Here is a 284600-nt window from a genome sequence, read left to right on the forward strand (position 1 = left end):
ATGATCTGCGTTGAATAATTTATGTGGGCGGGGTTAAAGTTATATATTGCTGAAGCACTTTGAGGAGAAGGTTATGTTTTATTTATTTTTTTTGTATTTAAATGTTCTTAAATATTTAAAGCAATTTGTGTCGAATGAACTTGTATATTTCTACTTGTAATGTTCATTTGTATTGATTGCACATATTTCAATTTTTTAAAAAGTTTGTGACGAATTCAAGTTTTGTTTATCTTTGTAGCGGTGATAGAGCCCGGTTTTATTTCACATTTGCATATTTTTTTGTTATGAATTGTCTTCACAACTCATTTCCTGGCTCTTCATTGGTTTGGATGTTTGTTGTCGTAAACAGAATAGTTTCTCCAATTCAGAAATAAAATGAAAAAAATAAAGAACCGGTGACGCAATCCAGTTTTTCCAAATGCAGGTAGGAGCATTCGGGTGAACTTCTTCCTGATCGGGATCGGGGGAGGGGGGTGGCCCCTGCGCGTTCAGATGCGCTCCCCCCACTGCGTGCGTCGTTGGGCGCAGATTGCGGCAGGAAGACGCGCCGCGGGGAGGGAGAGGAGAGGGGGAGGGGGGCGCCATTGTACCGGCCCGGCCCCGGGGGCACCCTGTGGATTGCAGATCCCGAGTTGCGATGGTCGGCCATTAGCTCCTTTTCACATTGAAACAATACGTCTCGGCCCTTTGATTTCGCCCCGCACCCACAATCAGCCCCCCCCCCCACCCACCCACCCACTCCACCCCCCACCCCAAGAAACGAACACCAAGTTTCACTCTGCAGGTCTGAGGAGATCCTCAGCCTGCAGGTCTCGTGTGGCCCTGCAGGTGAAAGTTGTAAACCACTTCCTGCCGCGTGACACACACTTCGGCATCTATCCATCTAACTCTTGCGATTTCCAGATATCCTAATTTTATTTAACTCAGTTTGTTTCAAAAAATTAACTGAACAACAGTTGAACAATGTACAAAGAGCAAAAATATAAAGCGCAAACATGTTTAGGCCTATTTCTCTTCAGTCAGTGTTCTCTTTACACAATAAAAGGAAGTTTCTTTCGGCTTGTCCCTTTCGGGGTCGCCACAGCGTGTCATCTCAGATGACCGGACATATATGTTTGGCACAATTTTTACGCCTGATGCCCTTCCTGACCAAACCCTTCTCACAAACCATCCATTTATGGGTAGGTATCAAGATCAGACAGCATGATTATTGTGCAGGTGTGCCTGAGGCCGCCAACAATAAAGGGCCACTCCAGTTGTGCAGTTTTACTTTTGGGGGGGAAAAAAAAAAATACCCACCATTAATACACCTTCTGACATCATAGAATTCAAAGTTTTAAATAAAATAAAAATATTTTTGAGAGGCAAAGTTTAAATAAACTGAGATAAGGCAGTTGCACAAGTGCACACACCCTCTTATAATTCAGCCTGTGGTGAAAAGTAAGTCAGCACATCTGCCACCATAGAAAATCTCTCTTTATCCCCTGAATAAAAGTTTAGCTGTTTTCTTATCCACATTCTTTGACTTGATTTTATCTTTCTAGCAAAAGGCTGGCTGGCAGTTTTGTGCTCACAATGACTGTTCTCAATTCCTTCCACCTTGACTAAGGCCACAGCTCCAGCTGAAGAAAAAAAAAAAATCCCCAAATGAATGCAAGATTGTTGTCACACAAACTAAATTGCCAAGAAATTTCTGCAGCCTCCAAGACCAGTTTTCTTTCTGTCTTTCATCAGTTTCGGAGGGGCTTGATAATTCCACGGTTGTGCCATATTTGATCCACTTAACGTTTGTTCCCCTGTATACTTAAGGATACAGAATTGCTTTTATTTTGCCTCTTTTCCTGACTGATGCCATTGAAAATGAACTGCGGAAGTTCCCTGTGGAGCGGTGCTCTCAGATGTGACGAGAAAACTGTCATGAAAAGCTTACTAGAACTTGCGCTTACTCCCATTTAACACCGGTTTGAATCTAATCTGTTAATTCTGAGCACGTCCACGTCCCCGTTTACGTGAGGGTGTGCACACTTGTGCAACAACATTTTTCTTTCCACCTTCCTCAAAAGAACTCATTAACACGTGCACCCACACTTTTGATTGCTTATTGCCGAGTGCTGTTACTGTTGTTTTTCTTTTCTGCATACTCCATTGGGTTGATATCAGGTCACTGACTTGCTAAAACAACTAAAAGTGGATGACAGCGGATTTTTTTCCTGACTGAATACAAAACAGTAAATAAAATCACAGCGACAGCAAAGGTCTAGATTGTTCTAGAGAAGATATCGGTGCTATTTTTGAAAATTCTCCAATCAAGAGGTGATATCTTCAAAAATGAAAATATCGAGAGGGTTAAACTACCGATACCAGAATGGAAATATGCACGGGGGAACTTCGAGATCTGACGAATGAACCAATGCAACATACTTCCTTGTACAAAAATACCTCACATCTCATAAATCTTTTTTTTTTGGGGGGGGTTTGTTTGTTTTTAAATAACACTTTATACCATTATCCACAGTGTTACAAAGTGCTGGGGGAAAGCCGCGGGGGGAGACAGGAGACTTGCTCAATGGCTTCAAGAAGACATCAAACCCGAGCCAGGGAGCGGGTGGGGGGGGGGGGCACATTGTCCTGCGGCGGTCCGTGGACTTGGCTGACACATTGTCATGCAAAAAGACAAGAAGAGAGCCAGGAGAGCCTGCAAGAGAGCACCGGCCAGGTGGGGGTCGCATCTTTTAAAAGAGACTTCTTTAACACAAGCGGTCATCGCGGTTAAAAGGAACAAGTTACACCAGTAATTGGAATGCAAGCTAAAAAAAAATGAATAAAAATCCCACCTGATTTTATTTCTAATATATTTCATAGACATTTGCAGTAGTACACGGCTTTATATATAAGACTCGTTTTAAATATTGCAATAAATGGTTATTTAAGGCACACTGAAAAGTTAGGAGAAATAGAAGTCGGATAAAGTCAAGTAAATCGTGTATTCGCAAAAAATGTACTGCAAATTTGATGAGAATAAAGTTATATTTTAATAATGCAAAACTTTATGCTCAAATTTTCATGACTCAAATGACATCAGAATGCAAATTTTGAGTATTTTTTTTTTATGTTTGATGTTGACAAGATTGTACGAGTTTTAGAAGGAAAGAAAATCAATGCTACGATGTTTTGATTTGTTGATGCTCTAAATTATGCTTAAAAAGGCATATTTATACTGGAGGAAAATGCATAGTGTTTATATGAGAAGTTATTTTCTCATAAAAATGTCAACATCCACAACATTAAATGTTACTAGATGTTTTTTAAAAAAAGAATGAAAAAATAGAATAAAAACAGGAGAGTAAAAAGAAATACAATGGCAATTTTTTTTTACATGAATGTCTAATATTTACAAAAAATGTCTAAACTGAATGAGAATAACAACTTTTTAAAAGGTGAAGAGGGCGGAAATGGTGAAAGTTCCCACGACTGTGTGGTTGCGCATTGAAGTTCTTGATTTCTGACATAATAAAGGCGTGTTCTAAAACTTTTGAATTGTTTACATTTCAGTTTTTTTTTAAAAAAAACGCCGTGAAACTCGGGTGGTGGGAAAACCATTGACCAGTTATGAGTATATATATATAAAAAAAATAGGCCAATATTCTGAAGCGGGGTGTGCTGATTCGGCCCCTCCCCTCGCTACACGTCATTGTTTCACGTGGTGGCCCGATTAACGCCGCCCATTGAGACCCGGGAGTCGCTTCCAAGCGCTTGGTAGAAGTCGCGGCTTATGAAGCTGCCGGAGGTACGACGCGCCGTGAAAGTCGACAGCTAAAAGAGCGCGTGCGCGGCGTCTCGGCCGCTTCCAAGGGGGAGCGAAAGCTCTTTGTCCGCTCTGGGGGGGGCTTAAATGTAAAGCGGCCGCCCTCCCGTTGAGCGCCAACAAACAAAGTCTGATGGCTTTTTGATTTTCTTCCTTAACGGCCCGTGCCTTTGACGCCCATCTTCGCGGGCCCTCCACCGATGGCCGCCTTCCTCGCGGCGTCCGCGCGCACAAAGGGCCTCGACGGCCCCTCGGCACGCGGCTCAATGGGGACGGGAGGCCCGGACCCCGGCCCCCGCCGGCTTGCTCTCCGTGTGTATTTGCTGTAGGGAATACAGTGGTACTGAGACGTAGGAGTGTAGTTCGACTTTCCCCACCGCAATGAATGGAAATGAGCCAATTGCGTCGCCTTGAACTGTTTTCGATTCAATGGACATCGTGCTGCTCCCTCTAGTATGCGGACCATGGAGCCGAATGACTCCAAACGTTCCACCCAATGAACAATTTTTGATAGCTCAACTTCAACCTTTAACCGTGAAGTTGACTCGCGACTGCTCAGTTGAGCAGTTAGTGTGCCCCCCCCCTCCAGGAAGGGGGGGGGAAACAGTATGACACATACAAGAACGTCACAGCTATGATGCAGTAATATTAGTTGTTGTCCGCAGAGCAAAAAGAAAATGTGACTGATCTTATTTGCTCTGTACTTGTGTTGTTGAAAGACTAAAAAATATCACGGAAGTTTGCCCGTCTATGGCATTTTGGTCACATGTTAGCATTAAGATTTGTCGTTAGTCAAAGTTCCAGCGTTTGGTTGATTACACAAGTAATTAATACTTAATACTTGTAAAGTAAACTTTGAACAAGTAGTGGGAACACATAGATAAACTGAAGCTAGCACACTTGGCCTCTTTTTTTTTTTTTTTTTAATAGACTTTTCGCTGTCTGCCGAACATCCCGCTCAGCGAGAGGAAAAAAATTGTCAGAAAAAGCCATAAGTGACATTTTCAAATAAAAAAAAAAACAAAACCAAAATAAACGCCCCAAGCGATGGCTCCTAATTTGTACAAAAAGGATCGACAAGGAGGTCAGCGGTAGTTCGAAGACACCGAGACACGGGCAAACGAGGACGGAGCGCAAAGAGGAAATGCCTGCGGCCTTCCGCTTTGTTTGCTTGGATACGTTTTCAAAGGCGCTTTTGGTTTGTTTGTTTGGGGACTAAAACACAAAGCGACCGGTCGTGTGCTTGACATCACAATCGCGTTGACACCCCGCATTACTGCTTTGTTTTTATTTAATCCCGCTCGCGGGTTTATTATCCACATAATCCGGGGGTGTTTACAAACCTTTACAGGGCCAAGACAAGTATTTTACAAGGATATACGATACGAGATGTCTTTGCCTGTACACACCACATCGGTATTCGAACGCCCCGACCGGCTGACCCACACGACGATTTGTTATTGTGCTTTCAAACGCACCCCCGAAAAAAACCCGTAAACGACGTAACGAGCGCGACGCAATGTTGCGGAGCACTGCAAAATTTCAATGACGTTGTCATGACCCACTTCAGGAAGGTGCTCAAAAGACGGCAGAAAAAGTCTACATTAGATTCTTCCTTTGTTAAAAAAGGGGCAAGTCACCCCCACCGAAGACATTTGGAACAATTCTTTTGCATTGCTTTTTATTCAAACTTCTAGTTGCAAGTTAAATTGTTTTGCACGTTACGTACTTTCTGTGCAAATAAAAAAATAAAAATAAAATTGTCTGGCCCCCCACCCTCATTATTGCTTGTTTAAAGTTATTCTGCAGTTTTGTCAAGAAAAAAAGGTTTACAAGGCCGTAGGGCCGAGTCGCTACAGATACGACAATGCACTCCCAGTCTAGCATGCTCTACTACTAAAGCATACATTTTAAGCAAAAAAAAAATGTATTTCTTAAATGAGTTAATTATCTAAAGTATTTAAACTATACACATATTTCTAATATACAGTTTATTATCAGGAAAATCTAAAAAAAAATGCTTTAAAAAAACTTTTTTTTTGGGGGGGCTTGGAACGCATTATTTCAGTTCCCATTCATTGTAATGGGTAAACGCGCTTTGGTTTTGGAACGTTTCGGTTTTCAACCGGCCTTCTGGAGCGGATTGTGTCCGATAACCGAGGCACCACTTCACTATACTATTCTGTCCTCCCTGAGCATGCAAGTTTTATTACTGCAGCTTTACCACAACACTTTCCAACTACGTTACATGGATGTGTGCACCACGGCGCCCCCCGGAGGTCATGACACACAACATAAGCAGGACATCTACACTATATTGCCCAAACTAGCTGCTCACCTTCCTTGACTCAGATATGAATGACGTTCTATCATCTGCAGTTATAAAAGCTTAAATTGTTTCGGGAATGTTTTCCACGAGGTTTAGGAATAGACTTATGGGAATTTATGACTTTTTTTTTCTTTCTTGATTTTGATCGCGCATTTGAGGTTACCACTGATGTTGGCTGAGAAAGCCTGGCTTCTCAGTCTCTGCGGGCCAGTCAAGTTCATCGACATCAAATTCTCTGATCCTTGACTTCTCATCCAACAGCAGTGTGTGGCCTCACAAATACGCTCCTGAAAAAAAAAAAAAAAAGCAAAATTAAGCATAAACTCACTCGTAAACCTTGTTTACGAGGGCTGAAGCTGTTACAGCTCCTAAAAGATCTTATTAAACCAGATGACTTTAGAACGTTTTAGCAATTAAAATGATTGAGTCAAGGGAGGTGGGCGAATATTTTGGTGAACGTCATGTCTCTCCTGAGTAAGTGGAAGAGGATTATTGCGTGCTAAGCGGTATTTGAGCGATTTCAGTGTTCCGATAGTTAATTTTTTTTTTGTTTGTTTGTGCGCGGAAAACTCCTCAGACACGCTGTCACGTGATGCAATTCGGGCAATGTGGACCTCGGGAGTATCAAGAAGCTTTTGTGCTGCCGCTCCTGCCGTGCACATCTCGGCCACTCGGGGCAGTCTAACACAAACACGGATATATATATAGAGACGGTCACGCTTCTCTGTTAGCTGCAGTAAATTAGTCGCTCGCCACAGAGGATAAATAATATCGCATGTTCTATTGTGTCTACGTGTTTTTAAATCTACGGTTTGTGTTGTAATGTTTAAAGGGCTATAACTGCAACAGTGATGCTACCCGTTAGCATTTTTCCATTCTTTGTGAGGATGAAGCGAAACAGACTTTCAAGCTATGCCGTTCTTCTAAATACACAAATGCGTAATTCTCTTTATCTTACATTTATTTGAACAATAAATTGCAATTCTGATGGGATTAAAAATTTGAAGCCTATTTTTTGGATTGTTTGGTCACGATCTGCAAAACCGCTACTTGCTGTGAAGTTTCTCAAAATTTTGTCTGTGAGTCAAAGCAAAACAACATGGCCTAATTATGACTTGCACTTTATAAAAAAAAATACAGTCGTGTCACTCGTGTCATAAAGTCCAACATATTTTTTCTATATCTATATCCCACGCTTGGCCGAAAAAAGTCAAGAACCCGTCAAACAAAGAGAGTGATAATACTGACGTGGTAAAAAGTTTTATTACCCATCCTTGCTCTGCATATACAAATACCTATAAAAGGTGAACACTTTCACTCTTTTATGTACATTTTTGCAGCAGGAGGTTTGTTTTGGGACCGACAAGAGGACAGAGCAGGACAACACAAGATAGTGAAATTGACCACCGATACATCTATCAATATAGTCCATGTCCCCCCCCACCACCAGAAAATGTCATTCAAATGCTTCAGAGTCACCTGGATACATAACGAGAGGCAGAAGGGATTTTGCATTGCCATGATTCAAACACAGTACGGTCAAACCATGCAACAGACATCATCAAGTACTTCATATATTATATTTAAAATCTTCGTGTGCACCCAAAAATCAGTGATACTAAAATTTCAGAAATAGTACGTTGTAGATTTCCTGGTAGGAATGTGGCCGGGCCGCAAGCCACGTGTGACGAAACAAAGAAGGGCACCTGTTTTTCTGCTATTATGTAAATGTCGGTCGCGGTGCGTGCGGCGGCTCCTACGCGCTTCCCGCTAGTGTAATCACAGTCTTTGGGAAACAGCTGCAGAAATGACGGGGGAGAGAAATTGCAACCCAAAAAAGAAGAAGAAAAAAAAAAAAAAAAGTTTAAAATTTAATTGAGGACAGGACGCTTCACAGCAACAACTCAAGGAGAAGTCTTTGTGCTAAAAGACTTAAAATCCACAAAGAACCCCAACATTACACGAGGGTCATAAAAGCAGGAGGAAGGAGGCGGGGACGAATTAGTAAAGGGCCAAGAGAGAGAAACAATACGGATGTTTTTTTTTTTTTTTTTTTTTTTAATGTCTCGTCTTCTGCCAGGTTTCCTCCGTTTGTCTGCATGCAGTGTGAGTGTTTGCACGTGTGTGTTCAGCATTCACTTTTGATTGCCCTGATAATGCATGGTGGAGTCGTCGAACAGAGGGTTTTTCACCTCCATCTCGCCGGTCTGTGGAGGAGACAACACACACACCACACACACACACACACACACACACACACACACACACACACACACACACACACACACACACACACACATTTACTGAAGTTCAGAAAATCCAAACCCATCATAAATATGACCCCTGTTCACCATTTACAATGGTATTTTTTTTACATTGGTGGTCATGACCAAGTTCAACAATCAATTATGACAGTAAAAAAAAAAAAAAGTTGTGTGTGGACTCAGGGATCAACTCTGAGCCCCTTCCTGCTTGCTGTGCCTATGACATTGTACCAAGAGAGGAACTGTGGTACTCCGTGCGCAAATCTGGTGTGGCAGAGAAATATGTTGGAATAGTACAGGACATGTATGAGGGCAGCAGAACAGCGGTGAGTTGTGCCGTGGGTGTGACAGAAAAATTTAAGGTGGAGATGGGGCTGCATCAGGGATCCGCTCTGAGCCCCTTCCTGTTCGCTGTGGTAATGGATGGGCTGACAGATTAGGTTAGATTGGAATCCCCTTGGACCATGATGTTCGCAGATGATATCGTGATATGCAGTGAAAGCAGGGAGCAGGCGGAGGAACAGTTAGAAAGATGGAGGCACGCAATGGAAAGGAGAGGAATGAAGATTAGCCGAAGTGAAACACAATATATGGAGGGGGAAGAGTGAGGCTACAAGGAGAAGAGATGGCGAGGGTGGATGACTTCAAATACTTGGGGTCAACAATACGGAGCAATGGGGACTGTGGTAAGGAAGTGAAGAAATGGGTCCAAGCAGGGTGGAACAGTTGGAGGAAGGTGTCTGGTGTTCTATGTGACAGAAGAGTCTCCGATGGGATGAAGGGCAAAGTCTATAAAACAGTGGTGAGCCCGGCCATGATGTACGGATTAGAGACGATGGCACTGAAGAGACAACAGGAAGCAGAAATGGAGGTGGCAGAAATGAAGATGTTAAGGTTCTCGCTGATGGGATTAGCTCAGGGACAGCCAACGTTGGATGTTTTGGAGGCGAGGTTAGAGAAAGCAGACTTAGATGGTTTGGACATGTCCAGAGGCGAGAGAGTGAGTATATTGGTAGAAGGGTGCTGAGGATGGAGCTGCCAGGCAAAAGAGCGAGAGGAAGACCAAAGAAAAGGTTGATGGATGTTGTGAGGGAAGACGTGAGGACAGTTGGCTGTTAGAGAGGAAGATGCACGGGATGGGCTTCAATGGAAAAAGATGACACGTTGTCGCAACCCTTAACGGGACAAGCTGGAAGGAAAAGAAGAAGTCTGTGTGGACTCACCGGTGCAAGTCCAGGACACTCGTACACTGTGAAGTCTCCGGCCTCTTCTTCGTCTGAGGTGACCTCGGCATCCATGACTTTTTGTTCTGGTTTGTGACTGCAAACGGTGGGGGAGGGGGGGGGGTAGTGAGAAAATTACATACTGCAATTGAATATTTATTATTGAACAATAAAGCAAAGGCAAAAAAATACCGCAACCACCACCTACTTTCCAATGGACAGCATCTGCTGCTTTTGGTGCTGATAGTGGTACATTTGAGCACTCTGCGCCAACGTTTTATCTCCAATCTGCAGACAAGAAGGAGGAAGTGCCGAGTGACACTTTCAAAATGGAAGTGGTGCTGTTCAAGTCTACTGGCGTGGATTTTTGCAGAAGTGAGATGAGAGATTGAAACCCGGCGAGAGAAGTTTGGCGCGTACCGATTTTGCGCCACCTGCGGCGGTGGTCACACCTGCTCCCCTGAAGGCAGGATAGTCCACCTTCTGAGCCAGACGAGATTCTTTGCGCAACCTGCGTGGGCAGCATCGGGAGTTAATAACATCAAATTGGGGCTTGGGGGGGAGAGGGGGTGCAAAATGTGCTGAATGACTTCGTGTGGTTGCTTACTTGACATAGCAGACAGTCGCCATGATCAATGCAATGGTGCCAATCACCACAAACAGCGAGATTACAACTGCAAATGTAAAAAGAAATATGTAATTTTTTTACCCCTTCAATGGACATAATATAACATAATATAATATTGGTTTCTCCTCCTATGACTTGAGGTTCTGCAGCTTTGGTCTAAAAGTCGTCTACACTGAAACTAGCATGTAAAAGCAGTTCAGCAAGCATGGTGAATAATCGCTCTGAATTAATGGGACAGGACCACCCACTTAAAACAGGCTCAGGCTTGGGGAGGGGCTTAAATATTGGGGTATATTTTCTGGGGAGGGGTTCCCTTGAATGTCAACTATATATGTATATTACCGTACTTTCCGGCCTATAAGCCCTGATCTTTTCACACGCCTCAAACCCTGCAGTTTATGTGGTGATGTGGCTAATTTGTTCATTTTTTCCAACGGCCACAAGGGGCACTCGATCAGAAAAGGTAAGACTAACACAGGTGGACTATATGTGCCATGGAGGTGACTTTTACCGGTATGTTTTTTTTAACCAGCCCTGTTAGCGCTGCGCTAGCGTGAGCACAGTGCTAGCGTGTTGCTGCTATCTTACTGCCGTGTCTTAGAGATTTTTACCGGTATGTTTTTTTTTTTTTAACCGTCCCTGTTAGCTGCGCTAGTGTTAGCGCCGCGCTAGCATGTAGCTGTTGTGTTACTGCAGTGTCCCAGTGATTTATTTTAGTGTTTTGTTTTTTTTTTAACAGCTCTGTTCATGCTAATATGTTGTTGCTATGTTAAGCTAAGCTATTAAAACTTTGAAAACTCTGTGTACCATCTTTGTTATATAATATAATAAATATCTCGTGTTTCAACGTGGGCATTTGCGGCTTTGACACAAGTGCGGCTTATGTATGTACCAAATGGTATTTCCTTTACAAAATGTACTGGGTGAGGCTTATAATCAGGTGCGCTCTGCAGGCCGGAAATAATGGTAGTTTGACAGTCTTGCCTCCCACCAAAAAACCCTATTGAAGACTTAACAGGCATCCGGTACCATGACCTTTCGACGTCACGCATTGTGATACTCACTGATGATGATCTTGTCGTCCTTGTGAGCATTCTCGATAAGAGGGCCCCCTCGACCGTCTACTCCGGGGGGCTGAGGCGTGGAAGCGTTCCTAAGACTTGCTCGGCCGAAGGCCGCAGAGGTGCCGTTACGGGTTTCGGCTGGCGAGCGGTCCTGGCCCGACTGCCCCTGTTCAGAGGCGGCAAGCTTGCTTCCGGAGTTGGCGGAGACGACGTTGACTGGAGGAGATGCGAGGATTGTGCGACGGCCATAGCAGAAAATAACAAATCGGGAATGCTGAACGTCAGGTGGCAAAATGGAGAAGGCAACATAAACACGATCTGTTCGGTTTATGGACGTGAAAGCTCTTACCGGGAGGTTTCAATTGTGTCTTCGGTGGTTCAATCGCAGAAATTTCCTGTTTTTCGATGTATGAATGGATGAAATCGATCTCCTCGTCCAGGTCTGGGTAGAACTGAACTTTAGCTAAAAGACAAAATTCAAACATTTGAGTTACTGCAGATTCAGCATCATATCAGCGAGTCCCCCATGAAACGTTTCCAATTGGTTTAAATTGCTGTCGTTCGGCTCTCAACTGGAACACACAAGAGTGGGGACATACCGTAATTTCCGGCCAATAAGCCGCAAATTTTTTTCCCCACACGCTTTCAACCCTGCGGTTTACGCGGGGATGGGGCGCTAGCGTTAGCACGGCGCTAGGGTTAAGCATAAAGAGTTTAACGCTTGCGCCGCGCTAGCCTAAAACTCTTCTGTGTACCCAGGCTTATAACCAGGTGCGATCTGTAGGCCGCAAATAACGGTAACTTATTTTCTGTCAATTTTTTGTTTTCAAATCTCAAAATCCCTCCTGGACCTCTCGATGATCATGAGACAAGCGAGCCCTTCCATTGTCCATTTTTTTTAAAACCCTTGTTTTATTCCACGCCGTTCTTTCAGTGCGTTATTTGTTGTTATCGTGTTTAACCTTGTTTTTATTATCCTCTTTTTAAATTCTATTATGTGCAATTGTTCCATATTTTATGTTACTTCCCCCCCCCAATACTTTGTTAGGGATGCAATTAAAAGTGATATATAAAATATATTGATTTTAATTGAGTTCAGATCTGAATAGCCACACATTTTGGGTCATAATAAATGGGCCGTTCCTGAATTTATACAACTATATGATGGTCTTAAGTTAAAGCTAAAACAACTGCCGGCAAAAGGATGGATATATTATTTATTGCCCAATCCTCTTCGGAGCCCCCCACCTAACCAAAGTGACAAGAGAAGGCGTGTGCCTGTGGGTCTTGTCTTATTTGTTTGCCGACTGCTAGGGGAAAAAAAGGAGACAATATGAAACTGATGTTTAACAGCCCTTTAGTCCAGACAGTTGAGTCGCATTCCTGCGGTACAGGACGGGTCTCCAGAGCAACCAGGGCCCAGTGTGTGTGTGTGTGTGTGTGTGTGTGTGTGTGTGTGTGTGTGTGTGTGTGTGTGTGTGTGTGGCCGGTGGGAGGAAGCACAGCAGGGAGCAAGAGCAATCAGCAAAAACTTGCCTCGTTGGCGCTCAGTAAATGTGCCGCGTTGACAATAGATCCCAAAGCGGCGTGTTCCTGCTATAAAGTGGCCCTGCAATACATCATATTCTCAATGCAGCGGAACGGTGAATCAGAAAAACAATGTACAGTACCTTCAAATAGGTCACTGTGTCATTATTAATTCAACTACTCCAATGTTATTAAACGCATCTGCATCATTACATTAATGATTACAGTATCAGCATCTCCCCCCCCCTCCCCGCAGAGGGTCAATCAACCATCTGGCTCAGCTAACGTGCGCCAAAGCGTACGCAATGACAAACGAGCACTTTCACCGCCACCTTTGTTACGCCCCCCCACTCCCCAGCGCTCTGTTATACGGTGCACTTTGCGGCAGGTGTCTGAGCCGGCGCCATTGGGCCATCTGTGTACCGAGCAAGTGGCTGGGAGCTCCGGCACTGCTGGACCCGGCGTTAGTCGCTTTAAGTTTTCGCCAAGTGGTGCGGTCCGCCCTGACAAATGATATACGATTGCAAATACAAAGTACCATTTTTTTTTTTCTCCCATTTTGCTAACCCACTTTTCCGGCATTCTATGATGGAGTAGGGAGGGGTTGGAGTGCATTTGCTCAATAATGGCAAAGTTCTTCACGGTCAGGAAATGTCAGATCAAGAGTGGAGCAGCTACAACTCTCTCCGCTTTTCACACACACATCTCCTTCATCTCTTTATAAACATGGCCGCCCGTCGTCTTGCCCACAGTGAACGGGGAAAACCACAACTTTCTGAGAAACCTCGTACGTCTCATTGTTTGGACCCGGCGAGTCGCTTGTTGAGCGCTTCTATGAGTAATTCAGCTGTAATCCCGGACTGCGGTTGATTATTTACATCCGTCCATCCATTTTCTTTGCCGCTTATCCTCACTAGTCGTGGGGGGTTGCTGGAGCCTATACCAGCTGTCAAAGGGCAGGAGATGGGGTACACCTTGAACTGGTTGCCAGCCAATCGCAGGGCACATTGAGACTAACAGCCGCACAGACAATCACACAAGGGGGGAATTTATAGTGTCCAATTCATGTTTCATGTTTTTGGGATTTGGGAGGGTGGAAACCCACACAGGCACGGGGAGAACATGCAAACTCCACACAGGAGGGGCCGGGATCGAACCCAGGACCTCAGAACTGTGAGGCCAACGCTTTCCAGGTGCAACACCGTGCTCCCCTGATTACTGACATTTTATATATATATATATATATATATATATATATAAATAAAAGTGATTGTTTGTGTGGTTGACCACGTAAGAGAGTTTTGTCACTAGCTCGATAATGACTCATAACCCCTTGAGAGTGGCCTTGGGGGGCAGTCGGTTACGACAAACAAACAGTAAACGGCTCAACAGGAGAGCCACTGACACGCATGTGTGCTGTTATCTTTTCCCACTCAAAAACCACTCACTTCCACTGACGCACCAAGCCTCATAGTACACTACTCACACACACACACACACACACACACACACACACCACACACACACACACACACACACACACACACACACACACACACACACACACACACACACACACCTTACTTCCTTTGAGATTCTTCCAATGGCTTGTATAGCTACAGCTGGGGTGCGGAACTTTTTCTTTTTTTAACTCCCCTATCAGGGGCAATTTCACTTTTATGAAGTCTTCAAGGGTTTTACTCGAATGAAAAAAAAAAAAAACCCTCAACATTATTATATTTCTAAAAATTTTTGTTTTTGGTATTGCGCTGCATACAATGTACAGATATTGCAAAAAAATAAAATAAATTATTTTCTATTTTTGAATTAGCTTATAGTCAAATACTTGACAAAGGAATTTAAAAATACATTAGCAAATCCTATTAAATTGGTTTAAATAATTGAGAAAAGCAACTAAATCAAAGTCCTTTTGTGGATTAACATTTATACATTATCATCAACATACATTACTTCATAGGACGACTTACAACACATACTGTCCATTACAATCCTGCATGAACTCATTTTTTCTTTCTTTTAAGGCTAATTCAGATAGATTATAAAGTTTTGCAGCAAAAAATTATAGTCCAAGTGTAGCTCAATAAATGGGAAAAGTTCATTTGTTATTTCAGTAGTTCAATTAAAAAAAGTTTGTTTACATTGAATCAAATCATTTAATACTCCATCACGAGAAATTACATTATTTTATTAAATTAACCATTAAAATGAATCGAATCAGTTAGGAATTGCTCTTCAGCATTTTTTGTACTATATTTAATGACCCTGTAAATGTGGATTTCCCTTTTTGAAATTAACCACTGAAATAAAACTACCTTAAAAAAAATAGCATGCGTGTGTACTGTACATATGTGTGCATGCGTGTCTATAGGAACATGGACAGATGGCTGCGTTCTCATGGAGCTTAATACCCGTAGTTCAAAGTTGAACGCTGCTGCCGCCTTGTGGCCGATTCGGAGAAAGGTGCGCTGAAATACACTACAGCCAAAAGCAAAACGCGGCAAGCACCGTGAGGGAGTCTCTTATAATTGGTGTGCTCTTTTCACCGTGTTTTAATTTAAAGGTCGACAAATGGTCGAGGGGAAAGATAAGTGAGGAAAAAAAGTGTCACATATATTTATTTCTATGTTAACTTCATTAGCAGTGACAATTGCTATGCCTCCAATAAACTACCCATAAAAAAAAAAAAAAAATCTGTCAATCCATCCATTTTCTATCGTGTTTGACGTCGATAGAGTAGCAGGTGAGACTTGGAGTGAGTGGGAGGTAACACCCTGTAGCCTTTTGGGCATGCTCCTTATATATATATATATACATATTTGGACATACTTTCCCCCCCCCCTGTGAAGCTGTTCATCTGTGTAATGTTCTAAACAGGTCCATTTTTTTTTCTTTTTAAGAATTCCTCAACCTTCCCAGTCTTTTGTTTCCCACTATCTTAGCTTTTTGCAATGTATTGCAAATTCAAAACGAGAGAATATTTGCAAAAAAACAAAAAAAACAAGAATGTTCTAAGATTAAATATCAGGTCTTAGAAGTGTATTCAATTGAATGTAGGTAGAAAAATATTTGCATAGTATATATTTTTTTATTTACATTTTACACAATGTTTCAACTTCATTGGAGTTTGTCCATATACCAGTCTAAATATTAATATTATTATTATTTTCCTTTCGGCTTGTCCCGTTATTGGATGGCAAAATAAGAAAAAGTAAAAATACAGTTTTCAACAAATGCTAAGAAAAATAATCTTTTTAATAATTGAACATGAGATGTGATAAACGTGGTAATCATAGTGAGCGAAGAGATGATCATTTTTCTGTGTACCACTTGGAGATTACGGGCGACGTTGCCACGCTGTACATTACGTAACGTCATAACAAGATGATGCTTCACAAATGAAAGTTGGGTGGGAGTGTGGGGATCGGCTTGCGTGGATGCGATGCGGAGCCGTCCCGCATACGCAGAGAACGAAGGACGCTTGCGCAACGACGACGGCTCAGCGGCACGGGGACAAAAAGCGTGTTTGCGGTTGGAAGGCCACTCCCGCATGTCAAACACATGCCGGTTTGCTTTTTGGAAGGCGGCGTCCCACCTCGCTGTGCTAACCCGCGGTTGTCCTACTTGCTTTTCAGGCGACGAAGGTGACATTTGAGCTTGAGAGTCCACACAGAATGCAAGCGTGGGAAAAACAAAATGGAGACACGAGTATATGGAGTACATGGGGTTATAAAAATTAAAAGATGGGGAAATGTTATAAAATATGGAGATGTGAATAAATGTGAAATAATTGCTTCCCTTAAAGGGTTTTCTGAAAGAATAGTGTTTGTCTGTCTGTGGGAATTTTTGTCCACTGATCCTTTCTCACGGGGATTCTTCTCCATAAGACTCACGGTGAAACATAATAGCTTTTTGTTTATTTAACGTTTTACACTGAGTACAGCCAAAAAGAAAAAAAAATACCTGACTAGCATCACCATCTTGACCAACATTTAAATCACACGAGGAGACAGAGGTTTTCTTCATTTTAAATTATTGCAAGCCACTGGAACATGATACAATTTGCACATAGGCTAGGTTTACATAAATAAATGTATTTAAAAGAAACTATTCTTAAAGAGGCGACACGGTGGAGCACCTGGTAAAGCTTTGGCCTCACAGTTCTGAGGTCCCGAGTTCAATCCCGGCCCCGCCTGTGTGGAGTTTGCATTTTCTCCTCGTGCCTACGTGGGTTTTCTCCGGGCACTCCGGTTTCTCCCACATCCCAAAAACAGGCGACATTAATTGGACACTCTAAATTGCCCCTAGGTGTGAATGTGAGTGCGGCTGTTTGTCTCCATGTGCCCTGCGATTGGCTGGCAACCAGTCCAGGGTGTACCCTGCCTCCCGCCCGTTGACAGCTTGGATAGGCTCCGGCACCCCCCGTGATCCTCGTGAGGATAAGCGGCAAAGAAAATGGATGAATGGATAGCATTTAAAGAGGCTTCAATTACACGTGAATGAAAACAAATTTTAATTTTACTTGAGTCAGGCGACAACATATCAGGTAGCGAATCGTACTACATTCCACACTTTACGACGTCCCAGGATTTACATTTATAACCGAGGAGCTGTTGCCATGGCTACTGTATGCATTGCAGAACCAGATGCGCATTTGCCATTTTAGATCCTTCAACCGCTATCACATCAGTGACATCCGAGGGGAGGTCTCCGTACGAGCGTCGTAATCATAATGTCATATAAATACCACGTCGACATAGTAATGACAAATTCGCCCTCGCGTCCGTGTGAACTGTTATGAGTTACACAATTTAGATATACAGTCGACAGAGAAAGTCTACACACCAGTGTTTAAATGGCATGATTTTATATGAAAAATGACACCCTCCCATTTCACAAGCATTCTATTGTGACTGATTAATTTTGAACACTCCCACAGCCACACTTTTGTGTGAGCGCATTCCCTCACTTATTTTTCACTTCCTCTCTTGAAAAGATGTTTTTTGAGTTATAGGTCACAATGGTGCAAAACATGTGGAAACGAGTTTTCTTGGTCTCATTTCGTTTTTATATGTCATAAAACCTATCAATTGGACAGGTGTGTGAACTTCTTATACCCACTGTATATCCATCCATCCATTATCCAAACCGCTTATCCTCACAAGGGTCACGGGAGAGCCAGAGCCTATCCCAGCTAGCATCAGGCGAAAGGCAGACGACACCCTGAACTGGTCGCCGGTCAGTTGCAGGGCAGATATCGACGCCATCACTGAGCGGGAATCGATCCCACGCTGCCCGCACAAAAGTCAGGCGTGTGTACCACTACACCAAAGTGACTCCCAGATATTTCTTTTATGTTCACTTCTGTGTGGCGTTGCCACCAGTAATTTCAGCCAAGTTTCTACTGTACACTCGCCCCCCTGCTGCAGAACCATCTGAATTATTAATCCAAGTATGCACACATTTACTACGAAACAAACACACGCACAGAACCCACGGACACGCGCAGCGATAGGTGGCGTGATTCAATTCCTACACTTAACGCGGAGCGAGAGAAAGATTTATTTTTGCAGCGTGGCGCTTTTCTAAAGTGACATTAAATTTAATTAAGCGAAAGCGAGCTCGATGAGACCAAAGCGGTCGAAGTCGGCACAGTGCGGGGGCGGCGCACGTGTTTGTTGCAGCAGCAGAGGCAGGGCGAGATTTCAAAAAAATAAAAAAATAAAAAAATAAAAATCCCACGAGCGTCACATCACACTGCGCCATATTTGCCAGAAACACGGATGACGGGAGGAAGAGGACGAGCGAGCTGGCAGCGTCACGGGGGTGCGGGGAGGAGAGAAGGAGAGAATGGCAGGAGATACACGAGACAGTCACAGACACGAGGAATGAAGACATTAAGCCGAGATGGATAAGCAAGGAGGGGGAAGAGGCCGGAAATCAATAGCCGATCGAACGGGAGAGAGCTTGGCTGCGAGGGAGAGAAGTGTGTGGAGTAACAAACAGGAGAGGTGGCAAGATGCAAAGGAGAAATAAATTATTTACCTTGGCTAAAGACTTTTTTTTTTTTTTTTTTTTTTTTTTTTAAATCATACACCCTTCGCCAATTCGCATTCACCAATTTGCATTTTGGTGGTCTTTCTGTCACACGTAAAGATGCTGCCAAAGCTGAGGCTAATAGGAAAGTAGTAATTGGTGTCAAGGAAGTACAGCAATAGATCTCAACTGTTCTGAGGTCCCTGTTCAGCTACGTTTAAAACGGGTTTTAACTGAAGTTCAGAACAGTATTCAAGATGTACGTTTTTGCTCAGTTCACAACCGATTAAAAACTTCAAAACTAACCAATGACTAAGGTCTTGTTATTGCTTGACTTGCTTGTAAAGCGCCAAAATAAAATCACCATTGCTCTGTATTTTGGACCACAAGTATTTGAAGTCGTCCAGTCGTGTTTTACTTCGGCTAATATTCATTCCTCTCCTTTCCAGTGCGTGCCTCCCTCCATCTTTCTAATTATTCCTCCATCTGCTCCCTCCAAGGGGATTCCAGTCTAACGTCGTCTGTCAGCCAATCCATTTCTACCGCAAACAGGAAGGGGCTCAGCACGGATCCCTGATGCACTCCCACCTCCACCTTAAATTTTTCTGACACTGCTATTCTGCGGCCCTCATACACGTCCAGTACTATTGTAACATATTTCTCCACCACACTGGACTTGCGCGTGCAGTACCAAAGTAACTAACTAACGGGACAAGCCGAAAGAAAAAGAACAAGTGTAATGCTGTCAAATGGATTTACAAACAGATTAACCCAGATCCTCACCAAAACATTTTAATATTTTATAAAATAGTTTTGTGGAAATTGTTTTGCAAAGTTACAAACTAACCATACGTGTGATATTGCATGTAAAAAAGGAAAATGGAAAATGATAAGAAGACAAAAAAAAAAAAAAAACGTGACTTAACGTCATTATTAAAATTGATGTAGATCTGCGCAAAGGTTTATTTCAGGCTAATGAGGTTTCTGTGAAGGTGAGTCTGCCTGAGAAAACAGAAGAAAGAACCGGAGAATATCACGGCTCCTTCCCTCATTTTTTTTTTTTTATTTCTTATATATTTGAGAAATGAGAACGCGCCATGTGACCTTCAAATGTCAAGCTATTCTCTCGTGAGACTGGATGGGTACCAGACGTCGTGCCAGACACGGACGCCAATTTAAGCAACGCGCTAATCGTGCTCTTACATTAATCTCGTTTCCGTCGGCTGGTCAAGTTTAGTTGTGCACAGACGTGAAGGATTTCTTTTGAAAACATATTTTTTAGGACTGCGCATTCTTTGGATAAAAGTGGGTTTTGCATTATTGAAATAAAACCGCCAAAGTGCACGTGAGCCCCAGGTATTATTTTTGTGATATATTTTCAAAACGTCAATTTTCTACATTGTTTTCTATGACTTTGAAAGTGTGTGGCTTTAAAAGGAGAGGCCGTCTCCAGTGAGTGAGCTTTCGCAGGCGACAAATTGAGTCTCAAGTTTTTTTTTTGCGGGTGTAAAACAACCTCCATAGTTTTATCTAGTCTTTAACGGACTTTTTCATCATTCAGAGTAATAGCCTGTGTGGCAAAATGATCCCGGTGAAGCTTTGAGGCAGAGGTTTTGCGGCGACCTTTTTCGTAATCAAATTATTCGCGCTGATCGATCAACCAATCGTTTCAGGGGTAGTGTAATGTTCTCAATTATTCATCGTAAGGGTAAAAGCGAGTGCGACTGATGCCTTCATACCGTGACGCTTTCTCGTCCTGGTCACGCAGCGACCCATCTCATCCTCCACCAGCACGGAGAGGCACGGACCGCAGCTGGCGGAGCCGGGCTGGCACAGGTGGCGTCCCTCTTTGGCACAGTCGATGTGGTGAGGGCAGATTTTACCAGCTGAGAGAGACAAGACACTTTTGATCAGGATCCTTGGTTCGGTTTTCTTCAACGGAGCCTTAAGACCCGCTCCCATACGGTTGAGTCATTTGCCACCACTTTGAACCGAGGACCGCGCCCGTCCCTGGCAATCCACAACATTGTTACAAACACATTTGTACCAGACACACGTAAACTAAGAAGAGGGTCAGAGACATTGCAGCAGCCGTGTCGGGCAGATTACCAACCCTGCTGCGTTGCGCCACGGGGCAGTCAGAGAAAGGTGCTCGCATAACAGGTCGAGTGAGCCCAGGACTGCTGTAATAAATCTATCTCAAAAGCCACGGTCGAGTTAGAGATCTTTCAAAGATGCAGGATTTGGGACAAATGATTCTTTCATTTACCGTAATTTTCGGCCTACAAGCCGCGACTCCCCCCCGCCCACGCTTTCAACCCTGTGGTTTATGGGGTGATGCGGCTAATTTGCGCATTTTTTCTAACGGCCGCAAACGGGCACTTGAGGGGAAAAGGTAAGAGTGAGACCGGTGGAATATATGTGCCAAAGAATTTAATATTTTTTGGTGGTCTGAGCGCTCTTCTTGTAATTAACACACATCTGCGTATATTTTGTAAACTTCCGGCCATTCGACAACTTGTCGCCGAGTGTTCATGTTCGCTACTGTTACGCAAGTAAAATGTTTCAAGGAGTGCCTATATAAGGACGAGAAAGACCGACAAAGGAGCTTCTTCTTACGACAAACTACGCCGCTTGGAACACTAACTACACGGACGCCGGACGCCTTTCGTTTTTGGACCAGGTGGAACTTTCGCTAACTTGGAATCCCGGCTGGGACGAACATTTTGCTTGTTTGGGAACACTCGTTCAGCATTGGTGACTATTTGCCGTTGTGACTCAACTACTCTGTTCTTGAATGCCAATTTTGTGTTAGCTATTTTATCGTGTTTATGTTGTGCTGCCTTGTCGCATTTTGCTGGTTTGAAAAAAGGGGACGTTAGTCTAAATTCACACGTAACACTGTGGACGTCTCATAAAGACGAACACAGCAAACGTACGTATGTGTGTATATCTTTTTATCAACTTTTGTTTTAAGGTCAGGATATAACGTATGTTAGCTCCCTCTATGTAGAAGAAGGAGGAGGAGGAATGAGAGCGGGGGGATTTCCCAGAATGCGTCGGCTACGTACCCAGATTTCCCGTTAGTAACACACGCGCATTCATCACCAGGAGACTATTCAGCACAGGGGAGCACTCAGACCGTCACACCGGCCCTGTTAGCGCGGCGCTAGTGTTAGTGCAGCGTTAGCATGGAGGTGCTAGCGTAAGCATTAGCGCGGCGCCATTAGCGTTAGCGCAGCGGCGCTAGGGTTAAACTCTTTGTAAATATCTCGTGTTTCAATGTGGGCTTCAATGTGGGCACTTGCAGCTTTTACTTAGCTGCGGCTTATGTATGTAGCAAATGGTATATTTCCTTTACAAATGTACTGGGTGGGGCTTATAACCAGGTGCACTCTGTAGGCCGGGAATTACGATACACACTATATTGTGATTTTTCTTTTTTTTTTTTTTTTTTTTTTCTTTGTCGTACGGCAACAGTCCAATCTGTTCTTCTTCCCCTTGGCGTATATTTACGCAAGGGCAGGTTATTAGTCATGCAGCGTGACGGCAGTAGGAGAGATTCAAGTGACCTCCATGGCAACAAGGGCTGCAATATGAGGGAAGATGTGCGATATTGCAGAAGCAGACATGCCGAAGGGGATCCTGGTGAGATGGAGGGAACACACGGGAGTGACGAGTCCTTTTCTGTCTATTGAGTTGCAGCCGCTTGGAAGTAAATATTACCTTTGCCAGTGAGGTTGGGTTTTCGTTGGAACAGGTGCAACTTACAGTCTACCATTGCAGAAATACAGTATAAAATCAGAAATGTGCAAAATAAGACTCGTTGGCAAAAAAAATTCAAATGAATTGCCGAACCCATTTAAAAAGAATCCATCCATCCATTATCCACACCGCTTGTCCTCAAAAGAGTAACGGGAGAGCTGGAGCCTAACCCAGCCAGCGTCAGGCGAAAGGCGGACTACACCCTGAACTGGTTGCCGGTCAGTCATAGGGCAGATATCAACATCATCACTGAGCGGGAAATAACATTATTTCATGACAGGATGTACAGGGGTGTCAAACTCATTTTTGTCGTGGGCCACGTTGTAGTTCCGGTTTCCCTCAGAGGGCTGTTATGACTGTGAAATCGTAAAAATCTCTGACCCCCTAATCATATTTACACCTGGAATTTATGAAGTAGTTTTGGAATCATAAATCAAGGGAAGTGTTCTTCAACGATTGTTGATGATTGGCAACACAAATGCTTGCAATATGTCAATATCATTTAGGATATGACAATGGAAAATTTTGGTGCAGATTTTAGCAAAAATCGTGGAAGTTGTTACACATGATTTGCCTCCGCGGGCCACATAAAATCAGGCGGCTGGCTGGATCTTGCCCCGGGCCTTCAGTTTGACACCAGTGATTTAAAGGATTTCATATGGTAGCTACATAACCTAAATTATCATAGAGGAACGCCGAATGAGTCATCACCGTATGTGACTAAAACGGACGAATCACGAGAGATGAGCTCCGTGGAACAACATTTTTTGACGTGCGTGGAAAACTACGCAGAGATGCTGCGCGGGACAGCGCGTAAGTCACGTGATGCAACATGGGATTTGTCGACAAGTATCAAGCGGCCTTAAAAGGTGATTTTTCTTGAAACTGGTAAGACAAAAACAATTATTATTATTATTTTTAAATACTAAGTCCATGTTAGAGCATCATTTTATGGAGGTCTAAGTAGCCAAAATCTGAGACCTTTCAAAGAATTTGTGCTGCATCCGATCATAAACCGTGTCATTCATAACCCGAGGTGCCGGTGTACTATTGGATGTCTTTGGCAGAGCAATGACGACGCACATTTTCTTGCATATGGCCGCCTGGTCTGACCCCCATTCCATTTGCGCAAGGAGTCAGCGGGGCGGTTACAGCAGATGACAAATATTTGTTGCTTTTGGTCAAACACCCGGGAGCGACGCGGCAGCCTTGTAAATGTTCTCTAATTAAATATTTGGTCGTTCATGTCGAATGACACAACGCAGCTCTTACCTGCTTTGGATTGTGGGTGTAAAACGCATGTACTCGGCTTCAAATAGCTCATTACAGCTTTGATTAATATGTCACTTATTTCCCCCTCCTTCATTTATCATTAAGGGTGTCTATTTTTGTCACGCGCGGCATACTTCCTGCGCCCGAGAGGTTCACCTTAGCTCGATCCCGCCGATTTCCTTCCATGCCGTGTCCTCTTCAAGAAAACCGATGAGCACAAACAGAAAGTCGGTTTTGTTCACCTTAAATTGTGACATAAAAATAAATCAAGCGTAGATGTTCTTCGGTTTGTCATATCTAGGTTCGAGGATTCAATAGATGGGGATGACTCATCGTTCTATTTTCGGGCGTGTTCTAATCATGGCTTAAAAAAAAAAAAAAAAAAAAAGCCGAGCCCGAACTGGAAGAATGATATGAATGTTGTGGTTGCTGCAAATGAATATGTGACATGTCTGTACTGTACTCTCATTGTAGTCAGTAGTTGTTGGTTATGTATCGATCTTTAAATCTTATTTCCTCTGGGTTTTACCTAAGTGTTGAACAACGAAAGACTTGTTGAAGAAAGTTGAGTCACAGTCGACGCATTGTTGACGTCGCAGTTATTTTTTCCCTTTCCCCCCAAAACTTTTTTTTGCACAATTCATGTGAAGATATTTCAACAGAAATGCATAGAAACAAATAAATACATCATAATTACAATGTTCCATTACTGCAGTTGGTGTTGTTCATTGGAGCCCTGTCTAGTTTCTTTTCTTTGGTGAAGAAGATGGAAATTTTTCATCGTTTCTTGCTACCTGTGCCGTGGTCCCGCTGGTAACAATATTTCAAGCCTAGTGGCAATCGAAATCATAAAGGCTAGATTATGGTTCGCAAGCAACAGATGAGTCTGAAGTCCTTTGAACGGAGGCCAATTAAAGGAAGAAACCCGGAAAATGTGATTACGACTTCATTTTAGAACGTCAAGGCGGTGTAGCAGTCAACCCGTTGGAATTCTGGAAACTGAAAAACTAAATTTACAAGAGAAAAAAAAAATGTAGTGTAACATGCAACCCATTCAATGTTGCTACAATCTAAAATCAAAGTATTGGGTCCAGAGGACCTCTTGTATTGTCTCATTTTGGGGTGGTCAGTTTTCTACTTCTAAATAGCCCAGTGGGGAACTACGAATAACGGAGTGTTTTTATTCTCCTGTATTTACATATTTTGGAGGCAAATATTCATAAAGAGGTGAAAAACCAATCGGACAAAGTGCTAGAAGTAGTACTTATTCAAAAACCCAGACTCTAGACAAGCAGAAAATCCAAATCCAAGTCTGCCAAAGTAACATGACACACAGATTGATGAACCATATCACCTGAGGAAGTTCACGATGGCCAAAGCACTCCAGAGGTCTGTTCGAAGAGTGAAATATTCTGTCCTGTGCTCAAAAGCAATGCCTCAAAGCTCTTGTACGTGCCCTCAGGACAACCGCGTCAGGCACCGCAGGTCATTACAGACATTCACCACCACAATAAAGCACTAAAAGCCCAAAGACGAGCTTCCATCCCTCAGGCCGTACAGACTATAAACACTCAGCAACCCAAACAATCGCATCCATCACCAGCATCTTCATAAATGCTTTAAAACATGGCTCGATGCAAGAAGTGTGTAGCGCTTTCAACATGCAGTAACGCAGTAGTACATAATACTTCTGATGGGATGAACTCCCATTTTCATAATTTGGATGGCGCTCAACCTCCAAATTGCTGTTGTCAAGATTCTTTGCTTTCGAAGGCAAATTAGGTTGAACAATTGAGGGATCCTTACTTTTTTTTTTTTTTTTTTTTTTACATTTATGTGACAAAGTAAAACTGTCAGTTCGACATCTTCATTTGAAAGACAAAAAAAAGGCGACCATATATATATATATATATATATATATATATAAAATGATAGAGGACAGTTCGAGGCTTTGTATGGCAGGGGTCACCAACACGGTGCCCGCGGGCAAATGGTAGCCCGCGAGGACCATATAAGGGCGCCCGCGAGGTATGTTCTAAAAATACTGTTAGGCCACAAATTGTTCCTATTATTTGCGCTTTAAATTCAGAATCTGACTTGCTTACGTGAATTAAAATTTTAAAATACCTGTAATGTGATTTACTCCAATAAATTAAAACAAAAATATTTTATGCACGCGTAATGAACCGAGTCTGAAATTTGCCGCAAACAGGTCACGTAGCCATTCATATGATTGGCGCTCACGAAGCGCCCCTCAGCCTCAAAAAGGTCGCTGAGCCCTGTCGTACGGTGTCCAATAAGGTAGAATACGAAGACTTGCTCAACTAGAGCAAAATCTGTTTGTCATTCAATTGTCTAACATTAATGGATTGCAAGTGTTTTGAATAAAAATATTTACTGTAATTGCAGCTTTGGTACTGTGCTAGTAGTAATTGGGATGTTTCAATTACCATAATTCCCGGCCTACAGAGCGCACCTGGTTATAAGCCTCGGTACACAGAAAGAGTTTACCGCTAGCGTTAGCATGAGGCTAGCGTTAGAGTGGCACTAGCGTTAGCACGGCGCAAGGGTTAAACTCTGTACCGAGGCTTATAACCAGGTGCGCTAACGCTAACGCTATAACCAGGTGCGCTAATGCTAACGCTAGCGCTGCATCACCACATAAACCACAGGGTTGAAAGCATGTGGAAAAAAGTCGCAGCTTGTAGGCCGGAAATTACGGTAACATACACATTTTAGGCATGTCTGCGCAGTACAAGCATAACTCTGGACTAAATGTAACCAGAGCTTGGAAGGTCCCCTCGTGAAAAAAAACAAAACAAAACGAAAACAAAACTATTAACTTGTGGATTTTGTCTCGTCATAAGGGACAAAACCCATTGTGTGTTGTTGCTTTAACACATCTGCACATTATAAAAATGCGGGACAAATCTCAGTAGTGCCAGTCTGCAGGTACCGCAAACGAATGTGGAGGAACGCACCGCGGTCACAAGCGTGCAGGTAGTTATTTTTCACACAAACACGAAGCGAGCATATGCGCGCAAACGCTAAGTGGCTGTACATCCGTCACTATGGAGGCGTAAGGTGGGGAAAACGGTGAGAGAACGCGGGTGTCGAAATGGCACGTAAGTGCGAAAATCTGCAAAGGGGGTGGCCAAATAAATCTGAATTCATTCCTGTGCGTGCACGCAAAAAAATATTTAACACATCACGAATTCCAATGTGGTCCTTTTAAAACATTATATAGACAACACAAAAGATGTTTGGTTTGGAGCTGAGCTATTAGTAATGTTTCATGCGGAACTTGAAAGTCACATTTTTTCACAATTTAGCATTAAATATTGTGTTGCAACATGCATAAAGTTCTCGTTATCACAGTTGCCGCAATGCTTTAGTGGACATAACATTTTTGCTGTCGAAGACGGAGCTTCAGTTCTTGCCGCCGCCCTCAGCCCTTAACACCAGGTCCGTGGTCTCGCTGGTGTGGAAAGACCAGCAGCGATCGGAATAGCCGAAGCTAGCGAGGCTAACTGCTGTTCTCATCCACAACAAACTAATTTTTGTACTTTTAGACCTAGCCTATTTCTTCAAACACATGATTAGCGTGTAGTCGATTACGAGATTTAAATGTTGATGGGTCGACTCACGGACTAACCGGTTCAACCACTAACACGGCTGCTAAGTTTGAGATAGCTAATTGAACCCGATTATCTGGCGATCAGTCCATGGCGTATCGCTGCCCTCTCTCTAAAACACGCGAGGATAGGATAGGCTACAACATACCGAGGACTGAAACGACAATAAGTGGTGTAGAAAATGGACGCCTGGAATAGAAAATGGATCTGTGGATTGACGTAAACCTGCCTTCAAGGGCTGAACTTTCAAAACACTCCAGGGACCATTAACTAAGTCGATTTTCACAAGGATGAACGCGCCTGTAAAATTTGGTGAGCTTTGGACTCGAAGAATAATTCTGAGGCAATTTCAAAGACTCTGTGTTTGGTCCAAAGGAATTTAACTCACAATACATAAGTTCAATTAGCTACAAACATGAGAGGGCTTAAAATGGTCCGCTCTGATCTGGAACAGGGCGGACCGAGTGAAAAGGTTCATCACAGCTGTCTACGCAGAGGCATGACAAAGACTTTTCACCGGATTTGCCCGTGTCAGTCCTCGCCTCCCCTTGTGCTCTCGCTAAATTAAAAAGCTCAATCGGGTGTCACGTGAGGGAGGAAAAGCAGACAATCGCGAGGCAAAACAAATTCCCCCAAAAATATGCCGCCATTCCGCATTTCAATCGCGTGGAAAAACGCATTATGCAACGCCCGCTACAGAGTCCTTGTTACAAGAGAAAGGGAAAAAAAAATGACTACTTCTCCATCAGCTCCTGTTGCCAGGCTTCATCAAAAAAGCGAAAAAGATCTGAGTAAACACTGCGGACGCCTTTGTGTCAGTTTATTATGTTCCTCCAAGTTGTACAGCGACGGCACATCAAATCCAACCCCGCGAGGGGAGGGAGCGCGGCAGGAAATAAAGCCGAGCGGGTTGTGCAACCCTATTGTGTTGATTTCCTGATTCTCTGATGGCATCCAGGAAGTGAGCGTGACATTCTTAATCAAGTGGAAAGCGCTTTCGTAGGGCCTCCCCGCGACTTGATTTGTGCGCGCGGCATTTTTATTTCCCCTGAGCGTACAAAACGGGAGCACGGTTCGCAAACCTTGCGTGCCTTTAGCGCTCCCCGGGGAGCTCATTACGAGAAGCATTTAAAGAACGTGTGCGATCATACCCCGAAACGTGTATCGGGACAAATACATGACATTGAGGGTACACCGATGACATGGACGTAGCGCATGTACAGAAAGAGGAGCGACTACTTAACGTGAATGTTTACCGTTTATTCCAACAAGGGTCTTTCGTGTTTGTTGTCTTGCAAAGACGAGGAAAATTATTATAACGCACAAGCGTCAAACCTTAACGGGTAGCCGGAGAAACCGAGACGGGAAGTGAAAGTATATTTTCTGTCATGGTTGCGGCAACGTATTGTGATGCTTGTAACATGTCCCCCCCACCCCCCAACAAATCAATACAATAATCTAATCATTCAAATGGAGAAGCCAAACCAAAGCCGACAAACAGGAAAAACAAGCCGCAAACTGTCAAAGAAGAAGACTCAGACGGACAAAAAAAGATGTTAGGGTTCTACAAAACATTCCTAAAAGGCAGTTGAGATGAAAACCATTTTTTGTCAATTTGTAAAATTTTGATCTAATTACAATGAACAAAATAAGTATTTGAACACCCTTTTATATTGCAAGTTCTCCTACTTAGAAATCATGGAGGGGGCTGAAATTTTCATCGTAGGTGCATGTCCAGTGTGAGAGAGATAATCTAAAAAGAAAAATCCAGCAATCACAATGTATGATTTTTAACGATTTATTTGTGTGTTACAGCTGCAAATAAGTATTTGAACACCTGAGAAAACCAATATTAATATTTGTTACAGTAGCCTTTGTTTGCAATTAAAGAGGTCAAACATTTCCTGTAGTTGTTTACCGGGTTTGCACATACTGCAGGAGGGATTTTGGCCCACTCCTCCACACAGATCTTCTCTAGATCAGACAGGTTTCTGGGCTCTCGCTGAGAAACACGGAGTTTCAGCTCCCTCCAAAGATTTTCTATTAGGTTTAGGTCTGGAGACTGGCTAGGCCACGCCAGAACCTTGATAGGCTTCTTAAGGAGCCACTCCTTGGTTTTCCTGGCTGTGTGCTTCGGGTCATTGTCATGTTGAAAGACCCAGACGGGGGCCTTGACGTGATGGTTTAAGCAGGGGAACCTTCCATGCCATGCATGATTTCAAACCATGATGTCTTTGTGTATTACCAACAGTCACCTTGGAAGCGGTGGTCCCGGCTCTTTTCAGGTCATTGACCAAGTCCTGTCGTGTAGTCCTGGGATGATTCCTCACCTTTCTAAGGATCATTCAGACCCCACGAGGTGATATCTTGCATGGGGCTCCACTCCCATTGAGTCTGACTGTCATGTTTAGCTTCTTCCATTTTCTAATGATTGCTCCAACAGTGGACCATTTTTCACCAAGCTGCTTGGCAAATTCTCCGTAGCCCTTTCCAGCCGTGTGGAGTTGTACAATTTTGTCTCTGGTGTCTTTGGACAGCTCTTTGGTCTTGGCTATGTGACAAGTTTCAGTCTTACTGATTGTATGGGGTGGACAGGTGTCGTCATGCAGCTATCTGATTCAGGATAATACATACTTTTAAAGGCGGACTGACAGGTCTTTGAGGGTCAGAATTCTAGGTGATAGGTGTTCAAATACTTACTTTCAGCTGTGTCACACAAATAAATCGTACATTGTGATTTTTGGATTTTTCTTTTTAGACGATCTCCCTCACAGTGGACATGCACCGACGATGAAAATTTCTGATCCCTCCATGATTTCTAAGTGGGAGAACTTGCACTATACCAGGTTGTTGAAATACTTATTTTCTTCAGTGGAAACAAAATTATGAAAAAAGGTAAGTAGTGGCTTCTAAATTGCGATAATTTTGCTTCACTATAATCACATAACATTTTTTAGACGGAGCCCCTTTAAAAAGGATACGGACCCTAAAATGAGCTACCTTCATGCCTCGCGGTCTTTCGCCACACAGCGGAAAATGTTGCCGTTGCCTAATCGCCCCCGGCGAGCGTCGTCACGTCTCAGAAATGGTTTCAAAAATAAGCGACAACGTTCGTGGTAAGCAGTCTTATCGGCGTCGTCGCACGGATGCCGCGTAGGCACTCCTTTCCCACACTAATCTTATTCAATGAATTCAACGAGATGCGTGCGCGCTCGGTGGAAAATGGGCCATGACTTTCTTACCTCATTAACAAACACAACATAATGGTAGGCACGAAAAAAAAACTTTTTCTATCAAACCGGGGAAGGGGGGGGGGGGGAGAGAAGCGCTCAAAATTCTTTTAAGTGTGTGATTGGCTGTTTTGTGCTGTAGCGCTCGCCGTCATGCCAATCATTGTCAGAAAACTGTAACCCTGACATGGGGGATAATTACTGTGCCATTATCATCAAGAGTGAAGGAAAGCAGCAGCAGCAGCAGCAGAAGCAGCAAACACCCCCCACCCCCACCCCGGCCCACCCCAGCAGACAGAACAAAGGGCTTATCCATTGGCAGCGTGTAGGTGGCCTTGATGTATTCCATTCTATTTTCATGACTTGTTGGCCAGATGATGCACCAAGATGATTAATTTGCTCGCCACCTCTCACGAGCAAAGGGGTGGGAGTCGCACGATTCAATAAGTAACATTTCGGAGGGGATCGCAACCGATAAACGGTGGAGAAGCTCTTGATTTGAACGATAAGATCGATCGATTGATTCGTCGCAACTGGAAATCAGCTGCGGGCAGCAATGAGCGCACTACAAAGGGCGTCCTTGGTTTACGAGGGTCCTGACGAGTGGGCTCGATGTACCAAACGTCACAAACTTAGCTACTTTGTGCAGCGGGCCAAGAATTGACCATCCAACGGCACAAGAAGTTATGCACCATTGCTGCTATATTTTGTTTTTAACTGGACTTTGGTTTTATATTTATGATCTAATTACCGTAATTTCCGCCCAACAAGCCGCGACTTTTTTTCCACGCGCTTTCAACCCTGCGGTTTATGCAGTGATGCGGTGCTAGCGTTAGCGCACTTGGTTATAAACCTCGGTAGACAGAAAGAGAGTTTAATGATAGCTCCGCGCTAACGCTTGCACGCACAAACGCTAGCCTCGCGCTAACACTAACCCCGTGCTAACGCTAGCCCCTGCGCTAACGTTAAACTCTCCGAGGCTTATAACCAGGTGCACTCTGTAGGCCGGTAATTACGGTATCTGTATACCAATACAAAGATCCAAATATGACAAGATGATGCACAGTTTAAAAGATATAATTTGGTGATTCTACCACATACCACTAAGAAAAAGCCCAGGTACAAACCAGCGGTGCACATATACCCGACTCAGAGAAGCACTGCATTACACAGTTGTGTGGTAATCGAGATCTTGGAAGAAATCCATCGAGTGCACAATACGCTGGAGCAGTGAGACTGCAGACCTGCACTTTCCCAATTGTTGCAAAGTCACGACCCACTTTCATAGAAGTCGAGAACCGTAAAGATTTTTTTTTTTTTTAGTGTAGAAATAAGTGTCTGAAAACATGTACAGTATATTATATTTTTAAAGGCTGTTTTGAGACTATTGCGAGAAGCCACTGAAAAATCATAACGGGCCCCTCCCATGCCGCGCACGCTTCGGAAAACACCTCCAGATATTAAAGGTTCACTGTGATGAAATGCATGATTTTTAATATGTTATTAATGAAAAAAAAGGCAGCCAGTATGGACCCATCCGTTTTTTTTTTTTTTTCCCACCACACAACATGATTTTGACGTATATGGCTTTTTGTCACTTCCGCCATGAAAATCCTCTTGAGGGATTCGTTTTGGAAAAGAAGCAGGAAGTGATGTTGGTAGCGGTCTTGTATGTTTCTACTGGTTTTATCTGCTGGAAGGTAGCCCTTTGTTCCTTGGTGTTAGCCAAAATGCAGGCTCGCTGTATTGCTGGATATGGTTCCAACACTCGGGAGGATAAATTCATTTCTCATACTTTTCAAAAAGACCGGGTTCGTCATGAAAAATGGATTGCACGGGTGCAAAGGACGAGAGCCTCTTGGGTTCCAAATGACAGGTAGGTGTGTGTATACAGCTACTAAAAAAAAAAAAAAAAAAAAAAAATTAAATAATAGTTGGGGTGGGGTGGGGGACGTAATCCTCTCAGAACGTAACTAAAGATCAGTCAGGGGTGCTAAATGTGTCGATGTAGCCGTTAGCGCCAAGCACGGCTTCGAGCAGGCTGGCTCATACATACTGTCTGGGAGTCTGTTAGTTAGAAGTGAGACGCATATCATCTAAACATGGCTCAAAAAAATAGGGTAATATTGCCCCGTCACTTCACTCGATTGTGAGACGTTCTCTTCTTTGAAAAGCGCTGTCTCATAGTAGGTGGCACAGCGTGTTTTCAATGCCAAATGTCACGATGATGAACAAACGATGCAGGCAATATGGCTACCACTTGGACGTCGAGACTTCCGCAACTTTGCGCATGGATGACGCGCTCTCCATTCATGTTGATTTTTTTCGTAAGGACATTGAAGTGAATAATGTTAAATGTATTTTTCATCACAATATCTATTTTAGAATGTTTGTAGGCTTTGACCTTTGACCTTTAAAGTCTAGAATCACGAGGCCCAAAAACAGCTTCTCCCATCTAGCTGTGATACGCATCCGCCCCCAAAGAAACCACTAAAGTTTACACACCCCACCCTCACTTAAACATAAGTGCAATAAACGAGAAATGTACCGTACCTTCACAACATAGTTGCGTTCCTATGGTGGTCAAATGCAATTGTTAGCAAGCTAAAGCATTAGCAATTAGCAAATATTTGTACGAAAAAAAGAAGACTGAGGTTATAAGGAAACAAATAACTGTCAGATACTTCATACCAGAAAAGTGACACAAAATAGTTGTTGATGGATAAACACTATGTTTTCCCCACAGCTTTTAATCAAATACCATATAAAGAAGTTGGACAGAAAACACATTTTTAATTGTTTGTTGCTAAAAATGTTTTAGCCATCATCTGCTCTTTAAAAGCTATCTGCAGCGATGTCTAAAATAGACATTGTGTCTCGGCGTGCGCGCTGCGAGGCGTCGGCGCTCCAGGGCGAGGTATTTTACGTAGCAAAAAAATAAAATGAAAAAAATAATACTTGCTGCCATGGTTGCTGAAACAGTAAATACAAATTTTTAAAAATTAAAGAAAAAAAAAAAGGAAAATCTCAGACATGGGGTAAATTTCCACAACATCCTGGGGAAAAGAAAATATGCTCTCTTTCTTTCTAAAGGTTTTAAATACAGATGATGGTCTAAAATGGACAAACAACCGAAATTTGAAAGCAATGAGCTCAAAAACCAAATTCCCAAAATAAATTTGGGGTTTCTGAAGGGAGGGGTGACACTATAAAGATAAGATATTCCCAGACTGTAAGATGATTTCGAAAGCACGGCTAATTCACTACCTTGTTCCTCATTCCAGTTCAAAACAGGCCCTTGATGTTGCGTGACATATTAAAAAAAAAAAAAAAAAAAAAAATCTGTCACTTGGTCTGACACGATCTCTGCAGCCCAAGTTCCAGCAGTTTTTTTTGGTTTGTTTTAATCTCTTAACCTGCCGGGAGCTGACGTCAAAGCCGCACACTGAGCCGGCCTCCAGACAACCGACAGGGCGCCTCTGAAGTTGTACAATTCATAACTCACGAAATCTGAATTTACCAAAAACGTTTGCGACGTACGTGGCACAAGACGAGTTTGAAACGTGATCACGCCTGCCGCCGTAGACGAGACATTTTTTTCCACGAATACGCATTGTATGCAAAACGACAATAACGCTGAATTCATTTGAGGTCTTTAAATGAACACATATTACCCATTGATGCTGCAATTTTACGATCCTAATTGCCAAAAGATGAGTTTATGATTTAGACCGTGTGTGTCGAGTTTGTTTGTGATAAAATTATATTTAGGTTATTTAGGTGAGATAAAACTGTAGCATGGTAGATCACATTTCTGATGTCCCGGGTTCAATCCCGACCCCGCCTGTGCGGAGTTTGCATGTTCTCCCCGTGCCTGCGTGGGTTTTCTCCGGGTGAGCACTCCGGTTTCCTCCCACATCCCAAAAAACACTTTGGACACTCAAAATTGCCCCGAGGTGTGATTGTGAGTGCGACTGTTGTTTGTCTCCATGTGCCCTGCGATTGGCTCCAGTTCCAGCACTCCCCCGCGCCCCTTGTGAGGATAAGCGGCTGAGAAAATGGATGGATGGCGGTGAGCTAAAGCCGTAGATGAGCCTCATGCGAAGGTGGTTTGTTTGTGTTGAATAATTTACCGACTGAATACTGTCATTTATGTAACATGGGATTGTGACTGTGTACATGCTAGATGCATGCTGATGATGCTTTGACTACACTGAAAAAGAAAATAGAACAAAAATTAATATCCGTTTTTTTCTTTAAATTTAATGATCCTCTGTTTTAAATGCTTTGCCAGCATTTTGCGGAATTGTAGAGAATTAGAAGGTGTCAATTATTTGTAGATTGTCAGTATTTGCAGAGGAACAGGTGGGGGGGGGTTCTCCGCACTTGTTGGGGAAAAAACAAAACAAAACAAAAAACAGCCGAGTTCGTGAAATGGTTTACCACAACAGACGGAGATTCACTTTTTGTTCATTTATTTCCATGGTAAAGAGGTTAACGCTACTTACGCGAAAAGAACTCCGTTTTTGTAGTTCGGTACACTTAGTCACGATGACGTGTCACTGTTTTGCTACACCCCCCCCCCCCTGCATTTCACAATTATGTGTTTCACAGGAAAAGTGCACTCATCTGCCAGTACACGCGTCCTATATTCATATTACCCAAGCTAACGATAATTTGCAAAATGACAATTCATTAAAAACTCAGCGTCGCGTATCCCCGGCAAACGTGTCCATAAGCATTTGGTGCCAACGTGTCGTTTCTGTGCAGGGGAGGGTTCAGCCGGGGGTGGGGTGGGGTGGGGGTCGCCAAGGATGACGTTTGACCGTCCAGCTGTTGCTGCTCTCACACGGGTTATCGTGCCGAGAGCGTTAGGAGCAGATTATCTCGCCCGAGCGCCGTCGGTTAAGCAGTGGGCAATAAACGGACGGGCCCAGAAGACCACTTCGTCCCGTTCCTGAGAAAATTCCAAAAGCAAAATAAAACTGGGATAGAACTAGGAATGGGCCATTGCATTGTTTTTTTTTTGTCCCTTAAAATGATGATCTGATATCAAATATTTTATTCCCCCCTAGCCATATGTCATGTGCAGGACTCACTACGATGTAATTTTTTTTTTAAGTTAATTCTTATTCTTAGTCCTTAATTCATTAAACTGTACATGCTAGATACTGTACATTATGTTAATGACTTGTGTTTTTTTTCCACTATATTGTGTAATCTGTACACAATTATCAATTAAACCATTTCTGGATTTTCACAGGTATTGATTAAATAGTTATTGTAATATTTTTGTCAGCAGGTCAGTTTGAGCTCGTGTGTTATTTTGGCCCTTACAGTATGCTGGCTAATACTATTTATTGATGAACCTCATGTGTTTGTTTGTATTGAATAATTTATGAACAGAATCCCTGCTTAAAAAAAAAAAATGCTTAGCTCCACGACGTTGCTATTTTATGATCGTCTGCATTTTAAGTGCTTCGCCGCTAGGTTATGGCATTTATGCGAAATGGCAAAACCGTTTAAACAAGGACGTCAAGGACGGTTTCCATTATACTTCTTGGGATATTTTTGTTTGGGGGGGTGACTTGGCTCTAAAATTTTATTTTGGCTAATGTTACATTTTATTGATGAGCCTTTAAAAGGCTGTTTGTTGGTGTTGAATAATTAAATGTACAGAATGTAAGTTTATCGGTAAAATATGTGCAGAATTGTGCGCATGCTAGCTCCATCGTCTTCTTCTTTTCCTTTCGGCTTGTCCCGTTAGGGGTCACCACACCGACACGCATATTTGTTCGGCACAGTTTTACGCTGGATGCCCTTCCTGACGCAACCCCTCTGCATGATGTTGGTATTTTATGATCATATCTATTTTAAGTGCTTCGCCGCTAGGTTATGGCGTTTATGCGAAATGGCAAAACCGTTTAAACGAGGACGGCAGTTATTTGTGAATTTCTGTAGGGGTTTACTTTATTACTTTTTGGGATATTTTTGTTTGGGTGGGGTCACTTGGCTCTGAAATGTTATTTGGGATAATGTTAATTATCATTGATGTTTGTGTTGAATAATTTACCAATTGAATACAGTTTATGTAACCGTGGGCTCACGATTCTGTTCAATATTAGGGAGATAAACACTTTTGACAGTGAACAAGATACCAACAATTATTGTAATTTGAAAAAAAAAAGTACCAAAAAACGAAATGTGAGCAACAGAGGAAATGCTAACAGCAAGGAAAACGATGACGTTTTAATGTTTTTTCCCCACCTTGTTGCCCGTTTCCACTCTCGCTCACTCAACCTGCACATATGGAAAATAGCAGGCGGCCAAGGCAGACAAAACAAGAAAATAGTCACTCTGTGCTCGATGTTTCGATGTTTTAAAACGTCTCCATTTTGACGCAAAGCTGTGGCAGCCTGACAGGTGCCACGAGCTCGTCCATTAAAGATGCCCCCGGATGACGCACGTCGACGAGGCAAATTGTTTTTTTTTTTTTTTGGTTTTTGGGTGGGATACAAACACTAGCGAGGAATAAAGTGCGTATGGTGGACATTTTGCTGACAAATGCGGCGTCGGGTCGTCGCGTTTTACCTGGAAGGCTAGCAGCGGCGCGGACGACGCAGAGCACGACCGCGGCCAGGAGCAGCGTAGAAGCCCGGCGACGGCGTTCGCTCCGCGGGCTGGAGAGCGGCAGCATCGTCGGTGGAGGTGGTAGTTGTCTTGTCGGGAACGGAGAACCGGGGACGGGGATTTTGTTGTCATTCCCCCATCCTTTGTGTGTGGAGGGGGTGTTGTCGCCGTGTAGTTCGTTTTAAAGAGCGCTTTTCGGTAGTCGGGAGAGGGCAGCGACGGAGCAGGTAGTCGATCCGGCTCACAGTGCACAGTAATCCGCGACAAGTGCTAAAGATAGCGGGGCGACAGGGGAGGGGAGGGGGGAGGGATCCGAGGGAGGGGGGCGTGTGAGGCGCTGAGCCTCCCTGCTTGCGTACGAGCTTTGGAAGTGATGCCTTTACGTTCTCCTGGGAAACTATCAATGCGATTGGAAACGTTACCGTTGACGTGATTGAATATGTGTAAATATTTCAAAATACCACTCGTCCCTGCTACTTAAAATTTGATTTTTTTCCCCCCAAGAAATACAGTCATTTAAATTAGTGTGGTGTGTGGGGGGCTCTCTCTAGTGGTCTGTGAAAGAATCACTGGATTAAATGTTCAAACTGCACAACGTTATTAATACACAGTACATTTCAAGTACAGTACAGTTGCATAACTTGCCTTTCATCTTTTAGGACTGTTTTCAAACATGCAGGTATTTTTTTTTTAATTTAACTATCCATCCATCCATTTTCTTTGGCGCTTATCCTCACGACGGTCACGGGGAGTGCCGGAGCCTATCCCAGCTATCAACGGACAGGAGGCGGGGTACACCCTGAACTGGTCGCCAGCCAATCGCAGGGCACATTGAGACAAACAGCCGCACTCACAATCACACCTATGGGCAATTTAGAGCACCGGTGTCAAACTCAAGGCCTGGGCGCCAGATCCGGCCCGCCACATGATTTCAGATGGGCAAATCATCGGTGTCAAAATCCGTGATTTTTGTGAAAATATGTCCCAACATTTCAAATTGTCATATATCATAAATGATGTCAAGATATGCATTAATGTGTTTGCAAATCAATAAATTTTGCATGTTTTTGGGATGAACATGGAAATTCCACACAGGTGGAGCCGGGAATCCACTCCGGGTCCTCGGCCCACCGTGCTGCCATTTGGAAACTACTGAAATGAATTTTATTTTTATTTATGTTAATGTTCAAACTGGGAATTTTGTTACAGTGGCTTACAGTTATATTGCATCGTTTTTGAAACAAAACCAGGGTTTTAACTTTGATGGAATATTTTTTTTCCAGGTGTAAAAGGTTTGAGAACCACTGATTTAGATGACAGTTCAGCATGCGGATCTTCTGCACAGGAAAAGGAAATTCAAGACCACTGACAGTAATGCAAAATTCTCAGAAAACCGACAACTCATTTTGAGAAAAGCTGACGATGCCATTCCTTATGCTGCATATAAACAGCAGCTCACCCTGAATACTTTTAATTTTCCACATATACTATTGTACATACGAGGAAGCAGTGTGCCATTATCAGCATAATCGATCAATAAAAAAAATAGCAGCGTGCGCCTTGAGGATTTCGCCATTCTGACTGTTTCCCAGACCCTGCAGACCAGGAAACAAACACAGCGGAGGGAAATGTGATGATGTCAGAAACCGGTTGGCTCATAATCGTAATTCAGCAGTTTACTGTACAACGAAACCACGAGCGGTGTTATTTCCTTTCTTAATGAACATTTCCAAGACATCAGAACGATACAAAAAAAAGGGATGTTTGTATATGTAAATGTGAATAGTACGTTAAAATTCTAGATGGAAAATTGCCTTTTATGACAAAAAGTATCTATTCATTTGATTTAGCCATGCATGTTGAAGACTTGCTATCCTCTACAGTTCGGTCATCCTGGAAAGTACATCCCTCCATCTGTGATTGAATCAAAATTTTTTATTTGTTTTTTTAATCAGATTTTTATTTTTTCTTGCCCAGATGCCAATGGATTGCGAGGTTTCTTAACCGTAAACCTGTGAAGCAGGCATAATTCAAAGCAGGGGCGTGAAACTCATTTTTCTCGTGACTGTGAAACAAAAATATTTACATCACCAATTTATCAACTTAGTTTTTAGAATCAGAAATCAAGGGTAACGTGTTTTTCAACTATGCACTTGTGGTAACACAAAAATGCTTGTAATATCGTAACTTTATCATTTATATGACAATTTGAAATTTTGGTATAGATTTTTACAAGAATCATGGAAATTGACACTCTAGATTTGGCTTTGCGGGCCACATAAAATCACGTGGCGGTCCACATATGGCCCCCGGGCCTTGAGTTTGACACCTGTGCTTTAAAGGCTATACTATATTTAAAAAAAAAAAAAAAAAAAAAATTGGGTGTTTTATATTGAAAATAAAATGTGCAACACTCCAAATTGCATGAAATTGGCTTTTTCCATGTTTTTTTCTTAATTAAACAAGCTAATTAATCGAGCCAAATCGCTATTTGATGTGCATGAAATTTCAAGCATGTTCCACTTTTGTATGGCAACTCTGTGGAATGATAAGCCATAAAACCGTTAGCCGTGTGTTATCAGCACAATGCCAATTCGCGATTGTGACACAGCAGAATATTGAGCACAGGAGATCATAATTATTTCACTATTTTATTGACTGCCTTAGCAGCCTTAACAGGAGCTGTTTAATAATTTTTTTGGGGCGGGGGCACATTTCAGCCACTGATGACTTGGGAAACTGCTAAATACAGTACAAAAACAAAGGGGAATGGAATTTGCAAAAGTTAGATCCTACTTTTTATCCATTGCTCTGTATGAACAGCAACAAGCACAGTCCTGAGGTATAAATGTTGTCCATATATTTTGCTTAATAAACAACAATTGGGCACATTCTGCAATATTGGATAGGGGGGAGGGGTGGGGGTAACTTCAAAATTCAGCAGCATGATGGAAAATATCCATTGTGCAAATAATAGGAAAACATTATCCTCTTCCAAAATCAAAATGGTGCAATATATGGACATACCGGATGTGATTGATGCATTTAGTATGTTGAAGAACTCAATAAATTATGAATTGGAAAATAGCTTTTTCAGTCCTTCTTTGCATCAATCTAATAAATGGACACAAATGTACAAGTTAATTTCATATTGCGAAATTTCAACAATTATATGTGATGAGAAAAATGACTGCAGTTATTGCATAAAATACTGTAATGCTGCATCACAATAAGGATTATTAGGGCCACAAGGAAATATAATACTATGAGAATAAAGTCATTGGCTCACGAGAATATAGTAATAGAGGTATGCGAATAAAGTTACTATTAAAAAGATGCAATGTTTGTAGCTTCGTCATTTTGTAAAAATAGAATGAGAAGTTAAGTTTTTGCAATGACCAAAAATAAAAAAGCAGGGAAAAAGCTTTTAAGTACTTTTGTGAAGAAACAAATGTCGGAAATTCACATCAGTAAAATGTTATGAGGGGAAAAAAATGCATTTTATGAGAATAAAAATTACTTTATTCTTGTATTTTTTTTTCTCCTCCCCTGTGGCCTTAATACTCCTTTATAGCATCAAGAACTGACTTGATATTAAATCCTCTGCACTGTAACATGAGTAGTTTCAAAATCAATATCATAAAAATTGCACATATTTTTAGAGGTGGGGAAATAATTGTGCACGGCCTGAAAATACCACACCGCTTCTTCCTTCCTTGGAATGTGACTTTGTAAAGACAGTCTAATTCTATGTATATAGCATATTGTCATAAGTGGGACGCTGAAAATGGAATATTGGATAATGTCGTGAAACATACTGACGTACACATTCTCAATTGCAGAAAACAGAACACTTAAATTTCCCTGAAGGTGCTTACCAGCTTAAATTGTTTTTCCTCACTCGTTGAAACATGATCTAACCTACCAGCTAATATCCATCATGATGAACACTATTAGGATAAAAAGGTGCAAAACCTCAATTAAAAACACTTTTTCCCCCCCCCCACCTTTACGTGAACCCTCCCAGAGGGTGAGGTATCGTGTTAAGCTCAGAGTTATGTTATCGGTAGCGGCATCAGGACGAGCGACACGGGAGGTTCGATCCCAGTATAATAATCGATGGCGACGTCTCAAAACAGAGGATTAAAGCTCCATTTTCGCCGCCATTGTGAACGCGTGGCCGCCCGCTCTGAGGCTCCCGTGGGGAACCACTTCTGCTTCACAGTTTTGTGTTTGTAGACGCGCTGTAGCGCAACAATCGTCTCATGAGAGACTTTCACTTTTCGTCAAGTAGGACCTTCAGAGTGGACCCACAGGATCCCTCTTCTTCCTCCAGGTCCTCATCTTCAGAAAGCCTCAATTTAATATTAATAATAGGTTGGTCTGCCTTAACTGGACATAGACAGGGAACAACAACAAGGGAAAAAAGATTTTAGTAATCATTGTAAGCATCTCAAAGTCTCATAATATAGGGTGAGAAACGTTGATATCCATCCATCCGTTTTCTTTTGCCACTTATCCTCACAAAGGTCGCGGGCATTGCTGGAGCCTATCCCAGCTGTCAACCGGCAGGAGGCGGGGTCCACCCTGAACTGGTTGCCGCCCAATCGCAGGGCACATGGAGACAGACAACAGTCGCATTCACAATCACACCTAGGGGCAATTTAGAGTGTCCAATTAATGTTGCATGTTTTTGGGATAGGCAGCACTGTGGGGTCCGCTGGTAAAGCGTTGGCCTCACAGTTCTGAGGTCACGGGTTCAATCCCGGACCAGCCTGCGTGGGTTTCCTCCGGGCACTCTGGTTTCCTCCCAAATTCCAAAACACATGCAACATTTTTGGACACTCTAAGTTGCCCCTAGGTGTGATTGTGAGTGCGGCTGTTTGTCTCCATGTGCCCTGCGATTGGCTGGCAACCAGTTCAGGGTGTACCTTGCGTTCTGCCTGTTGACAGCTGGGATATGCTCCAGCGCTCCCCGCGACCCTCGTGAGGATAAACAGTGAAGAAAATGGATGGATGTTTTAGGGACGTGGGAGGAAACGCACGCAGGCATGGGGAGAACATGCAAACTCCACACAGGCGGGGCCGGAATCGATCCTGCGTCCTCAGAACTGTGAGGTCAACGCGCTAACTAGTTCAACCAACGTGTGGCTAAAAGTTGATATATTAGCTTAAAAATATATATATATTTTTCCAAGTATGAAGAGGGCTCTAAATGCCTGCCACACCAAGTGTGTGTGTGTATGTATACACTTGCGACTCAATACTGAAGTCAAGTCAAGATTTACAAAATTTTAAAATCAGCTATATGAACATTATTGACTATATTATAAATATATTAAAGCCTTTTATAGCCTAAAAAAAGTCTCCAAATATGAAGAAATTAAATTCAAGAGGTACTACCCCAACACCTGACTGATTAATTCATTAATAAAAGAGAACAAAACATTTACTCAGTATGAAAAATTTGCAGCTATTGAATATTGCTAGAATCAAGTAATCCTATTTTCCTCCATTCTATTGATTAACCCCTTAAAAATTCATTTTGCATTATTAAACAGTGACAGACCCATGAGGTGAGGGTACTATTGTTGTCCACTTGAGGTCAGCACCCTTAGATTTTCCTGTAGCAGTTGTAACTTTGAGTGTGTGTGGCTTTAAAAGGCGGGGGCCTAGCAAAATGCGTGTGCTAGCTGTTCAGTCTGCACATTGTCGCCATTCCAGTTGGTGTGCAAATGTGCTTCATATTCATATTTTTTTCATAAAGCGATTGAAAGCGCACCCGGGGGCTGTCGATTTCTGAGCACTTATCGGGGCATTGCAATAGATTCTAATCAGCGATGGTAGGGAATATTAAATTGTTGCAATGAAAAATGACCCGTTGCCGCTGTGAGAGACATTTTTCTTCAAACATTTATCTAATCATTTTCAAATTTTTGTTGTCTGTTTCCTCATTGCAGCCCGATTGTGTTATAAATAGTTGAGAGGGTGCGAACGAGGTCACAGTGACAAGACTCAAATGCCAAAGTTGAACACCCTACAAACTGGCTTGTCTCGTTTGGCGGGATTTTTCCTTTTGTCTCACCGTGTCCCAGCTGCCTCTCTTTAGGCAGAAGCAGCACGTCGACGTTGTGATGTTCGTCCAGGGCCGCGGTGAGCACGGCGCCCTCGCGGCTGAACAGGAAGACCAACGGCAAGGCGACGTCGCCGGTGGAATCGCCGTCGCCGACCATCTGGAAGAGCGGAGTTTCCTCGCTGTTGCTTCCCTCGCGGTGATCTAAGAAAGACAAAGAAGCAATACTGGTTTAATTTTAACTCCGCGCTGCAGTGAAAATGACTTGAGGCGCGGCGGCGGTGATGCTCACCGATGAAGATGACTCCGATGGCGCCCGCCTCCTGCAGCCAGCGGGCTTTTGCCGCGAACATGCATTCGCCACGCAGCGCCAGGGCGATGTGACCTTTAAGCTCAGCTGGGTTTTCTAGTGGCCCGCATGCTGTATAAGGGGACGCCTTCGCTATGCTGCCCTTCACCTGACACATCACAATCACAATTAGCTTTATTGGCCAAGGAATTTGTCTCCAATAGTCGGTGCTGCCCTGGTACAATAAACAGCGAAGAAAATAAGTATTTCAACACCCTGCTACGTATATTGCAAGTTGTCCCACTTTTGTGGTCAGATGAGACCAAAAATGGAACTTTTTGGTCATAATTCCACTGACTGTGGTTTGGAGGAAGACGAATGATGAATTCCATCCCTACTGTGAAGCATGGGGGTGGTAGCATGACGCTTTGGGGGTGTTTTTCTGCACATGGGACGATTGCACTGTATTAAGGAGAGGATGACCGCGGCCATGTATTGTGACATTTTGGGGAACAACCTCTTTCCCTCCCTTATTTTCTTCACTGTAAAATGTGCACAGTGCTTGGCGGGTTTGTTTTCGAGCTGTCATCTTTTTAGCGTACCCACGAGAACTCGTTGCGTCGCAACTATCGCTTCGTGGTCAACTTACGCCGTGTTCTCGCTTGGTGAGGTCCATTCCAAACTTGGCAGGGCCCGCCGTGAGCACGGTCCTCCCCAGAAACGGAGGGGATATCAGCTGCACCACATGAGGCACCACCTCCTCCTCCTCAAGTGCTTGTCTCACCTCGGCCACAAGTTTCACCCGATACATTCCTTTGCGCTCCTACAAAAAACAAGAAATGGATTTGTGTTGAAAATATTTCCGTATATTGTGCTGTGCTTTTTCTTTGTACAACCACAAAACTCAGTAGAAAATAATATGAAGTACCCTTCTGGTGTCTCCTGAGCTGAAATGGTTCAGTGGAGTGAGAGAAATGCCCATGCTTTTTAGGAACTGCACTGGTTCGATGCCACTATCATGGAATGGTAATTCAATCCCCCTGCACAAATAAAAAACAAGATGGCCGCCTACATTAAAATCCACAAGTGTAATAGCAGAGTCGGCCCCAGCACAAAATTAGAAGTCGCACCTGATGGGTGAAGGGTGGACAGCTCGCCCCACGCCCGTCAAGTACTTGTAGCTGTCCCGGATGCTTTTGGCAAACGAGGGGTTGTTTGGGAACAATGTGTCTGTGCTCGGGCACGTGTGTAGGAACAGATCCTCTTCGTGGGCCGCAGGATACGTTTCCTAAAGCGCCGTGCAAAAAACAAGTTTCAATAACCGCTCCCTTGTCAACGCTACACACCACATGACAAACTGTTGCCTGTTCTCCAGTTGAGTCTGCTGCCCTTAATCTCACACCTGGATCTCATTTTTTTCAAATTGTCAAAATATGAAAACGTGCTCCTACTAAGTCGTTTGGGATTTGCCCGCTGACCGTTTTGTTGCCTTGACAAGACAGCTGCGCATTGGAGAGAGACACGGGCAGGAGGTGGGCCTCGGTGGTGAAGATGTAGTTGTCGATGTCGATGGGCAGCTGCGTCTTCTCGGTGAACAGCAGGTACAAGTATTTGAACATCTCTGCCAGGAAGAATGAGTCCATCCTGTGCAAGGGATACAACGGTGAGTTTGGAGTTTCACCAACGTGTGCACACTGACTAGCAGAAGTGGGTAGAGTAGCTAAAAATTGTACTCGAAGAATATTACTGTGTTACTTTAAGATTATATGACTACAAAAAGTAAAAAAAAAAAAAAAAAGTCATCGAAATAATTGTAGAAAAACTACTTAAATACTGAGCAACTGGTAATTAGTTATTGCTTTTCAGTAGGTGCGTCACTTAACCAAAATAAGGGAAATTCAGCCACAACAAATGGTTTAAATCGGGGGTGATTAATGCGTTGATCGTGGGATCACGTGCCAAAAAAAACAAAAAAAAAGACATCAGCCAATGCTCCTTTAAACTGCGCACAGTGATGATAATAAAAATAACATCCAAGATGTATCCCATTTTATCAGTGAAAACCTACCATTTATCACTAATATACTCAAAAATACCATATGCAATGTAGTATTTGTTTTAATACTTATATATAGTTGATATATAATAGTAAAAGTAGTATAATAGTAATAGTAATATATAGTAGTTTTAATGATAAAGGTTTGATAATGACAACAATTTAACCCTGAAATGTAAAAAGTCACGTTTTTTTACACGTAGATCAGCTGAATAAGGAAGGGAGACTACAGTACCGGTCTTCATGCGTCCCGGTGCGAACGTCTTGCACAGCAGCAAACCCACAAGGCACTCTGGCGTAAGCGTTGAGTTTTTCCACAATGGACTGTCCTACTCTGAGGTAGTAGGGGTCACCGGTGGCCTGTAGAAGATGATCCTCACTTCAGTCCAATAACACACAACATCAATGGTTCCAAGTGTGACATAAAAATTGTTACCGTAATTCCCGGCTTACAGAGCGCACCTGGTTATAAGGCTCACCCAGCACATTTGTAAAGGAAATACCATTTGGTACGTACATACACCGCAGCCGTGTAAAAGCCGCAAGTTCCCACATTGAAACACAAGATATTTACAAAGAAAGACGGTACACAGACAGTTTAATGCTAACGCCAGCGCTAGTGCCGGAATAACGCTAGCGCCACGCAAACAGGGCCGGTTATAAAAAAAAAAAAACTCACCGGTAAAAATCATTCAGACACGGCAGTAACACGCTAGCGCTAACAGAGCCGGACCGGTAAAAGTCACTTCCTCGGCACATAAATTCCACCGGGCTCACTCTTACCTTTTCCGCTCCGAGTGCCCACTTGCGGCCGTTTGAAAAAAAAATGGACAAATTAACCACACCACCGCATAAGCAAGCAGCAGGGTTGAAAGCGCGTTAAGAAAGTCGCGGCTTACAGGCCGGAAATTACGGTACTTTTTTTTTCTCAAAAACTTCTTTATGATTAAACGCAAACGTATTGGATTTTGTGCTTATGTTACATACAACTTAACGGTACTTGATGAAGTGTACTTGAAAAGTAGAAAATGTACAGTCTTGAATTTTTAAAAAATTTAAACAGGCTGGATGCATAGCTACAAACTTCATTCAAATAGGTTTGATTGCACAACATTTTAAATATTGTCAATTTTTTTTGTGTTTAATGAGTGATTTGTCTGTGTACTGTCAGAAATAGCCCACATACCATTAGTGGTACTCGTACCACATTTTGTGAATGGCTGCCCTAAATAACAAATACAATCAGTCAGGTTGGTCACCTTATAGAGGTAGTAGGTGCTTTCTGCAAACTCAGGTCTCAGGAGGTGCTGGCCCCAGTGAACGCGGAATTCTGTGGTAAAAGCCTACAGACAAAGGAATGACAATGACTACGCTGATAAAGGTACATGCTCACTTGGAAAACGAGACTACAAATTACATGAAATTATATTGAATGTGAAAAAAAACTAATAACGTGACATTTTCTTTGGAAAACAAAAAACTATTACTGCCATGCATCTCCAAATTTTGTGTATTTTGCCTTTCCAATTTTATTGATAGTGGCAAACTAGAATAACTTGATACACAATTTATTCCAGGAGTTCAATTCCAAAAGTTATTGTATAATTTAATGTAAAATATTTTCAGCACTATAAGGCGCACCTTCAATGGATGACCTATTCTAAAAATATTATCACATATAAGGCGCACCGCACTATAAGGCGCACCGCATTAAAGGTGCGTAGAATAGATGCGACAGTAGAGGCTGGGGTTACGTTATGCATCCATTAGATGGAGCTGCACTAAAGGCTCAATACTGATCCATGTATAAGGCGCATCGAATTATAAGGCTCACGGTCAGCTTTTGAAAAATTTAAAGGCTTTTAGGTGTGCCTTATAGTGCGGGAAATAAAGTACACAGCGTGGACTTTCTCATGTTTGAATTTATTTCTAATCATTTTTGGGATTAGATCTGATGAAACCCTGAAATTCATCATCTCAATAAACTTTAATATTACATGAGAAACAATAAAAACAAAAAAATTAGAATGGACACAAATTGTATTTTAGAAATGTATTTCCTCGTGTTTACTGAAGGAAGAGTTTTCTTGCATATGACTTGTATTTCACTTTAAATTGAATTGAACACCTGAGGTCTTTTTTTACCTCCGGAAGAAACTTGTGCTGTTTGGTGACTTGGTACAGCATCTCGTGGGTTTCGATGGCTGGTTTCAGATCTCCTCTTAAGACCTGTGCGGAGTGGCAGGAACAGCTGCAGACGTTTTGACACCTGTGATTTGTGTATATTCCCCCTAAAAATAACGACAAACCTGCAAACCGGGGAAAAACGCCAGCAGAGAGTCCATCCAGCTCCGTGCACTCACGGTCGGGTTGTGCATGTGCACGTTAAGCAGCAGGGGAGGCTGACTTATGTATTTCATTATGGCACTGTAGTGCTGTCGCGAGAAAACATTGTGACAAAAATGAGACGTTGATATAAAGAAAATGGGAAAACAATGCAATAGAGAGGAATGTGGATGGAAAGTTAAAACGGAGCACCTACAACGTTAAACCTCTCCAGGAAAATATTGTCTCCCAGAAGTATGTAGGCCTTCATTAAATATTCGTAATACGAGTCGATGCCCGCACCAACTCCGCTGTCTGCAAGCAGGCACAATACACACACACACACACACACACACACAGTAATTACAATTTAGATCAAGCCACAACAGAGATGTGTGGAATGGTAATTCTGGATCTTCTTGATGGAAAACAACGTCAGTCATCATTAGCCACAACAATCACAGAATGAATCTAGTTGCAGCTACAAAATGTTTTTAAACTTGATTGTTCCACTGGTTAGCCTATCGATGAATTCCATGCGTGCCATTGTTATCACTAGTATCTGTATGAATGTTATGAGTTGAACTTCTCCCCCTTTTCTTGGTATTATGGAATAAGACACTAACACTCAAGACACTGTAAGAACATGATGACAGATACCGCCGTGTGTTCAGTACAACACACACTCCCTGCTCAGTAGACATGGCATCTGTAAAGCTGAAGTTTGCAGTTTTTTTATTCTTCGAGTTTTAAATGAATGAGCTGGTTACAAGACCGCATTTTTGCTTCCTCATCCTCTATTTGAGGGAAAATGAAACGTGTGCATGCATGTTTAGGTTGCCTCACCCCGTCTGACCCATTCTCCGTTGTGAATATTGATGACAGTCCCCACCAGGTCACTTCCTCTCTGTCTCCTCTCCCAGAGAACATCAAGGGCTTTCCGGGCATATTCCTATCAAATGGTAAGATTTATATATTTGCATATATATATCTAGAGATTTTTTTATGACTATATTGCAATGCCAAAGCAATGTGATTCTCGGACATCTGCCATGCGTAGTGAAAATCCACAATTAGTCTGTGGGTCGCGTAGAAGCATTCATCCATTCATTCAACCATTAACTACATTGAACATTTAATATAATTTGCATTATGCCTTCTATCAAGGAGAGTATCTGGATATTTTATTAAAATCAAGTTTTAATCATTATTTGGTAAAACATGAAAGATAATACAGACTTTTGTGAACTTTTATTTGCTGTCACGAAGAAACTGCCAGTGCTTCAGTCGTGTTGCTATGACATCAGTTGTCCATTAGATGTCACCATCACTGCAGGCTTGAACCTTGAATCTTATTTTAAATCCTCAGTCTTTCATGAGGCTTCACTTGCCTACCACTAACCGTAATATCATTTTTTTCCTTTGAACTGTAATGAAATGCCATTGAACCGTTCTAGCTCATAAAAAACAGCACTAGTTTTGTCAAGTATAGTTTTTGTAGACACAATGGACCTTTGCGACCTGTCAATCAATCACTCGTACAATAATAGCCAATCAGATAGCCGCAAAGTCTTCACCCCTGGCTTGACCCGCCCCTCTTGCCGTACTGCCCCACAAGCAATCCTGGTTGTCAGTAGCGTGCGGTCGGAAAAGTTCATGTTACGAAGAAAATGGTCCTGAGATGCGCTTGGGGAACGTGCAATTCTGATGAAAGATATCCTGCTAGGTTACAAGAGGCCCTGGTTGATTCATTTTCCAAAGCCTCAAACACCCCCTCACTTATAAAAACTACAATATTACTCGTGATCTTTCCAAGTAAAAAGTACTCACCCTGCTTTACATGCGCTGTACGATTCCATTATTTTATCCAGTTGGATTTCAATATGAAGTTTGTGAGGCGTCAAACTTTTTTTGCATCTATCGCCAACTTTTCGGTGTAACTCTGACATTGCGTCCTGCTCCGTTCAAAATCTTAATTCCGTGTACTTATCCTTGCGTGAAATAGTTGAGACCTCTCTGTAGAACTCTCTTGGACAAGTCTGACGCATGTGGCAAAAAACATACCCTAATATTATCTGGAATACGTGATAGAGAATCCACTTCAAACATGTTGTGTTCAATCGCTATTTTGAAAGCTTGTGGGACATAGTTAAGGGGGCGGAGCTTAAGGTTGCCATCAGAAAGGTCCATCGTATTCATGTGTCGGCTGCGGGCCTGTAAGAGGCATGGCATAATAAGGGGCAACGGGGGGGGGGGGGGGGAAATAGACCAAGTTATGTGTCATAAATTCATAAGTTTAGGGTTAGGTAGGTTTGGTATGACTGTACTTGTTACTATTATGGTGAAGCAAAACGAACTTCTTCCCACCCCTGAGAATGATAAATTAGTTCTAAAAGACAATATACAGTTTTTAACTGTTGCTTGTCCAAACAATGACGAGTTTTCTGAAGTACCTCAAACACAGACTCTCCTGAAAGTCTGCTCAGGGCTGCAAATTCCAGGATCATCGTGCCCGCGCAAGCTGTGCAGGTGTCCGACTCAGTGCCTGTTCGTGAGAGTGGGTTTTGCACTCCGTAACGCAGATTCACCTACAAATAAAATCACTCTCAGTGCATCCACCGACTTTGATTTTTTCAATTTTAAATCAATAACCTCGCCCTAATGGGCTGAAATGTTGTCTTTCTTAAAAATTGTAATAGAATAACCTGGAAAAAAAAAAGATGTGAGCCAAGCGTTCCATTTTAATATCCCTTTAGGGAATTCCAACCATTTGAAACCTCCATTTTGAGGACCGTGCTCTAAATCTTCGAGAGCTCAAACAAAAGCAATGATGCAAAAGTAGCGTACCTTGGGGTAAGGAAGGCCACTTGAGGTGTTGAAGGCAGGCAGTAACCTGTGGCCGAGCTCTGTAGCCATGTTGAGGAGCTCGTCTTCATACCACTGCATCCTCCCCCCGCGCTGCCGAAGCAAGTCAGCCATCACGTGCGCCCCCAGAAGACCTCTGGAATAAATCGGTGAAGTCAGAACAAGTGCAACTCCGTGTGTTTGATTTTTTACTGAACGTACAAACGACGTGTAAATACCCCAAAACTCTAATGTTGGTCTCGAACACTGACACCACCACGTCATTGTCCAGGCGCACATCCTGCACCGCTTTCCTCACGCCATCTTCAAATTCATCCAGCTTATTTAACACCTGCTCACCAACACGGGGACGAACGTCGTGACCGCAGCACGTTTTAAGAGAGGTGAAACAGACAAAAGGAAAAAGCAAGAACTCACCACCAGGGTGTCGAGGGTGTCGATCAGCGTAAGTGAAAACCTGCAAATAGAGAAGGGCAAGGATTACAATTTCATTTTGGCTCACAATTTCTCTCTGAATTTAATGAAAATGGAGGTGCAGGTATTAACCCCAGCCTCACTTTCTACTATCGTATCTGTAATTTTGTGTGTGTTTCGCTTTAAAATGCAGGACATGGACATCGGCAAATGAGAGCGTTGGGTTGGCTCGCTTGTTATCGTCTGCGTGTCGCGTAACCGTGTATAAATGTCCTAATTACAGTCAAGGCAGTTTTAATATGGTATACGTACTTCCCCAAGGAGTCGTCGATGTCGCCTCGGTTCGGCTCCTGGCCCCGTACTCTCCCCCTGCAGCTGAGAGGCATCAGCTCGTCGGCCGGATAGGCGTATTTCTGCAACACGAGACAAAACGGTTATCTTTATGGCGATATACAGGATCCGTTGATTTATTTTGTGGCTTTATGTAATTAGTAAATCATTTTCATCTACAATAATGTGCCATGCGATGAGTTGCTGCCCTGAGAGGTACAAATCTGTGGAGAGCGATAACTTCAGTACCCTCAATAACATGCTAATTAAAGGTCCACTGTCATGAAATGCATGATTTTTAGTATGTTATTAATGAAAAAAATGGAAACCGGTATGGACCCATCCATTTTTTTTCCCCCACCACAAAACATGATTTTGACACATATGGATTTTTGTAACTCCCGCCATGAAAATCCTCTCGAGGGATTTGTGTTCGAGAAGAAGCAAGAAGTGACGTACAGGGCAGTACCGCACTGAAGCTTTCGTCTGTTTCTACTAGTTTTACCTGCTGGAAGGTAGCTCTTTGTTCCTTTGTGTTAGCCAAAATTCCGGCTCATTGTATTGCTGGATATTGTTCGAACACTCGGGAGGATGGATTCATTCTTCATACTTTTAAAAAAAAAAAACGTGCAAAGAAAGAGAGCTTCGTGGGTTCCAAATGAGGGGTAGGTGTGTATACAGCTACTAAAAAAAAAAAAAAAAAATAGTTGGAGAGGGACGTCATGCGTAAGTCAGGGGTGGTAAATGCGTTGATGTGCCTCCCCGTCGGAAGCCGAGGTGGGTCGCGGCGGCGCCGGGCCACGGTGGCTCATCTCCGCCGTTATTCATCGCCGCCGCGGAAGTGGATCGGGCGGGGAGGTGGTTTGGCCGTGACCCGCATATCATCTAAATATGGCTCGAAAATATAGTGTAATATTGCCCCGGTCACTTCACTCGGTTGTGAAATGTTCTCTTCTCCGAAAAGAGCTTCCGTGTCAGAAGGGCGTGTTCGTCTCCCAAAGTAGGTGGCACAGTGTGTTTTCAGTGGCGAATGTCCCAGTGTGATGTCACGGACAGAAGATGCAGCCAATATGGCGACCACTTGGATGTCGAATGAGACTTCCGCAACTTTGCGCACGGATGACGCGCTCTGCGCTCATATTTATTTTTTCATGTAGACATTGAAGTGAATAATGTTATATGTATTTTTCATTACAATATCTATTATAGAATGTTTATATCCATGACACTTGACCTTTAATGGCTCTAAATTAATTGCACCCACCCACCCCAAACCCTCTTCACTTATAATAAAAAGATACCCATGTCTCTTTGCAAGTTAGGCAAATTAACTTTGCCTGGACAGGGAGCCCTTGGTTTAGGAACCAAAAGTTTTGTTCCCCCACAGCGAAGGCACCCAAAATTTACCCAAGTTGGGATATGCCATCATCTATAGTGAAGCTACACTAATAATGTAATGCGATAAATTATGCAGAGTCGGAGAAAGTTGGAGGAAGTTGACGCTGGAATTCCCACCATACTGAGCGGCATTGGTAGTGTGTGTCATGTTGTGATTAATGATCTGCCGCTTTATTGTCACTCGTTTGTTCAAGTTAGTGGCCAATGGTTTCCATTTTTCTTTGAACTTAAAAGTCTCCTTTTATCAATTCCACAGTGCAGCTGTCTTGTCTTTGTGACTCACAATCACAATATTTTTAATTTCTACTTACCATGTAACTGCCGTACGCATGATCGAACATCTCAACAATGCGATCCCTAAAAAAATAAGAGCAAAAATGTTAATACTATTCACAGTAAATCTTAAGATATGAACAAGACTTAAAAGCGTCTAACCTGATGGTGTTCTTTTCCTCTACTGTCATGTGATGGCTCTCTTCACACCTTAGCAAGTCACCAAGACCGACTGTGATGAATATTTGAAACCACCACATCGTCCCGTCCGCGGATCTGGCTGTACACTTTTTGGGCTAGAACATCAACGGACCTTGGCTCGCTCCCTCCGCCGCATTTCCATCGTGACTTGTGAGCTGGAGGCGGTCACGTGAACAGGCTCGTTCGGAATGATGGCCGTTATCAAAACAATCGAAGCAACACAAGCTAACGTGACAGCTGAGCGGCCCACAAAAACTCACCAGTTTGGATACAAAGTCGGTATGAAAGTATCAATTAAAAAATTTGTTTTAGGCAAAAAGAAAGTAATTTAAAAAATAGGCTAACTTTCCCACGCCACGTCCTCAATGCGTATGCCCCCATGCTAGCCGGCTAACGAGTAGTAGCATCGCCTAGCTGTCAAAACAGCGTTAATTTGAGGAAGTCGAGCGTCATAAACCGTTTTTAAAGAAAGTGTGTCTTACAGGAGAATGGCCGGTCGCACGTCGCCAGGATAAACACCTGCCGTCCCGCGGCCTGCCGTCGTGTAGCGAGCTGTCAAAAGGCATCCGAGCCAGGGGAAGTCCTCATGGCCTCAAAATATGCTGGGAACGCCATGAAGCGTGTTGTGGTCGTGACGTCACCGTCGTACATTACCATTGACGAATACAAATCTTAAAGGGACACACAAAATAAAAAGTTATCTTTATGTGGACGTAATTCTTTTTAAAAACAAACCAAAAAAAAAAAAAAAAAAAAGACCGAGATACGAGTTTAACTGGTTCTTTAGCCAGATTTACCAGAAACATGAGGTCTTAAAATTCAGGGGGAAGGGGTCAGTCATTTTTTTCGAGGGGCACGTTGTCGTTTCAAATTCCCTCACAGGGGTGTTATGAACTCAAAACATATCTCATCAGATACACAAAAAAGTTGAGGGATAACTAGTTTTAAAATCAGAAGGATAAAAGTGAAAATCGGAAGGATAAAAGTGGGCTCAAATGTTGCTCAAGTTACCTTAAAAAGGGGATTGGTAGCAGAAAAATGCCATATCTCAACAATATTATTCATTACATATGACAAATTTGAATTGTTGTTCAGATCTGAGCAGGAATCAGAAATTGATGCACAGTTTTTTGCGGGCCACATCTCAGGTGCGGCACGGTGGGGTCAGCTGGTAAAGCGTTGGCCTCACAGTTCTGAGGACCCGGGTTCAATCCTGGCCCCGCCTGTGTGGAGTTTGCATGTTCTTCCCGTGCCTGCGTGGGTTTTCTCCGGGCACTCCGGTTTCCTCCCACATCCCAAAAACATGGGACATTAATTAGACACTCTAAATGTGTCCAATTGTGAGTGCGGCTGTTTGTCTTTATGTGCCCTGCGATTGGCTTGCAACCAGTTCAGGGTGTACCCCACCTCCTGGCCGTTGACAGCTGGGATAGGCTCCAGAACTCCGCGCGACACTCGTGAGGATGAGTGGCAAAGAAAATGGATTGATAGACATCTCATGTGCATGTAAGATGTTGCTTTTGTGGAGAGTAGCACCAACTTTCAGTCCTTGGTTATTTCCCTCCCCCCTGAGAGTGCCCATAAAAAAAAAAAAATACATTCCTTAAAGCCTGACAATGACGTTTATTAAATAAACCTTAACAACAGCATAGAAAAACAAGAAGTTGATTTCGATAGCTTTTATTAAACAAGAACCGGAAGCAGTGAATCATGAACTCAGTAACAGAATTTTTCATCAGCATATGGTTAGGGTTGAGGTGCTACGAAATGACAAACATATATAAACTATGATGATTCATAGGGAAAAAAATATTCAAGTGAGGTAACCCTGTAAAAATAATAATAATAAAAAAATAAAACTCAGCTCAGCAGTCAGTAAAGTATAGAGAACTACAATCAATTATCATATGGTCACGGTCCAGAAAGAAACATATCTTCAATTTGTTTTTAATTTTTCCCTAAAACAGGTGGTAAAAAGTATGCAAAACTTCGGTTGGAGACGATGGTTGGAGATCTTAAATTTAATCAAAGTAGGCTAGAAAAAGATCCCAGGAATACTTCAAGTTCTAAAGTTAAAGCCTTAATTATAATTTCACAATTTTTTTGCAAAATGTCTTAAAATACTATATAAACAGTCCTAGTAGTCACAATCACTGGAGACTTCTACAATTTAATCAAATTGTTTTGTCTTCCATTTCCTAAATTAAGGCCTTAAGGGGGAGTTTGCAATTTTAAAAATACTTTTTTTTTCTATATTTGTTCAAAACATTGACAATACAGGAGAAATCTGAGCTGTGGAAAAAAAAAATCTGAGCTCTCTGGCACCATCTTGTGTCCTACTGTAAATACAGGAAACCATTGTGCCCGACTAAAAAACAAAGACTTTTAAAGGTGTTTTTTTTTTGGGGGGGGGGGGATCTCCTAATACACATTTACAACAAATTTTATGTTGCAAAGTGAAACTGGCATTGAGGTCTCAATTTTGAAAAATTGGGGTGTAATGGAGCTTTGAGTTTTTTTGTATCTTTCCCTGGACAGCTCTCATCTATAACACACATTATCTAATACAGCTCCCTTGCAGATTTGGACATAAAAACAACAACTTTGCTTGTGTATATAATTTAAAGCAATCCCCTGATGTGGGGACGGTTGGTGCTGAAACCAAACAGACTTCTTTTTCCACTTTTCTGCAGAGATGAGCACAGTGTTCGCCTCAGGGACGTTTGCACATTTTTGGAAGGGAACGCTCGGTACCCGTGAGGAGCTTTAAATACCCCCCCCCCCACCACCACCCGGGGGGATTTCCAAGGGTATAAATCTGAAGTGTGTCAAGTGTGCGGTGTCACGTGGTCATTTCTAGATGACAAAAAATGTGGATTCCAACCCCCTCCCCCCCAAAAAAAAAAAAAAAAAACGTGATCGCACGAAGGTTTCATCCTCTGCTTTTCTGTTGCTTGTAGAAACAGGAATGCAAACCTTTGAGGAAGCAGAAGAACCACGTGAAAGTCCAATACATCACAAATTTGTAAATATTCGGGTCTGGTCGTATTATGAGGTGGATTAATCGGCAATGAAGTCAGCAGGGTTGCCCAATCTGAGCGCTGGGTCTTCAAAATTGGTCAATTTTATAAAAGTGTTTTTTAATTGCGGTCATCTGTTTTACTGATGATCAATTTCTCGCCAAAGAGCTCTTTACAGTACGCTACTACGGATGTACATGAAGCTATTCAAGTGTTTTTGGAGTTTCGGAGCCGTAGTGCGCCACGGGCGACAAAGGTTTAGTCGCCGCGGGGCTGCGGAGCGGCCGAGCAGCCGCAGCGGCGGGTCAGCCGCATGGAGGTGAGGGTCACAGTGTTCGACTCGTCCATGTAAAGGACGTTGACTTCTTCCTGGCCTGTGGGCTGGCAACACGGCGCCTGGACCTGCGGGAACAGGAACACAAAGCATAATTTAATACTATAAATAACGGATCTGAGAGTCATCAATAAGGCACGCACAGAACAGTTGAAATTAATTTGGGGGCTCATCAGAAACCCATTTAACATGAGTTTGTATTCCGGTTATAAGAGGGTGTGCACACTTGTGCAACCACTATCTTTTTACCTCCATACGTGAAGAGATTAAGAAATAAAGATGGAGTCATACGTTATAGGTCACATTAACGATGGGAAAAGTTTTGAATCATTTTGACAACATGCTAGAATTTGAACAAGGGTGTGTAGACCTTATATTCACTGTACATGTGAAAGTCAAAATTTAATATATAAAATATCACAATCATTTTTTCAAGTTAATAATTTGATTCAACTATTTATTTCAAACTCAAGGCTCATTAAAAGATGCATAAATGCACAAAAACAGTTATACATAGTTAGTTATACATTGCAACATAGCTCTACAAGAACTGTACAACAAATTATGATTATGTCTTATAAATGAGGCTGTTAAATAATGTAAAAATTTAAGTTCAACGCCTTTGTCCAAAATTTTTTGTTGACTTCAGTTTTAAGAATGGTGTCGATTTAGAAAAAAAATGTTAACTCATGATTAACCGTTAATGGCTAATGCCATTTAATGATAACACTGGTTCGATTTCATAAAATACTGGTATTTATGAGTATTAATATTTTTTAAATGAAATATTTAGTCAATATTTTTTAAATTTTGGGTGAACTAAATTAGAAAAAAATAGCTGATAAAAATCTCCATTTTAGAAATGCTGTTGAACCAACTGAGCTAAAAAGAAATAAGTGGATCCAAAATTATTGAAATTTTGCAACATTAACTTGATCTTTGAAAACATAACTTCACCCGACAGATGTGATGTTAATATATTGACATATATAGTTAAGTCAACTTTTTTTTAATATCATGTTTACATTGGATCAATTTAATTAAAACAAATTCTGTTGAGGGTTTTATTATAGATTCTCCACAAATAAAGAATACCATTTTAAATAGTAATAATCCCACTATCCTAGTGAGGATTAGCGCTATGGAAGATGAATAATAACAATCATAAAATCTTTCCTTCAATGAATGAAGGGTAACAAACCTGCGAGTCGTCACACTGAGGCCCGTTGGGCTGCTGGGGCCTGCAGGGCTCTCGGTGGCCGCAGGGGGCGCAGTGCACCAGGGTGAGGCGCTGCGGGTGGATGACCCAGTTGTCCCAGCCCAGATCTGATGGAAGAACAAGCCATGAACTGACACAGTCTAACACCTGATGGTCGCGAGGTGTATGATTCATAATAATAATTAAAAAAAAAAATGCCATTCATCTAGTAGAGCCTCCCCCGAGAAAAGCTACAAAATGTTTCTTACTGCATAAAAACATACAAGATGGTTACTTCAATACAATGTCAAGAATCCCCAAAAAAATTGACAATTTTTTGCTTCAATTCAATGGACGAAGTTTCATAACTCATCCAGTAGTACTCAGCAATATTAGTCATTTTACAAGGCAGCACGGTGGGCTCAGCTGGAAAGCGTTGGCCTCACAGTTCTGAGATCCCAGGTTCCATCCCGGACCCGCCTGCCTGGGTTTCCTCCCACATCCCAAAAACATGCGACATTAATTGGACACTATAAATTGCCCCTAGGTGTGATTGTGAGTGCGACTGCTTGTCTCCATGTGCCCTGCGATTGTCTGGCAACCAGTTCAGGGTGTACTCCGCCTCCTGCCCCTTGACAGCTGGGATAGGCTCCTGTACGCCCCTTGACCATTGTGAGGATAAGCAGCAGTGAAAATGGATGGATGGACGGATGGATGGATAGTCATTTTACCAGGGAATAAAAAAAATATACTCTATACCTGTAAGTACGACTATATTGTCTGTCTCCATGTGTTGCTTCATTTTTGTATGTTACAATATTCATTGCTGAAAGTGTCATAAAACTATCACATGCTGCTTGTTAATCTTTCTATATTCCTTGTGGAACTGATTTATTCATTCTTTTAAATAATACTTTAATCAATGCTTATATATGGGTAAAAAGCGGACAATGAGCATGTACCTGTCATGAAAACCTCTGAGGTCTCAGTGCAGCACCCTGAGGTTTCCCGCCCATCACCGGAGACAGATGAAGCTGCAGAAGGAGGGAAGGAATTGGGCATCGACTTTCTGGGAATTGACGTTGCCAACCTGTGCGCTTCAGGGCTACCTGCCGCGGCCTGGAGGCGCCCGGCAGTTCCGCGCCACTGCTCCCCGGCGCCCTCTGGCAGCCGCGGCTCAGTCTGCAGGTTGAGGGCGGACAGGAGCTCCTTGCGGATGGACTGCAGGGACTCTCCATGGTACCTGCGCGCAAACGGCAACACAACTTCAAAATGATTGATTGGGAAACATTTAAGACATTTAGGTTTAAATCTCAACACAGCGTTCCAACGTGTAAACCCCCCCCCCCCCCCACACACACACACAAAAGTAATCAAAACGCCCCCTTGCAAAAAAGGGAAAACACAACAATGGAGACAGAAAATAAACTATACAAATACAGTTGATTGTAATAAATAGAATGGAAAAGAATAATGAAAAAACACGAAATAAAATACAATACAAAGTATTATTAATTATATAATACAAAAAAATCCATACATAAAACACATGAATGCAATCAAAATACATTGAATAAAACATTTTCTAAAATAAGAATTAAAAATAAAATATAAATGCAATAAACATTATGAATACAAAATAATGATTTCTGTAATAAATAATGATGCATATAAATAAACAAAATAATAAATAAATAATAATAATAAAGTAACAGAAATTTATCCGGTCATCCATTTTCTGAGCCGCTTATCCTCACAAAGGTTGCAGGTGTGCTGAAGCCTATCCCAGCTGTCAAAGGGGCAGGAGGACCCCCGGTCCTCAAAACTGTGAGAGCAACGTTCTAACCTGCTGTTCCACCATCCCGCAATGAAAAATACGAGATAATTTAATATTTGAATGCAGGCTACGAAGTCCAAATAATTGTTCTCATATATTACAAATAATATATAAAAAAAATGTGAAATAAGATGAAACAAGATGAAAGACCAAGCCTCATGTATAAGTTCATAACTTGGGTTGTATATATTTGTAAAATAAATAAATCAAATTTTATGTCAACCATCAAAAGAAATTAAAATACAATATTACGTACTTAATCATTTATTTTAATCTATTAAAAAGTGTATTGGTCTTTTTGTCATTTGGTCATAGCAGATTCTCTGTTTTTCAAAATTCTTTTCAGCTGTTAGATAAAGCAAAGAATCTGCATCCTTTTTATGTCGGTATTGGTCCCATGTTTATATATATTTATTCAGACAACAAGAATACATTTTTGCGCAGAAAAAGTGGAGATCCGGTGTCTCTCGTGAGAAATCTGCAATTTGCGCTTGCGTCAACTCATTTCCTGCACACTCTGTAAAGCACGGGTGGGACACCTGCGGCCCGAAGGAGCCTTCAAGCATCCCGCCTCGCAACTCGAAGAACAAATAACACATCAGGGCGGAATAACCTTCGACCTACCAAGACCTGAAAAGAAATACTACATGGTAGAGTGTGAAGAGCGTCCGAACGGAACGCCGCCTACCTGCCGTTGGAGTCTTGTGTCATGGCGGCTTCTTGCTTGGACGGCTGCAGGACGATCGCAATCACCGCAGAAGAGCACATCAGTGCCGTCATGGCGACAAAGGCAAAGGACATGTCGGGTGTCTGGACGGGTGGAGGGCGGCGGGCGAATATAAGGGCGGCGGCGGCGGCGTGCGACGGTAGGAGCGACCAGACGGGGATGCTGCAACAAGGTATTGTTTGTCAGAGCCTGGGAAAACTGGCTTTTTATCTTCCTGAAGCCCTGCTTGGCCTTGAGATGCTTAACATTGTTGTCCTGTCCCCTGCTCGGTGTGAGAGAGAACATGGAAGATGAGCCTGTACACACACACACACACAAAGTGAGGAAGGTGTAAAACCACCCACGTGCTCTGCAATGCGTGCAGAAACTCCACTCAGAGGCCTGGGCCGGATCAGTTTTGTGGCCCTGTATATTGCCAATCCCTTCTTGACATTAATAAGACAGGATACTAAATTATTTGCTTGGCAAAAAAAAAAAAAAATAATAACTTCCATTCATCCATTTTCTCTTCTCCGCAGGTGGGCTGTGGCCTAACCCAGCTTGACCTCGGCGACCGGAATTTTCTCATTTCGAATTCAATTTGTTGATAAAAAAAAATACACACTGGGAGGAGTCATATCACTTTTTTTTCCATTCAAATTTTTTCCATTCCATCACTCATTGGCCCTCAGACCCATTCATCTATTTTCTTTCACACTTATCCTCACGAGGGTCGCAGAAGGGCTGGAGCCTATCGCAGCTGTCAACGAGCAGGAGGCGGGGGTACACTCGAACTGGTCGCCAGCCAATCGCAGGGCATATAGAGACAAACAGCTGCACTCACAATCACACCTAGGGGCAATTTAGAAAGTCCAATTAATATTGCATGTTTTTGGAATGCGGGAGGGAACCGGAGTGCCCGGAGAAAACCCACGCAAGGCACGGGGAGAACATGCAAACTCCACACAGGTGGATCTGTGATCGAACCCGGGACCTCAGAACTGTGAGGCCAACGCTTTACCAGCTGATCCACCGTGCCGCCGGCTCTTGGACCATTGAAGTCAAATTTTGAGAAGACGAGACAGCTGCAGTCGAGCTTTTGTTAAATACGTTTACAAGAAAAATTTGCCAAAACTTGCTGGCCAATGTCGGCGACGACGTTCCTGTTAACACGGCAATCGATAACTAATCGAGCTGTTAAATAATTTAGCTTTACAATGCCGCTCAAGCAAGACGGCGTTTTTTGATTTCACAACAAGTCCAACAAGCGTGCTAACTACAGTGTAATAAGAACACAAAGAAAAACTACTCACCATTGTGATGACATAATGGAGAGGGAACGAGATGTTTGAAGAGTGATGCCGTCGGTCAACTTGTGGCTGGAAATACATAAAGCGACACTAAAATGGTCACTTCAAATTAGAATGAGAGACAACTTCTGTCTCTTCGCTGTGACTCCATGATTTTTTTTTTTTTTGTGTGGATCAACCCATCACGGATACATTTTACTATTTGAACTGGTTTCAGGGGCTACATTTTACTAGTTGCCAAACATGGCCACCATTATTTATACACATAAAATGCAATTTAAAACGGTTCAAAGGCCCATCTTTAAGCACAAGTGGATCAAATTCGGAAGTTATCAAAAAAAAAAAACAAAAGTCCGTCTTTGATTTCTTCTGTGAAGATGAAAAAATGGACACCAAAGTGGCGGCCTTTACCAAAACGGCAAGTCTTCCGCAGACTTTTTGTTGGTCTAAGCAAGATCACATATTTGTCCATGACAATTGCACCTTGTTTTTATGGTTCAGTAAAAAATACTTTTACAGTAGATTGCAGATGGAACATCACAATCAAATACAGGGTCTTTGAAACGATGACTGAAGTTATTTTTACTACAGAAATGACACAAACAAAATCTGCTACAAAATAAAAATGTTTGGTAATACAGCGCCCAATCAAGGGGACTACCGAATACCGACGTGTCGTTGCATTGTTTACAAAGGAATTGTCTTTGACATCATTATCAAGCATCCCACCCAGATTAGCTACCAGCAAGCAAAAACTAGTAAAGTGGGGGGGGGGGGGGGGGGCTCTACAGCTGTGCCATTGTCACCGAAGAAATGGCCGCTTCCATGAGGTTTTGGGCGTGGCGTTTGAAAACTTTGTAGGTTATGGAAGTAGATTCGTGCCAACAGGATTTGAATTTGAAATATAGTGATCACATTTTCAATAGTTGTATTTCAGTGTAACTTTTCAATGTTAACAATTCAACTGGCTACATATATTCATCCATTTTCTTTGCCACTTATCCTCACGAGGGTTGCAGGGAGTGCTGGGGCCAATCCCAGCTATCAACGGGCAGGAGGCGGGGTTACACCCTGAACTGGTTGCCAGCCAATCACAGGGCACATAGAGACAAACAACAGTGGCACGCACAATCACACCTACGGGCAATTTAGAGGGTCCAATTAATGTTGCATGTTTTTGGGATGTCGGAGGAAACCGGAGTGCCCGGAGAAACCCCACGCAGGCACGTGAAGAACATGTAAATTCCGCACATGCGGGGCCTGGATCGAACCAGGGTCCTCAGAACTGTGAGGCCAACGCTTTACCAGCTGATCCAGCGAGTCGCCTGGCTACAATTCGCTGTCTAAAATTCACCGTCTGTGCCACCACTTCAGGTCAGAACCGAACAACCAGCCAATCCAGTTACGCTTTTTGACGTCACGTGACTAGGAAAGCGTAAATGCGATTGGCTGGGTGTTCTACCTGGTGGCAGACGGTGAATTTTAGACAGCAAATTGTAGCAACTATTAAGAATGTGGTCACATTACATTTCAAATTCAAATTACGGTGGCAATAATGTACTTCCATAGTAGGTCCACTTATGCGAGACATATATAGCAAATTCCATCTTTCCTAAAGATGGCCTCTCGGAGCAGATGTCAATTTTTCACCAGAATGAAAAATACCTGGCCACATATGGAGTGTGGGAAAGCCCTCAAAACGGCCATTTATTTAGTCTTTCTTTGGCAAAGAGGACCTTCGCACCATGTTATGGGCCAGAACCAGAGGATGGAATTCTGAGTCCAAATGATTCTTTGCGTGTTTACAGACAGTCGAGCCGTCAGCGAGAGTGAGCGCATGGCACACAGGAAGCAGCCGTCAGGGAGATATGACATCTGGTTGGGGCACGCCCAGAACTATGAACTTTAGCCAGTCTTTGGAGCATTTGCCACATCGATTTAAAAAAAAAATGCATCGTATGTTTTGGATGCATTCAGAAAATAAAAGCCCATCGCACAAATTCCGCAATATTGGATGAGTTTGAGACGCTCGGTGGAATAACATGAAAGGCGAAAACCTGCACTGATAAATATTGTAACAATATTATTGCCCCTATGCAGGTGACATTCAAGGACGGCATGTGGAGGGAAGAAATAGAACACCTGGCTGTGCGATGCTAATATCTGACAGCAGGGAGAGCCAACAAAAATAAATGATGATAAAAAAAAAAATAAAAAAATAAAAATCTGGTCAGTGTTGCCAAAAATACATTGTTGATTTAATGATGCAGGTTGGGAGGTCAAATTCCTCAGCGGAGCCACACACAGATTATGTAGCGAAATTTCCACGCAAGATATCCGACCGCACCTGCGCGATGTAGCAACCTGTGTGGGAAGTTAATGTCGCAGAAAAACTTTTGTGGATTGAGGGAAAGAATGTCGCCGAAAATGTGCTACCTCTTAAGGGCAACTTTATTATTATTTTTTTTTTTACAAATGCATCATGCGCGGGTATAATTTCAAATTTCTTCAGTCGAGTGGGATACAGTAATACGACTTAGTCGTTTACAGTTGCCTATAGATGTCATACGATGGCAGCAAAGCACTACTTTTCTATTATACACCCCAAAAGCTGTGAAAATCCTCCTCTTACTTCAACATAGTTCCGTGGCACCAAGATCCCTTTTGTATTAGACAGGGCTTTGGCAATACCTTGCGGCATTTTAGGGCCTTTCAGACCACAAAAACGTTCTAAATAAAATCTGTGAATAGGTAAAATTGCGAGTAACCAATTACAAGTAGTCAAAGGAACACTGTACACACATAGTGACAATTGGGTCAAATATGTGCATTTTTCCATGAATACAAGAACAAACGTACGTTCAATCCAATATCCTGCATCCCAAATTGTGAGCAAATGTTGAGGATGAGAGTCGCGTCCAAATATATCATCACTTTACAATACAAAGGGGATTATTTTATGCGCATTTCAACGAGCACAAAGCAAAAAGGGAGTCATTTTAATAATGCAACCTCAATAATGTTGTTATTAACAGGGGAAGGCTGGCAGGGAAATTAATTCAGGTGCATGTGTTAGAAATTTGTTTTTTTTTTTTTTAAAGTACAGCTCTTGTGCAGGTGCACTCAATGATGTGAAGCATATAACCCATAATCAGAATAATTTTGATTGACCCAATATGTTAAAACACAATGAATTTGTCTCATGTAGTTGGGGCAACTCTAGTATGACAACAAACTATGACAAAATCTACATTAAGCAAAGGAATTTTGGAAAAATCGTCACCGTTCATAGGGACTTTTTATTCGTAATGTAGCCGGAATTGTAATGGGCATGTAGAAGCCATTTTAAGAAATATTAAAAATTAATATATAACCATGACATATTAAAAGCTGTATTTTAAACATTTGAAATTCATAATTGACTACTAACAATTATTTTCAAAAGCAGGTAGATCAGAATTGGTAAATTTATAGCAGTTAGTACCGTTCTAGATTATGCTACAATTTATTTTTATGGTGGTGTTCAGTCTTATTTATGAGTAATTTCAGTGTATATATTTTTCATGAGTTTTTTTAGTTTGATGGCATGTCAGATTTTTCCAATATTAAATATGTGCCTTGGTTTAATAAAGGTTTTAAAAAAAAAAAATCTTTCAGTTGTTGTCATTGTAAAGGTGTGATCACAATAACAGCTGCTGGCCTTTATCGGAAGCTTGATCCGGTGCGCGCAGCAAATTTTTAATCCTAATCCACTCGCATCCATTTTTTTTTTCCTCATTCAAGCAAACGTGAGACACTCGGAAACGCTATTGGCGTCGGCGATAGCGGTTCCACGGGAAGGGGAGGAATCCGCGCGCAGCTGGGTTGAGAAGATGGACGAAATGTTGCTGTGAGAATGTCAGGAGGATTCAGACCGATCTGTTTAAGACAGGTAAAATCGACGTTCTTTTCATTAAATTATGAATTTTGTCATTGTAGAATGCTAAAAATTCCGTTTGGGTCAAAGGCTAAAAATGGGGTCCGATTGTTGAAAGTAAAGTAACCATCGTTTTTTTTTAGTTGGACAATCTATAAAAATTCTAATAATATCTTGGAACAGGGAAAAAAAAGTCCAAAGAATTATGGGTTGCGGCGTGCAGAAGCCACGCCGCAAGCAAAGTGACACAGGTGACAAAAACTTCACTTTTTCTTGTAAAATTAAGTTTTTCCATCATCAGGTTTTCAAAAATAATCACGTCCACTTGTGTTATTTCCATATTTTGCAGTGAGCATTTGCGTTCCAGGTAAATGTGATTTCTTTCCATCACATCTGTTGTTAAGATAAACATGTTTGATATGAAATTTGACTCCACTTTACACGCTCTGCGAAGCTGCTACAGGTGAGCGTTTCGGCCAAATAATCAACCGGACCGCCTCGGATCCTTGCTTTTAAAACTTTTTTCATTTAAATTGTAGCAATCAGAGCGGCCGTGTTGATCCAACGCTGGTACCGTCAGTACGTCGCCCGGCTGGAGATGAGGCGCAGATGCACGTGGAACATCTTCCAGTCCATAGAATACGCCGGAGAGCAAGACCAGAACAAGGTGAGGTCGGAACAAATCTTACGGGAAGCCATTTCTGTGTGAAACCCAAACCATGGCGGTTTCCCAACAAAATTACACAATTAAAGGTGACCACTGCTAATCCCTGTTATGTTGAAAGCGATGGTGACCGTCTGGCAACTATTTTACACATCGTACACATTAATGCCTTGCCAGCAGTCGGGTTTACAGTCCACCGCTTGGTCTTTCCACTTTGCAGCTTTACAATTTCTTTGGCTTCTTGATGGACCACTTCACCCCGCCCAGCGGCGAGCGTAAGTCTCCAGACGATCGCAGTCGCCTTATCTAGCGCAACTGCAACTTTCTCTTACAACACAGGACCGCCTCCCATCTGTTGAACCTTTCGATTCAGGAAGCCCAATATCGCCCGTCTTCCGTGAGAACGACACCTGCCGCGATACGGAAGGGGAGCGATACATTTGCCGCTGGGCCGTCGAGGTGCCCGACGGTTACACGGGCCCGCGGCTGACCTTTCCCATGACATTCTGTGGCGTGTCCAAGCTGGTGGAGGCGTTCAAGCAGAGACAAGTAGGCAATGGCAACACAAAGTGGGCATAAAGAAATTGGGAAGGACAAAAATAAGGCCACAATGTGATGCTTTGACTGACCTTTTCTCCAACCAGTAGAAGCTACATGCGTGCTACGTTCTGCAGCTTCTTGGGGAGACTTGGAGACTGCTACAAATTCTCCCAAATATCAACCATATCTCCTTCTGCCATACCAGAGAGATAACCATATGCGGTAAGTAGGGGGAAAACTTTACAATAACAATGTTGAGTGACCTCACCAAGGGCCATTTGCGTTTCTCCATCCATTCTTTGTTAGCAGCGGCACCTTATCTTGTCACTGGAGAACCATCGAACTAATCATCTTCTTTTCCTTTCGGCTTGTCGCCACAGCGTGTTATCTTTTTCCATCCAAGCCTATCTTCCTCTTTAACACCCACTGTCCTCATGTCTTCCCTCACAACAGCCATCAACCTTTTCTTTGGTCTTCCTCTCCCTCTTTTGCCTGGCAGCTCCATCCTCAGCACCCTTCTACCAATATACTCACTCTCTCGCCTCTGGACATGTCCAAACCATCGAAGTCTGCTCTCTCCAACCTTGTCTCCAAAACATCTAACTTTGGCTGTCCCACTAAGGATCTAATTACTAATCCTATCCAACCTGCTCACACCGAGCGAGAACCTCAACATCTTCATTTCTGCCACCTCCAGTTCTGCTTCCTGTTGTTTCTTCAGTGCCACGGTCTGTAATCCGTACATCATGGTCGGCCTCACCACTGTCTTATAGACTTTGCCCTTCATCCTGGCGGATATTCTTCTGTCACATAGAACACCAGACACCTTCCGCCAACTGTTCCACCCCGCTTGGCCCCGTTTCTTCACTTCCTTACCACACTCTTCATTGCTCTGTATTGTTGACCCCAAGTATTTGAAGTCGTCCGCCCTCGCTATCTCGTCTCCCTGGAGCTTCACTCCTCCTCCTACGCCCCTCACATTCACGCACATATATTTTGTTTTACTTCGGCTAATCTTCATTCCTCTCCTTTCCAGTGCGTGCCTCCATCTTTCTAATTGTTCCTCCGCCTGCTCCCTGCTTTCACTGCAGATAACAATATCATCTGCGAACATTATGGTCCAAGGGGATTCCAGCCTAACCTCATCTGTCAGCTTCTCCATTACTACCAAAAACAGGAAGGGGCTCAGCGCGGATCCCTGATGCAATCCCATCTCCACCTTAAATTCTTCTGACACACCTACGGCACATCTCACTGCTGTTCTGCTGCCCTCATACATGTCCTGTACTATTCCAACATATTTCTCCGCCACACCAGACTCGCGCATGCAGTACCACAGTTCCTCTCTTGGCACTCTGTCATAGGCTCTCTCTCCAGGTCTACAAAGACATAATGGAGCTCCTGCTGACCTTCTCTGTACTTTTCCACGAGCATCCTCAAGGCAAATAATGCATCTGTGGTACTCTAGAACCACCGAAGCAAAGTTGAAATCTTTCTCGTATATTTGACAACACAGAGAAGAGTATCATAAATAACGCCGCAGAGAAGCATCACAGTCAAGAGCCACAGAGTAACATTCACCGCCATTGACGCCCTTTGACGTCAGTCATCCATGTTATCAGGGAAGGCTGGCAGTGATTAATCAAATACGACTACCGCAAGTGAAAAAAAGGATGCCTTTTTGTTTAGTACCTTTAGGCCTAAAAACTATTCAGAGGGGGACCTCACCCGCCGTGGTGCTTGGACCCTAATTATGTACAATGAAAGCTGCAAGTACACTCACTGCAGACATTGTTTGCATTCACAGGGGATTTACATGGCCACCTTGAAGATCTACTGCTGATATTCTACAAGGTACTTGCATACATCAACCAGTCAACTGTACGTTGTCTGACAAACGCCTTTGAATATCTTCAGAACGGATTGCCTTCCTCTGAGAAACCATACGTATTCAACGGCGATTTTGTGGATCGAGGCAAAAACTCGTTAGAGATCCTGCTCATCCTGTTCGGGTTCCTGCTGGTCTACCCCAACAACATCCATCTGAATAGGGGCAATCATGAGGACCACATTGTGAACCTGAGGTACAATGGTAACGTCAAGGTCTTTTTTTTTTTTGCTAAATTCATACTTCAGTCAACGTCACTGACTAGAATTATTCTGTTGGTGTTCTTCGAGGTATGGATTCACCAAAGAAGTTGTGGGAAAATACAGGGTACGTTTGATTAATTCATTTTCATTGGAACAAACAGAGGTCATTCATACAAGTAAATTTAAAAGAAATGAAGAGAACATGAACACATGTCCCAATTCAGCAGTTTGCATGTGCAGAGGGAGTAGGAGAAGTAAAAAAAAACCCAAAATCCTCATCCATTAGGTGTTGAGATTATGTTGCTTTCATCTCAACGTGCAACATTAAAACTGCCAACTCGCGGAAATACTCAATTACAAGTCAAGGTTAGGATTTTTTTTCATCAAGTGAGGAGGTCTATTTAGGAAGGGGTTGTTGGGTGGTCTCTGTAGAAGAGGGCCTGTGATTGCAGAACAAGAGTTACACGAGCCAGACTAGCCAAGGAGGGAGGAGAAAACAAGGTCAGTGAAAAATGAAGCACATTTCTTGTTCCAAAATTAAACCGATTCATCCTTGTTCCGTGCTCCTCTGGGCCCTGAAAAAGTAAAAATCACCTTGGTAGGTTTGAGAGAGTGCATCGCTGATCCCAAAAAAAAAAAAAAAAAAAAAAAAGCATAATAATCACAATGCTAGATCTAGGCCGGACAAAACAGAGAAACCACCTCTGACCACCGTAGTCTGATGCTTACATTAAGGACTGGGTTGCAGGTACATGGCAAAAAGATCCTGAAGCTCCTTCAGAAGATCTTCAGCTCACTGCCTCTAGCAACCATGGTGGATCACAAAGTCTTGATTGTGCACGGAGGCATCTCTGAATCCACAGACCTTAACGTGATAGCCAGACTGGACAGACACAAAGTAAGGCTGCCCAGCAATATCTAACTAATTGGGAAGTTTCAGAGATTGTCGGTGCTGATCTAAGCGTGTTTTTGGCCAGTATGTCTCAACCCTGAAGCCTCCCAAGCAAAGCTTTCACACCACCAACAGTAGGATGGCGGACTCTGACGGTCTGGTGGAAAGTCGACCTCGACTTCGTTCCCTGCCAATCCAGAGCCCGACTTCAACCAGAAGGCACGATTTCCCACGTCGCTCACTCCAACACCCGCCCGTGAGTGAGCAACTCTACTGGTCAGTGGAAAAGGAGCTGAGGAAGAGGCGCAAACAGGCAGGTTTTGACCAGTCGTATGGAGATATGAAGATGTCCGCCTCCGACCAAAACCTGGACACTGGAACAGATAACCATGAGTGGAAACAAGTGAGAACAAATCCTACCTAAGGTTCATGTTTTGGTGGTTTGCCTGACAGAAAATCTTTAAACCAGATAGTGGACATATTGTGGAGCGACCCGATGCCCCAGAATGGCTGCATCCCCAATAAGTTGCGAGGCGGCGGCTGCTACTGGGGTCCAGATGTCACAAAGAATGTTCTCGGACGCCACGACCTGCAGCTCCTCATCCGTTCGCACGAGTGCAAACAAGACGGCTACGAGTTCTGCCACGATCGTCGGGTGAGCGTGCCGCAGGAAAAACATCGACAATTAAGTCTAAGACTGAACACAGAACTTCTCCATGCAGGTTCTGACCATATTCTCAGCTTCCAACTACTACGAAGTGGGCAGTAACAGAGGAGCCTACATCAGGATGGGCCCCAATCTAAACCCTCACCTGGTTCAGTATCAAGCCAGCAGCACGTGCATAGATCTGACACTGCGACAAAGGTATCATGGACTACACTTCTTCAGGAAGAATTGTGGTGATTCCTTGCGCCAAGACTGTCTGCTCCGTCAGAAACCAAAGACAAAATAGGCACTCACTGTTGTGTAGACCTTTGCTAAGCACTAAGATACATCATTTAGATCCAAACCAAACATCTATTGCTCTCCAGCGAGAAGACATGATAAGATACTTTGGTGATCAGGTCTTGGCTCCATTTTGCTAACAGCCTGCCTTTAATAATCATATCGTCAGTGTCAGCTGGACAGAGAGGTCGGCCTTGCAAGCGCTGCGGCAACAACTCTTTGTCCATAAGTCAGATCTCATCAGCGCCTTCAAAAAGTTTGATCCCGACAGCACAGGTACTAAGATGGAAAGGGAAGTTTCACTATCTTATAAGCAACCATGTGCTAGGTCAACACCACCCGGTGGCAGCGTCATTGCATATCAGCTCTGCTGCGTCACCAGGTCTGATCTCCACGAAGGACTGGGCCAGTGCCACAGAGAGCATTCTGAAGCTGGGTCTACCCTGGAGGGTCCTGCGGCCTCAGCTGGTCAGCGGTACCCAGCAAGGCATGGTGGAATACCGGCAATGGATCGGGGAGCTCTCCCTGAGAGAGCCTCACCTGGAGGTGCCACTTGAGCATTCATTAAGATTAATTTTTTTTTTTTTGTCACGTGCCATGTTTGGCGTGAAACCAACAAGTAAACAGCATTGGCATGCAGGTTATTGGGTGAGTTAGCTGCCTTGATCAAGGGCATTTGAGCAGTAAGGGCCTTTTCTGGTTGAGCGGTATTAAACCTGTGGTCCTGAGGTCAGAGGCCCCAACTTTTCATATTTTATGGTCTTTTCGTCATTTCGCAATCAAAAGGATTTCATTATCTTCCTGACAGATCTCAGACACCAGCATCCTGGAGATCATGTACAAGAACCATTCCAACCTTGAAACCATCTTCCGGATTATAGACACAGATCACTCAGGTCCGCGAGACTCAGTAAAGCACAACTCGATTTAATTTCGGCAAATAACCTCGTCTCACTCACCTTGCAGGTCTAATCTCACTGGACGAATTCTGTCAGACCTGGAAACTGTTGAGCTCTCACCTCAAGATGGAGATCAGCGACAAAACCGTAGCAGACTTGGCCCAGAGCATCGACTTTAACAAGGACGGGGTCATCGATATCAATGAATTCATGGAGGCGTTCCGCTTAGTGGGCATTTCAGGACACAAGTAGACATGGGGTGGTGGCCTCAACGTAAATGTTTGAGCCGAGTATACCTGAAAACTTTGGAGGACGCATTTGATGGACATTACAAGGGACACTGATGCAAGCCTTACAGTCTGGACCACCCCCCCCCGGCCCCCTTCTTGTTTTTAACTGACTTTGTTCAACTGGGTCCACTCTGTCTTTTAGTCATGTGCATATGGATTTCGAACAGTTACTGGACAGTATTTTTAAAAAAACTTAACAGTGGTGTCAACAGCTTTATGATGTTATGAAGGGCATTAAATAAATTAGTTCGCACATGTTAATCCCTCACCTACTATTTCTCATTTGAATATTTAGGGTTAAAGGGTTTTTTTTTCCCCCCATCTAAAAAATTTCAGCAATTATAGTTTTACTAGTTTATCAGCATTGGTTAGCGATAAGACCGAGACTTGCATGATTAGCGTTACGTCAGAAACTGAGGATCAAGCAAACTGTTTTCTATGTTCTTGTATGCAAGACAACAGAATACATCCATCCATCCATCCATCTTCTTTGCTGCTTATCCTCACCAGGGACGGGGGGAGTACTGGAGCCTATCCCAGGTGTCAACGGGCCACCCGCCTGTGTGGAGTTTGCTTGTTCTCCATGTGCCTGCGTGGGCTTCCTCCAAGCACTCCGGTTTCCTCCCCCATCCCAAAAACATGTGACATTAATTGGACACTAAACTGCCCCTCGGTGTGATTGTGAGTGCGACTCTTTGTCTCTGTGCCCTGCGATTGGCTGGCAACCAGTTCAGGGTGTATCCCACCTCCTCCCCGAAGACAGCTGGGATAGGCTCCAGCACTCCGCGCGACCCTCGCGAGGATAAGCGGCAAAGAAAATGGATGGATGCTACTTGCGTGTCCAGTTAACCTCTGACACTAAATTAGCAAATGGTGCTGCTCCTTTTTCAATTCACTTCACTCTAGCTAGGATAGCTAAACCTGCCTGGTAACTCAAATTTTGGCTCAAAACACAGTGCAAAAAGCTTGTAACTCGAAACACTTGACAACTTGAGGCACTCATAAGTCAAGGTACCACTGTACAGTATTCATGGACGAGTAAAGTTTCACCAAACAGCAACAGACAAAATGAACTCCTGAGAATCGAGCATACATAACAGACCTTTGGTAAGTGTCATCCCCGCATGAATAAATAATCTCTTTGCAAGCCGCTTAATTGATTCTGTTGCCATCTGTCGTTCACCGGCAGAGGGACGCCAATCCGCCCCGACGTGAATCCTATCAAGTCAAGCCCTGCTTAGATGAGATGTTGGAAAAAAGCTCACCTGAGGAGGCAAACACGGCGGGTGTGAGCCGCCCGAAAGCATCGCATTGTACCGTATTCACCAATAAAGATGCAATGACACTGCGCATTTCGTGGTTCCAGTTAAAATTACATTTTAATAACGTTCTAGTGGCATATAAAAACAATACAAAGATGTATGTACAAATGTGTTTGAAGTCTCATATCCATAATCTGACTTTACATGGAGGGCGAAGGATATTATTTTGCACCTGTAAACTTTCTGTTATCAATTCAGAAAGTACAGATTAGTCCGTCCGTCACTGGGAAACACATTTAAAGCATCATGCTGACAAACATGCATCAGAGGATGGATATTGAGATTGTGAGCGCGTCGGGTGTGTGTGTGGGCGTGCCAGTCATCTCAACTGAGGATGCCGCCTCGTACGTGTCCGCTGTCGCTCAGGCCGTGCTCGATGAGTTTGATGTCCTCCAGGTCGTCTTTAATCACGCTGATTAGGTGACTCAAGCCGTCCTGCTGCTGCTTTAGGTGCTAAATGAGAAGGTGTGCAAACACATTTTGTTGACCTATCTACTCCATTTTTTTTAAAACACATTCTTACTGAAACAATTTACTTGTCGGATTTCACGAAGGAGGTCCGCGTCAACATTGTAGCGCTCCTCCGATCGCACGGCACCAAAGTGGTTCTGCATGCGGATTTGGGACATCAGCTCATTCAAGCGACCCTAAGGCAGGAAACATCAAAACCGTGCCTAAACTTGAAATAAAACATTGGATGAACGCACATATATGTTTGGCACAATTTTTAAGCCGGATGCCCTTCCTGACGCAACCCTTCTCAGGGAGTGGCACTGGGGCGACCCCGAAAGGGACAAGCCGAAAGAAACTTACTTTTTTTTTTTTTTTATTTTTACACACAAATGCACACCTCATTTGTCCCATGAAAACAGTCTACCGTTATTTCCGGCCTTTAAACCGCAACTTTTTTCCACACGCTTTCAACCCCGCGGCTTATGCTGTGATGTGGCTAATTTGGGCCATTTTTTCTAGCGGCCGCAAGTGGGCACTCGAGCGGAAAAGGTAAGAGTGAGACCAGTGGAATATATGTGCCGAGGAAGTGACTTTTACCGGGATGTTTTTTCTTTTTTTTTTTTTTAACTGGCCCATTTAGCGCTGTGCTAGCGTGTTGCTGGTGTGTTACTGCCGTGTCTCAGTGATTTTTACCCGTATGTTTTTTTTTTTTACCGGCTGTGTTAGTGCTGTGCTACCGTGTAGCTGCCGGGGTTGTTTGTTGTTTTTTAGCAGTATGTTTTGGTTTTTTTTAACCAGTCCTATCCGTGCTACCTTGTTGTTGCTATGTTAAGATAAGGTATTAAAACTTAGAAAAGTCTTTGTAAACCGTCTCTCTTTGTAAATATCTCGTGTTTCAATGTGGGCACTTGCATTTTTTACACAGGTACGGCTTATGTTTGTACCAAATGGTATTTGCTTTACAAATGTACTGGGTGAGATTTATAATCCGGTGCGCTTTGCAGGCTGGAAATTACGGTGCTCATCTCCCGCATATTTGCTCTACATGTGTATGTAGTGCTAATGATTAGGAGAAAAAAAAATGTAAAGAAAAAACAGGAGGCCAAAACCAGTGTTGGATTCAGCACATCAAAATCATTATAAAAAGTCTTATACAATAAATATGCTATTGATCAGTGTTACCTTTGTGTTGTATTAAAATATTTGCAAACCTCTGCTTTTACTTTAAAGCAATTGTCAATCTCCCCTGCATTTTTTTTGGAAGACATTACAGACTAAGCAGTCACTGAATCAATCAATTTAGGTTTGTGCATTTTCTGTACTGTCAATTTGAAATAACGTTTTACTTCAAGATCTGATCTTAAAAAAATATTTAGTAAAATAGTTGCAGAAACATGAGACAGATTTATTTGTTCCTCTTGTGCTATTAAAAAAAGTCAAACTGTTAGTCTACTCACCTTGAACTGCGTGGGGGCATTGAGTTCCGACTGAATGGTGTCCAGCTGCACCCGAAGGTGCTCCTCATCCACCTGGATGGCGTACCCACTTTTCCTCTGGATCTCCTGTTTGATCAGCACCTGTGGACAAAGAATGGAGGGATCATGACAAGAGTAGGGGAAGGGAAACGTGATGTCGGACAGGGCGGCGGCAGCGGCACGTGCCTGCAACACGCGGTGTGAGAGGTCCATCAGCTTCCTCTTGTATTGGGCGATCTTGGCCACAGTTGTCGCCTGGTTCTTCTGGAGCTCGCTGATGTCGTTGGAGACTATCTGCAAAGTCCGCAGGTTCATCAGTGCACCCATCATGACTTAATGGCACAACGGCTTGTGGAATATAGTTCTTCTTCATCCCTTATCTATACATTCCTTTCACCGATTGCCCGCCAGTGTTCAAACTGAGGCACCACAAAACTGAAATTACTTGTCAAAGACTACATTTAAGTGAAACGTGTGTCAAGGAAAAAATGCCGTTGGGTGTTAATATCTCGGTAATAACAAGTAGTTACTTCAAAACGTGTCATGTTTGATTAAAACTTGCTACAGGTTTTTGTTTCTAACCAATATTAGATTAAAATAGAACATTTGCAAGTTCCGAGATCCAATGGCATCTTCTTGCAATCTGAGGGATGAAAGTAGTTGTACTGTATCTAACAAAAGTTATATTGATGCATGCCTAGTAATTACACTTTAAACCAGTTTATTTATTTAAATTTTGTTATTTTTTTTTACACTGGATTATTCCTTTGTTGAAAGGAGGGGTAGAACAGATTAATAGAATTTCAATTCATTTCAATGGGGAACACTTATAGCGTAATTTCTCGAAAATAATGCGCAATTTTTTCCCCAAAATATTTTTAAAAAGTCAATAGAGCGCATTATATTTAGGTACGGATGAAAATGAAAAAAATACAATCACACTGTATAGTCGCATACAGGTTCATAGAGTGGTAAAAAAAAGGTATACATATAAATTTCAAAATTATATATGATATTTAATGTCTTATGTTACACATTTTGTTGCTACTGCACCAAACATCAGAAATGACTGCCCGTGAGTTTATCTTAACTTAAACTTAAATAAAAGTACAACTCTAGCAAAATAGAAATACAGATAATTCCTATTTTTTTGAGCATATGGATTGTAGCAAATTGGTGGTGTGCATTGTTCATTGGTAGAAGGGTTTTCCTGATTTTTTTAGGTCAACTTTGGGGGTGCGCATTATACTCAAGAAATTACGATATCTGTGTCAACTGACTGAGTTACGAGTTTGGTGACGGAACAAACTGAACTCAAAAATCAAGGTACCACGATACTGCAAGCCACTTTACTGAGCATCGAGTAAACCATGTTTACATTAAACGCTTGTTGTATTTTACATCAGTAGCTTGTACATCAAGTGTGTTTGTTGACTTACGTCAACTCGGGTCTGATGCTGTTTGGTCATCTGCTCCTGGATTTGAAGTCGACGAAGCAACTCTTTAAAACCCACCATGGGGACTGGGATCAACCTGGGCAAGAACCAGGTGGAGGTTTAAAACTGCGGGTCATGAAAGAGTGCAAACAGCCGCAAACATACTCACTTCTCTGGGTCAGGGTTGTCCACCTTGGCCTGCTCCCAGATAATGGGGTCCACCCCTGGTGAGGTCAAGCGGGCATCTTTTGAGTCACTGCAGAACCAACGGGCGGGAATGAGGCGCACGCACGCTCACCTGCTGGGGCGTTCTGGAGAAGCTGCTTGAGCTGCGCCGGTGAGAGCTCGGTGCGCGTGACCGACATGGCCACGCCCAGCTGCGTGAGCTGCACCTTGATGTTGGCCTGCTCCAAGTACGTGAAGAGCGTGGAGGCGGGGATGCGCTTGGACGTGCCGTTCGGGGAGCGCTCCACCACGTAAATGATCACCTCTGTCCTGAGAGCGGAACAAAATTCAGCTTTTATTTATCCCGCAATGAGCAGATACGAAAAATTGTAAACATTTTTCTTTACATTTTAAGGCCATATCACAATGCTGTTTTTCATACTGTATATGTGTATGTTTTATATACACGTGAGACGTACTGGTCGTTGGGCAGGGACTTGACGCCGTCCACATTGACGCTCAACGTCTGGTTGCTTCCTAGAACTTTATGCAGCGACTCCACGAGCGGCTGCTGCTGCGCTCGCACGTCCATCTCCTTCTTGTTGAGGACCAAGACCACCAGGCCGTCCTCATCCTTGCTGACCGGCACGCAGCTGTAGCCCACAGCCTGGTGAGCACAATATACGGTCAACCTCCATTTATTCACGATTCCCATATTCACCTATATGCAATTTTTTTTCCTGTAGAAACTCTGCAGCTATCTGTAATTCCCTCACATCCCAACAAAACCCACAGCCTACTGAACTGATAAGGGTTATTTGGGGTTCAAAAATGTATATACACTGTAATTTCCGGCCTAAATGCCGCAACTTTTTTCCACACTTTCAACCCTGCGGTTTATGCGGCGCTAACGTTAGCGCAGCGCGAGCGTTAGCGTACCTGGTTATAAGCCTCGGTACACACAAATAGTTTAACGCCAGCGCCGCGCTAATGCTAGCACCGCGCTTCTCCGTTAAACTCTGTGTACCGAGGATTATTACCAGGTGCACAATGTAGGCCGGGAATTACGGTAAATGAATTAAAAAGTGCGTTTTAATAATTGTGTTTTTCAAGAGAAAGAAAACATTTTTATACGGTCAATTGAGTTCAATTGAACCCAAAGGATTCGTTAGGTCAGTCTTGGGTTCAGCAGGTCAGTGTACACTCACTCATGCACGCACACACTTCCTGTTCCGAAGAAAGCGCTTGAGGTACTTGTCCTGTTTATCTTTGGGAGGAATCCTTTTCGAGGATGATAGACAAACGCAGAAACGAAAGGAATCGACTGTTGCAAAAGCTGCTACTTTCTTAACTTGTATCTGTCTACCAGGAATGTAACACGAATGCCTTCAATGTCCTTTTCTGTGCACATTTAGTCTTTTAGCTTAATTTTTGCACATGCACTTTCACACACTATTATTGTTGCTTTACTCTGCTGTCTGGAGCTTGATGAACAACTACAAATGGGAATCTGCTCTCAATTTCCTTACCAGGATAAATAAAGAATTCAAAAAATTAGTCAAATAGAAGCACGGCATTTGTCAAAGTAAAGTTCCACATTTCTGTTTACGGTAAACATTTTTTTTTAATTGACTGTGGCTAACTCGCCATTACCTTGAACCTGCAGAAGGGGTTTTCCTGGTTGAAGTCTACAGGGGGGTTGTTGTTGCTGAAGTAGCCCTTGCCCGTGCCCCAGTAGGCCTGCAGCTGGTTCCATTTGGCCAGAATGGAGTCGCGCTCGTCCCCCAGCAGAGTGGGCGCCGACAAAGCCGTCACCTGCTGGTACAGCTGATTGGGCTGAGCCTGCTGCTGGGCAGGCTGACCAAACAAGCCTCCTGGTAATGCAGCATACCAGAGTACTGCTTTACTCGTAGTATTAAGACATACAAGTGTAAAAAAAGTTCATCAGCGTAATATTAAAGTAAAACTACCCTAATTCCCGGCTTACAGAGCGCACCTGCTTATCAGCCTCACAGAGTACATTTTTAAAGGAAATACCATTTGGTACGTACATACGCCGCAGCTGTGTAAACGCTGCAAGTGCCTACATTGAAACACGAGATATTTACAAAGAAAGACGGTACACAGAATGAGTTTAACGCTAGTGCAGCGCTAGCGCCACGCTAATGCTAGCGCTAACAGGGCGGGTTAAAATAAAACTTACCGGCAAATATCACTGAGACACGCCAGTAACACAGCAGCAACACGCTAGTACAGTGCTAATGCTAGCGCAGCATTAACAAGGCCAGTAAAAGTCACTTCCTTGGCACATATATTTCACCCGTCTTATTCTTACTTTTTCCACTCGACTGCCCCTTGCGGCCGTGAGAAAAAAAAATTCACAAATTAGCCGCATCACCGCATAAAGCGCAGGGTTGAAAGCGTGTGAAAGTCACGGCTTGTAGGCTGGATATTACCATATTCATTCTTTGCAAAGAGCCTTTTACTCTTCATTATGCTTTAGGATAAATGCTGTTTGCATTAGTATGTGTCGTGCCATTTATATTCAGTTTTTGTTGAGCTTTTAAATCTTACAGTCAGTTCTCATTAGAAATCACCCAACAGCTCGAGCGGAAGCAGCTAAAATAATAACTAACAAATGAATGAGTGTAGCAAGTAGAAAATGACCGACAGAACTTTCAAAGAGTTTTTTAGGTTTAATTTTTTGGTTTATTGCGTGCTGCGACAGCACAGTGTTGGAGTGGTTAGCAGGTCCACCTCACAATTATAAGGTTAAAGGTTTGACTTCATCAGCGGAGTTTGCATGTTCTGCCTTGCTTGTGGTTGTCTGCAGGTGCGCCATCATCCTTTGCTTTTTTGTTAACTAAAGCGACACATGGCTGCAACTTACCCTGCTGCTGCTGAGTGGGCTGGAGATTGAAGCCACCAAACCCACCCAGACTGGTTGTTCCCAGTCCAGTTCCAAACCCAGTGGTGCCGGCGGCTGTTCCGGCACCGAGGCCGGAAGTGAAACCGAAGCCTTTGTTCTGTGTGGCCCCAAAGAGGCTCCCTAAGAACATGAAGAACGGCGAGAGCAGATGTGTCAGTCAGGGTTTCACTTCAAAACTGTGAAAACCACATCACACTGAACGCATTGAATTTACGTTTTAACACGTTGGCCACAATAAGGAGACACATTTCCTCAAAGAAGAGACACAAAAACAGGTTAAAGGAGTCAAATGGAGACTGTGGCGCACAAAACTGTCGTGTCCAAACTAAGATGACATTAGCAGGCGTGTTTCGTATTGGTTATTTGTAGCTCTGTATGCTCAAACGTTAACAATGAAAACGCTTGACTTGAATCCTTTAGATGCTTGCCGAGCCAGTCTCGTGCAATTTGTTCTTGTCACGGATGATGACACCTTTTGTATTTCGCAGCATAGTTTTCCAAGAGAATTCTGTTTGAGTGCGGAAATGTTGCCAACTTACCTGTAGTGTTGGCCGAGGATGCGAAGCTAAACGTGGAACCCGGCGCGGCGGCTGTGGTCGTGGTTGTGCCAAAGCCACCAAAGCTTCCTGAGGGGGAAAAAAAAAAAAAAAAACAAAAGAAGAAAAAATATATATATGTTTTGAAACAAACAAAAATCACAAAACAATTATATGATCAACAAGAAAGAATTGATCACAGTGGTTGGTGCAACAAAGTAGATGAGTGGATTGGATTACAAGGGGCCGTCCGGTCAGGGACATAATTCGGGATTACTTGTCACATACTGCTGTATTTTTCGCACTATAAGGTGCACCTTCAATGAATGGCCTATTTTAAGAGTTTTTTTCATATATAAGGCGCATAGAATTGACGTTATAGGAGAGGCTCGGGTTACATTATGTATCCATTAGATGGGCTGCACTAAAGGCTCAATATTGATCCATATATAAAGCGCACCGGATTATAAAGTGCAACGTCGTCTTTTGAGAAAATTATAGGCTTTTAGGTGCGCCTAATAGTGCAGAAAATATGGTACTTAAACACCTGAACATATACTAAGGGGCGAATGATGAAATATTTTTACAGTCAATAACAATATGACGAAATCTATGTCAAAGTCATTTAATTGATGAGGTCATTGATATTTTTTTCAGCACAGTACATCCACAATCTTTTTTTTTCGACACCACGGACCAGTTTTGTGTAAAAGCAAATTTTGCCGAAAAGCATAGAAACAAACGCACCCCTACAATTTCTCAAAGTGCATTTGTTGGAATTAACAACGAAATAATTTATGGGATATGACGATATTGTAACCGAGTTGGCCAGACATTTCGTTGTTACACACCAAGGTGAGAGTCAGGCAACAGCAGCAGAGGGGCAAGTCCGAAGTCCTCTAAATATTGGCCAATTGGAAGATACCAAAATCACATGATGAACGATTAGTCGACTAAACATCAACGCGGAATAATAAAAATCGACTTGTCAGTGAATCGGTTCAACCCCCATTGAGCAGTGTCAAATATGCATACGAGAGTCCTTCAGTAACGAATATGAGTTGTAACCTTGAAGGAATAATGTCCCTGATGGCCCCTCATACGGTGTCCCCCCCCTTATGCAAAGGGAAATGGATGACGTCAGACGACACCAAAAAGGGGAAAAAAAAACAAAAAAACGTGCTACATGGATGTTTGTGAACTCTACACGACTCAAATCAATCAAAGTTTTATCTACCTGCGCTAGCCAGGCTATTGCCAAAATTGAAAACATTGCCGGCGGTGGATGCTGCGCCGAAGCAGCCCGCATTAAAGCCCACCGCCGTTGCGGCCGGGTTGGCATTCAAGCCGAACCCCCCGAAACTAAACCCACCGGCCGCGGTACCTCCGGCTCCCAGCCCCCCAAATCCTGCAGGCCGGCAGAGGCGGGCAGCGAGAGGGAGAAAACGACACATTGGGAGTTAAAATGACAAGGGTTAATAAAAGAGAGAAAACAATGAAGATTTCATTAAAAAACACGAAAAATAGGGTGTCGCAACGTACCCGTGCTGGTGGAGCCAAAAGAAAATCCTGTTGCAGGTGCGGCGGCTGTAGTGGTCGCCGTGCCAAAACTCGGAGCGGTGAGCGCTAGGACACCAAAAAGCAGGGAAGTCAGAAAATGGTCTTGGGGTCCATTGGAAAGGTAATAATAAATGAAAAAAAAAAAAAAGTCATTGTTTTACTACAATTACGTTTTCTAAAATTAAAAGTAATAGTCATTTTAAAAAACAGTACTTTTGCAAATTAAAACATTTTCCAAATATAACCTGCCGCTTTAAATAAATCCAATTTTTGTATGTAAATAAAGTTGTATTTGGAGAAAAAAATGGTGTATTCATGCAAATAAAGTCATAATTTTACATAAATTAAACCACTTTAAATAGTAGTAATTTACAAAACCAAAACATTTAAATTTACAATAAAGTTGCAATGTTACACAAAATAAAGTCAATTTTAGTTAAAAAATTAAGTGACTTCATGCAAATTGGTCCTTTTACATCAACAAAGTAATAACTTTACCACAAAAAGTTGTCATTTGATGACTAAGTAAATTTACTTAAAGTCTCAGTTTTGAGTGACTAAAGCTTTACCTTTGCAAAAAAGTCAAAATTATAAATTAAATCAAAAATTTGCAAAGATGTGTAAATGCTAGAGCTAGTAGTGTAATTCTGCAAAAAAGTAATAATTTTACAATTTATAATATTAATAATAACTTAAATATTTATAGAACCTTTCAAAACACCCAAAATAACTTTACAAAGTCAAGGAGGATCAAATCGTGAGTTGATGAAAAAAAAATGTGTGCTTTGACGGCTGCTTTGAATGTGTTCAGGCTTGGGGAGTTGATATGATGAGGAAGAAAGTTCTGTAGGCGGGAGACACGCACACAACCTTTACTTTTTGTTTCTGTGGTGAATGTTGACAGAAAATAAATGCTCTCTCTTCGAGACATTGTTTTTCCTCAGGATATTACAACTTTATCCGTGTAACGTTGCGCATGTGGAAAGAGAGGAACACAGAGAAAAGGCTTACTGCCAAATCCAGAGGCAGCTGTGGTGGTAGTTGCAGGGGTGCCAAAGCCAAATGCTGTTGATGCGGTGGTTTTTGCACCAAACGAACCGAATGAGAACCCGGTTGTGCCTTCAAAAACAACAAAAAAAGTGGGGTCAAACCAATGAAATTATTACTTTGGTGCCATCACCTGGAGTATTGGGGGGGTTGTTGTTAGGTGAAATTCTTTTTTTTTTTTTTTTTTTTTTTAAATCTGCGCGTGAGATCCCGTTTTGTTGGCCTCCATTTTATTATTCTACGCAGAAGCCAAGACGAGAGTTAAATAATGTACAAGGTTTGTGTACACATTCATTCAATCAAGTACTCTGACGAACAAAGGCTCTCAAAACAGAAAACTGCACTGTTTTAAATATAAACCTTCATTCCTCTAACATGATACTACATGGAGCATAAGCCTTTTCTCCTCCTCCCATTCTTTCAATATTCGTTTCTTGATTTGTTCTATTCGAATTGAGTGCAAGACATGATCAATAGATCACTTTTTAACACCAGTTAATATAACTCATGAGCCTCCGGAAGGTAGCTGGCTTGTGTCTACATTTTTTAAATAAGAAATCCAGTGATTTATGTGACATGGGTCTATGTTTTATAAAAAAAAATATTTTAAAACAATTTATTCGTTCGATATTATGGAAGAGCCACGTTATTGACGTTAGCCCTCTACGTCATCATCATGCGACAGCAATTGCGTCTTCACGACGCGCGAGAGTCGAATTCGAAATCTATTTTTTCCATTTGTTTTATTTTAATAAGTGGAATTATACGTAGTCCACAAAATAAAAAAAAAACATTGATAAGGTAGTCTGGAACGATTGAATGATTCCGAACACGGCCAATGACTTCACCTCTTGATGTTTATCGTTAGCCGGCTATGGAGAGTGCTTCTCGACACGAGGGTTAATTACGTTCGCTTTCCTATGATTCAAACCGAAGCTTGACAGTGTTAATAGAGCACTGATAAACTCGTACTAATTATCATAAAGAATGTGTAAATAAAACGCACTTACTAGCAGCAGGATTTGAGGCTGCACCCGTGCCAAAATTAAACGCCATGTTGACCGTCTGGTGCTCTAATTCTTTTCCTTTCAGATGTGCCGCTTCGAAGCCAACAAGAGGGCGTAGCGCCACCTAAAGACCGAACTTGGTACTGCAGAAAGAGCATTCTCAAAGAGTCTGGAGTTATTATATTTTTACCTAATAAGAACCCCCCCCAAAAAAACCCGCTGACGTCACCACGTTAGAGAAAAGTACTGTACTGTAGTTATAAACAATGACGCCATGTGATCGTCAACGGACATAGGTACAAAATACCAACTGCTCCAGCTCGGGTAATCGACGTGCTTACGTGGCAGCCATGTTGGGGAGGTTGATTCTTCCACAAAGGAAATGCAAGGACGTTGACATTAAGTTATAACTCTTTGCTCATGTTTCAGCAGAGTTTGAGTAAACAGGCCAAATGAACAGATTTTTTGTGTTCAGAATGGCCAAACATTCATTATATAAGTGGTATCTTGACTTACAAATTTACATGTAACTGATTTTGTGCACAAGTTTTACTCTTGAACTTGAAATAAATGGCATTTTTCCATTACAGAGCCTCCAAAACACCACACTTTTCATTTATTGCGTTTAATAAGGTATAATTGTACAGTGTTGTATAAAAAAAGTGAAATGAAATAAGCTTGTTCCATCAAGTGAAATTACATTATGTATTGTATTGAAGTTGACCAGTTAAGTTTACATGTGAGCATCTAGCGTGAGTTGTGGCCTACAGCAGCTTACCGCACATCAGTTTCTTTTTTTTTGTAAACATCCGTCGTTGACTGGCTCTCCTTGGCTAAATACGAGGGCATCAGTTTTCACTGCTCTAGGGAGTGGTCCCATGTGTCATCAACATTTGCCTCAACGAATGTGAATAGTAGTGCAGTGTCAAATGTAGGAAGCAGTTTTAAAGAGTCCTCTCGAGACTGTGCTGAAATTCAAATAAATCCACAGAGGCCATCAAGGAAAGCGCGGCCTGTACCGACTTGTCACACTTGTTGGATGCTCAGCGTCACAACAGCAATGTCAGCACACACACAACACAACCACTGGAGGTAATTACCACTAGAATGATCCTGTATGAAGGAAATATGTGTGGCTCTTAATGAGACTACAGGGAATTGCATTATTTGTATCTTAGACATCACCACAGACTCTTTAATCACAACAAAAAAGGACCTTGGGATATAATTTTATTAACACATAAAAACATGATAAAAAGTACACGGATGAAGGAATATATACCAAAAATTACATGTTGCGCAAAAGCTCGGCCTGAGATTCCTCTCCAAATGCATAGGATTAGACGCCTACAATAATCTTCAAGTCTGATTTATGCCAATATTTGCTTTGAAAAAAGGCAAACGCTCACTTTTTCCAGAGGTACAGTGACACCTCGCTTCTCGACCACAATCCGTCCCGGATAACGGTTCGAGAAGTGATTTGTTCGAAAAACCGAATCGATGTTTCCCATTACAATGAATGGGGAAAAAAAATAATGTGTTCCAAGCCTAAAAAATTGGGCTTTTTAAAGCATTTTTTTTTTAGCTTTTCCTAATAATAAACTGCATAGTAGAAATGTATGTATTGTTTAAACACTTTATATAATAAAATAATTTAATAGCGACAATTATTCACATCCACTTTCTCACGGTGTGAAACGCAACCATTCAGAGTGCGGGATTTTGGAACGCGGGAGGAAACATCACTCCAGCACAAAAAAAAAAGATGTGCAAAATGCTGAGATTCCAAACCCCAAAAAGATCTGCAGGGCAGGTATGCTAACCACTAGCTCACCGTGGTGCACGCTAAGTCGTTCAACTTTTCAGGCGGCCCCTGTTTCATTTCATTATTACAATTAGTTGACTTTGGACACTCCTGATTGAGGTGCATTAAAGCTTCTTTAGTCGTGTCTGAAAAGGCGGTGCGAGGTGTCATACTTCTGCATCGTCGTTGCTTTTCTAGCCTTTAAAGTTCTGGAAGATCTCAGCGGCTTCCAGCCAGGTCCCGAAGCAGGCCAGGCCCCGGTCTCGGATCTGCTTGCGGCCCTTATCCGTGATCACGTGGCCGTTCTCCTTCACGATCACCAGCTTGGGCACGGCTGTGATGCTGTAGCGCTTCTTCAGCTCACTGGAAAACAACAACAACAACATGAACAAACTCCCCGTGTGATTTACATATTTCAAATGGTGCAAGGAGAAAATAGCAAACTAGTAGTACATGTCTCAGTCTTCTGGTTCCTCAGTACAAAGTGGATAATTTAACAGCAACTGATCCAAATTTGGTGGACGTCTCGAGCATGACAGGATGCATGAAATCATGTCTAAAAGAGCCGTGCCTGAAATTGATCAGGAAGTCATTTTGGCTTTAAGCAGCCATTTGTTGTTTTTCCTGACAACATTGATAGTATAGTGGTGCATTCTCGAGAACTCTAGTTGGTTACTAACGTGGGTTTATTCGGAGTGAGGGGCTATTTTAGGTCTTGCGTCAATTTGTAAAATGCTCCACAAGCATCATTTTGATCCAATAAACGTATAAATATGTTAGAATAGTACAGGACATGTATGAGGACAACAGAACAGCGGCGAGATGTGCCATATGTGTGTCAGAAGAATTTAAGGTGGAGGTGGGAGTGCATCAGGTATCCGCTTTGAGTCCCTTACTGTTTGCGGTAGTAATGGATAGGCTGATAGATAAGGTTAGACGGGATTCCCCTTGGACCATGATGTTTGCAGATGATATTGTGATCTGCAGTGAAAGCAGGGAGCAGGCGGAGGAACAATTAGAAACATGGAGGCACAGACTGGAGAGGAATGAAGATTAGCCGAAGTAAAAGAGAGTATATGTGCGTGAATGAGCGAGGCGGAGGAGGAAGAGTGAAGCTCCAGTGAGAAGAGATGGCGAGGGTGGAGGACTTCAAATACTTGGGGTCAACATTCCAGAGCAATGGAGAGTGTGGTAAGGAAATGAAGAAACGGGTCCAAGCGGGGTGGAACAGTAGGCGGAAGGTGTCTGGTGTTCTATGTGACAGAAGAATATCCGCCAGGATGAAGGGCAAAGTCTATAAAACAGTGGTGAGGCCGGCCATGGTGTACAGATTAGAGACGAAGGCTCTAAAGAAACAACAGGAAGCAGAACTTGAGGTATCAGAAATTAAGATGTTTAGGTTCTCGCTGATGGGATTAGAAATGAGCTCAGGGACAGCCAACGTTGGATGCTTTGGAGACAAGGTTTGAGAGTGCAGACTTCGAAGGTTTGGACATGTCCAGAGGCGTGAGGGCGAGTATATTGGTAGAAGGGTGCTGAGGATGAGAAAGAGCGAGAGGAAGACCAAAGAAAAGGTTGATGGATGTGGTGAGGGAGGACATGAAGACTGTGGGTGTTAGTGAGGAAGATAGGCTTAGATGGAAAAAGATGACAAGCTGTGGCGACCCCTAATCGGGACAAGCCGAAAGGAAATGAAGACGAAGAAGAAACTCACATATGTACCAGAGTACAACAGGAGGATTAAAGTATGTTATAGTTGTAGCTATGCTAAATTTGTTGTGAGTTTTGGGGTCTTTCTTTGATGGGGCAAAGTTTGGGAAACATATTGACAAATTTATTATGTGTATATTTCGGGCCATGTGAAGACAAAAATAATAGCTGCATGTAAATGACGGCTGCGCAGGCGCTGCGCATTTTTGCAAATATAAGAATCAGTATAAGGACATACTGTATTTGGGTGCTATAAACTGTGTAAAATAGTGGCGACGGATTAACAGCGAGCTCCTGTAGGATTAAGAGAGAGAGAGAGAGAGGGTGACCGCCATAAGCCTGACGACAAACGTAAAAGCCAAAGAAATAACTTGTAAACGAGCCTCTACCTTCGGCTGCCGTTATTCGTGTGTGTTTGCTACTGACTGCTTGTAGTCGTCCGTCCAAGGTAGAGCCAGCCAGTCGCCGTGCATGTCGTGGTAGTACTCCACCATGTCCTCGGCGGACTTGTCCGACGACACGAAGACCACCTCGAACTGAGCGGGGGGCTCGCCCTCCTCCACCAGCTCCGTGTAGAAGTCGCACAGCACCGGCGTGAAGTCGCGGCACGGCGGGCACCAGCCGGCCGAGAAGTAGATGCCCACCACCTTGTTCCTCAGCGCTTCTTCCGGCTCCACCAAATCGCCGTCTTTGTTGAGCAGAATGTGGCCGGCGAACACTTCCGCCATGGCTGCTTTTTTTTTTTTTTCCCCAAACTGGTAGCCCTTTTCCTTTCTTTTATGTCCTTTGAAACATTTCACGTTAATTAAACCAACCGGGAGCTTCGCCGTCCCGTTTATTTTACTTAGCCACCCACCCCTTAATCACCAATCGACCAATGGGAACTTGGGCAAGAAGTCACGTGATTACAAAGCCACGTGATTATTGAATGAAGATGCATTCAAGTGCGGCGTCAAAGCGTCGGTACTTCAGCTTTTGTCGACGTTTACAGGCCTGTCATTTCCTTTCGTTCTGTCACTAATTCTTGCCAACTGAAAATTTCACATCATAATACAAAGAACCATAGTGAAATTATCAGACACAAACACCGTTCAGTTCAAATAATTGAAAAATTCTTGAAATGTATTTATTTATTTTATTTATATTGCATATCATTATTATTCATTTATTATTATTTTTTTTATTTTTGCAATATTTTACCCTTCGTCGACGATTACAGGCCTGTGATTTCCTTTAGTTCTGTCACTAATTCTTGCCAACTGAAAATTCAAATCACCACAGTGACATTATCAGACACAAACACCGTTCAGTTCAAATAATTGAAAAAATATTTAAATGTATTTATTATTATTATATACATATTTATATTTATTGTTATTTATTTATAATTTAAATTAATTGAAGAATTTTTGTAATATTTGACGATCCATTTTTAAATTAATATAAACTCTGTCATGTGTTATATCGTCATCCATTTTTAGAATATAAGTGCAGTACATCCATCCATCCATCCATCCATCCATTTTCTTAGTCGCTTGTCCTCACGAGGGTTGCGGTGTGATATTTGATATAAAGTGTAATTTGAGTGACGAAAATATGAATTGAACATCATTTCCACCCTTGTCCAGATAATTGACGATTGTTGTCGAAGTGGGAAATTAATAAAACTGAGATTAATTTGTCCAGGAAATTGTTAAAATGTTAACTCAATATTTTTCTGTCCAGTGTTGTATTTTGAGAGTATAAATCTAATATTTGAGTATAAAATATTCATCCATCCATTTTCTTTGCCGCTTATCCTCACAAGGGTCACGGCAGTGCTGGAGCCTATCCCAGCAGTCAACGGGCAGGAGGCGGGGGACACCCTGAACTGGTCGCAGGGCACATGGAGACAGCTGCACTCACAATCACACCTAAGGGCAATTTAGAGTGTCCAATTAATGTTTCATGTTTTTCGGATGTGGGAGGAAACCGGAGTACCCGGAGAAAACCCACGGAGGCACAGGGAGAACATGCAAATTCCACACAGGCGGGGCCGGAATCAAACCCGGGAACTCAGAATTGTGAGGCCAACGCTCTCCAGCTGATCCCACCGTGCCACACAGTACATATCGGTATAAATATTTATCTTAACAAAACGCTTTTTAAAGTTTTTAATGGTTTGTAGTAGGTATTTGGAGTTACTACAGTACAGCACAGTACTAGTATTTGAATTCTCAGAGCAAGTTCCGCAGTAAAGGCTTTTATCCAGTAGGTGGAAGTGAAGTTTTCGTTCAAGTTTCCTGCTTTTCAAGTAAAAAAAAAGTGCAATATTAAGAACTTTTAATTTTTAAAAATGGGGGGCTTTTGTTTTGAAAATCAAAGTTACACCTAAACAGACTATTTACAAAATAAAAACAGCTGTCTTCCCCCATTGCATTGTCTTTTTTCCTCCCCCCGCAGCCCAACGGACCGTGAGGTCACTTGGAAAGAACCAACCCACTCTTCCTTCCTTTCCTGCCTCACATTTGAGGAGGACGACTGACGGAACCTTTTCTCCAGGAGCTGCTCGGCACGCTCGCTCGAAACATCGCAGACGTCATGACCTCCAATTCCAGTTTAGCCAGCATGCGACGGTTGGTGGAGCAGCTGAAGATGGAGGCCGGCGTGGAGAGGATCAAGGTAAGGAAAAAGAAACTAACAAAATCTTGTCTGAAGGACGTTGGAGGAGGTGGGGGAACACGGGAAGATAAAGAAAAAAAACTACTGTAATTTCCGGCCTACAGAGCGCACCTGATTATAAACCTCACCCAGTACATTTGTAAAGGAAATACCATTTGGTACATAAATAAACCGCACCTGTGTAAAAGCCCCAAGTGCCCACAACGAAACACGAGATATTTACAAAGTAAGACGGTACACAGAAAGAGTTTTCAAAATTTTAATACCTTAGCTTAGCTTAATATAGCAACAGCACAAACAGGGCTGGTAAAAAAAAAAAAACAAAAAAAAAACAAACCACGGTAGCACTAATGGCCAGTTAAAATAAAACATACCTAAATCACTGAGATGCAGCAGTAACACAGCAGCAACACGCTAGGGTGGCGCTAACAGGGCCGGTTAAAAAAAAAAAACATACCGGTAAAAATCACTGAGACACAGCAATAACACAGCAGCAAGACGCTAGCGTGGCGCTAACAGAGCCGGTTAAAAAAAAAAAAAACAACATACCGGTAAAGTCACTGAGACGCAGCAGTAACACAGCAGCAACATGCGAGGGCGGCGCTAACAGGGCCTGTTAAAAAAAAAAAAACATAGCGGTAAAAATCACTGACACTCAGGAGTAAAACAGTAGCAACATGCTAGCGCGGCCGATAAAAAAAAAAAAAAAAACATACCGGTAAAAATCATTGCGACACGGCAGCAACACGCTAGCGTGGTGCCAACAGGGCCGGTTAAAAAAAACAAAAAAAAAACTGTAAAAATCACTGGACACGGCAACAACACAGCAGCAACACGCTAGCGTGGCGCTAACAGGGCCTTGACACGGCAATAACACAGCAGCAAAACGCTAGCGTGGTGCTAATGCTAGCACAGCGCTAACAGGGCCGTTTAAAAATAAACATACCGGTAAAAGTCACTTCCTCGGCTCATTCGTTCCACCGGTGTCACTCTTATCTTTTCCGCTCTAGTGCCCCCTTGTGGCCGTTAGAAAAATGCACAAATTAGCCGCATCACCGCATCAGCCGCAGGGTTGAAAGTGTGAAAATAGACGCGGCTTGTAAGCCGGAAATTACGGTATTTCATAAATCAAGGTACCAATATGAATAGTATAATCGAGTGGTTTTCGGGACTTTGAAGCAGATTGAGAATCATAAATAAAACAGTACATTTGAGGCGTGGCATGAAATTTACAAACAAACCAAAAATGGATATGTTCTCTTAATAGTGTACATTTTCACCTGCTGCAGGTGGATTGGGAAAGGCCGGGTGGGCTGTCAAATTCTGAAAAGCAGACAACGAAAGATGTGAATATTTTTTTCATACAAATATCAACACAGGTGTCGCAGGCGGCCGCAGAGCTGCAGCACTTCTGTCTGCAGAACGCGGGCAGGGACGCCCTGCTGGTGGGGGTCCCCGCCGGGAGCAACCCCTTCCGGGAGCCCCGGTCCTGCACGGTGGTGTGACGTCGTTCGGCCACGCCGCATCGGAACCGTCACAGTTGGACTCTGCCCCTCGGAAAAAATTCGTTGGGAAACTCTGGCCCTGGTGTAGGAATGCACACGAGAAGCAGGTCCGAGGTGTCGAGATTGTGTATCGTTTTAAAAAATATAAAATAATGACATCAATATTTTGTCAGTGACGTTTTCTGTGTGAAAAAATTTTGAATTGACGCTAATAAATTCTTAATGATGGGGGAGATGCATGCAAGAGTGTTATTCACGAGGAATGTCACTATGCAGTATTCACGGAGTTTATTTGTAACCGCCCTAAAAAAAAGTTTTGAACACAAAAATTAATTTAGTGAGCCATACCACTCTTTTCATCGGACTGCAATGAATGTCACATGTCGTTTTTGGAGTTTGAAATCTGCCCGGCAACAGGTGAATAACTCAAGCGACTGCACCAAACGCCGGTGGCAAATTGGCCAATCGTTGCAGAGCTTCGGTACAACGCGATGGAGTCTTCCATTGTTACGAAGCAGAATTCATGGAGCCCAAATGGAACTGCACCATCTGAAGTTTTCCGATTAAAAACAAAGAAAATTTGTTTTCATTCATTCATTATTCATTCATTGTTTTCATTGGAGGGCAACAGCACTGTAGTCGTGAGGCGGTTTGAATCGAGACCTGATTCAAAATATCTTCAATTTGTGTTGTTTTGGCTCGAATTATTCGGTTGTTAGTAGAATCGGGGCTCAAGCATAACTGCCCCGGAAGCCTGTGACAAGTTGTAGTTTTTATATTGAGTCTTTGCTGGTTGCTAAAACGGAATCCATGGGACTCGGCCTGAGAATTCTCACCCCAACCCAAAAATATGGCACAAAAACTGCGCGATACGAGCCCTTCCTCGCCTCCATTAAGAAAATATTTTTAAGCTCGGCACAGCCCGAATCAAGTATCACCGAAACTCTGACGAAGGTGTTTGTTTGGCCGCCGTTGCCGGGACGCGGGCCCTAAACCGGCGGTCAGAATGTCACGGAATCGTCGCTTCCTGATGCTCGGGCCGAGTTGGGCGCGAGAGAGGAAACTGGCTCTTCCTGTTCAACGCTCCAAACATTCTCGCAACATTTCATCTCAAAGCCTCTTCCTGCTCAATTTGTACGGCGATACGACGTTACGGAAGTTTCACGTTTTGCTTTTATGAATGATTTCCCATGCTACTTTGATATTCTGTCATATGTTCGTTTTTATATCTCGTTTATTTTCTAAAAAAAAAAACAACCAAACATAATGTTGGGTTAGAGTTAGGTTTAGGATTTGTTGTTAGGGTGAGAATATTTGGAATAAACAAACAGTAGTCCCAGTGTTTGTTATCATCTTTCTATGATGGTGATAATGTAAAAAAAAAATAATAACTTTAAATAGAGTCAATACTATTATGAAGGATCCGATTCAGAGCAAACTTTCATTTTTTCAGTAACATGAGCAGAAATAACGCTACCTGCTGGCCACAGAGCACATCACGTTTGATTTGAATAATACTTCAACATTTGTACTTTTGATTATTATATTGTTATTATATTGTATGTTGAGGATATAACCGATTTGTATACAATTTTTTCACTTGCATATCTTTTCTATAAGTCCTTCTCGTTCACCTACTGTCATTAATATCATCGTACAATTTATGTCGCATATATTGAAATTATTGAAGTTTTGCTGGTTGTCTTAAGTCTTTTTTTTTAATCTTACACTGCAAACATATAAATAACATCATCAATCTATACAAATTCACATTTCGGTATTTTGCTCAAGTGCACTTCAACGGGGCCACAAGGGCTGAGTGTTGAACCCACAACCTTCGGGTCGGGGAAAAGAACACTCTCCCACCTGAGCCCGGTGAGATCTTGTTTCTTTTTCCATCCATCCGTTTTATTCGCTGCTTATCCTCACAAGGGTCGCAGGGAGTGCTGGAGCCTATCCCAGCTGTCAACGGGCAGGAGGCGGGGTACACCCTGAACTGGTCGCCAGCCAATCGCAGGGCACATGGAGACAAACAGCCGCACTCATAATCACACCGAGGGGCAATTTTCAATTCATGTTGCATGTTTTTGGGATGCGGGAGGAAACCGGAGGACCCGGAGAAAACCCACGCAGGCACGGGGAGAACATGAAAAGTCCACACAGGTGGGGCCGGGATCGAACCGGGTCCTCAGAAGTGTGAGGCCAACGCTTTACCAGCTGACCCACCGTGCCGCCTAACTTTTTTTTTTTATGTAACTTTCTTTGCTCACCAGCTGGAAGATATGTCGTGATTTTACTCGCCTCAAATTTTGTGATATTGCAAAAAGAATTAAATCCATTTCTGTGTTGTTCTGTGAATATTTCTGGGCCTCAGAATCGATACTTTCTGCTAAGTAACTTCAGCAAAGGTTTTCCGTTTGTTTATATTACTTTGCGAGAGGAGGATTTTTATTTTCTTTTTTTTTTTTGAATGATGAGCAAAGCAAGCGCACCTGCCACTGGATTCCGCATGCCGTGGGCGGCGAGAGCAAGTGGGAGTGTCGGCTTTCAGTTGACGCCCCCCCTCCAGCAACGGCACAGGAGTGGGGCACTCGCGCACGGCGATCGCACGCCCGCACGGTGGCCCGATCGGCTTCCAAGGCCTCACTTTCCCTAAATGAGGAACGTTGCGAACTCCCGGGGCGGCTTTTTCTGCGGCTTCCTCGGAATTCCCAAAGCCCGGGTTGAAATCTCAAACGGCGCACGACAACTTTGGCTCAAGGGAGGTCGTCATGGCCAAGGTTTATGGACTCTATGTCGGTCTACTAACAGGTACTTTTAATTTTCCTACATTTTCGCAATCTTTTCCCCTTTTTTTTTTCATTCTAAATTCCATTTTTTTTTAATCATTGTTAATGTTTCGAAATCGCGATTTACATTTAAAGCAGCAGGCTATTAAGTAGCTGGTAATGGCGCACTTTCCGGCTAATTTTAAAACTATTACGTGGTGTTGCGGGAGTGAATGATGGCCATTCATGACTCAGCGTGTGCAACGTGATGAAAGGGTGAAATCGTGAAATCATGTTGTCATACCTGCAGCGCTGACCTTGTGCGAAGGGTCCTTGGCCGGCTGGAACGCCACCAGTGAGGCCCCCTGCCGTCGCCTTGGCAACGGAGACAACTGCACAGGTAGATTAGCCGAAAAGTGCACGTGGACACATAAAAAGACCACGAAAGAGAGAATTAAAAAAACATGCAATAAAGTATCAATTTACCCAGAGTTTAAACAGGCGACAAATTACAGCATAACGCAGATCTCTACTTTGAACTAAATGACAGCATTATCTACGTTATGTACATTTGGCAAACTGAATTCTTGCAGAATTTTATCTTTCATTGATAATTTAAAGCCTTCAAACTGTCCTGCTTGAAGTTCCTCTTCTAAACTGAGATGGAATAAACAAGGTCACGCTACGATTTAAAAAAAAAAAAAGAAATAAAGCTAAACTATGATGAGCTAAAATAAGATAAAAATGAGCCAAATAAAGCTAAACTAAATTAAGATGTGACTTGCTAAACTAAGATATCAAAAATAAGATGAGACTGTTTAAATAAAGCCACACTGCATAAGCTAACATTAGCTAAACAGAATCAAAATAAAGACAAACATGTCCAAGCTAAGCTAAAATTATCTTTAAAAAAACAGGTTAGCATAAATATGTATTGAAGCTAAACTAAGGAAGCTGAGCTAAACTAATCCAAGATAAAGGAAGATTAGTTAGCCAAGCTAAGCTAAATAGGGTAAAATAAGCTTACGGCAAACTACTGAAAAGTGTTAAACTAAGCCATGCTAACAGTAAGTTATCTAAACCAAGCTAACCTGCAATAGCCAAGTTAAACTAAGATGAGCTAAACTAAGAACAATGAAAAAAAGTAAGTCAAGCTAAGTGCCAATTACTGTTAAAATTAACCAAGATGGGCTAACCTAAACCTTGCTAAGATGTAGCTAAAATTTAAGTGGAGATAAACTCTATTTTTTTAAACTGAGGTAACATAAGCTGTAAAATAAAATGCGACCACCTAAAATAAGCTAACCCCATTTCAAAACGTTAAACCAAACAAAGATTGGCTATGCAATGATAAGATAAAATAACCAAGCTAAAATAGGGTTAACCTAAGACAAAACCAAACTAAAATAAGCTAGCTGTAAATGGTTAAACCAAGTGAAGCAAAAACAAACAAATCAATCGCTACAAAAATGAGCAGATCATCACAAGGAACTAGTTGAATTGTTTTATTCTGTAACAATTTCCCCGTGCGTACGAGAGAGAACGACAAGGTTGCCCTCGTGAACTTTTCAACGGGCCCTTTAAACTCAGCGAGCGGAGACGCTCTCTTCATGTTTGCTCTCAATGAAACTCTCTCGCCGATGCCGTGGCATTGTTAAGCGAGACAACTTCCAAAGGTAATCTTGTGGAAAAATGTCATAAAGATAGTGGCCCGGCAAGACGAAATGTGTGTGTGTGTGTGTGGGGCCATCTTTAATGGCTGAAAATGTTTCACTCAGTAAACAGCGTTTGTGCTTACTGAATGTTTGACGACGCCATGCGTTTTGCGCCACCGATACACCCCCGGATCATATTGCAGTCTATTTATACGGTCGGCTCATAACAGAAGGTGAGCTTTGAAGTCGAAGGAGTCCAGCTGACAACGTTTGGCAGAAGCACGAGCGTGCAAATGAGGACCCTAGGGAACGGGCGGCAATAGTAGTAAGAAAAAAAAAATAGTAAGAGTATACATCAAAAAAAATAATCAAGTTTTGACTGCAAAACCCGTTTGGTAGCTGGTACACCGGAAAAGAAATACTGTATGCACAAAATAGTTTCCCATCTAACTTCCATAGTGGGCGTAATTGTGGGTCTCCTCTGGAAGACAAAATCAAGATAAATCACTTTGTTGAGTTAAAATTAAAAAGTAATGAGAAAAATCAACACCCAAGTCGAGTACACATACCTGTAAAATCTGGAAAGTTCGGTGGAGAGATACAAGCACTTTGTGGAGTCTGCCATGCCTTTTTACAAAATACGCAAATCGCTAATCTCAACAAAATCACGTGGTGTCATTTCCAGCACCCACCTCGAGCACGGATGAGTGGAATGGACACTTTACCAAATGTCCAGAGAAGTTCCACCACTACTGCATCAACGGGGAGTGTCGCTTTATTAAAGACCAGGAGGCGCCGTCCTGCAGGTGAGACAGAAATTGCTCAGAAAGTTCAGAGATGCAGTGGTACTTTTACAGTGCGGGGTAAAGTGCTTGAATCTGATTCAATGCACAGTGAAGAGAATAAGTATTTGAACACCCTGCTACAGCGCAAGTTCTCCCACTTAGAAATCATGGAGGGGTCTGAAATTTTCTTCGTAGGTGCATGTCCACTGTGAGAGAGATCATCTAAAAAGAAAAATCCAGAAATCACAATGTATGATTTTTTTTTTTCATGATTTGTTTGTGTGATACAGCTGCAAATAAGTATTTGAACACCTGTCTTATCAGCTAGAATTCTGACCCTAAAAGACCTGTTAGTCCACCTTTAAAAGTCCACCTCCACTCCATGTATTATCCTGACTCAGATAGCTGCATAAAGACACCTGTCCACCCCATACAATCAGTAAGACTCAAACTTGTAACATGGCCAAGACCAAAGACCTGTCCAAAGACACCGTGTTTGGAAGACGAATGATGACTTCCATCCCAAGAACACCATCCCTACTGTGAAGCATGGGGGTGGTAGCGTCATGCTTTGGGGGTGTTCATTCAATTTCAGACCCCTCCATGATTTCTAAGTGGGAGAACTGGCACTATAGCAGGGTGTTCAAATACTTATTTTCTTCACTGTATATAGTGCCCGATTTTTGTCTACATGTACATTTCACGTGATACAAACGGCTGTGTTTACATCTCGGGAGAGCATGAAAGATCTGGGATTGGCTGGGAAAATCCAAACGTCCACTACATATTAGTTTTTTACCGAAATTTGGAAGAAGGTTCCAATTTGAAGATAGCTGATTCCATGCAGTTTTTGAAAATGGACATTCTGAAGTGAATCCCAATGGTGCCGCTTTAGAACCCCAAAAATCAGAATTGTCACTTGAACTCAACCCAAATTGGAGGTATTGTTTTGACTGCTGTTTGTCGATTAACCGGATTCCATAAAGACTTCGCAAAGTGCCTCAAAAATAGAACAAACCTTGTGTCCACTAACATTGAACCGCATTCTGCATGAACCGACAAGAAGCTCGGTAAGTGTCAAAAGCTTTCACGTCTGTCAGAGGGAAAATTAGTTTTTACTGTTTGGCGCGATGGAACATTCCAGTGGTACTCTCCTGTATGTGTAACTTAGACTAAAAAGAAGTCTCCTAATTAGTTATTGTAGATTCATGACTATTAGCACGATCCCGTCGTTCTCCGCCACCATCAGTGAACCAGGAAGTGCCCTGCTAACATACAGTCAAACCCCCTTTGTCATGTGGGGTACGATCCAGACCTAGCCGCAATTGGTCAAAATATGTGATATACACGTTTTTTTTTTATTATGTGGAGGGTTTAATCATGGTGGAGGTTTGTGCTCGGCGGACTGCCTTTCGCAGTTTTGTCGCTGGTTATGAGACAGTTCCCAACTTCTAAGGCTCTTGTTGGTTCTCAGGTGTCACAGGGGCTACATCGGCTCCAGATGCGAGTACGTGGACCTGGACCTGCGGCGGGGGGAGCGGCAGCAGATGATCATCATCGTCGGCATCGTTGCGGCACTCGTGGTCCTCATTCTTCTCATTGTGTTCATCTTTGTCTGTTCACAGTGAGTGTCTGGGGATAACTCCAAAAATGGAGCCGCAAAGACGCGAGAGATTGTTTTGATTGCCCTTTGCCGGTTAGCTTGTTAAAGGTGTTGCACATACCACCGGTTTGCACAAAACTTTGCAGAGGGCTGACATATGTTGCAAAGAAGGAGCCATAAAACCTTTGCGGCCTCCAGATAAAGGTGCTGATAGAGGAATTTCCTGTGGTCAGTTAACCGACAAGTCGAGCAGACAGGTTCACATCTTCAATTTTGTTGAGGACCGTGTCGAGATTTTTTTTTTTTTAATCATTGGACAGTTAGCCTTAATGTTAAGGACTAGGGTTAGGGTAGGTCTTCGGGTTGACGGTCCAGAACTATATATTTTATGCTCTGCTTTATGGTTTAAGGGGTCGGGACTGGGGTTAGTTTTACGGTTTAAGTTCAGAGACTACAGTTGGTCTTAAACTTGCGCCACTAAGGTTAGCTTTAAGGTTCTGTGGGAGGGACTCGGGTGAACCTTGGGATTTTAAGGTTAGGGGCTATAGTCGGTGTTTTCCTTAAGGCATAAGATTAAGAGTTAGCCTTAAATCTTAGAGACTAGAAGGTTTGCCTTAAGATTCAAGATCCAGAGCTAGTGTTAATTAAGGTTTTCGGTTGAGGGTAAGAGTTAGGGCTCGGGATTATTAACTTCATTGTTTCGGGATAAGAACTAAAGGATCAAGGTTAGGGTTTGCATTGAAGTTTCGGATTTGGTTTAAATTCTCACTCCAGTCAAATGTAGCTAACTAGCTAGCGAACTAGCTATTTATTCATTTGGTATTAAATGTTTAAATATTGTTTGTTTCCCGTCAGTCGCAGGTTCAGAATTTGCCGGAAGAGGAGACGGCAGCGGGAGGAACCGAGGAACGGAACGGAGAAACTCCATATGATGGATACCAACGCACATCCCGTGACACCAGACTCAGTAGCCCCTCTAAACTATGATGACGTGTGACGGGAATGTTTGCGCGTGGCTTACGTGTCTTGGGACACTTCAGATCTTGTCGTGTCGGATGCGCAGAGGTACCGATCGAGGTCCGTCCCTCTTGGTTGGTCAGGACTGAATCCTTCCTAACGGGGAGACATTTCTGTACGTGATTGAGGACATCAAACAGGAAGTCTAAACAAGCCAGAGTCCTTGTGGTAGAAAACCAAGACGTTACCTTGTTGGATTTATAACGACAAACCAGATATTGTCCGGAACACTGGAACTGGAACACACGGTACTTGTTGAAGTCCTACTGACGGTTATTCCCTGTTGCGAGCCGCCAACTGTGAATTGCTGCGCCGCAAAAATCAAAATTTTCCATCATTTCACTTCATCTACAGCACCTTCGTGTGTATCCTTTGACCTGCACAAGGATCTCGTTATTTCTCAACATTAGCAATGCAAAAGGTCCTTGGCAACCAACAAGATGTTCGACTAAAATATTCACACTTTACCTTACCGCAACCCTAAACTTGAACCCAAACGCCAAGCCTGTCAAAGTCCCTGTCCCATAAATCTAAAGTCGAATATTAAACAATAACCTTAAATGCAGGTTGAATATTTTGTAAAACCGTTGGTAGTTTCTATTTAAGTGTTACACCACATGTCATGTTTGTTTGCGGGTGGGTGAAAAATTGTGGACTCTAAAATCCAGAGGAAGAGGACAAGGAGGACTTGTTAGCGTATATTTGGACCCAGGCAGCATCTGGTGCCGAACAAATCAACCAGTGTGTGACGGAGGAGAAAGTGGTCTGCTGCTCGGGACGTCAGCTTGCATTTATTTAAGTCTAATTTGCTTCCATTCAACTGTATATGTCATATTTTTATTTGAACTCTCACGAAATAGATAAAACGGCACAAATGACGTCTGCAGTGTTTTTCACCGACATGCCAGCAGATTGTGTGCCAAGCCGACGAAGTGGTTACAGTGTTGAGTTGGTATGTTGGAATATTAACGGCAGCAATTAGCAGCGTCATGCCACAAATTCCTGCACGCTTGGCAGCAACGTTTCATATTTCCACCACAATATTGGCATTTAAAGGTGATCCCACACCCCGTCAAATCATGCACGTCAGGTTCATGGAAGACTCGAAACTGGCCATAATGGACCCTTCCGATGGCGATCTTGAGCTTAGCCATGTCCCGCAAGCTTCCAAAATGGCGATTGAACAAAACAGGTTTGAAGTGGATTCTCTATCGCGTATTCCAGATGATATTGCGATATGTTTTTGCCAAATGCGTCAGACTTGTCCAAGAGACCTCTTCAGAGAGGTCTCAACTATTTCACGCAATGATATGTACACGGAATTAAGATTTTGGACGGAGCAGGACGCAACGTCAGCGTTCCAGCGAAATTTTGGCGATCGATGCAAAAACGTTTGACGCCTCACAAACTTCATATTGTATTTATTCATAACCCTAACCCGAAAGCACTGACAATAACGAAATCAAACTCAGAGAAGATGCTTGTTCACTTACCTTCGAACATGCAGCCTTGTGTTTGTTGATATTGTCCACATTTAGTTGTACGTGCGCTCTTACTCCATCGTAGACACTTCGTCAACTGTGTTTTAAGACTTTGGAAAATTAATCACCTTGTAACCTAGCAGGATATCTTTCATCAGAATTGCACGTTCTAAGGACCAGTTTCTTCGTAACATTAACTTTTCCAAGCGCACACTAGTGACAACCAGCATTGCTTGTGGGACAATACGGCGAGAGGGGCGTGTCAAGCCAGGGGGTTAGGACAATGCGGCTATCTGATTGGCTATTATTGTACGAGTGATTGACAGGTCGGAAAGGTCCATTGTCCACATGTGTCACGTGATTGGCTGGCAACACGTCCAGGGTGTAAATAAGAGTAACAACAAATTATTGATCCTATTTGGGTCTGATTTCAATGTATACTTACACCAAAGGAACAAAAATCCACGTTGATTTGATAAAGGATTAATCGGTGACCTCCTTGCTACACAATGAGCGCTGACCTAATTCCAGGTGACCCGCGCGTGTCACCGCCGGGCCTGCGGAATGCTGAGTTTCTTTACCAGGGGTGTTGTCTGCTGCAGCTCTGATAAGCATGCCAGATAGCGGGCCCTGCGACACACACAAACAGACATTTCATTGTGTGCGCGTGTGTGTATCAATAAGAAAAAAATAAATACAAAATTAGCAATGCGATTTCTGAAAGCAACTTCCAGGAAGTAGTCACACCGAGGCCGCCAAATAGACAAACTCTGGAATGTGCTGTGATACTTATTTTTGTTTCGTGTTGTATTTTACGACGGCAGAAATAAGACAAGCATGCGGGTCCAACGATGCAGCTCTGCTTACCTTTTAGCTGTGACACAGCAGGGATGTCCGCTGTCTCTGCACAATAGTGACCCTCCCCTGCTTGACAATATTTCAGGCGGCATAGATGAGCGGCCAAACTCATGACGTCGCTTGAATTTGTCTCTCGATCTTCACCCAGGCTAGCTTCCAAATCATTAGCAGAGACACTCAGTGTGATGGTGGTAATTATGTAAATTAATAAGCCTGGCTCGCTTCGCAGACACATTTACTCAGTTGTTGGAATTCACAATTAACGGGTGGGAAGGCACTCCAGAGTCCAATATACAAACGTGGAGAACATTTCCACCATGACGACCCCTTTAGGCACACGATACTGACCGCTAGAGGTCAGCAAAGAGCCCCATACAAACAGCCATGGGTCATTCCTGCATTATTTTTCTCCTCTTCCAAGGGATTTCTTTTCCTTTTGTTGCTCCCTCTTGATGAGCAACACAGAATAAATATAGCAGAAAGATCAACATTGAAATCTGCATTTTTTAATATGATTTTTTTAGATGTCCTTCATGTAACTATTAAAAATTTTATCCATCACGAATATATTTTAAATAGCATCTAATCCGCCACGACACTAAAAGCTACATGACTCAGTATAAAAGTCATGAAGCTAACTGCCCTGAGCAAGGACCTAAGGTAAATCATATTTTCTATTACATTATTATTACAATGTCACTCAAACTAATGCAACATTTGTACTTGATTTTTTTTTAAAAACTGTATTCATGTTATTTTCTAGGAGTTTGATTTTACGAGCGTACTCACCGAGCGAACGGAACTCCTTTCAAGAAAATCAATACTCGAGGAAATGATACCTGGTAATCGTACTCGAGTATTTGTACTTAGTTCCCTTGTGCGCACCACGCAAGGTTTCACGCCAATTCGGTTCCATTGGTTGATTCTGCATTACGCATGAGTCAAGGCACGCACGTGGGGGGGGGGACGTATTTTACTGTATGTCCCCGTTGGGGGGGGGGGGTCCGATCGCCGCGTCAAGGCGATTTTTGGAGCTTTTGGGGGATGACAGGACTCGTTTAGCTCCTTTTTTTGGGGGGGGGGGCGCGCGTGGAGGTAGAGCAGTTTGACCTCTCAGCGTGTCGGAGTACGATGTCCGGGGAATCGGTCGAGGAGGGCTCGGGGTGGAGCTCGAACGGGAGCGCCAACGCCACCCCCGCCGCCAACCGCTCCTGCGACCCGGAGCTCCGCGCCGCCGAGGCGGGCTCGGACGGCGCCGCGGCGGTGCGCATCGTCATCTCGGCGGTGTACGCGCTGGTGTGCGCGCTGGGCCTGGTGGGCAACTTGCTGGTGCTCTACCTGATGAAGAGCAAGCGCGCGTGGAAGAAGTCCCCCATCAACCTGTTCGTCACCAGCCTGGCGCTGACCGACTTCCAGTTCGTGCTGACGCTGCCGTTCTGGGCGGTGGAGAACGCGCTGGACTTCACGTGGCTCTTCGGGCGCCTCATGTGCAAGACGGTGTCCTACGTGACGGCCATGAACATGTACGCCAGCGTCTTCTTCCTGACCGCCATGAGCGTGGCGCGCTACACCTCGCTGGCGTCGGCGCTGCACGGCCGCCGCCGGCGCCGTCGCGGGGGCGGCGGCCCGCGGCGGCCGCTCCCCGTCCCGCGATGCGGCGCGGCGCGCTGCGTGGCCGCCTCCATCTGGCTGGCGGCCGCCTGCGCGGCGCTCCCGCACGCCGTCTTCTCCACCACGGTGCGCGTGTCCGGCGAGGAGGACCTGTGCTTGGTGAAGTTCCCGGAGAGCGAGGGCGCCAGCGCGCAGCTGTGGTTGGGACTGTACCACGCGCAGAAGGTCCTGCTGGGCTTCGTGGCCCCCCTCGCCATCATCACCGCGTGCTACCTGCTCCTCTTGCGCTTCGTGGCGGCCGGCGACGACGCCAACGCGCCGAGCGCCAAGAGACGCGCCAAGGTGACCAAGTCGGTCACCATCGTGGTGCTCTCCTTCTTCCTGTGCTGGCTTCCCAACCAGGCGCTGACGGCGTGGGGCATCCTCATCAAGCTCAACGTGGTGCACTTCACCTACGAGTACTACACCACGCAGGTGTACGTGTTCCCGGTCTCCGTGTGCCTGGCGCACTCCAACAGTTGCCTCAACCCGGTGCTCTACTGCCTGATGCGCCGCGAGTTCCGCAAGGCGCTCAAGAAACTCTTCCGCAGGATCGCCTCGCCCGCCTTCGCCACCGTCATCAGGCCAATCGCCCGCTCCACCAAGCCCGAGGCGGACGAGCGGGGACGGGTCGGGCACGCGCGGCCGTCGCCCCGGGGGGCGCCCCCGCAGGGGCCCGCCGCGGTGCTCTTCTGCCCACCGGGGGCGGCCACGTAAATAACTCATCATCATCATCATCAGCAGCAGCAGCAGCAGCATCGCTCACGAGGGGGACTACAGATCAGTCCGGGTGCAAAACCACTTAACTCGAAGTAAAAATCTTTGCGTCAAAAGCTGGATCAACTCTTATACTGGGAAAAAAAAATGTTGCGTGTAAATCAAAATAGCACTGCATTACTGCACACCAAAATGAAACAGAAAATACAACGACCTGTACGTACTGTAATATTTGTGTGTCGGTGTGTCCCTTTGAGACATCGGGAGCTGCAATCGTGAGCTGTGGTCCACAACGGTTTCTTGTGAGTGTTCTTATTATATTTGACTGTTCGTCCTGTTCAATAAATGGCTGAAAGTGCACCAATGGCAGTGGCTCTCCTTACAGCACCACTTTGATATTAAAAACTACACCAGTGGATGATTTAACAAGATAAATGAACACTAGATAAGAAAAAAAAAACATTCATTTTCATGAACCAATTTGATGAAAAAAATCAATACAAGACTGTAGAACAGTTCTTTTCCTTTCGGCTTGTCCCGATTAGGGATGGCCACAGCGTGTCATCTTTTTCCATCTAAGCCCATCTCGTGCATCTTCCTCCATCTTCAGCACCCTTCTACCATCATACTCACCCTCTCGGCTCTGGATCTGTCCAAACCATCGGAGTCTGCTCTCTCGAACCTTGTCTCCAAAACACATAGAACACCAGACACCTCCCGCCAACTGTTCCACCCGGCTCGGACCCGTTTCTTCACTCCCTTATCCATTGCTCTGGATTGTTGACCCCAAGTATTTGAAGTCATCCACCCTCGCCATCTCTTCTCCCCGAACTTTCACTCCTGCTCCTCCGCCCCTCACATTCAAGCACATTTATTCTGTTCTACTTCGGGTAATCTTCATGTGCGTGCCTCCATCTTTCTGATTATTCCTCCGCCTGTTCCCTGCAGATCACAATATCATCTGCGAACATCGTAGTCCAAGGGGATTCCACTCTAACCTCATCTGTCAGCCTATCCATTACTACCGCAAACAGGCAGGGGCTCAGCGCGGATCCCCGATGCAGTCCCATTTCCACCTTGAATTCTTCTGACCCAGAATAATGATAATAATAATCATAATAATAATGTGGAATAGAGGAATTTTTATATAATCTTGGGAGATGAAATTGATTTGATCAAGAAAGACATTTTAGGCCACAAAATGGCTACATGAACGATGCTCTTATCACAGCAAATGAAAACGCTCGGAGGGCAGGACGCTTTGCCCAGGCCCCCCCGAGGAAGAGAAGTCTCACGGGTGACGATGTGACTTTGAAGTTGGGTCGGATTTTCCGTTGCGGAAGGAAGGAATGAATGTGGTATTTCATTAGAGAGAACGATTAACGTCATCTTTCTAATCTCCTGTCATTCAGAATTCATGCAGACGGTGCTTCAGATGTGGGGGAGATGTTAAAGAATACATGAATTGGAAATGCACAAGAAGGCGAGAATAAAAGAAGTTCTTCAGAGTCGAACTCCAGTGTTACCTTTGCCCAATTTCGCTCTTCACCTCCGAGTCTTTAATGTGTTTGAGATTTGAGCTTTTTCAAAAAAAAAAATTAATGAAGAACCTGACCCGTCTCTACTCTTTTCATAGCTTTTGAAATTTACTTTGGCTTGCTCGTCGCAACATTTGGCAAGGAAGCGGAGAGTTCATCGAGCGGGTGATGGGGGGGGGGATCGGCTCGCAGCCAATCACTGCGATCAGATAGTTGACATTTTTTTAATGGTTATTAAGCCTCACTGGACACATCATTAGGCACACCTGCACGCTATAATCATAATATACTTATGTTTATGAAGACAGAGGTTGATAATTGTTTTCTTTAAAGGGGGTATTGTTCTCCATATCTCTTTCTTTGAAAAAAGGTAAAAAAAGAGGAAAAAACATAGCCTTAGTGAGTACATCTTTCTATTATGGTGTGGAAAAGTTCTGTCAAAAAAGTTCTTATAATGTTTCACTAAAGGGAAAATGTACAAGTATAATTTAAAAAAAAAAGTAATCACAATTTTATTGAAATTGCTATGGGGAAATGTGGCCTTGTAAGAAACGCACAAAGATTTTGACAATTAAAAAAAAAAGGAGTAAAAGTAAAAATGTGATTAAAAACTCATTTTTGCAAGTAGAAATCCCTGATATACTGGATTAAAAGATTTTGAAATACAAGGAAAAGTAGCATGACAATAGCGGCGAAGAGGTTATAAAAAATGTGATGAAAAATACATTTTTACTTGATTAAATCCAAAATATTATGGGGTAAAAAAAATTGTAATATGAGAAAAAATACATAGGTATGAAGTAACTCGAAAAGGGGAAATGAAGAAAAATTATGATTTCAATATTTTTTTGAGAATACATTCATATTGTAATAAACTAATACTGCAAAAAAGACTTCAAATTATGACAAATGAATTTAAAAAGGGACAACAGTTGCCAGATTATGGATCATGATTTCACAAAAATATTTCTTTTAGGGTGAGGTGACTGTCAAGGCTGAGTGACAATATTACAAAATAGATATATAAAAAGGAGAACATTTTCAAATTATTAGTAGAAAAATGATCTGAATAGGAAAAAAGGCTCCATTATGGAGGATAAAGGATAGGGATAAAAACATAGTTATGTCATAATTTGGAAAAAAAAAATTAAGGTCTGATTTAAGAACCTTGAATTAACAATCATTAAAAATGTTCCATTAACAACAGCAGTATGATTAGATTTTTGTATCGGCATAAGAGAAAAAGCCAAATTCTATACTGACTGGTGAGACGAGTATAAAAAGATGCAGACGACCTTCAAAATAAAGGTCCAAAAGGTTTTCACTTTATGCTTGAACACATTTTTGATTAAAGAAAAAAAAAAAAAGGCATTCTGCCTTGTGTTGGAGAAAAAGCCAGAGACAAAAATGTGTCTAGACGCATCACAAAAGAAAGCAGGAGCATAAAAAGGCGCATTTAGACCAAAAATGTACACGGCTTGGGTTTTTCCATCACTTTGATGAACAATTCATCACTCATTTTGCACAAATAAAGTTGTAGTAGTATGCGGGTGTAAAAAAGGCTTGAATTATGAAAAAAATTCTCGATTTTATGAGAAGGTTATAACATTTATATTATGGTAATATTGCAAGACTACATTTATAAAAATGAAGGACAACATTAGTATTATATAGCAAATGTGAAATAGTTTTACAACAATAAAGTCAGAATTTTTGAGGGCGGGGGTTTCAGGGTAGAAAAAAAAATCCCATGTAAAGCAAAAAAGTAATTCTATTTTTATGAAAGATGTGGTCATTATGAACTAGGTAGAAAAATGTTTCATAAAATAAGAAAGAAGGAAATAAGTGATAAAATTTCAGGAAAAAGTCCCGATTTTACAAGAATAAAGATTACGCTGAGAAAAAATTTGTTCAATGATGGAAAAAAAATTCCAATTTTATAAAAATGAAGTTAGAAAATAAATAAAGGCTATTAAAAAAAGAATAAAGTTACAAAAATATTATTTTAAGAGAACTGTGTTTTTTATGAGGAAATAAATTCCAATTTCATTTATTTTAAGTTGGATTTTTAAAAAAAAGATGTGACAAGAATTTTATGACAATTTTACGATACAAATTTATAAGAATAAATTATTACAATTATTTATATAAGCAAAAGAAGTAAAATGAAAAGAAAGTCAATTTTATGAGAGCAGTCATACTATCATGTAATTTTATTTCGGGGGGAAAAAAAGTTGTAAATGTATTTTTTCTGAATTGTATTTTTTTAGTTTTCACACCATAAAGTAGTTGAACAACAGCGCCCCTGCTGGCCACAGCTAAACGGCGCACACCAAATGCGACTCGATGACCGATCTGCGATTTCTGACCGATGAATTAACGAGAGACCCATCATAAATACTCCTTAATTTTACCCATACAATATCTTCTTTATTCATATATTACAAATATGGCGAAAGGTGCTCACTCATTCCACGTATCTGATGAAGAGCGCGATGAAGACGCAGCCCAGCAGGGACACGGTGGAGGCGGAGAGGACCACCACCACCACGCTGCCCACCGCGTTGACCAGGGTGCCCAGGCCGGCCCCCACCAGGATCTGGGCCAGCTGCACCATGCAGGTGAGGGCTGCGCAGTCTACGCCCGTCCCCCGCGCCGCCTCGCCGCCGCCACGACGATTCATTTCCTCCTGCGTGGGTGAGCAGCGGGGTGGATAGAATCAGAACACAACAGCCTGACAGCTTTGTTGTCGTTTTCTTCGGCGCACTGCGGAAAACAACCGTTTGGCCTCGGGGGAACAAAAGCGCACTCTGTCGATGTTTAATCGCAGAGCGTGCGTATTGTTTTCCCGTCTTTTCCAAAACTTCCCTCAGACTCCCCCCAGTCAAGACGATACTAACTGGCGTAATAAATTCAATAACGGCGAGACGTTCTCATTTTTGTTCCTTGCCGGAGTAGTCCTCCCCCCCCCCCCCCCCCTTTTCAACTTGATTTTTGAATCCCCTCGAAAAAAAAAAAAAGTTTCAAAAGCGTCGTGAGAAATGTGTCATCGTGAACCTTCGTCACATTCATCGAGTTTATTGGACAAAAAAATAATGATGGCTGCCTTGAAGTTATCACGGCAGTACTTTGAGCGCGTTGGTGTCGCAGGTGTGAGGCTACTACGACTTGACGAGCGTGGCTAGCATCTTTAGCTTTTAGTGAGCGGCAACAAATCCAGTGGACAAAGTATAAATACTTCGGTCAAATGAGTACAAATGCTTTGTTACTGTACTTAAACCTTAAAATGTTGCGTCAAATTTGACCCACCGTCTACAAAACTGCGGTTTGTTCGTAAATGAGTTAAGTTCTATGCTATGGAAGTAAATAAGTTCCACCAGGATTTGAATTTGAAATGCTACAGAAAACAGGATTTGAATTTGAAAATGTAAAGTGAGCACATTTTTAATAGTTGTATTTCAGTGTAACTTTGAAATGTTAATAGTTCAAATGGCTACAATTCGCTGTCTGAAATTCACCGTCTGTTGCACCAGGCAGGGTTACTTCAGGTCAGAACCGAACACCCAGCCAATCGCAGTTAAGCTTTCTGAGTCACGTGTTGTCACATACTAAGAAAGCGTAACTGGATTGGCTGGGGGTTCGGTTCTGACCTGAAGTAACCCTGCCTGGTGCCACAGACGGTGAATTTTAGACAGAGAATTGTAGCAACTATTGAAAATGTGATCACTTAACATTTTAAATTCAAATCCTGCCGGCACTGTTTTTACTTCCATATATGCCAGGGGTATCAAACTCATTTTTTGTCGCGGGCCGCATTGTAGTTCCAGTTTCCCTCAGAGGGCCGTTATGACCCTGAAATCATAAAAATCTCTGACCGCCTAATCATATTTACACGTGGAATTTATGAAGTAGTTTTGGAATCATAAATCAAGGGAAGGGTTTTTCAACGATTGTTGATGTTTGGCAACACAAAAATGCTTACAATATGGCAACATTATCATTTAGGACATGACAATAGGAAATGTTGGTGCAGATTGTAGAAAAAGCCGTGGAAGTTGTTACACATGATTTGCCTTCGCGGGCCACATAAAATCACGTGGCGGGCTGGATCTGGCCCCCGGACCTCTAGTTTTACACCTGTGATGTATGCCATCTTAGAGTGCTTGTTTTTCCAGTTTTTGCGAACAAATGAAAAGAGGGTCGAATCAAGGAAAATAGCAACAATGGTGGGAATCTTGAAACTGTACATGCAAGAATTTTACCGTAATTCCCGGCCTACAGAGCACACCTGGTTATAAGCCTCGCCCAGTACATTTGGAAAGGAAATACCATTTGGTACATACATACGCCGCACCTGTGTAAAAGCTGCAAGTGGCCACATTGAAACACGAGATATTTACAAAGAAAGACGGTACACAGAGAGTTTAACGCTAATGCTAGCGCCGCGGCGCTAACGCTAGCACCACACTAATGCTAGCGAAACGCTAACGTTAGCGCCACTCTAACAGAGCCAGTTTAAAAAAAAAAACATACCGGTAAAAATCACTGAGACACGGCAGTAACACGCGAGCGGAGCATTAACAGGGCCGGACCGGTAAAAGTCACTTCCTCGGCACATATAATCCAACGGTCTCAGTCTAGCACAGCGCGAAGAGGGCCGGTTAAAATAAAAATGACCAAAATATCACTGAGACACACCAGCTAACAGGGCCGGTAAAAGTCACTTTCTCGGCACATATATTCCACCGGTCTCACTCTTACCTTTTCCGCTCGAGTGCCCCCTTGCAGCCGCCAGAAAAAAAAATGCACAAATTAGCCGCATCACTGCATAAACCGCAGGGTTGAAAGTGTGTGAAAAAAGTCGCGGCTTATATGCCAGAAATTATGGTATTTTATTTTGTTAAAATGGGATAGCGGGAACAGTTTTTGAGTGGGAGAATGAAGTGCCTGTGTTGCCACCACATTTGCACGTTCCTGCAGAAATATGATACTGACGGTCTTTAAAAGGTTACATATGCGCGTATTTTATATTGTACATGGGGATTTTTAAACCAGTCCCGAGAACTGTCTGTACACTCGCATAACCTGAAGAATATTTGAGGGCATAGCACACTTTTTCAAGTTAATTAATTTACTTTTAGTGAAACCATTTTCAATAAAGGTAGGCTGATTAAGATTATCATCTTTGTTTTCTTTCCAATCTATGACAGCATTTTTGTGTGATGAAAATAATCAAGATGATAATAGGATGAAAGTCACTGAGGGATATATTTTTAATGCTTTTATTTTTATTTAGGTATAGCAAGATAATAATCATGTATTACTGTAAGCTACAAAACTAATTGGTAATTTAATTGCATGTATTTTATTCCGGCATCGCCGTCATTCATTGATTAACCCTGCAAGACCATAAACAACAGCAAAGAGATAAGCAGGAATGTTGCTATAGCAACACTTTTCATAAAGCAACATGGATAGCTGGTGGCCTTTTAGTGCTTTTTTTTTTTCCTGATGTCAAATAATCATGATTACAAATGAAATGTAGATATGAAATGTTTGGACCTCTCTCAGTGCTGTGTACATCTTGACCTCTGAGCGCGAGTGTGGTGCACGCAATGAGATACACACTTGCAGTAACAACGAAAATAGAAGAAGTCACAATCGAATATCGTTGGAATATATGACAGAATTATTACACATTATTGCCTATTTCTGATTATATGGCACTTGTGTACCAACATTCATTATTAAAAAGATGTAAGTGCCAGTTCAACACAAGTCCTGTACTAATTTCCGTTAGCTTGTCGATGTTGTTTTTTCGTCGGTGTGTAGCTCTCAGCTAGCGATTTTTGTGAACAAAAATGAAAGAAACAAAGTCGCTGATGTATTTGAACTTCAATAAGTGAAATTCTATTTTTTTACGCGTTCAGTTTTACGGCGAGCTTTAACTCGAGTGTAAAAAAAAATCACGAAGTAAGCAACATTTTACCTCTACCCGTCGCTACAATGTTAGCATTTTAGCATCCCGTTGTTTTGATTACGTGGGATCTGCATGCCGTCCTTGGGTTGATGGATAAAAGCTGGAGAGGAGTATAGGATGGACTCCTTGTATAAGAGTGCAAAAACCGGACACAGATTTTAACGAGAATCAAAGAAGTTGACATGCATGATTTGCCTTCGCGGGCCACATAAAAGTCATGTGGCGGGCCGGATCTGGGCCCCGAGCCTTGAGTTTGACACCTTTATTATAGCTCAAGTTCGATGATCAATGATCCACCCATTTTGGATCTCATAGATCAGGACACCCATAATATTTTATTCATTGCCCAAAAATGTCACAAGGACAGTGATTTCAAACGGTCATTTGAAAGTGGCTTTGACGTTCAAAGTCGATCGCATTCAATCGACAAAGCGGATTGACGTCAATTTTATATCGTGTCACGGACTCCTTTTGACCCGTGTTATGCATAAAACAGTAGAAGAAAAATTGATAAAAGACAAAAGAATGGATTCTAATGGAAGGGGGATTTAACAGCTGATCCTTCATAATTTGTGCGTATGAATTGGTTAGGGTTAGAGGAGATTCTAAGCTTGTTCATACAGTTAGAACTCATTCAAATAAGACCATATTGATGAATTATTGATTTGTGCATCAAATACGTGTACGCACAATTTAAGCACAAATTTGTCCAAACGCGTTCTTTGTGAATGAGACAACTACAAAGAGTTGAAAAAAAGAACAAAATATTTTGCTCATTTCTGTAGGTCACTTCAGATTTTATAGTGTAGCTACATGTGCTTCTGTGTTTTACCTGTGGATAATAAATCATATTTAGACAGGAAATGGACACGTTCTTTGTAAAGAGTAGGGGATGGAAGGAAAAAAATGCATTTGGTCAATCCTGCGGACGGTACATGGCGAGATCTTAGTATCTGAAAAGTGCTTCTGACACTGCCTTATAATTTAATGTGCCCACGCATGACACCTTTTTTAAGCTTCCCCTAGAGTGTTTGGGTGAATTATTAGGTTAAAAAAAAAAAAGAAAATGACCGTATTGAGGATTTTTTTTTTTTAGTGGTAGCTTGAGTCGGCAAATGGAGTTACCCAAGTCTACACCGTCTGGAGGACAGGATAAGGAAGGGGGAAAAACTACCGTTATTCCCAGCCTACGAGCGACGCGACTTTTTTCGCACGCTTTCAACCCTGCGGTTTATGCGGTGATGCGGCTAATTTGTGCATTTTTTTCCTAACGGCTGCAAGAGGGGCACTCGAGTGGAAAACGCTAGCACTTTGCTAACGCTAACAGGGCTGGTTAAAATAAAACTTACCGGTAAATATCACTGAGACATGCCAGTAACACAGCAGCAACACGCTAGCACAGCGCTAATGCTAGCGCAGCGCTAACAGGGCTGGTAAAAGTCACTTCCTCGGCACATATTTTCCTCCGGTCTCATTCTTACCTGCGCTAGAGCTAGGGCGCACTCGAGCAGAAAAGGTAAGACACTAGCGCTGGGGTAGCGTTAAACTTTGTGTGTACCGTCTTTTGTGTTTGAATGTGGGTTTCAATGTGGGCACTTGCAGCTTTTACACAGCTGCGGCGTATGTATGTACTTTCCTTTACAAATGTACTCGGTGAGGCTCATAACCAGGTGCGCTCTGTAGGCCGGGAATTACGATACTTTCAAGAGAGTCTGGGACTGTGTGGTTCCCACATGAAACAATTTGATTAAAAAAAAAAAAAATCTATGACTAAAAGTTATGTGCAACAACAACAACAACAACAAAAAATTTGGTCTGAAGGGAATTTAGAGCCCGAAGGGTAAATAAGATTAAATTATTAATGTGCCGACTAGAATGACTTCTGAGGATGAGCGGAAGACAACGCAACTGAGGAGAATGCGAGAAGCCTGCACATCCCTTGAAGCACGCCATTGGGAAAGACGCCGTCTGCCACCAGTTTCCATGGATACTGTGACACTAATTACGGATGTCAGAAGGATGACAGTCAGCAGTCAGTCATCTCATGGTAGAAAACAGTTGCCAGGGCAGGCGCTGTCCTCCAAACAAATCCAAAAACACGGGTGTAATTGGGAGCCAGGAGCACCAAGCGACCCCCCCTCGTTTGCGGCCATTACTCACTCTTTGTAGAATGCGGGTGAGTCCTGTAAAATCTCTTAGGTGACCTCGGTATGAAACTAGCAGGCGTGACTGAGAACCGGCATTAAGAATGAATTTTGACTGTGTTTTAAAAAGTTTAAAAATATTTTTAAAGAACTTAAATATGATCTCGCTTGATCTGGGATTTTCACCGATCACGGGGTTGGTCTTAAACATATCCTCAGCTGGTTCAGTATATGACGTAATTGTGTAAAAAAAAAAAAAAAAAAAAAAAAGGACAGTACAGAGATGCCTCGGTTCTCGACCACAATCCGTTCCAGAAGTGATTTGTTCGAAAACCGAATCGATGTTTCCCATTACAATAAATGGAAAAAGAAATAATGCGTTCCAAACCTAAAAAAATATGAATTTTTCAAGCATTTTTTTTAGCTTTTCCTAATAATAAACTACATAGTAGAAATACATGTGTAGTTGAAATACTTGATATAATAAAATAATTTAAGAAATATATTTATTTTTTGCTTAAAATGTATGCTTTAGTAGTAGAGTATGCTAGGCTTATCTGTAGCGACTCAGCCTCCAGCCTTGTAAAGTTTTTTTATTAACAAAAGTGCAGAATAACTTTAAACTAGCAACTTGCCTTTTTTGGAGCCATGATTTGGGGTTAATAGGGTGGTCCTTGATTAGAAGAAAAACAACAGTCACTACCGGGACACGTCTCTGTACAGAAGCTGCGTTATACACAAAAAAACAAAAGTGCGCTGGTTGCGCCGCGCGGATTCTGTCATTTCCGTTTTTTTTTCGGGGGGCGTTCGAATAGACAATAACAAAACGCTGTACACTTTACTTTACTGTATAGTGTATACAAAACATATACCGGACGTACCTCCTCCTCGCGCTGGTACTCTGCGATGAGGTTGAACGGGATGGTGTAGAGCGTGCTGGACATGACGCCAAAGACGCTACACAGGACAAGGGTGGCGATGACGTTCGGGAAAAGGCCGATGAGGCCGGTGCCGAGGCCGAACACGAAGTAGCCCATGAAGTACAAACCCTTCAGGCCCAAGTAGGGCAGCAGGGAGCGCTGCACGTCTGTTAAAAAAAAAAAAAATAAAATAAAAGGAAACAGAATTAGTTACAAAACAATTCCCCACTCGAGAGAAAAACAAACGCCCAGCACCAAATTGAAGACCAGAGAGGGCGTTGATCTCTGCCGAGGATTAAGCATGTGTCACCGGCAAAATCGATACGCCAACGGATACCAGATTGAATCTTAACGGCTAAAAGTGGCGAACTGTGAAGGAAATCCATGACAGAACACAACAAATTACACACCGATCGGACGAGGGTTGGCGCTGACAGTGTTTCCTCGCCAAGACACGTAATTGCAGAATTTTGTGGGAACCGATCCTCTGTTATTTGCTGATGTGTTAGTTCTGGAATGCCGTTAGATGCCACAAGATGGTGCCAAACCCGCTTAATATCTCATAGCGAAGGACTGTTTTACTTTCCTTTCCATAATACAGAACAAAGCAACAACAATGGCGACAGAAATGGACGTAAATGACCAAATGATATGTTTAATTACGCTGCAAAATTGATCGAAAAGGCGGCGATGGCGGTGCTGTGTGGAGCTGGGAGGAACGGCGCGTACGCCATCACAGCATGTGACTAAGCGCGCCCAATCACGAGAGATGAGCCCCGTGGCTTTCCCCGTGTGCAACTTTTTTTTTGATCAGGCTACGCACAAACTATGTCAAAGTGCGGGCAAGAGCTTCTATATATTAGACAGGGTTTTGGCTTACTCTGTGCTTCTTTTTTTCAGGGTTTTTGTGTAGCTCGCTGCTGCAACGCTTTCTCATGCTGCGCTTCTTTTTCAAGCTTTTGTCCCGCTTTCAGTCTGCACAGCTATTTGATGGTGACAACGAACACGGCTCAACGAGGACCCCGCGGTGGGAGCAGTCCGTCGGCCGAACGGCGATCAAAATGAGAGTAATGAGTAGCGCCGCGAAGCCTTACTCCTGGGAAACAACTCTGCCATCCCTTTTATTATTTCAGACTTGATAGGCTGTTCGGGGATGTGCGAGCTGGCCCCAGGGAGCGTTACATTTGCGTGCATCTCATCAAGTGCATTGAGTCGGATAACCGGGACGCCCAGGCTTAACATTTTATCCAGCAGTCCCCCCCCGCACAGCATGCTCCCTTCACCGCCGAGATAATAACGTCCGCACGAGGCCAGGTAAAAAGGTCTCTTTAATCACACACGCGGCGCACTTACAGGAGAAAAGAGCTGAAGACACGGCGTTGATGCATAAGCCCCAGCAGCCAATTTCCACGCCGCGCTCGTACGTGACGTAGGCCGTGGAGTTGTGCTCGGCGTACGGGTTCCCTTTGTAGACGATCTGCAAAGAAGGAATAAGTAGATGCCATTTGTGGGTATCAAAGTCTGGTTTGATGCCTTCCCGCTGCGGTTTCGCCACGCGTTCCCTGTTAATGAGACCGGTTTTTGAGTCAGCGAGGAGCTCCGGCCTTTATACGTGCACCTGCGTGGTAAAGAGCCCAAGGTGGGGGAGAAAGACCCCACATTGTGAAGCACCACATTCTTTGGTTGGCGTGGGAGGATATATCACAATCTAAACCTTTGTTATACCAATGATTAACGCAACTCACCAGCAGGATGGTCACGCAGAACGACAGAGAACCATTGTTAGTGAACTATACGAGTGAATAAAAGCATAAAGAGTATGATAAGTTTGCCTCTGAAGGAGACCTGGAATGCATTTTAAAAAAGGATGCTTCAAAACAGAGCTGTATTTCTTGTCAAATGTGAGTCAATTTAGCGTCACCAATCTGCTACTACAGTGTAGAAAATAAGTATTTGAACACGCTGCTATATTGCAACTTTTTCGGGTCATTGTCATGTTGAAAGACCCAGCCATGACCCATCTTCAATGCTCTGACTGAGGAAGAGAGGTTATTCCCCAAAATCTCACAATATGTTGGCGTGGTCATCCTCTTCTTAATACAGTGCAGTCGTCCTGTCCCATGTGCAGAAAACACCCCCAAAGCATGATGCTAAAACCCCCATGCTTCACAGTAGGGATGGTGTTCTTGGGATGGAACCCATCCTTCGTCTTCCTCCAAACAGTTAGTGGAATTATGACCAAAAAGTCCAATTTTGGTCTCATCTGACCACAAAACCTTCTCACATGACTCTTCTGTATCTAAATGGTCACTGACAAACTTTAGAGGAGCCTTGAGATGTGCTGGTTTAAGTAGGGGAACCTTCCGTGCCATCCATGATTTCAAACTATGAGGTCTTAGTGTATTACCAACAGTCACCTTGGAAACGGTGGTCCCAGCTCTTTTCAGGTCATTCACCAAGTCCTGTCATGTAGTCCTGGGCTGATTCCTCACCTTTCTAAGGATCATTGAGACCCCACGAGGTGATATCTTGCTCCACTCCGATTGAGATTGACTGTCATTGTTTAGCTTCTTCCATTTTCTAATGATTGCTCCAACAGTGGACCTTTTTCACCAAGCTGCAATTTCTCTGTCACCCTTTCCAACCGTGTGGAGTTGTACAATTTTGTCTTTGGTGTCTTTGGACAGCTCTTTGGTCTTGGCCATGTTACAAGTTTGAGTCTTACTGATTGTATTGGGGGGGACAGGTGTCTTTATTCACGGAACGACCTCATACAGGTGGATCTGATTCAGGATAATACATGGAGTGGAGGTGGACTTTTAAAGGCGGACTAACAGGTCTTTGAGGGTCAGAATTCTAGCTGATAGAGAGGTGTTCAAATCCTTATTTGCAGCTGTATCACACAAATAAATTGTTAAAAAAAAAATCATACATTGTGATTTCTGGATTTGCATCAGACCCCTCTATGATTTCTAAGTGGGAGAACTTGCAATATAGCAGGGTGTTCAAATACTTATTTTCTTCACTATAAATGCAGTATGTAATTTTCATTTGCAAGGTAATTTGGTCTTTGCCCGAGAAACTATCCTAAAATAGGCGCATTACACCAAAATAGCTGACCTCCTGTCTTTTCTGGTGAAAACTTAAATTCTTCTCACTCATCTGTAGCACACGAGCTCTTCGGACTAACACGGAAGAAGCCCCTGTAGCCCTTAAAACACTGAGCCGCCTCGTGACCACAAGCACACTGCTTTACCAAAGACATTCCTCACCTGTCCCATGAAGTCGGTGAAGAAGAGCATGTTGCAGAGGAACGCCGTCCACCCCAGCAGGTGACTGATGCAAAGGAAGCGGTAGTGGTTGGGCATGCTGATGATGGCTTTCAGCAGCGACTTCAGCGTCATCCTCTCACGGGCCTACGGAACAAAGGCACACGCAAACCTGAAGTCAAGGGTGTTAGAAAGTTGTAGTACACACATTTAAAAAGCATAAAACATACAATTTCATGGTAATTCTACAGTTATGTCAACATTTTGTACATCTGTTTTTGAAGATAATGATTTGTCTTGGAGTTGTCTGGTTTTGCGATGAAATCAAATCAAAAATTTCTTTGAAATGCTTTTTCAAACAATTGTTATCCTCTACCCTCTTAATTGCTTCATTTATACCAACTTAAAAATAGCCGAAATATAAATTAGTACCTATCCGGGTTATATAGGTATAGGTATTTAAAAAAAAAAAAAAAAAACAGTCTGCTTTCCATACAGCCAGGGAACAATGTACCTCCTTGTTGGGCTGTTTGGCCTCCCCAAGAGCGGAGAAGGACCTCGTCCTGATGTCCGGTACGGGCAGCAGCGGAGGGTCCTTGGCTTCTTTGCCGAGGGTTCCGTAGCTGTTCCGCTGGGACACCAGCTGCCTCAAGGCGCTGAGGGCCGAGGGTCCTCGGGCCGCCACCTTGTCCAGGGGCTGCTCGGGAATGCTGAAGAGGTGCACGGTGAGGAAGACGCTCCAGGTGAGCGCCGAGAAGAAGTAGATGACCTGGTACTCGGAGCCCAGCAGCTGGCCCAGGACGGTGTGACCCCAGTCCATCGCGCCCACCAGGTAGCCGAACGCTCCGCCCAGACCTGGAAGAGACCACTGGATGCTTCATTGCTCAACAGCTGGTTTATAAGTTATAACTACGCCGTAGTAAACGGAACACTTCTCTATGAAATGTTAACATCAGAATGAAAATACCGACGAAATACTGCCAAAATGCTGCCTGAAATCGGAATGTTGTCGTTATTATAAACGCCAAATTTTATGAAAACAGATAGCAATGCCGTATTCCGCTATGACAGCTGTGACTAATTTCATGACAAGCGTTGCCAATAGATGCTAGCGGCCGGTCTTGAACACAGCCTCGCCTCGAGTCAAGTGGTATCCCCCCACCAAATTTCACCTTTCACAAAAATGACAATTTCATCTGAAAAAACTCCCATCCCTGCATCTTACACAATAGAGATCAATAAATATCAACAAATAACTACAGTGTCAAAAAAACATCCTAATCACATTCGATGAAGCACAGGCAATGTGTGTGTCACGGTTATCCCAAGTGAGCCTCTTGCCAGTTATTAATGTCGAACGATACCTCCCAAAAATGGACAACAGAAATCAAGCAATTGACTACAAATAATTCACAGTGTGGAGACGGGGGAAAAAAAACAACTTTACAGCACATTTGAATCAATCTATTGACAGTTTTGCATGACAAACCCCATTTTGCACAAATACTGTTGAAGTAAACTAGAAGCAATAAACAATAAGACTTTAGTACTTCATGGTAACTGCCGCCATTGTGTAATATATGAGGTTTAAAGGTGCAGTAATGTTATGTTACATAATGAAGTTATGGTCCTTTACAGTACACGCATCCATTCCTCCTACTGGCGCCTCCTATTTTACCTCACCCTGCATTAAAAAAAAAAAAAGTCATGTGCCCGTGAGGCGTCCAAGGCTTGCTCAGCCCAGACGCATGACTGCAGCACATGACCGCGAGATTACCGCCGGGCTGGGTCAGACCCTCACCTCACCAGAAGCCCGCAAACCTAAACATTATTCGCATTTCTCTCTCTCTCACAACGACATTCCGGGAGCCCTGGCTTGGGAATTCATTGCAAAGTAATTTCCCATAAACTATTATGGTCCAGCGGTCCCGCAACCTTTTTGAGGATAAGGGGATCAGAAAATGGATGGATGCATATTCCGTGTAATAAAGTGCATACCAACAGGATATAAAAAATCTCCACAGCCCCTCTTGAAAATATTTTTCACAAGGATTTGCACAGGTGATATGCCACATTTCTGGTTAGGGGGGAAAATTTTTGAAATTATTTATCTTGGAATAGTTTAAAAAAAAATTACTACTCCCTACCTTACTATTTAAAAGCTGTCAAATACCATTGACGGTATCATCACATAAATCTGACATCCCCGTGTGGAGAAAAGTACAGCAAAAGTAGAGATGCCCTTTTCAAATAAAGGAATTCTAATAAGAATCATATATAAACAATATTAAGAATATTTATGTAATCAAAAGGTTTCGTGAAATTTAAAGTAAATTGAATATTATTTTATGTTGCGTTTCGCCTTATTTTCCAACTCACAAGGTTGTTCAGCTCATTAATAAGTCCAGCAAGAAAAAAAAAATTCAAATCAAACCAAATTTAGAATTAATAAAGCCAACATGTACTGAGGACGCAGGCCTTACCCGTGAGCAGGGCATGGTAGTGAAGGCCTCGCTCCTTGTCCTGGTAGGAGCACACGTCGAACAGGTAGGCCTTGATGGGCCCGTCGATGAAGTCGGCGGCAAAGTCAAACAGCACCACGCCAAGCATCACCACCGCGATCGCCCACGTCTGCCGCGCCGACCTGTCGGCGATCAAAGCTGAAAAAAAAAAAAAAAAGAAAAAAAAAAATCAGCACAATTTGGGTTGCCAAGTGTTGTTACTGATGAGTAATAAATGAGTAGTAAACGAGTAATAGTATGTACTGTATTGGTTGTAAGGGGCGTGGCCTAAACACTGACGTCAAGAGCTGATGTGTAGTTGGCCTGTGTCTGCATGTGAGTTGTGGCCAACAGCACTAAAATATGTTATGAATCCACTTTTATGAGAGGAAACATCCAGTGGTCCTATTAATGCATTCATTCAAGATCAAGAAACATTCAAAACGTGATGAAATGTAATTCAATACTTTGAAAACGCAATTGAAATAGTTATACTAATATTAGATTTGAGATAGCCCAACTTGTCATTGGTTATTATGTCTGCCTCGCAGTTCTGAAGATCCGGGTTCAAATCCAGCCTGCCCTTTGTGGAGTTTGGGTGTTCCACCGCTGCTGGTTTTGTCTGCTTTCTTCCAAAATCCCCAAAACGTGCATGGGAGGTTAATTGAAGACTCGAAATTGGTGCGAACTGTCGTTTATGCGTGTCTCGGTTGTCACTGGCGACCAGTTCTGGGTGTACCCGCTATCGCCCAGTGTCAGCTGGGATAGGCACAAGCACCCCTGTGACTACACTGAGAAAGAGCAATCCGCAAAATTGGTTAAAAACAAAAATCACGTTCGCTTAATTGAAGAGTACGTTTCTGTCAATGGTCGTCAGAGAGGTCGGGAAGAAGTACGACCTACGCGAAGGCGGAAAGATCAGGTCAAAGCGCCATCCGACATCGGAGCTGCAACACCGCGAACAACACAGGAACTCTCATTTCCTCGCCTGATTTCCTTACCCGAGATGACCAGATCGCCGTTGAGGAAGAGGGTGAGGCCCACCAGCATGAGGAGGCCCAGTGTCAGGATGTAGGGCCTCCGGCGCCCCCACGGCGAGCGGCAGTGGTCGCTGGCCGAGCCGATGACGGGTTGGAGCAGGAAGCCCAGGATGGGGCTGATCAGCCACACCAGGCTGTACATGCTGCGCGGCAGGCCCACGCTGAGCAGCACGGGCGTGACGAACGCCCCCTCCACCGCGTAGCAGAATTCCCTTCCGAACATGACCAGACCGTGGAGGATCAGGCGGCCCAGCGAGCGCTTGGGGGGCTCCGCTGCCCCGAAGACGGAGCCCTCCGCGCTGTCCACGAAGTAGTCTTTGGAGCCGCTCAAGTTCTTTGAATCCCGGTACGAGGAACCCGCGCATTTGGCGGGCTCGGGCACCCGGCAAGGCTGGGGCCTGGCGGACTGGTCCTCGGATAAAAGGGTCATGTTTGGAGGGGAAGTATCGGTGGACTAAAAAGTCGAAAGAGCCGCTCCTTGCATTGATGCTAAATCCTCTCTACTACTGCATAGCCGAGTGCAAGTTCCCCACAGCTTTAGCCCTCATGTGAGTCCTTGCCGGCCCGTCTGGAAAGCGCTGACTTGTGCTCCGGGAAGGGAGGGAAAGGGAGAGGAGGAGAGACGTTCGTTGTATTTACGAGATTATCAAAGGGTCCCTTCCCCTCATTGGGTAAAGCGAAGACCTGGGGCTGCTCACGGGAACGTTTGCTGCCTCACATGCATGAGAGTATGTGAGGCGGTATTCATAAAATCCCAACAAACGCTGATCCGATGCCAGGAAGTCACAATGTTACAAATACCGTACTGCATGTCAAGAAATGGAGGGATTCGACTTTTTAAAACAGCCTTTCCCAAACTTTTGAAGCCACTTACCATCTTCCAAAGCCTTGGCAGAGCTGGTCCCCCCGCAAAAAAAGCAATTTCATAGGTAATAACGCCAACGTGACCGAAAAGCCAACATCGTCGTTATACTTGTGGCGAAGTCCCCAAACATCAGCCGCAAGCGCGGACATGCCTCCATCGAGGTAAATGCAGGAAGCAGCAGGATGTCATGCTCGCAACCTTTCATTGAAGTGTCACAAAAGTGGCAAGAAATGCTGAAATTTAAAAAAAGAAACATTCCCAAACATATGAAGGCCCCGCAAAAAGGTCACGTCTAATATGCAAATATGACACAACAATATATGATTGTTTTGCAATGTTAAAGTTGACATCTGCTGGAAACAGAGAACGCCTCAAACCGGAGAAATGCGGATACAACGAAGCGGAAGATGATGAAAAAAAAAAATTAACGAAACGAGAGGCGGTCAAAGATTCGAAAGTGAAGAATTTTCATACTTTCTGCTCCTTTCTTCGCTTGAGGATGATTGTTGTCAAAGTTAAGACCTGGGGCGGATCATGAGAACGCAATCGTAAAATTCCTTAGAATGTCACAAAGTCATGATAGTTAATTTTGATTGAGGTTTTGTAACTAATATTAAAAAAAAAAATTATTATGCCTTTTTCAGAGATGCCACCACACCCCTCAACACTATCATTAATGTTTAATGTTTTATCACGTTTAAACAGGACATCGCTCACAGAAGTATCTGCGAACAACAGTATGGTTTCATGCCTAGAAAGAGTACCACATGTGCATTATTTGCCTTGAGGATGCTCGTGGAAAAGTACGGAGAAGGCCAAAAGGAGCTACATTGTGTTTTTGTAGACCTCGAGAAAGCCTTTGACAGAAGTACCAAGAGAGGAACTGTGGTACTGCATGCGTAAGTCCGGTGTGGCGGACAATTATGTTAGAATAGTACAGGACATCTGTGAGGAAAGCCGAACAGCGGTGAGATGTGCCGTACGTGTGTCAGAAGAATTTAAGGTGGAGGTGGGACTGCATCAGGGATCCGAGCTGAGCCCCTTCCTGTTTGCGGTAGTTATGGATAGGTTGACAGATGAGGTTAGACTGGAATCCACTTGGACCGCGATGTTCGCAGATGATATTGTGTTCCATGTGACGGAAAGGTCTCTGCTAGGATGAAGGGCAAAGTCTATAAAACAGCGGTGAGGCCGGCCATGATGTACGGATTACAGACGGTGGCACTGAAGAGACAACAGAAAGCGGAACTGGAGGTAGCAGAAATGAAGATGTGGAGGTTCTCGCTCGGAGTGAGCAGGTTGGATAGGATTAGAAATGAGCTCATTAGAGGGACCGCTAAAGTTGGATGTTTCGGAGACAAGGTTCGAGAGAGCAGACTTCGATGGTTTGGACAAGTCCAGAGGCGAGAGAGTGAGTATATTGGGAGAAGGATGGTAAGGATAGAGCTGTCAAGGAAGAGAAGGCAAGAGGAAGACCAAAGAAAGGATTGATGGATGTGGTGAGGGAGGACATGTAGGCTGTGGGTGTTCGTGAGGAAAATTCACGAGATAGGCTTAGATGGAAAAAGATGGCACGCTGTGGCGACCCCTAATCGAGACAAGCCGAAAGGAAAAGAAGAAGAAGCTTAGTCGGACATTTTGAATATCTTATTGCCAACTTTTGGGAAAGCACTATTTATTAAGTTCACTTTTAGGGAGGTTAAGACAAAAGCTTACAATAAACACCTACTACTACCAAATAATTTGTACTTGTGTGTGTGTGTGTGTGGGGGGGGTGAGGTACTATGAAAAGTTTTAGGGGCATTTCAGCCCCCCTAAAAAGCCTTAGCGATGACCCTTCATCACGGTACTTTGCCTTTTATTAATGTCCTTTCTACACAGTACTTGAATAGCGCATTTTTCCTCATAGGCATCGCTGGAGGGTTATTATTGTTATATCACATTTATGAAGCATGACCAGGTACGCTGGTCTACGGATCCCTAAAGGGACATTGAAAAAAAAAAAACATATTGAAAAAAAAAACTTGTTTTTCTCATTGTAATGAGTAAGTTTCTCATTGTAATGAGTAAGTTACTCATTACAATGAGAAAAACAAGTACGTTTTTTTTTTTCAATAAGTTTTTTTTTTCCAATGTCCCTTCAGGGGCTCCGTACTGGTCGTAACAATATACAATAAAAACTGCATAAAACGTATTTAGTGGACATTTATGTTTAAAACCATCATTCAGTATTAGGCGTGTGCTTCTGATCTTTAATTATATGTATTTATTGTACTTCTCTGTCCATTTTTTCCCCTTGTTTGAGCATTATTCTAGTGGCATCTAATAATATTGGAGAAACTGCGTTTATGATAACAGCATTGGGGATTTTCTCATATTTCAGACATTTGAGGTGATGATGTTGAAAATGAATTTCATCAATCACTGAGGGACGGATCGAGTTTGTCACTGTTACATGATTGTACGTTGAGCTGTTTCTGATGCTTCGGGGCTTAAGGAGAGAATAAAAGATAGCTTACATAAAAAAAAAAAAAAATGAATGTTTATGCAGCGTGCGTCAGCAAATCCTCGTGCGATTGATTTTTATCTGTAGTCCCTTCAGGTTTTAAGTATGGGAGTCAGGCTCTTTCAGACAAGAAAAACCTCGCAGCATCTTCTCTCACCCTCCAATCATTACTACGTGCTTGCTAATTTGCTATTTTAAAGTCATTCATTCCTGATTGGTTTTGCATAAAAAGTATGATGAGGTGCAAAACTAATCACTGAAATGACAAATGCAAGAATAGTGATGAACGTCCACGCTGGGATACTCAACCTACATGCGATGAAGAAACGAACATACAGTGATGCCTCGGTTCTCGACCACAATCCGTTCCAGAAAACGGTTTGAAAAGTGAATTGTTCGAAAACCAAATCGATGTTTTCCATTAGAATGAATGGAAAAAGAAATAATACGTTCCAAGCCTAAAAAATTGGGCTTTTTAAAGCATTTTTATTTAGCTTTCCTGATAATAAACTGCATAGTAGAAATACATGTATAGTTGAAATACTTATATATATATAATAAAATAATTTAAGAAATATATTCATTTTTTGCTTAAAATGTATGCTTTAGTAGTAGAGTACGCTAGGCTGGGAGCGCATTGCTGGATCTGTAGCGACTCGGCCCCCAGCCTTATAAACTTTTTTTTTTTATTAGCAAAAGTGCAGAATAACTTTAAACAAGCAACTTGGCTTCTTTGAAGCCATGATTGGGGGCTAATACGGTAGTCCTCGATAACAAGAAAAATAACAGTCACTACCGGGACACGTCTCTGTACAGAGGCTGCGTTATACAGAATAACAAAAGTGCGCTGATTGTGCCGCGCGTTATGTCATTTACGTTTTTTTTTTTCCGGGTGGCGTTCGAATTGACAGTAACAAAGCGCGTCGTGGGTGGGTCAGGTGCTTGTGCCGCGCGCAATGATATTTTCAGGGTTTTTTTGGGGTAGGGGGGGTGCGTTCGAATTGACGATAAAGCGCGTCGTGGGTGGGTAAGCCGGTCTGGCCGCGTGCAATACGTTTTTTTCCGGGTTTTGTCAGGGGCGTACGAGTACCCATTTTCATTCGAAAACAGAAACAAAAAAATCTCTAAATTTTCTTTCGAAAACCGATTTGTTCGAAAACGGGCACGTTCGAAAACCGGGGCTTTACTGTATTTCAAATTGAGCATCACCCGGCTTGTATCGCACACATGGCATCATTTCAAACCATCCAGACAAAATCCCACAGAGTTGGTGTTTGGAGGACCCCTGACAAATGCCCAAATGCCCCAATCAGTGTCCCCCCCCCCCCCCCCCCACCTCCCATATATTATAGCGAGACACTTAACTTTACCAGAATTCTCCATCCACACGAAATGAAGAATTTTAAAACTTCAGACAAAAACTAAACTCAAATGGCTGCTTCTAAGGAAACAGGAGATTTAATTAAGACTTCCTGGGCTTTTTTTTCTGGTGAGCCAAGAAATTAACCATCATGTATATAAAAAAAAAAACCCAAAATGTTAAGTTAGTTAACTGCTTTGTTTTAAAAGTGCACTTGCGTAAAGACCAAAAGACGTCCAGTATTTCTGTTATCGTGCTGAGATGATTGGACTCAAGGCGGACAATTACATTTTCCAGCAGGCTGTCAGCTCAGCGTGGCAGCTGCATCCCGACACGTCAACCAAACCACCCGACCGACAGAACCCGCAAGGGCAACAAAGCCTGGATGACAAGTTGATGTTCGCATTGTTACAGAGCAAAGGAGCTGAATGCGGTCTCGATTTATCCCCGGTGGATCTGTCAAAAGCACAACGAACTTTACAGCTCCGAGACCAAGTCATCATTGCAGTTGAGTGCCACCCACCTTAATAGCAAGGCACAGATGGGGAAAATTCAGCAAGTTGGACCAAGACGGTCTTTGAAGGACACCTGGAATTTACCCCACAATGTCTGCCTCAAACAGAAGATGTACGTAACAGCAAGCAATATAGTGGCCTCACAGTTCTGAGGTCCCGGGTTCAATCCCGGTCCCGCCTGTGTGTCGTTTGCATGCTCTCCCCGTGCCTGCGTGGGTTTTCTCCGGGCGCTCCGGTTTCCTCCCACATCCCAAAAAACATGGATTAACCGGACACTCTAAATTGCGCCTAGGTGTGGTTGTGGGTGCGACTGTTTGTCTCCATGTGCCCTGTGATCGGCTGGTGACCAGTTCAGGGTGTAGCCTGCCTCCTGCCCGTTAGGCTTCAGCACTCCACGCGACCCTCGTGAGGATAAGCGGCTAAGAAAATGGATGGATGGAGATTAACAATGCTTCTCTTTGCATTTATTACACCGCATTGCATGGCGATCAATGCTCACACTTACGACGGCCACCGATCAGCTCGGGCGATTTTTCGTGCCACCCGTGCCGCCTCAATTTGACAATTCATTATTTTGTAAAATAATAAATGTTACAATAACTCAAGTGTCTGTTTCCTCTTCCTACTGCATGCGGACGTCTTGCGACAGCAAACGAGCTAAAACATGCTTCAGAACACAAACTAATCAATCAATTCCACATAAGCACACTCAATCAAATGCTTTATTTAAATAACTTTCATCCCGTACTATTTTTTCTTAATACCTTATTACATTTTAGGATCTCCAAAATTCTGACATTTTTCTTTGTGCAAGTGATCACATTTTTGGACACTTCTCAAAACAGCAAAACAGTTGACGTCTAATGAGTTAATTCAAAGCACCAACAAATTAATCAGTTCAAAATTGACAATTTCATAAGTGGTCAGTTAACACCCAATTTTACATTTGAACTATTTTCCTCCAAAAATTCAACTTTTCTCGAGATTTTTCTTTCATCCTACTTTATCTTCATCAAATCCGAACATTATTATTCATTTTTATGCGGCTCTTTAGACACCAAACTTATGGTGGCGGTAAAGTAGTGCATCATATTTTGCCTCCAATTACTTTAAGTTTGTGATCAACAAGCAATTCCGTGAAATGAAATATTCCTTCATAATTAAAGGACAAATGAATTATTTTCATTATTACCTTCATTATGAGGATGAATTCCAAAATAAAAAGTATCCGTCACAGTTTTGCCTTGACAGCGTGAGACTCCACGACGCCTGCAGCGAGCATCTTGTCAATTTCTGACATTTTGTACCCGTACTCCACAAGAATCTCCACCGTGTGTTCGCCGATAAGCGGGCCAGGGTGCACTGAAGCCTCCGCGGGGGTCCGAGAGAGGAGGGGAGCCGGTCGGGGGCTTTCCTCCCCGCTGGAGTCCTTCGTGAAAGAAGCCCTTTGGTGATTGTGGGGGTGCGAGCTCACCTGGTCAAACGACAACACGGGGGTCACGCAGGCGTCCGTCCCGTCGAAAATTTGTGACCAGTCCTCCTGCGTCTTGGACGCGAAACGCTCGGAGAAGATCCGTCGGAGCTCGGGCCAGTCCGAGAAGCTCATCTGCGGCGGTAACTTGTCCTCGTCCAATTCCAAACCTTGTGGGTGAGAAAAAAGGTACCCCTGTCAATTATGATCAATTATGTTTCATCCCAGTCCTGTAGGTGGCAGTAAAGTTCCTGCTATATTTATATTTATGACAAAACAATGATGACGTTTTATTTTAGATGGGATTTTTTTTTTTTTTTGGAATGACAATGACTTGTCGTATTACAACAGCTCCGACTACCCAAGACAAATTCCTTGTGTGTTTTTGACATACAGTATTTGGCAAAATAAAGATGATTCTGACACTGTTTATACTATTACAATATTATTACATGTGGGCTGATCGACCGCAATAAATAGAACTTTTCAACTTGTTGAAATTAAAAAAAAATCTTGTGGCCTTGTAAGATTTTTATTTGATTATTGTTTATTTTATTGTTTTAATTATTATTATTTTTCTTGGATATTTGCAGCGGATCAAGTCCTGTCATGAACAGTGAAAATCCAAACATAATGGAACCTGCCCTTTCAGATTCAACTTAAAATACAATGTTAAGATGAACAGGATTGGTCATTCTCCAAACTTTTGAATGTAGCTGAATATTTGAATACTTTTTGCACAACTTGGTGCAGTCTAACAAGGAGCTGAATGGCAAAATGCACAAGTTTTTTTTTTCTTCCATATTGAACCTTCACCGACCGTCAACGTTCCCTCCAAGCTGCGCAGCTGCGCATTTGCGCACTTGTCGCACACTCTCGGCGCAGAGGAAAACAGATCCAGCGCAGTGAACTACAGCCTGATGGGTTTTTTTTGGCAGCACACTGCCGCTCATGAAGAGATGCTGCTCGGCCACACCGGGCCACACTACTACTTCCTGGTTTACCTGACACCCCCCCCCCTCTCCATTTTAAAGGGGTACACTCATAATTACAAACACCGAGGTATGTGACTAATAGAAGAAAAAGTGGTGATTGGTGATGAGATTTTCTCTTTTTTCAATAAAAAAGGTCTGGTCTGAAGCCAAAATAGAAAATGCAGGATGAGATGGTGTATAATGTTAAAATTCCACCTTGGCACAGCCTGATTGAGGATGAAAGCACAGACAATACAGTGCACAAAACCTAATTCTGTATTTTAAATATAGGACGCAACATAACATTAAACTCAAAACAGTTTTCGAGCATCATTCAACTTTCAACATGAATTGAGAAAGATATTCTGCAAGCAATAATTCAGTTTTATACAAAGGAAAACAGACGCGGATATAATTGTGGGTTAAAAATAAAGAAATGAAACAAAGGTGGAGGTGACATTTCAAATTTCTGGTTAATAGTTGGCCTGGTATGGATTTGTATTGTAATGTATTTTTTGTTGACATTTTCAGTATAAGTTAGCAAAAACACAAAAATTGTGATTAAAAATGTTCTGATGGAAATGTAATCTGAACCTTTTAATGAGCCATGTAACTTCAATAGATGACACTGAGTGACCGCAGTGCATACGTCTGATGTTGCTCACAGTGGTCAAAGGGGGCGCTCACGGGCTTAGCGCGTTTGCACAGACGCGTCAAAAATTAGAGGGAACATTGGCGACAGTGTATAACTGTGACGTATCCTCTCTTTCTATAGCAATCTGCTGATGATGTATGACATCATCATTTAGTAGCACAATTTAATTCCACAGACCTCGAAGCAGTTGCTTGTAGAACTGCGGCTCGATGGCGCCCACGGCCACGTGCTTGTCGTCGGCCGTCCGGTACGTGTCGTAGAAAGGAGCGCCGCTGTCCAACATGTTTTCCCCGCGAGGACGATCCCACAAGCCGATTCTGCGAGATTTCCACACGAACGAGCCCAGGTAGGCAGCTCCTTCCACCTGGAAAGAGGAATTATTAAACTGTACACTATTAAGATGATCTGACGTTATTTGGACACGCCGATCCGACACCCTCCACAATGTTTGCATTCATGCATCTTTTTAGAGTAAGATTTTAGCATGTCAGGGTGCAGCTGAGTTTAGCCTGGGTTGTTAGTGGAAGTTAGGAGTCTTCACCGCATCTGCATGTACACGCCCGCACACACAGACACACACACACGTACGCACGCACACGCACGCACACTCTTCCGGTGAATTTTTTGAAAATCACATCACTTGTAAGACATCAATATTTAAATATGTTGCAAAATGACTTTGAAATGACACCACACTGTCCGTCTTAAGCCATTCATGGGCAGGGTGGCAATTTTTTGCCTTATTGAGATAAAAGTCTCCTAATAGGCCACAATCAAGGAAATAACACTTCTTTTTCATTTACGGTTACGTTATATAACTTTACGAATTTTTAATCTCGCCCCAAAAATGGGACGCTGCTCGCGAGAGGGTACTTGGGTTTTCTTAGTAGATCGTCCCAAAAACCAGAATAAGAATAAAACACTGAAATATTTTGATATACTGAAGGATATAGATCGAACTATTAATAAAGGCATTTTTTTAGGAAAAAAAAAATTATATGGTGGCGCATCAATTACTCACGTTCGTTCACTATTAACGGCAGTTCTCGTTTACTACACTGTGGTCACCGATGGTGTAGTAGTACACACGCCTGACAACGGCGCAGGCAGCGTGGGATCGATTCCCGCTCAGTGACGGCGTCGATATCCGCCCTGCGACTGACTGACTGACTGGCGGGCGACCAGTTCAGGGTGTAGTCCGCCTTTCGCCTGAAGCTGGCTGGGTTAGGCTCCGGCTCTCCCGTGACCCTTGTGAGGATAAGCGGCTTGGATAATGGATGGATGGACACTATACTGTGATAGATCAAAATAGGTAACCACACAGCAAAAATAATAATAATTAAAAAAAAAAAAACTCACAAAGTGGACGACATTGAATTCATTCAATTCACAGACCACGACAATCGCGGTAATGGAGAGCAAAGAAAGAAAAAGCAATATCGAGAAAAAGGCTACGTCGCTGGCTCCCTTTTGAACCTGCCTTGTGACATTATTCGTCATAAACACGTGAAAATGCCGTGCTGACATGCCTCTTGACAGAGACCTGATGGACAACACGTCCGTGCTCACTTGAACTAGACGTCAAAACGAAGAGATGAAAGGGGAGCGCTCCCCTCGTGTCCGACACTATTGTCACCATCCCACGCTCCTTGAATGCGTCGTCCAGGAGAAAATGACGTGTCACGTCAGGGCTTTTCAATTGCATGGTGTCGGACACGGCCCAATGGGCAAAAAAGGTGTTTTTTTTTTTTTTTTATCAATAAACTGCTGCTTTGTATGTCTCAAACGGACATGTCGAAGAAAAAGAACATCAAACAATTACATCCGTCCATTATCTGAGCCACTTATCCTCACGAGGGTGGTGGGAGCCCTGGAGCCCATCCCTGCTATCTTCAGGCAGGAGACGGGTTACGTCCATACACCCAGCCAATCACAGGGGAAACATAAACAAACACTCACACGCATTCACAACTAATTTAATCTCTCCATTTAACGCACGTTTTTGGGATATGGGAGGAAACCCACGCAGGCACGGGGAGAACATGCAAACGCCACACAGGAATTTGAACCCGTCCTCAGAACTGTGAGGCAGACGCTCTAACCAGTCGTCCACCGTGCCACCCAAAGACTTGCACTCAACTTTTTTTGAACTAACTAAATTAGTAGAATATGTTTTCACGATTGTGCTGGTGATACTCATCTTTAAATTTCTGTTTTTACTGATGACCACAGCTTGATTGCAACTTTTTCATACTGTATTTTAGAAACAGGGTTTGGATTTTCGCTAAATTACAAGCGAAATTCAGATACGCCACCACTAGATGGTGGAAGACCGTGCCAAAAATACAGCCCGGCATCCAGGCTCTTACTCGCAATTTTAGATACGACTAAAGTCAACTCAAAGCTCAGTCACAAAACAAATTGGACTGTGATTAGAAAGATTTTCGTTTAAATTTCAAGTTAGACAACATATTGTAGTTTTAATTTCTATCTTTGTTGTACGAGTGACACACATTGCTACAAATCTTTGGTGCGAACAGGATAATTCAGTGCAACAATGTTTCCTGTGTGGCTCCAGGTCGAACCTTTACCAAAAATCCCCAACAGATTCGACCGTGTTGCTTACCATGCTAGCGTCGATGATCTGCCCTTTTCCCGACTTCGTCCGCTCCAGCAACGCCAGGACGATGCCAAGGGCGCACGTGAGCCCCCCGCCCGCGAAGTCTGCCAAGAGGTTTAGCGGCGCGTACGGCTTCTCTCTGCTGCGACCCAGACGGGACAAAAGCCCTGTGAGCAGCAATGGACCAGACGAACACAAGAGAGAGCATGAGCAAATTTGTTCTGTAGCTCCAAATCGGCGCATATCGTGTTCTCTCTCAATTTTTTTTTTAGTAAAAATAACTGTATTGGCCATCAGATAATTACAGTCCTACGTCAAAACACCCCCCCCAAAAAAAAAAAAAATATATACCACCATATAAAAATAAATTAGCTTTAGGATTCAGCTACGTTGTCAGAGCTAATCAATGACGTCACCGATGGGATCGGCGAATGATGACGTCAAAAGCAAAAAAATAGCAATCATCAGCGTTAGCAGCATGTTACGCATTTCCAGTTCAGGTAGAATATATTGAAAAAAAAATAATAATAATAACAGTACCTTGATATACAATGTAATTTGTTGGACCAAGCTAGTAACATAATTTAGTCATATATCAAATCAATTTCCTTCATTGGAATGGATTACAATGCCATTAATCCGTTCCAGTCTCTAAAAAAAATGGTTTTGCTATGAGTTTTTAATTCAAGAAAAATAGCCCAACCCATATTGTATAATGTAGAAAACCAAAGGAAATAAATAATTAAATAACCAAACGTGACCAATGTTCAACAATAATAATTGATGCAAATCCATGGACCATATCTAAACCCGGCGGCACGGTGGGCTCAGCTGGTAAAGCATTGGCCTCACAGTTCTGAGGACCCGGGTTCGATCCGCCTGTGTGGAGTTTACATGTTCTCCCCGTGCCTGCGTGGGTTTTCTCCGGGCACTCCGGTTTCCTCCAAAATCCCCAAAAACATGCAACATTAATTGGACACTTTAAATTGCACCTAGGTGGGATTATGGGTGTGGCCGTTTGTCTCTATGAGCCCTGCGATTGGCCGGCAACCAGTTCAGGGTGTGCCCCGCCTCCTGCCTGTTGACAGCTGCGATAGCCTCCAGCACTCCCCATGACCGTCGTGAGGATAAGCGGCAAAGAAAATGGATGTATGGATATCTAAACCCTTTGTTCGCTGGTACCTGACATGGCCAGGTAGTTGATGTCATGTCCGGCCGCCGTGGCGTACTTTCCAGTTTGTCCGTATCCCGTCAGGCGTGCGTACACCAGACCAGGATTTTCCTTTAGCAGCTCCTGCGGACCAAGACCGAGTTTCTCCATCACACCTACAAGATGAAAAAAAAACAGCTTTTTTTTTTTTAACACTACAATTTTCCCGAGCTATATCGCTGTCCGTTATTAACGCTCGGCTATTTCAGATTTTTTTTAAGCAATCGCTTTGACAGGATTTGAAAGTATACCAACGTTTGCATAATGCTGTCTTGTGAAAGGCGTAAAACAAAAATTTTTAAAAAGTTACAGTATTTTTATAGTCTGACAATGTTAACACTTTCATAGGATAGATGCTAATGATTCTACCTTTGCGGTAGGGCTCTAGGACGACATCAGAGTGGACGCAAAGGTTCCGGAGCAGGGAGACGCCCTCGGGAGTCTTCAGGTTGATGGCCACTGAGCGTTTGCCGCGAGCTTGGGTGTCCATCGAGGCTCCGGCCTTCGTGCGGTCCACGCGAACCACTTTGGCGCCAAAGTCAGCCAGGATCATCCCGCAGAACGGCGCCGGAGCGAGCCCCGCGAGCTCGACCACTCGTACCCCAGCTAACGCCATGCTGAAAACACACAAAAAACATTTAAATAAATATACATATTACTGCATTTTTTAAATATTAAATGGTGATTGCAAGAAATCTTTCTGTAGGGTTGGAAAACCGAAATAATTTAATTAACTGGGGAATATAGTAGCTACATTATTCCATCATTGTTTTAACTGTGTTTTTTAAAAATTTTTTGTTTGTCATTTTTATTGTTTTTATCCCGTTTTAAATGTTTTATCTCTTTGTTTTCAAATGTCATTAATCATGTAAAGCACATTGAGTTACCACGTGTATGAAGTGCAATATACAAATAAATTTGCTTTGCAAAGCCGAATTTAAATTCATTAATTTTATTATGATTTTACGCAAAGCAATACTAATTTTAATTAGAGGAACCAAAAAAATCTGTTGCTTTGCGATTTGGCATAGTTTAATGACTTTTACAGTAATTTTAATGGGGAAAATTTATTTAACACGTTTGTAACTTGTTTCGTCATGTAATGAATTAAACTCACAAGTCCAACAACCGCTCTGCGTTGGTTTCCAAGGTACTATGAACGCACCACAGCTAAAACCAAAGCTATTTAGTCTCTGAGTTTCCCACCAAGTAAATCACTTACATTTTTCTAAAACACAAATAGTACAAAGTCCAAAGTGACACACAAATGTTATCTTGTCGGAGAGTATTTAGCGACGGGCAACTTTTCCCGACGTTCAATGAACACGTCAGACAACGCACGCGCTTAAGTATCCAACACATTTACCTTTGCTTACGTTCCAAAAAGTGAAAGTGAGATGACAAAAGTTACGCTAACCTGTCTTGTTTTATTATTATTATTATTCACGTCACGATGAAATCAGCTCTCACGAAGCGTTGGATATGTTTAGGTGCGCGCGCAGCTGGCCCACATCACGTGACTGTGATTTCGTTGGACGGCATCAGTCATGTGATTAAATCATATCTCAAAACGCGTGAATTTGACATTATATATAATCCACTTTGCCTTGAAATTATTAATTCACATGTATAAGAATATATGGCTCAGGGGGGCTCCACTAGTATTCAAAAACCAACTATTTCCATAACAGTTTCTACTTCAAGGATTTCTGGGAATTGGAGTTTTTTTGTGGTGTCTCAAATTCAAAAATAAACATTTGGAAATTGTGGGAAAACCAGTTTAAATGATGGACTTTTTGTACGGTTTTACTTAAGAGTGGAATCAAAAATATGCTTAGTGGCAAAGTTGCTGCCACAAATGAAAAAAAAATTCTTGCGCCTCTTTTAAATTTATGCCACACGGCATTTCCTTCATTGCGAGGTGTAAATATAATATAATGTAATATTCGACAGTTCTGCTGCTTCACATTAATTTTCCACCTCATTATGAAGATTAAGCGGCATCTGCACAATCTAAGAAAGGAGCTCATCCCTTCAATGCGGCCATACTGTGCTGACAGGATAAGAGACATGCGATAAATATTAAATGATTTGTTTCCCCAGATACGGCACTTAAAATATAGATAAAAATACTTTTTAGAAACCCAATATGAGTTAATATTGAATCATACCCTATATACATACAATAAATGGTAGGTATGGTAGGGTTCTAGAGAGGCTGTCTGTGTCCGACTGAATATTTTTCACGTAATGTTACAACTTTTTGTGTGCCCTGACAATTTTTACCGTATCCAAATCAATTTCATATTCACAATAGTATGAGGTTTTTCTCGTAATGCAATTTTTTTGTTTTTAGCTACTTTGTTTTAACCATTATTAGAATTTTTTTTTTCAAAGCAAACATGGCCTTATAGTATAGCAGTCGTAGTAGTACTCCAACTTTTTTGGTTTGACTTTATTTCTCATTATGTAATTTATGCACATTTTTTATGGTATTTGTGATTGTCCCAGATCATCTGATGAGCATCGCTATATATTGTTATTCTTATAAGGTTGGTTCCACAACGTGATCGGCTCACTGAGACTTTTTTTTTCTCCCTCTAATATCCATCCATTTTCTGAGCCGCTTATCCCCACAAGGGTCGCAGGAGTGCTTAGAGCCTATCCCGGCTCTCTTCGGGCAGGAGGCGGGGTACAACCCGAACTGGTTGCCGGCCAATCAGATGCCGCAATCCCAATCACACCTCAGGGCAATTTAGAGTCTCGAATTGATGCATTTTTTAGAGTTGTGGGAGGAAACTAGTTTTAGAACCCAAAGAAGAAAAAAAAAAATCAACTGGGCGATAGCGTATGACAGTCATTACGTTATTTTTCATAAAAAGTTGAGGCCAGAAGACTGAGCAAGAACAAAACAGAGTGACCGGTTGCCAGGTAAAATTTGTGGGGCGCAATCATTTTTCGCCAAAGAATGTGATTAAAAGCAGGAAGGAGCGCACGAAGAGTCGCTCGTGGCAGATTCTTCCAAATGTCAAAACACAAAGAAACACAAATAGCTGAGCTGTCCCGAGTCGTGCGTCAGGTCAGGAGACTTGTTTGGCTTCGCTGTGACCTTTACTGACGTTTATTAGTTGCCGCCATGGAAAAGAACAAAAAAAGAAGCACTTTGTCGAGCGCGGAAGGGAGTTAAAAAAATCTCGACTCCCCCTCGATCGGTCGTGCACTTCAACTGCAGTCGACGGCGACCCATTTAAAGGAGACCTCCGATGACGGTCAGAGCTCGAGACGCTCTTTTGTATGAATTTGATCTTTGAAAAGTTCTTTTGTGTTCGGGCCACTGTGATGGGAACTTTGAGAGTAATTTGAAGACCAGTCAGAGAAATAAAGGCGCACAAATTCCCCGACACAAATATCAATAATTGACACTGTATTGTGCATTTATTTTGATTTTCTTACTTTATTCCATGCCCCTCGCCTTTTGTTTCTGGAGCTACTTCCAAGAGTGTCCCATCCTCCTCGACTGTAACTGTGGAACAGCAAAATAAACAACTCTCGTTATTTATCTTTTGTAATTTACCGAGTACTCCACCCACATTCAATCTTTGAGGTGGGTACTGGTTAAAAATACTTTCTAACATCATCACATGCAATTAAATTTTGCCAAGACGTGGGTGGTGCAGATAAAAATCTCTTAATTAACAGTCACATGGTCACATATACATTTTGGGGGCCACAGAGGAGACCTAGCATAGTGTCCCAGAACCGCACCTGCTACTAACCAATCAAAAGTCATATACTTAAAATAATGTATGAATATGTTTTGATAAATTACCGTAATTTCCGGCCTACGAGCCGCAACTTTTTTTCCACACGCTTTCAGCTCTGTGGTTTATGTGGTGATGTGACGCTAGTGTTAGCATGGCGCTAGCGTTAGCGCACCTGGTTAAAAGCCTCGGTACACAGAAAGAGTTTAACGCTATCTTTAAACTCTGTATACCGAGTCTTATAATCAGGTGTACTCTGTAGGCCGGGAATTACGGTAATCAGAGACTCTGGCCTGTGATTGGCTGGCAACCAGTTCAGGCTGTACCTCCTCCCCGAAGACAGCTGGGATCGGCTCCAGCACCCTTGTGAGGATAAGTGGCTCAGATAATGGGCAGATTTTTTTGAGAAAAAAAATCATCTATTACCATATTATGAGAACGAAGTAGTATTTTTATGAGAAAAAAGTTGTGATATTTTCACTTTTTAAATCCTATTTGGAAAAAAAAGGTTGTAATGTTCTGAGAAGTGGTGGCACGGTGGGCTCAGCTGGTAAAGCGTTGGCCTCACAGTTCTGAGGACCCGGGTTTGATCCAGGCCCCATCCCTATGTGGGTTTCCTCTGGGCACTCCGGTTTCCTCCCACATCCCAGAAACATGCAACATTAATTGGACACTCTAAATTGCCCCTAGGTGTGACTGTGAGTGCTAGAGAGATAGTGAGTTTCTCTCTATATGCCCTGCAATTGGCTGGCGAGCAGTTCAGGGTGTACCCCGCCCGATAGGCCCCAGCACTCCCCGCAACCCTCCTGAGGATAAGCGGCAGAGAAAAAGATGGATGAATGTTCTGAGAAGTTATGGCAACGTTTGTAAAATTGTTATTATTATTTTATAATGCTAATGCATTCACCCGCATGAGACATTAGCTCTGCAATAATGGATAAATTGAATAAAATTTCATAAAACAGCATATATAAGCTTTACTTTAATTCAATATACTTAGCATTTTAGACATCTTATTCAGACGTGTTTAAAATGTGAAAAAAGGAAGAGGAGCCTGTAAAAGAGTCAGAGAACAAAAAGGCAAAGTAAAATAAAAAAAAAGGGATTGCATACTGTAGATATCAATTTAAGGAAGCAAATGGGAACGGCTCTCCAGGGACAGATAGCAACAATGTTATGGAGCTCTCCCCTACGACCTTTTCCACAGCCAGGAAGTCCAGTTTCCGTGTAAACAAAGTGTCAAGGGCAAAACGCCAGGAGAGGACCCAAATGAACGAGATGCAGTTCGAGAAAGAGGCCTTTAACGGCAGGTGACGGTCTGGACACAAAGACAAAGACGATCAAGAAGGAAACTGTATCCCAAATCGTGAGCCAAAAAGGCAAGGTCAAAAACACGAGGCAAGCTCAGATTACTGAGAGTCGAAAACGAGGAACGATGGAACAAGGAACGCGGGAACGTGACAACGAGGTTCAACGGACTAGCAAAGAGCCGTGACGTATATATTTATGCGTGGCATAAATGACATACATGAGGAACAGGTGGGGCGGCTGCTGCCAAGAGCAGGTGCGTCAGAGGCAGAGGGAACGACCACGCCCGTCACACGAGGCAATAAAAATACAAATTGGACAATTAGGATGAAATCACTCAACTCCCAAGCATAAGTCAAAACGTGATTGAAATCAATCATTAATTCTTTCATGACTGGAACAATCACGAACTATATAATCCACTGAATCCACAAAACGTAAGTCACACAATTCTGAGAAAAATTTGGAATATAATGCTGAAAGTATCAAGTTTGCCCCTTATTAAAATTGTTTTGGAATCAAGTCGGACTATATTAGAGGGAAAACAATGGGAATGAGATTGTATTTATGGGGGACAAGGTTGCTTTATTACAAGAGTAAAGTCAAATTCAGATTTTAGAACTAAGTCATAATGGCCTGTGGTGGAAAAAAAAGTTTCAGCGATTTCAAGAATAAAGTTGTAACGTTTTTAAGCATAAAGCGGTAACAAATTGGGAAAAGTGGTACAATGAAGTCGGATTTTTTGAGAATAAAGTTGTAATATTAAAAGGAAAAGGCACAAAATGAAGTCATAATATTGTGAGAAAGAGTGTTGCAAATTTATGAGATTAAATTACTACACTGAGAATAAAGTCAGTCTGAATTTAGGGGAATAAACTAATAACATTATAAGAAGTATGATATTGTTGTAGTATAACGTGGTAAGATTTGATTTTTTTTTTTAAATGTGGTGATATTTTTTAAATAAAAACTGGTAATATGAGACCAAACTTTTTTTTTTTTTTTTTTAAACAAAATCAGTATTATGAGGAGTATGGCCCAAAATTCAGTGTTTTTATTTTACAATAAAGTTTTAATATTAAGAAGGAAAAGGCATAAAATTTAGGTTGGAAATTCATGAGCTTTAATTCCTATTTTCAGAGAGTGAGGTCAATTTTTATTTTTTAAAAAGTCATGATATTATGAGAATAAAATATTATTTTTGGAGCATTTTAAGAATAAATTCACAATGTCACAATTTCACAAAATTAAACTGTTTTTTGAATAAAGTCCCAATATTTCAAACAAAAATGTGTCAAATTAAAATATTTTTTTATTTTTAGAATTCAACTATACTAAGACAAGGAAAAAAAATTCCAAAAAAGTCAAGTGTTATTTTTATCAGCAAAAACTCCAAATTTTTGACAATTCTGTCTTGGGATTTTAGCGAATAAAGCCCTAATATTTTGCAAATAAATGTTGTTGTTGTTGTTGTAACTATGAGAATAGCCCATCTTGGCGAGCATTCGTCTTTTGCTATTTTTGTGCCTCTTATGATGATGACGTGATGACATTAGCAGATGCAAACTTTGACACACTTGCGTTATTGTTCCGAGCCCGAGCCGAACAATTGGTCATACATGAAGTGGGCGTTCCTAATTAGAAACACAGACGGCTCGGGAACAATGGTGGGGACGCCAGCTGGCCGGCGCGTCGTCATGAGGACAAAATGTCCGACCGGGAGAAAGTATCGGCGTCTGCATATGTGATGCAGATGTTGTATTACGCAAATCGTGATTATGAGAGGTGGGAAAGTACTCCAACGCTATACTAGAGTTAAAAAATAAAGGGTAAAAGTATGTTTTGATTCAACTCCTGTAAAAGTCAAAATGACACTGAACTGTATTTAAGTGCAAACATTAAAAGGTTTCTATTTTCAATTATATGCAATACCTTTTTTGATAATTTGGCATAACTTTTTTTAACCAAGCGCTAGCTAGCCTTAGCATGTTCTCAAAGCTTTACTAAAATCAAATAAAGTATAACCCCAAAAAAAAGTCATGAAAAAAAAACCCTGACCTATCTTCGTCATTTCAGGTGAGAGGGAAAAAGTAAGTACTTTTACTTCTATGAGTATACTTTTCTACTCGAGGTAGTTCTCAGATACTTGGTACTTGAGTACAGCAACAAAATACTTCTTTACTTTTCACCACTGGGAATTATTCAACACATAAAACTTTGAAAACGACTCGTGGCACCCGGGGGTTTTTGCGTTCGGGTTAGGGTCAGCGACAAGTGCGGAATGTGCCGCTGTTTTCCACACCAGGGCTTTCGAACTGTGTGGAAAAAGGAAGTGAGCGCTTCGGCCAACAACATGATACATCCTGTACTGTGATGGCAGACAAAAGGCGATGTGATTGTCAACAGCCACATAACCTAAAACATACAGTTACAGATACAGTGCGATGCGCACATACCGTCGCAACAATTGGGTCAAATTCCAGCCGAATTTTCTCCACGTCAGCAAAGACCCGATTGTCGGATGTCTCTGAATGATGATCCTATGATGGGAGATGTGTTGAGATGAATTTTTCCCCACATATCCCGCACCGATAATCGGGGTGATTTTGCGCGAGATTCTTTACTTCCTGTCACAGTCGAGGAAGGTTGAATTCTTGAACGTTTGTAAAAGATTATCCGGAGCGATTATCTTGTTTTCAAAAAGTGTACAGACAGTGAAATTTTCGTCACAATCACACGTACCAATAATCGGGCCCAATTCAAGCATTTTTCACCCCTTCCAATCAAAATCAGAAAAGGCTTCATCGTCAGAGCCTGCTAAAAGATGGTCCCGAGTGATTATTCTGTGGTGTGGCGGTGTGTGGTCGGGACCAACCTTCATAAATCTTAAACCTGTTCAATATTCACAGTGGCAAATTCTGGCGCGCGTGGTCAAAAGACAATAGACGTTTCGAACCCGTCAATCACTCGTACAATAATAGCCAATCAGACAGCCGCGTTGTCTTAACCCCTGGCTTGACACGCCCCTCTCGTGGTATTGTCCCACAAGCAATGCTGGTTGTCACTAGTGTGCGCTTGGAAAAGTTAATGTTACGAAGAAAATGGTCCTCAGCACGTGCAATTCTGACGAAAGATATCCTGCTAGGTTACAAGGGGCTCGGTTGATTCTTTTTCCAAAGCCTAAAACAGTTGACAAAATGTCTACAATGGATTAAGGCTCGCGGAAGACCGCACGCGCAACTAAACGTGGACAATATCAACAAACATAAGGCTGTATGTTCGAAGGTAAGTGAGGGAGAAGTATCGTCTCTGAGTTTGACTGAATTATTATCAGTGCTTTAAACATTGCAGGACAACAACTTTCACTTTGTTAGTGTATCACTGACCTGCTGAATGATATCACATCGGACTTTTAAGACATAGCACTGGGTTCAATTACGAGCAAAGTCAAATGAATACACCCACTCACTTATAAAGACTACAATGATATTACTTGTGATTTTTGATTAAAAAGTACTCACCCTGCTTTGCACGCGCAGTACGATTCCGCTATTTTATTCTATTGATGAAGTTTGTGAGGCATCAAACTTCTTTTGCATCGATCGCCAACATTCCGCTGTTACTCTGACACTGTGTCCTGCTTTGTCCAAAATCTTAATTCCGTGTACAAATCCCTGCGTGAAATAGTTGAGACCTCTCTGTAGAACTTTCTCATTTGGCAAAAAACATACCCCTATATTATCTGGAATATGCGATAGAGAATCGACTTCAAACATGTTCTGTTCACTCGCCATTTTGGAAGCTTGTGGGACGTGGCTAAGGGGGCGGAGCTCTAGATCGCCATCGGAAAGGTCCATTGGGGCCAATCCACTGACTCTGTGATCGTGTCACGTGCAGTACAGACACCGAGACAATCGTGACAAATTTGAGCATTTTCCTCACCATTCCGATCAAACTCTGCAAAGACAACACTTTTGGATGTTTGTGAATGTTAATCCTGAGTGATTATGCTGTGGTGTGGGGTGTGTTAAGAGTAATAATTGTCTCGCCCGTGTCCTCGGAAAACTGCCTGACCGACAATCGTTAATGTTAAACCTAATATACAATATATTTATGATGGTAAACCGTCATGAGGAGACAGTAGACAGACAGACACACAAAAGGAGCAGCAATTGGTTGAATACTGGTGGAACATTCATGTCAAAATCAGTCTTTAGACCCTGAATCAAATCGCACACATAAGGATTTGCGATCCTAAACAGTAAACAGGGTGAGGATTTTTTCTAGCTGTTTTTTTTATGCAGATTGGGGGAAATCACTCACATCACATCTAGCAATCGGCGCTTTGCTGACTTTGACCGGAGGACAGGAATTGGGCTCAAAATTAGCCTGGTAATCAACAAGAAAAACAACTCTGAGCCTAACCACGCCACAGGATCTCTTAGGATAATCGACATCCGAAATTTGGATCCGATGTGCCCCCCACCACCCACCCCGACTCCCCACCCCAGTGCTTTAGGCAAACAAACACTTGTCAGTTGACATCCTGGAGAAGGTTTCCACCGTTGGATTCATAAGAAAAGTCATCCAAGTACTTTCGAAGAAAAATAAAAACTCGGTTAAAAAAAAAATAAAGGATGTTTTGACTGGCAACCATTAATTTGTCCTCTCCCACACATAAAACATTCATGAGTTTCCCACATTATACTGACGATCACAAGAAAAGAAAAAAGAAATAATTGGGCTGTGGCAAAAAAGAAAGCAACAACAACAATAACACATCGGGAAGTGGAAGTCAGAAGAGAGTAAAGTCAAAACTAAAATGAGAACAAATTCAATATATTTTGAGGAAAATGAGAAATTGTATGAATTGTAATCATGTTTTTCTCTCAAGAGCAGAGAGAAAATATGCCTGTGAGTATTGTTGTGTCCTCTACTTGTATGTGTTGCTGCTCCGTGTTGCCTCAATTAGCGTCAAATCTATGCTAACTTCCTTTAGCCCATCTATGGCATTGTCCATTCTATGTTAGCATTAAGCTAGCAGACTTTCGAAGGATAAAACTGAATGGTTGGTTGTCCAAATACACACTAGTACCTTGAGATACAGCTGATTGACTTTTTCGAGAAACAAAACGTCGTTCAGCCGATGTTTTTCTTTTCACTAGCGAGCGAAAATTTAACTTATGATCAATTAATAGTCTTAACGCAGTTTAATGCACCTCCCACTTGACGTTTACCGTGAAAATAAAAGAAAAAAGGATTTGCACATATTTAAAACACCCCACATAAAGCACAAAGCAAACTATTCTTTTTAAATATACTTTTTTGTTTACACTGCAGATAGATCCGAAAGTTATTTTCTAGGATTTAGCGTACAGCTGAAAAGGATGCCAATACGATTCGCCGTATGATGGGCTTGTTCTAGGAATAACAATGCAGCGGAGGGATGGCGGAGGGATGGGGGGGTGGGGGGTGATGTTTTGATGCGATGGCTCTCCAAGCAGCAGTTAGCCTTTTGGCAGGCCAGCGGGCCTTCTATATTCAAGAATCTCACGATCCCTGACTTTCAGACGTTCAGCTGCTCAAAGCGCCGCTAAATATAGCCCCCGTGGATGCGTGTCCATCATCAAAAACATCTCTTTTCTTCTTCTCACGTTCTTTGAAACAAATAGCACTTGAGTCTATTTTAAGGGGAGAACATTTTCCTTGTAACATTAAAACTTATCTGGGAAAACAACAGGTTATTATTTTTGCAATTGTGTGCAACCCATTATTTTTTTCATTGGTATCTGACTTTTTCATAAAAAATATGAATTTATATGATCAATTTTTTTCTGATAATACATTTTTCTCTTGACATTGCAACTTCTTTCCTGTAATAATACAACTGTATTGTTGATTGTCATCACTTTTTTTTTTCTTGAAAAACTACAACTTGGTTCTCTTATTGTAACTTTTTTTTATTCTTCTCAGATTCTAAATTTTACTACTTTATCGTCATAAAATTGTGACTTATTTTTTTTTCCACAAAAATGTCTCTCAGAAACTATGACTTTATTTTATTTTTTTTAACAATACCACTTAATTATTGCAACATTTCCTCTCCCAAAAAAAAAGCAGAATATATTTTAAAAGAAAAATTCTCGGAACAATCAAACTTTATGTAAGGATTCCGAATTCACCTCTTAACAAATCCAATTCCTTTTCTAAAAGACAATTTTCATACAATATTTATAAAGAAATCTTACGACTTTTTACCTTTAATTAATCAATTATTATCAATTAATGTAATTAATTTAATTATAACTCGATTCTTCACTTTATTCTTGGAACATTCCACCCTTTCCCTGCCTCATATCATTACAACGTGACACTTATTCTTCCTGAAAAAAAATATGACTTGAATCTTTTAACATTACGACATTTCCAACTTGCTTGGGCTAAGAAAATGCATGGAAGGATGTAACTTCCCTCATCAAAATACAACGCAACTCGAATCTTCCTCAATTGCCGCCATTTCCTCACTTCAACACAACTCGGATCTTGAACAATTTTCATTTTTCCCCACGGATGCCCTCGACGACTGACAGCCTACATTTGTGGTTATCGTGGAGTATTTTTGTCGGTCTTGTGTGTGTTAGCCAGTCGTGTTTTCAGTTTTAAAAAAAATGGCAAAAAAAGGACGCGAGATGGTGCATTCAAATGATTTACAGTGCGGGGAAGCAAACGGGTCGACACCTCCTTCACATTCTTGATCTCCGACGTCCAGTTTTATCTCTGGATGTGCACAGGCAGTGAACATGTGTCAGTTGTCATTATGATGTCATTTACGCACAGTCGCGGGACATAATGATTTAGTACTTTGTTACTGTACATAAGTAATTTTTTCAGTCCTCTGTACTTTACTTGAATAATTGTTTTCTGGATTAATCAAATGTGGGGGACAAAAACGCTTGTGTTTATTTTAGCCTCCCTGATTAAAACCGTGCTAAGCTGTACTTTTTGGGCTTAACACAAAATATGCAATCTGGTCGTCTCAGCTATTTTTTTTTTATTATCATGTGTTAAATAAATCTTTGTATAAAACTGCCTGAATGCTGGCACAGAATTTCAACAATTCTGGGAAATTTTATGACTCCCACAACTTATGGCTCTCGAGGCATGTCAAGGAATGAAATCATTCCTCCGCGTGCTTTGTTTGGTTTATTTGAACGTTGCAAAATTGAAATACCAGGAGACTTTAAAAAAACCAACTCATAAACGAATTCACTTGAATAAAATAAAATTACATAAGCAGCAGTTAATAGTTGTCGTTAAAGTGTTAACAGATTGTGTTCAATGTTGAAGTTTCCTATGCACTGGAGATGGATGGGGTGGGGCACTGCGTCATCTGCCCTAAAATGCAATTTTGATTAAAAAAAAAAAAAATCTTTTAAATCCCTACCCCAAAACAAATCAAAATAAAGAAATCTATATATATTTAGTTTTTTTTAGTTACCAATTTTTTTGTTGGTAACACTGCTATAAATTTTAAATAAATCAGATTTTCTGGTTATTTCTCCGTAATTATGTTGTATTTGTGTGTGTATGTGTACATATAAACACACACACATACATATATATATATATAAATATATATATATAATCTCTGATGTTGTCCTCACACAATAGTATGTCAGCAAAGTAACCTCCAGCTCTCGTGTGCATTTTCCTGTTATGTGCATGTCATACACAGCATGCGTTCGCTCTTTGAAGGCGGCGCCGCCTCACACGTACAACACAGACGCCGCGACACAATGGCAATGCTTCCTATAGTCTATTTTTAAAACGGACACGGCAGATGAAAAAGTTTTATTGTGTGTGCGCGCCTGAAACCGCACTTGCTGGTACGCAGCATTATTTGCATCACCAAAGCTACAGACCACGGATTAATAAATCCGCCTTTTTATGCAACTCATGTGACCCTCGAGCCTTCCAGGTGTATCAGGGGTGTGAAGTAAACACCTACTGTACACGTACAAGCACCTAAAAAGATTGCTGTCCATTATCTGCACTTTAGTTGAGTATTTTTTTTCCCCAAACAACTTTTTATGTTACTCCCGACATTTGAAAACTGGCATCTATACTTTCCAGTAGCGCGCAGATCGATACTGAACTATCGATAGCTTCAACACCAGATCTTTTATGCTCTAAAATTGATTCTTGAATCACTAACGTCAATCCATCCATCCATTTTCTTCGCCGCTTATCCTCACGAGGGTCACTGAGAGAGCTGGAGCCTATCCCAGCTGTCAACGGGCAGGAGGCGGGGTACACCCTGAACTGGTCGCCAGCCAATCGCAGGGCACATCGCACATCCGCGCTCACAATCACACCTTGGGGCAATTTAGAGTGTCCGATTAATGTTGCATGTTTTTGGGATGTGGGAGGGAGGAAACCAACACAGGCACAGGGAGAGCCTGCAAACTCCACACAGGCGGGTCCGGGTTTGAACCCAGGACCTCAGGAATGTGAGGCCAACGCTTTCAAGCTGAGCTCACCGTGCCGCCCACTACAGTACATTTTCACATTTCTTTTTTTTTTTTTTTACTACGTTGGGGAAAAAAAGAGGAAGTGCAGGAGTTGAATCAGCAGTTTGGCTTTTACCAGTCTTGTTTGTGTTCGAAACCGAAGTGTGTGAGATTTTTTTTTTTCTCCGCTTTCCGGCCATGTGTCTGTACGGGTGGGCGCGCGTACGTGTCAATGTGTGTGGATACATATTTAGACAGCACGGGACGGTTTGTTTTGCCAATGACTGGGAACAGAGCCCAGTGGGTCGGGTTTAATGGCACAATGTGGACCTGGTCGCCCCGAGGCTGCGTGTGCCGTCGCCCTTCAACGCAGTGATAACCATCTCAACTTTCATCCGACTTGTGATTCACACCACTCACATGACTGAGTCATTCTGCATGGCATTCAAAAAAAAAAAAGCAAACCAAATGACTCCAAAGTTACAAGTTCCACTTTTTTGGTCACTTCCCGTGAACTTAAAGCTTCAGAATCTGTGTAGGGCAAGGGTGGGGTTAACTGAGTGGGAAAAAAAAGAGCTATTAATAGTTTTCATTTTGTTGCCGAGGTACTTTTGTGGGACTATGCGCAGTGACTCTAATGAGGGTATGCGGCATAGAGAATGGATGGATGAAGATGTGTAATAAAACATCTATTTTCTTTGCTGCTTATCCTCACAAGGGTCACGAGGAGTGCTGTGGGGCCTATCCCAGCTGTCAACGGGCAGGAGGCGGGGCACGCCCTGAAGTGGTTGCCAGCCAATCGCAGGGCACATGGAGACAAACGGACGCAATCACAATCACACCAAGGGGCAATTTGGAGTGTCCGATTAATGTTGTATGTTTTTGGGATGTGGGAGGAAACCGGAGTGCCCACTCGGAGAAAACCCACGCAGGCACGGGGAGAACACGCAAACTCCACACAGGCGGGTTCGGGATCGAACCCGGGGACCTCAGAACTGTGTGGCCGACGCTTCACCAGCTGAGCTGTAATAAAACAAATATATAAATTAGCAAAACAGATATTTTGATTTTTTTTGTCATTAAAAGATTAATTAATTTTAATTATAATAACGACATTAAAATGAGATCTTTTTTCATTTTTATTTTGTGAAATGATTGGTTAACTTAATTACATAATTTCAAAAATAACAATGATTATTTTATGATTAGAATGAATGCTTTTACACTTTTTTTTTTAATTTTGTAATCTCTGTATTTGTAATGAACACACCAATGCATGTTTTTCTAAAAATGTGTCCCATTGGTGTGATATCTCTTTGAAGTTTCTGATCCCATGCAGTCAATGTATACAAACTGGTACTCTCAAGTGTATTTCAATGACAATGGAGTATTCTCGTGTTGCGTGTGATGTTTCCTTGAAGTGAGGATCTACTCCACCACCCTCGTATCCGTTTTGAGTTTGAGGGGGCTTTTTTTTTTTTTTTTCCTTCGGGAGGGGTGGGGGGTACTGCACGCGTGGGTTGGAACGCACAAACGCGCCCATGACTCTCGCGCGTTCCAGTGTGGCCAATGAGCGCTCGTGTTTCCAGACGCTGCCCGCCATACAAATTAGCGTGGCCTCGCTTTTATTGAAGCCACTTTTGAGGTCGCGTTCTCACGTCCTTGAGCCTTGTCAAAATCCTCCTCGGCAACTGCACGCGTAGCTAGCTACTCGGCGAGCTGCAAAACGTCCACAAACTTTTCCGGGCAACTTTTTTCAAATCACAAACTTTTTTTTTTTTTTGAGGGGGGAGTGGGGGGTTTGTTTTTCGGACGTCTCCATCTGTGAGCATGACGCGGAGGTCGTACGCCATCTACGCAGTGGGCGTCATTTGCGCCACCCTGCTCGTCGCGGGCATCGGCTTGCTCGCCTCGCACACTTTTCGCCGGATGATGCACAACCGCCTCAAGAAGGTAACAAAAACAAGCGTCCACTTCTTTCTGCCTTGTTTTGCACGTGTTCAACTGCCCTTTCCGCTCTGCGGGTGACAGTTGACGGTTGGCAATCGCTGGGGACTGTGTGCGAGTCCGTGATGGGGAAACCTAAGGCCCGCGCATAATAAAGCAAAATTTTCCCCCAATAATACAATTTCATTCTCATTTTCAGTTTTTTCCCTCTCAAATATAGTCCAACTTGATTCCAAAATAATCATATAATAAATAATTTGTGACCTTTTTGTTGTAACTCGTATGACTTCTTAAAAATAATGGGGCTTTCCATCCATTCATCTTTTTTCTTTGCCGCTTATCCTCACGAGCGCTGGAGCCTATCCCAGCTGTCAACGGGCACGCCCTGAACTGGTTTCCAGCCAATCACAGGGCACATAGAAACAAACAGCCGCACTCACAACCACACCTAGGGGCAATTTTGAGTGTCCAACTAATGTTGCACGTTTTTGAGATGTGGGAGGAAACCAGAGTGCCCGGAGAAAACCCACACAGGCACGGGGAGAACATGCAAACTCCACACAGGCGGGGCTGGGTTCGAACCCGGGTCCTCAGAATTGCGAGGCCGAGGCTTTACCAGCTGAGTCCAACGTGCCCGCCTCTAAAAACTAAAGAATAAAAAATAAAAAAAAATACACTCAAAGTAACTGTAAAATGCCCACAAAGGAAACGTGGGAGTAAGTATCAAGCACAAGTATCCGGTTACAAAATAACTTTCATAGAGGTTTGAACCCCACCGTTTATCGTTGGAAAATATTATTTATAATTCCAAACAGTGATTTGATTTTTCTATGAAAACTTTTTTTGTTTTGTTTAGTAAAATCCATAACGAGTTAAACATTTGCGTAAAAGTGAAGTACAAATCCTGAAATACATAAGATCTGCCGTCAAGAAAGTGTGTGAGAGAGAGAGAGAGAGAGAGAGAGAGAGAGAGAGAGAGAGAGAGAGAGAGAGAGAGAGAGAGAGAGAGAGAGAGAGAGAGAGAGAGAGAGAGAGAGAGAAGAGAGAGAGAGAGACAGACAGACAGACAACCAATGTCTCTATATTCTACTTCCTGATTATGAGGTCAGGTGCTTTCCGATATCCGCAACTGTCATTTCAGATATCTACAACGTAATTTTGTTGGAAAAATGATGATGATTGCCATTCATTTGTACTCCTGTTGGTATCTTTAATTCACCCCAATTCACGTTATCTACATGTAATTTCTCACATTGATTTGCGTTTTAACTACATTGGAAAGATGATGTTGCAGGTATTTGTAACTGGAATTATGGCGTGTCAAAATGACGCCGAAATCTGAAAACTGGTGTGACACGTCTGCAATTCAGTTGCAAATATTTGTAATTCACTAGCGGATCTAAGCAAGCGAATATTAAACATCTGCAAATATATTTATTTAAAAGATACAGTGGAGGATAAGTGAAAGTTATCAGCAATGTAAATTACCAAGTACAGAAATGTGAAAATTCGGCTTACTGGTATGGTAAAAAATTAGTTACACTGGGTTACAATATGAGAATGGGGCCATTTTGTGGCACCTTTAGAGTGTTTTGGAACACAAAAACTACGAATGGGGGAGTTTTTCCACTGAATTGTTGGGGACGGGTTCCACAGGAAAAAAATATGAATACAGCGCGCTACGTGAATTTGTGAACTGTAAATATGCGGGGCGGGGGGATTGCTGTATGGTAAATTATTTAGTATATATCGACCTACATTGGGTTGCTTTTAAAGTCTCATTTTTGTGGAAGTTGAGATTTGAATGACAATTGAATATGTGAATGATTATCTAGAAAATGTCACCAACTGCAGAAAGTCAGCAGTCGATGCTTGTTTTTGTGTTCGTTTGAAGTCTACAGTTACAAAAAATAAAGTGATTATTTTCTTTGCTTTATCGTTACGACGAGAGGGGGTCCCGAGAAATTCCCTGCCCGAGAATATTATGTGGCATGCACATAAAAATAACTTTTTGCTTTCCTCGGGAAGTGGGGTGAAGCCGGCTGCTGGGTTACGTGTTATCAGGAGTGAAGTTGTTGCCCAAAATCACTCTTAATGTTCCACTAAACAGGGCTCGTTGTTTGTTGAGGGTCTTGAGTGACACATTAAAGCAAACATTTCATATCTTTATAGTTGAAAGGAATTCTTTAGCAAGGCATCGATTCCAATCTCCTTTTTCCCCTTCGCCCCAGAGGGGGGATAAGGGTGGAAATAAGATAGTGGGTTGCCACTTGGGCATAAATGAATGTTTGTTGGTTTTTAGGTAAACCACTACACTTCAATAAGTATTGAAGGTCTGATTGTCTTTAGACTGCTACTGGTATAGAGGTGTGAGTTAAATACCAAAAGGTTCTGGTTTCCATGGCGGGCTGTGCATTTGGTACCTGGGCCTTTCGTAGAGACGAACCCGACTTAATTGATTACTGCCACCATCGCATCACAGTTTTATAAACTACCAGTGCTTTAAAAACATTAAAAAGGAAAAATTGAACATAACACCGCACAAGCCTTGCTACACAAATAACCTAGAACAATTCAGAATCAAGATGTATCTAATATCATGAGAAAAACACACCAGAGATGCCGATTATTCAAATTTGCTGCAGACTGTTTCGCCAGTCGACGCTGGCTATAACAATTTTTGTTTTGACCAATCACAGGCTGAAAAAAATGTTTTGATCGAGGGCTAGCTTGCCCTGTGAGGACAAATTCGAAATCTGAATCAAAGAAACATTCCGATTACTAATACAATTTTAGTAAAGTCGGTACACACGACTGATTATGAAAGCCCTGGAGTTGATTAGATGGCCGATCAGGTCGCAGTACATAGAAGATGAAATCTGATTGGACAACAACAACAAAATCCTGGCATTCAGAAAAACGCCAAAAAACAAAGATAATCGACGATTGGGATCATATTAACACAATTTCACTGCACAGATCTTAAGAGTTTTCGATTGTAAATGTGGGTCAGTGGATCTGATGGTGTTTAGGGCAGCAGAAAAGGCCTTTGCTGGACCAAAAGGCTCAGCCCTAGTGGGTTGTGACTTTAGGGCTGCTATATTTTGGCATTGCGCCCTTCAATTCTCACAAATTTGACGCATGCAGAGGCAGTGAAATCTGATACCGGCCACGACGCTCCAGTGACGCACTGCTTCGTTGAGAAGTCAGGCAGGTGGTACTATGTACAAGATACACTTCACTTTGAAACTCGAGTGAAACCCACACTACATTTAACACTGTACCAACAAGAAGCACGCCTGGTAGTCGTATGATTTATTTCAGGGCACCTCATCTCGCTTTCAACATGTGTGAAAACTGTCATTCCAAGAATACTTCCTTGAGTCCTAAGCCTCTTTTACCCCAGGCTAGCATTGGGCAACAGCTTTATCCTTGACATATTTAAAATCTTACGCTGGCCAGAAACAATAAATGTGTGGAAAAGTATGCAGGTATCAGGCAAAATCCCAGTTATGACTTCTAAGTTCTGTTATGCTCAAGAACACAAAAGGAGAAGGTTAGGACTTTGAGTTCAGACCCAAATGAGGCAGGTCAATACCAAAACTTCAGGAGTTGAGACCAAGCCCAAGTCTTTCAGGAGATGAGACCAAGACAAAGTAGTCAAGTCAAGACCAAGTCAAGGTTTTTAGGACTTTTGACTGAGATGAAGGAGTTCCAGACCAACGCAAATCCAAGACTTTTGAAGGATTGAGACCAAGCAAGGCCCTTGACTTTGAGGAATTGAAACCGAGACATGGCAGGCTGAAACAAGTCAATTGTAAGTCCTGATGGATTGAGACTTGAGCCAGATGAAGACAGGTAGCTCGAGGACAATCCAAGACTATAATATTAAGGAGCTAGGACTCAGCCGACCAATTAAGTGTTTCACACCAAGTCTAGACCAAGACTTTGTACAGTCGAGACTGAATCCAGATTAGTTGACTTTGTGGAGTTCAAACAAAGACCACAATTAGAAATCACCAAAATGTAGGGAAATGGTTTGAAAATGATCTGAATTTCGTGACCAGATGATGAGACGTCATAATCTTGATTTCTATTGAAAATAAAAGACAAGGCAGAATTAAAATGTTTAATAGCAAGACTTGAAGTAGGATTATAAACAAAGTGAGAAAAAGTTTGTAATGCGAGACAAAAGACCATTCGAGGTCAGAGTCTTTTAACCCCGTCCGTCATCCTTATTCTATGGCTGGAATTGCCAAACAACAATCTACTGTAGTGTGCTGTGAGGCAATTACATGGGAACAATATTGTTTAATTTCTTGGAAAATGTATTATTTATTTCAGTATTGATACTTTTCTGACATTTTTTTACTACTGTACTGTGCTGTGAAATTCTCCCAATGTTCAATGGATACCACAGTTTTAGAAAGGTTGAGAAACACTGTTCTTTGAAAACATCTGGAGCAAAAAAAACATTACAAAGTCTTTATGGTCCATTTTCCTCAGAAGAGTTAAAGAATATATTGTGCATTATTCATGCCTGTGTTTTTGTTCCGTCTCTAGACATCAAAGTAGTAGCAGCGCGCCTATTTGCTTATTCACCTGCTACATGTGTTTCCAATCGGGGAGTGGAATAGATGAGAGGACTTCTCTGTTCCTGTTTTCCATGCAGTATTTCATGTCACATGCTGGGAGGGCGGCCATGTTGAATTGGGGCAGGGGGGCACGAAAGGGCAGCGCCTGAAACGAGCACGCTCTGCCCTCCTCAATCCAAGGTGACAGCTTTATTGTCCTTGACCACTTTATAAAACGGCTGTCGGCGGACCAGTACAGGAGAAGCCTGAGGAGGAGGGATCTTGAAATGCTGGGGACACTTTGGCGCGCTCTGCTTTTTGCCGTTAATTTATGCTCGGGCTACTACTTTGAACAGAATTGACACAATAAGGCCAAACTGAGATTTCCACCTCTGGTGTTGTTGGAAGACAAAATAATCCCCCCTGAAACCTCTTCGCTTCCTTCTTGCCTTCCCTGTGTTTTCCAATTTCTCAAAAGATCCCCGCAGTGAAACGGGATCGTTGTCCACAAGTGCGAGGTGTTTTGTGGCCTTTGAAAACTAGGGGAGGCTTTAGCTTTGGGGCGGCCGCTTATGCGGTACCAGGGCCTCATGGAGCTCAGGCCTAAGGAATGTGGTCCGGATCATTAAGGTTGGCGTCCCGTGCAACCATTGGGAGTCCAGCCTTTTGCATCACGTGATCTCTCAGTGACTCGGCCCAAACGCTAGTCGTCAATGGCAACCGGCTGACAATGGACCTGTGGAGGAGTCTCCCCTAATACCATTCATGTGCATGGCCAATCCTCTTGTCAGACAGAGGCACCCTTCCGCAGCCCCCCAAAGATGTTTTTGTTCTCTGGGTTGTTTTTGTTAGGAACACACCATCCAGACTCAAACATCCGGGTACTTCTTCTTAACTTGAAATGTCTCGAAAATTAAATCAGTACTATGAGTGACTAAATCTGAAAATGCTTATAAGTGGGGATAAAATGCAACTAGTGGGGGTCTACTGTATTTGTGTGCTGGATAAATATACCTTCAAGGGGTGGGACCTAAGAAATCAAATCAGGAGCTGGACTTGGGTTGTACGAGTTGTGGCTCCAGCAGTTCCTTGTCAGTGTTCTAATATTGCATATGTGTTTTTGACTTGTTTTTAATTTTGGCTAGCAAAAAAGTGATTAGATAGATAGATAGATAATTTTTCCATTCCTTCTTTTCTATATGTCCTACAGTTCCCCTATTTGTACGGCATTTCAGCTCAGCATTAGCTCCTTAACGTTCACACGCAATTTCGACTGAAATTGCATTCTTGGGTTGTTAAGTGTTGTCATCTAACTTCAGGCTGATGGTTTTTCAACAGGAAATTGTTTTGGTGGAGGGCAGCCGCGTATTTGAGTCATGGAAGAGGCCACCTCCTCCCGTCTACATGGAGTATTTCTTCTTCAACGTCACCAACGTAGATGAGTTCCTTGCCGGGGCCAAACCGGTGGTGAACCAGATTGGGCCCTACACTTACAGGTGGGGTCCGAGACTACAAATCAACAATACAGTACATTTGGACTAACCTAAATGTGGCTAGATTGAAGCAAAACAAACATTGAGTGAGTTGAGATCAAGTTCAGAGATCCCAGAGCAAGACTTGGAAGAGGTAAAATAAAGTCAAGACTTGAGCAGTTGAGACCAAAACTTTGAGGAATCAGGAGTCCAAGTCAGCAATGAACTAACAAACAACAGAAGACTTAAAGATCATCCATGGATTATTATTCCTACGGTTTTCATGGACCAAACACTCAAAAGTGTTGAATGTGGCTATTGTTTGCTCGATGCTGGAGTTACAGGGGAACATTCAGTTTCTGGCTCTCATTTTGTAATATGTTCAGCACTGTAGCTTTTTTTCAGTTTTAGGAAGAATTCTGTTTTGGGTCAATCGTCGAAATGTAGGTTCCACTCACTTCTCTTAAATAAATATAAAAATTCACGGACAGCATTCACAGTGCAGCCCCCATTTCTCTTTCATATTTCCTGATATTGCTTCAACAACCTGACTCAAGGTAAAGCAGTAGTAATTGCTGACAAAATAAACCTGACACACTGGGCTATCCTGTCACAATATCTTGTCATGCAGACACCAACATTGACTGAAAAGAAGAATTAGCATGAAAAATGGCAACGGCCAAGTGAAAAATCCCACAAACCTGACTACTATCTCCACCATAACATAGAACTGCAGTTTTTACAAACAGAAGTGCAATGCACACATTCACAGGTTATTTCATATATACAGTGGTACCTTGACGAACAAGTACCCATTGGTGAGGATAGGAATGTAGATGGACTGGTAAATTGAGAGCTTCGCCTTTCGATTTAGCTCCATCTTTACCACAACGGACTGACACAAAGTCCGCATCACTGCAGACCCTGCACCGATCAGTCTGTCGATCTCTCGCTCCATTCTTCCCTCACTCGTGAACAAGACCCCAAGATAATTGAAGTCCTCCACTTGGGGAAGGATCTCATCCCCGACCTGGAGAGGGCACGCCACCCTTTTCTGACCATAGTCTCGGATTTGGAGGTGATGATTCTCATCCCAGCCCCTTCACCCTCGGCTTCGAGCTAGCGCACAGATTAAAATTTCAATCGCAAATAAACAAACAAGTAATGGCTTGTAACTAGAAAGTTGGGCCATTTGTAAGTGAAAGTACCACTATTCAGGAAATATTTAGACTAAAAAAAACCAACACATTTTAAAGCAAATGAAAAACAGTAACAATGTCAGTCACCGAGCAGCTATTCTTAAACCGCTGCACGAGCTAGTTCTCTTCCTGACTATTCGAAACATCATATGCGAAACATCTGTCTTAATCCCAAGACCCCGTGTAACTGTGTGCTGTACAACTTTTTTTCGGGTTCATGAAAACATGGCTAAATATATTTTTTTGTGTCTCGCAAAGGGAGTACAGGTACAAGGACAATGTGACCATGGTGGATGATGGAAAAATGGTGTCGGGGTCCAACACTAAAAGCTTCGTGTTCCTGAGGGACAAGTCTGTCGGTGACCCTGAATTGGATAACATCACCACTGTTAATATACCGGCTTGGGTAGGGGAAACAAAAAATGACAACAAGTCGTTGACCAAAATGTACTCTTTCCTCAAGTCCATCTCTTTTCTCGTGTATAGGCTGTGATGAACAAGGTCAAAGGGAGCTTCTGGAAATCCTCCATGGTGTCCATTTGGATGAACTCCATCGGGTGTGGCCTATTTACCACGCGCACTGTGGACGAACTGTTGTGGGGCTACGAGGACCCCCTGCTAACCCGCATTAATCCAAGCAATCCGGAGGTCGGGACCATTTTTGGTCTTATGTACAAGGTATGCGAAGATTTTTTTCATTATTACAAACAAACAAAGTTCTTTTGGAAAAGGAACACAAGTGGATGGTGCTTCAATTTTTTTTGTTTTTGGCGGGGGCTTCAATTTTTGAAGAGTCATTGAGATAGTTTTGTCAAGTGAAACTGGAGTTTAAGACAAAGTAGAGTAGTGTCACGACCCATCGAAACGGAGGTAGAACCCAAATGCAGGAGTCGGGAGACGCAGAGGTAATTTGGGAAAAATGTTTATTATTCCAAGGTCGGGGATTGGGCAGGCAGTCAGGTGCAGCAGCGGTTGTCAGGACGTCGGGCAGGCAGGAGTTGGTACACGGGAGATCGATCAAGGAAGGCAGAAGTGTCAAAGGAGTCAGGCTTACGGGGTCGGTCGGAGAACAGGCGGAGGTCGGTACACACGGGAATACGATCAGAGATACAGGAGTGCTGGAACAGGGAATGAGTTGCAACGATCTGGCGCCGGACCAGTCGTCCCCATGGTCCTATATACACCGGGGCCAATCAGCCAGCATGAGGCGCAGGTGTGCGCCTCCCAATCAGCGCGGCAACCCGCACAGCCAGGGCTGGACCGGCAGGACCATGACAAGTAGAACCTTTCGATACACAACAATGGGGAGTCAAGACAAGTCAGACTTCCTTGGAAGCCTTATCATTATTAAAGATGGTGTCTCTACATAGCTGAAAACTCCAACAGTTTACATACTTCATTAGGTGCTGCTGTTTTGGTTAGCAACCAAGTTCTCATATGTTCAGTGGTTAGCTGTTCAACGAGCGTGTGTAAACCGAGATTATATTTTATTACTGTTCTTCCAGGATAATAAAGTGGTGAAAAGTGCACCAGAGGTGTGAATGACTGAGATAACAAACACGCTGTTTTTTTTCCCAAAACGGAAAAAGAGATGTATCCATTTAAAAGGAGGCCATGATACGTCTTGACTGGATGACGGCCAATATTTGAGGAAATACAGAACGTGAACTTTTCTCCCTCATCCAGAAAAATGGATCCCACGATGGTGGATTCGTCTTTCACACCGGGGAGCAGAATTACTTGGATTACGGCCGAGTGAAAACATGGAAAGGTCAAAGGTAAAATATTCCTCCCTTACTTGTCTTCGTCCCATGCACTGAAGTCAACTGCTTTCTGTTCAAAATAGAGCCGGACTCTTGTTTGTAAGTTTATTCAATGTCTGGATGTTTGCCCTCAGCTCTGAGGACAGAGCACCCTGGTATCTTAATGTCTCCATGGTAACCTTTTTACACCTCATTATCAACTGTACCGCTTTCAGATTTGTATCAAACAATTTTGTGTCTCGGAAATGTTTTGCAGCCAGCTGACCTTCTGGAACTCCAACCAAAGCAACAGCATCAACGGTTCTGACGGAAGTGCCTTCCATCCCTTACTGAAAAAGGATGAGCGGATCTACATTTTCACCCCGGACCTTTGCAGGTATTTTACCTCCCTGCGCGCTGCGCGTCTATGTGGGCCTGAGGGGCTATTATTTAACTGTTCCCCGGCAAATCCCCCGCAAAACACTACCTCAGGCCTGGATGGATTAGCGACAAACCAAGCCAGAAAAGTAACTCGCAATGCACTCAAGGGGTTTTTCTTCCTGGAATATTGATGACGCATACTCATTGGGAAGCTAAAAGTTTATGAGACTCTTTTGGATTCCAAATTAGTTCAAGGCTTATTTGTACATATCCTAACATTGCACATCTAAAACCAGACATTCATACTCCCCGAAGTAACCACAATAGCATACTGATAAATACATCAATATACTACACTCCAGAGCCCTTACATACCTTGCATAACATACAAATACAAACTGTTTACATGTGACAAGATATGAAAACAATGTAATTTTGGCCATTAGCCTGAAAATACAAGCATTTGAAGAAGGGTTCTTAAGTCTTAGAAAACAGCAGCAGTACCATTTTGGTTTAAATGTACAAAAGTTTGCGCTGAAAGTCTTTAGCCTAAGCATTTGTGAGTACATATAGTAATAGCACGCTAGTTCAAGAGCGAAAAACGGGAGTAATTAATGCCCACATTAATGGCTTAAACAATACATATGCCTCAAACTATGATCTGGAAACAGTTAAATATCGTAATTCCCGGCCTACAGAGCACACCTTGTTCCAAGACTCACCCAGTACATTTGTAAAGGAAATATCATTTGGTACATACACACGTCGCAGCTGTGTAAAAGCCGCATGTGGCCATATTGAAACCCACATTGAGACTCAAGATATTTACAAAGAAAGACCATACACATAGAGTTTAATGCTAGCGCCGCTGCACTAACAGGGCCGGTGAAAAAAAAAAAAAAAACATACCGGTAAAAAAAAAAAATAAAAAAAAAATCACTGAGACAAGGCAATAACACGCTAACACAGCGCTAACAGGGCCGGACTGGTAAAAGTCACTTCCTCGGCACATTTACTCCACCCGTTTTACTCTTACCTTTTCCGCTCGAGTGCCCCCTTGCGGCAGTTAGAAAAAAATGCACAAATTAGCCGTGTCACCACAAAAACTGTGGGGTTGAAAGCGTCTGAAAAAAGTCACGGCTTGTAGGTTGGAAATCATTTAAAAGTTATTTTATAACATTACCCTTAAAAATAAATGGCCTCCAAATGAGGCAAACCCCTCCACTAACATCCAAATTTTGATCTTACCTGATATTCAAAACATTTTTTCTCAGTCGAAATATATCACTTCAATTTTCAGTGGAACCTTGGGTTGTGAATTGAATTTGTTCTATCTCTTTTGCAACCCAAAATGTTTCTTACTGAAATAAATGGTCGTGCAGTTAAAGAGTTTCAGCTCCACAACGGAGTTTGCAAATTCAAAATTGTACCTAAATTGAGGTAGTTTATTTATTTAGCAAACTTTTTTACATTTTTTTTCATAAACCAAGTCCACAAGGGATTTAGCTCCATCTTCCGCCGTCTTATTTGTCAAAGAAATAGCACAAAAATGTAAACAGGTGAATATTTGGTTTGTTGTTTTTATGTAGTCTTTACAAAGCTCACCCCGAATGGCCTTGCATTCACCGATGATGCACATCTATTAATTTAAGCAGTACCCTTGACCTAAAAAAAAATCTTTTTGCCGCACGTGGAAAGAATTTGTCGACATTCTAACTTTGGTCTAGTCTGGGCGTGTGTTGTTAAATCCTCCCCCGTGTCCCACTTGTTTACAAAACACTTTCACCCACTTACAAAACGCGTTGTGGCTTCACGCAGGCGGGCCGCGTTATACGAACGAAGATGGAAGGCTGCCTCCTCCGTTTCCTACATTTTTTTTTTCTCACCAGGTTAAGAGGAAATTCCCCATTAAGTCTGGTGCGGACGCATTTCACATGAGCAAAGCTTGGCTACAGACTGCATTTTAAAAACATGAACGGGAATTGACATCTGGAAAAATCATTTTTATGGATTTATTTTTATAAATAAAGGACGGGGCAATTCCCATTTCGAACCCTCGGGCCTTGTTAGTAACATTTGAGCCACAAAAGCTTCACGAATGATGAAGCGCAGACAGGTGCTTGTCAAATAGCTGACTTTTTTTTTTTTTGGCCGTGCTGTACGTTAATCACTCTTCCCGTTGTGGCCGTTTATTTGAAAACAAACTCAACCTGGGCCCAAAGTCAAACATTGACTGTATTGCAAGCTACGGGAGGGCCTGTCTTTTAACTACAACATCAGCAATATAATCGCATTGGTCACGGGAACTCCGCTGAAATGGTTGCCAGCCAATGGCAGGGCACACAGAAACAGCCATGCGCATTCACACCTACGGGCAATTTTGAGTCTTCAGTTAATCCAGTTTTTTTTTGGGGGATGCGGGAGGAAACCGGAATGCCCAGAGAACCCCGTTCTGCAGAAGTGTTATGCAGACACTCTAACCAGTGGCTCACATTGCTGCCAGGGTGTAAACATCCATCCATCCGTTTTCTTAGCCGCTTATCCTCACAAGCGTCACAGGGAGTGCTGGAGCCTATCCCAGCTGTCAACGGCCAAGAGGCGGGGTACACCTTGAACTGGTTGCCAGCCAATTTCAGGCACGTGGAGACAGACAGCTGCACTCACAATCACACCTAGGCGCAATTTTGAGTGTCCAATTCATGTTGCATGCTTTTGGGATGTGGGGGGAAACCGGAGTACCCAGAGAAAACCCACGCAGGGACGGCGAGAACATGCAAACTCCACACAGGGAGGGCTAGGATTCCTCAGAACTGTGAGGCCAACACTTTCCAGGCGATCCACCGTGCCGCCAGGTGTAAACAATAAGAGTAAAAAAATGTGCAAGTACGTGGGTTTTTCTACAAATAGCTGAGCCCAAAGTAAAAAAATACAGTAGTGAATACATGAAATCATGAAAAGTAAACTGTGAATATTCAATAACTCGTTCAACTATATTTGCTGCTCTTTTAAATTTTAACACAAAGTATTTCCAAAAAAATGTTTTTCTGAATTTTTGTCTCGCAAATATGCCCTGAAGGTTTTTATTTTATTTTTTTAAATGGTGTGTCTCGTGAGGGTCAAGGGAGAGGTTGTTATGCTATTATTGCAAATTGGCAAACACTGTATGGACTCTTTTGTTCTGACTAAGAACCGTCAGGATTCCCAGGGAACTGTTCAGCATGCTGTAACGCTCTCAGGGGGTCACTATAATAACTCCCCAAATGTCTTTGGTAGACTTGTAGACATGGTACAAATGGGAAACTGTTTCATCAAATGGTGGTGAAAGTTGGATTTGCTCTACGTTTGGATTTCTCTGTCGCAATCATTTCAAGTTCATGCTTTAAAAGAGCAGCTGCACAAGTGGACTTGCCTTGTAGTAAATCAGAAGGCCAATATTCAGAGTTTAAAATTTAACCGAGGTCAATGTTGGACTACTGCAATGCTGAATAAAGCCATCACGGAAGTAATAAAACACATTCACACTGTTCAAATAAAGGATTGGCATTTTACAATGATGCTAAGAGCAGAACCAGGAACTTCTGGTTCCTGTTAAGAAATATCATCCCTAATCATCTTCCCCAATGATGCCGGAATTAAATGCAGACAATGGCAGATTTCAAAAAGTCAAGATAAACATCACTGCACGAACGATTTTTCCGAACAGGTCCATCTACATGGAGTTTGAGAAGGACGTAGAAGTGAGAGGGATCCCGGCGTACCGCTTCACGCCGCCGCGCTCAGTGCTGGCCAGCAAAGAGGAGAATCCGGCCAATGAGGGCTTCTGCGTCACCCCGCAGGAGTGCCTCGGGACGGGCCTCCTCAAACTCAGTCCTTGTCGGACAGGTAAACAATTGTATCTGTGGTTGAGTAAACGGAACACATCAAGGCGGACGTAACGCCACAAATCTGCTCTAAGCTTGGTTCAGGATTTGTCTTGATAGTGTGGAGAATACTCAAAGACACAATTGGAGTGAATCATATCAGAATTTAAGTGAATCATATTGCATCAGAATTGCGAGTGAATGGTAGCCTGTTGTGATTAGAGGAAGTATTGGTGGAATGGTAGTGAATTGAAAAACATTTTACCGTATTTTCCGCACTATAAGATATATATATATATTATATATATATATATATACTTAAAGGTCAAGGTTCATGCCTATAAACATTCTAAAATAGATATTGTAATCAAAAATACATATGACATTATTCACTTCAATGTCGATACGAAAAAATAAATATGAGCGGAGAGCGCGTCAACCATGAGCAAAGTTCCGGAAGCCTCATTCGACATCCAAGTGGTAGCCATATTGCCTGCATTGTCTGTTCATTATGTCACACCGCGACATTCGCCATTGAAAACATGCTGTGCCGCCTACTATGGGGACATGGAAGCTCTTTTCAAAGTGACCGGGGCAATATTAACCTATCGTTTTGAGCCGTATTTAGATGATACGCAGATCACTTCTAACTAAACAACAGATTCCCAGACAGTATGTAGAGCCAGCCCAGCCGAAGCCGTTCGCCGCAGACACGATCGAGTGAAGTGACCTGGGCAATATTACCCTTTTGTTTCGTTTCGGACCATATTTAGATGATATGCGGATCACTTCTAACTAAACAACAGACTCCCAGACAGTATGTATGAGCCAGCCCGGCCGAGGCCGTGCCCCTCGTCTGAAGCCGTGCTCGGCGCCGACGGGAACATTGACACATTTAGCACCCCTGACGTACGCGGATCTTTTGTTATATTCTGAGAGGATTACACCCCCCCCCCAAAACTATTTTATTTTTTTTGTAGCTGTATACACAGCTACCTGTCAATTGGAACCCTCAAAGCTCTTGTCCTTTGCACCCGTGCAATCCATTTTTCACAACGAACAGGGTCTTTTTGAAAAGTATGAAGAGTGAATCCATCCTCCCGAGTGTTCGAACACTATCCATTAATACAACGAGCCGGCATTTTGGCTAACACGAAGGAACAAAGAGCTACCTTCCAGCAGGTAATACTAGTAGAAACAGACGAGACCGCTTGAGTGGGTGTCTGCTACTAACGTCACTTCCTGCTTCTTCTCGAAAACAATTCTCTCGAGAGGATTTTCATGGCTAGAGTTACAAAAAGCCATATACGTCAAAATCATGTTTTGTGGTGAAAAAAATGGATGGGTCCATGCCTTTGACATTTGACCTTTAAATAGCTTCAATGCTCCACTGTTGTACCACAGGGTTTCATGTGCACACCCGGTTAGAGCTTTATTTAAATCTACGCACATCCCCACACATAAATTCAAATTTTTAAATCCCATACTTTGCATGGAACCATTCATCCACACTCGCTTGACACACACTCCTGAGTGTACGCACGTTCGACAAATGAGGGCCCGGGTCATTTTAGTCCACTTATAAGAACGCACACGCATGCCAGGGTGACCTTAGTGTTTGTCCGAGGGCTGTTGCCAAAGACAAGAGCAGGAATACATTCACCTCTGCCCCACTTCATGAGCACTTAGCCATGCCGGCGGCAGACACATGTGCAATGATGGCTGTTTTCAAGAGACGGCACACACCAGTGGAGCCCAGCCAGGTTCGGTTCACTCAGTGATGTGTTTTGTTCTTAAAATGGTCCCGGTGAACTATATCACCATTTTGCAATGTCTCTTCTTGACAATAGGTGGAAGGAACTGAGCGTGAGCTGCAAGATACATTTTGTGACTATAACTAATTCAGTACTAGAATCCACTTACCAAGCTATTGTTTCTTGTATGACCCCCAAGTAGCTTGTTGTTCCGAGACACAGCCCAGATAAAATCTTGAACAAGGTACAATAATCCCATGATATACTGCGGTTTACCTTTCCCAATCCCGCGATAATACAGATTTTTTTTTTTCATTCAACACATTTTTTTTGTTTAACCGTTGAAATAAATCAATACAGGGAGTCCTCGGGTTAAGTCGATCTCGACCCAAGACGTTTGGACTTGACAACGCTCGTCCCCGGTCCGCCATTTTGTCTGGCTAATGCTTGTCCGTGTTTGTGCGCCGGGAATATCTTTGCATTTTTCGCCCTCCTTTTTAGACGTCATCGCACCAAAGAAGAAAACTGTGTTTTTTAGCAATGCCAAAAGAAAATCCATTACCATGGAAACGAAGCTGAAGATCATAAAAACATTGGAGAAAGGAGAGACACCAACACCACCAAGGCTTCAGTTGGTAACAATTATTAAACACAAAGCCCGTATTTCAGCGCATCCGAAGGGTTCCGTTCCTATGTTTGGATACAATGATCACAAAACAAGGTCCTTTGATACTTGTCGAGATGGGGAGGATTCAAGACCAGGTTCCTCCTCAATAGTTAAGCACCACCTCCCCTTCTTCTCCATCTACCTCTCAACAGTAATGCTAAGTACATAATCTTCTTTATTTCACTGTATTTGTTTTTTATACAAAGTATTTTAATGTATATTCTGACTTTAATGGTGGAATCCGACTTATGTCGAAATTCGACTTAAGTCGCTACTGTAGGAACAGATCTCAGTCGTAGACTGAGGACTCCCTGTAATCCGTTTGAAAAGGGTGTTGAAATCTATTTCCATGTGATTAAATTATGTAAAAGGCATATCTTAATTCCAGAAAAATGCCAGCATTTACGGGGAGAAACGGGCACAACAACAACATCCAAATACGAATACTGTAGTATGGAGCACAAACAAATTGACAAAGAAATGATCTGGCATCTTCCTGGTGTCGCTGCTGAGCGTTAAAACTCGAAGCGGAGGGATTATGATATTAAATTTCCAAAGCAAATCGGATAGTAAAATTCACTCTGAACACATCCCACACTGCAGTATAAAATGCTCCAAATAATCATTTAGATATTAAAAAAATCAGCCCTATTTTTACATCCAGAAGGTGTTTAATCTGAGTTTGGCGCGATCATACGTATGGCTTCCCTTGACCATTCAAATATTCTCGGCTATCCTGATTAAAAAAAAAAAGTACAATATTGGTCGCAATATATCGTGACAAAGTATCTCATAAGAAGGCTGTTTTGGAGATAGTCTGAATGTGTCATATCTGTGTAAGCAGCACGTGTACTTTTGACCTGAAACGGGTTGAGATTGGTGTCCGGTGACGGGACAGCATTGGCAAATGTGTAAAAAGCAACTACTACGTGTGGTTAATGACCCAAATGGAGTCACTTCACTTCTCGTTTCCCCCAGGTGCTCCGGTCGTGGCCTCTTTTCCTCATTTCTACCTCGCCGATTCCAAATATGCGGCGGCTATCGAAGGAATGTCCCCAGAAATGACGCACCACCAAACCTACCTCGACCTAAACCCGGTAAGACAAAACTAAAAATTGAGTGCCTTGACATAAGACTGCACCTCCTTACAAGTTTTTCTTAGATACAAACCAGCACTTGCTGGATTTTTTGCTTTTGTGCCACGGGCCAGAATAAAAACGAGCAACTAAGACGTAATGCTACATTTGCGATGCACTTTCAGACGTTTGTTAAAGACAAAAAACAGTCAAACAAATACAAAATGAGAACACTCGCAAGAACCTACTGTGGGCCACAACTCAGACTAAGACGCTCACACTATACTAACCATCCCAACATCCATCCATTTTCTTTGGCGGTTATCCTCACGAGGGTCACGGGGAGTGCTGGAGCCTATCCCAGCTGTCAACGGGCAGAAGGCAGGGTACACCCTAAACAGGTTGCCAGCCAATCGCAGGGCACATGGAGACAAACAGTCACACCTCGGGGCAATTTAGTGTCCGATTAATGTTGCATGTTTTTGGAATGTGGGAGGAAACCGGAGTGCCCGGAGAAAACCCACGCAGGCAGGGGGGGGGCATGCAAACTCCACACAGGCGGGTCCGGTATTGAACCCGGGACCTCAGAACTTTGAGGCTAATGTTTTACCAGCTGATCCACCGTGCCGGCCACCAACCCAACAGTGAGCAGTAATTACACTTTAGAAAACCACTCTATTTCTTTAGATTCTCATTTTTTGTTTATCTTTTTAAACAATACAATGTGAATTTTTTAATTAATCAAAATTTGTAACAACAATGGTAGTGTTTTTCGGAGGACCTGGAGTGGATTAATGCGATTTCAACTACTTCCGATCGGCAATACTGATTTGATGTATGAGTAAATTGCATTTTGAGCTTGGTCACAAAGTGAAATAAACTCATAAAAATCAAGAAATGCCAATGACAGGGCACAGATAGACCAACAACAATTCACACCTACTATATGGAGAATTTCATTTTTGATGACACTAGCATGCAAGCTTTTGGAACGTGGGAGGAAAACTCTAGCCATCTTTTAAATAAACTGTCGGTTTTCAGTGGTGTTTGTTATTGTTTGTGTGTACAAGTGAATGTTGTGACAATACATGACGTTTTTTGTCCTGGGTGTGACACGGTTCAATTGTCACGCCATCTAATTGCATACAAGTGACAGTGCAGGCTTGAGTAATTCCGTTTTTTTTCAAGTATTTAATTACTTTTACCCAGTAAAAGGGTAGATGAATGCGGGAAATTGACGTTATATTCCATTTCCAGACTACGGGCATAATTGTGCGTGCAAACAAGAGAGCGCAGATCAACATCTTAATGAATAGGATTTCCGGCTTCCCGTAAGTATCTTTGTGTATTTGGGTCTATTTGTTTTGTGGGATCACCAGACTGTCTTTCCCATCCTTGCCAGGAAAACCAGAGGTCTTAACGACACCATCTTCCCAGTCATGTTCCTGAATGAGGTGAGAATCCTATCAGCAAACAAAAAAAAAGGAAAACTGATCAGTGGAAACATCAAAATTTAGAATACACTAGTAAGACAATTACAAATTTGTTAACTAAAGTAGTGGTTGTAAAACTGGGCCCCAATTGGAGAAGTGTCATGAACCAACGGTGTGGGGCTGGACCCAAATGCAGGACTCCAAGACGAGGACACGATGTTAGGCATGGTTTTATTCAAGATCAAGGTCATACACGGTGTAGCAGTCCGGCAAGGCTGAGGCACAAAATCACTAACCAAAAGCAGGATCCAGAAAGCTGAAACGGAGTCTGATAACTGTGAGGCAAAACATGAAAACATTAACAAAACTGGACTGGACTATGATGGCACAGAATTGCTGTGACAAGTTGGCATAAAGAATTCATGAGCATGTTGGTTATCCTTCGCAAATGTTCATGGAACTTGCTTATCTCTCGTGCCGTACAAACTCCCCAAAATCGTGTTAGACCACTGATCTGCCTACTGCGCAGGACTTGGATGTGGTATGAACACATGTGAGTTCAGCCCTACGTTCTGCCATGAAAATGTCACATGGTACAAAGATATCAAAGGACACACCCTCATTCTGCAGGTATGCCCAGATCTGTGTGGACTTGTCTGCCAAATTTGCAAGCCGGTGCAGTGAGAATTGCATGAAATTTAAGAGTGGACTGTTTTTACATGCTGACACAGTCCCGGAATACAGAATGAGATATAAAAATATCAAGAAACCAATCGTATTGAAGGTTGGATGAAGTCACGTATATTTGTCTCAACAGAGCGTGGTCATGGACGAGGCATCGGCGGCGAGGGTCCACAAGTTGCTGATGATCGTCAAAGTGGTCTCTAACTTCCCGCTCATTTTTCTGGCTCTTGGTGGCATCATGCTGGTGGTCCTGATCGTCTTGCTGATACGTGAGCGCAAGCAGAAGGTGGGAGGAGCTGCCGCTCCATAGTGCTTCCTTTTTGTTTAACAGCTCTCACTGTGCTATATTTTCATATTTCATGATGACTTTTCTTTTCTAATAACTTTGCTGCTCCTTTGGTTTGAATTCCATTGGAGCATCCTTCTAAAACTGAAGTTTTTGGGGGGGAGACATCTGTAAAGCTCAGATTTACCTTGGAGTTTAACAATGTGTACTAATTGTAAATGTGAAGTTTAAAGCAGAATTAGAAGACATATACAGTACTGCCTCGGTTCTCGAACGTCTCAAATCAGTACTCGAACGCCCCCAACAAAACCCGGAAATAACAGAACGCGCGCGGCCCGACCAGCTGACCCACCCACGACGCGCTTTTTTTATTGTCAATTTGAGCGAACCCCCCCCCCCCCCCAAAAAAAAAAAAAAAACCCGGAAATAACATAACTCGCACGGCAGTTGATCTGGTTTTCGAACAAATCGGTTTTTGAACCGCCTTCTAGAACGGATCGTGGTCGAGAACCGAGGCTCTACTGTATTGCCGGTAAGGCCCGAACAGATGGAGTTTGAAGAGAGGTGGCATCTGTAAAGTTGCATGTAAAAAGAAAGCAGCGTAGTGTGGTAAACAGAACTTTAGTAAAGAAATAACGTTCGTCATGTTAGGAAATATGATATGTACTGTATTGTTTCTTTTACGCATCACTATTGAACATAGGCATTTTCTTGCAGGCGACCGCTGAGGAGAACACATCTTACTCTCCGGTGTGTGAAAAGGAAAAGGAAGACCCTCAAAATGGAAAGTACATCGGTCTGACGCCTAAAGCGGACTCGCAAGCTTGAGCGCCGTTGCCGTTGATGTTTTGAAGCACAAAACACTGCAAATTATACGTCCGAAACCTTCAATTTGTCAGAGAAAAAAAAAAAAAACATTTCCTTGTTTTTAGTTAATGAGACTGCTGATTATAGATTAAAACATCTCGAGATTGCAATCAAAACAAACATGACCGAAATGGGGTTGGGATCAATATTTCAGTATTACGACTGCCAGAATCCGCCACTGACTACAATTTTTCAAGCGCCCATACAGGAAGGGGAAATGGACACTTGTTGTTAGTATTAAAATCCTCACCCGTCCCCCCTCCTCACCCCCATTACGAAATGTTACCAAGCATTGTTTGTGTGTCGTCTGCCTAAAAGCATCTTTTTATGTAGAATGACAAGATTTGGAGACGCTCGCAGCCCACCTCACTGGCATGAGCGTCAGACAAAAAACAAAAAGCGCTGTATATTTTGTAAAATAAGAAAGTCCTTCTCGTTTTTTTTTTCCCTTGTTGTAAATGTTCATGTAGAAAACGTCCAAATGAAGGACTTCAGGTCTGCTTAGAGTAGGTCGACACTTTTGTCGAAGCCCCTTTCGTGCCGCCTTTAAATCCAGCATTTCCCCATATTGCTGTATTCCGCATGAATGACAGTGACAAGGAATGGCGTGACAAAGTTGACCGTGAAATTTTCCACCTTCAGAAGTCGTATCAGAGCTACAGACAGCATTTTCCTCCCATTTTTCAGCTTTACAGATGCCACTTCTGCTGTGCCTGTTGCGGCGCACAGTGGCATCAGATGTTACATTTAAAAGGTAAATACCACTACCGCCTATTTGCATCTGAGAAGGGAAACATAGGTGTCTGCCGAGGTGGGAAATTCATTTTTCCAAGTGGATAATTAATTTTGGAATGTGGTCTGTTAGTAAGGATGATGAAGAAGGAAAGATGCTGTTAAAGATAAATTGCACTGATGCAAAATAGGGGACATAATGGAAAGCGACATTTTCCCACTTTCAGTAGTCGCATCAAAACCCGAACAGAACCTGTGTATAAAGCCCCTTTTTTACCCTGCTTCTAAAAGCCACAATTTTACCTTTTTTTTTTTTTTTATGTTCCTGTTCTGTACACCACAGTGAGGTGGGGCGATGCCCGTCTGTAACTGCGTCAAGATTAATGTGGACACCCGCTTCTCCTGCCATGCTGTTTTATGTCAGGTGGCACGGTGAGCTCAGCCGGTAAAGCGTTGGCCTCACAGTTTCGACGTCCCGCGTTCAATCCCGGCCCCGCCTGTGTGGAGTTTTGCATGTTCTCCCCGTGCCTGCGTGGGTTTTCTCCGGGCACTCTGGTTTTCTCCCACATCCCAAAAACATGAGACATTAATTGGACACTCTAAATTGCCCGTAGGTGGGATTGTGAGTGCGGCTGTTTATCTCCATTTGCCCTGCGATTGGCTGGCAACCAGTTTAGGGTGTACCCCGTCCTCCTGCCTGTTGACAGCTGGAATAGGCTCCAGCGTTCCCCGCGACCCTCGTGAGGATAAACGGCTAAGAAAATGGATGGATGAATATTTTATGTCACACCGTGGTGCATTAAAATTTTATTTAGTCAGCAGTGTATTTTGCGTGAGAAAATGTAAAAATACTTCACGATGTACAACCTCAAAAAGCAAAAATGTCAGTACAGTTTGTTGTATGAATGGCAACAGGGGGGCTACAAAGGTTAAGCGGACCTTCTGCCACCTAGTGGAAAGAATATGTACTTCTTCTGCCTCTTAGTTGCATCAACGGCATAGATACAGTATTTGTACTACATAAGTAATCATTTTTGGACTAATTAAGAGACATTTCCAGGTACACACCTGACGATCGCCACGGCGGTTGGGAGTCACTGATGGAAATGATTCGATTATGGGATGTGGTGGCATTGCGCACAAAATGTCCACCGTTTTGGCAACATCCTGCTCCGTCCGGTTTCTGTGTAAATAGAAAAGGTGGATAATTCACGGATCTCCTGCTCTGATTTTCATGCAGTACTGTGGTTTTTTTCCCCTGGATTTTAACTGCTCCTACAAATAGTTACTGTAACGTTACCGCTCAGTGTTTTATTTGGGAAAAGTGCCCCAGCCTCCAGTCCAAACACTTCTACTGGGATGGATGAAATGAGGAAATGATGATTTTATTATTGTTTTTAAGTGTTCAATGCTGCATTGGAGCCACAGCAGTCAGGGGGTCATCATTTGTGAAATGGTGCTTGCCTGTAAATATTCTTTTTTTTTTTTTTAATTCTCTATTCTGTTATTGCAACCAAACACAATCACGCATCAGGTGTATAGTTTTGATTGAGTCGTATCTCAAGGCTTTTAACATTGTTTAGCAAATTGCTGCTTGGAAATTAGATTTTTTTTTTTAACACGAATGAGCCCATTTCTGCTATTATTACTATTGTATTATGTTATTATTACTTAGGGATGGCCATAACAAGACAGAAATTATGCCAATTGTGTGGGATTTATTGTTGATTATGTCTTGAAACAATGGAAACAATATGGAATGGATCGATATTCTCAACTAGTTCAAATTCTCAATATTCCTCAACTAGTTTTCCAACTCAAGAAGAACAAAGTTAAATTCTTTAACCATGTAGATTATTTCAAATAACTTCATCCATCTTAATTAATGGTGAAACTTTGTTTAAAGCTATTCGTGCAAAAATTGCACCAAGAAAACATCCCAACATTTTGAGTTTTTTTTTTTGTATTTTTCAAGTAAAAAAAAGTAATGAAGTTGTGATTGAATTTTTTATGGCGATTTAATTTTTCCTTTAATTCTCTTTTTGAAGTAAAATGGAGTGCACTATTTAGCTAGTTTGGAAACTAAAGAAAGGATTGTGTAATTTCATACATTTATGACAATGGTGTGGTAATTTGTTAAAAAAAGTAGAAATATTTTGGAGAACCAAAAAAAAATCAAGAATAATGTTTTATTATGGTAAAAAAAATTGTCATAAAAATACAAGTTGAAAAACCCTTCACAATATCACAAGAATTAATTTGTATTTTTCTAAAAAAGTGAATTCATATCACGTAAGGTTCAGCACATCCACATCACAACTCCGAGCAGCATTATTAACATTCATATTTTAAAAAGTAAAAAAAAGCCTAAGGAATTTTAATTCTCATCCCATCACATATGACTGCATTGTTATATCAATTTTCTGATTTTAATTTTAATTTCTTTGTTATTAAATACACCATTTAGATACATGTTATGGTAACGGTGCCGATTCATGGAGAGTGCATCTTGTTGTCTATAAGTTCACAATCATCAGATGAATGAAATTGCCACCTTTTTGTTATTTGCAATCTTGAAAAAAACCAAAAGCACAAAATTGACACCTCGCTGTTTGATTACAGATTGTACTTTATGACATCATCGTTATTGTTATCATTGCGTATGTATCCTTTTAACCGTCTTTTATTTTGTGAAATGTTGACGTGCTTTGACTCTGTACACGAAATAAAACAATAGGTCTGAGTGTCCTGACTTTACCTCCTCTGGATTTATTTTGTGTTTCTGATATTATTTTACTTTTTAAAGCTTGAATTAATATGAAGTAAGTGAATGAGGACACAAATGTATTGTATTGACCTGATCTTCGACCTCAACGAAGGCCTGCAATGCTTGTTGCTGTTCAGCAGGTGGCAGTGTGTCCATTTTAACAGTTACTTTTTGAGCTCTTGTCGCCTTTAAAGCAGTAATTCTTAACCTGGGTTGATTGAAGCCCACACCCAGGGGCAGATTTACCACGAGGCAAGAACAGGCAAGTAATTGTCCCTGAAATTTCCAGAGGAGCCCCAAGGAAATGATTAATAAATAGTACTTTGAATTCCAACATCTGTTATCGTTTTAGTCTTAATTCATGTGCTTAGAAACGCAAAAATGTACAAATTTATCATTAGCATTATGACAACACCCACCCCCCTCTTTTTGCATGAAATGGACTATTCCATCATCCTGCTGCCACAATTCAAAATAAAGTTAAACTCGTTTATTATTTATATTTATGATCACTGAGACGGAGGGAAAACAGGCATCTTTTGGGGTTTGGCATTTATTTAAGTGGACTATTATTCGGGGGCGCTGCCTCTACTGGAGCAGAAAATCCAGAAATCACAATGTGTGATTTTTATTAACGATTTATTTGTGTGATACAGCTGAGAAAACCAATTTTAATATTTGGTACAGTAGCCTTTCCTGGCTGTGTGCTTCGGGACATTGTCATGTTGAAAGACCCAGCCAAGGCCCAATCTTCAATGCTCTGACTGAGGGAAAGAGGTTGTACCCCAAAATATCGCAATACATGGCCGCGGTCATCCTCTCCTTAATACAGTGCAGTCGTTCTGTCCCATGTGCAGAAAAACACCCCTAAAGCATGATGCTACCACCCCCATGATTCACAGTAGGGAAGGTATTCTTGGGATGGAACTCATCATTCGTCTTCCTGGGTCTTTCAACCTGACAATGACCAGAAGTACAAAGCCGGGAAAACCAAGGAGTGGTGCCGTAAGAAGCACAACAAGGTTCTGGCGTGGCCTAGCCAGTCTCCAGACCTAAACCCAATAGAAAATCTTTGGAGGGAGCTGAAACTCCGTGTTTCTGAACGACAGCCCAGAAACCTGTCTGATCTGTGTGGAGGAGTGGGCCAAAATCCCTCCTGCAATGTGTGCAAACCTGGTGAACAACTACAGGAAATGTTTGACCTCTGTAATTGCAAGCAAAGGGTACTGCAGCAAATATTAACATTGATTTTCTCAGGTGTTCAAATACTTAGTTTCTTCATTGTACCATGGTAAATGTAGTTACTGTTCCCTAGAGGAAACAGTCCCCCCCCCCCTCCCTGAGGGGTAAAAGAGGGGTCTATTTACAGTAGGGTATTTATCCTATATTACAATACCTCATAGTAATGGTACTCACTGCTACATAGTGGCATGATCATGATCATCATCATCACCAACAATTTGGGCACAGTGTCTACTAGAGGGTAAGCTACTATTTGAGGAAACACTGTACACTGCGATACCCACACGATCCTTTTCACCTCCAACTTCACAAATCTCACACCAACAACAAAAACGGCACTCGGTCGAAGGCAAACCTCTGCTGAGGCAACAATATTCTGACCAGGACCAACTTGTGCACGCCAGCTCAGATGAAGGTGGATCTTTATGCGGATGTTAAATTTGCAGTCAGTCATTGACTTTATCATGAAAGGCTGTAGTGTTTCCTGCAACTCCAACAGTGTCTTGAAAGGCATCAACAAGGATGTCTTTATGCGAGTGAGAGCGTGGAGGGAGGGAGCTGGCGAGGAACCTGCAAGGAGCCTGTCAAAATCACTGCACACCTAAATACTTCTGTGTACCCCTTCAAAATAAATCAGCCAGTGGGAAACTTGCACCATCGCAGTCCAAAGTGTCCCATCCGAACAACTTTATTTAGTTTTAGCTTTGATGCAACCCATAATGCTTGATAATTAACAATAACAACAACAAAAGAACTCATATGCTGTCCTTTGTCATTTTTTTTTTCTTAATTTTAGTGATCTTTTTTTGTGTACCATCTGTACACCTCTCTGACCACAATGCACAAAACTTTCTGTAAAGTAATTGTACATCAATCAGTTAAACTATTTCCAACTTGCTCAAAAATTCCCAAACCAATATTTTGCAGGATCTTAACCCCCGTCAGATTTATTTTTTAAATTATTGAGGGTGTTTGGAAATTCATTACAATCACAGCAAAAGCCACATCCCCCAATTATTTATTACTGTCAATTGGGGGATTTTTTTAAAACTTTTTATTTTTTTTTTATTATTATTTATCATAGTATTCTTCGTCAAAGAGTTAAGTTGCTGAGCACATTTTTGAATGCACATGTTTCAATACATGAGGTACATATTATGTAGCCTTCATATATATATATATATATATATATATATATATATATAAACGTTAAATATTGTAATGTTTTGGTATTTCTTTTCAATAGTAGCCTTAACATTAATTGACACCAGGCTCCAATGTGTCTTCTACATGAATAAATAAACAGCCCACTCACCGATGACTTGGATCAAATACCCAGCAGTGATTACCTTTGCTAACAGATATTGTCATATTGGATAAATGAAATGTCGACCGTTTATTTTGAATTTAGCAACATACCTATAAAAGCGTTGTTTATCTGCTTGTCTTTTTTTTATTTGCAGTTTCATCCACTTGCGTTGTAAAAGTCAACCAGTCGCAGGAACTAGCTTGTTAAAGGGGTTAAGGTTCAAAGTTCGACAGGGTCAAAATAGCTAAATAAGTCATATTTGTTTACGTTATTAAATATTTTTTTCTTCTAAAATTGCGACATCAATATGCTTTTTTAGTATTACTATTGATTATTATAATTAAAATAAATACTTCGCAACTTTTTCGTTGAGGCATTTTGGTTGGCTTCCTCAAGCCACAACTCGTTGTTATGGAACAGAAGCTTGGGTGGGGGGGGGGGGGGAATCTCCCTAAAATGGACGAAAATGTTTATTTCAAAGTAATAATATCACGCTTGACACGTTCCAACGTTTTAACTTTGAAGGAGACCGCCGCGTTTTTCCGGTGTTCGCGTCCTTTCTTAGGCTAGGCGGTGCCACACACGCTCGTTCACGCCCGCTCGAGTCGGCTCAGCACCAGCGAAGGGGGGTGGGGGGCGTCAGAACGCGACCGCTGCACCCGGATGAAACGCTCCCTCCGCCCGGACTGGAGTGGACCTCTCACCGCCGGGACTGGAGGTACGATGTCCGGATGAATGAACGCCGAACCACCATATTTATTTATGCCTCCAACGTGATCACATTTTGTGATGATCGTTGATCAAGTATTTTGTCATAGTTGACGAACTTTGAGACTTTTAGCATCTCAACCGTGATAACTTTTTTTATACGCAATGATTCAATTGTGATTTATTATTCAGTTATGACATTTTAATCATAATTTTGAATTGAATACTACCCAGATCTAATAATATTAATAATAATATGTTGAACATGTTTCTTCCTCTCCATAGTTGTTTGTCTTCACTCCTCACATGTAGCACTGGGAGGTATTTTTTATCACGGAAAATGGTTCTAATCCTGCTTAGTGCATTCACTCACTAACAAGCAAGCAATACATATTTGAAGCTGGCTGTTCTCATTTTTGCAAGATTATGGGATTGGTGGGTGTTTTTGGTTCTCGCTTGACTTTCGGCAACAGGCAAACAAAAGGCTAAATGCACCACAGATTAAGTGAGACAAATGACATGATGCACAGTGACACATATGCGCTCCTGCATATTAAAATCGCCCTATTTGAGATACTGTACGTGTGTAAATGTGTGGATGCTTGTGTATCGCGCTTCTACATACCCGCATTCCATACATCGGATAACAGAGTAGGCCTAACCTGTTTTCTTTTTCTGGTGCTAAATCCATTTTTTGCACATTATTATTTATATACATTACATGCATCAGATTATTACAAGTGTTTATGTATAAATTCTGCATTCATGCAATTAACTTCACGGAATGGATAAAATATCTGTTGATCTGTGCATATTTTGGACTGGATATTTTTTTTTTTTTTTATAAACTTCAATGTGTTTAAAGCGTGCGGGAGAGGTAAAAGTAAATTTCATACATTTGGTCTCATTATAACAGATTTTCAAATATTATGTGTGGGTCTGAAATACATATCCGCGTTAAACGGGGGGCTCGCTATACTTCCATTATCGCGCAATCGGTTGTAGTGGCTCAGAAAGACAAGTTAAAAAAAAAAAGCAGACCTTGATTGTCAGCATGGCAGCAACATCTAGTGGCAGTTTACGGGCGCGACCAAAAACGGAAGTATTGAACCCCAACTGACACCGGAACGTTGTGTTGGCCCACGCTCGGCGACTTTAACAACGTGACGGCACCGTTACAGCAGCGGCTGCGAGAAAGCTAGAGATGTGCCATTATTAAAATTAGCCATAATTTGTTTTTATATTGGCGGCACGGTGAATCAGCTGGAGAAGCTCACAGTTCTGAGGATCTGGGTTTGATCCCGGCCCCGCATGTGTGGAGTTTGCATGTTCTCCCCGTTTCTTGCGTGGATTTCCTCCGGGCACTCCGGTTTCCTCCCACATCCCAAAAACATGCAACAGTAATTGGACACTCTAAATTGCCCCTAGGTGTGATTGTGAGTGAGGCTGTTTGTCTCAATTTTCCCTGCGATTGGCTGGCAACCAATTCTGAGGACCCGCCTCCTGGCCATTGACAGCTGGGATAGGCTCTCGCACTCCATGCAACCCTTGTGAGGATAAGCGGCTAAGAAAATGGATGGATGGATACTCGTTTGTCTGTATGTACCCTGTGATTGGCTGGCGACCGCTCCAGGGTGTATCATTGCACCTCTCGCCCTAATTCAGATGGCATAGTATCAAATTGGCCCTTAGCCATAATAATTACAGCATAGAAATGGATGGATGGCTGCTTTAAAATGACAATCTTTTTACGTCTCGTGTATGAGGTATCATCAATAATCATCATCTGGCGAGTACGCCGGATGATTCTTTCGAGTCTGGGCCGTGACTTGGACAATCTCCTCGAGCCGTCTTATCTGCAATATCTGCCGCAACGGCCCATTTCCCGCCCGGGGAGAGGGGGGGCGGGGGGGGGGCATTTCACGTTTCATCTGGTGCAATATAACTGGGAAATAATGCAACTCTTTGAGGAAGTCGAGGGCCCGCTCACCGACAAAGACTTTGTGCGCTTGTCTGACTATCCTTGTCTGGCACAACACTTGACATCACAAGTGTGTCTGTGTGCGGGTGCGCCTGTGTGCGTGTCTTTGTGTCTATGTGTTTATCTTTTTGTATGACTGTGAGATTATATCCGAGTTTGGACATGTTTTTGTGTTTCACGTTTCTGTGTGTGTATGTTTGTGTGTTTGATGTGTTTGTATGGTTTTGTTTATGTGTGTTCATTTAAATGTGTCTTTGTCTGCATTCGTGTTTATGTGTGTGAATGAGTTCGTATATTTGTGTGTGAGTTTATGACTGTTTGTGTGTGTGTTGGGCATTGAAGTGTATTTGCGTTTATATGCGTGCATATTCGTGTGTGTGTCTTTTTGCCTATTTTTGTGTGTAATTGTGTGCATTTGTTTGTGTGTGTGTTCATTTAAATGTCTGTGACTTTGTGTACTTTTGTGTATTTGTGTGTGAGTTTGTCTCTATGTGTGTTTGGCATTGAAGTTTTTGCATGTTTATATGTGTGCATATTCATGTGTGTGTGTGTGTATATGTCTTTTTGCCAATTTTTGTGTGTGCAGATTTGAGCCCATTTGTGTGTAATTGTGTGCATTTGTTTGTGTATGTGTGTGTGTGTTCATTCAAATGTTTGTGTCTTTGTGTGCATTCGTGTATATGTGTGTGTGAATGAGTTTGTACATGTGTGTGTGAGTTTATGTCCATCTCTGTGTGTTTGGCATTGAAGTGTATTTGCGTTTATATGTGTGCATATCGTGTGTGTGTGTGTCTTTTTGCCCATTTTTGTGTCTGCATATTTGAGAGCATTGTGTGTAATTGTGTGCATTTGATTGTGTGTGTTCATTTAAATGTCTGTGTCTGTGTGCATTCGTGTATGTGACGGATTTCGTATATTTGTGTGTGAGTTTATGTCTGTGTGTGTGTGTTCTTGGCATTGAAGTGTTTTTGCCTGTTTATATATGTGCATATTCGTGCGTGTGTCTTTTTGCCCGTTTTTGTGTTTGCACATTTGAGAGCATTTGTGTGCGATTGTGTGCATCTTTGTGTGTGTTTTGCATTTGTGCTTGTTTATGCCTCTGGAAGTGTGTTTGTCCGTGGTATGCGTGCGTGTAAATATGTTTTTCTGCGATTGTGTCAATTCCTGTTTGTGTGCATTTGTGCGTGCTTGTGTGTCTGTGAGTTATCGCGTGTTTATGTGTGTGTGTATGTGTGTGTTGAGGACCTTCCATCCAGATGGCCCGTCGACAGGAAGTTTCCGGCCCAAAGCGGCCCCCTAATGAGCGGTGTGGGTAAGGCACCTGAAAGGGCAGCGCACGTCACATCAAAGGGTGCCTTTCTTTGCTTCCTCACGTTCCCTCCATCGTCAGCATCATCCTCTTCATCATCACCGTCCTCTTCATCACCTCATACCAGCATCTCTTGTGCTCTTTATCCTCTCACACCCCAGCTGAGGTCCGTTCGTGTAACACTTCCACCGAGGAAGGAAGGATGGGAGGGATAATGTCACTGACTTGTCTCCTGCTGTTCTTTCACTATTACTCATTGTAACAAGCGTAAAAATAAGTTATAACATTTTAAAATAGTTACCAGGTGTCCCTGATCTTATTAAATAATGCAGGTGTTGCAGGTACTATAAATAAAGGTTTTATAATCAAGACCTGAGAAAGATTTTTTTCGGTGAACTAGAAACATTCTAGCATAAAAAAGTGAAGATATTGTCCATTCAGTGTGACCAAGCAAAAAAAAAATATTTTTTTAAGGGAAATGTGCTTTTATCCATGCATCCATTTTCTTTGCCGCTTGTCCTCACGAGGGTCGCGGGGAGTGCTAGAGCCTATGACAAGATTGTAATTTTAAAGCAGGCATCCATCCATTTCTAAGCCATAATTATTATGGTTAGGGGCCAATTTGATACTATGCCATCTGAATTAGGGCAAGAGTGTGAGTGATATATATACATTTCCAAGTTAGCCAGGGTGAAGGCTCACCCGTGATCCAAATGAGGATAAGTACCCTTGAAAATCAATGGAAGGATATTCTGGGCCGTTGTAAGCGCTCAGCTACGTTATCTAGAGCCTGCGTGACGGAAGATGTTCGAACCAGCCGTGGATGGCCTGTCGCTCAGCAAAAAGGGGTCGCAAGGTGGCCTTGGCGGAACGCCTCCGACATTTCAAGGTTGAACGGGCGCAGAACTGTGGCCCACGTGTGAATTCCGATGCAGGAGTGTTACCGTTAACCGCGCGTTCATTCCTTTTCTTCACACACGATTTAGCCTATACGGCAGAGCGTAATGCAGACTCAGTCGTGTACTTTATAGCCGGGAAAAACACACATTGGCCAGTTTTACAATGCATATCTACAACTCCTGTTTTTTTCTGCTGCATTAAAATTTGGGATGAAAAAAACTTCCAGGTCGAAAATATTAAAAAAAAAAAAAAATCGAATAAAAAACGGTATTACGACGCTAACGGAACGTGCCTTGCGTTGTACCAATTGTAATCTAGAAATGTCATACTGTAAACCCAGGCCCCCTTTAATGTTTAACTTTCTGTCCGGGACCCACCCAAAAGGGGTCTGGAACCCAGTTTTTTTTAAATCCGGATCCACTATTTGAGAATCACTGCACGAAACAGAAGCAACAAAGAAGAGCCACGCGCAATGTAGGCAGGAAGTTGGAGCAACAGGGGAGAAGAGGTAATTTGGCGAGGTTGAAAGGAGATGCAGCAACTAACTGACACGCTCAGAGTCCTCTCAATTTATTGCCCAAGGAAAGAATAAAAAGTATGATGGGAGAGAACACTTTAATGCTCCATTTTGTCACAGTGTGTGGAAAATGACTAGCGTGTCTGCTTGTAAACAAGCTCCCAACTGTTTACACGTGGATTTATAGCATCCCGCCAGGATCCGTTGAATTGATGCTTGCTTTTCCGACATAGACAGAGGTTACCCTTTTGTTTGAACACGTTTACATTTTGTGTGCCGATCCTTGAGATCACGACGTGGTTAACAATTTTGGGTAGGTTGAAAAGTTGACTAATTGGTACAGAAACGTTGCTCTTTTTTTTGCATTTTGCCATCCATGCAAGGCAAAATACAGAAGAGTCATAACTAGGGGTTGCACAGATTAGTCGACTAATCATCATACTCGTCCATGATGGCATTTAGAGCGTGATGTTGATGAGTTTAGCCGAAGTAAAACAGGAGTATATGTGCATGAGTGAGAGAGGCGGTGAGAGAAAAGTGTAGCCCAAGGGAGAAGAGATGGCGAGGGTGGACGACTTCAAATACTTGCGGTCAACAATACGGAGGAATGGAGAGTGTGGTAAGGAAGTGAAGAAACTGGTTCAAGCGGGGTGGAACAGTTGGTGGAAGGTGTCTGGTGTTCTATGTGACAGAAGAGTCTCCGCTAGGATGAAGGGCAAAGTCTATAAAACAGTGGTGAGGCCGGCCATTAGAGATGTTGGCACTGAAGAAACAACAGGAAGCAGAACTTGAGGTAGCAGAAATTAAGATGCTGAGGTTCTCGCTCGGAGTGAGCCGGTTGGATAGGATTAGAAATGAGCTCATTAGAGGGACAGCCAAAGTTGGATGTTTTGGAGAAAAGGTTAGAGAGAGCGACTTCGATGGTTTGGACATGTCCAGAGGCCAGAGAGTGAGTATATTGGTAGAAGGGTGCTGAGGATGGAGCCGCCAGGCAAAAGAGAGAGAAGAAGACCAAAGAAAAGGTTGATGGATGTGGTGAGGGAGGACAAGAAGACTGCAGGGATTAGAGAGAACGATGCACGAGATGGAAAAAGATGACACTGTGGCGACCCCTAATCGGGACAAGCCGAAAGGAAAAGAAGAAGTTGAGTTTTTGGCTTGAAGATGAGACAGAATTGCTTGCGGCAACAGTTGGCCCATACTATCAAAGTGAAAGCAAATTTGCAATCCCCGCAAATTCCCATTTTACACAGCTTCCTCTGTAGGTGGGCCAGAACGACATGTTTCCCTGTTTGGCCAAGTTGTGCAAATGTTACCTGGCTGTCCAGCAGCACAGAGCAAGAGAATATTTTTCTCTGGTTGAAATATTACTTTGGAAAAGTCTTCACCCCAGATTATGCCCATTTGAACGTCTAACGTGTCTATTCTGCCTAAATATAACTGTCCATTGTTGGAGAATATAGAGCTCGCGCACCTACGTCATAAAAATCACGTGACTTTTGTGTGCGTCGCCATATGGCCGGTCTAACAAAGCATTGTTAAATGCTAAGTCGGTCGGAGATGACGTGAAAATACGGCGTGTCTTGTAGGGTGATCCCCAGAGTTGATACCCTGATACCGTTAGACATTTACAAGGTGAAAATAAACAAAGGGACGTGGAAGAATTAGATAAACTCAGCAGAGAGGACCTGAAGTCGATGTTTTCGCCGATAAGAAATTGGACTGTTAATTCGCTTCCGCTTGTCTTGGACAACTGGGTATACACATGGATCTGGTGACTAAGTCGTCGAGATTTACACAGAAAAGTTTGAAAGCATATAAAAGTCCGGACGCACACAAATACTTCACTGCTGGATCTGTTCTCAATCAGGAATAAATCCCACATAGTGACGGGGTGACGGCTCGTGAACGCGGAAGCGTGTTCGGCCACACGTTAACCTTTGCCGGAATCCATCGATCTTTTCAGCTAGTATGAGTTTTCGGTTTTGATGGTTTTAGAAATGGCTTTGGATATTCATCTACCCTAGCCGATCATGTCATAGGCTTGGGAATCTATTGTCAGTCTGGGTATTACGTTAAGTAGCAAAACTAGTGCAGAACAGCTGGGGTTTTCAGAAAGACAGATAAAAACATTTACTTCGTTGTATAATTTCAAAATTTACTGAGCTGGCAGTTAGTCAAGAGCCCCGAATGTTTGTATAAAAGCCATAAAGAAATTACATTTCCATGATATGTTTCCTTTAATTCAATTACGGAGTGACTTGTAAACAATGTTTTGCTAGCTTAATACTAGAACAATGTGTGATAATTATATATAGCAAACTGACAAAATATGACATATTGATATTTGGTCACATCTCTCTTATACAACATCATCCAAAAGGTGAAGGGCAAGAAGGATGTTGGCTTGTAAGAGAAACGCAAGCAGCAACACGACGGCGTGTTTTTGCACCAGCAATAAAATAAAATTCAAACGCGATGATTCAGGCAGTGTGCAAAGTGTGTATGTTTGTCTGTGTGTGTGTGTGTGTGTGTGTTTGGCAGCAACTATGCCTTGTCGCGTAACCTGGGCTGAATTAGCGCATTCATTTCTCCTGGAATGTGCCCACTTTTGCCTCAAAATCTGCACAGAGCGACCAAAACCACTTTTCTGGTGTGACGGCAGGGCTTGATTTCTCCAAACGTCGTTTTAGAGCTTTTAATTACAAAAACCGAGAACTAACACGGGGTCTCTGATCCCATGTATGGCGCAAAAACCTTGGGTTTTGTTTTACGGGAACGTATAAAACCTGGAAGGATGGTGCCATGCAGGGAGTGATGTCATTATATATTTCACCCCTGCGGTTGTTGAACAGAAAAATGTTACAATTTTTGCGCCATGGATCCACGGAACCCTTCAGAACACGAAGCATTCTTTTGCCCGACCAGGATAGAAAACAAATTAAATCAAACTATTAAAAACAAAACACACCACAAAGCTGCAAGAGCGGACTTTGCGATAATTTTTGGGAGCCCTTTGCACGTATCGCCTCACACACAATCCCTCAAACATCCTCCCAAGTTGTCAGGAGAGGTCCGACAGGCGAGGCGCCTTACCGGAGCACAGTCCGGTATTCACACGCCTCATAGACGAACCCTTTCACGGGGGCAGCCCCGTCAAAGAGGAGACTGTACGCCGGGGCCTGTCGAGGCTGAGCGCGATACACAGAGATGCATTTAAAGATATGTACAGTAACTCAAACAACCCCGTCCATCACCCCCCACTACATCCCCTACCCCCAAAACATAAATCCTCACTTAACATATTTCTCACTCTCTAATTCATCGCTATATTGGTTGGCGACCACATGATGATGCCACCTTATTTATCTTCTTGGTTTTGGCCCTTTTAAAAATAAAGTGAGGTTGCGTTATTAGTTTATGATTCAGGTACAATTAAGCATGAAGTCATAATGCACACGCTGTTTAATTCTTTGTACTGTATTTCATTTTTGATGGTGTTGTGACCATCCGTCCATCCATTTTCTATGCCGCTTATCTGTCAGAGTAGCGGCACGGTGGGCTCAGCTGGTAAAGCGTTGGCCTCACAGATCTGAGGACCCGGGTTCAATCCATCCATTTTCTTTGCCGCTTATCCTCACAAGGGTCGCAGGGAGCGCTGGAGCCTATCCCAGCTGTCAACGGGCAGGAGGCGGGGTACACCCTGAACTGGTTGCCAGCCAATCACAGGGCACATAGGGACAAACAGCTACACCTAGGGGCAATTTAGAGTGTCCAATTAATGTTGCATGTTTTTGGGATGTGGCAGGAAACCGGAGTGCCCAGAGGAAACCCACGCAGGCACAGGGAGAACATGCAAACTCCACACAGGCGGGACCTCAGAACTGTGAGGCCAACTACTGTCACTTGCCCTAAAAAAAAATAAAAAAAAATCGGATAAGCGGCAAAGAAAATGGATGGATTATATAACAGTGACGTTTTTCCTGAAAGCAAATTAAACCGGTATCAGAACGCTGCACTGTAATTTTACGTATTTAACAGACCATTGACTAAAATTATTTATGTGAAAACACAGCAATCATGTTTTGTTGTTTTTCTGTGCCATATTCTATTTATAGAATTAGGATTCAAAGGAAATATTCAGTGAGGAAAAAAAATGTCACGAGTGGGCCTTTTTTTTAATGCATTTCTCAGGCAAGTGTGTAAAGAAGTTAGGGAAGTTAGATACATTATTTTTTGTAAATATGATTTTTCTGAAATTTGATCATTTCTCATGGCACAATGTTGGGAATCATCAAAGTAGGTCAAATGCTTTTTCATGTTGCATTTCATCCATCTATTACTTTGCACGGGCATTACTCGGGCTGGAGGTGTGGGTGCAAAGTATCTCTCCAAAACTGCTCTGAAATGCTCTTCTTCCTCTTTTTTTTCCCTCTCCACCAGCATCCATCCGACATATTGAATAATTCAAATGCCGCCCTTTAGAAGTACGCAAAAAGCACACATAGGTGAATAGTCCAATTTGGGTATGCTGAAAAGAGCCATTGTGCGTCAAAAGGATGCGATGAGTGTACTTTGTGTAACTGACCCACTTACTTCTCTCACTCATGTGACAACATTTTTCTCCGCCACCCGGAGCACTCGTGGGAATACTTCGGTGTGGTTGCTCGCTGCTACAAACACTTTCTTTAGCCGAAGTGTCAGACCAACCCACGGGCGCCCTCTTGATTTGACATACAACTGGATTTGATGTGCTGTGGGAAAGAATATGAAACAGTACCGAGTGTCATTTTGTGTGGGATATTTCTGTCTGTGCACAGTTTTGACAAGGTGCGCAAGTTCACAAATCTGCACACTGTTTGAAAAGTTTATGAAGTGTAGTGTACCGAGTGCTGCCCCTACGAGGGAAAACTATTTTGTCTTTACATACAACTGCTCCCCCTCAACACTCTGGGCTTCACATCTACTGGAACAGGGGTGTCAGCGTGATATTGTATATTATTAAATATATTATTTATAATATATTATTTCATCCATTTTAGGGAGATTTTTTTCCCGAAGCTTCTGTTCTCTAACTAGCTAGTTGTGGCTATAGGAAGCCAACCAAAGTGCCTCAATGAAAAAGTTGCTAAGTATTTATTTTAGATATAAAAAATCATTATAATAATGAAATAACATCTTAATGTCGCAATTTTAGAAGAAAAAAATTATTTAACAACGTAAACAAATATGATCATTTATGTAGCTATTTTTACCCAGTCGAACTCTCGAAAATAATGCACAAATTTTTCCAAAAATATTTTCAAAAAGTTAATAGAGCGCATTATATTTAGGTGTAGATGAAAAATAAAAATCACATTGTAAAGTCCTATACAGGTACACAGCATGGTTACAAAAAAACCCATATACATATACATTTGGATATGATATTCGATGTCTTATGTTACACATTTATACATATTACGGTAATGTCCACAGTGAAGCACTAAATAAAGCTACTATGGCTTTTTTTCGGATTGGAGAGGAGTCAGAATGCTTCTTTTAAAGGCTTGGATAAGGATGTGTAATGCAGTGGATAAACTGCACTATGCACAAATACTTCCTGCACGAATATTTAATGCAGTTTAATATTTTTTCATTTTTTAGACTGAAATATGTGTTACCAGTATTAATAAAATGTTTTGCCATCATTGAGCAATTATTTTAGTCGGTTGAGGGATTCTGTTCTGACAATTACAGGGACCAGGACAAGCTTGTCCTGTGGCCTGTCCCGAGATTAGATTATGGCTACATCAGCACCTGCGCAAGGATTATTATTAATGATTCTCGTACGGGCAGATTTTTGAAAAACAATACAAATATAAATAGAGATAATTTCTAAAATTCTGAGCGTATGGCTAGCGGCAAATTGGTGGTGCGTGTTGTCAATTGGTAGAAGGGTTTTCCTGATTTTTTTAGGTCAACTTTGGGGGTACACATTATACTCGAGAAATTACGGTACACGTGGAATTTATGAAGTAGTTTTGGAATCATAAATCAAGGGAAGTGTTTTTCAACTATTGTTGATGTTTGGCAACACAAAAATGCTTCCAATATCTCAATATTATCATTTAGGATATGACAATTGGAAATTTTGGTGCAGAGTTCAGCAAAAATCGTGGAAGTTGTTACACACGATTTGCCTCCGCGGGCCACATAAAATCACATGGCGGGCTGAATCTGGCCCCCGGGCCTTGAGTTTGACACCTCTGTACTACAAGGATCTATTCGCCGATTTGCTCCCCCCCCAGTTGGTCGTTGAACGCGGAGGTAACCATGACTGACTTCCGTCAGACAGGACTGCCATCTTCAAAACAGATTAAGAAATAGGATGGGTTCAATGTCTAATATTTGATCCTTGGGTATATTTTTTTGTTTTAGAAAGTATGTCACGACAACAGAAAGTAATGTTAGCTAGATATAATACTGGAATCACGCTTTATCTTAACTGACCGTCTGGTTTTCTCCACTTTGACAGCATCAAGACAGCTCCAGTTGACCAAGGCGGCTTTGGTATCCCGCGGATGTCCAGACACTCCCTGAATCATCTCCGTGTCGGACGAGGGGAGCGCAGATGAGTCACCTATGAGAGATGGATGATGTCATGATTTCTGGGTCTTCTAGCAGACCACGGCCCTAAGTGGAGTCACATACTGGGGGGGGGGGGGGGGGTGTGCTCTCTCATCAGCGTTCCAGCCTCATTTATTGACTTTGCCGAGGACCGTAGCCGACGCCAAGCAGAGGCGCCATGAAGTGACCTCACGCTGATAAGTGGCACGGCCATGGGACTTAATCGCAAGTGGACTCTTATCGTTGTGTGTGAGGTTACGTGATCTTTCCAAAGCGTGGGTGGGTAGCTGTTTGAATCGGGGAAGTGAACTGGTTTTGATGAGAGGCGCAGCCATGTTGCGGCGTCGGCTCATGGCGTGGGTGTCCCGCGTGGGCGCTGTGCTGGTGCTCCTGTGCTGCTCCTTGTCCCTCCTCTATGTGATGACCTGCAGTCCCCCGCACTCAGACGACCGGCCGCTCAGTCGCGTCTTACCCCACGCCGGTGCCAATCAGCTCACCCTGGGTGGCACGAGGCCCGGGGTGGTGGAAGATGTGGCCGGGACAGGGCGAGCTGCTCAAAGTGCGAGACCCCCGGTGGTCCACTCCTACCAGGCGCTACTGCAAGAGCGTGAGGAGCAGCACCGGCTGCACATCTCCTCCCTGAAGAAGCAGATCGCTCAGCTCAAAGAAGCATTGCAGGAGCGCAGCCAGCAGCTCAAAGGTGTCCAGGACGGCCTGAAGATGGCCGTCGCCGGGGGACCGGCAGAGGAGCACGAACCGCAGGCGGGCGATCTCGGAGATGCCCCTGGACCAAAAGGCCAGCAGGCGGACCTCCAGGACTTCCTGAGGAGCCAGCTCTCCAAAGCAGAGGTGACAACTGGGGCCAGGCTACCCAGCGAATATGCGGTGGTGCCCTTTGAGAGCTTCACCCTGCAGAGAGTCTACCAGCTAGAGATGGGCCTGACACGTCACCCTGAGGAGAAGCCCGTGAGGAAGGACAAGCGGGACGAGCTGGGCGAGGTCCTGGAGACCGCCCTCCACAACCTCAACACGCCGTCAGCCCAGCTGGATGGAAAGAGTAGCAAAGTCTACACGCCGTCTGACTTTATAGAAGGTGATAAGAGGCGAAATGACAAGATTCCACATGATGAAGTGGAACCTACTTGGGAGCCATTTGGGGGAAACTAAAACAGGAACTACAGGGAGTCCTCGGTCTACGACTGAGCTCCGTTCCTACAGTAGCGACTTAACTCGAATTTCGACTTAAGTCGGATTCCACCATGAAACTCAAAATCAAAATACTTTGTATAAAAAACAAATACAATGAAATAAACAAAATGACGTGCTTAGCATTAGCTATTAGCATTAGCTATTGCGGAGGAACCTGATCCTCAATCCTCTCCATCCCTACAAGTATCAAAGAACCTCGTTTTGGGATCATTGTATCCGACAAAGGAACGGAACCCCTCACACGCGCTAAAATACCGGCTTTGTCTTTAATAATTGTCACCACAAACCCAGTCTTGATGGTGTTGCTGTGGTTTTCCTTTCTCCAATCTTTTTATGATCTTGAGCTTCGTTTCCATGGTGATGGATATTCTTTTGGCTGCAAAAGCATTGCTGAAAGACACAGCTTTCTTCTTTGGGGCCATAATGTCTTAAAAAGGAGGGCGGAAAATGCAAAGATACTCCCGGTGCACAAACACAGACAAGCATTGGCCAGACAAAATGGCGGCGTTGTAAAGTCGAAACGTCTTAGGTCGAGACCGTCTTAACCCGAGGACTCCCTGTATACGTCAGTCAATTAAAAATTTGAATCCAGGCCGTATCACTCAACCTACGTGGGCAGCATATCAAGGAAAGTAAAACATGAATAGCAAAACTAAAAACAGTAAAAGTGAGTAAAAGTAAAAGCACTCACCAACACCTTCATTTGATAAGAGAAATGGAGGAGGATAGACTTGAATACTGTCATCTAATAGTGTTTTTATCATTTTTAATGTTATTAATGTGCATTTTTAACCGCCGTGTGACGCATGTTGTTGTGCGTGACCACTTGGAAAGTAAGGAACACGTGTGTGTGTGTGTTGTGTATCAGGATATCCTACTGAGTTGTGCTGCTTTGACTACAAGTACAGGAAATGGACACAGCTGTTCCTCAGTCACAGTGGGAGCATCTCACATCTTGTCTATCTTGGGAAAAATCACCAGCAGCTTTTACGCTGCCTGTAAAATCTGGCATTTTTCGCTGTTCTGTATGAATGGCGTTGAGACAGAACGGGAGGAGGGGATAAAGTGAGACCGCCAATCTTCTGCAATCTGAGATAGCATCAGATCCTAAACAGAGATCCATAAGAGAAGCCCAAAATATTTTGAAACCGTGTGTCGCCAAACGGTATCTCGTGAAGTCACGATTGCCCCCTTTGAAGCAGAAAAATTATCTTATTGGCGCTCTAACACCAACATGTTTGTCCTTTATTTAGGATGTTAGGGTGAAGTAGGACATGTGTGAAACTAGGTTATGGTGGGAAATGGCAGGTCATTTTTATTTATTTCACAAAAGAAAGGTCCCAGTCCCGCAATTCACAAAAATCAACGACTTGCCCTGGTCTAGACCTCTTATCTGAGCAAGGAAAAACTGAAAAAACCATTCAGGGAACAAAAAGGAAGAAGGCTAAGGTAAGGGTCAAAGATGAAGAGATCTACTTTTATATGAAATAGGCTGCAATGGATGCCGAGTGGGCTAAAAATATCACGTGATATGATTCTGTACGAGCCCTGCGACTGATTGGCGACCAGATCAGGGTGTAGTCCGCCTTTCACTCGAAGCTAGCTGGGATAGGCTCCGGCTCCGTGACCCTTTTGAGGACAAGCGGCTTGGATAATGGATGGATGCATGGATGATGCTGTACAATGTTTGTTTAAACGGTCTAGGAAATTGTTCCCCAAGGGACCTGTTCCAATTGGTCGATGAGGAAACCTCCACAGTCAAGCCCGCGAGAAAGTCGTCGCCCTCCGGTCTTGTTTTGGTCGGTCAAAGCCGAATCCTCCACAACAACATCCTCACTTAACTCATCACCACAAACCCCTTTCTTTGAGAAGGAGAGTTGGAGGGTTGGGGGTGAGACCGAAGGAGAACTAGCAGTAAGATGGGCTAAAATCCAAATGTTGGAGTGAGGCAGGGCAACAGACTAGTTCCATACGAGGTGTGGTACTTTAACCAAATGGAGAGTGTAGAAATTAGGAATAAGACAAAAAATGAGCTTGCTGTTCTGATTTACATGGGTAGGGTGTTCCCGAATAAATCACATTACAGTGATAATTATAGTCAAATTGTACAGTCGTGAAAAATATGCTAGGACGATTTTATGGCATTTATACATACTAGAAATAAAGTGTAAAAAGGGTTTTACAAACAGGTGGTGTCCCGTTTCTGTTACAGTTCTGACACCACCTCTGTAGCGAGAAAATTCCCCATCAACCTTGTCCTCCCGTTCCGTGTTGATACAGAAAACCAACAAGGGGAAAAAATGCAAAGGGGCTAAAGGCAAATCGGATAGATGAGAGATGGTGACAAAATATATATATATATATATTGAGGAAGTCAACGTTTTTTGGAAAAACCAAAGCTCATCACAACGTCCCTGCTGGGGAACCCAAGCTTCCCGCCACAGGAGGCTCGCCAGTTTCGGGTGGTTATCTCACTGGATCTTTTCTCTTTGAAGCGCGTGTTCCGGTTCATTAGCGTTTTCCTTTACGGCACTTTTACTTCCTCTGTGGTCTTCGTTCCCCGCTTTGCGCGTTTCCCCCAGTGTTGACCTCAGCATCAGTTTGCAAGCCACAGTCCTGCTAGTTGTTGAAAAGGAGGCTAATGCAAGACTCGCAACAACAAAGGATTGGCGTAGCCTAGCATGTGTGGGTGTTTCGTCTGTGTTAGCATTGTTGTACTCCAAAAATCTCCATGAATATAATATACAAGAAAGTAGGCGTTGAACGACAGACTTTTTGGAGTCGACTATGATTTGATTTAAGTTCAGCCTAAAATGATTAATCAATGAGTTTGTTTTTTTTGTGCATTACAGCGTTGCCCAACATTTTTTTTTCTTCAGCCGATGGAACGGTTCAATACAAAGACATATTTCACCTGGTAAAAAGAAATTACTAAAAATACAACTCACCATTACGCTGAATGTAGTCGCTGTATTGAGTGGAAGTGATGCTCATGTTTCATTTCATACAAGCTAGCCTCTTTGATCACATTTTCCATAGGCTAGCATAGCCTGTTTTAAGTTGGACATCTTAGCTGGGCTCCCCCTCCCCAAAATAATCTATTTTTTACTATTTATATTAGTATTTAATTCAAAAATATACTTGACTACTTTGCATGTGGCTATTCAACCGTTCAGGGTTTTTCTTTTCCTCATTCGCAACAGCCAGGACCACGGTTGCAGCTATAAAAATAACTCTCCCCCCAGACATTTTTACACTGAAATAAAGAGAACAAACAGCACATCAGTCAGTATTAATAATCAAAACAACACGTGCTAGCCCGGTCACGAGTTTGTGTTTGCTTTTCCACGCAAAAGGCATCACGCGCACGGAGAAGGACAAAGGGACAGTGTACGAGCTGACCTTCCGAGGGGAATCCAGTCGGGAATTCCGCCGCCTGGTCCTCTTCCGCCCCTTCGGACCCCTGATGAAGGTGAAGAGCGAGCGGGTCGACACGGAGGACCTGGTCATCAACATTGTGCTGCCGCTATCCCGACGTACCGACAAGTTCAAGCAGTTCATGCACAACTTCAGGTGAGTACCATATCCCATATTCATAAATTGCCCACTATAAGTGAAAACATGACCCATAGGGAGATAAGCGGGATTAAATTTAAAATTGCTGTGAGGTATAAAATCGCAACAAATGAAAACTAGGACAGATTCATTGATAAGGGACATTCTTAACAATAAATTAGATTCACTGCTTCACAGCTAATGTGCAATCTCCGGGCTAAAATACTCAAATCCAACACTCTACCAAATAATAACAGCTATTCATCCAGCCATCCATTTTTCATATCACGAGTAATTGTCTGTCTAATCTTGACTAATCTTCATTGTTTTTTTATATTATACTCACATAGTGTGATGGCCACACATTTGGGAAAGGAAACCCAGTCACCGTTGCACTTTAGTCATTTTTTTAAACAATAATTACATTTATGTCAAAGTTACTGTAGCCACAGGTCTTTCGTGGCGTCACAAGTCAACCTATCAGACTCCGCCTCTTAAATCCACATGGATGTACACAGAAATTAAAAAAACAACATGAGAACTTCAAATGCTCAAATCCTCTATAAGAATTAAATTAATAAAAGCACAGTTAAGAAGGTACATAATCTATTCTACTGCCCACTGTCAGAGGGAAGCGGCACGGGGGCGGACCCAAATGCAGGACTCCGAGGCAAGGGCATGGTATTAAGAGTGGTTTTATTCCAGAAGGAGGTCGAACACGAAAAGGCCGTCCAAAACAAGTGGAAGCACAAAAATGCTAGGCAAGAGGCAAGATCCAAGATCCAAGGCAAACTTAGAAACATGGACAAGACTTGGTCAAACTAAGGAGGCACAGGTGACAAAGCAAAGCTCTACACTCAACTTGAAAAGCCCACACTGCTCTTCTGATGAATAATGTTAAATTTGCCCTATTTAAGCTGATTTTTTGGAGGCAAATGACAGTCACAGTAATTTTTACAGTGTCGGATTGAATTTCAGTACTTATGAGCTTTATGATGAACATTTGTAACCGAAACTCGTCATAGGTTCACCGAATCGCAGATGAAAATGTGGTACAGTAGCCTTGGTTTGCAATTACAGAGGTCAAACGTTTCCTGTAGTTGTTCACCAGGTTTGCACACACTGCGGGAGGGATTTTGGTCCAATCCTCCAAACAGATCTTCTCCAGATCAGACAGGCTTCTGGGCTGTCGCTGAGAAACACAGAGTTTCAGCTCCCTCCAAAGATTTTCTATTGGGTTTAGGTCTGGAGACTGGCAAGGCCACACCAGAACCTTGATATGCTTCTTACGGAGCCACTCTTTGGTTTTCCTGACTGTGTGCTTTGGGTCATTGTAATGTTGAAAGACCCAGATAGACGAATGGTGAGTTCCATCCCGAGAACACCATCCCTACTTTGAATCATAGGGGTGGTAGCCTAGTCTAACCCTAACACTATACCAAATATTAACATTAGTTTTCCCAGGTGCTCATATACTTATTTGCAGCTGTATCACACAAATCGTTAGAAAATCAGACATTGTGATTTCTGGATTTTCCATTTTAGATTATGTCTCTCACAGTGGACAGACCCGTCCACGATTTCTAAGCGCGAGAACTCGCAATATAGCAGGGTGTTCAAATACTTATTTTCTTCACTGTAAGTTAAAAACATGCGGATTCCCTTAAATTATTGGAGTGATCGATTATGTGCCTCTTCCACCAACAAAACACAAAACCATTTTAAAAACGGACTATAAGTGGTCGCGTCCACGTGCGGCATCGCCAGGTTACCTTGTTACCGTGGCGATTGCAGATGTCCTATTGCGGCACACGTTGCACCTTTTCCTGTGGAAAAGAAAAATGTTTCCCCGTGAAGCTTCGACGCAGAGAGCTTGCTGTGAGATTATTATTTTTTTTTGGTAACCGCGTTATTGAAGTTTTTCCGATTCATCATCGGAGCCGTATCTGGAACATACCATCAATCCGTCACGGTTCGCCGTACGCCTCAAAAGTCATCGAGCTGACATACTTGTTTCTGCTTGGTGGTCCGTCAGCATTAAATCCCACACCCACCAAAGTCATTCTCTCCTGTAAAGTCTGTGATTTATAGCCACCAGTGCTGTTGCTTATCAACCCCCCCCCCCCCCCCCCAAGTAAATTTTGCTTTGTTGCACTGTTTCTGCCTGTTCAAATCCCCTCCGGGGGGCACAACAGTTGATCTACGGCGGCGCGGTGCAGCGTTTACTTACTTAAAAGAGCCGCTGAGCCAACACTTCAGCCTCATCCATATTGAGCGCGTGTACGCGTGTTCATGAGAGGAAAACATAAGCTGTGAATTCAAATATTAGAAGAGAAAATTGCTATTTTTTTTTTGTTTTTTTTTTATTCATCTCACCATGAATCTCCCCCACAATTCCTGACGAAAATCAATTTCCCTTCTAATTGTGTTGCCAGCGTTTAGATGGAGCCCTCAAAACAGCATCTGGACGAATATATCATTAATTACGTTTTAATAATCCGATTGGATTTGATGATAGTTTGGTTGCTTTGATCAGCACAACCGCGTTTGACAATATACCATATACATCAAAATCATGTGTGGTGAAAAAACTGATGACTCCATGACGGCCGCCCTTTTTTTTTCTTTCATAACATACTAAAAAATCATGCATTTCATTACAGTGGACCTTTAAGCAAAGATCAGAGTTTCAAATTGGAGGGTGTTTTGTTTTTTTTTTTTTTTTTTTTTTAAATGGATTTCCAACTTTTTTGCACGTGTGGGTGTGAGTACAGGGAGGTGTGTGTCCGTCAGGACGGCCGCGTCTACCTCACGGTGGTCTATTTCGGGAAGGAACAGGTGAACGAGGTCCGGAGTATTCTGGAGAACACGTCCAGGTGAGTCAGGAGATCAGTTTTCTATCTATCTATAAGATTGTCTCCATCTAGTACCGTTATCTATCTATCTATCTATCTATCTATCTATCTATCTATCTATCTATATCTATCTATCTATCTATCTATCTATAATATTGTCTCCATCTCGTACCGTTATGTATCTATCTATAAGATTGTCTCCATCTAGTACCGTTATCTATCTATCTATCTATCTATCTATCTATCTTCCTGAATGAAGGTTTTGGTTGCTATGGCGATATAGTCGGAGCTCCACCCCTCGCCACATAGCGGGGAAGACGATGATGAAAATGAAAGCCACCAGCGATATTCCAGAGATTGGGGAGGAAGGGAATTATGATGGGTTGGGCCTCGTAAAAAGGACATGAATAAAGCACGAGTGAAGATCCGGGGTGCGCATATTGGATATGGATTATAAGAAACTTTTTAACTTTTTTTTTTTAACCACATCTGTTCCCAGCTCTTCCTGGCGGCTTTTTATATATTCCCCTTGAATCCCTCCAAGAAATACATATATGCCTTTTTGCAGGCTCATAATGATGATTCAAATTGAAAAATTAAATGATAATTCTCTTACATATATAAAAATAAATGTCATTTGTCCAATTTTATCCAGTACAGGAATGATTTATAAACGTTTTGTATTCTGTGTGGCTAGTAGTGACAGGTTGATGGTGAGCAATCGGATTGATATTTCCTGTATGAAATAATGCAGACAAAATGTTTTTTTCATATCAGGGTAAGAGAAAGCCAGGGTTGGGGTTTCAAATCAAGTTAAGGGGTTTCAAACCTGAATTAAGGTTTTAAAAAGGCGGTTTTCATTCGTGGTTGGGGTTTCAAGTTACAATTAGGGTTTTAATTTCAAGTCACGGTTGGCATTTCAACTCAGAGTTTCAGATCAGGGTTGGCAGTTCCAAGTTCGGGTTTCAAAGTCAGATTTCATAGGAGTTTTCCAAGTTAGGGTTATTTGAGGACTTCATATCGGTTAGGTTTCTGTCACAAACCTCCGGTACCGGGGCGGACCCAAATGCAGGACTTCGAGGCAGAGGCATCATGTTCAATGGGGTTTATTCCGGAAACTGGGTCATACACGGTGTACCAGTCCGACAAGGTAGAGGCACCGAAACGCTCGGCTAAGCGGGATCCAAAAGACATAAAGCATGGTCTGATAAATAAGGGGCAAACTATCAAAAACAACAGAACAAGATCAAACAAAAGGGCACAGAATCACTGTGACTAGGGTTACTCTAACTTGCGCATAGATGCGGAGAGTCCCACAGACCGGGAATGCAACTCACTAACGCAAGGCAACGAACTGGCAAAACTGGCCCGTTTAATTACAGTCTGAATATGAAACAGCTGTGACAGGTGTCACCCCCCAGAGCAGTTGCCTGACTACGCCCCTCTTGTCAGTGGCCAAGCCTTGCTCTTGGCAGGTTCCAAATCAAGATTAGACCGCCAAAGTCGGGTTTTAAGTCAGGGTTTGGGTTTGAAGTTACAGTTTCAAACTCAGAGTTCAAGCTTTGGTTGAGGTTCCAAAGAGGTTTCAGGTTAAACAAGACTTTCAAGACTTTGTTTGGGTTTTAAATTCGGATTTTGAACAGGAGTTACGGTTTCCATTTAGGATTTCAAGAAAACAGCTAGTCTGGCTGACAGCTTGGGCACGTCAGTCAGACAAATTTAAATTCCCACCTTTATTTGGGACACCGAAAGGATTCTCCTGTAGCTGACAGCGTCTCTGCTATCCCAAATATGCATCAGGACTGATAAGTGTGTGGTCCAGCTGCAAGTACGCACATGCCGGAATCCGCGCACATACAGAATATGCGCGCACATTCGCTCCTTACAACTGCATAAACACAGCGTCGTGAAAACTTGGGCTTCCTCTCCCCGAACGGAAGAACAGAACTGGACCTGCCGCAATGTCGCTTCAGGTTGACGGCATTGCCAGCAACTGGGACGGCGGTACCCATTGAAAAAAACAAAACAAACGACTCAATTTCAAGGCAGGGTTTGGGTTTTAAACAAGGGTTAAGGTTTCAAAGTAAGAGAAGGCAAGAGTTTCAATTTCCGGTTTCAAGACTCAGTGACCGTTTCAAACCAGGGTTGGGGTTCTAAGTTTGGCTTTAAGATTTAGGGTTTTAAGTCAGAGTTTTCATGCCAGGGTCAGGGTTTCCAATTAGGGTTTCTAGAGTGGGTTTACCGTTTCAGGCAAGGGTCAGGATTTCAAGTATGGTTTTAAAACAGGGTTGCCCTTGCAAAGTAGTGGATCCAATTAAGGTTTTAAACCAGGGTTTTTTTTTTAAACCAGGTTTTTAGGGTTAGGGCGAGCATTAGTCTTTAAAAATGGTTTAGGATTTTAACACAAAATCTGGGGGTTTTAAAATCTGGGCTATGGTTTCCAAGCAGGGTTTGAAATTAGGTCTTCAAGACCAGATTGGCTTCCAGCCAGGGTTTCTAAAGTGGGTTAGGATTTCAATGTAGACAGGGTAGGGGTTTCAAACAGGAATTTCTAGTCTGGATTTGGGATTCATTGTAGCATTTTTAGCTAAGGCAAAAGTTTCAAATTGTTTTTTCCACCTGGTGTAGGGTTTCAAACTTTCTTTTTCTGGGTTTACGGTTTCAAGCAAGGGTCAGGATTTTATGTATGATTTCAAAATGGTTGCTCTTTCAAAGTAGTGTATCCAGTTAAGGTTTTAAACCTGGGTTTTGATTTAGGGTTAGGGCTGGCAATAGGGTTTCAAAGTGGTTTCGGATTTTAACAAAATTTGGGGTGTTTAAATTCCGGGCTATGGTTTCCAAGCAGGGTTTGAAATTAGCTCTTCAAAACCAGATTAGCTTTTGGCCAGGGTTTTTAAAGTCCGTTAGGATTTCAATGTTGGGTTTCAAGACAGGGTAAGGGTTTCTAGTCTGGATTTGGGTTCCATTGTAGCATTTTTAGCTCAGGCCAAGGTTTCAAATTGTTTTTTTCCACCTGGTCTAGGGTTTCAAACTAGGATTTTGATTTAGTTGTATGGTTAGAATTAGGGTTGTGAGACAAGGTTAGGGTTTTAAACAAGGGTAGGTTATCAAACAAGTATTATTGTTTCAAACTAAGGCTCCAAGGTAGGCAGTTTCAAGACTGTGTTAAGGTTTCAAATCAGCATTAGGGATTCAAACATGGGTTCAAGTTCCAAAAGCAAGATTTGAATCAAGTTTTTTTTAGTCTGGGTTAGAGCTTCAAACAAGTCCTAGAGTCTTGAAGTAAGGCTTTGACTCAGTTTTACATGAGAGTTTCAAGTCACGGTTAAGGTTTCAGGAATCCAAGTGAGCGTTCAGACGGACTAAAGAGGAAAACATTTCATATGCCTCGAGATGATTTATAGATGAGAAAACGACTTTGGAAGCATTCGATTTTGTCTTGTTGACATTCGAACTGAGGTTTCAGGAACAGCCGACAAAGGTGGAGTGGTTCTGTCTCCTGTCTCTTCGTCTCATGCGCGGCCCGTATGAGCTCAGCATTAGTCACTCACCGCCTCAGTTCTTCCGCCCCGCAGCTACATCACAGCTGTCGCAGCTGTTTACGCATTCTTCGGCGACTTGAGCCATTTCGCCGTCGTCGCCGCGTTTGGAGATTCTCAAAGAAGAGATGACGTCCGCTAAATTCAGCCGTGGGAACCCTTTTGATTTCAACCCGGTGCCGACATTGAAAAATGTCTCTAAAGTGCTCTGGTGAAATACGTCTTCCGATACAAGTGGCCTGACACACGTTCTTCATGGTCGGAGCTGTTGTCTTAGTTTTTTTGGTTTGACTTTCAAACAAAAGTTTGAGATGCAACTGTATTCAAAAACAAATTTGTTCAGTGCTAGCTTAAACGATAACTAGCTAGCGAGTGTTAAAATGCTAACACAATGGTGAACGCAGGCAGACTTAAAATCCCCTCTGAACTTAACTTTCTGTGACATACTGTAAAAAAAATAGAACACTGGCGACATATCACTTCAACTACTTCCGTGACACCAGCTACTACTTTCCAAATTACTGGCACCATTTTGTGACATTCTAGCGCGCTACAGCAAGACCAGGTGTCACGGCCCTGTCGGTCCCGTCCTGGCCGTACCAGTCCCCGAGGCGTCACGCACCTGCCGCAATCGGCGGAGGCGCACACCTCTGCCTCGTCTCTAGTACTTACGTCCCGGTTATATAGAACCACACGTACGGTCTGGCCTTTGCCAGATCGTTGCTTCATGCCTGGTTCCCGCACTCTCGTAATCCCGTTCCTGATCTTCCCTGTACCGACTCTTGCCTGCCCACTGACCTGCTACCTCCTACGCCTGACGGTCTTGTTACCGCTGCTCCCGTTGACCGCCTGCCTGATCCCCAACACTGGACCGAATAAACACTTTTCCCGTACAGCATCTGCGTCTCCCGAGTCGTGCATTTGGGTCAACCCCGTGTTCTGGTCGTGACACCAGGAGTAAAGCTACAACGGTGAATTCAAACTTAAGCACTACCAAGATGTCATGAAAACATCCAAATCCATATCGTGTGCTTCGAACATAATCGTTTAGTATAGTTTTATCAGAACTTCTCTTACTGCCCACCTACCACCCTGCAGGGAGGCCAACTTCAAAAACTACACCCTCCTCCAGCTGGATGAGGACTTCTCCCGAGGTCGGGGTCTAGATGTCGGGGCGCGAGCGTGGAAGGGTGGCAACGTGCTGCTCTTCTTCTGCGACGTGGACATCTATTTCACCGCAGACTTCCTCGGATCGTGCCGACTCAACACAGAGTCCGGTAAATTCTCAGCCACAGAAAAAAAACAAAAACTGAGTACCATATTTTAGCTGTTTAGACCACCAAAGAGTCCAATACTAACATGGACTTAGTACAAAAGTGTAAATTTCATTTTAAAAACACTATCACACTCATATCCAGAAAAGGCCCCTCTGACAGATACTTGTGTTTGACCCAACTTTTTTGATTTACTTTGTTTTTTACCAGTCCTGGTCGACATATCAATAAATAGTTTCTGCGCTTCACCCAAAAAAAAAACATGTAAGAATATTTTTTGAAAGCGAAAGATCATGTCAAGAAATACAATGGTCATTACTATACATCACAGGTGTCAAACTCCAGGCCTGTGGGCCAGATCCAGCCCGCCGCATGATTTTTATGTGGCCCGCGAATTTAAATCTTGCATATTGACTTCTGTGATTTTTGTTCAAATCTGTACCAAAATTTCAAATTGTCATATCATAAATGATAACACTGCGGTGTTGTAAGCAGTTTTGTGGTCCCAAACAACAATAGTGGAAAAACACATTCCCCTTGATGTCTGATTCCAAAAGTAGTTTAGAAATTCCATGTGGAAATATGATGAGGCGGTCAAAGATTTTTACGGTTTCACAGTCATAACGGTACCGTAACTACAATGCGGCCTGCGACAAAAACGAGATTGACACCCCTGCTATACGCGTTTCTGTATTTGTGTGTTGGATGAGTGCATTAAGGGGCGTGGCCAAAAGGGTGATGTCAGTCAGGTTGGCGTGTGAGCATCTGGCCGTGAGATGTGGTCTACCGCAGCATCTTGCGACTGTTCTGATATTCTATTCGTGTGTTTGACCGTTTGTTCAATAGTGTAAGTTAGCAATTGCTGACATTGCTGTCACTACTCCATTTTTTCGTCTTATCTCAATTGGCAGCATATCAGAAGCTTGCTCGTATCTCAAATTTCAGCCCACAACATAAAGCAAGGAATCGACAAAGCAACGTCTCTTCACTGGAAAAATCCACAAATTGAGGCACACCAAAAAAAAAAAAAAAAAAAGAATGTTACTGTACTTATGTTCCCGTTAGCCTGGACTCTATCGCCGTCTCATGGTAAATTGGGGGACTACAGAACCCAGAGATTCCCCAAAAGTGATTTTTTTTTCCAACTTTTTGAGCATATATCATAAAAAAAAATGCCATTAGGAAAATTTGAGAATATCTAACACTTGGTGTTCGTAGTAATCATGTTACTTTTATAAGTGTCTTTATATATATCCCACCCCCACCCCCCAATGCAGGTAAAAAGGTCTTCTACCCGGTGTTATTCAGCCAATACAACCCCAAATTGATCTACGGTGGACCGGAACACATCCCGCCAGTGGAGCAACAGCTGGTAAAATATACCCAAAAAGGGGAATTAAAAAAATAATAAAAAATCCAATATTAATTCACTTGAGTGATGTTAATCTGGAGTGCGGCAGGGAGGCCGGGAAAGTACCACCGTGGGTGGTCTTTTAATATCACTTCCTGTCTTCTAAGGTGATGAAGAAAGACACAGGCTTCTGGAGAGATTTTGGATTCGGCATGACCTGCCAGTACCGCTCCGACTTCATCAACATCGGTAATGATCCGAGGTCCAGCGGGCAACCCTCGCCTTCGAGTGTGACATCTCGGGCGGGTTGTTGTGGAAAATGTGCAGTTCCCCCCTCCCTCACCCGTTCAGGAGGAACGCGAGTTGTTCGGTTTCATCACACGTCTCCACCGTGAGGTTTTATTTCATTACACGGGATCACGGCGGCGGCGCACATTTGCATAATCCAATAGCGTCGCGTCAAGATCAATTTGCATCCATGCCGCCTCGGGAATGGAGTCACGCGACTGTGAAAGAGAAACATTTTGTTTTGCGTGGCGGCCTGGGAATGTTCTGACGTTATGTTTTACATAAACGAGCATTTTTTTGGCAATTCAAGTAGTAATCCCTTGATGCTTGCTGAACTGACGTCGCGTTATGTTCTTTTTGCGTAACGTCATCCATGATGGCAGGTTGCCTTTTGGAACAATTGTCATATAAGTACTGTACACTTACAATATTATGTAATACTTTATAAAACAGAGTGATGACATAACAGTCAACAAAGGTAAGAATTAAACTTAATTCTGCTGTGCCCACATTGGCCACTGGGAGCAGTATAATACTGTAGGCCACAGGTGTCAAACTCAACCCGCCGCATGATTTTGTGTATCAACTTTCCATGATTTCTGTTAAAATCTGTGCCAAAATTTCATATTGTCACATCATAAATCGCAGGTGTCAAACTCAAGGCCCGGGGTGCCAGATCTGGCCCGGCACATGCTTTTATGTGGCCCGCGAAGTGAAATCTAGAGTGTCAATTTCCATGGTTCTTGTAAAAATTTGTACCAAAATTTAGAATTGTCATATATAATAAATGATAAAGTTGAGATATTACAAGCGTTTTTGTGTTACCGGATGTGAATGGTTGGAAAAACATTACCCTTGATTTCTGATTCCAAAAGTAGTACAAAAATTTCTGATGTAAATTTGATGAGATGATTAAATATTTTTGTTCCACAGTCATAATGGCCCTCTGAGGGAAACCGGAACAACAATGCGTCCCATGAGAAAAAAAGAGTTTGACACCCCTGTCATAAATGATAATGTTGCGATAGCACAAGCATTTTATGTGTCAAACAACAATACTCTACTACTAAAGCATACATTTAAAGCAAAAAATAAATATATTTCTTAAATTATTTTATTATATAAAGTATTTAAACTACCATGCAGTTTATTATCAGTAAAAGCTAAAAAGAAAAAAATGCTTTAAAAAGCCAACCTTTTTAGGCTTGGACCGCATTATTTCTCTTTCCATTCATTGTAATGGCAAACATGGATTCGGTTTTCAAACAAATCACTTCTCGAACCGGTTTCTGGAACGGATTGTGGTCAAAAACCGAGGCATCACTGTATGCCCATTAGTATGCTTATATTATCTGTTTGTGTTGCCCCACCATTTGTGTTCAAATACCTGATGCTTTTAAAACTTATCATTGGCGTTAGCCATTATCATGACAGTTTTATTGGTTAGAAGTAAGCTAAAATGAATTTTTCATGAGCCCAAAATATTCTGTTTTAAATACAGTGTGAAATTCTCTTTATTTTAACAGGAAGTGTGAGTGGGACTAAACAATTTGACGCCTCTATTTTGATAAATTATTCAATATTCGGCAAACTGTTGCGCATTAAGTAAGCTAAATTGAGTTCGTAGCTTGTACCTCAAGTTCACATTCGCAAGTCAAAGCAATAAATAAACAAATCACCTGAACGACAGCGCGGATCTCAAAAAAACTCGGGTCACTCGTATTTCAAGCCACAATTGTAATCGTTTACATTTTCATGAAATTCTCGGTCGAATTACGACTCGGATGTGTTTCGTCTTCCCCGCAGGAGGTTTCGACATCGACATAAAGGGCTGGGGCGGTGAGGACGTGCACCTGTACCGGAAGTACCTGCACAGCAACCTCCTGGTGGTCCGGGCCCCGACGCGCGGCCTTTTCCACCTGTGGCACGAGAAGCACTGCGCCGACGAGCTGGCGCCGGACCAGTACCGCATGTGCATGCAGTCCAAGGCCATGAACGAGGCCTCGCACGGACAGCTCGGCATGCTCTTCTTCCGCAGGGACATTGACGCGCACCTGCGAAAGCAAAAGTTGCAACAACACGACGTCAAGAAGACATGAAGGCCGACAAATACTGTACTGCAGTACAAATGGCCGCACACGTGATATTTATGGTTTTATATGCTGGGAAGAAAAAATACCTCACGGATGGACAGTGAACGACAGGTGAGGAAAAAAAAACAAAGAATTTCCTCCCAAGCCTCCAAACATTTTTATATAACTTATTGCCTATCCTGTCATCATCACGCCTGTATTTATGTTGTATGATGTAAATAGCAATGTGTAGAATTATTATTATTAAGGTGTTCATTTTTATCCTCATGCATTTTAAGTCTTTCGGCAAAATTTAACACAAGGAAGAAACTTGCCGTTACTCGTTTTATTGTATTTTTCAGTGTCATTTGTAAATATTATTGACGTTGACTCAAATCAGAGTTGTTCAAACGCAAGCTTGCGGACCAAAGTGGGCTTCGGGTCCATTTTTAGGGAGGGAGATAAAAAAAAAAAAATCTGTAAGCTTTTTATTGATCATATCCATCCATGCATTCATTTTCTTTTGCTGGTTATCCTCACGAGGATCGCGGGCAGCGCTGGAGTCTATCCCAGCTGTCAACGGGCAGGAGGCCGGGTACACCCTGAACTGGTTGCCAGCCAATCGCAGGGCACAGAGACAAAGAGTCGCACTCACAATCACACCTAGGGGCTAATTTTTTTTTCAGTTTTTCGGGCTATTGTTTTCTGGATTTTGGACTAACATCACCCCCCCCCCCATGCAGACTATTTTTGCCCCCTCGTTTTTTCAGGCAATATTTTCTGTTTTTTGGGCTATTTTTTCTATTTTTCGGGCTAATATTTTTCACCCAGTTTTTCAGGCTAATATTTTTCTCCCTGTTTTTCGGGCTAAGACCCCCCCCCCCTCCCACCCCCCCGAGTTATCGGGACACATCGAACTCACGCGAGAACCTGTGAACAACAATTGACCTGGCGGACTATGTAATAAGGAATATGACCATCTTATTTATCCATCCATCCATTTTCGTTTGCCGCTTATCCTCACTCGGGTCGCGGGGAGTCCCGGAGCCTATCCCAGCTGTCAACGGGCAGGAGTGCCGGGGTACACCCTGAACTGGTCGCCAGCCAATCGCAGGGCACAATCACACTCACACCAAGGGGCAATTTAGAGTGTCCAATAAATGTCACATGTTTTTGGGACGTGGGAGGAAACCGGAGTGCCCGGAGAAAACCTACGCAGGCACGGGGAAAACATGCAAACTCCACACAGGCGGGTCCGGGGATTGAACCTCAGATCTGTGAGGCCAACGCTTTACCAGCTGCTCCACTGTGCCGCCTTTATTTATCACATTTGTGTATAATTTCATGCTGGTTATGGGTTCATATACTCTATATCGATGTGACTATGTAAATCATTGGTCTCAAACATGCGGCCCACGAGCCATTTGCGGCCCGCGAGATGATGTTTTGCGGCCCCCACCTTAATATGAAAGTATAACGGTAGGTAGTGCGGTCCTTGAGTTTTATATGGATGGCACTTTTACAGCGTTGTGTGCGGATGGAACCAATCAGGGTGGCGCAAATGGCTACCGGGCGTGTGACATCAACCAGGCTTGATGCAAGCAGAGAAACAATTTTCAATGAGGAAGTTACATCGTCCACCCTTTTGTGTTTAAAAAAAAGATGTTTGGGAAAATGGGATTATTTTCCAATTCCTAATTTTAATTCCACATAAATCCATGAGCGGCCCAGCCTCTGCCAGACTCCGCCTCCAGCGGCCCCAAGTCAAATTGAGTTTGAGACCCCTGATCTAAACGATTAAAGGAAATTATGCTATTTAAAAAAAAAATATATATATATATATATTCAAAGGAGAAATGTCAGCCGATTTCCAACAGTTCCCCGCTGTCTTGACGCTAATCTGTCCATCCCGCAAAACTCCTTTAAAGTAGCTCTTGATTTTCACTCATCTTCATTTATCATATAATCTGCAGATAAACTATAAATTAGCGCTTTCGGCATTCCAATGACGCACTGTAACTACGGTGGTGTCTTGATTTATGATTTAAATTCTTCTTGTAACATGAAAATAAGTCATCCATATAGTAAATGAATGAAAATGTCTATAATCTGTTCCAGCGCCACAAAAATATTTTGTAGCACTGTTAATGAGGAAAAAAAAAAGCACTTTAATAAAAACATACGGTCATAACTGAATGAAATGTAAAGAATTAAACGCTTTCTGTATTATGATTTAATTCTTCAAAGCTCACTGACCTTGTGCCGCTCGTTCTGGTGTGCACACTTTGACCACCAGGGGGCGTTTTAAGGCATCCAAAATGAATACATATATATTTTTTTATACGCCTATGAGAATTGTGAAAAATTGTGACTTGCACTATTGGCATTTAAATATCCATTGCTTATGCTTAGCAATAACAATGCTAGTTTACTTAGCCCGTCTATGGTGTTTTGCATTGCGTGTTGGCATTAAGCCGGCAAAACATTTGTAAATACATATTTGGTTAAATGCAAAACGTGTTTAAAATAACGTTTCTTTTTTGCCCGAAACTCAAGACAAAAAAAATCTTTTGAGTGACAACTTGCATCTAAAAAAATGCTAAGTCGAGGTACCATTGCATTTATATACAAGTCATTAGAAAATCCATCCGTTCGCTGTACCGCTTATCCTCACGAGCATGCCGGAGTTTATCCCGGATAACTGCGGGCAGGAGGCGGGGTACACGCTGAACAGGTTGCCAACCAATCGCAGGGCACATTAGAAAATAAACGTTCCCTGTGTCGACAGCCTTTAAAAGATCCGAAATGGTGATTACAATTAAACGTGAGATTTTTTTTGAGGTTGTTTTTTGGGGAAAGTCGAGCTCGACGTGACAATCGGGTTGTGCAACTGCTTGTTTTTCTCCAAGTAAACACGTCTAACGGGGCTGACGTTATTTGAGATGCGACAGGTTCCTTTTTCTTTTTATTTTACTTTTGCACCATATTTCCACTTTTGTGCATTAAAACGGGCGTTAAATTCCCCCCTCGTCAAGCTGCCGCCACCGCGATGCATTTGACCAAAGATATGAACAATTTAAAAAAAAAAATTGTCATTCTTTGAGCAAAGTTATTTTTTAAATCTACATGTGAACAACTTAAATAAATACAGATTGTCAATTTTTTCAGACCATTTTCTTCGTTGCTTTAATCAGAAGTATCAGATGATTTATTTGGTTTGTTTGTTCTTGTAATGGGACATACAAATGCAAGTTTTCCCTTCTAATATGATTTTAGTTCACAAATAATTTTATATTTGAAACATTATTACATTTTACTGGTGGTGTGAGGGTGTTTTTTTTTTTATTTTTAGTTATGACTTTATTCATGTAAAATGTTAAATTTCCTTCTAATCTTATGCATAACCGAACAAGGATTTTTGGACTATCTTCATTCATCCATTTTATTTAATAATTCTGCATCCAACAACAACAAGCGTGTCCCTCTTGACGGTTATGACCACTTTGTAAATGAAGGAAATATCAGGGGTGATCGCGAGTACGACTGTTTGTTTCTATGTGCCCTGCGATTGGTTGGCAACTAGTTCAGGGTGTACCCCGCCTCCTGCCCGTTGACAGCTGAGATATGCTCCGGCACTCCCCGTTGTGAGGATAAGCGGCTAAGAAAATGGATGGCTGGATGAGGGGCATGCTTCTGGCATACATCCCTATTGCAATGCACCATCATGAACACAAGATGGAGACAACGACTCGACAACTGGAGACTGCCTCGCTTCAATTCCCGTTGGATTCAAAGACGAAGAAAATAATCCGCACTTTCACCATTTGAATCCATGTATCATTCGTGTCCTGACATCCATTCAATTGCTAATGTTTAGACAGCCACTAAATCAGTATGGGTGCGAATAAACAACAAAAGTAAGATTTGTGTTCACTTCAGATTGAAATGACGATGAGCCGCGACTGCGGTTACTCGAAAGGCTTCCAAAGTCCGATATTTCCTGAACGCATCATCGTGTCGTGGCCCCGCCCCCCTCCCCCGGAGCCCAGACCCGACCAAGTGACGAACGACGACTCCCTCCTCCCAGTCAACCCAGGAGCCAAGTGTCCGACCGCGGGCAGGTGTCCGCCTCGCTCCACGGCCCTTTTCGTTCGGAAGTGGACGTGCCCCGTTTCGAGGGTGTCCACGCCTTCCCTTTCGGTCATGATGAGAGGAAGGCAGGCGAGTGAGGAGGAACCCCGTAGTCGTCGTCGTCATAGTAGTAAATCGCCGTGTTGTCTTAGCAAGCTAGTAGTGGTCTCTTAGTTTAACCCACCGGCGGTGTGACGTTTTCTCTCTCTCTCTCTCTATATATATATATATATATAATTTTTTTTTCTTTTCTTCAATATTCACAACATAACCCGTCCGTAATTAATTTCCTCGGCGGACGAGGAGGAGCATCCCACTTATATTAACCGCGACGAACCCAAAACACGGACTCGGCGAGAGATAAAGGCTGGCAGGAGTCAACATGTTCGAGACAAGAGGAATCCCGTTCTTGGTCCTCGACGTCGTCTGCCTCGTTTTAGGTATGTATGTGGGTCCGATTAATCGGATACGAGCCGCGGTAGAATCGGACGGGAAGCGCCGAAAGTCGCAACAACAACTGCCGCGGAGGCAAAGAGCTGCTTTGCATTGCATGCAAATAATGAAATTTGTCAACTGAACAGTCACGTTTTAGGGCTTTTTGCATCATCGGAAAGCCCAAAATTTCCTTTAACTTGGTATGACAACAAAGAGGAAAAAAAGATGAGGGTAAATATTGCAGAAAAATCTAATATTGCAATATGTTTTTCCTACACCAACAATTATTGTAAAGAATAAGTTCAATTCTCTCACAAAGAACATATTGCAAGAAAAAGTCATTCCACAAATCACGGCATATTAGGTCATTATAACAAGTTATTATCCAGAAGGAAATGTACACATTACCAGAATACTTTTGTGACTTTTTTTGGATTAAATTAATACATTATGCTCGAAATATTCTATCTTTTCACCTGTGAAATTACAAAATGCAACAATTCCTGGTTATAGTATGACATTTTTCCCCACTGGTGAGGTTCTGGTCTTATTCTCCTGGTAATACCTTGTAAGATTCAATTTTCTCTCATTATTCTAGCTTTCTTTACACCCATTGAATAATGACTTATTTAAAAAAAACGTATTTAATATAATTATATTTCATAAATATATTCATTATATATATATATATATTTAATTTAATACAGGTTTTAACAAGAATTTTTTTACAAGATTACAACTTAATGCTCTTAAAATTATGGCAATTTTTTTTCCTCACAATAATTTAACTTTACTGACCTTATTCTTGTATAATTACTTTCCCCCCCCCCCTGCAAATGTAACTTTACTCCTATGATATTACAAAATGCAAGTTCATTTAATGATAGCAATATTCTGACTTGTTAAAGTGCGAGTTTATGTTGGGTAATATTCTGACAAAAAAAAGTTTTGTCTTTTAATATTATGACTTTACCCGCACTATATAGCAACTTTTCTCTCTCTTAAAAAAACTTTCTTCCTAGTAACACAGGCCTAAACCGCCCTTTGTAATATGACACCAGTCAGACCATGACATTTTGTATTTCAGTTCAACTTAAGTGTTTTTCTAGACTACTTAAACAACCGCAGCTGAACCAAAATGCAATCCATATTTTGCGACTGTTGCGATGCAGATGTCCTGTTAACCATGCTAGCATGAATCACTGATTTATTAATTTTTTTTTTTAATTCACAATGTGATTATAGGGTGCGCTGACCTTAAATAGTCGCTTCATTGTTGCAAGGGGTGACTCACGCTTTCTTTGTGTCCTGTTATGGATTATGTAAGAAAAGATTTATTTTTTTTTGGGGGGGGGGGCGGGGGGACTCTTGGTGTAAACTAGCAACCACACGCTTCTGTTCTGTTTCTGTCTTCGCTTCCCTGGCATTTCAGCTGCCGAGTCCAATCAAACGGCAACAGCTGAGAGCAGCGTGCTCCAACGGGTCATGTGCTTCAGCTGTTTTTTTTTAATAAATACCAGACAATGCGCCCCACAGCTGAGTAATAAGGCCAAAGACTGCAGGAAATCACTGCGGCATTTCCAGTGGGACTTTGGACCCGTTTGCATAAGAAGCTTTCATGCTTGATCAACAAGCAACAAGCGGGAGGGAGGGGAGTGCTGAGTTGACAAGCTTGTCACTCTCATTATTATTATCGTTAATATTATGTCACATATATTATGGAGGTTGATTCATCCTAAAAATATGAGTAATCCTTTCCCACTTGTGTAATAAACACACACACACTTTGCCCCTTTAAAGTGTGCTTCAACCCAGACACGCATTTAAGAAATAAAATGGTAACTAAGATGAATTTGTTATGTGACCGCACTCAAATCACAAATTATTCTTATTAATATGCAAGATCATTATTGGACAGATAATTATTGAACACATAGAGAGTCTTGGGGGTGGATATTTTATGTGAATCAGATCTTATTTGGGAAAAACTGGAGAAGTAAATGAAAGTTTCCCGATGGGAAAAAAACTGGTAAAATTGGTGGTAAGAATGTCATAGTGCTACAAAAAATACATTTAATGTCAGAATGGAGAGGAAAAAAAAGTGATTTCAAGAGGAAAATAAGTAGTAATATTTCAAGAATCTGATCATAATAGATAAAAAATAAAATCTTAATATGCCAGTTTCTTCAAGGGTATGAATACACGGCATTAAAAAATGACTTCATGCAAAAGTTGTAATACTGCTGGCATGAAGTTGTCATACCACCCAAAAATAAAAAATAAAATGAATGAGATATTGCTGAATTTAGGTAATAAAAAAATAACACTATTATAATATTTGAATATAATAAATGCAATTCTGCGAGAAAAAAAATCATTTTATCCATGAGATATTGATGAATGTAGGTAATAAAAAAATACCACCTATATTTGAATATAAAAATAATTTTGCAAGAAAATTTCATTTTATAAATTTTTAAAAAAAAAATGAAAATGCATAGCCAGACCCTTTTCTTAAGCCTTTTTTTTTTTTTTTTTTTTAAATTCAGGCATGAGGATTTCACGGAAACGATCGTTGCGTTACCGTGTCGTTACCCAGCCTGAGAAAACAGATCTCAGGGCTTACTTTTAATAAAATTCGCCCATGTGTGGAATGTAAAACAAGATCTCAACGAAATACAACAATCTGTATAAAACGAACCTACATGAACCCCTTTATTTTTAATGATTAAAACGCCCAGCTTTGTCAGTGTGGTTTACAACCAGCACCGGTTTCCGCTTCTGCGCTGCGCATGCGCAAGGTCGAGTTATTCATATCCGGGTCACTCAAACGCTAGTCAAACATGTCGGTTGCTAAGCGTAAAAGACAAAATGCTCATGCCTGCTAAGGCTTTATTCTGAAGTACATGTAAAAACCGGTTCCCATGAGCATTATCAATGGGAACCGAAAAATCGTTTCCCAGGACAAAAATCAACGGAACTGAAAGATCGGTTACCATACTTGCCGAAATTCTCATGCCTGAAATTCCAACCATTTCTCGTCACCCAGTTATGGTAACCAGCACGTCGCGTCACGTATCGACTGTTTGTGAAAACGAGCTGATGACATTAAAAGCTACGTTGACCCATCCAGTCATAGATTTGTGCCTACCATTTTCTTTCCCTCTGACCGTGTGTCCTCCACAGGGGGGCTGCCCCTGGCGGCCTTCAACCTGGGTAAGATCCGCCCCTACCAGAGGGGCTTTTTCTGTAGCGACGACAGCATCAAGTACCCTTTCCACCACAGCACCGTCACCTCCACCGTGCTCTACACGGTGGGCTTCTCGCTGCCCATTAGCTGCGTAAGTAGCAGGCCGTGCCGGCGGGAGGGGGGGGGGGGGGGACACCCCCAACCTCCCGAGTGCATGCGGCTTTTCCTCATTTAGCCTTTGACTCTTTCCCGACGAGGATGTCCACTCAAGACAAACTAAAAGGGACCAAAATCCCAGACAAGCGGCACCTTCGAACGTAAACGGCCGCCCTTTAGCGCTTTTGGCAGCACACCATACGTTCTTTATCAGTTGGCACATACGCACACCTTATCTGGGAATCATATTTGTCACGCTTGCGTATCAGGGAGACTCTCCGCAAAGCTCCGCCCACACCCCGTGATGGAAAAAAACATTTTGTCAAGTACGCCTGCTTCCAATTTGGTAGCATGCTCGACAAAATTCCAGGATGCTTTTGTCACTGAGCGACACCATGAAAAGATTCCCTGTTTTTTTTTTCGTTTTTTTAGCTAAATCTCATGATGGATGGCGAGGAATCTTTGTCTTCACACGAATCACCGCTGTTAATCATCCCCCAGGAATAGCCGGAATGTTCTTTTCTGGAAGGGGCGACACAAGCTTCCCGACAGCGTTCCGTTATAGCTCTTATTTCGTCCCGCGGGGATAACCGGGACGACCGTCGTCTCAGTCACGCTTTCAAAACATTTGTCAGACGCGATTCTGAGAGTTCCTGAAAGCGTGGCCGGGACGTCGAACTAACTCCTTGCTTCTTCCTCCTAACATCGTAACCACTAACATCAGCTACTTCCCCGAGTCTTCCTGCCAGGACGCCACTGCCGCAGCAGCCTCTGCAGTCTCCTGGAAGATGCGACCGCAGTGTTGCGTCATGGGTAGAACTAATCTAATAACATGTCATTTTTTTTTTTCTGTCTCTCTCTGTCTTTCACTGCTTCTCTGCCAGCTGGACTCCCGTTCGCAATACTCACCATGCTACACAAACCGTTCCACCGAGGATTTTTCTGTCGCGATGATTCGATCAAGTACCCGCTTAGAGACGACACCATTTCCTATCAGTTGTTAGCAGGTGTCATGATTCCTCTCACTGTGCTCACTGTAAGTGCAATTTGCAATTACACGTTTTTTTTTTTTGTTTTGTTCTTGCTGTTTTTAATACGTTTCTTATGTAATCTCCGAAAGCAGTGCTTCTCTAACTGGGGTCTGCAAAATAGTTCGCAATAAATTTGCAGTGTACGTCGTATCATTAAAAATAGAATTCAATAAAATCCAGCGGGCACACCAGTGACAAAAACACATTTCTCCCTAGTTTAACTTTTGATCAACTAAATATAATAGCGATGTAAAAATCACACATTTTGATATTGATTTTTTTTTTTTAAATACTCTTACAGGGATAAAGTTCCATTTTTCTTCTGAGAGCATAATGTGTACCGTAAATCCCGGCCTACAGAGCGCACCTGGTTACAAGCCTCACCGAGTGCATTTGTAAAGGAAATACCATTTGGTACATACGTACACCGCAGCTGTGTAAAACCCGCAAGTGCCCACATTGAAACGCGAGATATTTACAAAGAAAGACGGTACACAGAAAGAGTTTAAGGTTAATGCTAGTCTAACGCTAGCGCTAACGCCGTGCTAAAGCTAGTGCTCGCGCTAATGTAGCGGTAACGCTAACAGGGCCCGTTAAAATAAAACTTACTATTATAAAATATCACTGAGACACTCCAGTAACACAGCAGCAACACGCTAGCACAGCACTAATAGGGCCGGTAAAAGTCACTTCCTCGGCACATATATTCCGCCGGTCTCGTGCTTACCTTTTCCGCTCGAGTGCCCCCTTGCGGCCGTTAGAAAAAAAAAATGCACAAATTAGACGCGTCACCGCATAAACCGCAGGGTTGAAAGCGTGTGAAAAAAGTCGCAGCTTGTAGGCCGGAAATTACGGTAGTTTTTTTCCAAGAATATAGTCCATTATAGTATACTATAAGTTAGGTGTCTTTTATATAAAAATGTAGAAAAGGCAAAAAAAAATGCACAATATTACGTGAGAACAATTAAATTTTTGAAATTCACATTTTAGAATATAGCTTTCAACCCTCCCCCGGTGAAGTTTGGCTTTAATATAAAAAAATTTACGACTATCTTGGAATAACATTTTTTTCACCCTCAAATAGGACTTGATTCTGAAAAGAAAAAAAAATCATAACTGTTTAATTCCCATGGCATTAAGGCCTATCTTTTTTTGGGGTAATCCGCTCAACGGTTACATTTTATAGCAAGTCGCTACGCCTTGATGCCATTGATTTGTTTATTGAGCGGCAACTGGCAGAAGGCCCGATTGGTTCAGGCTCAACTCGTTTGTGCAAGTGCCTGCAGTGAATGTTGACAGTTTGTGTACGTGCAAGTGTCTGAACAACCCAAAAATTGTGAGCAGTGTTGATTTTAATAAGGGTTTCCGGTCGATTTAGGCCTGCGGTAAGACGATTCCCCACTTCCGAATAATTTGACAGGGACTGAGAAATTGCGCATAGCATCGTCGCAATGGTTCACTTCACGTTGAGGCTTTTTGCTGCCCGAAGAACCGAAGCGTCGTCTATGCAAACATAGCAAAAGTCGTCTGGGGGGAAAAAAAAAAAACAAACTTATGTTCAAACAGTAAAATTCATTATTGGTTCCAAAAAAGAAGCAGCGCGAGGTTGCCCAAGCTAGCAGAATCTAACTGCGAGCACTGCTTCTGTCTCTTTGTGTGCGTGCTTATTAATATATTTGTAAACACGTTTAAGTGGACATCCTCTCAGTCAAGCGTTAATCCTAACACCTCATTGGACTTCCTACTCTTTCAGCTTGTTTTGTGACTTTTTTCCTGTGTGTGTGTGTGTGGGGGGGGGTCTTTTCTTGCATCAACTTGTTTGTTTTTTTTTAACTAATGTAGGTTCTTGCCATTACTCTTAAAATCTCCTTTTAGAAAGAAAAAAATTGTTTGCACAATACACAAGTTTGGAACGCACTGTGATTCGCATCTGGTTGTTGGGGGGGTTGTTTTTTTGGGGGGTTAGGACAGACCTCAACTGTAAAAAGAAAATTTCGCAAAAGGAATAATGGCCCTAAAAGTGACTAATTGCATATATTAATAGTTTAAGTACAAAAATGTATCGCGCAAATTATGATTTCAAAACATTACAACAGCATTTTGCAGCTCAACAATTGTGATGATTATAACAATGATGAATTACTGAAGCGGCTCTGTCCGGTATCGAACATTGAACATTTGACAGCGCAGCAAAGTACAGGAGGTTCAGCGATGGCGCCCGACTCTCTCGTGGCAGTCGGGAAAAAAAAAAAAAAAAAAAAAAACACCCTCGTGGGCCCCTGCCCGACCCGAGCGCCGTAGCAGTTAGCGCTAAAACAGCTAGCGCTTCTACGCTTGTTGGCCCAAAAGCGCTGCTGTAACCAATTACACTAATTTTGATGCCGTGTTTAATTGTAGTTCAGGGAAACTACCCTGAGCGCAAACATGGCCGCCGCCATCTTGTGTACGTTATACACTCCCGCTGACTGTCAATCATAAATTTAACGTGGGCTGTTTTTCGATTTTTGTTGGGTTGAGCGAGCATGTGTGGGAAGAAATGGCCTTCTGCTTTCCTCAGATGAAAGTTTGGTTGAGTAGAATTTTTCTTTTTTTTTTTTTTTTTAAATCATCTCGCTGTTCTAGGATTTCGCAAATAGAAATTATGTTGGTCATCATCACTAATCTAAAACAGAACAAATTTAGTCTGACTTCCCATCAGACAGTTAAGAAGAAAAAGGGGAAAAAATGTCCTTGGCTAAAAATATTGGCACGCGAGGGATGCCGATATTTTTGAGAGCAAGACCAGTTAAAATTTAAAACAGGACGTGAGGAGGACGAAAAAAAAGCCCAGCATATTATCAAATGATTGAAAGCGTGGATTTTGTTTTGAAATACAAGCAGCACACTGTTTTGATTGCGCCCCTTTTGTCCGACAGATGATATTCGGCGAGTGCCTGTGCGTGTACCTCAAGCGGCTGCGGTCCAAGTCGTCATACGGCAGCTACGTGGCGCGCGTCTACAAGGCGGTGGGCACCTTCCTGTTCGGCGCCGCCATGAGCCAGTCGCTCACCGACATCGCCAAGTATTCGGTGGGCCGCCTCCGCCCGCACTTCCTGGACGTGTGCAAGCCCGACTGGGAGGGCTTCAACTGCTCGCTGGGCGACTACGTGGAGCATTTCGCCTGCACCGGAAACCCCACCGCGGTCAATGAGGGCAGGTGGGATTGAAAATATGAATTTCACAACGCAATTGGGTGAACCAGTTGGGCACTTTTCAAAATAAATTGGATTTGTACTGTGCACGCTTAAAGTAATATATTTATAATTAAGTTTCCCCCCGCATATAAAAGAGAAAAATAAAATGGTTAAAGCAAGACTTAAAAACAACATTGATCAGATTTTAAAAAAAAAAAATGTCTGCAGTAACGATAAAATTCCATCTAACATTTTAAATGTAATGTACTTCCGTAGTTCCCGACCTACAGAGCGCACCTGGTTACAAGCCTCACCGAGTACATTTGTAAAGGAAATACCGTTTGGTACATTGATATGCTGCAGATGTGTAAAAGCCGCAAGTGCCCATATTGAAACACGAGATATTTACAAAGAAAGATGGTACACAGAGAGTTTAACGCTAGCGCCGCTGCGCTAAGACTAGTGCCGCCCGGCTAACGCTAGAGCTAGCACCGCGTTAACAGGGCTAGTTTAAAAAAAAAAAAAAAAAAAAAAAAAAAAACACCCTCGTGGGCCCCTGCCCGACCCGAGCGCCGTAGCAGTTAGCGCTAAAACAGCTAGCGCTTCTACGCTTGTTGGCCCAAAAGCGCTGCTGTAACCAATTACACTAATTTTGATGCCGTGTTTAATTGTAGTTCAGGGAAACTACCCTGAGCGCAAACATGGCCGCCGCCATCTTGTGTACGTTATACACTCCCGCTGACTGTCAATCATAAATTTAACGTGGGCTGTTTTTCGATTTTTGTTGGGTTGAGCGAGCATGTGTGGGAAGAAATGGCCTTCTGCTTTCCTCAGATGAAAGTTTGGTTGAGTAGAATTTTTCTTTTTTTTTTTTTTAAATCATCTCGCTGTTCTAGGATTTCGCAAATAGAAATTATGTTGGTCATCATCACTAATCTAAAACAGAACAAATTTAGTCTGACTTCCCATCAGACAGTTAAGAAGAAAAAGGGGAAAAAATGTCCTTGGCTAAAAATATTGGCACGCGAGGGATGCCGATATTTTTGAGAGCAAGACCAGTTAAAATTTAAAACAGGACGTGAGGAGGACGAAAAAAAAGCCCAGCATATTATCAAATGATTGAAAGCGTGGATTTTGTTTTGAAATACAAGCAGCACACTGTTTTGATTGCGCCCCTTTTGTCCGACAGATGATATTCGGCGAGTGCCTGTGCGTGTACCTCAAGCGGCTGCGGTCCAAGTCGTCATACGGCAGCTACGTGGCGCGCGTCTACAAGGCGGTGGGCACCTTCCTGTTCGGCGCCGCCATGAGCCAGTCGCTCACCGACATCGCCAAGTATTCGGTGGGCCGCCTCCGCCCGCACTTCCTGGACGTGTGCAAGCCCGACTGGGAGGGCTTCAACTGCTCGCTGGGCGACTACGTGGAGCATTTCGCCTGCACCGGAAACCCCACCGCGGTCAATGAGGGCAGGTGGGATTGAAAATATGAATTTCACAACGCAATTGGGTGAACCAGTTGGGCACTTTTCAAAATAAATTGGATTTGTACTGTGCACGCTTAAAGTAATATATTTATAATTAAGTTTCCCCCCGCATATAAAAGAGAAAAATAAAATGGTTAAAGCAAGACTTAAAAACAACATTGATCAGATTTTAAAAAAAAAAAAATGTCTGCAGTAACGATAAAATTCCATCTAACATTTTAAATGTAATGTACTTCCGTAGTTCCCGACCTACAGAGCGCACCTGGTTACAAGCCTCACCGAGTACATTTGTAAAGGAAATACCGTTTGGTACATTGATATGCTGCAGATGTGTAAAAGCCGCAAGTGCCCATATTGAAACACGAGATATTTACAAAGAAAGATGGTACACAGAGAGTTTAACGCTAGCGCCGCTGCGCTAAGACTAGTGCCGCCCGGCTAACGCTAGAGCTAGCACCGCGTTAACAGGGCTAGTTTAAAAAAAAAAAAAAAAAAAAAAAAAAACACACACACACACACATATATACTGGTTAAAATCACTGAGACACCACAGTAGCACGCTAGCGCAGCGCTATTAGGGCCAGACCGGTGTTATAATGCTAACGCTAAAGCTAGCACTGCGCTAACAGGGCTGGTTAAAAAAGAACACATACTGGTAAAAAAAATCACTGAGACACCGCAGTCACACCCTAGCGCAGCACCTAACAGGGCCAGTCTGGCGTTATACTGCTAATGCTGCACTAATGCTAATACCACGCTAACGCTGTGCTAATAAAGCCGGTTAAAAAAAAAACATACTGGTAAAACTCTCTAACACACGGCAGTAACACGCTAGGGCAGCGCTAACAGTGCCGGACAGGTAAAAGTCACTTCCTCGGCACATATATTCCACCAGTCTTACTCTTACCTTTTCCGCTCGAGTGCCCCCTTTGAAAAAAAAAAAAAATGCACAAATCAGCTGCATCAGCGCATAAACCGCAGGGTTGAAAGCGTGTGGAAAAAAGTCACGGTTTATAGGCCGGAAATTACGTTACTCTTTTCTCCAAAATACAAATTTCACACAGAATGAAATCAAATTCCACACACACCACTGTACAAAAAATATATACATATATTTTTTCACGACACGCTCCTTAATCTTAAGACGAACTCCGTTTGACAATTAACGCTGGCATTTTGCATCGAATAAAAAAAGATTTAAAGCGCGGTAGCTCTTTGTTCCCTCACAGCTGATCTATTTTCCACTGCGGAGACTGAAATAGATCAACTCAAGTGGTTGAAAGTGACCTTCGGGGGGGGGGTCGTGCGCGTTATCAGCAGGAAACGCTCTGCGGCGAGAGGATGTGCAGCTCCTATTTCCAAAGCAACGCCACATGGCTTCCCTTCTCTTAAATAATCAAGCAAAGCGGCGGCAGTGAAGAGTCAGGAGGAAAAAAAGAAAAACGAAAAAGAAAAAGAAAAAGCGCTCATCTGGCAGCAACAAAGCATCCCTCCGGGGGCCTCATCCACATTTCCAGGGCGTGGTCGCCCGACTGTTTGTGTTTGCTGGAGCCAATCTTCCTCTCCCTCCCTCCCTCCCTTCCTTCCTTCCCTCCCTCGTCAACCTGCAGCGTGCGCGTTTAATAAAAAGCTTTTATGCGTGGAAACGTCGGCCAATTGTAAAACAGGCAGCAGGTGGGGTGGGGAGGTCGGGGGGTGGGGGTGGGGGGGATCGCCTTACTGCAACGCGACTCCTCCCGCGCCTCCTTTGGAAACTCGCCGCGGAGACCAAAGAAGGGAGGAGGCCTGCCGCTGTTTTGTAAATATTGGCAAGTACTGCAGAGGAACTATGCAAGTGCTATGCGCCGTGTAGGCGATGTTTGAAGTCATATTTTTGAAAGGGGGGGGGGGGGGAGACGACTGCTGCATTATAATAGCAGAAAAATAAGGCGTAAAAATTGCCCAACCACCGTTTCGGTTAGATTTCCAAATTAAATGCAAATAAGTAAAAAAAAAAAAAAAAAAAAATGCTCAACTGCCAATTTTGTCATATTTCCAAAATAAAATATTGGAAAAGGAGTGATGTAGTGGTACACACGACCGCCTTCGGCGCAGGGCGACGTGGGATCGATTCCCGCTCGGCGACGGTGTCGTTAGCCGCCCTCCGACCGACTGGCGCCCAGTTCGGGGCGTGGTCCCGCCTTTTTTGGCCCGAAGCAAGCCGGGACGGGCGCCGGCTTTCCCGCAACCCTTGTGAGGATAAGCGCCTTGGATAGTGACACGACATCATTGTAAAAGGAAATAATCCAAAATCAATCAAAATTTTGTTGAAATACAAATGATTGTGTATGACAATCAAGTGTAGAAATTGATTCTCTTGTCAGTGTGTACCACTGCGATTATTAATAGTGCTGATGAAATTAATAATAAATACTTCACCATGAGTTGGCACATTGTGAAAAAAAATAAAATAAAAAAAAGCTTTTAACCTCATGTTACGTTCTATGTCCTATTGCTCATATTTTGTCTTTCTTTTTCTTTCCGTCCGTCCCAGGTTGTCTTTCTATTCCGGCCACTCGTCCTTCTCGATGTACTGCATGCTGTTCCTGGCGGTGAGTATTAATATTTACGCGAACGGATAAACACTGGAAGAAAGGCCCCCCCCCCACAAAAAAAAAAAAGTCATTTTTATACGAGGAAGTACGTTTTAGTTACGTGAATGGTGTGCAAATACTGTGGAAAGGTTCAGAGTTTGGATTAAATATGAGGATGTTTGCTTAAAACGGGAACTACTTGATTATCGTGTGGGAAAAATGGGAAACAACTGACTTCCTGTTAACCCTTTCTCCTCATTCACAGTGCAGTTTTGAAGGTTTTGCTTTCCATGAATCTACGTATATAATAATAATAATATCAAATGGAGGCGGCACGGTGGGCCCATTCACAAAGTGTGTGGAGTTTGCATGTTCTTCCCGTGCCTGCACATCTCAAAAATATGCAACATTAATTGGACACTAAATTGCCCCTAGGTGCGATTGTGAGTCCGGCTACGTGCCCCGCGATTGGCTGCCGACCAGTTCAGGGCGTACCCCGCCTCCTGCCCGTTGACAGCTGGGATAGGCTCCAGCACTCCCTGCGACCCTTGTGAGGATGAGCGGGAAAAGAAACTGGATGGTAACAGCCACCATTTAAAGAGTCTCTTAATGCTAAAGTTCTGATGTTCTAGTAGACTTTTATTGACTTCTTCAATGGTGGCAAAAGTTTTGAAATTTATTATATATATGTAATTAAATATCACAAAAGCTACTTTTTGAACAGGGAGTAGGGTGTAGCCCTTTGATATTATCCATCCATCAATTTTCTTCTTTCATCCAGCTGATCCCACTGTTCCATTTTGCTCCACTATTCTCGTAATTTTTATTTATTTATTTATTTATTTTATGTGTGGCTTCAGCTGTACCTGCAGGCCCGAATGCGTGCGGAGTGGGCTCGCCTGCTGAGGCCCACCATCCAGTTCTTCCTGATCGCCGCCTCGGTGTACACGGGCCTGTCGCGAGTGTCCGACTACAAGCACCACTGGAGCGACGTGCTGACCGGCCTCCTGCAGGGGGCGCTCATGGCCATCCTGGTGGTGAGTTTTTCCCCAGAGGCCTTTAGCCGGCGTCGCTACGGAAAGTATTCAGACCCCCTTCGAGTTTTATATTGCAGCCATTTGCTAAAACCAACTCATTTATTCCTTAAATGTATACACAAAAAATGAACTATCATAAATATTCACACCCTTGCCTCGGTATTGAATATATAATCGAACCAATGCAGCCATTTTTTGGGGGGAATGATGAAGTTTTTCGCACCTGGATTTGGGGATCCTCTGCCTTAGCATTTTAGCTGTTTCCTTCGGGTCATTTTCTTGTTTGAAGGTGAACCTTAAGCCCGGTCTGAGGAAGTTTAGAATCCAGAATCTCGACCCGTCATCTTGTCCCTCCGTCTGCAAAACACCCCACGGCACAATGCCGCCGCCACCGTCGCGTCACCGTTGGGCTTTCGGAACCCACTCGAGTCCAATCAGTAGAATCCAACACAGCTGAAGGTGTAGAGCGCCGGTGTCAAACCCAAGGCCCGGGGGCCAGATCCTGGCCCACCATGTGATTTCATGAGGCCCGCAGAGGCAAATCATGTGTTCCAACTTCCACGATTTTTTGCTAAAATCTGCACCAAAATTTCCTTTTGTCATATCCTGAATGATAATATTGAGATATTGCAAGCATTTGTGTGTTGCCAAACATTACCCTTGATTTATGATTCCAAAACTACTCCATAAATTCCACGTGTAAATATGATGAGGCAGTCAGAGATTTTTTTTTTTAGGATTTCACAGTCATAACGGCCCTCCGAGGGAAACCGGAACTACAACGCAGCCTGCGACAAAATATAATTTGACACCCCTGGCGTAGCCAACTTGATGACGAGTAGAAATGGGCAGCACCCGACTTTATGCGGGCGACACGGCAAAGGGTCTGAATACTTATGGCTGTGTGATATTTCATTTTTCTTTTTTAATAAATCTGCAAAAAAAAAAATTTCCTGTCAATATGGGGTGCTGAATCGATGTCAATGATTTTAGCAAATAGCTGCACCATAACAAAGGGGGTCTGAATACTTTCCGGAAACCACCGTAAAAGTTTTCTCTGAATTTTGACAGCGGGGTAGAAGTCAAGTCGCCTCAGAGGCCGCACAAATCCTGAATTCTGCCTTTTCGCCGTCCCACGCAGGTGTTTTTCGTGTCCGACTTTTTCAAGCAGTCCCCGGAGTCCCGCAAGGAGGCCAACATCCCCCACGCCAACCTCCAGGAGACCCCCACCAACGGAAACCACTTTGAGAGCCCAAACTAAAAACCTCACCTTAAATCGCCCGCGTGCCGAGTTGCTGCAACCTCAGGCCTCTTTTTTTTATTTTTTATTTTATTCCGTTAACGTTTTAAACGCGCTTCCGGCAACGGACGCCGGCCGAGGACTGTCCGGGAACGGTGCCGTTTTATCTACTGAGCCGGTGGGAAGATTGTAGTGCATGCGCCCACCGGTGAAAAGGAGCCCACGAGGGGAGACCACTACTGTGTATAACCTGTGAATGTAATGTAAGCCCGCTTTTGTGCATTTTGTTACCGGGAGTAAACAACTTTAAAAGCTCCCACCGAGGTTAGAAACAACTACTGCAAATGCAGCACTTTTTTTTCCCCCCCTGTGAGGCCTTCACGTGACTGCTAAGCTAATGCTGCTGCCGCCGCCGCGATATAACAAGACAACTTAAGAGGATTTGGGGAAAAAAGACAAATACTCAACCCGCAAAAGCGTGTTTGTTTCTTCTGCGCATCAACCAACACAGATGTTTAATGCAAAAAAAAAAAAAAAAAACAACATATGTTAAATATGTACAAGTGTCTAAAACAAAAGCAGGACAAATAAAGCCATATCAACACTAAGGAAAGATGATACGGAGTCGTTTGAATGCCATTAAAATCATTCCGTCTCCATCGCACAAATTGGAAGCCGCGATGCCGCTGACGTGTGCGGATTACAAATAGAGGCTGGCAGCAAACACGATGTCCCGCTTGATCTTTGTGATTCCTGCGGGGGAGACAAACAAATGCCGATTAACATTCATTAACTGACATTTATGCCGGCATCGAATCATCGCTTATGCAACTGCCGTTAAAAAAAAAAAAAAAAAAAAAAATCACACTTATGAAACAACTGATAACATGCCCTCCAATAAAACACAGCAGGATTATGTTGATGATGATAATATTGATGTGATATGATGATATTAATCTAGCAACACTTTCTCCCCCTTCAAGAAAAAGAAGGGAAATGACTATTCGAATCACATTTTAATAGTTGAAAAAGTGCCGCTTCCTTACATTAACGCACGGGTGTCAAACCCAAGTCCCGGGGCCAAGATGCGGCCCGCGGAGGCAAATTATCTGTGTCAACTTCCACGATTCTTGTGACTATCCATCCATTTTTCTTTGCCGCTTATCCTCACGAGGAACGCAGGGAGTGCTGGTGCCTATCCCAGCTCTCAACAGACAGGAGGCGGGGTACACCCCGAACTGGTTGCCAGCCAATCGCAGGGCACATAGAGACAAACAGCCGCGTTCACAATCACACTTAGGGACAATTTAGAGTTCCCGATTAATGTTGCATGTTTTCGTGATGTGGTAAGAAACCGGAGTGCCCGGAAGAAACCCACGCAGGCACGGGGAGAACATGCAAACTCCACAAAGGCGAGTCCGGGATTGAACCCTGAACCGCTTTCCAGTTGAGCCACCAGGTCTTGATTAATCCAATATATAAATTAATCATCTACCCCCTGTCCCGATACTCTCACCTTCGGCAAACTTATTCTCCAGCTCCGTGTTGCCGATGGCCTTGGCGGCTGAGCACATTTGTCGGAGCACTTCCTCCAGACGCCGCATGCAGCGGATGATGCTTCCTGTATGCAACAATACATACAATCACACAATAACAATAAACATCACCAAAAAAGAAAACACACCGAGACGTTGACAGAAAACTGCACGCAAACACAACAATATCGCATAATGAAGCACTTTTGACACCCACACAACAACAACACACAGACGCGCACAGCCGTCACTAGTGGAGATTCAGATGATATACGGATCACGGCCGCTCGATCCACCTCCATGCGGCGGTGATAAAAACAATGAGTGAGATGTGAAGCGAGCGAAACGTTGCCTTCAAAGACGTCGGTCATCTTGCAGATGTGCGCGAAGGTGGCGCCGTTGGCCCAGGCGTGGACCACGTCCATGAGGTGAGGCTTGAACTGGCCCAGGTACTCATCCTCGTCCACGTCCAGCTTGGCGTCCGCCGACACCTTGGCGATGCGCTTGGCGCACTCCTGCCAAGCGCCGCAAGCGTCAGCGAGCGCCCCGAAAGGTGTGAGGGGCTCCTTCGACGACGGGACCGTACCTGCATTTGCCTGAGGGGCGCCGCAAGTTGCTCCGTCAGTTTTGGCAGCTCGCTGGCCTGGAACAACAAACGAAAAAGGATTTTTTTTTTATACAAAATCTTCGCATTAGGGGGGAAAAAAAAAAATATTAAAAAAAAAATGGATGTTTTGTTGTGTACATTTTCTTGGAAGACGAAACAGGAGAGCAGCGCCGCGGCTTGTTCCACCGTCAGGTCGTTGAAGAGCCCGTTGAACATCATCTCCGTCAGCAGCAGCTCGTCGGCGCTTCACGCAAAATAATAATAATAATAATAATTAAAAAAAAAAAAAAACGCATCGGAAACGGTCCCCCGAGCTCGACGGCGTCGGTCCGGACCGGCGGCCCGCGTTCTGACCTGCTGATCTCGCAAGCCACGCGGCCCTTCACCTCGATGACGTCGGACGGGCTGGCGAAGCCGAGGCGCCGCAGCACTCGCTTCCTGCACTTGAGCTTGTCCATCTGCAGCACCGTGCGAGCCTTCTTCAGCTCGCGCTTGGCCGCGTGCACGTCGGCCTCGATCTGAAACGGACGCGCCTTAAAAGTTATGCTTTGCTCCTTTGTTTCAAAATATATTGCACAATTCATTTCTATTCAAACGTTTTATTCTATTTACCGTGTTGTCAGAAATATATCGTGCGGTATGCGTAATCTTTTGCAAATAAATGTTCCTAGTGGTAAACTTTAAGCGGAAGCATGACTTCCTTTTCCTGCGTTTTATATGAAAGGTGACAAACGCTCTGGGACAGGGCAAAAAATTATAATGCGCGGCCATTTACGTACATACAGGAAAAATAGCAGAAGTGTATTTTGGGATGATTTATCAGAAGGAAGAAAGAACAAAAAAAAAAGAAAGAATAAACAAAGCATTACAGCTCAAGTGCACATTTCGTTAGTTAAATTTTTGGGATTAAATTCAGATTGTGTGAATGTGTTCAAAAATTGTTGTACTATAGAAACATTTTAAATGTGCAACCTAAATTATTTGTATGGCATTGATTGATTTTTTATTGTGTATATTTCTTCAAACAAATGTGTTAAATTAACAGTTTATAATATTTGCTACATGTTCTCAATAAAAAAAATGGTTGCTTTTCATATTTGTTAAATTAACGTATTTGTGCTTTAAAAAGGTTTATATTACTTTATGCAAGATAGTGTTTGTTATGTTTTGCATATTTAGTAAGTTAAATGTTAAAAAAAAATGTGTTTTTCAATTGAGCTAAATTTCCATACAACATAGCTTTTTTTTTAATTAAACTTTTTAGTAAATTTGCAGACTGCATGTATTGGTAATTAGCCAAATTAATTGTGCTCATTTGCATTGTTTTTATTTATTTAGATTCTGATTAACAGTAAATTTGTCAAATAAATTGGGCAGATTTTTTTTTTCTTTTTAAATGAGTTTGTGGGGTTTTTTGTCATTACTAATTTGTCACACAGTGTAGCATGTGTAAATATGCTCATTGAAATTTTATTTTCAGGCTTTTTTTTTTTAAAAAAATAAATGAAAATTTTTGTAAATTTGCAGAGTGCATGTATTGTAATTGTTTATTTAGATTATCAGTAAATTCTTCAAATAAATTGGACAAATTTTTGTTGTTCCTTTTTAAATGAGTTTGTGTGGGGTTTTTTGTAATTACTAATTTGGCACACTTTGTAGCATGTGTAAATGTGTTAATTTAACAAATTTTATTTTCAGACCTTTTTTTTTCGAAATTAAAGTTTTTAGTAAATTTGCAGACTGCGTGTATTGGTAATTATCCAAATTATTTGTGCTCATTTGCATTGTTTTTATTTATTTAGATTCTGATTATCAGTAAATTTGTCAAATTAGGCATATTTGGTTTTTTTTTTTATAACAACTAATTTGTCACACTTTGTAACATGTTTAAATTTGTTAATTTAATTTTATTTTCAGGCCTTTTTTTCTTAATTTTATAATTTTTTTAGTGCATTTATTGGTCATAAGCCAAATAAATTTTGCTCAGTTGCATTATTTTTTTAATTATCACCCAGGGAAAAAAATGTCAGTGTTTGTCATCTTCAAATGACTTTGATGAGATGCAACGACAACAAAACATTTAGAAAAAAATTCCGTCACCCGAGCTTTCTTTTCGCACAGCAGGTAGACGGCGTCCAGGTTGGGGTCGCTGTGCAGCGGGTGCGAGTACATTCGGTGCTCCAAAAACTCCACTTTCCTGATCACCTTCTTCAGCCCCGCGTCCTGGATGCCCATGTCGTCCACGGGGTCCAGGAGGGGGACGCCGTCAGGGAAGCGCTTCTGCACTTCCTGGGTTTCAGACGAGAAGATACACATACAATGAAATTATTTAAAAAAAACAACAACATTTCATTAATGATAGGTTTTGAAGGGTGTTGTGTTGTGGTGGTACCCGGATGGACTTGAGCATGAGCTGGCGGTTGTCGAAGGGTCTCAAGTCTTTGGGGATGTAAAGACGCACGGAGCTGAGGGCCGTCAGCAGGTGAAGCATCACGGGGACCACCTAGAATCCATTCAGCGTGAGGAATTCATTTTCATACTGCGCTAAATGAATCCCAGTTTTGTAGTCACGCGGTTCTGGGGGTGGGGGGGCTTAATGGATTTCACTTCTGCCAGTAAGCAAAGTAGCCGTGGACGTCAAGGTTGATGATGCGGTCGCAAAAACGGGCCGTGGCGTAATCGATACAAGAAGAGAGCAAAAGTTCGACGTGGAAGCGGGTTGAAAAAGTAACTAAGGCAGACGCGCTAACCAATTAAGCACAGTGTAGCCCCCACCTGCATCTCTGTATTAAAGGGCTACTCTCATGAAATGCATGATTTTTAGCATGTTATTAATGAAAAAAAACAGCAGCCGGTACGGACCCATCTCTTTTTTTTTTTTTTTTTTTCCCACCACGAAACATGATTTTGACGTACACGGCTTTTTGTAACTCATCCATCCGTTGTCTACCACTTTTCTGGGTCAGGTCGCAGGGGATGTAGCTTCAGCAGGATTACCCAGCCACTTCTTCCAGCTCTTCCGGAGAGATCCCGAGGCCTTCCCAGGCCAACAGAGAGACAGTCTCTCCAGCGTGTCCTGGCTCGTCCTTGGGGTCTCTTTCCGGTTGGACATTCCCGGAACACCTCACCATGGAGGCGTCCGGATCAGATGCCCCGGCCACATCATCTGGCTCCTCTCAACACTGAGCCCTTCCTGGATGACCGAGCTTCTCACCGCATCTCTAAAGGAGAGCCCAGACACCCTCCGGAGAAAAATCCTCACGAGGGATTTGTTTTTGAGAAGAAGCAGTAAGCGCCGTACAGGGCAGGAGCGCACTCAAGCAGTCTCGTCTGTTTCTACTAGTTTTACATGCAGGAAGGTAGCTCGATGTTCCTCCGTGTTAGCCAAAATGCCGGCTCGTTGTATGCAAAGGACGAGAGCTTTGTGGGTTCCAAATGACAGGTAGGTGTGTATACAGCTTTAAAAAAAAAAAAAAAAAAAATTTGTTTGTGGGGGAACGTAATCCTCTCAGAATGTAACAAAAGATCCGCATACCGAAGTCAGAGGTGCTAAATGCGTCAAGGTACCTGTTGGTGCCGAGCATGGCCGCCGAAGCCGTGCCTCGTCCACCGCGATCATGGCTTCGGCCGGGGTGGCTCATCACCGCCGCGGTGTCGTCGTCGTCACTCGCGGGCGGGGTTGTTTTTATCACCGCCGCTCAGAGGTGGATCGGACGGTGAGGCGGTTGGGCCGTATGCGGTTTGGCTGTGATCCGCATATCATCTAAATATGGGTCGACACGATAGGCTAATATTGCCCCAGTCACTTCACTCAGTTGTGAGATGTTTTCTTCAAAAAGAGCTTCCGTGTCAAAAGGGGCGTGTCCCATAGTCGAGGCCACAGCGTGTTTTCAATGGCGAATGTCCGGAGTGACATCACGGACAGAAGATGCAGCCAATATGGCAACCACTTGGATGTCGAATGACACTTCTGCAACTTTGCGCATGGATGACGAGCTCTCCGCTTATATTTCTTTTTTCATATGGACATTGAAGTGAATAATGTTATATGTATTTTTCATTTCAATATCTATTTTAGAATGTTTATAAGGATGATACGTGGGCTTTAGATTTGACTACATCACAGATGAAAGAATGAAAGAAAATATGCAAAAATCCATCCGGCCCGTACCTGCATCTCCCCGTTCTCGCCCGGCGCGGCGGGTTTGGCCGCCTCAGTGGCCGCCTCCTTGACGCTGTCCTTGCTGCAGTGCAGCAGCACCTCGGCCACGAAGAGCGGCTCGGCGTCAGTGCTGACCTGCGCGCCCCGGGGACAGGTTTCAGCGCCGGTTTTTCTTTGGGATTCGAGCGGAGGGCTCACCTTCACGTTCGACTTCTTTGAGAAGTTGACGACGACGCCCCAGCCGAAGTCCGCGTCTTCATTTTTCACCTGTGAATGAGCAATCAACAGCGGATTTCTACGGTTCATAAGAGTAAACGTATAGCTAAATAGACAGAACTCGAGAGTGCAGTTAGCATTAGGACGTACGTAGCAAGGAAGTAGTGCGACGTCTTTACCTTGACGAGGCGGCCGGGCTGCAGGAAGGGCAGACAATATTTGGGCTTGTGGATGAAATGCTGGATGTCTTCTCCCAGCTTGGCCAGCTGCTGGCGGTACCGGTAATAGGTGACCACGCTCTCCTCGTTGGGAATATGGATGGTGTGGTACTCCTCCTCCAGCTTCTTAATCCCTGCACGGGGGAGTGGGGGATTGGCAGACATTTCGGGACCGGTCCCGCCCCGCTGAGACGGAAACGGGCGGCGAGCTTACTTTCGACGACGCCGGGCAGCGCTCGGTAGTGTTGGAACTGGTAGAAGGATTTCTCCAGCATGTACTCGGGGTTGATCTCCTCCACCCGCAGCAGGTTGAGCACCATGTTGTACGTCAGGTGGAAGGCGCTGTTCAGAGGGTCCGCCGAGCCCTGCGAGACATCACGGCAATCAGTCTACCGGAAACTGACACATATTCCACGGCACATATTGATTTATTATATTTTTTTCCCCCCAGACAACCGTCTTATTACCTTAAGGAGCTGTTTGCCCACAGACGGACTCATCTTCTCGTCCACCATGAAGATTACGATGCCCCTGTCGTCCATTCCTCTCCTACCTGCGCGCCCCGACATCTGGATGTACTCACCTGAGGTGATCTACAGACATGAGAAAAAGACAACCAGCACATAAATGGGCTTTTATTTCCATCACTTTTAGTTAGTCAATCGGTTCATAGAATGCAAAAACAACTGCAAAGGAAGAATTAGTAATTAGTGTCACCATAAAGTTATAACGTAATTCTGTTTATGTAGAACATTTTGGCATTTAAAGAGGAGCAAATACTGCTTTTTAAGCTCTGCAAGTACATTTGACAAATTCCTTGTTTTTTTAATACATATTTGGCAAAAAAAAAAATAATTACTGTGATTAAGTGCTGGCCGATACCAAGTGTCAATACCTGATGGCATTATGTCTTGCAATTGTGACTAAATTATTATTATTTTTTTTTAACCATATACTGTTCCAAGTAAAGGGAATCGAAACTCCGTGCTTGTTTTCCGAGCCGGCCACCTCCATTGGCAACTACATAGAGCATAATTTGCATTCAGCTAAAGGAGTTGACACCCGCGTTTACCTTAAAGCGCAGGTGTCAAACTCAAGGCTCGGGGGCCAGATCCAGCCCACCGCATGATTTTAAGGGGCCGTGAAGGCAACTCATGTGTGTCAAAGTGCATGATTCTTGTTAGAATCTGAACAAAAATTTCAAATTGTCATGTCATATAAATGATACTGTTGAGATATTACCCTTGATTTCTTATTAAAAACTAGTTCATAAATTTCATGTATAAATTAAGTGAGTAAAGATTTTTATGGTATGCTGTCTGAGAGAAAACATAAATATAATGTGGCCTGTGACATAAATGAGTTTGACACCCCTGCCTTAAAATATCTCCGCAAGGCTGACACAGCTCCTCCTCAGCAGGTAAATCAGCTGGTGAAATAATATTGGTGTGCAGTATTGGTGGACGCATAGATCCCCAGTTTTAATATACAACATTTAATTGTCTGTTCTGTTCAGTTTTAGTTTTCCCTATTATTTGGAAAATTCTTAAAAGAGTAGTGAAAACAGGCACTACAGAATAATTTTAAGCCATTCGTGGGTAGCGTCCCATTTTTAGGACGTCATATTTTCACACATTATATCCTTTAGTATATCAAAATATTTAAGTGTTTTAATCTGATTCTGGTTTTTGGGACAATCTCGTAATAAAACCCAAGTACCCTCTCGCAGGCAGCGTCCCATTTTTGGGACGAGACTATAAATTAGTAAAGTTATCATATAACTTAACCTTAAACGAAAAAGAAGTATTTCCTTGATTGTGGCCTGTTAGGAGACTTTTATCTCAATAAGGCAAAAAAATCCCCCCCCCGCCCATGAATGGGTTAAATGCAAATATTTAAAACATGTTGAAGTGGTAAAACCATTTATTATTTAAAAAAAAAAAAAAAAAGTGTTTTATACTCCCTACTCTCCCTAATATGTAGAGCAATTTTCAACCACTGCGGGTGGGTCTAGAACGCATCCCCCGTGATAATCAGGAATTCGCTGTAGTACAATTTTGGCGGCCATCTAATTATCTGTTATGGTCTGCTTGCGTTGGGACAATGCGGCGCATTGACCCAGCGGATCGACCTGATGGAGAATAAGAAGCTGTGCAACCCGTTTGTGGCGGTTAGCAGTTTTCCCTCTATCGAGGGCCAAAATAACATTCATGAAAAAAAAATACAATGCTATTATCAAATACATTTCCAGATACAGTATATTTTTACAACAGCTCTATTTTAGAATTGCCTGGGGGATGAGAATGTCCTGATGTTGAAGTGATCAGTCGTGATGCAAAATCCTGTGCGTGTGTGTGTTAATGTTGAGTGCCTGCGTGGAGCTTTGGCAGGGTGAGTAGCGCCAGATGTTGCAGATGAGCTTCTTGGAAGGCAGATCTCATCTCCATTCCTTTCCCTTCTAGCTTGTGTGTGTCTGTGTCATTTTGAGTTTGTGTATGTGTGCGCACGCGCCTGTGATAAACAACACGTGGCTCAGTATGTGGCGAGCGAAGCAGCAGCCATTCACGACCTTATAAAGGCCTTGTGAAGAAGCTGCGCGGTTCACGTGTTAAATAAATGGATCTCGACTCAAGCTCGCATAACTCGCTTGTCATAACATTTATAACCGGGGTGGATAAACCTGTGAGCTTAAGGGCTAAAAAGTTTAAAAAGTACATGGAATTAATTGCTTATTAATTAATTTGAGTAATGTACGTGACTTTGTTTTGCAGACATCGTTTAAAGTGCTCCATAAAGCAAGATGAGTCGAGTTCCATAATGTAAATGCTAAATGAGCCAAATTCAGGGATGAGAATGACCAATTTGGAAAAACACACTGCTAAATGGTGACCTCTGCTTACTTCTAACAGTGTAAATACAGGGCCATCATAACATTTTGAAAAGTTAAAATATGAGCCCAAACAACCAAAATACTTTTGCCAAACTTCAGACAAAAAAATGTAGATAGTAAATAGGCTACTTCACTTACGAGTTACAATTTTTTGAAGCCATGCCCAACTAAAACAATTTCCCTGGAAAGATTTTCATCTTTCGCCATACTAGAGAAAATAACGAGGATATACCGCCAAAATACTGCCGGAAATTTTTATTATAAACACTAATTTTAATGCAAACAGATAGCAATGGCGTTTTCCGCTATCGCGGCTGTGACTAATTTCACGACGAGCGTTGGCGATAGATGCTGGCGGCCAGTCTTGATCGCAACCCCCCCCCCCCCCCCCCCAATTTTCTCTCGGATTTACACGTTTCACAATAATGACATTTTCAGCTGAAAAACGTGGAATCCCGTGAATCCGCAGAAAATTCTCATCCCTGCAAATTAAAGACCGGAGTGTGTCAAATGTGGCCAGCAGGCCATACTTTAGTCAACCCAGGGTTAAGTGTGTGTTCTTACAAAGCGGTGATTCTTGCCATCAAACTTGCGAGCGCTGGTGAAGAGCACAGTCCGCGCCGGCATGTTGATGCCCATGGCGAACGTCTCAGTGGCAAACAGGGCCTGGAACGGCAAAACGGGCACGCGGTGAAAACGCCGTCACCGCAGTCATCTCCATCACGGGCATGTGATGTGATGTCATGTCATTACCTTGATCAGGCCTTCCGAGAAGAGGATTTCGATGGTCTCTTTCAGGATGGGCAGGAGACCGCCGTGGTGGATGCCGATGCCTCTCTTCAACAGCGGCAGCACGTGCTCCACCTGGCCCGCGCCATTTTGTTTTTACAATCGCGCGACACGAGGCTGACATTTTAAGGCCATTCTCACCTGAGGAAGTTTCTTGTCTTCATCTGAGAGGCAGTCCACTGCGTTGTTGAACACTTCCTCCACCAGATGCTTTTCCTCTTCTGCAAAAAAAAAAACGAAAAAAAAAAAAAAAACTGATATTGAAAGTCACAATTGAAAAAAAGCAATCGCTGGACCAATGACAGTGAGAAATTCCATCATCATCCATGTGTCACGTAAGCAAATAAAAATGCATTTATAAAGGCGGTTGAAACGCACGGTTAACCGTGACAAAAAACAAAAAACGAAAAAACCTTGAGTCTGGTTATTGTGGTGGAGAAATGTGTGTCATCATGTAAAATCAGTCCAACACATAAAAACACCCACTCCCCAGGTACCGATCGGATGATATGAACCGTTAACGAGCAGGTTTAAAAACCAAAACCTTTTTTCCCCATCACGAAAAATGTAGTTCTACGGAAAAGGCGGTCAACATTGTGCATGAATGGTTCATCAGTCTCACAGTCCTGAGGATCTGGGTTCAAATCCTTGAGTCCTTGATTGTTTGACTTCCAATCTAAAAACAAAGTCATTGAAAACCTTAAAAGTCTGAACGCTAGCTTGTCTGTTCATATGTTCCCTGAGATATGCTGGTGACATCATAGAGGCGGGTTCCTCCCTTCACTTTACTCTTACTCAGCAGATGAAATGCATTCTCTGTGGGTTTTAAGTCTGGAGACAGACTTGCTCAAATGATTAAGCGGAGGGACTCTGCCAGTTCTGGTTTACGTGTTTTTGGGTGCAAAGTCCCTTTTGTTGCCTCTTTAACAAACACAAGGCCCCCTTTGTTCGCGACAATGTTCCGTTCCTACGGCGGCAACGAAAGCCGAATTTGTCCCAAAAGTAGGAACAGAACGCACTGCAGTCCACCACTAACCCGCTAGTAGAGTCATAATCACAGTGAACGTTTATATGACACACACCTCTAGGCTATAAACATAAATTAAAAACAGCAAGTATGATGACCATCCCCACATGACGGCTGACTCTCACGCCGCAGCACAAAGTAGTCCATTGTGTCCCGTTCATAAACCTTGAAATGTTGTTGAATGTTAGTAAGCTGAGGACACCCTGTAGTTGTAATTTTTCACATCAAGTCCATTTTTCTTAGTCAAAAAAGATAAAGACCGCCTGGACAACGTTACTGTTTCCTGGCAAATCTTCTTTGTTCTCACAACATCATAAAACAGAACAAACATCATTTGTTGTATTGTAATGCGTCTTTGGCGGAATGGTCAAAGGGAGTCTGGGGACTCGCACAGAAAATCTTTCCCACCCGAGGACTTTTACGACTGCTTTTTTTGTCGACCCCGTGAGACGTTAAAACGCAGTATGATTTCATCTTCAGATAGGACGATGTGAAGTATTATTATTTTAGTGGAACCCAGAGAACGTACCCTTGTTGAAATCCAACTTGGCCACCTGCAGAGCATATGCTTCACATTCCTTTTTACTGAAGCTGAAGATGATGACAGGCTGGAAGTTCCTCTCCATGATCATCTTCACGATCTTGAATACGCTGGACGGACCTAAGCACGCCAAGTTAGTTGAATCGTCGGACTGCATTCAAATTGGGCCATTTTTGACCCCTCACTCACCTTTTGTTCCCCCTTTGCGTCCTTTGGGGTCCCACTTAGCGCCCGTATTGCTGCTCCCGGAATCGCCAGCGTCTCTCAAAATCTGCATGGCTGTGTTGAAGTTATCCTCCCTGAAGTCTCCCTGACGCAACACAAACATTATCCAATGAATATGATGAAATTCACAATTTAGGATAAAGGTTTTTATTTTAAATAGAAAAAAAGAGGGGAAAAAGAGAGTTCTGTTAAAGTCTTGCAAAAACAAGTAGAAACGTATAAATTCAGTAACAAACGTAAAGTAAAATGACAAAGTAATAAAATGAAATTGAGACGACAAAGTTCAAGTTCTGTTTAAAAAAAACCTGTGAAAGAAAATATGAAATCTGATTATTGATAATTATAAAATGGGTGAAATGGCAAAAACAACGTCCCTCTTAAATTACTGTAAAAACTGTATAGGTGATTAACAAAAAGTAATAGAAAAGAAAATTTGTAATAATAAAATTGGGCAATGCTTTACTTGGAAACATAATAAAATCAATACAAAAATATAGAATAGTACATAAAATACGATGCTATAAAAAAATGGAGTATATTGAAAAAAAAAAAAAAATCAAAAAACTGAATTGTAGTGTAAAAATATGCAAGCAGTGCTCTCCTTCCATTCCAACTGAGCTTTCAAGAGAAAGACATGCAAATGTGACATAGATAGCTGTCACTTACATTCTCATCTACCACTAAGTGTAGTCCATCGCCCCCTGCTGGGAAAACATAGTGTTGCAACGGCGTGGGTCGGTACTCGGTGTAGACCACGTGGCAAGGCTGCAGGAAAGGTGCATCCACACATTGGAAATTGAAAGATTACAATCTCGAAATCGAATAGAAGTTTGAATCATCAAATAAATGTGTAAAAATTGTACCTGCTTATGAAGGTGACATATCCACTCGGCGAACTGCCTGGCATTGGGGATGGTGGCCGACAGAAAGACATAATGCACGTTGTCGGGAAGCAAAATTATGGTCTCCTCCCATACCACGCCACGCTCTGTAACAGAAAAAGTGCGCAAGTCAGTGCAAATCTTACAAATCACACCTAAAATGGCTCTTATTTCACACACCGGCATCCCTCATGTAGTGGATCTCATCGAAGACGACCCACGCCACTTCCCTCATGATTTCTGAGCCGCGGTACAGCATGCTCCTTAGGATCTGCCGTGGCAAAAGGAGAAAAGGGTGCTCGAACTTAACACAAAAAACATTTGTCAAATCTAATTTCTTTTTTTTTTTTAAATCTGTGACAGACACCACATAACAAAAAAAATCCAATCTGGACCTTAGTGGTAGCAACAAAAAGTGATCCACGTATCACTGCCTCTGTCAGTACAATACGGCTTAAAGCAACAATATTACAAACATTTCTACCAGTTATGCAGCAAAAAAAAAAAAAAAAATTACACACTTATTGTATGAAACAAATCCCAAATGACATTTCAAATATTTGTGGAAAAATATTTTAGGGGTGAAACAAATAAGTGGTCTCCATTTAGCCATAATCATATAATATCTTTATTATATGATTATGCCTTTTTTATAATAGTACATCCATCCATCTTCTGAGCCGCTTATCCTAACAAGGGGCCCGGCAGTGCTGGACCCTATCCCAGCTGTCATTGGGCAGGAGGTGGGGTACACCCTGAACTGGTTGGCGGCCAAATGCAGGGCACATAGAGACAGACAACAGTCGCACTCCAAATCACACCTTGGGGCAATTAATAGTGTTCAAATAATGTTGCATGTTTTTGGGATGTGGGAGGAAACCGGAGTGCGTGGGGAAAACCCATGCAGGGAGAACATGCAAACTCCACACAGGCGGGGCCGGGATTGAACCTGGGACCTCTAGACTGTGAGGCCAATGCTTTCTAGCTGCGCCACCATGCCACCCATAATAGTATAATAATATCAATAATACCCATTGATCAAAATGATTAATAGTAGAGTTAATAATGAGCACATGGCATGGTGGAAGACTGCTCACGTGAAATTTGACATAATTATTAAAAGCACAGAAAATTAAATATTACTTCTCCTCCCGGGTCAATATGACCTTAGGTATGCTTATTTACTCAAAAGGAGTCAACAACTATTAAACATGTTTAGGGTCAAAGTGACCCAGGAATTATTTATTGCTATTCCCTGGTCAATTCAGACCAGCGCATATTTACTTCCTCAAAATAACATGGCCGCTATTCCTTCGGAAAACTAATGTAGAGTAACGGGACGGGTGCTTCCATAGAGTTGACGCACCTCTGTCGTCATGACGAGGCAAGAGGCGGTGGGGTTGATGGTAACGTCGCCCGTCATCAGTCCCACGTCTTGAAACTCCTCATACATCTCCCGGTACTTCTGATTGGACAGTGCCTTGATGGGACTTGTAAATATGACACGCTGTTTCTCACGCAGGGCCAGCGCAATGGCATACCTACGAGGGGGAGGAAAGGAGGGTTTTGGGATGAACAAGCGACGACCGATTTTAGTAAAGTGAAGCTAATCGAGGGTCCTCACTCGGCGCAGACGGTCTTTCCGGCTGAGGTGTGCGCGGAGACGAGCACAGACTGGTTGTTGTCGATGCACAAAATGGCCTCCTGCTGGAAGGGGTCCAGGATGAACGGATACTCCTGTCGAAAAACAGAATACAGTGAAATCTTGAGAGTTCCAAATTTCACCAAATAATTACCTCAAAGTATTCAGTTTTACATTTTCTTAGTCTTTTTTTATTCCGAATTTCATCCGAAATTCAAAATTTGTTAGGCTATGACATGCACTAACCCAATTCAAAGGAATAATTTAGTGGTTTTAAACTTTTTTTTTTTTGGGGGGGTGGGGGGGGGACAAGACAACAGAGGTGCATGAATAATGTTTATCATTATGCATTTGTCATTTAAGCGACGACTAATATTTGCGTTTCTATTCCGATTTTACAATCAACAGGATTTAACCTGCTTTTACACTTAAGGGACAATAAAAATGCACGTGAGTAAAGTTCCTCACTATAACTCGCAATACACCTTATGACATTTAAGTGTATTATTGTTTTTACATTTTAGTAACAGTTTACTTATTTTTACACTGACGTGATGGCTAATATTCAAATCTTAAAACAAGGCCGCTTTCCGTTATTTCCTTTGGATTATGTTATCAATGAAATGTATAAATACCTTGGCAGCATTTCCAACTCGGGGTTTAAGTGGTTTATATTCATCACCGACTGGCAGAGCGACCTGTCCGGAGGGGGCGGGGGGGACAGTCAACAACTTTAAACGGTTGAAAACTAGGCAATTAATGTGCTGCAGTTGCTTTACTTGCCTCGTGTGAGCAGCCTTCCACCGTCTCCACTGGCTGTACATTGACTTGGGGCATAAATTCTGCAAGACTGAAGTAAACAACAGCATTACCGTCAACATTTGCTCAATTGTAAACTTGCAGAACTTTCACCCGCAGAATCAAAACTATTTGCTGAAAAACACCTCTTCAATTGCCTATCCTTTTTTTGGGGGGACATTACATTTTGGGGACAAAGTTGGAGATTTATTCACCATTTCTCCCCGCTCGGCTTGTTCTCCCTCGCTGTCAAGTGGTCCACCTGGTATGCATCTTTTAAAACTAGTAGGAGATTAAGACAAACCTAATCCCTATGCTAATTGACAACCATTTTATCTTTCTGTACTTTCATTCACGGGTGGAGATATATGAATTATGACGCCTTGTTGGCCGGACATTTCGCTGCCTCGCAAAGCGTCATAGCCCGGGAGACTTGCACGATGAATGTCTTCTTAAATTGTCCGACTGGAAGATGTCGAAAGCACGTGAACATCAACTAGTCTGTAAGCTTGCGATGATGGAAATGTCCCAAGTATGACATTTTAAACTTCTCATTAATGAAATCCTCCCTACATATGTGGATTGGCAAAAACTATTTTTCATCTCAGTGTTAGAATTGTTTATGTGTAATGTAGAAACTTAGCGATAACTGAGTAATTTTCAAGTGTAATGTAAGATGAGCATCATAGTTCAGGGTATAATACGACTTTTATACGACTATCACCGGAAATTATAGACATTTTTCGAAGTGGTGTAGGAGATTCGCAGCAGGTCTTAGAGACGAGCTAGTGTCAACAGATTACACTGTGAAAAACCTTAAGCCTCTTCGACCTTTAAACGCCATAATAAATATATTATGCTCACTTTAAGTCATTGACTGAGGACGGGTCGAGACGAGGCTTCTTCCCCAGGACCAGCTCTTCTCCGCCGTCGCTGTCTGGCGGCTCTCTCTTGGTCCTGGCAGCCGGGCGAGCATCGTTGTCATTGTTCTGAACGTCTGCTTTCCTGAATGAGAGACAACGCCATGTTCGATGACTTAAATCGCAGTTCCCAGCGCTTCGAAAATTAGCTAACAATTACAAGTATGGTATGGACTTTACAATGCACGTGAGGCTAGCTTCACGAGTCACTGTTGCTTTCAGCCTTAAAAAGAACAGGAAATTAATGAAAATATGCCAGTACGAAGTTTAGATTTTACCCTGTTTCTGGAGTGACTGAGGTCACGGGCTTTTTACTCGTAGTAGGCTTCTGTTCGTCGTCAAACACGCTAAACAAATCTCCAAAGGGGTCCGCCATAATTGGTGTAAGGCACCGTTCCCGCAGTGCATCGCGAGAATGTGACGTCGGCTACGGTGGCCGAGTGGCTATAAGAAGAAAAAACGTCACCTTACTCATGCACGATCTTTATGCGATTGTAGGGGTTTTAAGCAATTTCTTCTCGTATAGGCACAAACTGGAGTGTTTGGATTGTGTGGGTGGTTGAATGGGTGGTAAGAAGAAGAAATCGACGCCGCCGGCGGTCCCTGCTACAGCGGGACCTGCGGCGGCATCAGGCCGTGCTTGTGCTCCCTCAGTCGGCAACGGTGTGGCCGACGACCCGAAGAAGCAGCCGGCGAGCAGCAAACTGAGTAAAGCAGCTAAAGACAGCAAATCTAAAGGTGAAGTTGAACACCCTCACGTCTATTTGCAAACTGTACTTCATCACGCGAGCTCCTTTTCCCTTTTAATGTGTGTTTCCGTAATATCTTACAACCCAATGGGGGAAGGGGTGGGGGGCATAGACTCTCCGGACACAACATTAGGTACACTTGCATATTCTGCAATACAAGAGCTGTTGTCAAAAGTTCGGTTTGTATTATATTGGCAAACTTATCAGTGCCACAGCAATAGAAAAAAAATCCCAAGTGTGGTGTGTGTTGTATCTTTACGCCACTGCAAGTTACAATAATCAAAATAGTGATGACTAGTTTATGTCGCTATATAAATTTTTTTTTAATGAATTGGTTGGATACTACATGCAAGTCCAGTCAATCAATTCTGCTCTGTCACAGCATATATTTGCACATTTGTTGCCACTAAACTGTACTAGTACCCTTTTTAATGATCCCAAATTAGTCTCTTCGTTGTTATTTTTGTTGTATTCTCAACGAAATGCATAACCTCCACCAGGGGTGTCAAACTCATTTTTGTCACGGGCCACATCGTCATCACGGTTTCCCTCAGAAGGCCGTTATGACTGTGAAATCATAAAAATCTCCGGGGGGCTAATCATATTTACACGTGGAATTTCTGAAGTAGTTTTGGAATCATAAATCGAGGGAAGTGTTTTTCAACTATTGTTGATGTTTGGCAACACAAAAATGCTTGCAATATCTCAATATTATCAGTTAGGATAGGACAATGGGAAATTTTGGTGCAGAATTTAGGAAAAATCGTGGAAGTTGTTACACATGATTTGCTTCCACGGGCACATAAAAATCACGTGGTGGGCCGGATCTGGCCCCTGGGCCTGGAGTTTGACACCTGTGACCTACACAAAACTTAGCTTTATGGCTAGCTATTGGTGACCTAAATTATGACGTTAACATGTCTTGTCTTTGTGGGCGTTCTAATGCAGGATGAAGTTAGATGTGGTATAGTAGTAATTTCTGTTACCTCTGAGTTGCAACTTTGTCCATTGCCTTTGTATTTTTTAATTATTATTATTTATTTAATTTAGTATGGCTTACACAAAATAGAACAAAACTAAGTGCACCCTGTTTTGTAAAGAAGCCAGAGATTTCAAGTCACGAAGTTCAAGTTTTAAGTCGAGTCAAGTCGAGTCACGTCTTGGCAAGTCCTAAAATTTGGAGACTGAAGTCTCAACCAATCAAGTTGTGTGACTCAAGCACCCCACCTGTGCTATCATTGAAATAACAGTTTCAAAATGGCGTCATTCATAGCTCCAAAGACCTACAGTCTGGCCAACACCACCCAGGTGGACACAGGCGGTGTGTCTGACAAATCCATCCTGAAAGTGAGTGGGACTACTAGTTATGAATTTTGGCGTCATCTGCCAAATGCACCGTTCATTAAAAGCTGCGTGTGTTGGGACGCGATGTCTCTACCTCAGGTTTCCATCCAAGCCGACCTGGAGAAGAAGATCATCAAGCTGATCAATGACTTCCGGCAGGAGAACGGCGACAAAGGGCCTGTGTCGGGAAGACTCACCAACAAGAAACTTTTGGTGAGGCTGAACACAATCACACATTTAGTATTTTCCCCAGAAAAAAAAAAGAAAAGTTCCAGAGTTAAGGGTGGGCCATAGAGAACCTTTAGTAACTGCACAGTCAGAGTTTGAAGTAAGATTTTAAAAATACTGAAATGGAAAAACAAGTTACCCCTCATTTCGTAAGACAAAATGAAAATTTCACACCGAGGTACATGCCAGAAACGGCCACAGGACGTCAGGTGGTTTGAGTTTGTGTGGTTTCCCAGGACTTTTCTCTGTTTTGTGCGGGCAGGATCTGTACACGGCCCTGCAGAAGTTCAACTTCAAGCGGGAGCACATCGAGGAGGCCATGAAGAGCAGCGTGCTCTACGGCGGCGATCTTCACTCTGCCCTCGACTGGCTGTGCCTGAACCTTCGCGATGGTAACGTTGCACGTATGACATATGAAGTCAGGCTTTAAGATGGTCCAAGGAACGCGTTGAATTCGCAGAGGAGCTGCCTGAAGGTTTCAGCCAGCAGATGCAGGAGGAGAGCCAGAGGAGCAGGCCCAAGTTCCAGCCCCCTGTCCGGCCTCGAGCCTCGAGCCCCGAGCCTCCCAAAGCGCCCCCTTCCAAAGACACCAGCAAGGTGTGCGCTTGGAAAGACAGGGACAAATCAAGTCCTGCCACGTATCCAAACTGTTCTTGTGTTTTCCAGGCTTCTGCAAAGGATGATGACGCACGCATGAAGGACTGGATCTTGAGATACGCTGAGCAGAGCAGCGCTGATGAGGACGATGACGAGGACCAAGGGAAGAAACCGCCACAATGCAACCCAGAATTGGAAAAAAAGTTTGATCCGGTAAGCCAAAAGCGAAAGTCACGACAACATCCGTCCATCTATTACCTTAGATGCTCAGCCTCACAAGGGTCGCTGGGAGTGCATGAGCCTATCCCAGCTGTCAACGGGCAGGAGGCGGGGTAGACCCTTAACTGGTCACCAGCCAATTGCAGGGCACATGGAGGCAAACAGCTGCACTCACAATCACACCTTGGGGCAATTTAGAGTGTCCAGTTAATGTTGCATGTTTTAAGGGAAGTGGGATGAAACCGGCGTGCCTGGAGAAAACCCACGGAGGCACAGGGAGAACATGCAAACTCCACACAGGTGGGTCCGGGATCGAACCCGAGACCTCAGAACTGTGATGCCAACACTTTACCAACTGATCCACCGTGCCGCTATGACAACATTCTTGTAAATTTTAAATTTAAATTCGCTCAGAATTTTTTGTTCCTGTGAAAATTGCCATTTTGTTCTATATAATTGAGGGTTATTAGTATTTCACATGGAGATTTTGACTCATTTTATTTATTTAGTTGTTTTCAATGTGGCCCTTGTACTCATTTAGAATATGACAAAATACATTTTAATTGATTTAATCTAAGGATGCTAGAAATATTTTGCAAATGCCTATGTTAAACAAATGGAAGTTTGAACTGCATTTTCGGATATTTGAATTGCAGAACGACAGATATTTGATCCTGACGGCTCAACTTTACGACGCCAAAGAAATGGCGACGGCGGCCAAAGCCAAAGGAGATAAGACGGCTCAGCGGATGGCGCAAGACAGAATACGCGTCATACAGCAAGGTCCCTTATGATTGCTCCTCTTGATTTTCTGTGCTTTTATCTTTCGTAATTCCCGGCCTACAGAGCGCACCTGGTTAAAGCCTCACCCAGTACATTTGGAAAGGAAAAACCATTTGGTACATACATAGGCCGGACCGACATTGAAACACTAGATATTTAACAAAGACGGTACACAGAGTGTTTAACGCTAGCGCCGCCGTGTTAACAGGGCCGGTTAAAAAAAATATACTGGGAAAAAATCACAGAGACACGGCAGTAACACGCTAGCCCAGCACTAACAGGGCCGGACCGGTAAAAGTCACTTCCTCGGCACATATATTCCACCATTCTTACCTTTTCCGCTTCACTGCCCACTTGCGGCCGTTAGGGGGAAAAAATGCACAAATTAGCAGCATCACCGCATAAAGCGTGTGAAAAAGGCGCGGCTTATAAATCGGAAATTACCGTAGTTATTTTGTGCGCATCAAGATGTTTGGAGGGAAAAAAAAAACTTTCTTGATTTTTTTTTTTCCCAAAACATCAGAAATGAAGCCTCTCGAGTCACACCCAGTCTTCAATCCGGCCATTAAAGTGGTGGAGGCACCCCAAAAGGAGAAGCCGCCATCAGTCAGCGAGGGCAAAGAGGAAATCGGCTTCAACTTGTTTGAAAGGGCGGCGAAAGAAGCTCCAAAGGAGAGAGGTACAGCGGCCAAACAAATACATATTTATACACAAATGCTGCTGAAGAGGTTCTGGTCATGAGTCAGAATCATAATTGGGATCTCAATTTTGATTTGATTACTTTTACTGTTATGTTATCGCCTATGAAACTACCGTAGGAATCTTTACCTACTTTTGCTCTTGTATTGCTGTTATTACAATATTATTGTCATATTAGGTATGTTGATTTTAATGCTATAATATTTTAGACATATTCATTTGTCTTTGTTTTATTTACATTAAAGAAACTGACCTTTAAATGTAATTTTAAAACAAAAATGCCATATTTTTACCAATAATCTATTAGGTCTCATATATATAATTTTACTATTTTACATTATCATAACGTAATATTATATAACAGTGTAACAATTTTTAACAAGTGTAACAATTTTTAAAATGTATTTTTAGATAATTCAAATTTAATTACTTTCTAAAGTAAATAATGAATAGTACATTAATAATCACTTAAAAATATCAAATTTTTTGTTCCATTAGTTTATGAATTCAAGAATTGAAAATGTAAATTTTGATTAATATTCAATTGCATACTTATTTAACTCATTGACTGCTAGTCTTCAAAGTTAACATGGATATTTGACTTCTAAAGACTTGACTGGCTGTGATTGTTGAATACAGTTATTGAAATTAATAAAGGACTTTTAATTGTCATATAAATAATTAAACAGTTGTAGTATTTACTCATGTCTGGTTTGTTTACAGTTGAATTTGTCTTTCCTTAGCCGAATGGCATAATCGCCCGGGTAATTAATTTAACGATTTTGGAAAATGAGAAAAAACACAATAAATCCAACAAAAAAGAAGAGATTTATTGCCTCGATTCAAATTTTGTGGATTATTATGGTCTGGATTACTGAGAAAATACATCAACAAATTATTTTTTGAGCACATCAGTGTTTTTGTATTGGTATTGTGACAGTAAGTAAAAAAATTCAAATCACTCATGCTATTGGACTAATTTATGTGTAATATTCATATTCCTTGATTATGGAATGTCCGCTGCCAACGACGTTCTCGCACGTGCCCTCGCAGTCACGCAGCAGCAGCAGCAGCAGAAGAAGAACGAGCCAAAGGACATCCGAAACTTTGACTACACGGCACGCAGCTGGACAGGAAAATCCCCGAAACAGTTCCTCATAGACTGGGTACGGAAAAACCTGCCCAAGAGTCCGCCGCCGGCCTTTCACAAGGTGGCCGCTGGCAGATACTGGAGGTGCAAGTAAGTGTCGTTTTTTTGTCGGTGTCATAATTGCTGTTGATGATGTGACATCTTTTTTTTTTTTTAATTGTATTAGGGTGCGCGTTCAGAGGACCGACGACGTCTTGGAAGTTTGTCCGACCATCCTGACCGAGGACGGCATGCAAGCTCAGCATCTGGGAGCCACCCTGGCACTCTACAACCTGGTGAAAGGACAGGTAGTGTGCGGTGTTCACCGGCAGGTGGCGCTCGACTCCATTCAGCCATGTACCATCGTCAGTCCAATGAGCTTGCTAATATATACTTAATGTATAGAGCTCGTGCACCTGACGCCACCATTTTCACAGCGCCATATTGCCGGTCAAAAACAGCTGCTTGACAGCGTGGGCGACATTGAACCGGAGCAGAATATTCACAATGCCCGAGACTTGTTGTGCTGTTGGTTGTCACAACAGACGAGACAGATATTCAAAGAGGTCATTCTATGGAATACCCTCTGAAAAGACCAGAAAAGATCGATGGATTGTGGAGATTAAACGTGATGGATGGCGCACAACCAAAATTCACATACGCCTGTGTCGCGATCGCTTCACTTCAAGTAGGAATTATTCTTCTCAATCTCAAATTTAAAAAGAATTCAAGAAGTGTTTACAATGCCAAATTATCTCATTTGAAAACAATGCGTTTAAAAAAACAACAAACAAAAAAAAAACGAGAGATGTACGCAGAAGTGTGTTGCGGCCACACGTTAAACTTCGGTAAAACTCTCCCCGACAGACCCTTATTTATTCGTTTGTTTGTTTAATATCCATTGTTTTCAAATGACTCCAATGCGGATTTAAAAAAAAAAAAAGAAACTAAACCGTCGGTCACACAAAGGTTTATGTAGGTTAACATGTGGCCGCAACACGCTTCCGTGTACGGGGGCTGAAGCCTATCCCAGCGGTTTATTTTCTTTTTTTAAATACGCATGGTTCTTAAATCAGTCCCATGCGTATTTAAAAAAAAGAAAATCAACCGTTGGTCACAGTGTTGTTTATGTAAGTTAACGTGTGGCCGCAACACGCTTCCGTGTACGGAGGAGCCGACTCGCTGTCGTCTTTTTTTTTTCCAATCCTAGTTAATGAGTGTGACTTTCATTCATTTAAATATTAATATATTTGTATTGAAAAAATCTGAGTGGCTCCATCACTATGTAGGATTTATTCTTGATTAAGAACCGACCCAGCAACGAAGTATTTGTATGCGTCCAGACTTTTCTACACTTTCAAACTCGACGACTTACTCACCAGATCCGTGTGCAGCTCCAGTTGTCCAAGACAAGCGGAAGCGGGTTAACAGTCCACTTTCTTATTGGCATGAAATATTGGTCCTCTATACCAAGTGTCTCTCATTTTTCCACGTACCTTCGTTTATTATCACCTTCTAAATGGTTAACGGTATCGGACAAAACTCTGGACGTCGTGCTTTAAGACATATTTTCATTTCCTCTCAACGGAATTAACTTGCAACAATGCTCTGTTTGACCGGCAATATGGCGATGTCACGTGATTTTATGACGTAGGTGCACGAGCTCTATTCAGTGTTCCTCCATTATTCGATAAGTTAAGATATTGTTACCTAGGGGAATAGAATTGATATATTTTTTTTTTGGGTCGGGGCATCAAAAATGATTGAATCTGCCAACCCGCCTGTAAAATGTGTTTAAAAAGCAAAACTGAGACAGTGCTGAAACAAAAAAAAGAATGAAAACAGAAACAAAACCGTACGTTCATCTTCTGTGATAAGATATTGATATAAATAACGTAGTTGATGGTGTGAGGGTTGACAGCAAATATGAAAATTACTTCATTTAATTTCAATTTTTTTTTTGCATTTACACTATTTGTATCCCTAGTCAGTGCACCAGCTCCTCCCGCCAACCTACCGGGACGTTTGGCTCGAGTGGCGGGACGGCGAGCAGCAGCAGCAGGAGGAGACGCGGAGCGCCGTCAACAAGCCGCGAGACCAGTTCATCGCCCGACTCCTGACCCGTCTCAAGCAGCAGCAGCACCACCACGAGGCCGACTCCCAATCCGACGGCCCGACGCGGCTTGACGGCGCCGCGGAGGAGGAAACGGAGGACTCCTGGGAGAACCTGGCCGCCCTTGATATTGTGGAGAAAGGAGGGAGGGCCGCGGAGGGCAAGATGGAGGCGAGAGGAAGTGCGAGGGAGCAAGAAGGAGCGCTGCGGAGGTCCAGAGAACTCCTCGAGAAGCTCAGGGCGTCCCCTCTGGCTCAAAAACTCCTGGTCAGACCCGCTGCTCAAGTGGATCGAAAATCATTGCACATGACGATATACATATTTCTTTTTTCCCCAGAGTTTTTTTCAGTTTTATGTTTTCAATCAGAGTGTGTGTGTCCTTCAAGGCAGAACGAGAGCAGCTGCCCGTCTTCCAGCACAGGCAGCGGATACTGGAGGCCCTGCGGCGGCACCGCGTGGTGGTGGTGGCCGGCGAGACGGGCAGCGGCAAGAGCACGCAGATCCCGCAGTTCCTCCTGGACGAGCTGCTGCTGGCGGGCCACGCGGGCCGAGCCTGCGACATCGTCGTCACGCAGCCCCGGCGGATCTCCGCCGTCAGTCTGGCCTGCAGAGTCAGCCAGGAGCTGGGCTGCCAGGAAGGCCCGGGGTCAAAGGTGAACTTTCCTTGCCGGGCAGTGAGCTTCTTTTTACGCTTGCACTGCGGTTAGACCCTGGAAGCAGATGCATTCTTTATTTAAAAAAAAAAAAAAAAAATGGAGTCAAATTTGAAGCAAAATTTAAAAAAAAATCTTGAATTGAAGTTTTGGGAAAATTCCAGCCAAATTTTTAAGAAACTTTCAAAGTAAAATTTCAACAATTGTTTTGACAAACATGTCATGAACTTGTGAAGATAATGTTCAGTAGAAATTTGAACAAAAATGTCAAAATTTAAGTTTCATTGATATTTCAAGTATATGTAAACCCATTTGGCAAACAATTTAAAGACATTTTGCTTTTCAATGTCAAGATAAGTTCCATTAAAAAGAAATTAAATCAAATTATTGCACATAAGATTTCAAGAAAATCTGAAGAAAAGTTTCAATAAGGGTTTTATTAAAATTTGAAAAATGTTGCCAAAAAACCCCTTATAATTCTAGTATTTAGAATTTATTTAATTTAATGTATTTTTTTGTGGAGAAAGGAGGGAGGGCCTCAAACATATAATGAACTTGTGAAGATAATGTTCAGTAAAGATTTGACCAAATATGTCAAAATTTAAGTTTCATTGATATTTCAAGTATATGTAAACCCATTTAGCAAACAATTTAAAGACATTTTGTTTTTCAATTTCAAGATGCCTTCCATTAAAATTTCAAGAAATTTAATCAAATTATCGCACAAAAGATTTGAAGAAAATCTGAAGAAAAGTTTCAATAATAGTTTTATTAAAATTGAAAAATATAACCAAAAAATCCTCTAATGCTAGTATTTCAATTCATTTAATTACATTTTTTTCAACTGAAATGTCCCAAAAAATGTGGGTAATTTAAAATTCCAAGAACATTTAACCCAATAAATAAATAAAATTTTAAGTAATTGTAAATCGAATTTTTTAAACATAATATCAAGACACAAAATTGAACAAAAAGGTCAAGAAAATATTAATCAAATAGACAAGCAAGTATTCGCAGTCAAATTCATACGATAGGATTTGAACAACGCACCTCAGAACTGTGAAGCAGATGTGCTAAACCACTGCCGTACCGTGCTGCCTGCCTTTACGATACCCTTTTTTTTCCCCGTCACGTCTTTAGTCGTCGCTGTGCGGCTACCAGATCAGGATGGAGAACCAGTCTGGCGAATGGACTCGCCTGTTGTACTGCACCACCGGAGTTCTGCTCCGGAAGCTCCAGCACGACCGGCACCTCAGCACCCTGACACACGTCATCGTGGACGAGGTACGGGAAACCCGCCCGGCCAAAACTTTCCGAGGTCGTGACAAACGAGCCAAGGCGAACGTCCGCAGGTGCACGAGCGCAGCGTCCAGTCGGACTTCCTGCTCACCATCCTGAAGGAGGTGGTCTCCAGGCGGGCAGACCTGCAGCTGATCCTCATGAGCGCCACCGCCGACTGCCACAAGTTCTCAAACTACTTCAACCGCTGCCCCGTGCTCAGCATCCCGGGACGGACCTTCCCGGTGGAGGTGAACGGGGACTCATAACTCCAGATGCAATAATTAATAAAAAAATCAACAATTAATTGATTATCACATTAACTGATGACAGTTTTTGATAGTTGGTGAATCATTTAAAGACCTTGTTTACCGTAATTTCCAGCCTACAAGCCGCGACTTTTTTCCGACGCTTTCAACCCTGCGGTTTTGCGGTGATGCGGATAATTTGTGCATATTTTGTAACGGCCGCAAGGGGCCACTTGACCGGGAAAGGTAAGAATGAGACCGGTGGAATATATGTGCCGAGGAAGTGACTTTTACCAGTCCTGTTAGCGCTGTGCTGGCATTAGCGCTATGCTAGCGTGTTGCTGATGTGTTACTGGCGTGTCTCAGTGATATTTGCCGGTAAGTTTTATTTTAACCGGTGTGACGGTCTGAACGCTCCCCCATGCTGAAAAGTCCCCTTGTGATTAATGCGCATGCGTTACTAACAGGGGAACTCAGGGTACGTAGTAGACCGTCACTGGGAAATCCTCTGCTCTCATAGTTCCCTTTCTTCTACATACAGCAAACTAACAAACGTTATATCCTAACCGCAACCCGACGCAATAATCACAAGAAGACTTTTTTCAGCACCGGGAGCGCTCAGACCATCGCACCGGCCCTATTAGCGTTAGCGCAGAGCTAGCGTTAGCACAAGCGTTAGTGCTAGCGTTAACCTCTTTCTGTGTACCGTTTTTCTTTGTAAATATCTCGTGTTTGAATGTGGGTTTCAATGTGGGCACTTGGGGCTTTTACACAGCTGCGGTGTATGTATGTATGTATGTACCAAAGGGTATTTCCTTTACAAAAGTACTCGGTGAGGCTTATAGGTAGGTGCGCTCCGTAAGCCGAGATTGCGGTAACTTAAATTGTTCGAATCCTCTAAATTTCAGCCTTTCTACAGTCAAGATGAATCATTGTCTTTGGGTCAAGGTAGAGATTTTCTGCAACCTGAAGTTCTAATCAAATTATTCGAGTTTTCAATTAATTGTTTCGGCCCTACTTATTGTAAGTTTGATTTGAAATTAGTCAGCTTCTCAGTAAGATGCCCGCCATGCTTTCAGGTGTTCCATCTGGAGGACATCGTGGAGGAGACTGGCTACGTCCTGGAGAAGGACTCTGAATACTGCCAGAAAGTTCTGGAAGACGAAGAAGAAGTGAGCGTCTCCGTCACGCAGAAAGGCGGAAAGACGTTACAGCACCAGGTCCAATAAATTCCCGCCCGCCCACAGTGACTCTATCTCGCGTTTGTCAACGGACACCGTCCGTCTCGGTTTGGGTCGATTCTCAGGAGGTGATCGTGAGGGACTCGTCGGCAGGCTGGGATTTGGGTCCCGACCTGGACCACTTCAGCGGCAGGACTCGGCAGGTGCTGCAGTACATGAACCCCGACAAGATCAACATGGACCTACTGGTGGAGCTCATCAGCTACATCGGTACCACTTGACTAACTAACTTGACTTAACTAACGGTCACGGTTAGCCATATTAAATATTAGATTAAATATTTAATTAATATTATTATTGGAATTTTTTTTCCATTTATCTAAGCTTTTTAAAAAGCTTTTTTGTGTGTATTCTCCTGATTTTCCCACTAAACAATGCGCAAACAATTTAAAAAAAAAATTATTCATCCAACCGTTTTCTTAGCCGCACATCCTCACAAGGGTGGTGGAGCCTATCCCAGCTATCTTTGCGCGAGAGGCGGGGCACCCTGAACTGGTCGCCAGCCAATCGCAGGTCACATATAAACAAGCGACCGTTCACACTCACATTCACACCTACGGGAACCTACCGCACATGTTTTGGGGGTGGGTGGGGACCGGAGTACCTGGAGAAAACCCACGCGGGCACGGGGAGAACGTGCAAACGTCACACAGGCGAGGACTCATTTGAACCCGGTTCTTCAGAACTGAGGCAAATGTGCTTAGCCGCCGAGTCCCGTGTCACCTTTTTTTAATTATAAAGAGTTAATATTTTATCGATTCCATTTTTTTCATCCGCTTTTACTTCTTCTTCTGCTTCCAGATAAAGCGCCGCAATTCACAGAAGTGGATGGCGCTGTTCTGGTCTTTCTACCCGGCCTGGCTCACATCCAGCAGCTGTTTGACCTGCTGTCGTCAGACAGGCGCTTCAAAGATAAAAACAGGTGAAATCAGCGCACGAGTGCAGTTGGAGGAAAAATCCAAACCGCAGCTGAGCGACCGCCGAAAACGCTGCGCGTCTCTTAAAGGTACAGGATCGTCGCTTTGCACTCCACTCTGTCGTCGAAGGAGCAGGCCGCGGCCTTCACGGTGCCCGCAGCTGGCGTCAGGAAGGTGCTGTACTTTGGAAAGAAAGATGTTAAAAGAGGAGCACGCGAGATCATTTTTTTTTTCTTTTTTTTTTTTTTTTTCCATTCCAGATTGTGTTGTCCACCAACATCGCCGAGACAGGTGTGACCATTCCGGACGTTGTGTTTGTCGTCGACACGGGAAAAACCAAGGAGAACAAGTAAGGGAAATGTGCGTTCTTTATAGGACCACGCGAAGTGGGTGGAGTAGTCGAATCTAGTATTTGATTCGTTTAAAAATAACAATACTGGAAGATCCATCCATCCATCTCAGCCGCTTATCCTCACGAGTCGTGGGAGTGCTGGAGTCTATCCCAGCTGGCAGGAGGCAGGGTACACCCTGAACTGGTCGCTAGCCAATTGCAGGGCACATGGAGACAAACAGCCGCACTCACAATCACACCTAGGGGCAATTTAGAGTGTCCAATTAATGTTGCATGTTTTTGGGATGTGGGAGGAAACCGGAGTCCCCACCCGGAGAAAACCCACGCAGGCACGGGGAGAACATGCAAACTCGAACGGTCGGTCAGTCGGATTGAACCCGGACCTCAGAACTGTGAGGCCAACGTTTTCCAACTGAGCCACCGTGCTGCCATACTATAATATATAATGGATAAAAAAGATGTCTTTTCATTTCAAAATATTTGAAACTAATGAAATATAAATGGAAATAACTCATAATTTATAATCCTATCCTTTAAAAAATACAATTAAGAAAAAAATGAGTAAAATAAGCAACACTTTATCTTGCTGTATTTTCTGTAACCGTAAAAATATGTTTATGACAACAAATAATAACCAAATTCATATAAAGCAATAACGTGACACTACATCCTTTTCCTATGTTTTTAATGGGGCAAATATTGTTCATTAAAACAAAAACACACTTAAAAACAATACTCATATTTTTTTTGAATGGGCAAAAAATATATTGCAAAAAAATCTAAATATAAAAATAAGATACTATAGATTAGTGTTTATACTGAGCAAAAAAATTTAAATTTGCAGTTATTGGTAAAATGCATTAATACAATACCTTAACCTATCATCTTTTTAACAATGGGTAAAAGTAAATCTGGTGGGTGGATGAGGGGTGAAGTACAACTTGTGTAACGGGCCGTGTGGCGTTCAGGTACCATGAAAGCAGCCAGATGAGCTCCCTGGTGGAGACGTTTGTGTCCAAAGCCAGCGCTCTTCAGAGGCAAGGCAGAGCAGGGCGCGTTCGTCGCGGCTTCTGTTTCAGACTCTACCCAAAGTACAGGTAAGCGTTAGAAACAAAATATCTTATCACTTTATGATCTCTGAAAATATTTCTCTTTAGATTTGATGCGTTTATGGACTACTCCATTCCTGAGATACTCCGCGTGCCCCTGGAGGAGCTCTGTCTTCACATTATGGTACGACAAAATGGTTGCCCTGAAGTGACGGGAAAGTCTTTTACTTATCAGCCAACCGCAGAACGAAGAAAATAATAAGAATTAAAAAAAAATTATAATACCGATATGATGTCACGATTATAAAGTGAAAATATGAATATTCCCCCCATCCACCTTCTACCGCTGAAAGGTGAATATTGTATTTTTTAAATTTATTTACATGAGATTTTTCATCTTGCTAACAAACAAAATGATTGTAATGAAACAAAAAAAAATATGAATAAAAAAACTGACCTTTGGAAATTTTTTTTACATTTTTATAGTTACCAAACATTTATTAAATATATTTACAATAAAATTTTTAAAAGATTATCCCACTTGTTTTTATCAACATTTTGAGAAAAACATACTATATATATATATATATATAATATATATATATATATATATATATATATATATATATATATATATATATATATAGTTGTTATTATTCTATACAAGACGTAATAATTGCCAGACAAATTAAAAATAAAATATATATACAAAACTCAATTTTTCTAATCTGTAAAGAACACACACTGTATATTAAATCACTAAACATTTGTGAAATAAAAAAAAATATTCAACACCTTACTCTGCCACATTTTTTAAGAAGTGTAAAAAAAAAAAAGTACTTTAAATGACGAAAAATAAAATAAGCAAATTAAATAAAACCTCAACATATTCTGTTATCTATATTTATAGACTGTAGAAAAAATATGTTTAAAACATGTATAAAACAAGAAATAAAAAAGTATTTGTATTTTCCAACCATATGGTTTTGTAATGAGTACCAAAAAACTATTTATCTTTTGTTTTTTTTTTTTTGTTTTGTTTTTTTTTGGGGGGGGGAGCCAGCCATTGAATATCCGGACAGACTTGAGATGCTTCTGTATAATATTTGTCTATGTTAGAAATGCGAGTACGGCTCCCCGGAAGAGTTCCTGAGCGGCGCCCTGGACGCGCCGCAGCCGCAGTCCGTGATGAACGCCGTCAACCTGCTGCGGAAGATCGGCGCGTGCCAGCCCGGCCGCCACCTGCTCACCCCGCTGGGCCAACACCTGGCCAACCTGCCCGTCAACGTCAAAATCGGCAAGATGCTCATCTACGGCGCCATCCTCGGCTGCCTGGAGCCGATCGTACGCCCCCCCGCCCCAAACACGTTTTGCGTCTTTTCGTCACGGCCGACGTCGGCGGTGTTAATAAGCGTCGTTGTCACGTCATCAGGCGACCATCGCTGCGGCCATCACGGAGAAGTCTCCCTTTTCCACGCCGATGAACAGGAAGGAGGAAGCCAATGTGGCTAAAGCAGGGCTGGCATTGGCCAACTCTGACCACATGACCATCTACAACGCATATCTCGGGTACGGACGGACGTTTTACCGTCTTGCAATGATGTCGCGAATAAGCGTGGAATAACGTTGTTCCGTGTTTTAGCTGGAAAAATTCCCAAAAGGAAGGACAGAAAGCGGAAATGTCCTTTTGCCGGAAACACTTCCTCAACCGCGCGGCACTTGCCACGATTGAGGTAAGACGCTCACGCACCGCATAAATTCATAATTAGAAATCATGTCAATCAGTTTTATTGTCATCACTACGACACTTCAAATGAAAATGTTTGGATAATGGGAAATTATTAATGGGTGTAAAAAGCTATATTAGAAATGTCACAAATGTATTAGCCATGTAAGTATGTTTAATATTAACTGTAATTGAATTGATGTTTTTTGTTTAATATTTGTATTTTATTAAAAATTGTAAAAAAAAAAATAATGCAAATTACCCAATCAAAAGTCAAATATATGCAAATCATTTTATTTATAAAATGATTATATGACTTTATAAATATTTTGAATCAACTTTTTAAAAATTATGAATGACATAATTTTTAATCGAAAATGTAAGGATTTTTTGTAACTTAAAATCTGAAACTATTGAAATCATTTTGGCACGCTAATTCATTTTAAGCTTCATCCTTTTTAAATAACTCAAGAGTAAAAGAATAAAATACATAACATAACAAAAACACATTACTTTTATTGTAAAGAATAAATATTATGATGAAAAAAATAGTATAATTGTATTTTAAATCTTGTACAAAAGGACTGAAATACATTAAAAGCATTTTAATATAACAAATAGTTAAGTCTGTTAAAACATATTTTGTAATATTTTAAAAATAGATATTGCCTTATGAATTTCTATATGTAAAATAATCAAAACATTTGAAAGACTGCATTAAAATGTTTAATACATGTGAGCTTTTTTTTGATAAAATACATTCAAAGCAGTTGTAAGAAAAAACAATAGTGGTTTTACCTTTTTTTTTTTTCCCAAGTACATTTTTGCATCTTGCCAGCCGTAGCGTACATTTGATTTTATCTTATTATTCCCTGTTGAATCTCAAATCATAAAAATCAATTAAAGAACTAAATCCACGAAGAGGCGTGTGTCTTAAAAAGCATCCGTTGAATTCGACGTCTTTCCAACGCAGGACGTGAAGCAGGACCTGATGAAGATGATGGAGCAGGCGGGCTTCTGCTCGTGGCTTGCGCCCCGGCCCCCCGCGGCATCCGCGCCGCCCGTCTCGCTGCTGGGGGCGGCGCTGACGGCAGGCCTGTACGACAGCGTGGCGCGCCTGCTTTGCGCGGCCTCGGTGGACGCGGCGGAGCGAGCGCCGTGCTCCGCCGAGACGCCCCAGGGCCGGGCGCAGGTGCACCCGTCGTCTGTCAACCGCAACCTACAGACGCACGGCTGGCTGCTCTACCAAGAGAAGGTCCGACGTTGCGCCGCGTTGAATATTACTGGACCCATTGGAATAATATTTTGAATCTGTCGCCAGGTGAAATACGCTAAGATCTACCTGCGAGACACCACTCTCATATCTCCCTTCCCCATGCTGCTCTTTGGAGGAGACATCGACATTCTGCACAGGGAACGCCTCATCACGCTGGACGGATGGATCCACTTCCAGGTGGACATTTTGACTTGTTTTCCCCCCGCAAAACTACACTCGGACACAAACGAGCCTTGCCCGACTTTCTTTTTTGTCAGTTTTCCAGTGAAAACACGACGTTGACTTAAGCTAGGCTAGGCTGCTCGTAAAAATCCAAATTGTCACCGCATCAGTGGAAAATTGGCGGCCATGTCACCGCCACATTAGCGTTAGCGCCGCATTAGTGTTAGCACTGCTGCGTTACCATTAGCACCGCCGCATTAGCGTTAGCACAGACGCGCTTCAATAAACTCTTTCTGTGTACCGAGGCTTATCACCAGGGGTGCTGTGTAGGCTGGGAATTATGGTAAGTGCAATTTTATATTCTGTAATTCCCATCTTACGGGGCGCACCTGGAAATAAGCCTTACCCAGTACATTTGTAAAGGAAATACTGTTTGGTACATACATAGGCTGCAGCCGTGTAAAAGCCGCAAGTGCCCGCATTGAAACCGACATTGAAACACGAGATACAGCATTTACAAAGAAAGACGGTACACAGAGAGTTTAACGCTAGCTCCGCTGCGCTAATGCTAACGATAACGCTAGCGCCTCCGCACTTATGCTCGGCTGGTTAAAAAAAAAAAAAAACATACTGGTAAAAATCAATGAGACACAACAGTAACGCTAGCGCAGCGTTAACAGGGCCAGACCGGTAAAAGTCACCTCCTTGGCACATATATTCCACCGATCTCACTCTTACCTTTTCCGCTCGAGTGCCCCCAATGCGGCCATTAGAAAAAAATGCACGAATTAGCCGCATGACCACATAAGCTGCAGGGTTAAAAGCGTGTGTAAAAAGTCGTGGCTTATTGGCCGGAAATTACAGTATATGTTTCCCAAACAATATATTAGGATTGTTATCATTTGTGTTCACTGGTTTTATAGGCTCCCGTGCGCATCGGCGTGATCTTCAAACACTTGAGGAAGCTGCTCGACTCGCTGCTTGAGAAGAAGCTGGAGAACCCCCGCATCAATTTAGAAGGTAAAATTCAACCGCCCGTCGTTGTCATGTCGATATAAATGTGTTGTATTTTTACATTTTTTTTCTTCATTTTCTCAAGGTGAGAGGACCATCCAAATTATCTTAAACCTGATCAAGTCGGAGCACTCTGCATAACGTGTGCAAACGACAAAGCGGCGGACACTATGCTAAAGAAACGGGGATTTTCACTCATGCTCATAAACCTCAGATAAAAATGTAAATCAGGGGAGGAATTGTCATTGCCTAACACTGTTGCAATAAAGTCTTTTTTTATTCTGATAAATTTCCAGGGCTATCATAACTTCATTGGAGAAAAAAATTATTGTTAGTTAATGACATGCAAATGTTTTTTTCAATATAATTGTACTATAATAGTTGTTTTTCATATATTAATTTTTTTTTTTTTGTTAAAATATAACATAATAAACACAATTATTATAGACTTTCTAAGATATAATAAGAGGGCTGTACTAAATCATTAAAAAAATTATTTAAAAAAAAGTTTAAATTAAAACTAATGAAAAAACCCTCAGTAAATACTATAAATCAAAAAAATAAACATAAAGGTATCTTGCATTATAATTGGGTGTGTTTGTGGGCAAATTTTGAATTTTTTTATTCAGCCATGAATAAAACAACATAATCTTTCTATCATAATCTCAGAATTTAAATGCTGCAGGTATTTTTAAGTACGAAATTAAATATATTAATTTAGAACGTTATTGACACAGTATACTGTCACTCCACAAATTCAAGGCGTTTATGACGTTAAAAACATTCACTCCCATATGGAACATAATAACTCGCACGGCGGTGTTTTGCTATTGATAGGAACGATAATGAACGGCAATAAACAAAACCGTGCAAGGAACAAGAGGACGTTTCTTCTTATGCCACATTTTGGAGAGGGCGGAGCCGACGCCAAGATTCGATCATGTCACGTGGCGTCACGATCACGTGACTTCATAGCAGAACGCTGCCTTGGTTTCCGGACCTCGTCCTCGTTTCTCAGAAACCTGCAGACTGGGTTTCTTCTGGCCATATATTAATATCAATAATAACCTAAACAGACAAACTGGAATAGGCTCCAGCAGATTATTGTTATCATTATTTTCAATAGTTTCTGCAACAACTGAGGTTAATTCATATTGTCAAGCAATAATAATATTTGAAGTCACTTTATATCAGCTATTGTTTTTTTTTTTTTTATGTATTGATACGGAGTGTAGAGTATGAAATAACATTTGAAGAAAAATCTCTGCGACAGAATAATATCCATACATGATATGAACAAAAATAAAGAACATTAAAGGATAGGCGTCAAATATATTGCCTGAGAGAAAATAGATATGAACAAAAATATTGGAAAATAATGCAATGGTCAGGGATCAAACAAAAAAGAATAAATATTATATATATATATAATATATATATATATATATATATATATATATTATATATATATAATATATATATATATATATATATATATATAATATATATATATAATTCTATTTCAACACATTACTTAGCAAGAATGAGACTTATACATCTATTACAACATAACTGATAACATATGTTTGGAACAACGTTCATAGCTGAAAATACAAAAATATTGGAAAATAATGCAATGGTCAAATAAAAGAAATCATATATATAATGGAAATATTGTATATATATATATATATATATATTATATATATATATAATATATATATATTTGTATTTTAATATTGTTTATTATATATATATATTATAATATTTAATTGTATTTTAATACATTACTTAGCAAGATTGAGACTTATAAGTGTGTTACATAGTGTGTTTGTCTCCACATAAATATGAAACGTTACGTAAAAAAACACAGTCATAATCTTGTGACTTGGAAAAAAAAAACTGCAGCGAACCAAAACCGCAAATGACGTCATAGGATCGCGCCACCGGTAAACAGCAACCAGAAAGGGCAGCTCTTCGCATAGACATAAACTGCACATAGAAGCCTCAATGCGCATGTTCAGCCTCCTGCGAGCCGTCATCGTGGATGTGTCAGAGCCTGCCCGTATAAAGTCATGCGAGCGAACGCCATAAACTAGTGACGAGAATTTCACGGTGACGTTGGAGATCTACGCGCTGGACCGGGAAGTTTACTTCCGTATCGTGAGTGACGTCACGCCTGCTATATAAACTCACCTGCTAAGTTTAGTTGTCTTTTCTTCGCGCTTCACTTGTCGTCGACAGAGCACGCGTCCAACTTTATTGTCGGCGTTGAATTCCACGGAGACAAGTTGACAAATATGTCGGGCCAAGGTGAGCGTTGTTGCTGACTTTTTGCGACGTTCAGTCGTGTCTTTGTCCATGTATTCGACTCTTTAAAAACATGCAAATGCGTATCGTTATCGTTAATATAATAAACTAATTATATACGTTTAACTAAATCTATTTTCACGCCGAACGTTTCATCAATATTATATTTTATGAAGTTTCATTTTGTATGTATAAAATATGTCACGAACTGTAAATAAGTTTCAGTTTTTTTCTACGCGTATTTAATTTTTTCTTTATCATTCTATACTGCATAATTATTTCTACCCATCATGCACATTTTAAAATATATTTCAAGTTCAGCAATAAACTGTTTTTAATTTTCAAGTGTTTTGAGGGATACAGTATATATGAATTTATTTTCTTTAACATATATTTCGTGAGTTTTTTTAATTTAGATTTTATTTTTAAATTTAGCATCCATGCTATTTTATTGTGTGCATGTGTGTGTGTGTATGATTGCGAATATCATCACTGTAAATAACCATGCAAGTCCAAATTTTTGCTTTTTTTTTTTGTAGGAAAAGACTTATTTACACTGAACAGCGACAAATCAATGTATTCATTTGTGTAAAAATATGCAAATATATATTTAAAATTTTGAATTTCTATGCATACATTTCATATGCTGTATATGAACTTAATATTGGTTAATACTACATTTTATTCATGTCTTTTGATTTGGGTTGAATTTTTTTTTTTTATGGAATTAAAGGGTTAGACTTCAATTGCGTTTTCATTTTAATGTTCTGACCATTTATTGGTGAAATGTTTCTTGGATACTGTATTAATATTAGTTTGGCCACCCTCCTCGAGAACTGGTATTGACTCAAATGATTTCCGTTTGTGTTCCAGCATTGAAGAGCCGCCCCGCTGTACACCCGCCGTCCCGCTCTCCCGCCCTGAACATCAGCCTGGAGCTGCGCCACATGGGCGACTGGCTCTACTGGACCTGCTGCCTCTTGAGGGCCCTGACCAAGGAGTACCAGACCCTGGTCAAGTCCAGCGGTACATGATGGCGTGGCGGGCGGATTTACGGAGGATGTACAGAAGAAATGTGTGTCACCCTAAGCTGTTGGCGCTGAGCTACCTTTGGAGTCGGTGGACGCCAGACGCCCGATTGGAGGTTGAGCCGCGGAAAATGATTGGCCAAAGCGGGGGTGCGGGTGACCCGAGAGACCGACCGCTACAACCTGGCGAGAAGATTTTCATCAAGCAAGCGTCGAAAGAACTACTGATTTTATTTATTATACCTACAAATCATCAACCAGTTCTTCTTTCACAATTGGGAAATAAATATCCTGCTTGTATGTGGTTTCACATGTGCATTATTTGCCTTGAGGGTGCTCGTGGAAAGGAACTGTGGTACTGCATGCGCAAGTCTGGTGTGGCGGAGAAATATGTTACGACTAGTTCAGGGCATGTATGAGGGCAGCAGAACAGTGGTGAGATGTGCTGTAGGTGTGTCAGAAGAATTTAAGGTGGAGGCGGGAGTGCATCAGGGATCCGCGCTGAGCCCCTTCCTGTTTGCGGTAGTACTGGATAGGGTGACAGATGAGATTAGACTGGAATCCCCTTGGACTGTGATGCTCTCAGATGATAGTGATATGCAGTGAAAGCAGGGAACAATTAGAAAGATGGAGGTACGCACTGGAAAGGAGAGGAATGAAGATTAGCCGAAGTAAAACTGAATACGTGTGCGTAAATGAGAGGGGCGGAGGAGGAAGAGTAAAGCGATGGCGAGGGTGGACGACGTCAAAAAATTCATAGCAATGGAGTGTGGTAAGGAAGTGAAGAAACGAGTCCAAGCGGGGTGGAACATTTGGCGGAAGGTGTCTGGTGTTCTATGTGACAGAAGAAATGGTTTTCCACATGTGTTTTTTGAAGTATCTCGTTCTCATCAAAGAAAGCACCAGAGCGATGTGAGCTAAATTCAGGCACTTAAAGAATCCTTGACTTTATTTTCATGTGGTAATATAAAAGCATACAGAGAGGACAGAAAGAGAAGATCCCTTTTTTTTTTTTTTCTCGTACAATTCCGTTAGCTTGAACACATAAAACAACGAATAATCAGAATTATTACACAGAGAACACCGTCTTTCTTCATCTTGTGGAGCTACGTCCGCCTGTTGCATGCAAACAGCCCTTTCGTTCCTTCTTTTTGACTTTTGGATGTTCCAGTGCGGGAATGGAAGGTTATAAACGTCAAAGAATGGAAATCCTCAAAACGCTTTGTCGGCCTTGCACCGTATCACAAACACGAGCTCCCTTTCGTTGATCTTTTAACTTTGTAGGGCCTGTTCGTATAGATACTTATGTTAAAAAAAGGAAACCCGCCGCCAAAATATCTTTAAATGAAAATAAGTACAATAGCAGAACCTCCAAAGTCCCAAAATTTTATGATTAGCTTAATGCACTAGCCACCATCTGTACATTTTGTTCCCCATATTGTTACAAGCGGTTGACTTTACATGACAATATTTCGCATTCAGAACCCAAAAAGCAGCGTTTTTATTGGACTACCCCCTCCCCCAAACTAGAGTCCATCTATTTCACGAAAAGCGGCGAATCAAGACGAAGGCTAGCTATTTTAGCATCTCACACTAGCACCCAAATGCACTTTCACAGTTTCACAGTACTGTATTCGATTTTATAATGTAGTAAATGTGTCAGTTGGGATTTCATTGCCAACAAGAAGCTTTGAAATAAATTGATATCATGGCACTAGTGTCATGCGTTCGAGTCCGACTGATCGATGGGGTAAAAATGTAGGCTAGCTAGCTGCTATTTTAGCATCTTGCGGGAATCGTAGCATGCACTTGTGTTTTGTTTAACAATACAGGTTCATCGCAATGAACTAGATCATCAAAAACCGTCTGACTCACGCATTTTTCTCGATTTGTGATGTTTCTCGGGGCCCTGCGGTCAATTATTCACACAATAATTACAAAAAAGTATTTTTGTGCACTTTCTGTAAGACCCCAAGATCCCACAAGAGTCCCAAACCCCTCTCTAGTAGAAATGGAGGGCTTTGGTGCATCTTATGGGATCTATAGTCAATTATAGTGCGAGTTACTTGTTTTGGCGCGACTGGTTTGAGCGTTAGCCTCACAGTTCTGAGGACTGGGGTACAAATCCCGACCCCGCTTGTGTGGAGTTTGCATGTTTTGTGGGTCCCCCCCCCCCCCCCCAAAATTGCCCTTGGGTGTGATTGAGTGTGCAAATGGTTTCTATATACGTTGACATTGGGAACCAGTTCGGGGTGTACCCTGCCTTATGCCTTACAATAGCTGTCTTGTGAGGATAAGCAGCTCAGAAAATGAATGGATTTTTTTGGGGAGTGGGGGGGGGGCAGTGGAGCTATTCTCGACTGGGTTCAGTCCTAATGGAGTACTGTACTCAATTAAACACTCATGAAACAATGTGAAAGCATTTGTTTTTGTTCGGAAATTCGAACTACATATTACCATCTGTTTAATAACTTTTTGAATTGAGCTAGTGAAATAAATGAAATTTTCTAATACATTCTAATTTATTGTTGATTTCGTTTCACATGGGGAGGCGGTACCGCGCTGTGTCGGATTTTGGAGGTTCCGTTTCATCACCTCGAAGCGGTTAGCTGTGCAAAAAAAAAAGGCCGACTACCTCGATCAAGATCAGGAAGCACGCGCACGGTCGAATCTGCTTGGAAAAACGCGCTCACCCTGACCCTCACCACTCTGTGGAATGACTTACTCGCCGTCTGTAGCTGTAGATAAAATATCTAAAGATTTTTTTTTCTTCAAGGGGGTGTACCCCCCACCCTCCTTTCACGGACTAGCTATGGAGGTGTGCAAAAACATTGGATAAATGGCAAACTAGATGCAGAAATGGACACCTAATTGTATATCTCACGATGCCGTGAAGGGAAAATGGAATATTGGGGGAGGGGGGAAAAAAAAAATAAAAATACAAGGGAGCGGCATCATGGGATAAAAGGTCATCTAGGGGCAGCCGTTTGAGCATTTATTCGGGGTCCAAGGTCTGTGTACTAGTGCATGCGTTAGCCACACCAGTTAAACAATTCAGGGCACTCGTGTGCACGGGTATCGTGATGGTTTAACAAATAAAATATTTCCCCCTACGACTGCCGCATTTTGGGCACCTAGTACGACCTTAAGCTGGATAGCTTGGATATTGAATAAATACTCAAACAGCTTTTAAGCATTTGAATAAATGTTTATTCGAGATACTTGATATCCAGCGGGTGTTCCACGCACTAGTACGCTTTTTGACCTCACGAGGAAGACAATTCAGTGCGCCAGTATGATTGCGTCTAGTTTTTTTCCCCACTACAAATACCACTTTTGGCTTACTGGTACGAAACTAAACCTTACTAGTAAACTAATTTGGTGTAGTAGGAGTAACACTACGAGAGGTAACTAGTTGACATGTCCTACAACCTACTAATACCAAAACATCCACTAGCGGTCCTACTAACATCCCAAAGTGCTCCAATGTCAGTAGGACGCAGTAGCGTTCCCCACGATTCGTCACTGACACCCTCCAAAAGGTTTATAATTGCCTATAGATACCGCAAGATGGCAGCAAAGCAGTACTTTTCCCAAATGAAGCTCCTCAACTCAATTCAACACAATTCCAAGACGCCTAGTTGTTCTATTGGTGCAATGACTTATGTTACTCGTGAGGACCAAGACCGTACATACACATGGACCGCCTTCAACTGGATGACAAGCGTGTGGACGATGTGCTCAAACGGCTTTCTGTAGTCGTCCGCCTCGCGATTGGCAGAATGTTCTGCACGGGATCAGGAAGATGCCGCTTCCTTCATTTGAGTCACCATGGCGACAGTGGCCATTTTTTCTCCTTCCGTGTGTCCCGTAGTGTCCCCTTCGCGTCCCTCGTCTAACCCTAACCAGAACCAGGTGAAGCCCACCACCAACGCGGTTCTGCACCGGGATACGGACAATTAATGTGGACCGCACAAAATGGCTCCCCACCCCTGACCTGAATTAGATTGTCTCTTTAAAGTCTCATTTGGGGTCCTCCAATAATAAATCAGGGTCCAACTGCATCGCTTCCTTTAAAAAAAAAAAAAAAAAAAAAAAAAAACAGGAAAACAAAAATATGGGTTTTCCCTCCTCATTTGGTGAAGGCGGCAACCACGGCCCACATGAGTTCGTTGGCGCCGGGCTTGGCGCTCTCCTTCTCGGGCTCCAGCTCCAGGAGCGTCTGCACCCGCTTCATGCCCAGGTCGTACTGCTCGTCCTGGAGAGGCGCGAAGGCGTTCTCCAGCACGTCTGACGAGTGCGCCAGCAGGATCAGAGACAGCACGCGCCTGTCCATGCGATGGGGGTCGTTCACCCACTTCTCCAGAACAGAGTCCTGGACCTTCTTCACCAGCCTCTGATAGCACAAAAAAAGGAAGTTGAGATTATTTTATAAATTTGTGTATTGTGCAAGGTGCCATTAAATAAATTACGACGCATATATTGACCGCATTTCAATTTACATTATTTTCTATGGAGAAAATTCTACTTACTCTAATTTTTCAAAAATAATGCACAAATTTTTCCCAAAATATTTTTTAAAAGTTAATGGAGCGCATTATATTTAAGTATAGATGAAAAATAAAAAAATACAATCACATTGTAGTTGTGTACAGGTACATAGAGTGGTTAAAAAAAAAAGGTATACATATACATTTAAATATGATATTCAAAGTTTTGTGTTACACATTTATATTTATTACGGTAATCTGCGACCCCAACATGAACTCTATAACCTCCTCGGGGAGCTTGCATTGTGCGATCGTTAGCGTAGCATATTTGTTGCCACCGCAATAAAGATCAGAAACTGACTGCCCGTGAGTTTGTTTTAACTTAAACCACGAAAAAAAAAAAAAAAATGTCGACTACAGCGGTTAGTTGTGCAGCTGGTTTTAAAAGAAAATGTGTCATCACTCATCCGGATGATGCCACTCACCCGGAAGTAGCGCCGCAGTCCGGAACAACATTAGTACGCCCCAATGGCTTCAGGTGGGTATCAAAACAACGTGAGCGCAAACTATGTAATACGAGCGTCATGGGCACATAAAAAAATCAAACGGGAGAGCGCACAAAATTGAAATGGTTGCTTTTTTTTTTCTTTTCCAAATGTGCCCATTACCATCGTTTCTACGTAGTTTGTGCTCACGTTGTTTTGCCATATGAAAGCTACGGAACCAAAAACTCTTGGGATTCAAAAAATGTTTCTCCACAAACTCCATGGATGGCACAAAGGATGACGTGCCGTGGGAGCAAAATAGGATCACTGTTCATGAATTCAGGAGGCACCAGAACTGGACCAAATCACCAAAGGTCGCTACGATGGATATTTTTCCAGATTGGAGATAGGACAGATGTTGTTTTTGGAGTCTTGGCCAAGGAGGTGTAAATGTAGTGGATAAACTGCACGATGCACAAATATTTAATGCAAAAAAATGTTTACGTCAAACAGTGTTAAATATTTATTTAAGACTGCAATATGTGTTAGATAGTAATAATAAAATGTTATGCCATCATTGAGCATTTATTTTAGCTGGTTAAAGGATTCTGTTCTGACAATTGCAGGGACGAGGACAAGCATGTCCTGTGGCCTGTCCTGAGATTATATTACTGCTACATCAGCACATGCACAAAGATTATTATTAATGATTGTTGTACACACAGTTTAAAAAAAAAAAAAAAAAAAAAAAAAAAGTACAAACCTAACAAAATATAAATACAGATAATTCCTAATATTTTGAGCATATGGGTAAGCAGCAAGTTGATGGTACACATTGTACATATGAAGAAGGCTTTTCCTGATTTGTTTTTTTTTTAGGTCAACTTTGGGGGGGGGCGTATTATACTCGAGAAATTACGGTATCTTATTTTATAAATGTGTATTGTGCAAGGTGTCGGTTAGCTTGGAAAACCTGCATTGAGGGGCCATTAACTAAATAATGACACGTATATTGACTCCAATTCAATTTACATTATTTTCAATGGGGAGAATTCTACTTAATTTCAACAAAATGGTGGTTTTAAAAGGCTACTGGACCTTTTATATGAGCAAATTAAACATTTCAAAGCTTTACTGTACACATTTAAAGGTACCCTTTTTTTTTTTTTTTTTTTTTTTTTTTACCTGTTTGATGGTGCTGTTGGTGAGCGGATGCGTGGTCATGTCGAAAAGCAGGAAGTTCTGTTTTTCTGTGGTGAGGACACCTTTCTCGACCAGGTTTTTGGCCAGACGTTCTCGGACGTTCCTCAGCTGGTAGTGCAGCTTAAATGGACTCCAGGTCTCCCCTGACAGGACAAGTTAAAAACGTTAGCGATCCCCTCCCCCACACAAAAAAAAATAAATAAATCAAAGTCCAACTTTGGTAAGTGAACATTTTTCAGTCTTGTGTGCCTTACCGCTCAGTAGCTCTACCCAGCTCTGCACAGTCTCGGGAGGCTGCGTCTCCTTAATGTGCTTCAAGGCCTCATCCAGAAGCATGTCTCCGGTTGGCGCGTCAGACTTGCAAATCACCTTGGCAAACACAGAAAAGGAAAAAAAAACGCACAGACAGGCGTATTTGAACAAGGTCGCGCATATCCTGGCTGAGCAGGAACAACCGCGACTATGTGGGTTATGTGCCCCACGGCTCTCAAGCGTGACAGGCGATCGCAGATAAACCGTCACACACGCCGATCAGTTTAAGTCCACCGCACCAGTGTGTCTGCTGCCTTAAGGAAGCAGAGACCAAAAACCTTTTCATTTTTTTGCAGAAGGAAATGCTCGGAACGTTTTAGTTACAAATATGTTTTAAACGCGTCTACAATATTTTATTTTTGTATGTGAGCTATGGCAGGTCAAGTGAATTTCCCCATGGGAATGAATGACCCTCAATCCCCAATTGTACACAGATACCAAAAATGTTTTTTTTTTTTTTGCCCAAAGCTAAGTTGGAGTGGAATACAAAAATTGGTTAAGTGTGTTTGTTTTATTTTTGTGCGAGTCCTCACATCCTTAGCCAAAGAGCATAATTCCCTTAGTCATTGTTAACTCGTGACCATATCAATAATGTAATAAAAGGCTGAAATGAGCCAACTGGTCTTGTGTATTGAATTTATTGATTTACTCGTTTTCTAAAAATGTTCAAGTATCATTGAGGGTAATGATATCATAAAGGATTGTCATTTTCAACATACTGACGACAAGAAAAAAATGTGTTTTGTCTGTGAAGATTCAGTCTTTGACATAATGCATCTCGTTTGATTCATTTTATTATTTTCAGAAAACATTACAATATGACTTAAGCAACTGACTATGTTATTAGCCTAACTGCACAAATGCCTAAGTCGCTTTTAACATTGTGTCGCAATAATTAAAAACACCAGTGCGCTGACAATTTTTTCTCAATATATTTAAGTTATCAGTCATAACAGTAATTTGCAAATGTTGAATCAAGCCCGACAAACTCTTATTTGTTGAATTCTCTGAAAACGTTTAAATTTGACTTTGGCATCCTGCCTTCCCCCATTTTTTGTAAATATACAAAAAAATAATTGCAAATTGTAAGCCAAAAACATGATTGCCCAGGTCATTTTTGAACACACAGATCGACCAGCGACCGAAGGACCGACGGTTTGAGTATTGGTTCTGAATGTCCGCTGTTGAAGTGTCCATGGGCAAGACCCTGAACCCTTGCACGGCACCAGACACCCATTGGTGCATGAAAGTAAGCATGAATGCATGAATTATTGTGAATATCATAGAATGTTTCGCTCACCATGGTGGTTGTTCAAACATTATACTGTAAGTGCATCCCAATTAATATTTTCAAACTATTAAAAAAAACCCTAATTAATCAAAACAGTTGCTGAAAAATTTGATCATCGTCTCAAATTTTCTGCAGTTCTCTATGATGGCAGTCAGATCATCTTTTGTTTTGATAAAAATTAGGGATTCGCAAACATCAGCTTTTCCTTTGGCAAATAATTGTCAAAATGTTTGCCTGTTTTGTGACATTTGATGCGCCAAAACCAGTAGCGGTCATTTTCTGGACTGTCAATTTGAAAGAATGTCCAGTTTTGTTTTTTTTTTTTTTTTTTTTAAGAAGGGAACTTGAGTTTTTATTTTAATCAATTCAGATATCTTTATGAATCAACCACTGAAATAATCATTAGTTGCAGCCCTAAAAATAATTTAAAAAAAAAAAGTGAATTTTGAGGACGCCTGAAGCTACACCTCTGAGACCCCATTTTGAGGACCACCGTCCGAGGTTGCTGAGGCCAGATTAGCGAGGGCTTTCGGGCCCCTCGGGTCGTAAATCCCTCACCTTTCTCGAGAGCAGACTTTTCCTCCTCATGCCGCAGGCCTCCAGCTGTAACCTCCCCCGGAGAGCCAGCTCGATCAGCATGCAGCCTCGGAGGCCGGACGAAATGCAGTCGTTCCAGAAGGACGTGTAGCCCTGAGGAGAAGGAGGGGAGGGAGGAATTACAGCAGAGAAAAAGGTAGGCTTGTTTGTCCGTTCGCTGACGTGTTGGTTGAAAGTCACGTAAGCGGCGGAGAGTCGTCAAGAAAAAGTATGGAAGAAATATATATCTTTTATAGGATGGCGAACAGAACAGTCACGCACGGTGTCTAGTTTGAAGACGCCGTTGTTGTTCATTCGCTGTCGTCGAGGAGAAAAGCAACCGAGATAATGCTAAAGTTAGCTTTGTTGACGTTTGCTAACGTCTCGTTAGCTAGGAAGCTAACGAAAGAGCCCCATGACAGATTTGAAAGAAAAAAAAAACAAGCAAACTCACCTCTCGGTCCTTGAGGCCCAAGAGCAAAACCTCCTCCATGAGCGTCAGTCGCGTCTCCTTCGAGTCCCCCTTGTCGTCCTCGTCCTCCTCGCCGCGACGCGCGTCCTCCTCCTCGCCGTCGGGTTCCCTCTCCTTGTCGGCGGCGGCGCTACGGGTGGCCTCGGTCCGCCGCTGGACCAGGCCCGAGGTTCTCTGAGCCAGAGAAGCCATGTCTGGCGCTGCAAATCGGTCGAATCCGGACAAAAGTGGCTACCTCGAGCGAGCGGGAGGCCGCCCAGCATGTACGCCGAATGTTACAAGCGGCGGAATTTGTGCGGAGGGGGGCCCAAAAGAGACGGCCGCAGACGGTGGAGCTCAGACTTCGCGATTCGAGCTTCTTCGACTCACTCAGCCCACTTCCTGATTCGTTCAACGTGGGGGGGGGGGGGGGGGTGACGTTTGAATGCTGGCTTGTTGTTCCCTTCACAGCTCTCGGAAATCCTAAAACCAAAGCTTGATTTCCTACAGACAACTCAAATATTACTTCCTCACCCTTTATAAGAAAACAATATATATATACACATACAAAATAGTTAAAACTTATGAAGTCAATAAAATGACAATAATTTTTTTTTTTTTTGACAGCACGGTGGGGCAACTGCTGTTGGCCTCACTGTTCTGAGGACTGGGGTTCAAATCCATATGCCGTACTAAGTATATCCATTCATCCGTTCTCTCAGCCGCTTATCCTTACAAGGGTCGCGGGAGTCCTGAAGCTTATCCCAGCTGTCAATGGGCAGGAGGCAGGGTACACCTTGAACTGGTTGCCAGCCAATCACAGGGCAGATTGAGACAAACAGCCGCACTCACAATCACACCTACGGGCAATTTACTGTCCAATTAATGTTGCATGTTTTTGGAATGTGGGAGCAAACCGCAGTGCCCGGAGAAAACCCACGCAGGTACGGGGAGAACGCGCAAACTCCACCCAGGCGGGGGCCGGGATCAATCCCAGGTCCTCAGAACTATGAGGCCAACACTCCACAGCTGGATCACCATCCCACCTATCCATCAATCCATTTTCTTTTGCCGCTTATCCTCACGAGGGTCGCGGGGAGTGCTGGAGCCTATCCCAGCTGTCAACGGGCAGGAAGGTGGGGAACACCCTGAACTGGTCGCCAGCCAATCGCAGGGCACATTGAGACAAACAGTCGCACTCACAATCACACCTAAGGGCAATTTAGAGTGTCCAATTAATGTTGCATGTTTTGGGGATGTGGGAGGAAACCGGAAAAAAGCCACGCAGGCACGGGGAGAACATGCAAACTCCACACAGGCAGGTCGGGGATTGAACCCAGGACCTCAGACCTGTGAGGTCAACGCTATATATGTATATAAAATTGATACATGGATATAAAAAAATCAAAAATTGGATATACTGTAAATTTGTAGACAGTTGTTTCCTTATATTTGTATATTTTGCCCCCAAACTTCTTAGTAAGCTGGAGGATGTATTAACCATCTTTGACCACATGATGGCACTCTACTTCCAGTAATTTATTTTCCTCTTTGAAGCTCATTCCTCAAGAAGATTATGGGATGTTCTTTTCAGGTTCTCTTTCAGTTCTTTCATTTATTGGTTGCGTTCCATCACCAAAGATGACGCAGTGAATAACTTACATCAAAAAGTCCCCCACTTCACTTTGGCTCAATTTGGAGTCCAACCATTTTTTTGTCTTTCTTTTTTATGGGGAAACATTCAGAGATGGCAAAAGTAGTCACACACCGAACCTACAAGTCTATACAAAAAGTCTACACACCCCTTATCAGATTTTTTTTGTGATATAAAAAAGAAAAAAGAATCCAAGCTAATAACTTTTTTCGCACTTTGTAGTTACAGTTTCCCTCAGAGGGCCGTTATGACTGTGAAATAAAAATCTCCGACCGCCTAATCATATTTACACTTGGAATTTATGAAGTAGTTTCGGAAGGCGAGGGTTTTTCAACGATTGTTGATGTTTGGCAACACAAAAATACGTGCAATATCTCAATAGTATCATTTAGGATATGACAAAAAGAAATTTTGGTGCAAATTTTAGCAAAAATCGTGGAAGTTGTTACACATAACACAGGATTTGCCTCCGCGGGCCACATAAAATCATGTGGCGGGCCGGATCTGGGCCCCGGGCCTTGAGTTTGACACCAGTGGTATACACAAATGGATTCAGGTTTCCCTTGCTCTTCTAGTGCCTTGGCAGACTGGGGTGGTGGTTCCCCTTTTTAAGAAGACTGCAGGGGGATCACACTCCTCAGCCTCTCTGGTTAGGTATATTTCGGGGTGCTGGAGAGGAGGGTCCATCAGGAAGTCTTAAGTCGGATCTCAGATTCAGGAGGAGCAATGTGGTTTTCGTCCTGGCCGTGGAACAGTGGACCAGATCTACACCCTCGGCAGGATCCTTGAGGGTTCAAGGGAGTTCACCCAACCAGTCTACATGTGTTTTGTGGACTTGGAGAAGGGGTTCGACAGCGTCCTTCCAGGAGTCCTGTGGGGGATCCTTCGGGAGTTTGGGGTACTAAACCCCCTGATATGGGCTGTTCGGTCCCTGTGTGACCGGCGTCAAGGGTTTGGCCCTCATTGCCGACAGTAAGTCGGACTTGTTTCCGGCGAGAGTTGGACTCCGCCAAGGCTGCCCTTTGTCACCGATTATGTTCATAACCTTTATGGACAGAATTTCTAGGCGCAGCCGAGGCGTAGAGGGTGTTTGGTTAGATGGCCTCACCATCACATTTCTGGTCTTTTCAGATGATGTGGTTCTGTTGACTTCCTCAAGCTGTGATCTCAACTGCTCCGACCCGGAAAAGTTGTAGATGGACGGACGGATGGATTATGCGACTCATGACCTATACAGTTGAACTGAAATAAAACCCAAGAAATCTTCAAGAGTGGGAAGTCAAAATAAATGAGATAATGTGGTTGCAAAAGTGTACACACCCTATTTTAACCAGGAATATGGCTGTTTAGAATGAAGTAATCACTTTTGAACTCTTGGCAGTCAGGACATACGTGCCATGATTTAAGAGCACGTTTTTTAAATGAGCTAAAGCTAGATATCTTGTTTATGTTATTTTGCCAATATGTCTAGTCCTTACAGTCTCCGTTTAATAATTTCCTTGAAAGTCCCTCTGGCTTTCACTGTTTTAGTAGCTGTTCTAGTATTTTGCCGTAATTTCAATAAAAGGGAAAATGTGGTACCCCGATTATTGGACTTTTTGTACTCATTTTCAGAGATGATCCAGAAATTGTGATTGGAACGACATTTTTTTTCATCTCATCTAGTTAAACAAAAGTCAAAACGATATAAAGAGAAGATGTTTATCCTCCTTGTCGTTGCTGCCATTTTGCATTAAACGTGATATCCCCGTGAAACCCGGCAAGGGCTTTACGGTTTCAAATGGGCTGAGCAGAACATCTGTATTTTTCACTTAGGTCATCTGCGCTCCCTCTGACGGCGATGGAGATCTGGGGTGAACGAGGAGCCTGCGATGGCTCCCCTGAGCTTTCACGGAGGCCCCCCATATTGGAGCCATTTCCTGTCTCGGGAGTGGGCAAAAGGCTTGACCCCAGGTGCCCCCTCCCTGTGTAAGACACACACGTACACAAACCCACATGCGAACGCGCTTTTAAGAGAACACTCCGAGGAGAGAGAACGAGAGAGCGTTGCTTACAGATTCTGTAAGTGAATTAGAGAATCTCTAAATAGCCCAAAACAGAGCGTGGCGCTGCCGAGCGGGGGACATAATTATGTTTAATGGTGGATAATATTCAGAAAGCCAACGTTGACTTGAGATAAAGCAGAGTCTGGATCGTACGTTCGGTCCAAACAACAAGCCGGATTTCCCACAGCTTGTTGCAATAACGACACTTGACGAGAAGCCTATCGCAGGGGGCAGAATAAAAGCTTACACGTGCAGGATTTCTCCGCGGATGATTTATGAAAGGTGAAACAGAAGCTCCCTGCGTCGAAGCCGAGGGTGCGTCCGAGGACCCCCGTATGGACTAAATACAGGAAATGGTCCAATTCGATCCATGACCATTTTCCCACACCAATCAACATTCTTAACTGTCGTACAAGCGTGCTGCAAAATGTATTGTTGTGAGTTTTAAGACGTTAAATCAAAACAGTGAACGCTCACCTTTTGTTTCTGACCGAGCCCCAATTCATCCTTCCATTCATTTTCTTCGCCGCTTATCCCCACAAGGGTCACGGGGAGTGCGGGAGCCGATCCCAGCTGTCAACTTGGCAGGAGGCGGGGTACACCCTGAACTGGTTGCCAGCCAATCGAACCCACGCTACCTGCACCAAAGGAAGGCGTGTGTACCACTACACCATCAGTGACTCAATCCCAGTAATATTGTTTTATATTATTCCTAAAAACCTCAGCTACATTTATCCACAAAAAAGTAGTTGATAATATTATTTAATTTTGGGCGGCATGGTGAGTCAGCTGGTAAAGCATTGTGGTGTTTATTTGTGCCTCACAGTTTTGAGGACCCGGGTTCGATCCCGGCACCCGCCTGTGTGGAGTTTGCATGTTCTCCCCGTGCCTGCGTCGGTTTTCTCCCGGTAGGCACTCTGGTTTCCTCCCACATCCCAAAAACATGCAAAATTAATTGGACACTAAATTGCCCATAGGTGTGATTGTGAGTGCGGCTGTTTGTCTCTTGTCCTGTGATTGGCTGGCGACCAGTTCAGAGTGCACCCCGCCTCCTGCCTGTTGACGGCCGGGATAGGCTCCAGCACTCCCCGCGACCCTCGTGAGGATAAGCGGCTACAGAAAATGGATGGATGGATGTTAAAACATTTAGTCCTACATATAACCCAAACTGATTCCAAATCACTTTTGGATTTATCTTTATCAACATTTGGCTTAAAATTAAAGGACATACAGATTTTTTTCTGTATTGATGATGTCCAGTAGATGTGATGACGCTGGAGTGTGAAATGTCAAGGTGTCACACGTGGAGTTTCCTTTTACTTTATTTAGGTCGATGCTGAGGGTAAACTATTTTGATTGCACTGAAAAAACATTATTGCGTAGTAAGTGTCACAAAAAAGCACCCCCAAAATGCAAAAGTCATAAAGTCTTGAGATTTGCGTCACGCGTGATGTTCACTCAAATTTGGTTTTTGATTTTATTTTTGTACAACTGTGAAATGTACAACTTTTTTTTGCGACATTTGACGTGAAACAAATAATCATCCTTGCATAATAAGTGTCACAAAAAAATCTTAAGAAAACCCAAAGATTTGCTTGATTTTTTTTTTACGACATTTTCAGGATCAAGTTGAGAGTGAAAAATATGACACCCCTCAAGAAAAAAATTGCTGAATAAGCAGTATTGCGTCGCGCCGTGCAATTTTATGTTGTGCTCCGAACTGAAAAACCTTTAGTACAACATTTGACCACGCGTCACGTAGTATATCAAATATCAGCATGTAATAAGTGTCGAGAAAATACAACGTTAATCCTTTCTTTTCAAACCAAAGTTTTGCTAGATTTACGAGCGTCTCAAAGCATCAGAAAGTTCACGGCGAACATTTTTTTTTTTTTGGGTGACATCACAGACCAAACACGGCCGGGGCCCGACATCTGCTGCACAATCAAGGGAAGTGCTTCGCCTTCGTGCCATTGAAGGCGACACGAATAATAAACACCACAATGAGCCTCTGGTAACCCCTGAAAGAAGCCATTTTAGGCCTCTCGGATCCGCGACAATGCGAGCATTCAATGTCATGTATCAAGTTCACGGATCAGTCAGTGGAGCGTGTAAATTTTTTCCCCTTCTCGACTAAATGAGGTCATTGTGTCAATTTTTTTTTAGCTATTCTCGAATAATTGCAGGACAATTTGTTCCACTTTTTGTTCTACTTGAGTGTTCTTATTTTAAAAAGACTTTTCCTGTGATCCTCCTTTTCCTCTGTTCTCCCCTCTTTAGGGCCCGAGAGGAAGTCTGGAACAATGGGACCCCTCCTCAGGTCCCGCGTGCCGCCGCCGAGCAACCCGACGTACATGTAAGCCACACGTGTGTTTCATGTTGGCCGGTGCACAGACATGCGTGCGGTCCAGACGCAACGGCGGAAAGTGAAGCCGTCGGCTCCGCAAGTCAAGTCACAGCTGGGCTCGTTCGTGTGACGCTTGCTCACATATTGTGGTTCCATGCGGAGTGAGCTGGTAGTAGTTAGATAATAATTTATTTCCAAAGGCGTTTATTTGGGACTTTATTTTTTACAAATACATTTTTGGAATAACATAGTTACTGGTCTGTTACAACTTGAGTAAAAGTAAATTATTTACAAAGTAGCTGATGGTGGAAGGCGTATGTTAGGTCAAAGGTCTTTATTTTTGCAGGCACATGTTTGAAATAAAATTAAATAATCCATCCATTTTCTTTGCCGCTTATCCTCACGAGGGTCGCGGGGAGCGCCGCAGCCTATCCCAGCTGTCAATGGGCAGGAGGCGGGGTACACCCTGTACTGGTTGCCAGCCAATTGCAGGGCACATAGAGACGAAAAGCTGCACTCACAATCACACCTTGGGTCAATTTAGAATGTCCAATTAATGTTGCATGTTTTAGGGATGTGAGAGAAAGTGGATAATTGGACACTCTAAAATTGCCCCTAGGTGTGATTGTGATTACGGCCATTTGTCTGTCTCCGTGTGGCCTGCGATTGGCTGACAACCAGTTCATGGTGTACCCAGCCTCCTGCCCATTGACAGCTGGGATAGGCTGCGGCGCTCCCCGCGACCCTCGTGAGGATAGGCGGCAAAGAAAATTGATTGGATTGGGAGGAAATCGGAGTGCCCGGAGAAAACCCAAGCAGGCACGGGGAGAACATGCAAACTCCACACAGGCCGGGCCGGGATGGAACCCGAGTCCTCAGAACTGTGAGGCTAACGCTTTACCAGCTGACCCACCGTGCCGCCCAAAATTAAAAATTTTATCTATTTTTTTTTTGTGGCTAATTGTAGATGAAGTTTTTATGAATAATATAAAACAATATTACTGGGATTGAGTCACTGATGGTGTAGTGGCACACGCGCCTTCCTTTGGTGCAGGTAGCGTGGGTTCGATTCCTGCTCCAGTCCACCTTTCGGCCAAAGCTAGCCCGGATAGGCTCCAGCCTTCTTGCAACCTTTGTGAGGATAAGTGGCTGGGATTATATTAATAGAATTATTGTCAAGTCAAATCAGAGTCGTGGCTTTATTAACTCAACTACAGACTGGAAGGGCATTAATTAGGGACATGCCTTTTGTAATTATTTTTTATGAATCTTATTATAATTATATTTTTGAGTATTATTTGTGTATTACAATTTTGACAAGTGAAAATATGATAGCGGCTGGGAGCGTTTATTTACACAGCTGCCGATGGGGGCAGGTGTTGATTAGGGGCGAGGCCTTTATTTTCACAAATGCATTTTTTTTGGAAGAATATTATCAGTGTATTACAATATTACATTTGCTCATCTGCAGATGGGTTTGCTAGGGTTTAGGCCTTTATTTGTTTAAGATATTTTTGAATAATGTAATTGTTTAAGCAGATGTATTACTTATGCCACGTGGAAGACGGTGAGACTGTTTATGTGACTCGGTAGGTGCTGCTGTTTGGGTTAGCAACAGAGATCAAATGGCACAAATCAGAAGTTATCGTTTTTAAGAGTATTTGTGAACACTTGCGATTAGCAGCTGAGGTCAGTGTACTTAGTACCCGTTTTTTTTGGTGGTCGCCCAAGTGAGGGAGGCCTTTATTTGTCGAGATGCTTTAATCCCGAGCAGATGAGTCGCTCAGACTCCTCAGACGTGTGATTCGATAGGTGGAGAAGTCAAAAGTGGACCCGACCAGGCGAGCGTGTGGACCTTTTTGATCTCTAGTCAGCATCTGCTTACCAAAGGGGAGCGCTTGAGGGTTCAAACACGCACACACAGTCAAGCACGGCAAATGAGCCACCAGTGTCAGAGGTCATGTGACCTCCCTCCCCCCCCCATCCAGTCGTTCGGTGCCTTCTCGATTTAACACACACCCCTTGAGACCTGTCAAAGGCAGCCAAAGTCAACCTGTTCAACATTAGGTTGCGACGCCCCATTGTAATGTTTCCCCTCTATCAACTTTAGCCTCGTCTTTGGCGTGACGGAAGTGGTTCATTCCCCATATTTGCAGTGAAATGGTTAGTCATGGAGTTAATAATGAGATATTAATAATTTTGTGGGGGAATTTTGTTCCTTTCGGAAGGCCATATTTGAAACTGCTTCTGCTTGTGGTTGGGCTGGTGACAACGTTCTGTTCATTTTAACCCACATTGTTACTTTTCCTGGATGTAACAGGAGATTAAAAATGTCAGCCGTTTTGTCGACAAAGGCGCATTATGGTTAGAATTTTCTTGAGTGCAAATTATCTTTGAGCTCACTTGATAAATCATGCTGCATTGTTAATACAGGATTACGATTGGATGAAAAGGGCTCGGAGGGGAGCCCTTGAGGGAGAGCCACTGGCTGCGTGCCTCTCTACACAAAGCAAAAAAAAAAAAAAATGCCGCCGATTCGCCAGATGTCACGGCGTGAGACATTGGGCAATATGATCCCGTGCAGAACCGATGGTGCCTTGACACGCCAAGAACGTGATGTCATGCGTGGTTTCCCCGAGACAACTGCGTTTGCACCCACACGCGCTCTCACCATTCATGCTGAGATGTGTGTTTTGTACGTTTGCGTGCATGTAGGAGGACTTTATTTGAGCAAACCCATTTTTGAATAATAATCAACAACATTACTGGCATATTACAATTCATGTCTGGATGGGCAGAGGAGTCAATTTAGAGCTAGGCCTATACAGTATTTTGTTCCAAATATGTTTTTGGAATACATTTTCTGTACATGTCATCCATCCATTTTCTTTGCCGCTTATCCTCACGAGGGTCGCGTGGAGTGCTGGAGCCTAACGGGCAGGAGGCAGGGTACACCCTGAAATGGTCGCCACATGGAGACAAACAGCCACACTCACAATCACACCTAGGGGCAATTAAGAGCGTCCATTTAATGTTGCATGTGGGAGGAAAACCGGAGTGCCAGGAGAAAACCCACGGAGAAACGTGGGGAGAACACGCAAACTCCACACAGGCGGGGCCCGGGATCGAACCCGGGTCCTCAGAACTGTGAGGTCAACGCTTTGCCAGCTGACCCCACCGTGCCGCCACAACTGATGCTAAGTAAAATTGGAATAGTTGTAGTAATGTGTTTATTAACTCAACTGCAGACGGAGGAGGCGTCAATTAGGGGTGGTGGCTTTAATTGTGCAAATGTATTTTATATTGGACAAGATTACTAGTATTTAATATTTTCTGTCAAATGTAACTGGAGTAATGTCTGTGGGCGTTAATTTACTCAGCTGCGCAATGAGCGGCGCTGTCTCCCCGGAGCGAAGCATTTAATTTTACAAATGCATCTTGGGAATGATATTAAATAATGCTACTGGTATATTACAATATGCGTGGCCCAATTCAAATGTGTAAACGGGAAATGACCACACATTTACAGTCTAAAGTTTTTGAATTAAGTCAGGGGTGTCAAACTCGTTTTGGTCGCGGGCCACATTGTGGTTACGATTTCCCTCAGAGGGCCATTATGGTGAAACCGTAGGAATTCTGGATCGCCTTATCATATTTACACGTGATATTTATGAGCTAATTTTGGAATCAGAAATCCAGCATAATGGGTTTTTCAACCATTGTTTATGTTTGGTAACACAAAAATGCTGATACCATCTCAACATGATCATTTCTGATGTTCGACAATTTGACATGTTGGGACATATTTTCACAAGAATCGTGGATTTTGAGACCGATGATTTGCCTTCACGGGCCACATAAAATCACGTGGCGGGCCGGATCTGGCCCCCCGGGCCTCGAGTTTGACACCAGTGAATTGAGTCATAATTCCGTGACAAAGTCGCAACGTTAAGCTAAGTATTAATGTGACTATTTGAGACATCTTTTAGTTTCTACCATGTGGGGTAGTAGCTCTACTTTCCAGTTTCTTTTATTATGTTTAGTGCTATTTTTTTTCTTCAACACGTAACAGAAAAAAAAGGTGAGCTGGAAGGGATTGATGTCATTTCAGGTCATTACAATGTGGAAAATTTGATTTGGTATATGTGATGTAAAATGACAAAGCAAAAACAAAAAAAATTATAAGTCACCGTACAGGTTTTCATTGTGACTGATTTCCGGCGACTTACAAATCGACACTCGTCAACCGCCGGGGGAGCGCGGGAGCAACAATGGCCGATTGTCACTCGCATCCGCTGTCGGACAAAAGCAGTCACACTTGTCTTTTGCGACGAGAGCGAAAAGATTAACCTTTTTTTTTTTTTTAAACGAAAGCGGCAGGGAGTTGGCTCATTTGTCAGCGGCCAGGATGTCGCTGCGGCCCTGAGTCGCTGTTGACTGAGTCAGAGGGGTCGAGACCCGCCGCTGCCCTTTCACGGAGCGGAGCCAATTGAAGCTCGACGGCTTGTCGGCGGGCCACAAATGGGAGATGGGGGCCGTGATTGATGCCCGTGTGTTTGGATTGTTGTTGCTGGGGGACCTCGGGGGGATTAGAGTTACACTTTGAAGCCGGGCGGCTAATTTGTATGCGCATGCTTCCGAGATAAAATCAAAGCGTGTGGACATCGAGGGGTCAGATTTATTGTTTCCATTCTACGATTTTATGGGAAGGTCAATCATCGTTACATGATTGCGCTTCTTACTTACAATCTTACCTTAAAATCTGCCAATTTGCTGATTTTTGTTTATTTTTTTTCTCCCTCTGTTATTGCCCGTAGTCTTTTCACTGTTTCTCTGCTCAGGTCAAAGGCATTTTTAGTATAATAAAGTTGCTTTGGTGCCAACTTCGCGCATCTTGGTGCTCAAGTACTATGTTGTAGTGAGGGGAGGAGCTTCATCTAGTTCGGCCATATCCTTTTTTAATAGAAATACCGTTAAGTGTCTCATGGCATCCATAGGCAATCCGAACATTTTAGGGTGAGTCAGAAATTCTTTGCAGATTTTCGCTATTCAATGCATAATTTGTGCCAATCCACCCAGAATAGCGTAATAGAATTTTGGGGGAAATTCGGAAGAAAAATATGTCAGTGTTCTTAGTTGTTGAATGATATCCTGGTTATTGCTTTGGTGGAAAGAAAAGATTTTGCGACTCTTTCTCGGCACATTTTTCCCCCCCTGCTGCCAGAAAGAAAATATTCAAATGGAATTCTGAGTGAGTTTGCTAGTTATTGAGTTTACACATCGTTCAAAATTTCCCTCATAATCCCCAAAAAGTATGGTAGCATTGTTAAACATGACATGGCTCAAATGGCCCAAATAAAACATGCTCAAACATGATATAATATGGAAAAAATATATCGTACTGTGGTGGCACGGTGGTTCAGCTGGTAGAGCGTTGGCCTCACAGTTCTGAGGTTCTTGGGTTCAATCCCGGACCTGCTTGTGTGGAGTTTGCATCCCAAAAACATGGAACATTAATTGAACACTCTAAATTGCCCCAAGGTGTGATTGTGTGTGCAGCTTTTGTCTATCTTGATGTGCCCTGCGATTGGCTGGCAACCCGTTCAGGGTGTGCCCCGCCTCCTGCCCATTGACAGCTCGGATTGGCTCCAGCACTCCCCGCGACCCTTGTGAGAATAAGTGGCTAAAAAGATGGATGGATGGATGTAGCGTGTATTATCTCCCAGTCTACGGTGAACCCCTGCATATTCGCCATTTATGAATTCTCGTCCTTCATTATTCTCTGAAAAATAATCCACTATTTTTGTGTTTGGGATAAAGCAAGTGAATGGATGAGCATCAGTGAGACAAAAGTGGTGCTTTGCCGCGTTTTTTGTGGGATGGCATTTTGGTGTCAATTAACTACTGTGGGTTGAACTGAGTTGAGGAATTTAATTTTGACAAAAGTAGTGCTTTGAAGCCAATTTATGGCATCTGTAGGTCATGCTAACCTTGGTTTTTTTTGGGGGGGGTCAATTAGTTACAGATTTTCACCATTCATTGGCAGTGTTTGGTCCCTACTTCTCTAATAATTGTACTTCCTGTTTCCACTGAGGAAGAACAACCAGACGGACTGCGCAATTTTTTATTCTGTAGTAGTGGCGGATGGTTCCGATGACGTCACAGTGACTTCTTCAGCCAATTTCTGCAGAGTTTCCCCGGAAATCCATTTCGGCCATTTTTCTTTTCCGTGCCTAATTCTGTTTTCTTGCGTCTCGCCCCACTATTTGAAAACTACAGCCAATGTGACGTTTATACAGCGTTTATTATAATTCATGCTTCGCAAGCGCGGGATCTACACAAATAAATGAGCGCAGGGGTTCGGAATGGGCAGCGATCAAAAGGACAGGTCACCCGGGGTGAAGTGCAGCGATGTTCCCTGTGCTTCTCTTCGTCTGCTTAATGTTGACGTGAAAAGCAACCGGCGAGGAGGGATCTGCTTTCTCTCACGCCAACTCGACGCAGGACTCGACACAGGACTCGTTTGTTCTGCGAAGTGGCGTCGCTAAGTCATGACACCGACGCCACCATGAGAAAACAGTTTCCGCTTAAAATGTTGGTGGTCCGTAAAAGAGGCGACGAGTTCCGTCATATCAGAGTTAGCCATCAGCTGCTGTCTCCTGTGAAAATAGAGATAATATTACAAAAGAATTTATGATCATAATGATCTAACAAAAAACATATTTTTTCCATGTAATCTTACGGGACCAGCCATAAATCAACAAAAAAGATGGACTCTTTCAGTGCAGCCCACAGTTTTTCTTTCTTTTTTTGGGGGGAGAAAATTGTGACCAAAAAGCTGTAACATTCTGAAAAAAACAAAAAAACAAAACAAATATAATATCCTAGAAGACCCTTTAATGTTACAAAATACGATGATGAAACGCAACTGGGATAAAACCTATAAAAAACCATCTATAACACAGGTGTCAAACTCAAGGGCCCGGGGGCCAGATCCGGCCCACCTCGTGATTTTATGTGGCCCGCGAGGGAAAATCAAGTGTATCAGATTACGGGATTCTTGTGAATATCTGTGAAATTTCAAATTGTGCGACCATAAACATTAACATTGAGATATTGCAACCATTTACCAAACATGAACAATAGTTGCAAAACCCAATAAAAAAGGGGGACTACCACCCCAGTCTGCCAAGGCACAAGCAGGGCAAGGGAAACCTGAATCCATTTGTGTATACCACGGGTGTCAAACTCAAGGCCCGGGGGCCAGATCCGGCCCACCACATGATTTTATGTGGCCCGCGGAGGCAAATCATGTGTTACAACTTCCGCGATTTTTGCTAAAATTTGCACCAAAATGTCCTTTTGTCATATCTTATATGATAATATTGAGATATTGCAACTATTTTTGTGTTTTCAAGCATCCATAATTGTTGAAAACCCCTTCCCTTGATTTCTGATTCCAAAACTAGTTCATGAATTTCATGTATATGTATGACAAGGTGATGAAATCATTTTCTGGTTTCACAGTCATAACGGCCCTATGAGGGGAAACTGTAACTATAATCTGGCTAACGATAACAATGAGTTAGACACCCCTCCGATCTTATTAATTTTTTAAAATTAATTAATTTAATTAATATTAAAAAAATAGCTTATAACATTACAATAAAAGCAATAACAAAAGAAAAGCTGTAATTCTTGCAAAACAAAAAGCTGTAACATTGCAAAAGCTGTACAATTATGAAAAATAACCATACCGTTACAATAAAAGCTATAGCATGATGAAACAAAGCTAGAATTACAAAAAAATAGCTGTACCATTATGAAAAAAAGCTAGTCGTAGTGTTACAACAACAAAGATACAGAATAGGAGTAAAAAATAAAAGATTTTCGTTGTAAGACTTTGAAATATTTAGATACATATACCTTATATATAATTCTAGAGTAACTATATTGGTTCGAGGGTGATTATGCCCGGCTATTGATGTCCGTCTCTAATGTTCCTCTTGGGATCGGTATTGAGCCAAAGATTTTAATTTACATTTGACTCGTCTACATATTTGGATAAATATTTCCACCGATGCACCAGTCATACCATTTTTAGCCGTCCGTGCGATTACCCGCGCCTTATATAGCGAGTTACCGCTTCGCTGTCGTCAACGTAAACGCGTCAGAACTATTCTTTTTGTGTACATTACAAATTCCTGGCGCATCCCCCAGAGAGAGATGTCCCTCGTAGGGCCCGAAGGAGCAAGTAAAGATTCTCTGTCAGCCTAGATAAAAACCAAATCAGCTCTCAAAGGGATTTTTTGTCTACCTTGGCCAGTAGTACCAGCAGCACGGCGCTGATCCTGTTTTCAGGATATTCTAAGAACATGCTTGCTCAAATTAGATGAGGACTTCATTATCTTGTCCAGTCCAAATGCTTTTCCTGTCTGCCGATGGAGGAGGCGCATTAGAATAGGAGGAAACTCTCAACCGATCTTGTTTACAGGGTGAGGGAAAAACACCGCTTGCGACGCCTAAAAAGTACGTCGAGGAGAATGGTGAGGAAACGTGTGAAATGAGTCTTCCTGAGTCCCAGTTCGAAGGACCGAAGACAGGAAGGAGTTGTGTAAGTGGACGATGTTGGCAGACAAAGTACATTCATGCTAATACCAATCTGGAAGGTTGATTCAGATTGCTAGATTGGTCAAGACTTTCATTCAGCGGCCAAGTCAGTGGCTTGATCTCAACCCCATAGAGCATGTTTTTTTTTACTAAACCACACAATATTGTGTTCTCTGACAATATAAGCACCGAACCTACCAAAAAAAGAGAATAACTGTAAAAGTTCAACACTTTGCCTCAACAATTCCGTGCTAAATTTTTGCATTCTTTCAGATGTTTTCAGCATTTATCTTCATTCACATTTAATTTACCTCAAAATAAATTACTGAAATCACATGACACAGACTTTATTGAATTGCTATTATATGGGAAACTAATGACCAAGCTTGAAAAAAATTGGCCGGACATATTTCTCAAGGAGCCGTGTATCAAATTTCAGAAATAAATCAGCTATTTTGGTTCGAAGCAGCCATTGAGGACCAAATTATCATCTGTAATGCGTTGGGGTTTTTGGGTGGAGGTGGAGGTACTTGCCCAACACTGACGGTAAATAATCATATTGTACATGTTAAAATGATGATTTTTTTCGGTAGCCTTTCACAGAGATTGATAACCGCATCCATGCTATTTGGCAATGTCTTGGACTGCCTGTGTAGAGTTTGCATGTTCTCCCCGTGCCTGCGTGGGTTTCCTCCGGGCACTCCGGTTTCCTCCCGCATCCCAAAAACATGCACAGTTCTGAGGTCCTGGGTTCAATCCCGGACCCGCCTATGTGGAGTTTGCATCCCAAAAACATGCAACATTAATTGCACATTCTAAATTGCCCTTTGGTGGGATTGTGAGTATGGCTGTCGTTTGTCTCTGTCGATTCGCTGCCTGACCCTCGTGAGGATAAGCGGCAAAGAAAATGGATGGATGGATGGATAATGGCCACAGTTTGACTCTGGAACAGATTCCTTACAATATGTGGACAATTCTGGCATCCTTACACTTGTATGAAATGTTCAAATGTTAATTCAAATTTGTGTCCTTCATAAAGGTTTTATGAGGGCCACAGTTTTTCACCCTGGAACTGGAAATTCCGTTTCCATTATTTCCGATGTGGAAACCTGTTTGGTGTTGAATCTTGGGGGTTCCACCATATACATGAACATGCTCCCCCCAACTCCCTCCATGTTATTCCAATGATTTTGAAGAGCTTTAGGCTCAGCTGTCCCTTAAACAGACAGAATTGTGGCGTAAATGTTCGCTTCCTGGCACGAGTAAGAATTTCCCATGCTCAGACCAAGCTCACCGAGTACGATCCCGCTCATGAGAGATCTTCCCTCCTCCTCCTCCTCCTCCTCTCCTTCCGCCTCATGCTGCTGGAGTGCTCAAG

The 284600-nt window shown here is 42.6% G+C and overlaps 18 protein-coding genes and 2 long non-coding RNA genes across 29 annotated transcripts in view; 11 read left to right on the top strand and 9 right to left on the bottom strand.

Moving 5' to 3' along the window:
• Positions 1–7378: 7378 nt before the first annotated feature.
• npdc1a (neural proliferation, differentiation and control, 1a) lies at positions 7379–37720 on the bottom strand. 2 transcript variants are annotated; one of them, XM_061801823.1, is made up of 9 exons: positions 37388–37716; positions 20634–20780; positions 11663–11776; positions 11314–11529; positions 10229–10295; positions 10042–10132; positions 9830–9909; positions 9622–9718; positions 7379–8341 (listed from the first exon to the last, which is right to left on the bottom strand). In XM_061801823.1, the coding sequence occupies exons 1-9, from the start codon at positions 37491–37493 to the stop codon at positions 8270–8272; spliced, it is 990 nt and encodes a 329-aa protein (XP_061657807.1). In that variant the 5' UTR covers positions 37494–37716; the 3' UTR covers positions 7379–8269. The 2 variants fall into 2 exon arrangements, with proteins under 2 accessions (XP_061657807.1, XP_061657808.1); XM_061801824.1 differs by lacking the exon at positions 20634–20780 and having other exon boundaries at positions 37388–37720.
• A 2343-nt stretch (positions 37721–40063) lies between these two features.
• On the bottom strand, positions 40064–54296 carry si:ch211-282j22.3 (ER degradation-enhancing alpha-mannosidase-like protein 3). Its single transcript, XM_061801845.1, has 21 exons — positions 54133–54296; positions 53612–53805; positions 53488–53533; positions 51761–51861; positions 51452–51491; positions 51253–51365; positions 51017–51170; positions 50623–50757; positions 49016–49121; positions 48387–48484; positions 48154–48279; positions 47990–48073; positions 47104–47187; positions 46080–46204; positions 45267–45432; positions 44919–45076; positions 44717–44828; positions 44438–44611; positions 43792–43957; positions 43512–43703; positions 40064–41818 (listed from the first exon to the last, which is right to left on the bottom strand). The coding sequence occupies exons 2-21, from the start codon at positions 53707–53709 to the stop codon at positions 41703–41705; spliced, it is 2394 nt and encodes a 797-aa protein (XP_061657829.1). The 5' UTR covers positions 53710–53805; positions 54133–54296; the 3' UTR covers positions 40064–41702.
• Positions 54297–55314: 1018 nt separating this feature from the next.
• Positions 55315–61033, bottom strand: gsdf (gonadal somatic cell derived factor). The gene is made up of 5 exons (XM_061801066.1): positions 60728–61033; positions 59312–59445; positions 59165–59236; positions 58206–58330; positions 55315–57072 (listed from the first exon to the last, which is right to left on the bottom strand). The coding sequence occupies exons 1-5, from the start codon at positions 60838–60840 to the stop codon at positions 56929–56931; spliced, it is 588 nt and encodes a 195-aa protein (XP_061657050.1). The 5' UTR covers positions 60841–61033; the 3' UTR covers positions 55315–56928.
• Positions 61034–65840: 4807 nt separating this feature from the next.
• Positions 65841–72548, top strand: LOC133490691 (serine/threonine-protein phosphatase with EF-hands 2-like). Of its 3 annotated transcripts, none has more exons than XM_061801062.1 (18): positions 65841–65986; positions 66155–66222; positions 66321–66434; positions 66511–66638; positions 66856–66910; positions 67009–67184; positions 67283–67397; positions 68983–69029; positions 69093–69259; positions 69354–69390; positions 70015–70164; positions 70244–70561; positions 70628–70813; positions 70881–71023; positions 71274–71380; positions 71487–71650; positions 71913–72000; positions 72071–72548. In XM_061801062.1, exons 4-18 carry the CDS (start codon positions 66570–66572, stop codon positions 72253–72255), a joined length of 2007 nt encoding a protein of 668 aa, XP_061657046.1. In that variant the 5' UTR covers positions 65841–65986; positions 66155–66222; positions 66321–66434; positions 66511–66569; the 3' UTR covers positions 72256–72548. The 3 variants fall into 3 exon arrangements, with proteins under 3 accessions (XP_061657046.1, XP_061657045.1, XP_061657047.1); XM_061801061.1 differs by having other exon boundaries at positions 69093–69258; positions 69341–69390; XM_061801063.1 differs by lacking the exons at positions 65841–65986; positions 66155–66222; positions 66321–66434 and having other exon boundaries at positions 66588–66638; positions 66975–67184; positions 69093–69258; positions 69341–69390.
• Positions 72549–73653: 1105 nt separating this feature from the next.
• On the bottom strand, positions 73654–84383 carry nup54 (nucleoporin 54). Of its 2 annotated transcripts, XM_061801064.1 has the most exons (14): positions 84227–84383; positions 83181–83288; positions 82152–82235; positions 80613–80699; positions 80035–80193; positions 78798–79018; positions 77624–77811; positions 77278–77474; positions 77149–77203; positions 76983–77076; positions 75730–75837; positions 75526–75645; positions 74152–74262; positions 73654–74068 (listed from the first exon to the last, which is right to left on the bottom strand). In XM_061801064.1, exons 1-14 carry the CDS (start codon positions 84270–84272, stop codon positions 73940–73942), a joined length of 1707 nt encoding a protein of 568 aa, XP_061657048.1. In that variant the 5' UTR covers positions 84273–84383; the 3' UTR covers positions 73654–73939. The 2 variants fall into 2 exon arrangements, with proteins under 2 accessions (XP_061657048.1, XP_061657049.1); XM_061801065.1 differs by lacking the exon at positions 83181–83288 and having other exon boundaries at positions 84227–84357.
• A 1057-nt stretch (positions 84384–85440) lies between these two features.
• nxnl2 (nucleoredoxin like 2) lies at positions 85441–88628 on the bottom strand. The gene is made up of 2 exons (XM_061801258.1): positions 88164–88628; positions 85441–86390 (listed from the first exon to the last, which is right to left on the bottom strand). The coding sequence occupies exons 1-2, from the start codon at positions 88463–88465 to the stop codon at positions 86222–86224; spliced, it is 471 nt and encodes a 156-aa protein (XP_061657242.1). The 5' UTR covers positions 88466–88628; the 3' UTR covers positions 85441–86221.
• Positions 88629–89464: 836 nt separating this feature from the next.
• Positions 89465–94090, top strand: gng10 (guanine nucleotide binding protein (G protein), gamma 10). 2 transcript variants are annotated; one of them, XM_061801997.1, is made up of 3 exons: positions 89465–89851; positions 90180–90398; positions 91778–93922. In XM_061801997.1, exons 2-3 carry the CDS (start codon positions 90318–90320, stop codon positions 91901–91903), a joined length of 207 nt encoding a protein of 68 aa, XP_061657981.1. In that variant the 5' UTR covers positions 89465–89851; positions 90180–90317; the 3' UTR covers positions 91904–93922. The 2 variants fall into 2 exon arrangements, with proteins under 2 accessions (XP_061657981.1, XP_061657982.1); XM_061801998.1 differs by lacking the exon at positions 89465–89851 and having other exon boundaries at positions 90250–90398; positions 91778–94090.
• Positions 94091–94466: 376 nt separating this feature from the next.
• Positions 94467–99736, top strand: btc (betacellulin, epidermal growth factor family member). The gene is made up of 5 exons (XM_061801996.1): positions 94467–94714; positions 94982–95071; positions 97012–97132; positions 98586–98735; positions 99570–99736. The coding sequence occupies exons 1-5, from the start codon at positions 94675–94677 to the stop codon at positions 99709–99711; spliced, it is 543 nt and encodes a 180-aa protein (XP_061657980.1). The 5' UTR covers positions 94467–94674; the 3' UTR covers positions 99712–99736.
• A 1497-nt stretch (positions 99737–101233) lies between these two features.
• On the bottom strand, positions 101234–124542 carry slc45a2 (solute carrier family 45 member 2). 2 transcript variants are annotated; one of them, XM_061801013.1, is made up of 8 exons: positions 121791–124541; positions 120772–120948; positions 118803–119143; positions 118292–118435; positions 116373–116496; positions 114981–115186; positions 108443–108664; positions 101234–101842 (listed from the first exon to the last, which is right to left on the bottom strand). In XM_061801013.1, the coding sequence occupies exons 1-7, from the start codon at positions 122257–122259 to the stop codon at positions 108443–108445; spliced, it is 1683 nt and encodes a 560-aa protein (XP_061656997.1). In that variant the 5' UTR covers positions 122260–124541; the 3' UTR covers positions 101234–101842. The 2 variants fall into 2 exon arrangements, with proteins under 2 accessions (XP_061656997.1, XP_061656998.1); XM_061801014.1 differs by lacking the exon at positions 101234–101842 and having other exon boundaries at positions 108531–108664; positions 114981–115056; positions 115148–115186; positions 121791–124542.
• On the top strand, positions 103202–104437 carry rxfp3 (relaxin family peptide receptor 3). The gene has a single exon (XM_061802046.1). It carries the CDS (start codon positions 103202–103204, stop codon positions 104435–104437), a length of 1236 nt encoding a protein of 411 aa, XP_061658030.1.
• Positions 124543–127583: 3041 nt separating the features above from the next.
• On the bottom strand, positions 127584–175788 carry amacr (alpha-methylacyl-CoA racemase). Of its 4 annotated transcripts, XM_061801017.1 has the most exons (9): positions 175687–175706; positions 171327–171441; positions 167633–167719; positions 137459–137528; positions 134375–134622; positions 133978–134121; positions 132802–132962; positions 130353–130539; positions 127584–128716 (listed from the first exon to the last, which is right to left on the bottom strand). In XM_061801017.1, exons 5-9 carry the CDS (start codon positions 134619–134621, stop codon positions 128307–128309), a joined length of 1149 nt encoding a protein of 382 aa, XP_061657001.1. In that variant the 5' UTR covers position 134622; positions 137459–137528; positions 167633–167719; positions 171327–171441; positions 175687–175706; the 3' UTR covers positions 127584–128306. The 4 variants fall into 4 exon arrangements, with proteins under 4 accessions (XP_061657001.1, XP_061657003.1, XP_061657002.1 ...); XM_061801019.1 differs by lacking the exon at positions 171327–171441 and having other exon boundaries at positions 175687–175788; XM_061801018.1 differs by lacking the exons at positions 137459–137528; positions 167633–167719; positions 171327–171441; positions 175687–175706 and adding an exon at positions 135423–135514 and having other exon boundaries at positions 127585–128716.
• Positions 149180–172227, top strand: LOC133490668 (lysosome membrane protein 2-like). Its single transcript, XM_061801015.1, has 12 exons — positions 149180–149537; positions 155444–155601; positions 157035–157182; positions 157263–157454; positions 158463–158554; positions 158796–158915; positions 162603–162781; positions 166159–166277; positions 167514–167587; positions 167659–167710; positions 168507–168659; positions 169377–172227. Exons 1-12 carry the CDS (start codon positions 149415–149417, stop codon positions 169485–169487), a joined length of 1521 nt encoding a protein of 506 aa, XP_061656999.1. The 5' UTR covers positions 149180–149414; the 3' UTR covers positions 169488–172227.
• Positions 175789–187911: 12123 nt separating the features above from the next.
• csgalnact1a (chondroitin sulfate N-acetylgalactosaminyltransferase 1a) lies at positions 187912–204430 on the top strand. The gene is made up of 7 exons (XM_061801012.1): positions 187912–188693; positions 192166–192382; positions 195139–195240; positions 199857–200035; positions 201310–201404; positions 201551–201632; positions 203478–204430. Exons 1-7 carry the CDS (start codon positions 187919–187921, stop codon positions 203768–203770), a joined length of 1743 nt encoding a protein of 580 aa, XP_061656996.1. The 5' UTR covers positions 187912–187918; the 3' UTR covers positions 203771–204430.
• Positions 204431–207809: 3379 nt separating this feature from the next.
• On the top strand, positions 207810–222294 carry plpp1a (phospholipid phosphatase 1a). Its single transcript, XM_061802047.1, is given in 6 exon segments — positions 207810–208314; positions 211496–211650; positions 215602–215882; positions 219876–219933; positions 220776–220952; positions 222094–222294. Coding segments are annotated over 6 exon segments (930 nt in total). The 5' UTR covers positions 207810–208256.
• On the bottom strand, positions 222219–239150 carry mtrex (Mtr4 exosome RNA helicase). Its single transcript, XM_061801011.1, has 27 exons — positions 238922–239150; positions 238588–238728; positions 237709–237775; positions 237561–237623; positions 236908–237020; positions 236650–236824; positions 235464–235554; positions 235266–235390; positions 235069–235167; positions 234367–234487; positions 234166–234297; positions 232751–232830; positions 232574–232684; positions 232385–232486; positions 229398–229523; positions 229145–229295; positions 228892–229064; positions 228695–228763; positions 228506–228631; positions 226727–226837; positions 226435–226623; positions 224689–224852; positions 224473–224578; positions 224314–224370; positions 224080–224242; positions 223709–223813; positions 222219–222945 (listed from the first exon to the last, which is right to left on the bottom strand). Exons 1-27 carry the CDS (start codon positions 239017–239019, stop codon positions 222893–222895), a joined length of 3111 nt encoding a protein of 1036 aa, XP_061656995.1. The 5' UTR covers positions 239020–239150; the 3' UTR covers positions 222219–222892.
• Positions 239151–239166: 16 nt separating this feature from the next.
• On the top strand, positions 239167–256689 carry dhx29 (DEAH (Asp-Glu-Ala-His) box polypeptide 29). Its single transcript, XM_061801010.1, has 28 exons — positions 239167–239381; positions 240666–240739; positions 240836–240949; positions 241227–241356; positions 241425–241561; positions 241631–241774; positions 242437–242563; positions 243087–243242; positions 244316–244502; positions 244579–244699; positions 246379–246771; positions 246891–247157; positions 248298–248441; positions 248510–248686; positions 249763–249903; positions 249990–250134; positions 250726–250846; positions 250931–251015; positions 251102–251190; positions 252162–252290; positions 252351–252426; positions 253362–253586; positions 253675–253811; positions 253885–253975; positions 254942–255223; positions 255290–255421; positions 256330–256426; positions 256506–256689. Exons 1-28 carry the CDS (start codon positions 239207–239209, stop codon positions 256559–256561), a joined length of 4152 nt encoding a protein of 1383 aa, XP_061656994.1. The 5' UTR covers positions 239167–239206; the 3' UTR covers positions 256562–256689.
• Positions 256690–258362: 1673 nt separating this feature from the next.
• LOC133490952 (uncharacterized) lies at positions 258363–260063 on the top strand. Its single transcript, XR_009792318.1, has 2 exons — positions 258363–258733; positions 259604–260063. It is a non-coding gene; the product is annotated as an uncharacterized LOC133490952 (long non-coding RNA).
• A 618-nt stretch (positions 260064–260681) lies between these two features.
• On the bottom strand, positions 260682–268979 carry LOC133490956 (Golgi phosphoprotein 3-like). Its single transcript, XM_061801706.1, has 5 exons — positions 268570–268979; positions 268098–268229; positions 266191–266305; positions 265919–266079; positions 260682–264154 (listed from the first exon to the last, which is right to left on the bottom strand). Exons 1-5 carry the CDS (start codon positions 268777–268779, stop codon positions 263891–263893), a joined length of 882 nt encoding a protein of 293 aa, XP_061657690.1. The 5' UTR covers positions 268780–268979; the 3' UTR covers positions 260682–263890.
• On the top strand, positions 268156–274681 carry LOC133490957 (uncharacterized). Its single transcript, XR_009792320.1, has 3 exons — positions 268156–268272; positions 272036–272188; positions 274546–274681. It is a non-coding gene; the product is annotated as an uncharacterized LOC133490957 (long non-coding RNA).
• Positions 274682–283201: 8520 nt separating this feature from the next.
• itga1 (integrin, alpha 1) overlaps positions 283202–284600 on the top strand; it is a 56359-nt gene continuing 54960 nt past the window's right edge. Inside the window, exon 1 of the mRNA XM_061801454.1 lies at positions 283202–283226. The gene's annotated coding sequence lies outside the window, so the exon portion shown is untranslated. The remainder of the gene's footprint in view (positions 283227–284600) is intronic.

This window comes from Syngnathoides biaculeatus, chromosome 17 (genome assembly GCF_019802595.1).
Source record: "Syngnathoides biaculeatus isolate LvHL_M chromosome 17, ASM1980259v1, whole genome shotgun sequence".
Lineage (NCBI taxonomy): Eukaryota > Metazoa > Chordata > Actinopteri > Syngnathiformes > Syngnathidae > Syngnathoides > Syngnathoides biaculeatus.

Coding starts and splice junctions, on each gene's coding strand:
- npdc1a (XM_061801823.1), bottom strand. CDS start 37,493: ATGCTGCCGCTCTCCAGCCCGCGGAGCGAACGCCGTCGCCGGGCTTCT. Junction 20,781..37,387: donor CGCCGCTGCTAGCCTTCCAG/GTAAAACGCGAC, acceptor TGTCTCTCTCAG/CTGGTAAAATCTGCCCTCAC. Junction 11,530..11,662: donor GACACAATTGAAACCTCCCG/GTAAGAGCTTTC, acceptor CATCTCCTCCAG/TCAACGTCGTCTCCGCCAAC.
- si:ch211-282j22.3 (XM_061801845.1), bottom strand. CDS start 53,709: ATGTGGTGGTTTCAAATATTCATCACAGTCGGTCTTGGTGACTTGCTA. Junction 51,492..51,760: donor ATCGACGACTCCTTGGGGAA/GTACGTATACCA, acceptor CTCTATTTGCAG/GTTTTCACTTACGCTGATCG. Junction 46,205..47,103: donor GCACCTACTACCTCTATAAG/GTGACCAACCTG, acceptor CATCTTCTACAG/GCCACCGGTGACCCCTACTA.
- gsdf (XM_061801066.1), bottom strand. CDS start 60,840: ATGTCCTTTGCCTTTGTCGCCATGACGGCACTGATGTGCTCTTCTGCG. Junction 59,446..60,727: donor ACACAAGACTCCAACGGCAG/GTAGGCGGCGTT, acceptor GTTTGCGCGCAG/GTACCATGGAGAGTCCCTGC. Junction 57,073..58,205: donor CTCAGTGTGACGACTCGCAG/GTTTGTTACCCT, acceptor CTGTTCCCGCAG/GTCCAGGCGCCGTGTTGCCA.
- LOC133490691 (XM_061801061.1), top strand. CDS start 66,570: ATGAGGCGCAGATGCACGTGGAACATCTTCCAGTCCATAGAATACGCC. Junction 66,911..67,008: donor CACCCCGCCCAGCGGCGAGC/GTAAGTCTCCAG, acceptor CTTTCGATTCAG/GAAGCCCAATATCGCCCGTC. Junction 70,562..70,627: donor ATAACCATGAGTGGAAACAA/GTGAGAACAAAT, acceptor TCTTTAAACCAG/ATAGTGGACATATTGTGGAG.
- nup54 (XM_061801064.1), bottom strand. CDS start 84,272: ATGGCGTTTAATTTTGGCACGGGTGCAGCCTCAAATCCTGCTGCTA. Junction 79,019..80,034: donor GCCCACTCAGCAGCAGCAGG/GTAAGTTGCAGC, acceptor CTGCATTACCAG/GAGGCTTGTTTGGTCAGCCT. Junction 75,646..75,729: donor TCTCACACCGCGTGTTGCAG/GCACGTGCCGCT, acceptor CTTTGTCCACAG/GTGCTGATCAAACAGGAGAT.
- nxnl2 (XM_061801258.1), bottom strand. CDS start 88,465: ATGGCGGAAGTGTTCGCCGGCCACATTCTGCTCAACAAAGACGGCGAT. Junction 86,391..88,163: donor TGGACGGACGACTACAAGCA/GTCAGTAGCAAA, acceptor GTTGTTTTCCAG/TGAGCTGAAGAAGCGCTACA.
- gng10 (XM_061801997.1), top strand. CDS start 90,318: ATGACCTCCAATTCCAGTTTAGCCAGCATGCGACGGTTGGTGGAGCAG. Junction 90,399..91,777: donor CCGGCGTGGAGAGGATCAAG/GTAAGGAAAAAG, acceptor ATATCAACACAG/GTGTCGCAGGCGGCCGCAGA.
- btc (XM_061801996.1), top strand. CDS start 94,675: ATGGCCAAGGTTTATGGACTCTATGTCGGTCTACTAACAG. Junction 95,072..97,011: donor CAACGGAGACAACTGCACAG/GTAGATTAGCCG, acceptor TGTCATTTCCAG/CACCCACCTCGAGCACGGAT. Junction 98,736..99,569: donor TTCATCTTTGTCTGTTCACA/GTGAGTGTCTGG, acceptor GTTTCCCGTCAG/TCGCAGGTTCAGAATTTGCC.
- rxfp3 (XM_061802046.1), top strand. CDS start 103,202: ATGTCCGGGGAATCGGTCGAGGAGGGCTCGGGGTGGAGCTCGAACGGG.
- slc45a2 (XM_061801013.1), bottom strand. CDS start 122,259: ATGACCCTTTTATCCGAGGACCAGTCCGCCAGGCCCCAGCCTTGCCGG. Junction 116,497..118,291: donor TCACCGACTTCATGGGACAG/GTGAGGAATGTC, acceptor CCTTCTTTGCAG/ATCGTCTACAAAGGGAACCC. Junction 115,187..116,372: donor GTCTTCAGCTCTTTTCTCCT/GTAAGTGCGCCG, acceptor TTTTTTTAACAG/ACGTGCAGCGCTCCCTGCTG.
- amacr (XM_061801019.1), bottom strand. CDS start 134,621: ATGGCGTTAGCTGGGGTACGAGTGGTCGAGCTCGCGGGGCTCGCTCCG. Junction 134,122..134,374: donor CCTAGAGCCCTACCGCAAAG/GTAGAATCATTA, acceptor TTCATCTTGTAG/GTGTGATGGAGAAACTCGGT. Junction 132,963..133,977: donor CAACTACCTGGCCATGTCAG/GTACCAGCGAAC, acceptor TGCTGCTCACAG/GGCTTTTGTCCCGTCTGGGT.
- LOC133490668 (XM_061801015.1), top strand. CDS start 149,415: ATGACGCGGAGGTCGTACGCCATCTACGCAGTGGGCGTCATTTGCGCC. Junction 157,183..157,262: donor CTGTTAATATACCGGCTTGG/GTAGGGGAAACA, acceptor TCTCGTGTATAG/GCTGTGATGAACAAGGTCAA. Junction 158,555..158,795: donor AAAACATGGAAAGGTCAAAG/GTAAAATATTCC, acceptor AATGTTTTGCAG/CCAGCTGACCTTCTGGAACT.
- csgalnact1a (XM_061801012.1), top strand. CDS start 187,919: ATGAGAGGCGCAGCCATGTTGCGGCGTCGGCTCATGGCGTGGGTGTCC. Junction 188,694..192,165: donor GCCGTCTGACTTTATAGAAG/GTGATAAGAGGC, acceptor TCCACGCAAAAG/GCATCACGCGCACGGAGAAG. Junction 200,036..201,309: donor CCGACTCAACACAGAGTCCG/GTAAATTCTCAG, acceptor CCCCCAATGCAG/GTAAAAAGGTCTTCTACCCG.
- mtrex (XM_061801011.1), bottom strand. CDS start 239,019: ATGGCGGACCCCTTTGGAGATTTGTTTAGCGTGTTTGACGACGAACAG. Junction 232,685..232,750: donor AAGACAAGAAACTTCCTCAG/GTGAGAATGGCC, acceptor GGCGCGGGCCAG/GTGGAGCACGTGCTGCCGCT. Junction 229,296..229,397: donor TGGGCAAACAGCTCCTTAAG/GTAATAAGACGG, acceptor GATGTCTCGCAG/GGCTCGGCGGACCCTCTGAA.
- dhx29 (XM_061801010.1), top strand. CDS start 239,207: ATGGGTGGTAAGAAGAAGAAATCGACGCCGCCGGCGGTCCCTGCTACA. Junction 250,847..250,930: donor CGCTTCAAAGATAAAAACAG/GTGAAATCAGCG, acceptor CGTCTCTTAAAG/GTACAGGATCGTCGCTTTGC. Junction 255,422..256,329: donor ACGGATGGATCCACTTCCAG/GTGGACATTTTG, acceptor CTGGTTTTATAG/GCTCCCGTGCGCATCGGCGT.
- LOC133490956 (XM_061801706.1), bottom strand. CDS start 268,779: ATGGCTTCTCTGGCTCAGAGAACCTCGGGCCTGGTCCAGCGGCGGACC. Junction 266,306..268,097: donor AAAGTCTGCTCTCGAGAAAG/GTGAGGGATTTA, acceptor GTGTTTGCCAAG/GTGATTTGCAAGTCTGACGC. Junction 266,080..266,190: donor CTGGGTAGAGCTACTGAGCG/GTAAGGCACACA, acceptor TTGTCCTGTCAG/GGGAGACCTGGAGTCCATTT.